We start from the raw sequence: 282,420 nt of genomic DNA on the forward strand, positions 1-282,420 counted from the left end.
CCTATCTTTTCTTTTTTTTTTTTCAGGTGCCCCTATTTGCAACATTTTTAAAAAAAGATTCATCTATTAATTTGAGAGAGAAAACGCGTGTGCAAGCAGGGATAGGGCAGAGGGAGAACCCCGAGCCAACTCGCTGCTGAGCACAGAGCCAAATGCTGGGGTCAATTCCGGGACCCTGAGATCATGACCCGAGCCTAAATCAAGAGTCCATCACTCAACCAACTGAGCCACCGGGGTACTCTTATCTTGCAACATTTTAAAAACATGTAAATTTTGACTAGATGATATATTTGGTATGACTGAAAATTCAAAAAGTAGGAAAGAACACAGAGTGAAAAGTCATTCTTCCACCCTTATCTCCCAGCCACAAGGTTTCTCGCCCTGTTGGCAACATTTATTGCTTCTCTTTCTAGACATTTTATGCAAATACATGGATCTATCTTTTCATATCAGTAACGTGGTTTTGTTGTTGTTAATTGCTATATAACAACTGTACCATCATTTAATATCTATTGATGTGACATTAAGGTTTTTTCTAAGCTTATTATTATAAACAGTGCCATACAAAAATATTTTGTACATGTCATTCTACACACATGTAAAGGCAGCTTTAGGAAATTCCTAGACATAGAATTGCCCAATTCAGAATTGGGGTTTTAAATTTTCTACTGATACCAACCAATACATAAGCTTGCTTATTTCCCCATACTCTTGCCAAGATTTAAACACATATACATACACAAAGCAAAACAAAAAAGCACCTTTATCTTAACTAATGTGAAGGGTAGACAGATGTATAAACACGAGTATAAGTGACATTATGCATCTTTTCACACACTTAAAAGACATCTGTATTTCCTTTCCTGGGAACTGTTTCTTGGGAACAGTTCTAATTTTCCTTTTGAGTTATTAGTCATTTTCATAATCTATCGGCAGATCCTTGGTACAAAGGAAATGAGCTCTTCACGACAAATTGCATCTACTCCCCGCCCCTCCGCCCCTCCCACCATTTGCCGTATTTTCCAATTTTCCATTATGGTGGTAATTTTTGTTATGCAGAACTTTTTAATTTTAGGTAGTTAATTTTTATTTTTCAATTGTGGTAAAATACATGTAATAGTCTTAATTTTTATTATTTTAATTTTCAGATTCTCAACCTTTGTATAGTTCTAGTGCTCCCTGAGAAGTTCAATATTCTCCTATCCCTCCACAAAAATGAGAGGAATAAGTAGCAATACACTCTAATGACTGACACAAAACATTTATTCGTTTCTAATGAAAAGAAATGTAAGGTAGGACTACCAGAAAAACTAATAGAGAAATTAAAATTTATCTTAAGGTCAGGAAGATGTCTTCACAAATGAGTGGTTAAATGCAGAAATCCTATATATGTCACACTATTTTCACCCCTTTTTGGTCATGGACTATTCCAGAAAAATTTAATTACACAACTTTTGAGGAGTTCTAACAGTGTCTGCCCTTAAGTGAAATTGCTCTTAGAAAAATATTGATTCGATGAGAAGACAGATTTTATCATGTTTTGGTTAGTTTCTGACTAGACTTCATTTTAGCACAATCATTACTCAGAGGGCAAACACTTTTTTCTTTTTTTGAGAAAGAGCAAACTAAATTTTAAATTAGCATCAGAATTCTACCCATAATTACCCAATCAATATTGAAATAGATGCCATTAAGTATGCAAAGATTAACAGAATTTTAGTTACAAAATTTGGAGAAAAAATCTTAATAATGTACAAAAATATTGACAAATTTAAGCTCGAATTAGCTCTAGGATGTTTTATTTTTACTTCAAAAGGATGGACAACTAGAGATCAGCAGAAATGCTGTTAAAACTACTATTTGCTTAAAGTTGTTCATATCAATGTAAAAAAAAGATTAATGGTCTGTAAGTTAAATTTCACAAAATGAAATCACTGCCTTCTGATTTAACTTTCAAGGGTAAGACGGCAAAACCCAAGTATCAGACTTTCTTTTCTGTCGATAAACACATATAAAAGTCAGCATCAATACAAATGATAATATAAGGAAATAAACACATGGTTATATCTCAGGTCCCACAACAAAAGATATTATGATATTTAACTCTCCTATAGTAAAGTCCTACCCCACCCCCAGAATAGCAGATTAATAAAAAGGTGACATTCCTAAATTTCAGGCAATTTAGCAATTGATTTTGATTTTGACACCAGATACTATGGCATGAAAAGCTTTAAAACCCCAATGTTTTCCATGTCATTTAGCAAAGAGAGGAGGGAGAACCCTCTAATAAGTGTCACCTGCTACTGCATCCCAGGCCCAGCTTCTGGTCACTCATTCCATTCCAACGCTTTCAATCAATCTGCTCCACTGAGCCGCACCCCAACTCTTCAACTCCCTTCGCATTAAGAGCCTAGTTTCCTTTCTGTCAACTAACTCCTAATTCTCCAGGAAACTCTTGATTTTTCTGATTTCACATTGATCACAAACCATTTTAAATCGAAGAAAATGCTATAATGGTTAAAATAATTAAAGTGGAGATGAAAACTAGATTCCTTTAGTGTTATGGGAGATGCATTTCAAGTGCTCTGCAAATATATGGGAAGTAGCAAGAGAACTTACCCTGCTGGGTTCCTAACTACTTGGTATGTATCATCTCACTTTGATTACTAGTTAGGACACGAAGGGAAGCAAAGGCTTTTGTAAAACATGCATTTCTGGGGAACAGAATGGCACTTGAAGATTTCTTCGGAGCTCGCCAAGGCATTCTTATACCCATAAGGATCGTCAAACTTAGTACACCACAGTTATTAAAAAAGCAAAGGATTGGGACTCCTGCTTACCACAGTTTGGCAGAAACACATTTATACATTCCTCCCTCATAATCATGCCATCCTTTATAGACAATGGGTGTGACCATTACAAAGAGTCTCTCTATGAAAAAAGGCTTCCTAATCCATCCATTTGCTAGATCATAAAAACCTCTTTCTCCCCATGCATTACTTTGTATACCTCTGAAACATCTGGAAAATACTTTTCTGTGACTTACTAGGCTGTAGGGAATTAGTGCTTTTAGATACATTAGTATTATCTCTAGAAGAATTTGGCATCTTTCTCCCATTAACATTAACTGAATGTTTCAACTGGATCTTAAAAGACGGCTGCCAATTTTCATTTTTCGAGCCTCTCCGAGATTTGGAATGCTCTGTATCAGTCTGTCTTTTGAAGTTCCTGTCTTTGGAATTCTTCCTCTGTCTATTTAGCAATCTGTCTGGAGGTGACGACGTAGGACGTAAATGATACTCATCTGGGGATCCTTTCTGCCGGTTTGGCTTCTTCTGTTCTTTATCTACTTCTTTCTGAAGCTGTAACGCTAATAACCTATCCTCTTCTTCTTGTTTATGTCTCTCAAAAAGTAAGCGTTCCAAATCTATCAGTTTTTGGGTAAAGTTGATTTCTGCTTCCTCTTGGTCTGAGGAAGCTTCGGTGAATGTTTTCCTTCTTTTTGCAGAAACGCACGGATCCCTGACTGCTTCAGACAAAGATTCTGGGTTTTTTCTTTTGGAAATATCCTTACTGATAGGTAGGCAAGACTCTTCATTTTCTGTCGTAACTGTATTACTTGCAGTTATCTGTGTCGTACCTGATACAGTGCACCCACTCTCGGTTTTGCCATAAGGCTTAGCTGCAGCTTCTCCAGAGCAGGGAACGCTGGCTTCAGGTCCTTCATGATTTAGGACACATAACTCTTTATCATGATTGGTTGGTCTCATTTTGACTTTTCCTTCAAGGCACCATTCTCTGCCACTGGCACATAACTGAGGCATAGGGGACTCTGAAGACTTTTCACCTTGTTCTTGAATTTCCATGCATATTTGTGGAGAAAGTGTTGGCATATCTTCCTCAATTTCTGTATCTTGCCATGTAGGGCTCTCTACAACACTACTGTCAGTTTTCTGTAGAAAACAGAGAAAGACTGAAGTGAACCGGAGAAAAACATCAAGTCACAATACCGAAGTCTACTCTCTGAGTTTTCACAGTAAGATAGCATCACTACTAATAAAGCATATTAGTTCTTTTTTTAAAAAGATTTTATTTATATATTTGTCAGAGAGAGATCACAAGTAGGCAGAGAGGCAGGCAGAGAGGGGGAAGCAGGCTCCTTGCTGAGCAGAGACCCCCCCGATCCCCAATGCAGGGCTTGATCCCAGGACCCTCAGACCATGACCTGAGCTGAAGGCAGAGGCTTAACCCACTAAGCCATTCAGGCGCCCCAATTCTTAATAATATTTTTATTCTGTGTGCCAATTTAGATAAGGGCACTCCTTCATTTTCACTCCCATTAAAACCTACAAACTAGATTTTGGATATAGCCAATAAGCTGGCACCAGGACCTAACCTCTCTTTTTCACCTTATAAATTTCCTCTAGGCCATGGATTTTTAGCCCCTTTTTGTGCCATGGACTCTTCACCTTTCGGCATTTTGGTGAAGCTTACAGATCTCTTCTGAATACTTTAAAATATAAAAATAAATCCATAGGATTACAATGGGAATAATTTGTACTGCAACACAATTATTAGAATGTCATTCCTAATGCAATGTGCAACTATTAATACATTAAATAATAAGATCTACTGAGGCAAGTCTAATCACTTGTAATGCTGAAGTAGGGACAAGTAACAATATTTTAAGAAACCTGCCACTTTAACATGATAAAAACCTGTGCTTTCCACTGATGATGACCAAAGGCACAGCTTTTGCTAATAGTATTACAGTTTGAAGTCTACATTTGTAATTAAAGGAATGAGAGTTGAGGTGAAAGTAAAGATAAACCTTTCCTTCCATTTAAGTTCATATGTACTCTCTGGATTCTAACCACAGACCCAGGCCTTAGGTTAAAAAGCCTTGCTTTAAAAAAAAAAGAAAAAAAGAAAGAAAGAAAAGAAGAGAAGAGAAGGAAAAAGAAAAAAAGAGAAAAAGAAAAAAAGAAACCCCTGACTTTTGTCAGTATTATTTTTCTTTTCACTTATAGGTCTTAGGTAAGTAAATACCTAGAATTAGTTTTGACCACAGAAAAGCCTTAAGAAAGGCTTTGGTGAATATTTGCAAATGATGTATCAGATAAAGGGCTAGTATCCAAAAATCTATAAAAAACTTATCAAATCAACACCCAAAGAACAAATAATCCAATCAAGAAATGAGCAGAAGACATGAACAGACATTTCTGCAAAGAAGACATCCAAATGGCCAACAGACACATGAAAAAGTGCTCCACATCATTCGGCATCAGGGAAATACAAATCAAAACCACAATGAGGGGCGCCTGGGTGGCTCAGTGGGTTAAGCCGCTGCCTTCGGCTCAGGTCATGATCTCAGGGTCCTGGGATCGAGTCCCGCATCGGGCTCTCTGCTCAGCAGGGAGCCTGCTTCCTCCTCTCTCTCTGCCTGCCTCTCTGCCTACTTGTGATGTCTCTCTGTCAAACAAATAAATAAAATCTAAAAAAAAAAAAAAAAAAAAAAAAAAAAAAAAACCACAATGAGATACCACCTCACACCAATTAGAATGGTTAAAATTAACAAGTCAGGAAACGACAGATGTTGGCGAGGATGTGGAGAAAGGGGAACCCTCCTACACTGTTTGTGGGAACGCAAGCTGGTGCAGCCACTCTGGAAAACAGCATGGAGGCTCCTCAAAAAGTTGAAAATAGAAGTACCTGACAACCCAGCAATCACACTACTGGGTATTTATCCTGAAGATACAAACGTAGTGATCCAAAGGGGCATGTGCACCTGAATGTTTGCAGCAGCAATGTCCACAATAGCCGAACTATGGAAAGAACCTAGATGTCCATCAACAGATGAATGGATAAAAAAGATGTGGTTGGGGCGCTTGGGTGGCTCAGTGGGTTAAAGCCTCTGCCTTCAGCTCAGGTCATGATCTCGGGGTCCTGGGATCGAGTCCTGCGTCGGGCTCTCTGCTCAGTGGGGAGCCTGCTTCCCCCACTCTCTCTCTGCCTGCTTCTCTGCCTACTTGTGATCTCTGTCTGTCAAATAAATAAATAAACTCTCAAAAGAAAAAAAAGATGTGGTATATATATATATACACACATATACCTGTGGTGTATATACACACACACACACCTGTGTGTGTGTGTGTGTGTGTGTGTGTGTGAGAGAGAGAGAATACTATGCAGCCATCAAAAGATATGAAATCTTGCCATTTGCAATGACGTGGATTGAACTAGAGAATATTATGCGGAGCACAATAAGTCAATCAGAGAAAGACAATTATCATATGATCTCCCTGATATGAGGAATTAGAGAGGCAGAGTGGGGGCTTGGGGGGTAGGAAAGGAAAATATGAAACAAGATGGGACTGGGGAGGGAGACAAACCACAAGAGACTCTTAATCTCAGGAAACAAACTGAGGGTTGCTGGGAGGTCGGGGGGGGGTGGTGCGGGGAAGAAATAGAGTGCCTGGGTTAAGGACATTGGGGAGGGTATGTGCTACAGTGAGTGCTGTGAATTGTGTAAGACTGATGATTCACAGACCTGTACCCCTGAAGCAAATAATACATTATACGTTAATAAAAAAGACAGACAGACAGACTGGCTTCGGTGAGAATTTGCCTCAGAACAAAAATTACTCCTTATTGTTAGAGACCTTAAATCTATTCTTTTACCTATCTGCTTTGCCTTTATCATTTCTTATAGCATTTCTTACAAACCAGTCCCCTTTGGACTGGATAAATTCAGGGTTGCTTACCTGCTTTTGCTGTGAATATGAACACAAGTAGGACAAATATCCCTACACTACAAGTCCTCCTCCATCCTCAGTTCTAGTATGAGCCAGATCATCTGGACCTGAATCTTCCCTCTAGCATCTCTACTTAAGGGACTGTGCACAAGTCTCTTATCTGTGTGTGCCTTAGTTAATTCTTAACTGTAAAATGGGCACAAGAATGAATACCTACCTTAATAGAGTTGGTGCTTGTGGTGGACACTGAAGAAAATAATACACACATTATCTGGCACATGGTAAATGCCAATTAAATGACAGGTTTTAAACTACCTAGCTGAGTTTTTAAAAGATCTAGGAGGCTCTTAGTAAAGGGTTAACAAAACATCTCTGTAGGAAATCAACCTTGGCGTCAGCTCACATTTCCTAGTTCTATTTTCCTAAAAACCTGATAAAGGTGCAATGTCACCTGTTTTACTAGGCCACATAGCTTATGGTAAAAATGATTTTACTGGTGAACTGCATCTGTACTAGGAGAACTATGATGATCTATAAGCAACCAATGGGAAATCAAGTCTTGGGGCTTCTGTAAGTGACTTATAACTCTTCTGACCCGGTACGTTCCTTCCCAGGACCCCTGGAGGCTATACCCATGGGTTGTTACAATAAATAACTGACTCTTAACAGGGAAGAGGGCTTCTAGGGCCTCCCCATTCTCTGCACTGTCTCATTTCCAGGCTGTCACTTAGGAGCTCTACAGTGAAGGTTCTTGGGGCACAGATACGCCTACTAGCATGCTTTGTTTCTTATCCTCTAATTTTCACTGACACTGAGGCTGATACCAGGTGTAGCCTATTTGGTTTTGTAAGTTTGATTATCTAAGCCAGGCATCCACAAACCATGGCCCATGAACCAAATTCCGCCTGTTGCTTGCTTCTGTAAATAGTTTTACTTGATTAAAGCCTATTTGTTTACGTACTGTCTGTGGATGCTTTCACTCGAAAACATAGCTGAACAGTTGTGACAGAGTCCATAAGGCCACAAAGATATTTACTATCTGGCCCTTTAGAGAAATTTGTTGACCCCTAGTCTAGGGGAGCCTAAAATGACTAAGGAAGGGTATTCCCTATATTACCGTGACTATAAAGAAGTTAGGAAACTACAAGTATTAGCAACCCATAGCGTTAGTAAATCTGCCAAAGGAAGAACATCTTTAGCATCCACATACCTTAGACATGCAGTTCTTTGGGCTTCCTTGTAAAATTTCAGACTGCGATGCTGACCCGAACTGAGATTTAGGTGACAAATACCTTACCAAAAAAAAAGAAAAAAAGATTTACCAAAGTTTGAATGCTTTGACAGACAAGTGGCATGTGACCACTATAATAAGCCAAATTACCTATTTACATGAAGACTGTCTGATCTGTTTGGCTGATTTGATCACAAAGAGTGTATTCTAACTCCTTGTCTCAGGTATTTTGGCCCAATACAAGAGCAATACTTAAAAGGCTGAATATTATTATATTTTAGTGAAAAACAGCAGCAAAGGAAATAAAAGTCAAATCTAAATATTTAATTCTCAATAAACATCGGAACAACACAAGACTATAAAGTCGTTCCAAACGTAATGTACATCATGTTTTAAATCAGGAGAAAAGAGATATTTCTTTTTAACGCCAGGAATTCCGGCTGTTTACTACATTTTTAATGTTTACCATTGGGAAAGCACTCATGATTAGATTCTCTACCACTCTTGTATAGAGATTTTGTTAGATACACATTTTGTATCAACTATCTGCCTAGAAAAATACAGATACATCAATATATCAGCATAAGGGTATCTCAAAACATCTAAGCATCTTTAATAGGCTGTCTGCCACAGAAAACATGGAAGTTTGTAATATGATGAAAAAATACTGTAAAACAAAAGGGAGTAAAAGGAGATAGTAGGTATATTTTAAAAACTGTAAAAAATTCAAACACATATATAACTATGCTTAAAAATGGCAAAGATGTCCTAAAATGTTGCCTGCCTTCAAGTGGTGGTAACTTTGGGTGATTTTCAAGGAGTATCTAGCTGTTATTTTTATAATTAAAGAGAACAACAGAAAAATATCTGAACTGCAAATAATATGTAACACCCTAAGTTCCATTGTGTCCAAAGTATCAATTAGCATGTGGAACAATAAAATAAAATAAAATCTAGACAAAGATATCATTTAAGAACAAAGAATAATATCCCTTATAGATCAGAGTTGAATCAAAATTTAGTTGAATCAATCTAAATACTTACTCTGCAAACTAAGTAAAAGAACTACCTTTTTTTTTTTCTTTTAGGTTTTATTTATTTATTTGGCAGAGAAAGAGACAGGGAGAGAGGGAACACAAACCAGGGGAGTGGCAGAGGGAGAAGCAGGCTTATGGCTGAGTAGGGATCCCTGGGATCATGGCCTGAGCCAAAGGCAGAGGCCCAACAACTGAGCCACCCAGGTGCCCTAAGAACTACCTTTTCAATCAATAAGAGAAAACAGGAGCCCAGGTTTAGTCTCATTAATTAATTAATTAATTAATTAATGGGAAAGCGTGTGCACGTATGTGCACGTGAAGGGGAGAGGCAGAAGGAGAGGGAGAAAGAATCTAAAGCAGCCTCCATGCCCAGCATGGAGCCTGACCTGTGGGACATGTGGCTCAATCCCACGACCCTAAGATCAAGACCTGAGTCAAATCAAGAGTTGGATGCATAACTGACTGAGCACACCTAATCTCATTTTAGTTTTGTTTCCCAAAGTTGAAGAATCCTTCTGCCAAAGCTGGATATTAGTTATCAAAATAGAATTACTACAGCGTAAGTTTTTTTTTTTTTTTGAACTCCATAAGCAGAGAAAATGTGACCAGATACTTATTCAACATAATCAGGAAAGATTGATGAACTATCCCAAATATTTTTTACGATAACTGGGTAATGTATGAATACATGCTCATTCTAAAAAAGTACAGAAATAGAGATAGGACATACATGCTACTATTCCTTTCCATTCCTATTTGCTTTCTCATATGTAACCAATTTTTAAAAAAAATATGATTTCTATATAGTACACACTTTTTTTTTTTAAAAGATTTATTTATTTAACAGATGACAAGTTGGCAGATAGGAAGGTAGAGAGAGAGGGGGAAATCCCCAATGAGCAGGGAGCCTGATGCGGGGCTCAATCCCAGGACCCTGAGATCATGACTGGAGCCGAAGGCAGAGGCTTAACCCACTGAGCCACCCTACAATATCTCTTTTTTAGAGGCGCCCCTACACTATCTCTTTTTTAAAACAATCATATTCTTCTGTGATTTCCTTTTTTCTCACTTATGTCTAAAGATCTAAGTATATATATGTCTATCTCATGAAAACAATTAATTTACAAGAAAATAGTTGCAAAACATATGTAAGAATCATAATACACTGTGGTTCAAGGAGGGGGATACTGACTGGGAAAGGACACTAGTTAACCTTTTGGAAATACTCTGTAGCTTAATCTGGAAGATGCTTTATATGTAGTTAAAAATTCACCAAAACAACACTTAAGAATAGTGTACTTTAATATATGTATGTTACAATTTTTTAAAAGTTTTAAATCTTTATATAAAAGCCCTTATACTTGGGGCGCCTGGGTGGCTCCGTTGTTAAGCGTCTGCCTTTGGCTCTGGTCATGATCCCAGAGTCCTGGGATCCGGTCCATGTCAGGCTCATGCACTGCAGGAGCAGTGCTTCTGCTTCTCCCTCTTCCACTCCCCCTGGCTGTCTCTCTGTCAAATAAATAAAATCTTTAAAAAAAAACCAAAAACATGGGGCGCCTGGGTGGCTCAGTGGGTTAAAGCCTCTGCCTTTGGCTCAGGTCATGATCCCAGGGTCCTGGGATCGAGCCCCACATTGGGCTCTCTGCTCTGCGGGGAGCCTGCTTCCTCCTCTCTCTCTCTCTCTGCCTGCCTCTCTGCCTACTTGTGATCTCTGTCTGTCAAATAAATATAATCTTTAAAACAAACAAACAAACAAACAAAACCCCCAAAATCCCTTATACTAATCACCTAGCTTAAAGTGAGGGGAGGATCACTTATTTTAACATCCTTTATGGGGCCCCCTCTTTGTCCCCTCAGAGACTCGACTACCCTGAGTTTTCCCTTACCTTTTTTTAAAAATTATTTTATTTATTTATTTGACAGAGATCACAAGTAGGCAGAGAGGCAGGTAGAGAGAGGGGAAGGGAAGCAGGTTCCCTGCTGAACAGAGAGCCTGTTGTAGGGCTCGATCCCGGGACTCTGGGATCATGACCTGAGCCGAAAGCAGAGGCTTTAACCCACTGAGCCACCCAGGCGCTCCTTCCCTTACTTTTAAAAATAGTTTTACCATACCTTTGAATCCTTAAACATGTATTCCTTAGTACTGAAGGATTTTGACCTTTACATAGACGGAACCATACCACATGTATTCTATAACCTTTTTCTTCGCCCATTTTCATGATTTATGTGTGTTATTCTCAGCTAGATTCATTCTGACTGTTGGATAGTATTCAGTTCGACTTGGGGACATCTGGGTACTTCTGCTCTTTGCTATTATGAACAGCACTGGTGGGAACATTCCTCTATGTATCTTCTAGGGTTTCTTTGGCATCTATGCCCCCAGAGTTCTAGAGTATCAATCTTTTACACTTCCACCAAACACAGAAGTGCTCCTTATTGTCTACGATACTTAATACTGCCATAAAGCTATTTTTTTCCAATAGGATGAGTGTGAAATGCCACCTCCCTGTGATTTTAATTTGTGTTTCCTCAATTACTAATAAGGTTCAGTATCTTTTCAAATATACATTAACTTTCAGGTTTCATTTACTATGAAGTCAAAGTTTTTACCTATTTTTCCTACTGATTGTTTTCTTACTCAGAGGTGGGTATTTCTTTAATAGTACATTACCTTTTCTCAGTTAAGTAAGTTAAAATTTCTTCTTTTTTTAAGCAGGCTCCATACCCATCATGGAGCCCAGCACAGGCCTGAATTCACTCATGAGATCAAGACATACCCTGAGATCCAGGGTCAGATGCTTAACCTACTGAATCATCAAGGTACCCCAAGTTAAAATATCTTAAAGATAGAAGATCACCATTTTATCCTCTTAAAGGTATTTTGATAGAAACGTTCTTAATCTTATAATCTAATTACATGTTTTGCTCTTTAAAATTTCCTTCCCCAGGATGCCTGGGTGGCTCAGTCAGTGAAGTGTCTGCCTTCGGCTCAGGTCATGATCCCAGGGTGCTGGGATCCAGTCCTCCATTGGGCTCCTTGCTCAGCGGGGAGCATTCCTCTCCCTCTGCCTGCCACGCCTCCTGCTTGCACATGTTTGCTCTCTCTGACAAATAAATAAAATCTTCTCAAATAAAATCCTTCCCCAAAGATAATCTCCTTTATTATCAGTCTAAAGTTTCATAGTTTCATCCATCATAATTTTTCTACACGGTATGAGTAGAGATCCAAGCTCATCTTTTCCTTATATAATCAATTGTCCCAACAGCATTTATTGACAAATTCATCCTTCTGAACAGCTAAAGAGCAATGATGACTACTGTACTGGTTACCCAAAGTACCTCAAGACTTAGTGGTCTAAAACAACAAATATTATCTCAGTTACTGAAGGTCAGAAATCCAAGGGCAGCTTAGCTGGGTGGTTCTAGCTCAGGATCTCTCATTAGAGTCTAGGGAAGATGTTGATCAGTGATCTAAAGGCTTGACTGGGGCTAGAGGATCACCTTCCAAGAAGGCTCACTCAAAGGTTATTCTGAGGTCCCACTTCTTTATTGGTTGTTGGTAGAGGGCCCCAGTTCCTTACCACAACAGGGCCGCTAAATTTTCCAGAGCAAATAATCCAAAAGAGAAAAGTCATATGTCTTTTACAACTTAGTCCCCAAATACCGTTCAGGTAATTCTATGTGTATACTTAAGTCCAGCCTCTATTCAAGGGGTGAAGAACTGGGCTCTGTCTTTTTGGGGGAAGAGTTTCAAAGAATTGGTGGGCATATTTTATAAACACCAAAGCCCTCATGAAGGCTGCAAAAATAGCTGTATTTCTAAACTACTACATTGCTTCATTTTGTTTATCCATCCCTGTGCAAGTATCATACATATTTATTTATACAATTTAAAGCATCCAACTCTCCACCACACATTTTCTCTCTCCTTGGTGGTATCTGAAAGCCCTTTCTCTTCTATACAAATTTTTAAGTCAGTATGTCAAGTCTAAGAAAAGGTTAGAATTGTGACAGATGTCAAAAATTATCAAATTGGGATGCCTGGTGGCTCAGTCAGTTAAGCGTCTGCCTTTGGCTCAGGTCATGATCCCAGGGTCCTGGGATCAAGATCTGGCATCGGGCTCTTTGCTCAGTGGGGAGCCTGCTCTCCCCTCTGCTTGCCTCTCTCTGTGCTTGGGTTCTCTCTGTCTCTCTCTGACAAATAAATAAATAAAATCTTAAAAAAAAATTTGGACTGTGATTTCAATTGCACTGAAATCTGTTGGTCAGTTTGGGGAGATCTGACATTTAGCATTATTGTAATATTAGACATCTTCCAATTCATGAATCCTGCACATTTCTTTAATATGATAAAATTTTTATAATATTCTCCATAAGGTCTTACAGATTTTACTATAAAATTTTTTCTAAGGACTTTTTATTTTCTAATGCTATAATAAACTAAATCTTAGTTAAAGTTACATTTTCAACAGAACTTTTGTACAGATTTTATATCTACCAAACTTGCTAAACCCTTATTTTTTTTTTTTTTTAAGATTCTATTTATTTATTTGACAGAGAGAGACACAGGGAAAGACACAACAAGAGAGGAAACATAAGCAGAGAGGAGTGGGAGAGGGAGAGGCAGACTTCCCGAGGAGCAGGGAGCCCGATGTGGGGCTCGATCCCAGGACTCTGGGATCATGACTTGAGCCGAAGGCAGAAGCTTAACAACTAAGCCACCCAGGCACCCCACCCTTGTTAATTTTAAAAATATATCTCTGAACTCTCAGATTTGCAATGTATTTTCTATATTCCATCTCTAATAACAATGGTTTCTTTTCCAAGCTCATATCTTTTGTTTCCTTTTATTATCTTACTGTGCAGACTGAAATCTCTAGAACAACACTGAACAGACGTGGTAAATAACAGACCACTCTTGTATTTTCCTGTTCTTAATGGGAATAATTTCAATTTCCTACCATAAAGTATGCTATCTGGTATAAATTTTCTAGCAGATATTCATTAACAGGTTAAGTTTATTCCTATTCCCACTTTGTTAAGAATTATCATTCCCATGCTTTTGATATTGAAACAGTTAATGGGGGCACCTGGGTGGCTTAGTGGGTTAAGCCTCTGCCTTCGGCTCCGGTCATGATCACAGGGTCCTGGGACTGAGCCCCACTTTGGGCTCTATGCACAACAGGGCGCCTGCTTCCCCCTCTCTTTCTGCCTGCCTCTCTCCCTACCTGTGGTATCTCCGTGTGACAAATAAAATCTTAAAAAAAAAAAAAAAGAAAGAAAGAAACAGTTAATGGGTTAATAGTTAATACGTTAACATTACATCATCATATAATATTAAGTCAGTAATATATTCCTGGAATTGCCATTTTAAGTATATTCTTGGGCCACCTGAGTGACTTGGTCGGTTAAGCATCATACTCTTGATTTTGGCTCAGGTCATGATCTCAGGTTCGTGATACAGAAAGCCTTGCATTGGGCTTTACGCCCAGCACGGAGTCTGCTTGGGATTTTTGCCCCTCCCTCTTCCTTCCCCTCTGTTCCTCCCAGATTGTGTACTTGAACTTTCTCCCTCTGTCTCTAAAATTAATTAACTAAATTTAAAATAAAGTATTTTTTTACTTTCAGCCTTTCTCCCTTTTCTGATATGGCATTTAAGGATTTCTAAATACTTGAGTCCCCTCCCAAAAGTTTAGATGTATAATACTTTCAGTTTTATTATTTCCATCGAGATTTCTTTAGCCAAAGAATTACTCACCAGTTTTTCTTAATTTTCAAACACCTGAGTTTGTTAATCATTTTAAATTTGAGACGAAATCCATATAGCACAAAATAAACCATTTTAAAACATACAATTCAGTGGCATTTTATGAAGTTGTAAAACCATCACCTCTATTTCGTTCCAAAACATTTTCGTCATTCCCAAAGGAAACCATGCATATGTTAAGCAGTAACTTCCCCCATTCCCACCTCCCCAGCCACTGGCAACTCCTAACCTGCTTCCTATCTAGCTATTTCATATAAATAAATAAAATCGTATAAAAGGCAACCACTTTGTATGGCTTATTTCACGGAGCGTGTTTCTGAGGTTCATTTATGTTATAGCATGTATCAGTATGTCACTCCTTTTTAGAGCTGAGTAAATACACTGTTGTATAGCTTATACCACATTTTGTTTATCTATTCATTCTTCAATTGACATTTGTGTTTGTCCATCCTTTGGCTGTTTGAAGTGCTGACACAAACAGCTATGTACAGATATTTGTTTGAATTCCTGCTCTCAATTCTTTTGAATACATAGGTAAGAGTGGAATTGCTGGATCATATGGTAATTCTTTAACTTTCTGAGGAACTTCAAATTGTACCACTTTACATTCTCACTAGTAACTGTACAAGATTCCAATTTCTCCAATCCTTGCCAACACTGATTTTCCTTTTTTTTGGATTACAGGCATCCTAGTGGATGTGAAGTGGTATCTAATCATGGTTTTCATCTGCATTTCCTAATAATACTAATCACTAATAATACCGGGAATCTTTACATGTGCTTACTGGCCATACGTATATCACTGGAAAAATGTCTATTCACGCCCTTTGCTTATTTTGGAACTGGACTCTTCGTCTTTAAAGTCATAGAAGAGGGCGCCTGGGTGGCTCAGTGGGTTAAGCCGCTGCCTTCGGCTCAGGTCATGATCTCAGGGTCCTGGGATCGAGTCCCGCATCAGGCTCTCTGCTCAGCAGGGAGCCTGCTTCCCTCTCTCTCTCTCTCTGCCTGCCTCTCTGCCTACTTGTGAACTCTGTCTGTCAAATAAATAAATAAAATCTTTAAAAAAAAAAAAAAAAAAAATAAAGTCATAGAAGAATTCCTTAATATAGTCCAGAGATTAGTCCTTATTTGCTCTTAACTTTGCTTTAACTTTAATCTATTAGTTTCTTAATCTCTTCAATTTCTGCTTTTAAATTCATCTGTCCATTTTTAATTTTTATTTTTTTAAGTTTTTAAAAAAAATTTTATTTATTTATTTGACAGACAGAGATCACAAGTAGGCAGAGAGGCAGGCAGAGAGGTGGGGGAAGTAGGTTCCCTGCTGAGCAGACAGCCCAATGTAGGGCTTGATCCCAGGACCCTGAGTTCATGACCTGAGCCAAAGGCAGAGGCTTTAACCCACTGAGCCACCCAGGCGCCCCCCATTTTTAAATCTCTAGTCAATTTTTTAAAAAAAGATTTGTTTATTTACTTATTTATTTGACAGACAGAGATCACAAGTAGGCAGAGAGGTGGGGGAAGCAGGTTCCCTGCTGAGCAGAGAGCCCAATGCGGGGCTCGATCTCAGGACCCTGGGATTATGACCTGAGCCGAAGGCAGAGGCTTTAACCCACTCAGCCACCTAGGCTCAGTGGGTTATCTTTATTTTTATCTTTATTTTTTTTTCTTTATCTTTATTTATCTTTATCTTTATTTATTTCAAAGTATGTATTTAGGTACATGAAGATCCATTGACAGTTACATCCCTTAAGCAGAACAGTATTACATCGATATGAAAAATCTCTGCTTTTCTCTTAATGGTTTTGTCTTGATTTCTACTTTGCAAAATATCAGCGTTAATAATATTGATATTGAGACATCAATTTTTCTCTCTTAATAGCAATCTCCTGTTTTAACTGCCCCCCAAATCTCTACCTCCCTGCTCCAAAATGAAAATTTCTGAGTTATGGAAGGACATAAAATTACTTGCACATATTTACTCAATTGAGCCAAAACCCCTTACATATTTTTATTAATTTATTTTTAAAATAGGCTCCAGGGGTACCCAGGTGGTTCAGTGGGTTAAAACCTCTGCCTTCGGCTCAGGTCATGATCCTGGGGTTCTGGGATCAAGTCCCCTCCGTGGGGAGCCTGCTTCCTCCTCTCTCTCTGCCTGCCTCTCTACCCACTTATGATCTCTTTCTGTCAAATAAATAAATAATATCTTTGAAAAAATAAAATAAAGTAAAATAGGCTTCATACCCAATGTGAGAACTGAACTCATGACCCCGAGATTAAGAGTTGCATGACCTACCTACAAAGTGAGCCAACCAGCTGTCCCTATTTTTAAACTCTAGATTGTGGTTCTTAAATGTTTCCAATTGTTAATTACTATGGGAACGCTTATATCCTCATAAAATCATGAACTCTACCTGCTCCTGGGGGGGCATTATGAGGAGACTAAATCCACTCCACTACAGACTACCTGACTCGTGCTTTTTGTATAGTAGAGAAAAAATATAGTGCATAAACTGAGGGGATAAAAGGGTGGGGGAATGACCTAGATGGCAAGTTATAAACTATCAGTGAGGATGATCTTATATGAGACTAGCTTTTCTCATTTGAATCTAAACCAGGGGAAAAAGGAATCCAAGTAGTTAATTCTGAGAAAATAGGAACATGAAAATCCTGAGCTATCAAGATAAAAAAAGACTTCAGGGACACCTAGGTGGCTTAGTCAGTTAAGCATCTGACTCTTGATTTTGGCTCAGGTCATTATTTCAGGGTTGTGAGAGTTAGCCCTGTGTCAGGCTCTATGCTGGGTGTGGAGCCTGCTTGGGATTTTCTCCTTCTCCCCTTGCCTCCCCTCCACCCCTCTCTTAAAACAAAACAAAACAAAATAAGGCTTCACATCTCTCTTCATGCTAACTAGGCATCTAAGCTATGTAAGCTGCACCCTTATTTTCACTTTACATCAATCTCCGACCTTTGGAGAGTTTTCATGCAAAGTTCATGGACCAAATCTTAACCATCAGCCGACTAAATGAGCAAAAACACCAGCATACAGTAAGTGATCAATAAATAACTGACAGAGGCACCTGGGTGACTCAGTCAGTTAAGTATCTGACTCTTGATTTTGGCTCAGGTCATAATCTCACAGTTGTAAGATCAAGCCTCATATTGGGCTCCACTCTGGGCATGAAGCCTGCTTAAGATTGCCCTCTGCAACCCTTGTCTAGGCACACACGCTCTCTGTTTCCCTCTCTCTCCCTCTCTAAATAAATACATACATATATATTCATGTTCACTTACTTATGAATATCTCCAGAGTTTGTTTGTTTGTTCTTACTTTTCTTTTGAGACTTGGTTGTGACTGTATCAGATTTTCTGGAATTCAAGGGCGAAGCCAAGACACTTCCATCACTGAAATTGTTCTTCAACAGAAAAAGCATAACAAACATTATTTTAAAAAATTGTAATAAAATAAGCTATTATTTTAAGTTTTTTTTTTTTTAAGATTTTTATTTATTTATTTGACAGATCACAAGTAGGCAGAGAGGCAGGCAGAGAGAGGAGGAAGCAGGCTCCCCACTGAGCAGAGAGCCCAATGCAGGGCTCGATCCCAGGACCCTGAGATCATGACCTGAGCCCAAGGCAGAGGCTTTAACCCACTGAGCCACCCAGGTGCCCCAATAAGCTATTATTTTGACTAATTCAGAGTCCACAACACAATTTTTCAGGAATTATGCTCACATTTAAATTCTACACATCCTTTGAATTATATGAACATGCAGAAATTAGTATAAATAGGATTATGTCCATCCAAGTTGGCCTACATTAATTATTTTTACTTTACATTATAAAGCACAAAGGGCATGATGATACTAATAACCCTTATTCTGGGGCACCTGGGTGGCTCAGTGTTTTGGGCTGCTGCCTTCGGCTCGGGTCATGATCTCAGGGTCCTGGGATCGAGCCCCGCATCAGGCTCTCTGCTCCGCAGGGAGCCTGCTTCCCTCTCTCTCTCTCTCTCTCTCTCTGCCTGCCTCTCTGTCTACTTGTGATCTCTGTCTGTCAAATAAATAAATAAAATCTTTAAAAAAAAAAAACAACCCTTATTCTAATGAATGACTTCATATAATTATAATTACCTTAATCTATAGGGGAAAATTCAAAGACTGTGGATATACTTGGAATAAAAGGTAATTTTATGTAAAAGTGATTTAATTTAGGGATTTAAGAGCATACCAGTATCATAAATATTTATATGCTATACTAGTCTCATAAGCACTACTAGAAAAATTAATATACTTCATGGTATTACACAATTGGCCAAACTTTCTCAGGTAAACCTAGAATTCTTTTAAAATATCAATAGATCTACTCTTAAAATCTCTGTTTAAAACAAGAAGGTTTAGGTTTTTTGTTGGTGGTGTTTGTTTTTTTTTAAAGATTTTATTTATTTATTTGACAGACAGAGATCACAAGTAGGCAGGGAGGCAGGCAGAGAGAGAGGGGGAAGCAGGCTCCCAGCTGAGCAGAAAGCCCGATGTGGGGCTTGATCCCAGGAACCTGGGATCATGACCCGAGCCGGAGGCAGAGGCTTTAACCCACTGAGCCACCCAGGCGCCCCCAAAACAAGAAGGTTTAGAAAAGACTGTTGACAGATAAAGATGACCCAAAATTTTCCTCTTTAATGTATTTTCTTACCTATGTCATTTATTTATTTATTTGACAGAGAGAGAGAGAGAGACAGTAAGAGAGGGAACACAAGCAGGAGGAATGTGAGAGGGAGAAGCAGACTCCCCACTGAGCAGGGAGCCCAATGCAAGGCTTGATACCAGGACCCTGGGATCATGACCCGAGCAGAAGGCAGACACTAAACAACTGAGCCACCCAGATGCCCCTGTCATTTGCTGTTCTATTGATCAATGTCTTTTATTTAATTTCCTGATTATGTACCTTTTCAAAATTATTCTACTAAAATTTTAAAAAGAAGAAATATATGAAAAAGGGCAGGGGTGCCTGGGTGGCTCAGTTAGTTAAGCTTCTGACTTTGGCTGAGGTCATGATCTCAAGATCCATGTTAGGCTCCGTGCTGGGCATGGAGCCTGCCTGGGATTCTCTCTCTCTCCCACTCCCTCTGACCAACCTCCCCACCTCTAAAAAAGGGGGGGCATATAATCTAAAACTTAGGTACACTATTATGAATAGTATGCATCTCAAAAAAAAAAATCCCAATTCTGAATATACTTTGTTTTGGTAAGTGCATTTTAAGATACTTGTTCAAAAGCAGAGAATTGTTTTTAGAGGTTCTCAAACCTGAATGTACACCAGGCTTCCCCAGATGTCTCTGGGAATGGTATTCCCCAAAACCCATCCTGAGAGATCTGATGCAGTAGACTTAGAACAGATATGAGAATTTGTATTTTAAAAGAACCCAGGTGATTCTGCCAGGTTCATTCAAATCACTGGGTCCCACTGTACTCTCAAGTCTTAAAAGTATGTCTTATCATCCTTCTATTCATTTAGTAATTTAACTATAGCAAGATAATAAAATCCAGGTCTAGTGTGCTACTTAAAAATTAAATGTGCTTCACTTTCAAAAAGTGATTTGCATCCATGCAATGGAATATTATGCCATTCTTAAAAAGAATTAGATAAGACTATATGTATTCACAGGAACAATCTCTAAGATATGTCAAGTGAAAAAAGGCAAGGTAAAACAGTGTGACTGATAATGTTCTTTTTAGGTGAGTAAGAAAAAATAAACTGTTAGTAGTGCTAACCTTTGGGGCAAGAGACTAATGGAACAGAAATGAGAATACAGAGATGGAAGGGGAGAAAGGAACCTTTCACTTCGAATAGCTTTCCTATATACTCTGAATTTACTAACATGTTAAAAACACTTGTTTACATATACTTCAATCAGAGCAAATATATAACATGCAAAAAACAACAATATACAAAAAAAGATTTGTCTTGTTGAAAAATATGTCAGAAATTGCTTCCACTCATGGTGAAAGCTCTTTGAAAACCATGTTGTCGGGAAGCCTGGGTAGCACATTTGGTTAAGCGGCTGACTCTTAGTTTCAGCTCGGGTTGTGAACTCACGGGTGTGAGATCTAGCCCTGAGTCAGGCTTTGTACTCAGGGTGGTCAGTGTGAGATTCTTTCTCCCTTTCCCTCTGCCCCTCCCACTCATGCTCTCTCTCTCAAATAAGTAGATCCTTTAAAAAAAAAAAAAAAAGAAAAGAAAAGAAAGAAAACCACATAGTCTAAAGCAATAGGAACATTAATACTTCAAAGTTCTCTCCTAAAACTTACAATATTAATGCTTAGTTTTCTTGCTAGTTCTTCATCACTTTTCAGTTGTTCTTCCATCTCTCTTCGCCTTTTTTCTGCCTGTAGTTTTTCCTCCTCTTCCTCCTCTGCTAATAATTTCTGTATGTATTCTTCACTGGCTTTATTTTCTTCCTCCTTACTGGCTTGTCGCTCTGCCTCCACCTTAAAAATGATTAATAAAGAACATATCTCTGAACTTTTTAACATGCATGCAACATTCCTTTCTTTTTATTTTAAAGTAGGCTCTATGTCCAGTGCGCAGCCCAACACAGGGCTTGAACTCATGACCCTAAGATCAAGGCCTGAGCTGAGATCAAGAGTCAGACGCTTACCCAACTGAACCACCCAGGTGCCTCTATATTTGTAATATTTTTTTTTTTAAGATTTTATTTACTTATTTGAGAGTGAGAATGAGCAGTGGGAGAGGCAGAGGGAGAGAAAGAGAGAGAAGCAGACTCTTCCCTGCTGAGCAGGACCCAGCTACTGGGCTTGATCCCAGAACCTGGAGATCATGACCTGAGCCAAAGGCAGACGCTTAACCAACTGAGCCACCCAGGCACCCCTATACTTGTAATATTTCTTAAAAAGAATAGTAAAAGTAATAAAAAAGAACAAATTGGCAGGAACAAAATGTTTCAAATGGAGTACAAATCTGAAGGCAAATTCCTGCAGAACAGATCAAGAGGTCTCTTCAAGGAAGCCTTCCCCAGTCAGTCCAATAATATCTTGATCAAACTCCCATTCCTCTTCATCTCAGTCATAGAACACTTTCAACTACACTGTTTTAATATTTGTGGAAATGTCTCTAGGTAATACTTTTCCTTGGTTAACTCAATGCTATATGCTTACTAACTTAGGCCGAGGTTTCTGAACCAAATCCTAGCCAAGGGGATAGAATGATAAAAATTGACACTAATAAGGGTCTAACTGTGAAGCTAGGAAGAATACCTCAGGCCTAGGGCAGGAGTGGAGTGGCTGCCGAAGAACCACAATGGTGATTATGTAATTTACAGATGGGGAAACAGAGAAAAGCAGTAACTTTCTTAAGATCATTAAGTGGCAGAGTGGAGACTCAAACTCAGATGCTAAGACTTAAGGCCATTCTTGTGGTCATTTAAACAATTCCTGAAAGAAATAATACAAGAATCGTTTTAGAAATCCAAAGGATTTGACTCAAGAATAAGCCCTTGATCTAGTTCAAGTGTTGGAGACATAAGGGAAAGTTTGTTGAAGACTAAGTTTTCTTGCTCCTAATGAAAGTCATTAGGAAATGACTGCTGCTTCTTCCTCTGCATGTTGTGTATGCACTTCAAGTTCAAAACTGTGCAGCCATTTTGCTATTAGCCTTAAGTTAAAGTAACTGACAAAGTTAACAAAGAAATGGAGCTGGAGCTCTGAATGAACTTCTGGAATTCCAGTTAATTAAAACCTTCTTATGTAAGGTAGTTTAAGTTGGGTTTTCTTTTACTTCTAGTCAAAAACATATTTACAGAACCTGTTCTCACTACATTGTTGAAAGAACTAAATTATTCCTTTAATTGCCACACAGGTACCCCCTTACTTAAGGGAGGCACAGTTAGTTAAGCGTCCAACTCTTGGTTTCAGCTCAGGTCATGATCTCATAGAGTTGTGAATTTGAGCCCCATGTCGGGCTCCAAGCTCTGTGCAGTCTGCTTGAGATTCTTTTTCCCTCGCCTTCTGCCCTTCCTGCTCATGCTCTCTCTCTCTCTCTTAAATAAATAAATCTTTATTTTAAAGATAAAATATAAAAATACTTTATATTTTTTATAAAAATATAAAAAAACCCCTCACTTAAGAACAGTGCTTAGACCATGTTAAGTTAACCATCATAATTATTTAATTTAAAAAAAAATTTTTTTTTAAAAGATTTTATTTATTTGTCATAGAGAAAGCACAAGCAGGCAGAGTGGCAGGCAGAGGCAGAGAGAGAAGCAGGCTCCCTGCTGGACAAGGAGCCCGATGCGGGACTCGATCCCAGGACCCCAGGATCATGACCTGAGCCGAAGGCAGCAGCTTAACCTACTGAGCCACCCAGGCATCCCAATTTTTAAAAAATTTTTAAAAGATTTTCTTTATTTATTTGAGAGAGAGCATGAGAGGAGAGAACATCAGAAGAAGCAGACTCCCCATGGAGCTGGGAGCCCAACATGGGACTCGATCCCGGGACTCTGGGATCATGACCTAAGCTGAAGGCAGCTACCCAATCAACTGAGCCACCCAGGCACCCTTTAATATATTTTTTTAATTTATTAGAGAGAGAGCAAAGTAGGGCAAAGAGTAGAGGGCAAGGGAGAAGCAGGCTCTCCGCTAGTCAGGGAGCCCGATGCAGGACTCGATCCCAGGACTCTGGGATCATGACCTGAGCGGAAGGCAGATGCTTAACCAACTGAGCCACCAGATGCCCCAGCCATCATAATTATTTTCGGTCTTCTGGAACTTGCATGGTCCAATACAATAGCCACTAGCAACAGGTTGCTACTGAGTAATTAAAATGTGACTAGTCCAAATCTATACTGTAGTATAAAATACACAAAAGGATTTGAAGACCAAGTAAAAAATAACGTAAAAACTTTAGATGTTTATACTTTATATAATCAAGTCTTAATTATGTATAGTCTCATATATTATTATATAGTTAATGAATATAATTTTACATAGTATGTTTTATATTAATTACAAGTATTTTGGGTTACATGAAATATTTAACCGTGTTGAATAAAATATACATTAAAATTAATTTCATCTGTTTTTTAAAAAATATCTAAAAAGTGTGGCTACTAGAAAATTAATTATAAATGGGTTCATATCCTACTTCTATTAGATAACACTGCTCTATACTAAGCAGGATTGTAGGGAAAATATTAGGGCTCTCCTAGTATTATAAAGTTCAAAGGCTCTTCTGTAAACATTACCCCCCTCTTTTTCCCATTAGGTTCTTCACAATTATCCTTCATACTCTCCTCATCTAAACTTATTATTTGTGTCCCCCCAAATTCATACGCTGAACCCCTAATCCCTGATGTGACAACATGTGAAGGTAAAGGCCTTTGGGAGGTAACTGGGTTAAAAGGGTGAAGCCCCTATGAAAGGGATTAGCACCCTTATAAAGAAGAAACATGGGGCACCTGGGTGGCTCAGTGGGTTAAAGCCTCTGCCTTCAGCTCAGGTCATGATCCCGGGGTCCTGGGATCGAGCCCTGCATCGGGCTCTCTGATCCGCAGGGAGCCTGCTTCCTTCTCTTTCTCTCTCTCTCTCTGCCTACTTGTGATTTGTCTGTCAAATAAATAAATAAAATCTTTAAAAAAAAAGAAGAAGAAACATCAGAGATATAATCTCTCTCTCTGCCATGTAGGACATAACAAATAGGCAGCCGTCCACAAGCTAGGAAGCAGGCCCTCATCCACCAGCAGATCTGCCTGTGCCTTGGTTTTGTACTTCCCAGATCCAAAACTATTTCTAGGAATTTTTTCTAAAGAAAAATGCTACCTGGGATGCCTGGGTGGCTCAGTTGGTTAAGCCACTACCTTCAAATCAGGCCATGATCCCAGAGTCCTGGAATCAAGTCCCACTTCATGCTCCTCGCTCTGCAGGGAGCCTGCTTCTCTCTCCACCTCTGCCTGCCACTCTGCCTGCTTGCGCGTGCTCGCTCTCCTTCTCTCTCTCTCTGACAAATAAATAAATAAAATCTAAAGGAAAATGCTACCTGAAGAAAGTATTTAAAAAAAAAAAAAACCTATGTTGGGTGCCTGGGTGGCTCAGTTAAGCAACTGCCTTGGGCTCAGGTCATAATCCTGGAGTCCTGGGATCAAATCCCACATCAGGCTCCCTGTTTGGTGGGAAGTCTGCTTCTCCCCCTGACCCCTCCCCTCTCATGCTCTCTCTCTCATTCTCACTCTTTCTCAAATAAATAAATTTTGGGGGGGGGGGTGCCTGGGTGGCTCAGTGGTCTCTGCCTTTGGCTCAGGTCATGATCCCACGGTCCTGGGATCGAGCGCCACATCAGGCTCTCTGATCAGCAGGGAGCCTGCTTCCTCCCTTCTCTCTGCCTGCCTCTCTGCCTACTTGTGATCTCTGTCTGTCAAATAAATAAATAAAATCTTAAAAAAAATAAAAAGAAAAAAAGAAAAAGAAAAAGAAAATACTGGGAACTATCATATCTTACTCTCTCTTGAGTAATACGCAGTGATTTTCAGGGGATATTACCAAATAAAAAAAGCAAAGTCCAAAAGAATATATAGTACGCAATATTTAATAAAACAAGAGCAATTATATATCAGTTTATCTTTACAAAAAACACCAAAAAAAGGATAAACCACGCAGTGATAAAATTGGTTATCTACAATGTGGTGCACACAGGGTAGATAAGATACAGGAGGGAATATCCTCTCTGCGAATAACTTTTTATGTTATTTTTACTTTTAGGTGCATGTTAATATTCTACACATTCAAAAAATATACAAAGAAATTAATAAGGATGGGAGGGGAAAAATGAAAAAAAATCACCATCACATAAGAGCGCCAATTATATGTAATGTTAGTAACTATTGTGAACACATGTAAAAAACAGATCTTTTGTAAAGTACATTAAAAATATTTATATTTCAATATATATTTTTTATACAGGAATATATGGGCACCTGAGTGGCTCAGTTAGTTAAATGTCCGACTCTTCATTTTGGCTCAGGTTGTAACTATGGCTTATAAGATCAAGCCTCTCACAGGGCACCACACTGAGTGCCAAGCATGAAGCCTGCTTAAGAGTCTCTCTGTCCCTTTCCCTTTGCCCCTCCCCTCGACCACAGTGCACACATACACCCTCTCTCTTAAAAGAAATAAAATATTTTTCTAAACAAATACAAAACTGTATGTAAAATCTGAAATTGAAAACACAGGAGTATTCTTCCAAAAAGAGTAACTACTTAGTACCTACCTTGCTTATCTCCTCCTCATATTCTCTTCTCAATTCCCCGGGCTTGCTTAATAAGCGAACGGGCTGACAGTCATCAACTGTTTCAGATCAAAGAAAGAAAATAATATTATAGGCAACACAGAATTTTATGGCTAGCTTTGGTCTTTCATTAAACCTGTATTAATATGAAAATGTGAAATTAGAAAAAAATGTAAAATCATTAATAGCTTAACTGGGGTGCCTGGGTGGCTCAGTGGGTTAAAGCCTCTGCCTTCAGCTCTGGTCGTGGCCCCAGGGTCCTGGGATGGAGCCCCACATGCGGCTCTCTGCTCAGCAGAGAGCCTGTTTCCCTTCCTCTCTCTCTGCCTGCCTCTCTGCCTACTTGTAATCTCTGTCTGTCAAATAAATAAATAAAAATCTTTAAAAAAATCATTAATAGCTTAGCAATACCTACTCTATGGTGTGCCGTTTTATTTCTTTTCTTCCCCTAAAGATTTTATTTTATTTTTTTAATATTTTATTTACTTATTTGACAGATATCACAGGTAGGTAGAGGCTGGCAGAGAGAGAGAGAGAGAGAGAGGGAAGCAGGCTCCCTGCTGAGCAGAGAGCCCAATGTGGGACCCAATCCCAGGACCCTGAGATCATGACCTGAGCCGAAGGCAGAGGCTTAACCCACTGAGCCACCCAGGCGCCCCTTAAGATTTTATTTTTAAGTAATCTCTACACCCAACATATACCTCAAACTTACACCCCCAAGATCAAGAGTCAGATATTCTTTTTTTGTTTTGTTTTGTTTTAGATTTTATTTATTTATTTGACAGACAAATCGCAAGTAGGCAGAGAGGCAGGTAGAGAGAGGGGGGAAAGCAGGCTCCCTGATGAGCAGAGAGCCTGACATGGGGCTCGATCCCAGGACCCTGGGATCATGACCTGAACTGAAGGCAGAGGCCTTAACCCACTGAGCCACCCAACCGCCCCAAGAGTCACAGATTCTACTCGCTGTGCCAGCCAAGTGCCCCTATGAAATTCTACTTTTCTCTTCTTTTTTTTTTAAGATTTTTTAATTTGTTTCTTTGACACACACAGAGAGAGAATGCACACAAGGAGAGGGAGTAGCAGGCATAGGGAGAGGAAGAAGCAGGCTTCCCATTGAGCAGGAGCCCAATGTAGGGCTCATTCCCAGCACACCTAAGCCGAAAGCAGACGCTTAACTGACTGAGCCACCCAGGTACCCCTTATTTTTAAAAGATTTATTTATTTAAGAGAGAGAGAGAGAGAGAGAGGGAGAGAGCACGCACATGAGTGGGGGGAGGGGCAAAGGGAAAGGGAGAAGATGACTCTCCCCTGAGCAGGGTGCCAGATAAGGGGTTCAATCCCAGGACGTGGGATCATGAGCTGAGCTGAAGGCAGACACTTAACCAACTGACCCACCCAGGCGCCCCTGGAATTCCATTTTATTTTATTTTTCTTTTTAAAGATTTTATTTATTTATTTGACAGAAAGAGATCACAAGTAGGCGGAGAGGCAGGCAGAGAGAGAGAGGAGGAAGCAGGCTCCCTGCAGAGCAGAGAGCCTAATACAGGGCTGGATCCCAGAACTCTGGGATCATGACCTGAGCTGAAGGCAGAGGCTTTAACCCACTGAGCCACCCAGGCGCCCCTGGAATTCCATTTTAAAAGAAGGTCCAGGGGGCGCCTGGGTGGCTCAGTGGGTTAAAACCTCTGCCTTTGGCGCAGGACATGATCCCAGGGTCCTGGGATCGAGCCCCACATCGGGCTCTCTGCTCAGCTAGGAGCCTGCTTCCTCCTCTCTCTCTGCTTGCCTCTCTCTGCCTGCCTCTCTGCCTGCTTGTGATCTCTATCTGTCAAATACATAAATAAAAAATCTTTTAAAAAAATAAATAAATAAAAAATAAAGTAAAATAAAAGAAAGTCCAGGGTTGCATAGCTGGCTCAATTAGTGGAGAGTGTAACTCTTGATGTTGTGGTTGTGAGTTTTTTCTTTTTTTTTTTTTAAAGATTTTATTTATCTATTCATGAGAGACAAAGAGAGATAGATGCAGAAGGAGATACAGGCAGGGGGCCTGATGTGGGACTCAATCCCAGGACCCTGGGATTACAACCTGAGCCGAAGCAAAGTCACCCAGATGCCCTGAGGTGGTGAGTTTGAACCCCATGTTGGGTGTGGAGATTACTTAGATAAATAAAACTTTAAAAAAAAAAAAAAAGAGAGAGAGAAAAGGAAAGAAAGTCCAGAGGTTTTCTGGTTCAAAATAGCACATGAATACATATACTTAACTCTTATTCTAGAATATATTAAAATAACAGTACGAAAAAAATTTTTTAAAAGTAATCTTAAAACAGCAAAGAGATTGGGGGTCAATCAGTAAACAAGAAACTTTAACAAATTTCTAGAAAATGGGAAGCAGATATAAAAGAGATGACCTATATCTGAATGAAGAAAAATGCAACGCCCAGAAAGGAAGGTGAGGCGGGAGGAGATCTGCACCATATACTGGAAAAGCAGCCCAGGCTCAAAAACACAAGGCACAATAGAGACCACGGTGAGTTAAGTCGGGACAGGGAATTAAAAGTTCATGATCTGGGGGTGGGGGGGTGGGGGGGTGGGGGAAGGAGAAAGTTTATGATCTGGGGTGCCTGGGTGGCTCAGATGGTTGGGCAGTTGCCTTTGGCTCCGACCATGATCCTGGATCCAGAATCCACCCTCATCAGGCTCCCTGCTTGGTGGGGAGTCTGCTCCTCCCTCTGACCCTCCCCCCCATGCGTTTTCTCATTCTCTCTCTCTCTCAAATAAATAAACAGAATCTTGATAAAAGAAGTTCACGATCTGTTAAATCAGAATACTTGGGGGGTAGGCGTTTCTTCCTAGATGTGTGTATAAGTGCACATAAGCACATTCAAAGCTTATTTTAAAAGATGTATTTACGTATTTGAGAGAGGGCAGGAGCACTTGCGTGAGTAGGGGACGGGAAAAGGGAGAGCAGGTTTCCTGTTGAGTGTGGAGCCTGACCAGAGGCTGAATCCTACAATCTTGAGATCACGACCTGAGCCTAAACCAAGAGTCAGATGCTTAACCCACTGAGCCTCCCAGGAGCCCTTCAATGGTTATTTTTTAAAGAAACTGAATTGCCTAGACAGAACCAGTACAGTTGTGGTAACTCAGAACAAAACCCTCTAAAATCTGGCACTTAACGGTGGGAAAGCATAATGGCCAAGCATAACCTCCAACAATGTCTGCCAGTCACCAATGGAGCATAACCTCCAGCAATGTCTGCCAGTACCAAGTGTACAAAGTACACTTATACTTGTACATAAGTCACCTTATGTACAAGTAAGGTTATTCTAGGCCCTCATTTAAAATTTTTTTTTTGAAAGGCCTCATTTTTATTTTATTTATTTATTTATTTATTTTTAAAAGATTTTATTTATTTGAGACAGACATCATAAGTAGGCAGAGAGGCAGGCAGAGAAGGCGGGGGAAGCAGGCTCACTGCTGAGCAGGGAGCCGGACGTGGGGCTTGATCCCAGGACCCTGGGATCATGACCTGAGACGAAGGCAGAGGCTTTAACCCACTAAGCAACCCAGGTGACCTGAAGGGCCTCATTTTTAAATGTGAAAGTAAAACCAAGAATCACCAGGCATTTCAAACTAATCTAGAGGATTAAAGAAACACTAAGTCACAAGAGAGGGAAAAAAATCATCTCGAGTTAAATCTAGAAAAAGAGAACCCAACTGCTTGTTCACAGGGGAAGCTATTACTCAACTCCAGCTGACTCCTGCCACCAGGAAACTTAGATCCCTCCTTGCCATATTTTCTGATTTTTCAAAACTTTCAGAAATCTGTATTTTAAAGTAAAATCTCCCAATTTTAGATGTCAGCACTGAATGGGTCACAGAAAGCCTGACTGTAGGCTTTACATGGCCTGTAGACCAGCAGTTTGCAAATTCACAGAAGAATTAAAAACAGTAATGTAACTCCTTAACAGGTAGCAATGAAGTATGCCAAATTTTAATTTTAGTTGTTGAGGATTCATTTGAGGCAATATAGTAGGAAATACAGGAGAGAGTATAAATCTCCTGAAAAAAATAATAGGAGCTAGAAACGATGCCCAAGAAGACAGGAGGGACGGCAGCACTTCAATTATAGGACTTTTTTTTTTTTTTTTTAAGATTTTAGTTATTTATTTGACAGAGCGATAGAGAGAGAGGCAACACAGCAGGGGCAGGAGAGGGAGAAGCAGGCTCCCTGCCAAACAAGGAGTCCAATGCGGGACTTGATCCCAGGACCCTTTGGATCATGACCCCAGCCAATGGCAGACGCTTAATGACTGAGCCACCGGGGCACCCAATTACAGCACTTCTGATAAAGGAGGATAGGATATGTGTAGAGAGGTCGTGTAATACCAGATATGACAGCTTGAGGGTGGCAAATTTTTCCCATAAAGGCCAAGATAATAAACATTTTATGCTTTGCAGGCCACGTAGTCTTTGTTGCAGTGACCCAATTCCTGCAACTGTGGGCACAAACTAGACATTGATATAGACAAGTGCCTCTGTTCCAACAAAACTTCATTTCCAAAAAAAGACGGAGCCCAAATTTGGCCTGACTCTTGATTTCAACTCAAGTCATGATCCCAGTCATGAGACTGAACCCTGCCTGGGGCTCCACGCTCAGTGGAGTCAGCTTGAGATCTCTCTCCCTCTCTCTCTTAAATAAAATCTTTTTAAAAAGCTTAAAATGGTAAATTTTCTGTTATATGCATTTTACCACCATAAAAACAACCACAATCAAAACTTCTGTTAAGAAGAAAACCACAGGGGCGCCTGGGTGGCTCAGTGGTTAAGCCGCTGCCTTCGGCTCGGGTCATGGTCTCAGGGTCCTGGGATCGAGTCCCGCGTCGGGCTCTCTGCTCAGCAGGGAGCCTGCTTCCTCCTCTCTCTCTCTCTGCCTGCCTCTCTGCCTACTTGTGATTTCTCTCTGTCAAATAAATAAATAAAATCTTTAAAAAAAAAAAAAAAAAAAAAAAAAAAAAAGAAGAAAACCACAGGAGGATGCTTGTTTCCTTCCCCTTAGAGAGCAGCATGCTCTTTGTGGGCATTTTGTAGAACAAAAGCCACCTCGGATCACCCATAACCCATTGCTAATGTTTTGGGTGGCAACGCTGGATTTTCACTTAAAGATTTAAAATGGCTTTGGAATAAACATTAAAAAAGAAAAAAGGAGGGCGCCTGGGTGGCTCAGTGGGTTAAGCCGCTGCCTTCGGCTCAGGTCATGATCTCAGGGTCCTGGGATCGAGTCCCGCATCGGGCTCTCTGCTCAGCAGGGAGCCTGCTTCCTCCTCTCTCTCTCTCTGCCTGCCTCTCTGCCTACTTGTAATCTCTCTCTGTCAAATAAATAAATAAATCTTTAAAAAAAAAAAAAAGAAAAAAGGAAACCACAGAGGTAACGCAGGCACCAAAGGCCTCACATAAGCAAAGCAAGATTTAATACCTAACCTAACTTCAACGTCAACCTCCTCAAATGTAACCTCAAACTGGACTTTCATGTAGGCAAACCCCTGAGAGACCCCTTCCCCCTTAGGAGGGGGACCTTGCCCAAACATTGCATTCCTTGTTAATAAATATTATTATTATTTGTTAAATATGTTTTTAAATGTTTATGTTTTTTATTTTGTTTTTAATTTAAATATTTGTTTTATTTGTTTTTATTTAAGAGAGGGAGTAGGCGTGTGGGGGAGGGTGCAGGGGGAATCTCAAGCCGACTCAATGCTGAGTGCCAAGACTGATGTGGGGCTCGACCCCATGACCCTAAGATTGTGACCAGATTCAAAATCATAAGCCAGATTCTCAACCAACTGAGTCACCCAGGCAACCCATCATTTTTTTTTTTTTAAATGACTCCTCTCTGCCTTTCTTTTCCTGTAGCTCAGAGGAGCCCTCTACTGCTTGCTGGATAAGAATTCAATAAAGTCAAACAGATCTTCAAATTTACTGGTTAAATTTTGTTTTTTTAATACTTCTATATGACAAATATCACAAAATTAAACAACTGGGAGAAGTTACTTGCAAATACATAAATCAACAGAGAATTAAATTTTCCCACTGTACTAAATATTGCAGTCTTACAATGAGTATTCTCCTGAGCAGCCAAGATTCATTAAAGGAATTTTATCCTCATACTCTTTACTTTATTCTGAAAGAAAAATCCAAGTTAATCAAAGAACTGAATGTTCAAAACTGGGCCAAAACCAAAAGTCACAATAAGCCTAACTTGAACAATTCAAGTTGTTCAAGGCTTGAACAATTCAAGCCTAACTGAAAGTTTATTCAAGCCTAACTGAAAGTTTATAAAATCACTTTCATCACTCAGTTTGACTCCACTTGCATCATCATGGAAATAAGAGTTTTCATCTCCCAATTAAATCTGCTCATCTAAAAAAAAAAAATCCCAGACCTCCTTCTCAGGACTTCAAAAGTCCCATCTAGGAGATCTGCTTTCTTTGGGGCGCCTGGGTGGCTCAGTGGGTTAAGCCGCTGCCTTCGGCTCAGGTCATGATCTCAGGGTCCTGGGATCGAGTCCCGCATCCGGCTCTCTGCTCAGCAGGGAGCCTGCTTCCTCCTCTCTCTCTCTCTCTGCCTGCCTCTCTGCCTACTTGTGATCTCTGTCTGTCAAATAAATAAATAAAATCTTTAAAAAAAAAAAATCTGCTCATCTAATCTTCCTCTGAAGCCTGTAAGTTTCCTTGATTCTTCCTAGTTTCTAGCAGTTTGCCACCAATCTTTGGTATTCACTGGAGATGCAACACTCCAACCCTCTGTCTTCACATAGTGTTCTCACTGTGGGTTTTCATATCCTCCTCCTCCTGTGTATGTCTGTCTCTGTTCAATTTTCCCCTTTTAATGAGGACACCAGTCATAATGGATTAAGGCCCACAACACTAATGATCTAAACTTGACTAACTCTGTAAAGATCCTATTTCCAAATAAGGTCCAAAAAACAAAGTATTAGAGGCTAGTATTTCAACATACGCTTTTAAGAAAACACAATTCAACATATTTCTGGTCCTCACCGAAAAACTGTAAAATATTACTGAGAGAAACTGAAGACCGAAATGAATGGAGAGAGAGAGACTATCTTCATGGGTACAAAAGCTCTATGTTGTTACGATGTCAATTCTCCCCAAACCCAAGTCAACCCCTACTATGCTCTTGCTAGAAAATGAAAGGATGATGAAAAATCTACATGAAAATAGAAAGGACCTAGAATACCCAAAGCCAACATGAAAAATAATAATAAAGTTGGAGAGCTATTATGATGTGAGTTTGACTTTCCATAAAGCCACAGTAATCAACAGTGTGATTTTAACATTAAAGTCAACAAATCAACGGAACAGAATAGACTCACACTGGGTAAGAAAAGCCATTTCGACAAAGGTACAGGAGTAAGTGGTATCTGTATAGGAAAAAATTAACCACAACCCCTATCTCACAAGGTATTCACAAAATTTGAAATGGACCATAAACCTAAACATAAAAGCTAAAACTATAAAGCTTTTAGGGGAAAAAAAATATAAGTACTTTTTTCTTAAGATTTTTAAATTTGACAGAGACACAGCAAGAGAGGGAACACAAGCAGCAGGAGTAGAAGAGGGAGAGAAGCAGGCTTCCCTCTAAGCAGGGACCCCAATGTGGGGCTCAATTCCAGGATACTGGGATCACAACCTGAGCTGAAGGTAGAAGCTTACTGACTGAACCACCCAGGTGCCTCCACAGAAACACTTTTTTCAAAGATTTATTTGTTTGAGGGAGAGAGAATCCCGAGCAGACTCCATGTTGAGTGCAGAGCCTGACTCTCGAGGCCCAATCCCATGACCCATGAGATCATGACCTGAGCCAAAAACAAGAGCTGTATGCTTAACTAACTGAGCCACACAGATGCCCCAAAAATATTTTAATATTACTATAAAGGATAAAGTTTTTTAGGATATAGAAAGCAATAACCATAAAAGGAAAAGTTTATTAATTAGACTTCATGAAAATTAAAAAGTTCAGCTCAACAGATTACCTGACTGGCTCAGTCAGTGGAGCATAAGACTCTTGGTCTTGAGGCTATGAGTTTGAACCTCAAGTTGGGTGTAGAGATTACTTAAAATAAATAAGTAATAAAATCTTGGAAAAAAACATTCAGCTCATCAAGACACTATTAAGAAAACAAGCACAATAAATAAATAAATAAAATCTTCATAAATAGTAATACAAAGATAACTCTAGAAGCAAAAGATTCCAACGATACTTCATATGGAAGATATATAAATGGTCAATAAACAATAAAAGCAGACTCAACATCATCAGTCAACAGGAAATGCAAATTAAAACTACAATGAGATAAGACTACAAATCTATCAGAATGGTTAAAACTAAATAGATAGGTAACATCAAATGTTAGTGAGCATGTTGTGAATGAACTGAAGGTATCCTCCCAAACCCCACCCAATTCTGTGTTGAAACCCTAACCCAACCCTATAGTTTTTGGAGGTAAAGCTTAGGGAATAATTAGGTCAGAAGTGTAGCTTCTGGCTCACTGGCTGGTTTTAGTGCCTATACAAGAGGCCAGAGAGCGAGCTAACTTTCCACCAGGTGAAGACATAACCAGGAAGAGGGCATTCACAACGAACTAAGTCCGACAGCCTCTAGATCTTGGACTTCGCAGCCTCCAGAACTATGGAAAAATAAACTTCTTTGTTAAAGCCACCCAGTCTATATACTTTGTTACAGCAGTCCAAATTAAGACAGAGATGCAGAAACGAGAATTTGAAAATATTGTTGCTGGGATTAGAAAATAATACAACCATTTTGGAAAATAACAGTACATAGTTTTTTCTTCTTTTTTTCCCAAACCCACTGCCTGTTTATTAATATATAATGTATTATTTGCCCCAGGGGTGCAGGTCTGTGAATCACCAGGCTTACACATTTCACAGCAGATAGTACATAATTTCTTATATAACCAAACATATGCCTACTCTAAGCAATTCCACTCCCAGGTATTTGCCCAAGAAAACACAAAAACACATGACTACAAAAAAGCAAAACGAAACAAAACTACTTCAAGAATCTTAACAACAACTTTATTCCCAATAGCCCAAATCTGGAAACAGCTGAGACACCAAGAACCGGAGAAGTGCCAATAAAGTATACTATAGTTAATCAGTAGGATGATACTTTAACAAGAAATAAACTAATAATACCCTCAAGATGAATCTCAAACATTAGTAAGTAAAAAATTAGTAAGTAAAAAAATCTTACGCTAAAGTATATACACAACATGATTACTATTATAGGCTGAACTGTATCCCCCAAAAAGATACACTGAAGTCCTAATATCAGTACTAAGAATGAGACCTTCCTGGGAAATGGCTGTTGTGGACATAACTGAATTCATAGTGGAGTAGGATGGGTCCTTAATGCAATATCGCTGGTATCCTTATAAAAAAGGAGAGAGATAGAGAGTGGAGACAGTCATGTAAGGTACAGGTAGAACGCCATGTGACTATGGAGGCAGAGATTAGAGTTATGCAGCTGTAAGCCAAGGAGTACCATGAACTATCAGCAACACCCACGAGCTAAGAGAAGACATGAAAAAACAGGAAAGAAAGAAAGAAAAGAAAAGAAAGGCAGGCATGGAACAGATTCTCCTCTAGAGCCTATAAGAGAATACATCCCTGCTGACACCCTGATTTTGGGTTTCTAGCCCCCAGAATTGTGGGAAAATAAATTTCTGTTGAGCCACCTAGTTTGTGGTACTTCATTATATGAACCCTAGTAAACTTATAGAATTCCATGTATATGAAGTTCTGGAAAAGGCAAAACTTATCTATGGTGGGGAAAAAAATAAAACCACTGGTTGACTTATGGAGGGCCGGGGGTGGAGATTAACTAGAAAGGACATGAGGATACCTTCAAAGGTGATGGTAATACTTTGTACTTTTATAAGGGTTCATGTTACAAGAGGTTATATATATGTGAACACTCAGTGAAGGTACAATTAAGATTTGTGCATTACACTGTATGTAAATTTACGTTAAAAGAGTTATAAGCTGGGCGACTGGGTGGCTCAGTGGGTTAAGCCTCTGCCTTCAGCTCAGGTCATGATCTCAGGGTCCTGGAATCAAGGCCCGCATCGGGCTCTCTGCTCAGCGGGGAGTCCGCTTCTCCCTCTCTCTGCCTGCCTCTCTGCCTACTTGTGATCTCTCTTTCTCTCTATTTCAAATAAATAAATAAAATCTTAAAAAAAAAAAAAAAGAGTTACAAGCTAACATTGATCCCTCATTGACCCCTCATAATATATGTACTTAAATATTTAAGGGAAACTGAAATAAATGAAAAAAAAAAAAAAAGATCTGTGACACAGCAAATATAAAATACTGTCTGGGGTGCCTGGCTCAGGTTACGATTCCAGGACCCTGGGACTGAACCCCACATTGGGCTCCCTGCTCATTGGGGAACCTGCTTCTTCCTCTATCTACCTCTGCAGCTCCCTGTTTGCTCTCTCTCTCTCAAATAAATAAATAAAATCTTAACTAAACTAAAATACTGCCAGGATGTGGTGGCTCGGTGAGCTAAGCGTCTGCCTTTGGTTCAGGTCAAGAACCCAGGGTCCTGGGATAAGTCCTGCATTGGGCTCCTTGCTCAGTGGGGAGCCTGCTTCTCCCTTGGCCTGCTTTGCCTGCTGCTTCTCATTTGTGCTCTTTCTCTCACTCTCTCTCTGACAAATAAGTAAAATCTTTTTTAAAAAATAAAATAAGTAAAATAAAATACTGTCAAATCTCATTATGGATATATAACAGTTTACTATAGAATTCTTTCAACTTTTCTGTATGTTTAAAATTTTTCAAAAAAAATTTTTTTTCATAACAAAATGCTGAAAAAAAAATAAGTACACTACCAAAATTTCTTTTTAAAAAAAAGGACGCCTGGGTGGCTCAGTCATTAGGCTTCTGCCTTCACTGGGATCGAGCCCCGCATCCGGCTCCCTGCTTGGCGGGAAGCCTGCTTCTCCCTCTCCCAATACCCCTGCTTGTGATCCCTCTCTTGCTGCCTCTCTACCAAATAAATAAATAAAATCTTAAAAAAAAAAAAAAAAAAAGAAGAAGAAGAAAGAAAGAAAGAAACAAAAACCAAGTGTTGGTAGAATGTGGTTCAACTACAACTCTCATACATACTGGTACGACTATAAATTGGTAAAACCACTCTGGAAAACTGGCAAGATCTTCTAAGGCCTATTCTACATGTAACACCCACCATGGGGTGGTCTTAGACTATACTCAACATTTAAACTCAGAAAATGACCATAGGATCACATCTGGCATTAATGTAATAGCATGAGAACAAGGAGGCCAGATAATTCTTCCTCTACAACAACCAGCATTTCTTATAGCAACAATAAAGGCACAGGTTCCTCACAAGGAACATGCTCAGTTACAACGGTCAATATTCCCAGAAAAACACAAAGCACAATATCCCAATGAGTATTTATAATTCCGTTCAATAGAGGGGCAATTTGTCAGTTGGGGATCATTTTCCCCATTAAACAATGTTGCCTAGTAACATCATTAACATTCTTAGCCTCAGGTTTTGGGGGAAATAAAACTAGAGATTTAATCAAAGGATGGATCCTCATCTAGCACAGGAAAGGATTTAACTTTTTTTTTTTTTTTTTAGTGGCACCTGGAGAGCTCAGCGGGTTAAGCCTCTGCCTTTGGCTCATGTCATGATCTCAGGGTCCTGGGATCAAGCCCTGCATCAAAGGGCTCTCTGCTCAGCAGGGAGCCTGCTTCCCCTGCCCACCCCCCTCTGCCTACTTGTGATCTCTTGCTTTCTGTGTCAAATAAATTTTTAAAAAATCATTAAAAATAAATTTTAAAAATAAGGGATTTTATTTATTTGTCAGAGAGAGCGAATCTGCACAAACAGGGGAGCAGCAGGAAGGAGAAGCAGGCTTCCTGCTGAGCAAGGAGCCCTTGTGGGACCTGATCCCAGGATCCTGTTATTATGACCTGAGCCAAAGGCTGATGCTAACCTATTGAGCCACCCAGGCATCCCAAGATTTAACTTTTTATCCACACTCTGTGAACCCCAAATTCCATTCTTAGGTATATGAATATAGCCAACAGAAATGTAGACATAAGTTCGCCAAAATACAAGTATAAAAATGTTACACCACTATTCATAACAGCCCAAAATGCCCAATATCAATGGACGTAACATTTTTCATTGTTTTCACTATTTAATATCCATACAACATAGTACTATACAGCAGTGAAAACAAACCCATGTCACATATATCATGGATCAACTTCCCAATATATGCTATAGATATGCTATCTAAAGAAGCCAGACACAGACACAAGATGCCCTTTTTTAAAAGGTTCAGAACAGGTAAAAACAATCTATGGTGTCAAACGTCAGGAGAGTAGTTACAGGGACGGCAAGTGACTAGAGACTGGGCCACAAGGAAAACTTAGGAGTTCTGGTAAAGTTCTGGGTCTTGGCCTGAATGCTGGTTATACAGACATTTTCACTTCAAAAATTCACTGAACTGCAGATTTACAATTTGTACACTTTGGCGGAGGGGGGAAGCAAGCGTGCACAAGCAGGTGCACATGCACTTGGGCTGGGGAAGGAAGGACAGAGGGAGAGGGAGCCAATCAGGCTCCATTTCACAACCCTAAGATTGTGACCTGAGCCGAAATCAAGAGTTGGATGCTTAACTGACTGAGCCACCCAGGAGCCCTTGATTTGTACACTTTTGTATATACGTTATACTACAGTAGAATTTACATGAAAAATCAAGGAGAATCAACCTCCAGGACAGTAAAGTGAGGAGATCTGTAGAAGAGTTCTTCAACAAAACAACCACAACTCGAGAATAGGTAACTGGTCCTATAAAAATCCCTGGAAATTATCCTAGGAACATATAGCAAATGAAGAAATATTTCCCTCAAAACTTACTAAATCTTATTAAGAAAAATGAGAAACTCTGGCACTTGAGCCATAACCACCTCCCCCCACTACCCAGCTAAACAAGAGGGAGGCTCCATTCCAAGCGGGGTTGCCAAGCCAGGGCTCCCTGTCTCCCCAGCTCCAGGTAAAGCGCTATGGGATCCCTCTGGGAGAAACAAACTGCCAGCATGTCTTATCCCTTCCAACTCACTGTTGCAGAGGCTGAATTCCAGGTAAGTGGACCTGAGAGACTGTGGGCTCCCTTCCTCCAATCACTTTAAACGTACAGAGGAGAAACGTTACTCCCAGCACAACAGGTAGAGAACACTATGGCCCCATTGCCCTCAACACAGCTCATTTATAGGGCAAAGGTTCTAGGGCAGGCAAGCCAATTAGACTGGAGGCTACTCTGCCAGCCTACTGTCTTGTTCATAAAGAAGCCAGCCATCGTCTTGCCTCTAGCTATAGAACAATGACTCAGCTTTTGCCCACGGAAAGAGGCAGACCATAAGAACTGAGAGCTCCAAAGATCTCCCACAAAGAAAATAAGTTTATTTAGAACAGAATGTGGAGAAGTCCAAGCATTAACACCAGTTTGCATACCTGGCTCAGTCAGTTAAGCATCTGCCTAGGGCTCTCAGGTCACGATCTCAGGATCCTGGGATGGAGCCCTGCTTCTCCTTCTCCTTCAGCCCCTCCCCCACCCTCGTGGTGGGGATATAAATAAATAAAATCTTTATTAAAAAAAAAAACAAAAAAACAAAAAAAACCACACAAGTTTTGGTGGTAAGCACTTAGAAGGCCAATGGAGTGCTGTCAGCAAAATGGAGAGCAGGCAGCTCCAAGCTCTCATCCCTCCATATAAACATCAAAAAACAAGTAGAAACTATCAGAGCCAACATCGTCAGAACCTGGAGAACAATCAAAGGTTTACCAACCAAGAAAATGGTGAATCAAGTAAAAGGCAACTTCAAAACAGTAGGAAAGATTTTTACTCTTGTCCCACTTCCTCCTTAGTGTAGTGGCAGTTTTAAAGGATACCCACATTCTCAGAATAGGCCACTGGTTCCTATTCTATAGGGGGTGGAACATACTTAGGGCAAGACACATGCTCCAAAAACACATGACAAGACCCCCAGACTTTCACCTTGGGCTGATCCCTAGGCTCAGTGCAAGCCTGGCTAAGGGTTGAAGGACCGCCTCTGCACCAGCCAATGTTCCAAGACAAAAAGTGCTTTTTTTTCTTTTTGTTGTTGTTGTTGTTGTTGTTTTTAGCTCCTGACATTAAAGGAAATCTGTCAAAATGCTAACTAAACGCAAGCTAAGGCACAGAGACTTACGTGACCACATACAAGGCATGTAGTCTTTGCAAAAATAGTTTGGGAAGTTAGTAAACAAATGGACTATTACAGCCTTCAACAATCAAAATAATGGTAAACTCTGAGGAAAGGGAAGAATCTGACTTCCAGCATCACCCATTTCAAATGTCTAATTTTTGAAAAAAAAAAAAAATCACAAGGCATACAAAGAAACAAGAAAGGATGGACAATTCAAAGGAATGAAATAAGTCAACAGAAACTATTTTTGAGAGGGTCCAGACATCAGATTTACTACCTAAAAACTTTAAAACAGCAATTTTATCAACAAATGGCACTGGGAAAACTGGATATCCACACATAAAAAAATGAAGATGGACCTTATCCCATACCATATTTTAAAAATTAACTCAAGGGTGCCTGGGTGGCTCAGGGTGAAAGCCTCTGCCTTCGGCTCAGGTTGTGATCTCAGGGTCCTGGGAGGGAGCCTGCATTGGGCTCTGCTCAGCAGAGGGCCTGCTTCCCTTTCCCTCTCTCTGCCTGCCTCTCTGCCTGCTTGTGATCTCTGTCAAATAAATAAATAAAATCTTAAAAAAAAAAAAAAAATTTACTCAAAATGGATTAGACCTAAATATAAGACCTAAAACTATAAAGTTCCTAGAAGAAAACAGGGAAAAAGATTCATGACACTGAAATGACATTTCATGACATTTTTGGATATAACACCAAAACCACAAGCAACAAAACCAAAAATAGACAAACAGGACTACATCAAACTTAAAAATTTCTGCGCATCAAAGGACACAATTAGCAGAGTGGAATGGCAACCTATGGTATGGGAGAAAATATCTGCAAATCACATCTTATAAGGAGTTAATATCTAGAATATAAAAACTACACCAACAACTCAATAATAAAAAACCAAATAAGCAAATAAAAAAAATGAGCAATTAAAATGAGCGGAAAAAAGACCTGAATAAACATTTCTCCAAAGAAGATAAACAAAGGGCCAAAAAACACATGAAAAGATGTTCAAAATCATTAGGGAAATGTAAGTCAAAATCACAATGAGATAGCATCTCATACCCATTAGGATGGCTCCATCTGAAATAAACAACAACAACAAAAACAAAACAAACCCCAGAAAGTAAGAAAGTAACAAGTGCTGAGAAGGATATGGAAAAATGGAGTCCTTGCACACTGCTGGTGGGAATAAGAGTGCAGCTGCTACGGAAAAATATGGCACGCTCTCAAAACAAACGAACAAAAAAACAACCCACAAAACAAACAAACAGAAAGGCAGAATTAGCATATAATCCAGCAATTCCCTCCTGGGTACATACTCAAAGGAGCTGAAAGCAGGAACTCAAAAAAAACTCCTGTACACCACTGTTCCCAGGACCATTATTCACAATAGCCAAAAGGCAGAAGTAACCCAAGTGTCCAGTGATGAATAAACAAAATGTGGTAAATATATTCAATGGAATATTATTCAGCCATAGAAAGGAATGAAATTCTTTTTTTTTTTTAAGTAGGCTCCACAACGGGCACGGAGCCCAACGAGGGGTTCAAACTCACGACCCAGAGATCAACACCTGAGCTGAGATCAAAGGGGCTGGATGCTTAACCGACTGAACCATACAAGCGCCACAGAAAGGAATGCAATTCTAACACATGCTACACAATGGATGAACCCTGAAGACATCTAAGTGAAATAAGCCAGATACAAATGGACAAATACTATGATTCTACTAAAGTGGTCAAATTCATAGAAACAGAATGGTAATTAAAGGTCTGGAGGGAGAGGAAACTGAGGAGTTAATATTTAATGGGTATGGAGTTTCAGTTTGGGAAGATGAAAGCGTTCTGGAGAAGAATGGTGATGATTGTACACCTGTGTGACTACACTTAATGCCAATGAACTGTACAATTAAAAACAGTGCAGGGGCGCCTGGGTGGCTCAGTGGGTTAAGCGGCTGCCTTCGGCTCAGGTCATGATCTCAGGGTCCTGGGATCGAGTCCCACATCGGGCTCTCTACTCAGCAGGGAGCCTGCTTCCTCCTCTCTCTCTTTCTGCCTGCCTCTCTGCCTACTTGTGATCTCTCTCTGTCAAATATATAAATAAAATCTTTAAAAAAAACAAACAAACAAACAAAAAAAAACAATGGAGGGGCTCCTGGGTGGCTCAGTGGGTTAAGCCTCTGTTTTCAGCTCAGGTCCATGGTCTCAGGGTCCTGGGATCAAGCCCAGGGCTCTCTGCTCAGTGGGGGGCCTGCCCCCACCCTCCCACCCCCCCCCCACCTGCCTCTCTGCCTACTTGAGATCTCTGTCAAATAAATAAATAAAATCTTAAAAAACAAAAAACAAAAAACCCACAGCGGAAATGGTAAATTTTGTGATGCATACTCTATGACAATTAAAAAGACACACATACTAAGGTACCTCACACCTACTAGGATGTCTATTTAAAAAATAAAAATTAAGAAAACACCAAAAAACCATTGGATAAAAAGTGTTGGTGAGGATGTGGAGAAACTGGAACCATTATATACTGCAGGTGGGAATGTAGAATGGCACAGCACCATGGAAAAGTTTGGCAGTTCCTTGAAAAGTTAAACATAGAATTACCATATGAGGGATGCCTGGGTGGCTCAGTCACTAAAAGCATCTGCCTTCAGCTCACCTCATGATCCCAGAGTTCTGGGATGAGTCCTTGCTCAGCGGGGAGCCTGGTTCTCCCTCTGCCTGCTCTGCCTGCGGCTCTCCCTGCTGTGTGCTCTGTTTCTGACAAATAAATAAATAAAATCTTTTTAAAAAATCCTTTCTACATTAAAACAAACAAACAAACAAAAAAAACAAAAGAATTACCATATGACCCAACACTTCCACTCCAAGGCACATACACAAAGAACAGGAAATGTTCAAATACTTATACACGAATATTTATATCAGCACTACTCAAATAGCCCAAAAATGGAAACAATGCAAGTGTCCAACAATGGATCAAGATATAAACAAAATATATACAATCCAGAAAATATTATTCAGCTCTACAAAGGAATGAAGTACTGATACATTCTACAACTATGTATAATCTTGGAAACATCAAGTGAAAGAAGTCTGACATAATAGATCATATATTGTATGAATTCACTTGTATGATCTATCTAGTACAAGCAAATTCATGGACACAAAGTTGACAGAAACTTGGGAGGAAAGGATGGGAAAGGAGAAGAATGGGGAGTCACTGCCAAATGGTTAAAGAATCTGGGGTGATGGAAAAGATTTGGAGGGGCACCTGGGTGGCTTAATCAGTTAAGTGTCTGCCTTCAACTCAGGTCAGGATCCCAAGGTCCTGGGATGGATACACCTGCATCAGGATCCCTGATTATCCGGGAATCTGCTTCTCCATCTACCCACCCCCGTCCCTTTGCTCTCTCTCTCTCTCAATAAATAAAATCTTTAAAAAAATTTGGGTGGGGGCGCTTGGGTGGCTCAGTGGGTTAAAGCCTTTGCCTTTGGCTCAGGTCATGATCCCAGGGTCCTAGGATCGAGCCCCGCATCAGGCTCTCTGCTCGGCGCTTCCCCCTCTCTCCCTGCTTGCCTCTCTGCCTACTTGTGATCTCTGTCTGTCAAATAAATAAATAAAACCTTTAAAAAAATTTTTTTGGAAACATAGTGGTGATGGTTGTACACTGTGAATATAATTAATACCACTGAATTGTGCACTAAAAATCATTAAAATGGCAAATTCTATGCTATATATTTTTAACCACAATACTGGAAAACCTAAGGATGTGAAATACCAAAACAAGTGAACTGTACATTTTAAATGTATCAAATCTATGTGCAGATACCAATAGTGGTTTTAATAAAGCACAACTACTGCTGAAAACATCATTAAAATGGCAAATTTGTTACACATATTTAGCAAAATAAAAGTAATTCCCCCAAAAAAGGCAAATACACCAGACCGCAAGCACCATATTCAAAGTCTAGACAAAAAACACTGCCTGGTGTAAGGATCACCCAGGTGTGCTAGAGTCAAGTGTTTAGTATGGGGCACACTGAATAGCTAGCTACTGAGTGTACAGGGTGGGCGGCTTTATATAAAAATAACTGAACCGGGGCGCCTGGGTGGCTCAGTGGGTTAAAGCCTTTGCCTTCGGCTCAGGTTGTGATCCCGGGATCCTAGGATCCAGCCCTGCCTCCGACTCTCTGCTAGGCAGGGAGCCTGCTTCTTCCTCCCTCTTTTCTTTGCCTGCCTCTCTGCCTACTTGTGATCTCTGTCTGTCAAATGAATAAATAAAATCTTAAAAAAAAAAAAAAAAAAGAATAACTAAACTAGATGGAACTGGTCCCTGAAAGCTATTTGAGGTTCACTGCATGCTTAAGGGAAGAATTAAATGAATGGAGATATACTGGTGTAGTCAAGTAAGTTAAAGAAAACAACTGAAAGTAAAAGAAACAGTAATACAGGAATCCAGTACCTTTTGTACTTCTGGGGTTGCTCTACTGACTACTGCTCATCTGTGGATACTTATATAACTTTCACATGACTGAACTGCTCTATGTGGGCCATTCTTCTGGTTTGTTTCTTTGTCATTTTCAATCCAACAAACAACTGAATGCAGCCTGGACATCCTCTCAATTAACAAAACGTTACCATCGACCTCAATCAACATTTTGGGGCCCATAAAACCCAAATCTCCAATAAAGATTTAGACTAATATTTTTTTTTTTTTTAAAGATTTTATTTATTTATTTGACAGAGAGAGATCACAAGTAGGCAGAGAGGCAGGCAGAGAGAGAGAGAGGAGGAAGCAGGCTCCCTGCCGAGCAGAGAACCCGATGCGGGACTCGATCCCAGGACCCTGAGATCATGACCCGAGCCGAAGGCAGCGGCTTAACCCACTGAGCCACCCAGGCGCCCCAAGATTTAGACTAATATTAATCGGCTTTTTGTTCTTTTCGAAAATGGATTAGTGGTGATTCACTTTTTAAAGGATTTTGATTTTTCAGACAACAGGGACGCAGGGTTTTACTCACCTATTTCCTCCGATTCCTGCCCAGAGACTCTAAGCTTGCATTCCTTCGGATAGTGTTTTTGGATTAATTCCCACAGTTCCATGTTGACAAGAGAATTTCTTCGGGTGTGGTATCGGGTCCACGAAGAGACCCGGCGGCGACAGAAGGGACAGCATAGACTTGCCTTTTCGACAGTCGATTGGAAGCATGGGTTACAGAGCGTGTGATTACAAGGCAGTGTTACGGGCTCGATTAGGATTTCCACACAGATGCGGCACAGGCATTCCGACAAGGAGGGGATGGCGTTTTGGGGTACAGCCATTTTTATATGCTAAAAAGGCACACTCAACATCAATACCTGAAAGAGAAAGAATCTTAATTCCGGCCCAACTACGGAGAAAGGAAACTAACACCTTTGTGCGTAAATATTATGCCCAGTAGCGTATCAGAATTCAGAGACTGGGAGCATCCCATAACGTCTTGAAGCAAAAGGGCGCTTTACGATCCAGGGAGACGGGGCTGCCCCGGAAGGCGGCGTGTTTATCCATGTTTAAGACAAATGTCGGGTAATGAAACGAACCTTTCCGTCGGGAGACCGAGGCTGCTCCGAGGCATTAACACAACCGTTGCGGCAAGGCCGACGGTGCGCTCCAGCTCTCCCGCGCGGCGGGAGGTACGCGCCAAGTTCCCCTCCTCCCTCTTACCCGCGGAGGGTGCTCCCGTAGCTCCCGGCTGCCAAGCCCGAGGCCGCCCAGGCGCGAAGCTCGGGGCCGCAGCTCCGGGAAGAACGCTGTTTCCGCCCGGGCGCCGGGCTGCGCGGGAGCACGACTTCCGTTTTACCGTTGCTGTGGCAGCAGCACGTGAGCCCCCACGTTCCACCTTTCGTACACCTTGAGCCGTTTCCCGGCGCTCTGAGCCCACAGTCCCCTTTCTTCGCTCAGCCCCAAATACCTAACCTTGGCAGCGGCGCCGTAGCAACCCGACAAGGGCCAGTGACGTCACAACTGCCCAACCAAACGGCCCCTCCCACCCAGAGAACCGCCCAAGGGCCGACACAGCTGACGTTCGGCTGGGCGGGACTTCCGGGTCCTGTCCGCGCCGTCCGCCCCGGCCTGCGCCCCGCCCGCCCGGCCGAGGGCCCGCCCCTTACGTTACAGTGCCTTTCACTGCGGACAGCAGTGAGTGTCCTGAGGTTGGTCTCCGGCAGGAAAAGGGAAGCGTCAAGACAAATTAAGGACCAAACAGAAATTTGAAAATTCTTCCCTCTTCTCAGAGGGAAGTAGTCCTCAGACTACTTTTCTGTTACTGCTATCTTGTACCAAAACTCTCAGGTCGCTTTCTAGAGTTCTTAGGAAAGCATCTCTTAGGTTATCTCCTAGAAAGGTTGTAGCCGGAGAATCCGCGAACTTGCTACAGTTAACACCCACTGCCACCGCCTTCTATAACCCACGCCTTACGAAGTCTGAGGCCCGGAGATGGGTTGTTTTAGGATTGCCTTCCCTTCGAAGTGTTGTCCCAAATTGACCTCTTGTGCTCTGGGCCCGAAATATGTAAGGCGAAGACAGAGCTTGGGTATAAAGAAGGAAGGTAACTTTATTTCTTTGCCAGGCGAAGGAGGCTGCAGCAGACTACTGCCTTAAAAGACTGCCATCCTGCCCAGGGCAAAGGCTCAGGGGTTTCATAGGAAACTGCAGGATCTAGGCAGTTTCGACAGGAATCTGGTAGGGGCTGGCCTCGCGTTGCTTATGTTTTCGAGGTGGTTTCAGGACTAGCGCTACCTTGGGCCTTCCAAGTTTCGATACTGAGTACAACTTGGATACCAGGTTTTTGGAACAAAGGATTCTACAGAAAAACAAGTGAAAGGGAGGGGAGGCCTCAAGAATAAGGGAGGAAAATTTTGTTCAAATTAAAGTCAAGATTTGCTGAAGCATTCGTATGTCCATCTTATTTTCCATCCATTCCTTATTTTTATCATTTTTTAAAAGATTATTTGTTTCAGGGGTACAGGTCTGTGATTCGATTCATCAGTCTTATATAATACCCAGTGCACATTACAACACATACTCTCCCTGATGTCCATGACTAATCCCTGCCATCCCTTCACCTCCCCCACCCCCCCACGCCGCCCCCAGCAACCCTCAGTTTGTTTCCTGTGGTTAAAATTCTCTTATGGATTGTCTTCCTCTCTGGTTTCATCTTGTTTCATTTTTTCCTCTCTTCCCCTATGATTCTCCGCCTTCTTAAATTCCACATATCAGTGAGATCACAAGATAATTGTTTTGCTCTGATTGACTCATTTTGCTTAGCATAATACCCTCTGGTTCCATCCACATCAAATGCAACTAATTTCTGTGCATTGATTTTATATCTTGATACTTTACTGAATTCCTATATGAGTTCTAGCAATTTTGGGGTGGAGTCTTTTGGGTTTTCTACTTAGAGTATCATGTCATCTGCAAAGAGTGAGAGTTTGACTTCTTTGCTGATTCTGATGTCTTTTATTTCTTTTTGTTGTCTGACTGCTGAGGCTAGGACTTCTAGTACCATATTGAACAGCAGTGGTGATAGTGGACATCCCTGCCATGTTGCTGTCTGTAGAGGGAAAGCTCTTAGTTTTTTCCCATTGAGAATGATACTGGCTGTGGGTTTATCATAAATGGCTCTTATGATATTGAGGTATGTACTCTCTACGCCTACACTATGAAGAGTTGGTTTTTTGGTGTGTGTGTGTTTTTTTTTAAGGTTTTTGTATATTTGTATATGTGCTGCCAAAGCGAGCACAAGGTTTTTGTATATTTGTAAGAGACAGGGAGAACACAGTGGCAGGCAGAGGGAGAAGCAGACTCCCCACTGAACAGGGAGCCCGATGCAGGACACTTGATCCCAGAACCTTGGGATCATGACCTGAGCTGAAGGCAGATGCTTAACCGACTGAGCCACCCAGGCATCCCACCGTGAAGAGTTTTAATCAAGAAAGAATGTTATACTTTATCAAATGCTTTTTCTGCATCTACTGAGAGGATCATATGGTTCTTGTCTGTCCTTTTATTTATATAGTGTATCACACTGATTGATTTGCAGATGTTGGACCAAACTTGCAGCCCAGGAATAAATCCCACTTGGGTGTGGTGGATAATCCTTTTAAACCATCAGTTCATTTCCATAGCAGTTTCATAGGGCTTAGAAAACAAACTACAGGGTGCCTCAGTCCTGGGGTTTAGCAGTCATGTGCATCATTTATGATGTACTCCTGTATTATTAAATTTCAATCTAGAACAATCAAAATTACAAAGGAAGTGAAAAAATATTTTAACATTTTATGCATTCTGAAATAAGTTTTTTCACTTTGATACTAAGTTCTTGTCCTGACACCTGATCCTACTGTTTTGAATTCTATGATAAAAGTAGGTTTTGGGATGCCTGGCTGGCTCAGTAGGTGGAGCATGTAACTCTTGATCTCATATGAGCGTAAGCCCCACATTGGGTGTAAAGATTACTTAAAATTTTTTTTAATTTAAAAAAAAGTAGGGCACCTGGGTGGTTCAGTTGTTAAGCAGCTACCTTCAGCTCAGGTCATGATCTAGGGTCCTGGGATCGAGCCCCACATCAGGCTCCCTGCTCTGTGGGAAGCCTGCTTCTCCTCTCCCTCTCCTTCTGCTTGTGTTCCCTTGTGTTCTAGCTGTCTCTCTCTCTCTCTGTCAAATAAAGAAAATCTTAAAAAAAAAAAAAAGTAGGTTTTGGCTAGAAAAACCATGGGGATTAAATAGACCAATCCCTAGTACTTCAGAACAAAGCCGAGAGACAGAAAATAGAATGATGGTTGCCAAGGGCCAGGAGAGTTATTGTTTAATGGGTACAGAGTTTATTTTCAGATGGATGGTAGTGATGGTTGCACAATATTATGAATGTATATACTACACTGAACTGTCCACTTAAAAGTGGTTTAGAGGGTAAATTTTATGTTCTATGTATTTTATCACAATAAGAATTTTTTTTGAAAAACAATGAAAAGCAGGCCTGAGTTTTTTGAGGAAATGTTACTTAGATGTAAAGGAAGAGAAAAAAATCACTGCACAAATAAGTCTTTAAGGTCTTTTGGGTTTGCTGAGGCCATGGAAGTTGGCCAGATGGTTTCTAGATGCCGCCAAAGCAAAGAGGTGTGGGCCCTTGGTAGAACATTTTGGGAGCTTTTGTTTTGTTTTAATGTGAATTCGGAAACCTTTGGTTGTCATCTACTTAGATTACTCCTTAGATTTCCATGATATCAACACCTGAGCCTAAAATTTTAGGCTCCCTAATATAGTTCCAACTTTCTTTTTGCTGTGGAATATCCCATTATTCTTTTAAGATTTTTTAAGATTTATTTGTTTTGTTAAGATTTATTTATTTATTTGAGAGAGAGAGAGTGCATGAGTGCAGTGGGGATGGGCACAAGAGAGGAGAGAAACTCAAGCTGACTCTGTGCTGAGCGTGGAGCCCAATTTGAGGCTGGATCCCGTGATCCCAAGATCATGACCTGAGCTAAAACCAAGAAATGGACACCCAACTGACTGAGCCACACAGTTGCCCTTCTCCCATTATTTTTTAAAACATTCAACTATGATTTAGTCACTGGCATCCAGATCTTGTGCTTTCAGGCCATAGTTTGAAATCTTAATTCATCCTAATGTCTTACTTTGTTGTTTTGCCTACTTGAAGGATCAATTCAGTATGCTTCCTTCCAGAAGTATTTCTCTATCACACAGTGATAACCCTCCTCTGAACTCACCCTGTCATGTATTGCTTAGTGATAGTGAGTTTTTTGTAGTCTTTTAATGTAACTCTTGCATTTTGATTTCTATGTTCAGATATTTATGCTTACGTAATGTGCTTCCTTACCTTTCCTTGGCCTTGTTCACTTTCTGGACCCACAGTCCCTTGCTCTGCCTGATGCTGACCTATTGCATTTCTAGAATCTCTTCCTTCACTTCAGAATTCCAGTAAAGCACTGACTGAGCAAGGCAGGCACTGGCTTCTCACTGGCTCCTGGGAGGGCTTAAATGATGCATCCTGGAAGTATGGGGGGGACGGAGGGGTCACTCTCTACAGAACAAACGTCAGCCAACTGAAAACAGTAGACTAAGTGAGGATGACAGAAAAATGCCCTTTCCATCTTCCTTCCAAGGCATGGTTTCTCCAAACAGTGTGTCTGGAGAGGTCAAGACTGCATTTTTTTTTTTTTCCAAGATGTTACTTTTAAGTAATCTCTGCACCCAAAATGGGGCTCAAACTTACAACCTTGAGATGGAGAGTCAAATGCTCTACTGACTGAGCCAACCAGATGCTCCAAGACTGAGTGCATTTATCTACCAAGCAAGCTGCTGTGTCTCATGGCTCATTTTCAAAGAGGGGCAAGCAAGGTAACACATCATATTGTATTACTTTGAATCCTCTGCCTAACTCCTTCCAGAGTGTCACCTCATTTTGGTTAATCTGAATCTGTATGTCTCAAATAAAGCATAAGCATTTAACCTTTACCTGGGAGATGGGGTCTGCATTTTCAAATGTTTCTGCTATTCACAGCACCTGGTACATGGCATTTGGTGTTCAATAATTTTTTTAAACATTTTTTAGATTTTATTTATTTATTTAAAGATTTTATTTATTTATTTGGCAGACAGAGATCACAAGTAGGCAGAGAGGCAGGTGGGGGGTGGGTGGGAAGCAGGCTCCCTGCTGAGCAGAGAGCCAGATGCAAGGCTCCATCCCATGACCTTGAGATCATGACCGGAGCCGAAGGCAGAGGCTTTAACCCACTGAGCCACCCAAGCACCCCTTTAGATTTTATGTTTAAGTAATTTCTGTATCCAATGTGGGGCCCGAACCTATAATCCTGAGGGTCAAGAATCCTGTGCTCTTATCAACGGAGCCAGCCAAGTGCCCCGGTGAATATTTTAATACAGTCAATGTGTAAGAGTTCCATTTCCAGCGTAAAATAACTATGGTAGTGTACCAGAGAAAAAAATGCACAACATACAATATATATTAGGTGTTTTTATTGTTGGTTTTTTTTTTTTAAGATTTTATTTATTTATTTGACAGACAGAGATCACAAGTAGGCAGAGAGGCAGGCAGAGAAAGAGAGAGAGAGGGAAGCAGGCTCCCCACTGAGCAGAGAGCCCGATGTGGGGCTCGATCCCAGGACCCCGAGATCATGACCTGAGCCGAAGGCAGCGGCTTAACCCACTGAGCCAACCAGGCGCCCCTTGTCTTTTAGTATGTAGTACATTCACATGGCTCAAAATTCAAAAATTTACAAAATGGAGTAACAGTGAAAATAATTCCTCCTACTTTTGACCCCTAGCCTCTGTTTTTTCTCCTGACACAACCAATGTTCTTACTTTCTAATATATCTCTCCAGAAAAAGTTTATTAATTTTGTGGATATATTACTTGTGTGTGTGTGTGTGTGTGTGTATTTGTTTTTGCCCTTTGCCCTTTTTTCCTACTTCACAATATATAGGAAATATTTGAAAACAATACATCTTGGTGATAACTCCATATCATTTTACAGTTACACAAAGAACTTCTTCATTCTCTAATATTGCTACACAAAAAGTATCCATTGTATCAATTTATCATATTTAAGGCTTCCCTCCCTTTTGCTATAAAAATAAGCCTGTAATAAATTGTACATGCATCGTTTCCCCCCATTTGCAAGATAAATTCCTAGAAGTAGAATCTCTTGGTCATCAAAATTAGTTTCTGACTGATGGTAGCGACTGTTTTAGCGATGACTTTTGCTCTTCGGGGGCCCTCACTGCTTTTCCCTTCTCAATGATCTGAACAGCCTTCAGCAAACCATCCTGCAGAGCCTGATTCTTTACCATGTTAGTGATTAGGAAAGTGACATCCCTGATATACATCTGCCTCACTTTAGCACCATAGTATTCTGCCTTGTGGCCATGGGCAATAAAGAAGGTACAAAGTGCTGTGATATCTCCTTCTTGCAGCCCACACTCCTCCAGGACAGACTCCCACACAACTCCAATGCGCTGGTTCTTGACTTTTCGTCTCAGGATAGAGGTTAAGGTGGGAAGACCTCGCACCAGGTCTGGCAGCTTGTCAAGCACACGAGTGTGCAAGCAGATGAGAACTTCAGTGACATAGCTGTATAAAATATTCAATTCCATTGAAGTGAATCTACAAAAAATGTGGAGAGCTTCTTAATCAGTAGAACTCTTTCTGCACAAACAAACAAACAATTCTACTTGGATACAAAACCATGAAAAGAACCATTTTAGAAAGTATTTTAGAAAATATTTTAAAATGAGGACCTGCGCTATACAGGATAGCTTAGTTCTCAGGCCATTCATACTACACATTTCTCAAAAGCATCACCCATCTCTGTGTTAAGCAAGACATTGGCAAACAAGAGACACTGTGACAAGATGTATATGACAGGGCTGGCATATGAATGGCTGCTCAAGTTAAACTTTTTTGAATGAATTGATCTCAGAAAATAGCATTTCTTCACAATCCATTGAAATTCAAGTTTAGAAAGACTGCTGCAAGCTCTCACAAAGCCACAAAATTCCACCAATTTCTCACTGCATACTCACTTGGGGGCCAGAACTGCTCTCCACAGCTCATCCTGGGCTGCCTGGCTTGCCAAAGCCTTGCTGTGCTGTTCAAATCTCTGGGTCAGACTATCCTTGGTGAAGTCCATTTCTTTAAACTGTGCTGCTAAACCTTGGAGTTTGTGGTCTACTCTATAGGATGAAAGAATCAAGGGAGACTTTAGGACAAGGGACAAAACTAAGATTTTGCCTTAAAGCTCTAATATATTGTTTATAATCACTATTAATTGGGGTAGCTATTTAAATTTAAGATGACGGATAGATACTCGTATTTGCCGTTCTCTTTAGCCATCATCCTAATTCCTATGTTCCTTATATTGCCAAACTTTTAATGGTCTAATTACTTGAATGATCTGCCACCTCCTGATTTTGTATTGTACTTTATACTTTCAGAAGTATTTTAGGGGCGCCTGTCTGGCTAAGTCAATGGAGCCTGTAACTCTCAATCTCAGGGTCTTGAGTTCAAGACCCACACTGGGCATACAGCCTACTTTAAAGAAAGAGGTACTTTAAATACAAGCATTACTTTGATTCTCACAACAGCCATAAGAAGTGAAGCAGTAATTTTTATCATTCTACTGATAAAGAAACCCAAGGGTGCGTGGTGGGCTCAGTCAGAAGAGTGTGGGACTTTTGATCCCCATGTCATGAGTTCAAGCCCTACATGGGCATAGAGATTACTAAAAAAAAAAAAAATAAATCAGCTTAACAGATAAAGAAATTGAGTCTCCAAGAGATTGAGACCCAATGTCATAGCTAGCCAGTGCTGGGACCTGTATTTAATAAGGTGCATTTCTCTACTCTACTCTGACTGCCCCAATCCTATCCTACCTTCAAGGATAAGCTCACTTTGCACTGTTTGTTTGAGTTCGCTAGACTTTCTGCCCGGGGACCACCCAGCCAAAGACTTAATTTTCACAGGGACTGCCTCCACTACCTGTCCCTCCCCACCTCCTGCTTTATTTTTAGAGTTAGCATTTCATGAATGAAATTGTAAGCTGTTTGAGGGAGGGAATCAGACACTATTTCTCCAGGTAAGAAATAGTCACCCAGAGTGACTATTTCTGGGTGGCTCAGTAGTTAAGCGTCTGCCTTTGGCTCAGGTCAGGATCCTAGAGTCCTGGGATCAAGCCCTACTTCGGGCTCTCTGCTCAGTGGGAAGCCTGCTTCTCCTTCTCCCACTCCTCTCCCTGCTTGTGTTCCTCTTCCTGTCAAATAAATACATTAGAGAAAACTTTGAAAAAAAAGACCATTTCTGGGACATCTTTACACCTATTCCCTAATATCTAGAAAAGGCCTTAGACAGAACTAATAAAATACATCTTATATGACCGACGTCCCTGATGGGAATGAGTTGCTGAGCTGTGTAACCCCGCAGGGGCATTTGGTAGCTCTAAAAAGCCTTAATCATCAGGGGGCGCTGTGGCACCAGAATTACGTCAAACTGAATCACAGGGAACTGAAACAACACAACTCAGTTGCCTGAAGGACCCCGCATTTTTTTTTTCATCAAAGAAGTGATATACTAATATACATACCACGTCCCTGAGCTTCTATGTCCCAGTTCTTCTATGTCCAAGTTCTGTCCTTTACCATCTTTTCTTCTTGGTCCTCACTTTATCTTAAGGCTAATTCAGCTTCAGGTACCACATCTCTCCTAAGCGCTAGACCCATATCTTTATGTTTTGTGCATCTCCACCTGGGTGGAGATGTCAAACTCAGCTGTCCTAAACTGAGAGGCCAACTATCCCACACCCCCATCATCAGAAATTACTGTAGTGGAATCTTCTTACTGTTCAGGATATTTTGTTTACATACAGATAAGGCCCACTATGAAATGTTTGGTGTTTTGCAATGTCATCTGGCATACTGTTTTGTATTAACTTTGACACCTTTAAGACTATGTTGCTTGTAGGTCATTTTCAGCTTGTCAAGTCAGTGTAAAAGTTCACAATTGTTAAGTTTTTTTGGAAGCCTCTCACCAAAAAGCATTCCCATACCATTCCAAATAAATCCTAAACCACATGTCTGCAAATTCAAGTCTGTTTTCTACAATTCCCCAGATTAGTGATACCACCATCTATTCAATTACTTGAACTAAAAATCTCAGAATAATTTTTACCTTTTTTTTCTCCCTCTCCATTAATGCCTCTAAATTATCCCTTCATCTCTATCACCACTGAGCCAGTTAATAACTATCTTACACTTTGACCTAGGATTGCAGTAGCCTAACTGAATCCTTGCTTTCAATTTCTCTTCAATTAGCTACTACCAATCCATCCTCTAGAAATATGCTGTTGCCATTTTTAAAAGACTTTATTATTTATTTAAGAGAGAGAGAGGAGGAGGAGCAGAGAGGAGAGGGAGAAGTAGGGAGCCTGATGCATGCAGGACTCCATCCCAGGACTCTGGGATCATGACCTGAGCCGAAGGTGGCACTTAACCGACTGAGCCACCCAGAGACCCCAAAATGTTTCTTTAAAAAAAATTTTTTTTTAATATCTTTATTTTTCAGTGAGAGAGAGAGAGAGAGAAGGAGAAAAAGCACAAGCGGGGGAGGGGCAGGCAGAGGAAGAAGCAACCTCCCCACTGAACAAGGAGCCCAATGTGGGACTTAATTCCAAGACCGTGGGATCATGACTTGAGCCAAAGGCGGACACTTACCTGACTGAGCCACCCAGGCATCCCTAGAAATGTGCTTCTGAAACATAATTCTGTTCATGTAACTCAACCGATTATCCATGTTGCCCGTTGATACAGTTAGAGCCAAACTCGGTATCTTCAGGAGGATAAACATTAAACCTTTAACCTTTGCTCTTATCTTCTGCCAGTCCTTTCATAGCCTAGTCACTAATCACGTGAGACATCTAGCAGCTGACTGAAAAGAGCATGGGATTCCAGGGATCTATGGCTTCCATATACTTTTCCTCACCCCAGAATTCCTTCCCATATTTTTCTTTCTCATAACCCTTTACTCACACTTTAAGATCTAGCTTAAATGTCTCTCTATAAAGGGTTCCTTTTCCGAGTATAAAAGGCAAAATTAATTGATCCTTTCTTCTTGTCCTCCGGGCTCTTTAGAAAAATCACATTAAATTCTAGTATTTTTGAATACTTATGGTCTCCCTATAGGCTTTGAACTCCTTGAGGACAGAAAACATGTTTTACTTATTTTGTATACCTATAATATAGCACATGCATTAATTGAATGAAGTCACCTGGAATGGAAATAATTTTTATTATTAATTTATATTTTTTAACTTGGTTAAAAAATATAAAGTGGTTTAAACTTAAACCACTTTAAACAGAGATAGAATTCTAATTAGCATATCTATAGATCTTTGCCTGTTTTTATTCTTTATTCTTCTCTTACCCATCTTCCCAGTAAAAGCAGACAATGCTTGCTCCCTCCCTGGAGCCCTTAGGAACCTTTTCATCGCCTTCTTCAAGGATATCAGGGTTGTGGTTTCATTGTTCATCTTCTTAAGGCAAAATGAAAGGAAACAAAATAAGGAAAACAAAAACCTAGTGGAGGTTTGAATCCAGGGTTTTCTGTTGTCTTCCACACAGCAACAGGCAGCGGCAGGATGAGTATTTGATCTAAATTCTGTCTGAAAGGTCACTCAGTACAAGAAGCTTTTAATAGCTTGTATATCCAAATATAGTTTCAAAGAACTCATCGTGTGAGCACAGGTGTCCTAGAACGCACTGTAATATTTGCTTTTGTAAAGTGAGCCATAGTACATCAACAAACAAGATGTAATCATGGCTCTGCGTGTATTCCAGTAAATGTATATATGGATATATACGAGGATTAAATTTGATGGAAATATTACTCTCAAATTTTAACAGCTTAATTATTCAACTATAATCTTAAATTAAGTTTAAAGAGATCTCCTGACCTTATATGTAGTATTATATCAATGCCAAAAATCTAATCATCCTCAAAAAATAATAAATATTGAGAGTTTCTAGTATTGGATTAAGTATTGAAAATAAAAACAAGAGTTCCTGGATGGCTTGGTTGGTTAAGGGTCTGCCTTCTGTTCAAGTCATGATCTGGGAGTTCCAGAATGGAGCCCTGCATCAGGCTCCCTGCTCAGAGGGGAGTCTGCTTTTCCCTCTGCCCCTCACCCTGCTGGCATGCTCTCCCTCTCCCTCAAATAAATCCTTAAAAATAAATACATACATACACACATACATACATATATATGTATGTACATAAATATGTAACAAAATAAAAACAGACATAAAACAGGACCCCTGAATTCAATGTGTTTAAACTCTAATTGGGAAGGCAGGACATACACTTAAAAAGAAAATGCATATAAAAGGTTGTGCACCAAATAGGTACAGACCATAAAAATCATAGATTAGAGTAAGTCACTGTAAGGGCCTATTTAGCTAGAGCAGCTCCATCCTGACACTGTTCCCCCTATCCCCCCAGCCCCCCCACCCCCGCCCCCAGCCCAGGGAACTAGTCCCAGGTAACAAAGCCCAAATACAAGGGTGGGTCAGGCCAGGTAGAGGTATTCAATCAGTGGGGGCACATACTGTCTCCTAGCTACCGAGGAGTATGCGCCCCACCCTTTGGGTACCTTTTGGGTGCCCATTCCTTTTTTTTTTTAAAAAGATTTTATTTATTTATTTGACAGACAGAGATCACAAGTAGGCAGAGAGGCAGGCAGAGAGAGACTGAGAGAGGGAAGCAGGCTCCCTGCTGAGCAGAGAGCCTGATGTGGGACTCGATCCCAGGACCCTGAGATCATGACCTGAGCCGAAGGCAGCGGCTTAACCCACTGAGCAACCCAGGTGCCCTTGGGTGCCCATTCTGACCAAGGTGATAGGCTAGTTCAAATATCTACATAGGGAAAATTGTAATTCAATTGGTCACTTACGTGTGACCTAGCAGGACTGTGCAGCTTTCTCTGTGTTACAATCTCATTGGCCACCTGTGTGTGGCCGGCCCAACCACATGGCCTTTGCCCTTAAAAGCTAGTCTGTAAGGCAGAGAGTGGTCGCCTCTTTGCAAGAGACGGCCTGGGCCGGTCAGTTTGATTCTCGATATTTGGCGCGAAATAAAGCTTTGCTTGACCTTTGCTTTTTATCAGTCTTGCTCCTTTGACCATGGACCCAACATCACTAAATCCTTGGATAATTGAGAAATACTAACATTGAAGGTAGAAATTGAGCTTAGCCTTAAAGGAAAAGTAGGTCTTTGATTATTGAGCCCTGCATCGGGCTCTCCACTCAGCAAGGAGCCTGCTTCCTCCTCTCTCTCTGCCGGTCCCTCTGACTACTTGTGATCTCTGTCAGTCAAGTAAATAAATAAAATCTTTAAAAAAAAAAAATAAAGAATATAGGTGAGGTTCGGTGGGGTGAGGTCCGGAGCTGAAGACCAAGAAAGAATTCTTGAGACATCTTTGGTGCAAAGTGATGGTTTATTAAAGCACACGGACAGGACCCACGGGCAGAAAGAGCTGCTGCCTTGGGGTTGTGAGGGGTGGCAGGTTATATATTACCGGGTTGGAGGCAGTAAGGAAAAAGGGAGGTTTCAATAGAACTTTCATATGCTAAAGAGGACCTACAAGATACCAGATGCCTTGAGGCCTTGTCATTGTCAAGGTTTTTTCCTCTAGCAAGGTATTAACATTAAGATAGTTGGGAGACTCCTAAAGAATGTCACAATATATCCCACCCAGGAATGGGAGTGGGGCAAGGTTTCAGGGTGTCAGCCTTTTGCTTTGTTCTCAGCCAGCCTTCTGTTCCCTCATCATTGTGAGCAAAATCACAAAGGCAAAGTAGATGATGTGGTCAGGAAACAATGGGTGGATATGCTTTAAGCAAAAAATTCATGTGAGGGGGCACCTGGTTGGCTCAGTGGGTTAAAGCCTCTGCCTTTGGCTCAGGTCATGATCCTGGGGTCCTGGGATTGAGCCCCACGTCGGGCTCTCTGCTCAGTGGGGAGCCTGCCTCTCTGCCTACTTGTGTTCTCTGTCAAATAAATAAAATCTTTTTTAAAAAAAATCATGTGAGGAAACAACAACATTTAATAAGATCTTAATAAAATCATTTATTTATTTGACAGAGAGAGAGAGAGCACAAGCAGGGGGAGAAGCAGAGGGAGAAGGAGAAGCAGAGAGCCTGCCATGGGGCTCGATCACAGGACCTCAGGATCCTGACCTGAGCTGAAGGCACTTGCTTAACTACTGAGCCACCCAGGTGCCCCTAAAAAAATAAAATCTTAAAACAAAAAAACAAAACTCAACCACTTTTTACTATTTGAAGTGTATGGCTCTGTGGTGTTAAGCATGTTTATCCTGTGGCCCAGCCATCACCGGCAGCCTTCTCCAGAACATTTTCATCCTCCCCAGCTGAAACTCTATACCCATTAAATACCAGCTCCGCATTCTCCCCTCTCAGTCCCTGAAACCACCACTCTACTTTTTGTCCCTATGAATTTCAGTCCTCCAAGTCCTGAAATAAGTGGAATTGTATACTATTTGTCCTTTTGTGACTGGGAAGAAAGTTTTTCTGGTGACAGAAAACATACACATAGTAGAAGTGGTCTCTCTTCATCTCTCATATTGTTGAATCTTCGTGCCTGGTACTGCGGCAGTCACCTTCCATGACCATGAGGGGAACGAGCTGCAGAGAGCAAGCCAAGACAGCAGAGCAGACTGAAAAGAAACTAACATGACAAAAAGAAGTATGAACGTTCCTTAAGAAATTAGAAGTGGCAATCATATAAACCTGCAGTCTCACTTCAGGGGATATAGTTTTAAAAAATTGAAAGTGGATGTTAGAAGAGGTATCTGCACTCCGATGTTCCTTGCAGGATTACTCCCAATAGCCAAGTTACGGAACAACCTAAACTGTCCAGAAAGAAATCCAGCTGTTGTGTCAACGTGGATGGGCCTTGAGGACATTGTGCTAAGTAAAATAAGCCAGACAGAGAAAAACAAATACTGCAGAGTTAATCACTTATATATGAAATCTACACAAAAAGTCAAACTCAGAAACAGGAAATAGAAAAGTGGTTGCCATGGGTGGATTGATATGTTTTGGAAAACAGGTGAGGTTCGGTGGGGTGAGGTCCGGAACCAATGGCCAAGAAAGAATTCTCAAGATGTTTTTGGTGCAAAATCGTTTTATTAAAACATGGGGACAGAAACCCAAACCAGAAAGCTCTCACCAAATTAACGTCTCCCAGAATAATTCCCGTGCTAGTGTGCTTATTTTAAGGCATAATTTTGCCTTATTAAGCCTTTCATAGTTGGGCTTCGGTTCTTTTGTTTTTTTAAAGGTTTTATTTATTTGTCAGAGAGAGCAGAAGGAGGGGGAGCAGCAGGCAGAGAAGAAGCAGGCTCCCCACTGAGAAAGTAGCTCGATGCTGGTTTTGGCCCTGCAATCATGACTAGAGCCCAAAGCAGACATTTAACGGACTGAGCCACCCAGGCTCCCTTTGGGCTTCTGTTCTTAAGGAGTTAAGAGTTCAGTGAAGGATACTTTGTATATCAGGTTCCTCTTTGCGGAGGTTTCTTCTGAAGCCCTTCATTGCTTTTCTTAGGGGTAGATCAGTGGCTAGAACCTTGACAAGGATATGAAACAGAAGGAAGGAGAGAATGGTGGGGACTTTGATTTTGCTGCAATCTCTCCTGCTCAGAATAAGGCATTGTGGAACCCCACCCCCGGAAGAATGTTTGGAGAAGGCAAAGAGTAAAAAAAAGTTGTGCTCTGGGGTCAGAGCCTACCAATTGCAGCCAGTGCTGTTTCCTCTTGGGTCCTATCTGCCTATCCAGATCCAGTGTGTGTTCCCTTCTCCCCACTTTCACTGACTACCTCTTTTTTTTTTTTAAGATTTTATTTTTATTTATTTGAGAGAGAGAGAGAGAAAGAGAGCACAAATGGGGGTGAGGAGGGGTAGAGGGAGAGGGAAAAGCGGATTCCCCCTGAGCAGTGAGCCCAATCCCAGGACCGATTCCAGGACCCTGAGATCATAACCAGAGCTGAAGGCAGACGCTTAACCAACTGAGCCACCCAGGTGGCCCCCACTGACTACCTCTTGTCTGTGTAGACCTAAACAATACCAGCTGATCACTTTATCCTTGATTGCCTGATTGCCTTTTATCCAGTCCAAACTTTTATAATGTCCGGATCTGCCAGGTTCATCTTCCTTATCCTCCTGGTCCCCTGTCATATTGCTTTCCAAACTATTTTTTTAACTAGTCAATTTGTTGTTGTTTTAAAGATTTTATCTGTTTTTTTTGACAGAGACACAGGGAGAGAGGGAACTCAAGGCAAGGAAGGGGGAGAGGGAGAAGCAGGCTCCCCACTGAGCAGGGAGTCTGATGTGGGGCTGGATCCCAGGACCCCGGGACCATGAACTGCGCCAAAGGCAGACACTTAACAACTGAGCCACCCAGGTGCCCCCTCAACTTGTTTTTTTAAAGCAGTTTTAGGCTCACAGCCAAAAGAGCCAAAAGTACAGACAGGATCACCCTGCCCTCAGACAGGCATAGCTTCCCCCACTATAGACCTCCTCACCACAGCGGTTATAGTACCCACTTCTGATGAGCATACAGACTCATCATTATCTCCCAAAGTGCATAGTTTACATTAGGGTTCACTCTTGGTGGTGTCCATTCTATGGGTTTTGACAAATGTATAATAACATGTATGTATTCACCATTCTAATAGTATACAGAATAGTTTCACTGTTCTAAAACTTCTGTGGTCTGCCTACTCACCTCTCCTTCCTGCCCCGCTGCCCACCCCCAACCCCTGGTAACCACTGATCATTTTATGGTCTCTGTACTTTTACCTTTTCCAGAACGTCATATGGCTGGAATCATACAGTATGGAGCCTTTTCAATTGACTTCTTTCACTCATACTATGCATTTAAGTTTCCTCCATGTCTTTTCATGGCTTGATAACTCAGTTCTTTTTGGTGCTGAATTAATATTTCATTGTCTGGATGTGCCACAATTTCTTTATTCATTCACCTCCTAGAAAAATCTTGAATATTTCCAAGTTTTGGCAATTATTAATGAAACTGCTATAAACATCCATGTGCAGGTTTTTGTAGGGGCCTAAGTTTTCAGTTTATTTGAGTAAATACCAAGGAGCATGATTGCTGGATTACATGGTTAAGAGGATGTTTATGTTTGTAAGAAACTGCCAAGCTGTCTTTCAAAGTGGCTGTACCATTCCACATTTCTACCAGCAGTGAATGATAGTTTTTGTTGCTTCTCATCCTTGCCAACACTTGGTGTTGTCACTGTTTTGGATTTTGGCCATTTGAATAGATGTGTAGTTGTATGTTATTGTTTTAATTTGCATTTCCCCAATGACAAATGATGTTAAGCTTCATGGCTTACTTGCCATCTGTGTATCTTCTTTGGTGAAGTGTCTGTCCAGGTGTTTTGCCCTTTTTATTTTTTATTTAAAAAAATTTTTTTTGTTGTTGTGCCCTTTTTAAAAAATCAGCTTATTTCTTATTATTGAGTTTTAAGGGTTCTTGGCATATTTATCAGTTGTGTCTCTTTCTTTCTTTCTTTCTTATCAGTTGTGTCTTTTTCAAATATTTCCTCCCACAAAACTTCTTTTTTTTTTTTAAGATTTTATTTATTTATTTGACAGAGATCACAAGTAGGCAGAAAGGCAAGTAGGGAGAGGGGGGAAGCAGGCTCCCCACTGAGCAGGGAGCCTGATGTGGGTCTCGATCCCAGGACCCTGGGATCATGACCTGAGCCGAAGGCAGAGGCTTTAACCCACTGAGCCACCAAGGCGCCCCCACAAACCTTTTTTTTTTTTTTTTTTAATAACAAAGCTGTAGCCTGTATCCCTTCCTGCTTTTTGTTGCAGGGCATAGATCTTTGAAAGAATGCTGTACTCAACAGCTGAACAGAGGGACGCCTGGGTGGCTCAGTGGGTTAAGCAGCTGCCTTTGGCTCAGGTCATGATCCCGGTATCCTGGGATCGAGTCCCACATCGGGCTCCTTGCTTGGCAGGGAGCCTGCTGCTCTGTCTGCCTGTGCTTGCACTCTCTCCCTCTCTAACAAATAAATAAATAAAATATTTAAAAAAAAAAGCTGAACAGAAGTACCAGCAAATAAATAGGACTCTGCTCTGCTAAAACCAACACCTGAAGACAACAAACCTCTAAAGCTGCAGCAAGGGTTGCCGTATATTATAGAGCTGAATCATGTACTAACAATCGAATTCTTTGAGAACTATACTTTCAGTACTGAACTCAAAGTATAGATACCAAACAGAGTAATGTTAATTTCAGAGGCTTCTAACTCAGGGAAAAGATCCAGGAGTTTTTGCTAGAGATTAAGTTACCATTAGCAAGCTTACTAACAGCCATCTTGCCCTAAGAGTTCTTTTAACAGTAGCACATGTGCAAAGAAATAGAATTTGTTAAAATGATACTTTGTTCCTGGGGCTGCCAACCTGGTTTTGTCCATTTTGCGCTTTTACTCATAGTGCAATATTAAGAAAGATGTATGCAGTCCAGATACTTACTACAACAGTCAGAGAAAGAAGTTCCTTAATTAGTGAGTTTATACAGACTATATAATGTCTGAGCTTGTATTATAGAAAGAGAATTCTTTTTTTTTTTTTTAAGATTTTATTTATTTATTTGACAGACAAAGATCACAAGTAGGCAGACAGCCAGGCAGAGAGAGAGGAGGAGGAGGAAGCAGGCTCCCCACAGAGCAGAGAGCCCGACATGAGGCTTGATCCCAGGATCCTGAGACCATGACCAGAGCTGAAGGCAAAGGCTTTAACCCACTGAGCCACCCAGGTACCCCTAGAAAGAGAATTCTATACATTTTATCAGTTCTATCGCCAGACTCAACCCTGCAGCTGGCCCAGTCACCATATAAAAACAAGATCCAGACAACTGTACTGATTCTAGGCCATCACTCCATTTGCTTGCTACCTGCTTATGTTTCCTTCTCCCTTACTTCTAGATTCCAGTTTCTAAAACCTGGTTTAGTGTCCTACAGGCCGAACTATCCTTGGGCTCTGATCAGATTGACACAAATTCTTGTTCTACGACTTCTTAGTTCCATCATTAGTTAGTTCTATCTATTAATTAATTAATTCTATCTATTAATTGATGGAGCCCATGATCAAAGGAGCGAGACTGATACAAAGCAAAGGTCAAGCAAAGCTTTATTTCGCGCCAGTATGGAGAATCAAACTGATTCGGTCAGGGCCGTCCCTTATGGAGAAAGCGATGACCCCTAGCTTCACAGACTAGCTTTTATAGAGCAAAGGCCATATGGTTGAACCTGGCCAATGAGATTGTCTCCACCTGACCTGACCCATCCTTGTATTCGGGCTCTGTTATCTCCACCTGACCTGACCAGTACTTGTTTCCCAGACTTGCTTCTAAGTAAGTTCCTCTAGGGGTGGGGGGCAGGGTCAGTTTAAGTTTTACTGCACAGGGGCGCCTGGGTGGCTCAGTGGGTTAAGCCGCTGCCTTTGGCTGGGGTCATGATCCCGGGATCCTGGGATCGAGCCCCGAGTCGGGCTCTCTGCTCAGCAGGGAGCCTGCTTCCTCCTCTCTCTCTGCCTGCCTCTCTGCCTGCTTGTCATCTCTCTCTGTCAAATAAAAAAAAATATATATATATATATAAGTTTTACTGCACAAACAACAGAATGGCTGTTCAACCAAGATGGAGTCTCCCTGGCTAAGTGGGCCCTTATATTAATATCTCTCAGTCCCTATTTCTATATTTATAAAATGGGGCTCATAGCAGTAGCAAAAAACCTTTGGAGGGGTTACTGTACTTTGTGTCAGTTTCCTTCCCTTCGCTGTCTAATTTTTCTACTTCTGTACTGTATGTGCTTCCTGGAATCACCTCAATTCTCCTTTGTGTGAATCTGTGCAATTCTCATCGTAGGTCCTGCTCTAGGGTAAGCTAAATTAAGACTACACCTTTACTATCTGTGTCACATTTCTTGTTCAAGCATTAATCTCAAAGAACCTTAGCAGGTCCTACCAGTTAGAGCAGCTATTAATCCCAAAATGTGTGTTAGTTTCAATTTTATTTTACACATATAGGTACATTCATAGGTAGTGGAGTTCTTATAGAAGCTTCCATTAAGAAACAGCTAAAAAAGACATACACATGGTTTACCTACTTCAAGTCTACTGAATTTTTAAAAATTAATAAAGACATTTTACTTTTACTTTTTTAAAGATTTATTTATTTATTTTAGAGAGAGAGCAGGGCGGAGAGGGGCCGAGAGTGAGAGAATTCCTGAAGTAGACTCCTTGCTAAATGTGGAGCCTGACATAGGGCTCTATATCATGACCCTGAGATCATGACCAGAGTGAGAATTGAGTCAGCTGTTTAACCAACTGAGCCACTCACCCACGTGCCCCAATTAATGACATTTTAAAAATTGAAGTAAATTTACATATACACAGAAAGCTGTATATCATAAGCTTGATGACTATGATGTGATATAATAAGAAATTTATATTTAGTTTTTGTCCCAGTTCTGGGCACAGAGCTAATAAAACTCTTGGTTAACTTAAGTGATAAGAATCATAAGAACATCTGTTATGTTTTCTGTCTCCAGCTCCCAAAACAGGTGAAAAACAGCTCCAGAGTGATACAAGCGAAAGGAATGCCTTCTGTTATTTATAAAAAGCCCCTTTCAACCACACCTGAGTTTATGGTAATGAGGGAATTTTTAAGCAAGTCCCCAAGGATAAGGGCTGGTAGCAAGTGAACCACCAGTGATTATAGAGTTGGAATTTTCAGCCCCACCCCTCAACCCCAGGGAAAAGGGCTGGAGTTTAAGTTAATCACTAATGGCCAACACTTTATCAGTCATGCCTACTCTAATGAAACCTCCAAAAAAAAAAAAAAAATCCTAACCAAAAGGGTTTGGAGAGCTTCTGGGTTGGTGAACAAGAACACATCCATAGGTCAGGAGAGTGAGTGATGTACCCCAATCTCCACAGAGACAGAAGCTCCTATGCTCAGGACCCTTCTGGACCTCCCCTTATGTATCTCTCATTTGGCTCTTTGTTTATGTTCTTTAGTATATCCTTTGTAATAAATCAGTAATAACACTAAACTATTTCCCTGGTTCTATGAGCCATTCTAACTAATTATCCAGTTTGAAGAGAGGGTAATGGGAACCTGACAACTTGGGACTTAACAATTGGTTTTTGAAGTGGGGACAGTCTTGAGGGACTAAGTCCTTACCTTGCAGGGTCTGTGCTAACTCTTGGGGGTTAGTTTTAGAATTGCATTAAATTGTAGGACACCTCTCCAGGGTCTTCCAAGAACTGGAGAACGGCTTGGTGTGGAAAATCCCACACATCTGGTGTCAGAAGTATTGAGTATAGAGAGGAAATGGTGCTTTTCCTTTCAGATTTATCACAGAGTGAACACCTTCATGTAACTTTAGCCCAAATCAAGAAATAAAATATGGCCAACATGCCAGAATTGGCATGGTCTTCAGGGGCCCTCCCAATTATTGCTCTCCCTCTCTTCCCAAAACATAACTACTGATGTGGTTTTGGAATGTTGGTGAGGTTTGGTGGGGTGAGGTCCGGAACCAATAAGCAAGAAAAAATTCTCAAGACGTCTTTGGTGCAAAATGGTGGGTTTCTTAAAGCACAGGGACAGGACCCCTGGGCAGAAAGAGCTGCTGCATTAGGGTTATGGGGGATGACTGATTATATACTTGGAATTGGGGGAGTTAAGGGAGATTTGCAAAAGAACTTTCATGTGCTAAAGAAGACCTACAAGATATTGAAGATACTGGAGGCCTTGCCATTGTCAAGTTAGGGTTATTTTCCCCTCTAGTAAAGCATTGACATTAAGATAGTTGGGAGTTTCCTGATGAAACCTCACACAGATCCCACCCAGGAGTGGGGATGGGTGTTTGCAGGTTGTCAGCTTGTGCTTTGTCCTCAGCTGGCCTTTTGCTCCCTAATCAACTACTATGTCTCAGTATAGGTTAGTTTTGCCCATTTTTAAACCTTTTTGTAAATGGAATCATGCAGTGTGTTATTTTAATAGCTTTATTGAGGTATAATTTGCATATCATATAATTGACCCATTTAAATGTGCAATTCAAGAGTTTTAGCATATTCACAGAGCTGTGCAACCATCACCATAATCAATGCTGAACATTGACATCACTACAAAAAGAAACCCTGTGCCCATCAGTAGTCACTCCCCATTCCTTCCTAACCCTTCTACCCCCTGCCCCAGCACTAGGAACCATTTATCTACTTTTTGTCTTGTTGGGTCCCCAATGTTGGGTCCCCCAATAATGGGTCCATGGTCAAAAGAGTGAGACTGATACAAAGCAAAGGTCAAGCCCCTTACAGAGAGGACGACCCCTCCCTGCTTTCCAGACTAACTTTTATAGCGCAGTTTTATATATAACTTTTATAGACCCTTTATAAAGGCCATGTGGTTGGGCCTGGCCACACACAGGTGGCTCACTGAATTACAATTCACCCCATAGATAGCTATGGAAACTAACCTATCAACCTTGGTAGCTAGGAGACAGTATGCGCCCCCACTGATTGAATGTCTCCACCTAACCTGACCCACCCTTGTATTTGGGCTGTTACCTGGGACTGGTTTCCCAGACTTGATTTTAAGTAAGTTCCCCTGGGGGGGCAAGGTCAATTTAAGTTTTACTGCATAAACAACAAAATGGCTGTTCAACCGAGGTAGGGCCGCTCTGGCTAAATAGGCCCTTACAGTCTCTATAGATTTTTTTGTTCTGGATATTTCATGTAAGTAGGATCATACAATATACAGTTATTTGGGACTGCCTCTTTTTCTTAGCATAATGTTTCCAAGACTCATCCACATTATAGTACATATCTATATGTCGTTCCTTTTTATTGCTGAATAATATTTCATTATGCCATGCAGTGGACTGAATTGTATCCCCCAGAATTCATATACTGAAACCCATTGTGACTATATTTGGAAATAGGGACTTTTAAAGAGATAATTAAGGTTACATGAGGTTGTAAGTGTAGAGGCCTAATCCAATATGACTAGTGTCCTTATAAGAAAACAAGATCAATGAATCTGAAGACAGAGCAATAAAGACTCTTTAAACTGAAGTACAGAGAAGTAAGGCTCAAAAATAATTAACAAAGCCTCAGTAGAGGGGCACCTGGGTGGCTCAGTGGGTTAAAGCCTCAGGTCATGATCCCAGGGTCCTGGGCTCAGGTCATGATCCCAGAGTCTTGGGATCGAGCCCCGCATCAGGCTCTCTGCTCAGTGGGGAGCCTGCTTCCCCTCTCTCTCTCTGCCTGCCTCTCTGCCTATGTGTGATCTCTGTCTATCAAATAAATAAATAAAATCCTTAAAAAAAAGCCTCAGTAGACTGTGAGACAATATCAAGAATTCTAATATATATATATATTAGAATTCTGGAAAGAGAGGGAGGAGGTAGAAAAAAATACTTGATAGAAGAAATGTGTCCAAATACGACACATATAATTCCAAGAAGTTAAAAGTCATCAAGCAGTGTATGTATATGCTGCTGCTTGGGCTTCTTCTTCATATACATATATTAAGATGGAAAAGCATGTCAAAGATGCCTAGTTGATAACACTGTATTGCATAACTGAAATTTGCTAAGAGGGTAGAAATTAAGTGTCTTCACTGGGGGAAAAAAAGAAATATGTGTGGTGATGGATGCGATAATTAACTAGATGGGCAGAATCCTTTTACAATGTGTGTGTCTTACAAATCATCACATTGAGCACTTTAAATATCTTATAATTTTGCCAATAAAGCTGGAAAGAAAAAACCATACTAACGCACATCAAAATCAAATTGTTGAAAGATAGTGATGAAGAGAACATCTTAAAAGCACCAAAGGGGAAAAAAAGATGCATTAAATACAGAGAAACAAAAATAAACGTTACTGATGATTTCCCATCAGAAACAATACAATTAAACAAAACAAAAACACAGGGGAAAAAACTATCAACCTACAGTTCTCTATCCAACAAAAATATCCTGCAAAATTGAAGGTGAAATAAAAAGACATTCATAAATAAGAAAGGTAAGATTGGAGTAGGGTGGGCCCTTACTCCAATATGACTAGTATTGTCTTAGTTCTTTTAGGCTGTTATTAAAAATATATATATCACAGGCCTGGTAGCTTATAAACACAGGAATTGGGACACCTGGGTCCCTGCATTAGGCTCCTTTCTCAGTGGGGAGCCTGCTTCTCCCTCTATGTGTGCTCCCTCCATCTCTCATTCTCTCTCTCAAATAAATAAAATCTTAAAAAAAAAAGTAAATAAACACAGGAATTTATTATTTATTTATTTAGTTTAAGCTTTTTAATTTATTTATTTAACAGACAGAGATCACAAGCAGGCAGAGAGGCAGGGGGCAAGAGAGAGGAAGGAAGCAGGCTCCCTGCTGCGCAGAGAGCCAGATGTGGGGCTCAATCCCAGGACCCTGGGATCATGACCCGAGCTGAAGGCAGACGCTTTAACCCACTGAGCCACCCAGCCGCCCCAGGAATTTATTTTTCACAGTTCTGGAGGCTGGAAAATCCAAGATCAAGGCACCAGCATGACTGCCTTCTGGTGAGGGCCGTTTTCCTATTTCGTAGCTGCTATCTCCCTGTTGTATCCTCACATGATGCAAGAGACTAAGGATCTCTCTTGAGTCTCTTTTGTAAGGCACTAATCCTTTTCACTAGGCCTCCACCCTCCTGACCTCAGCACATTACAAAGGCCCTACCTCTAAAAACCTTTGGGGTTAGCTTTCAACATATACATTTTAGGGGGGTCACATTCAGACTATAAGTGTCTTCATAAGAAGAGACGAGACCCAGAGAGAGACACATAAGGGTAGACGGTTGTGTCATGAGAAAGACAGATTGTAATCCGAGAGGCTATTAACCATGGAATGGAAGGTTTGCTGAACTAAGAGATGTAAAGGATTCTCCCCTACAGGCTTCAGACTGATGATACCTGGTTTGCAGACTTCTAGTTTCCAGAAAATTCTTAAGACATATTCTTTTATGGCTTCAGCCACCCAGCTTATAGTACTTTGTTATGGCAGTGCTAAGAAACTAATTAATATGCTATGTGTCCCTAGAGAAATGAAAATGTATATCCACAATATATTTGTATATGAATATTCATAGAAGCTGTATTTATAATAGCTTGAACTAGAAACAAGCTAAGTTTCCATCAATAGGTGAATCAATTGACAAAGTGTGATATATTCATACAATATTACTCAGCATTAAAATTGAATATACCATGGATAAATACAACAAAATATACAAATTTCAAAAACATTATGCTAAGAACAAGAGGTTATGCTGTATGATTCTGTTGAAGTTTGAAAATAGGCAAAACTTGCCTATCATGAGAGATACTGGTTCTGTGATAATTATTCGGACAAAGGTTTGCTAAAACTCAGTGAGCTATATACTTAATTTTTAAAAATTATGTAAACTATACCCAACACTGTTGATCAAAATATGCTGTAAAAACTTATAATGAATATTCGTAGCAGCATTAGTCATAATAAACAAAAACTGGAAACAACCAAAATGTTGCCCATCAGTTGATGAGTAGGTAGATAAATTGTGGTTTAGCCATATGTGTCAGTCTTCTGGGGCTATCGATGTGATTTTTGGAGTAGTGTCTGGAGCCAATAGGCAAGAAAGAATTCTTGAGACATCTCTGGCGCAAAAAGGTGGTTTTATTAAAACAAGGGGCCCGGACTCCTGAGCAGAAAGCATGGCTAACACTTCAGGATTGTGAGTAGTAACTGATTATATACTTTGGGGTTGGGGAAAGTGAAGATAAGGGACGTTCCAAAAAGACTTTAATATGCTAAAGAAGACTCACAGGTTCCTGGAGGCCTTGCTATTGTCAAACTAGGGTTGTTCTCCCCACTCCCCCAGCAAAGCATTAACATTAAGAAAGTTAGGAGTGGGGCGCCTGGGTGGCTCAGTGGGTTAAAGCCTCTGCCTTCGGCTCAGGTCATGATCTCAGGGTCCTGGGATCAAGCCCCGCATAGGGCTCTCTGCTCAGCAGGGAGCCTGCTTCCCCGTCTCTCTGCCTGCTATTCTGCCTACTTGTGATCTCTGTCAAATAAATAAATAAAATATTAAGAAAAAAAAAAAGAAAGTTAGGAGTTATTGTGCTCTGCCTATCTCAAGTATTTCTCAGTGGGGTGCAGGTTATAAAAGGACATTTAATTTTATCTACGTTTCTTTCTTCCTTTGTTTTCTACATCAGCTACCATGACAGAATACATATAGGCTGGGTGGCATTTCATTTTTCTCATAGTTTTGGTGGCTGGAAGTCCAAGATCAAGGTGTCGCAGGTTTGATTTCTCCTGAAATCTCTCTCCATGGCTTGCAGATTTCTATTGACTTCTTATTGTGTCCTCCATAGCCTTTTCTCTTGTACATGCACCTCTTTGGTGTCTCTTCTTGGAAGCACAGTATTCATATTGGATTAGGGCCCCACCCTTACGACTTCATTTAACCTTTATTACCTCTTTTATGTCCCTACATCCATATATAGTCATAGTGGGAGTTAAGGCTTCACCATAGGAATTCGTGAATGTTGGGGGAACAATTCAGTCCATAGCAATTTTTTTATAGTTTTCATTTCTGTCCTTATTTGTTCATGTTTTCCTTAAATCCTGAAAATGTTTATAATAGCTCTTTTATTTTTTTATTTCTTAAGATTTTATTTATTTTACACACACACAAAGAGACAGTGAGAGAGGGAATACAGGCCCCGGGAATGGGAGAGGGATAAGCAGGCTTCCTGCTGAGCAGAGAGCTCTATGTGGGGCTTGATCCCAGGACCCTGGGATCATGACCTGAGCTGAAGGCAGACACTTAATGACTGAGCCACAGGCATCCCTAGAACATAGCTTTTTAAAAAACAGACTTTAAACACCATTAATTCTATCATATATGTCATATAAAGTTGTTTTGTTAGGGTTCGTAATCAAAGGAGCGAGACTGATACAAAGCGAAGGTCAAGCAAAGTTTTATTTCATGCCAAGCATCGAGAATCAAACTGACCGGCCAGGGCCATCTCTTGCAAAGAGGCAACCCCTCCCAGCCTCACAAACTAACTTTTATAGAGGTAGTTTAGCCGGGCTATACACAGGTGGCCAATGAGATTGCAGTACACAGAGAAAACAGCACAGTCATGCTAAGTCTGCCACGCACAGAAAAAAACTGCTAGGTAACACACGGGTGGCCAATTGAATTTCAATTTACCCTAGTAGATATATGTGCGCCCCACTGATTGGATGTCTTCACCTGGCCTGACCTGCCCTTGTATCTAGGCTTTGCAAGTAAATTCCTCTGGGAGGGGCACGGTCAATCTAAGTTTACTGCATGGGGTCAATCTAAGTTTACTGCATAAACACAAAATGACTCCCTCTGGCCAACCAGGCCCTTATATTCCCCCCTTTTCTTTGGAGATTAGTCAAATCCTTGCCTTTTCAGCCAGTTCTATGTTCTCTGGTTCTAAGGGGTTATATTGAGCATGTAAGTCTAACATTTTTATCGCTCTAGTTTTCTTTTGTACCAATGACACTAGTGCACATGAGTGTCACATGAGTGACATCGGCTGATGAGTTAGCCATTTACCACTTCATCTAATTTCCTACCTATACTTTACATACAGGCAATAATAAGAGCAACAATAAACTCATAGTCTTTTGAGTCTTAGCTTTAGTCCATGGTCATCGGGGTCCATTGGCTGAGGCTTCCACCTCTGGGGGGCGTCTTCGTCCTCAGCTCAATTGACGTGACCCACGTGAATCCAGGCCCTGATGCCTTCTACTTTTATCGCTGTGGGGGTGGTCAGGATAACAGTAAATGGTCCCTTCCAGTGAGGCTCCAAGTTCCCCACTTGATAGCGATGTATCCAAACCAAGTCCCCCAGTTGGTAAGGATGTGGTTCCACCTGTCTCCGTCCCAGTGTGGGCAGTCCAGATCCCTGCATGGGCTTTTTTAAGACAGACTGTAATGCCTGCAGTGACTGGAGTACAGACTGATCAGTAATTTCTGCTAGGGCAACCTCTTGTAGCCGAGGACAGAGTGGGGGGGGGGGTGTCTCCCAAACATTATTTCAAATGGGGTCACCTTGTTTAAATAGCGTGTACACCATGCCCTGAGGAGGGCTAAAGGAAGGAGATCCACCCATCCACCGCCAGACTCCAGAATTAGTTTTGTCAAGGTCTCTTTAAGAGTCCGGTTCATTCTCTCTACTTGCCCGGAACTCTGGGGCCAATAGGCACAATGTAGTTTCCAATTTGTGCCCACAGCCTTGGCCAATGTCTGTGAGACTGAGCTTACAAATGCAGGGCCACTGTCTGACCCAATTGCGAGAGGCAGCCCAAACCTAGGAATTATTTGTTCTAGTAAGCCTCTTTTGCCTATCAATCCTGCTGTCTCATGTATGGTAGAAAAAGCCTCTACCCAGCCTGAAAAGGTATCTACAAAAACTAATATATACTTTTGCCCATATTTTCCGAGTTTCATTTCTATAAAATCTATTTCCCAATAAATTCCTGGTTTTTTACCTCTTTCTCTTTTCCCTCTTCCCATTCTAGTTCCTCCCACATTAACTGCCTGGCATTGAGCACATCTATCAACTACATCCTGAACCATACGTCCTAATTTAGAAACCTGGAACCGCTTGCCTTTAAGTTCCTTGAGTTTGGGTGACCCCAAATGAGTATCTGGTCTACTAACTTCTTACCTAGTCTTCGAGGAAGAATTAACTTTCCTCTTTTAGTCTTAGCCCAGTCCCCTTCATAGTCTAATTTAGCCCATTTTTGTAAAGACTTTAAATCTTCCTCTGAATAGTCTGGTTTTTCTGGTAGGGCTAGAGCTGGGAGTGTAACCAGCTCTTGCACTGTTTCTCAGGCTGCTTGCTTTGCAGCTCGATCTGCTAATTGGTTTCCTTTTGAAATCAGATCAGTCCCCTTTTGGTGTCCTGAGCAATGCATAACAGCCACCTCTTTTGGGTCCCAAATAGCCTGGAGGAGAACCAATATTTCTCCTCTGTTTTAATTCCTTTTCCTTCTGCTGTTAATAGGCCCCTTTCTATATAAATAGCCCCATGTATATGGAGAATAGCAAAGGCATACCTGCTGTCCGTATAGATGTTGGCGGTTTTACCTTTGGCCATCTGCAGTGCCTTAGTGAGTGCAATCAGTTCCGCTTTTTGTGCAGAAGTTCCATGTGGCAGGGCTGCTGTCCAGAGTTCCTGCTCAGGAGAAACCACTGCAGCCCCCGCATACCTCTTTCCGTCGACCATGTAGCTACTCCCATCTGTGAACAGAGTCATCTCGGCATCCGGGAGGGGAATGTCTCTGAGATCCAGCCTTATTCCCTTGACTTGGGTTAGGACCTCCCCACAATCGTGTGGGTGGTCAGCCAGCTCCTCTGGCAGCAGTGTGGCTGGATTTAGCACCACCGGAGGCTGGAAGGTCACTCTTGGTTCATTGAGGAGGAGGGCCTGATACCCTGTCACTTGGGTTTTCATCATCCAACAGTCGGGTGGAGTCCGGAGAAGGCCCTGGATACGTGGGTGGTGGTCAAGATGAGATTTTGACCCAAAGTCAAAATTTGCATCCTTGCAAAGTCAAAACTTGCATCCTTGATCAGGAGGGCCGTGGCAGCAATTATGCAAAGGCACGGGGGTGGGGGGATCCCAGTTGCTACTGGATCTATTTTCTTGCTAAGATAGGCTACTGGCCTTTGCCAAGGCCCCAGAGTCTGAGTTAAAACTCCTTTGGCCACCCCTGCTTTTTCATCCACATACAAGTGGAAGGGCTTGGTAACATCTGGGATGGCCAATGCTGGGGCACTTAGTAAGGCTGTTTGTAATTCCCAAAATGCTCCTTCTGCCTCAGCTGTCCACTCTATCATAGTGAGCCCTCCTTTTGCCAGTTCGTAGAGAGGTAGGGCAATCTCCGCAAACCACGGTATCCACAGCCTACAAGAAACTCCCAAGAAACTCCCTCACTTGTCGGGACATGGTGGGGTGGGGGTATCGGGTGATCACCTGTTTCCTGGACTCAGACAGTGAACACACTCCTTCGTGGAGATCAAAGCCTAAATAAGTGGCATGGCTCTGACAGAGCTGTGCTTTCTTCGCTGGCACCTGACACCCTTTTCCTGCAGAGTCTGTAAGAGAGCTCTCGTCCTCCCGCAAACATGACTCATAGTCCTCAGCAGCTACTAGCAAGTCATCAACGTACTATAACAGAGTGACTCCTGGGTTGGAGGTTCTGTACTCATGCAAATCCTCATGTAGGGCCTTGTAGAAGATAGTGGGCGAATTCTTGAACCCTTGGGAAGTCTTGTCCAGGTGAACTGACTTTGGAATCCTTCCTGTGGGTCAGACCACTCAAAAGTAAAAAGGTGCTGAGAATTCCTTTGCTAAAGACATGCAGAAAAAATGCATCCTTGAGATCTAAGATGGTATACACAGTTCTTTTGGGGCCCAGGAGGGAGAGTAGGGTATAGGGGTTAGGCACTGTCGGGTGGATATCTTCAACCCATTTGTTAACTTCCCACAAGTCCTGGACGGATTGGTACTCCCCACTCTCGGCCTTCTTGATGGGCAGCAAAGGTGTGTTCCATGGAGATTTGCAAGGAACCAGGATCCTGTCTCCTTGGAGGTGGTTAATGTGTTTTCTGATCCCTTCCTTTGCTTCCCAGGGAAGGGGGATACTGCCGAATGCGAACAGCCATAGCTGTTGACTTTAATTGTACCACCACTGGAGGTTGTTCCTTGGCCAAGCCAGGGAGCTTCCCTTCTGCCCAGACCTCAGGAAACTCATCCTGTAGGATTTGGAGAAGGCTCCCCCACTTTGTCTTCTCTGGTTTTGAGACTGGCTCATAAAAGAGGTAGTCATCTACTGCTGCCATAAGCACTCATACAGTGGGTTGTCTCCAGGTTACAGTCATGCCTCCTTCCGAGAACTGAATGCCAGCTCTTAACTTGGGGAGGAGATCTCTTCCCATCAAGCTATATGGGGCATTAGGGAGGACCAAAAATTGATGTTTAAACTATTCCTGAGGCCAAATTTAAAAGTCCTTTCTGTTGCCCATTTATGTCTCTCTGTGCCATTTTCTCCCTGTACCCAGACTTCCTCTCCAAGTAGTTTTCCCATAGGTTTAAGTAATGATGAAAATTGGGCTCCCGTGTCCATCAAAAAAACGGATTTCCCTTCAACTTTAATTTTTACTCCAGTGGCCAGCATTGCCGTCTTCTTTTGGGGGCACTCCATGGCCCAATGTCCTTTTTCCTTACAGTAAGCGCACTGATCTGAATCTAAGTCTTCCCACCTGCCTTCTCTGTGCTTAGGCTTTTCCTTCCATTTACTATCCCCTACCCATCTCCTCCTCGCCTCATGTAATGCCAAAACCTTAACCAGTTTTTTTCTGTTTTTCATCCTCTTGTGCATCCCTGTTGTTAAACACCTTTTCTGCTATTCCCACTAACTCAGTCAGATTCTTCCCTTCAAATCCTTCAATTTTCTGAAGTTTCCTATATCTGGGGCTGACTGACTGACAAAGCAAGATCGTCTAAGTGAGCCATCATGCAACTTCCCTGAAGTTTACCTCAAGTTGTCTAGCTTAAGTAAACAAACATTTAAAGACAATCAAATCTAGAATTTAACATCCATAAAAGTGTGTTATTAAAACACAGTTTTTCTCTCTAAATAACCCTCGTTTTCAGAGATAGCCAAATCAGGACTAATTTATTTGAAAAACAAGTCCACTTTTAACAAGCTTGGCCTAATTATTACATAAGCTCAGCAAAAACAGTGAGGGATCATATAAATCTTTTAGAATCTGCTCTGCTGGAGCTTCTCGTAAGGAATCTCTAGGTTGAACTTATGATAGCCTCTCCAGGCCAGAAGCCAAGCTACATACTTGCCATCAGACATGCCTGCAATATCGGTCAATTTGGGCAAATTCCTCTTCCTGAGGCCTCCAAGGAATCCTGAGGTTCCTGCACCTGCCAGGAAGTAACATCCTTTACTCACCTGGTGAGGCTGCTGGCAACTCTGTAAGCAAGGTATCAGGCCAACATTTCCAAAGGGCTTTACATTTCCAGGTTTTATAAAGTCAGCCTTAGTTCCTTTAAGCTATCTAGTCATATCTGAGTCTTTTTTTTTTTTTAAAGTATGCAGATAATGAGTTTACTAGGTTTCCCTCCCATCGTGAATGATGTCGCAGACAAAGGGAGGGGGATCTTTCAGATGCTGTCCTGCTTGCGTCCCTCGTGGGAACTTAGGAGCGTCTTAGCTAAGGTCTGTCTGCATAAACCCCGCACCAGATTACTCCGTGGTGTAGATGACTGTTATGACATATGACGCCCCATGAGACTCAGGGTGCAGCCCACTCAGACTCTGTAGCGGAAGCGGTGGAGCCATACAGACACATTCGCACAGTCAGGCACTCTTCAGATTCAAACAGGTTGGACATCCTCCCCTTTGGGTATCCCTGGCTAATGGGAGGTGATCAGTCTCCCCTTCCATTCTTTTACAAATGGATTTAGCTCCGACAGTGGCCTCGGGGCTGTTTTTCTCTCTTTTTACATATCTCCTACTTTTTACATACGGAGTTGCTTTTCTCATTTCCATCAGTCTTAATTACACTTAACAGAATTTTGTACTCTTAGAAATACCTTAACCTCTATTGAAGACTAAATATAAACCAATTGTGAGTTGTTACAACAGAATTCTTTAGATGGCAAATTTATCAATCAGTTAAGCACAGAACATGTTCACCAGCAGATTTCAAAAGCACAAACCCAGTTCCAGCAGCCAACGCTCTAGCATTTTATCCCATTTGGTTAAGACCTAGGTGTCCAACAAATCTAATTCCATTTGTCATTCAAGCAACCCTTCACAGTTTCAGGTTACCAAAGACTTCGGAAGCCACTTTAACAATTACCCATTAAAACCTTGAGACAGGGTGCCTGGGTGGCTCAGTGGGTTAAGCCGCTGCCTTCAGCTCAGGTCATGATCTCAGGGTCCTGGGATCGAGTCCCGCATCTGCTCAGCAGGGAGCCTGCTTCCTCCTCTCTCTCTCTCTCTCTCTCTCTCTGCCTACTTGTGATCTCTCTCTGTCAAATAAATAAATAAAATCTTAAACAAAAACAAAAACCTTGAGACAGACAAATAACCATCTCCACTTCAGATGTCATGCTCTCCTGCCAGCAAGTGGGAGGGACTAGGCAGTCCACGTCCGGCCAGAGAAGGCAAGGAATTCCCCAAAACAAAGGGAGTTTCAGCAGCTGCTTGGGAATATTCCTTAAAGTCTCTGTCCCGAGGTTGGTTCATCCTGTAGTGCCAGTTCTGCTTACCAAAAGTGGCCCACTAGGCACTCATATTCCACGCCCAGCTCCAATGAGCATCAGCATTGGGCACCTTAACGTGGCATTAGACTAACCCCAGTTGGCTCCAGTCATAGCCCTTAACACACGAAATGAGTGAGCGAGAAGCCTCACATCTATTATGAGGAATGGAGAGATGAAAGTCAGAGTCCCTTACTCTCTGCTTGCCCCATTCCTTCAATCGTAACAAACAACACAACAGACAACAAAAGGACCAGGCAAAGACAAGCAGGCCCAACTATTCTTACCCATAACCCACCACTGGTGGGGGCTTTCTTTATCCCCCAACTTCCCAGGGGGAGTCAACCCCCCCCAACTGCCCAGGGGTCTCGAACCCCCCCAACCGTCTAGGGGGACTCGAACCCCCCATCGATCTACCAGCAGAGGGATGGGGTGTTTCCGCATCCACTCCAGCCCTGGGGAGCATGGCTGCATCCAGCTTATCCCCTTTGGGCCATACCCTGGAGCTCCAACCAGACAGACAGGTAGGATCCCGTGATCTTACCTCCGGAGGCTTTTCCCAAAAATTCCGATGCTGGCTCAGTTCTCGTCGTTTGAATCCGGGTGCTCCCTCCAATGTGAGGATCTGTAATCAAAGGAGAGAGACTGATACAAAGCGAAGGTCAAGCAAAGCTTCATTTCGTGCCAAGCATCGAGAATCAAACTGACCGGCCAGGGCCATCTCTTGCAAAGAGGGGACCCCTCTCAGCTTCACAAACTAACTTGTATAGAGGTAGTTTAGCCGGGCTATACACAGGTGGCCAATGAGATTGCAGTACACAGAGAAAACAGCACAGTCATGCTAAGTTTGCCATGCACAGAAAAAAACTGCTAGGTAACACACGGGTGGCCAATTGAAATTTAATTTACCCTAGTAGATATATGCGCGCCCCACTGATTGGATGTCTTCACCTGGCCTGACCCGCCCTTGTATCTAGGCTTTGCAAGTAAGTTCCTCTGGGAGGGGCAGGGTCAATCTAAGTTTACTGCATAAACACAAAATGACTGCCTCTGGCCAACCAGGCCCTTACAGTTTCTCCTGATTAGTTTTTCTACTGAGTATAGATCACATTTTCTTGGTATTTCAGTATCTAGAGAATTTTCTAAAAAGAAGTTCACCCATGTGAAGTGACAATTCTGTGGATTTTATTATATTCACTGTAAGGGCCTATTTAGCCAGAGGATTCCATCTTGGATTAAATAGTCATTTTGTTGTTTATGCAGTAAAACTTAAACTGTCCTTGCCCCTCTTCCCCCCAGGGGACTTACTTAAAAAAAAGTCCCAGAAACCGGTCCCAGGTAACAAAGCCCAAATACAAGGATGGGTCAGGCCAGGTGGAGACATTCAATCAGTGGGGGCACATACTGTCTCTTAGCTACCAAGGAGTATGGGCCCCACCTTTTGGGCACCAATTCTGCCCAAGGTGATAGGCTAGTTCAAATGTCTACTATAGGGTAAATTGTAATTCAGTTGGTCACTTATGTGTGACCTAGCATGACTGTGTAGCTTTCTGTGTGTTACAATCTCATTGGCCACCTGTGCATGGCCAGGCCCAACCACATGGCCTTTGCCCTTAAAAGGCTAGTCTGTGGGGGCAGAGAGAGGTCGCCTTCTCTGTAAGAGGGGTGACCCTGAACGTTCGGTTTGATTCTTGATGCTTGGCGCGAAATAAAGCTTTGCTTGACCTTTGCTTTGTATCAGTCTCGCTCCTTTAATCACAGGCCCATTATTGGGGGACCTTTTATTCACAAAGTTTTATAACCATCACAAAATCTAAGTTTAGAACATTTTAGTTCACCCAAAAGGAAATCCCAAACCATTAGTCACTTTCCATTCCTTTCATGCCCCCAGCCTTAAACAACCACTAATCTACTTCTTAGCTCTATAAATTTGCCTACTCTCTCCATTGTCTAGTAATACTGATTTGATGCTGGTGATTACAACTGTTACATTGTTGATTTTATGGATTTTGGTGTGTTCCTTTAAAAATGTCAAGTTTTGGGTGGTTGTGTGGCCAAGTGGTCTAAGGTGCTGGATTTAGGGGGGAAAATGTTGAATTTTATCCTGGTAGGCTCTTTAGTATGAGTTAGAATGGTTCTTTCAAGGCTTGTTATTAAGCTTTGTAATGGTGGCTCTCAAGTAGCCTTTTCTGTAGGTCTAATTTAGTCTTATTGAATGTATCGGGTCAATAAAGTCAACACATCTCCCAACAAGATCTCTCAACACCAAAGTCTCTCTGATGGTTGTTCAGCTTATAGTGTTAGGGTCTGTGATCAAAGGAACGAGACTGATACAAAGCGAAGGTCAAACAAAACTTTATTTCACGCCAAGCATCAAGAATCAAACTGACCGGTCAGGGCTATCTCTTACGAAAAGGCGAGAACGATGATCCCGACAAGGTCACTCCCAAGAAGGCCGCTCCGGACGAGGCTGCTCTAGATGAGGCCGCTCCGCAGATGAGGCCGCTCCATGATCGGAGCCGCTCCCAAGAAGAGACCACTTCCAAGATGAGGCCGCTGCTCCATGAGGTTGCTCCCCAGACAAGGCCGCTCCCAAGAAGACGCCATTCTGGACAAGACTGCTTCCCGGATGAGGCCGCTCCCAACGACGAAGAGGCAACGATGACAGCGACGATGACAAGGAGGACAACTCGGATGACACAGACTCTGCTCCCCACGATGCCACTCTGACAAGGTTGCCACCCAGAGGAAGCCACCGCTGCGGACAAGGCCGCTCGTGGCTCGGGGTGGCAAGGCATTTTGCGGCAAGGCTGCTGGCGGCTAGGGGCTGTTGGCATCTCTGGGCCACTGGCGTCTCGGGACCGCTGGCATCCAGGGGCTGCAGGCATCAGGACCGCTGACCGCTGGGCCGCTGGACCACTGGAGTCTCAGGGCCGCAGGCGTCGAGGGACCGCTGACAGCTGGACCTCTGGTGTCTCAGGGCCGCAGGCGTCGAGGGACCGCTGACAGCTGGACCTCTGGTGTCTCAGGGCCGCAGATGTCGAGGGACCGCTGACAGCTGGACCGCTGGTGTCTGGGCAGCTCGGGGCTGCTGGAAGCTGCACGCGGCTGAAGGCTGCAGGTGGCTCGGGGCCACCGGAGGCGCGGCCTCAGGCGGCTTGAAGCTGCAGACGGCGGCTGGGGACCCCCCGTGGCTGGAGGCTGCAGGCGGCGGCTCTCGGGGCCGACGGAGGCAGGACCGCCGGAGGTGGGACCGCTGGCAGCGGTTATAGCTCTTACAAGAGCTGTTATAGCTCCTCCACTCCCCCGACTCTTCGCTCCCGTCAACTATTCTGCTCCCGTCGACTCTTCTGCTCCCGTCGCAGCTCTCCTCTTGCTTTGCTAGCCTCGCATAACAACCTTTATGCAGTTGGTTGAGTCCCACCCCTATACAGGTGGCCAATCAGATCTCAATCCACCCTAGTGGATATACACATGCTGCACCGATTGGACATCTCCACCTGGCCTGCCCCACCCCTACATCGGGGTCCACAAGCACATTCCTCTGGGAGGGGCAGGCCTTTACAATAGTTCTCCAGTAGGCTTTCTTTGCTTAGCCTCAAGGAGTCTCATCTTACTTTTGCAAAGCATTGTATTTGGCCAAAGAAATAAGGAAACTCCTATGCAGATTTCTGGATCTCATTCTCTGCACCGTTTCCATATGTCTAGTATTCTGCTCTGTAACTTTTAGCTGCCTCAGTTTCTATAGGTTCTGACTTTTTTCTCCTCAAATCATCAACTCCGCCAAGCTTTACTTGCGACCCCCCCCCTTTTTAAAAGATTTTATTTATTTGAGGGGTGCCTGGGTGGCTTAGTTGGTTAAGCATCTGCCTTTGGCTCAGGTCATGATCCCAGAGTCCTGGGATCATGCAGGACTTGATCCCTCAGGGGTCTCTGCTTAGTGGGCGTCTGCTATCCCTCTCCATCTGCCTGCCACTCCTCCTGTTTGTGCTCTCTCTCTGTTTCAAAAAATAAAATCTTAAAAAATATATTTATTTAACGTCTTTTAAAAAAATCTTAAAAAAAAGATTTTATTTATTTGAGAAAGATAGAGAGAACACGAGCAGAGGGGAAGGTCAGAGGATGAGGGAGGAGACTGCCCACTGAGTGGGGAGCCCCGTGTGGGGCTCCATCCCAGGACCCCAAGATCATGACCTGAGCTGAAGGCAGATGCTTAACCAACTGAGACTCCTTGGCTTCTCTCTCTCTCTCTCTCTCTCTTTTTTTTTTTTAAATTTTTTTAAAAGATTTTATTTATTTATTTGACAGAGAGAAATCACAAGTAGTCGGAGAGGCAGGCAGAGAGAAAGAAAGGGAAGCAGGCTCCCCACTGAGCAGAGAGCCCGACGCGGGACTCGATCCCAGGACTCGGAGATCATGACCTGAGCCGAAGGCAGTGGCTCAACCCACTGAGCCACCCAGGTGCCCCTTTTTTTAATTTTTTAAAGATTTTATTTATTTATTTGACAGAGAGAGATAACAAGTAAGCGCAGAGAAAGAGAGAGAGAGAGAGGAGGAAGCAGGCTCCCAGCCAAGCAGAGAGCCCAATGTGGGACTCGATCCCTGGACCCTGAGATCATGACCTGAGATGAAGGCAGAGGCTTAACCCACTGAACCACCCAGGCACTCACTTTTTAAAAAATTTTTATTTTTTATTTTTTAAAGATTTTATTTATTTATTTGACAGTGAGAGAGGGAACATAAGCAGAAGGAGTGATAGAGGGAGAAGCATGCTTCCTGCCAAGCAGGGAGCCTGGTGGAGGGCTCGATCCCAGAGCCCTGGGATCATGACCTGAGCTGAAGGCATACACCTAAGGACAGAGCCACGCAGTTGGCCCCCAGCTTTTTTTTAAAGATTTATCTATTTATTAGTGGGAGATGGGAGAGGTAGAGGGAAAGGGAGAGAATCTCAACCAGACTACTTGCTGAGGGTGGAGCCTGATATGGAGCTTGATCCCATGACCCTGAGATCATGAACTGAGTAGAAACCAAGAGTCCAACACTTAACCAACTGAGCCATCCAGTCACTGTGTCCTCTCTATGCTGATATTTGGTAAATGCTACCAGGAAGAAAGCTATGAAAATTGTAGGGCTCACTTCATTTTTCTCCCCTTCTCTCAGTAATCAGTGTACTGTGCTGCCTGTGGTCCGATGACTGAAAATAACTATTTCACACTTGTTATGTTAGGTCCATGATCAAAGGAGTGAGACTGATACAAAGCAAAGGTCAAGCAAAACTTTATTTCGAGCCAAGTATCGATCAAACCGACTGGTCGGGGCAGCCTCTTACAGAGAGGGCGACCCCTCCCGGCCTCACAGACTAACTGTTTTTTTTTTTTTTTTTAGATTTATTTATTTCATTATTTGACAGAGAGATCACAAGTAGGCAGAGAGGTAGGCAGAGAGAGAGAGAGGAGGAAGCAGGCTTCCCACAGAGCAGAGAACCTGATGCTGGGCTCAATCCCAGGACCTGAGATCATGACCTGAGCCGAAGGCAGAGGCTTTAACCCACTGAGTCACCCAGGTGCCCCCCACAGACTAACTTTTATAGAGCAAAGTCCATGTGGTTGAGCCTGGCCACACACAAGGTGGCCAATGAGATTGTAACACACAGAGAAAGTTGCATAGTCATGCTAGGACACACACTGGTGGCCAATTGAATTACAATTCACCCTATAGTAGATATTTGAACTAGCCTATTACCTTGGTCAGAATTGGCGCCCAAAAGGCGCCCAAAAGGCAGGGCCCACATTTTTAGGGAGATAGTGATTGGATGTCTCCACCTGGCCTGACCTGACCTTGTATTTGGGCTCTGTTACCTGGGACTGGTTGACCATATTTTACTAGTTTCTGGGACTTGCTTTTAAGTACGTCCCCTGGGCGGGGGGTGGGGGGGGTGGGCGTGGCAGGGTCAGTTTAAGTTATACTGAATAAACAACAAAATGGCTGTTCAACCGAGATGGAGCCGCTCTGGCTACATAGGCCATTACAGTTATAGTTATCTAGTTGCATATGATGGGAGGTTTAGTCTGATATCAGTTACTCTGTCATGGCTAGATGTGTGTATTTTTTTTTTTTTTAAGATTTTTTATTTTATTTTATTTTATTTGACAGATGGAGATCACAAGTAGGCAGAAAGACAGGCAGAGAAAGGAAGGAAAGCAGACTCTCTTCCAAGCAGAGAGACCGATGCCCGGCTCGATCCCAGAACCCTGGGACCATGACCCGAGCCGACGGCAGAAGCTTTAAACACTGAGCCATCCAGGCTCAGTGTGTATTATTTTTTGACTGGTTCCTTTTTGCCCAATATTATGTTTGTAAGACTCACGCTTTTTTTTTAAATTAATGAATTAATTTATTTATTTTTAAGTATTCTATACCCCCAATGTGGGGCTCGAACTCACAACCCCTAGACCAAAAGTCACATGTTCTGCTAAGTCAGCCAGGCACCCCTCATGCTTGTTGAGTGAAATATTTAGCTCACTTTTTATTTCCATTTGGTATTCCATAACAGAATATATCACAATTTACTTATACATTCTATTGTTGGACATTTGAGTAGTTTCCATTTTGGAGCTATTTTAAGTAATACTGCTATAAACATTCTTGTACCTGTCTTTTGGTACATGAATTCCTGTCGGGTATAGATCTAGAAATGGAATTGCTGGATGGGTTATGTACATTGTCAGGTTTACATGTACTGCCAGTTAGTTTTACGAAATAGTTGCACCAATTTTCATGCTCATGTATGGAGACCCAGTGACTCCATGCTTCAGCACCAGGTACTGTCAACTTTTTCAATGTTAGGCATTCTGGTGGGTGTGTTTTAGCTTATACTTTCCAGTGTCCAATGCAGTTGATCAACTTTTCTTATGTTTATTGCCCTTCTGTATATCTATTGGCCTATTCATATCTTTTGCCCACTTTTCTGTTGGATTGTCTGATTTTTTCTTTTATTAATTGATCAGTTAGTCAGTTATTTTTTCATTCTGGATTCCAGTCCTTTGTCAGTTATAAAATGCACATATCTTATTTCCACTCTGGCTTGCCTTTTTTATCTTAACAGTGTATTTTGATGAACAGAGGTTCTTAATTTTAATGTAGATTTTGTCTTCATTAAATTAATTTAAAGTTATCCAATTTATCCATGTTTTCATTTTGATGTCTTCTATTTGAAATCTTTAATACTTCAAGGTCATGAAACCATTTTTCTTCTCTTTTTTTTAATTTAGAAGGTTTATTACTTTACCTATCACATTTAGATCTGAAGCACACCTAGAAATAATTTTTGGATTAGTGTAAAGAATCAATATTAACTTCTTCTCCATATGGATATACAATTGACCAAATCCCATTTATTGCAAAGACTGTCCTTTTCTCACTGCTCTGCAGTGCATGTTTGTCACTAATTGAGTTTGCATGTTTATGAATATCTATTTCTATTCTTTATTCTTCCTCATTGGTCTATGTATCTATTCTTGTGCCCATACAACATTCGTAGTTACTGTAGCTTTATAATAAGTGTATCATATAGTGTGAGTCCTCCACCTCTGTTCTTCAAGTTTAACTGTGCTATTCTAGGCCATGTGCATTTAAAAAAAAAGATTTTATTTATTCATTTCAGAGACAGAGAGAGCACAAGTAGGCAGATCAGCAGGCAGAGGGAGAGGGAGAAGCGGGCTCTTTGAGGAGCAGGGAGCCCGATGTGGGACTCGATCCCAAGACCCCGGGATCATGACCCAAGCCGAAAGCAGCCACTTAACTGACTGAGCCACCCAGGTGCCCCCATCTGCATTTTTAAAAAGATTTATTTATTTATTTATAAATTAATTGAGAGGGAGAGAGAATCCTCAAGCAGGCTCCACACTCAGCGGGGAACCTGACAGGGAGCTTGATACCAGGACAGGAGTCCTGGTAATCATGATCTGAGTCAAAATCAAGAGCTGGCTGCTTGAACGACTGAGCCATCAAGATGTCCCTAGACCATTTGCATTTTCATATAAAATTTACAACAAGCTGCCTAATTTTTATAACGGTACTAGCTGGGATTGATTAGAATTATAGTGACATCTTTATAATACTTTATCTTCTAATTCATGAATATGATAAAACCCTCTTTTAGATTTTAATTTGTCTCAAGCATGTTTTACACTTTTTATCTGTAGAGTTATTTTGTTTTTCATTTTATTAGTATTTGATGTTTCCTGTTGCTACTATGAGTGGTATTTTAAATTTTTCCTTTATTGTTGCTGTTATATAGGAATACTACCATTTTTTATATATTTATCTTTTTATTCAGCAACCTTAATAAATCCATTTTTAATTTTTGCAATTCATCTCTAGATTCTTTTGATTTTCTGAATACATAATCATGTCTGTAAATAACTGTTTTACTTCTTTTTTTATGGCTTTTTTTTTTCCTTGCCATATTGTACTACCTAGGACCTCCAGTAGAATGTCAAATACAAATAATGGTGGAGATATCCTTCTCATCTCTTGTTTCCAGTATCAGAGAGAAATGTGTCAATATTTGTCACATGTCTAAATAATTCATGTATCAAAGAATAAATCACAATGAAAAATTAAAATGTTATATTGACAAAGCTAGAATGTTATATTAGAGCACTAATGAAAGTGTGGCACATAAAATTGGAAGGATGTAGGTAAAGCCATACTTAGAAGAAATTGTATGGCCTTAAATGCATATATGCCAAAGGGAGGGGGAGCTAAAAAATCAATGAGCTAAGTGTCCATCTCAAAGTGTTAGAAAATGGACAAATTAAACCTGAAGATAGCAGAATGAAGGAAATAATAATAATTGGAGCAGCAATTAAACAGAAAACAAATAATAGTATTATCAAAGGCAAATATTGCTTCTTTGAAAAGGCTATTAAAATTTTAAAAACTCCTGACAAGGGACACCTGCGTGGCTTGGTTGGTTGAGCACATGTTGACTCTTGATCTCAGCTCAGGTCTTGATCTCAGGGTCATGAATTCAAGCCCTGCAGGTTTCATGCTGGGCATGGAGCCTACTTAAAAAACAGAAAAAAGAAAAAAAGAAAAAAAAAACCCTTATGACAAGGCTAATAAAAGAGGATATTATAACAAATTCATGACAGTAATTTGAAAATACATGAAATCCAGTTTGCTGTATGTATCAATAGTTTGTTCCTTCTTTTTTAAATTTGTTGTTGTTGTTGTTAGTTTTTTGTTTGTTTGTTTGTTCCTTTTTATTCTGAGTAGTATTCCACAGTATGGATATATCAGATTGTTTAACCATTTACCTCTTTAAGGAATCTAGGCTAATTCCAGTTTGGGGCTATCCATGAATAAAGCTGCTATAAACTTTCACGTACAGGTTTTTATGAGAACATATGTTTAAACGCCCAGGAGAGCAATTGCTGGGTTACATGGTTTGGGCATATTTTTTGGTAGGAAAATGCCAAATTATTTTCCAGGGTAGCTGTACCATTTTACATTCCCACCAGCGACAAATGAGAGATCTAATTTCTCCCACATTCTTACCAGCAGTTGGTGTTGTCATTGTTTTTTATTTTAGCCATTCTGACAGGTGTGCAAATCAATTGAAAAATGTATTTCATTCTAATTATTTAGTATTTTAAAATGATTTTACTTTTATGTAATCTCTACATCCAATTTGGGGCTTGAATTCACAACCCTGAGATAGAGAGTCTCATGTTCTACCCACTGAGCCGGCTAGGTGCCCCCACACCATTTAGTATTTTTGAAGGGTGAGTTGATCTGCAACATATTGAACCTCTAATTGGTACTGAACTGGGTTTTTGAGGAACAGGACTCAGGCATCTAGATATTTTCTATTTTTTTTTATATATTTCTTTTTAAAAATTTTTTTAAGTTTTTTTTTTTTTTAATTTATTTGATAGAGAGAGAGACAGCGAGAGAGGGAACATAACAAGCAGGGGGAGGGGGAGAGGGAGACGCAGGCTTTCCAGCAGAGCAGGGAACCCGATGTGGGGCTCCATCCCAGAATCCTGGGATCATGACCAAAGCCGAAGGCAGATGCTTAAGGACTGAGCCACCCAGGCGCCCCTCTAGATATTTTTAAATCTTCATTGGTGGATCTGATTTGCAGCTAAGATTATGAAGACATCCTAGTCTCAAAGGACAAGAGCTTTGAAGGAAAAGTCATCCTTTGAAGAAATAGCCATATCCAATGATGGGAATGTCATAGACAATGAAAATACGCGGTAGGATAGTAGGGCTGAATGACATTTCTAAAATACAAACAAGGATTCTTAACCCTGGAAAATATTTTTGGAAAATAGTTAAACTTACGAAAACTCAAAAAATTGATTTCATTTAATTTTTTTTCCCTCCCCCATCTCCAAATGGAGGTCTACTTAATTTTAGAGAGGTCTACTTAGACAAAAATTAATTAAAATTTTGGTATTTAAAAAATAAATGGTTATTTAGAGCATGAAGAATTCCTTATTAACAAGAAAGAAGAAAGAAAGTTGAGAAGAAGATGTAGAATTGTCCGACTCACTTAGAAAAAAATAGAAAAAAGTCCAGGTCCGGGCTAATCAAGTTATTTGACTAATCCGAGGCTATCAAAATCTGTGAAAACAAAGGAAGTTATGAATTATGTCTCTAGGGGGCGCTAAATCTCTACAGAGCAATGCAGGAAAGGAAAATGTTAAAAATTCTAAGAATCAAAAAACGTAATGCTTCGTGAATAACACGGATTAGAAAATTAGAGTGTATTATTAAGAAAGGAACAAGGCTAAGTGTAAGCGATTTAAGGGAAGCAAAGAGAAAGAAATGTCTACCTAGTCTCCCGTCTGGTTTAAGGAGTCCAGTAATCCTCCAAATCACCCTGCCTCTCCAGTGCAGCCAGACTCCTGACTAGTAACAGCTCTGTGCCATTTTGGAGAGCTGATGGTAATGACACCAGAATGGCAAGGACCAGTCTGGGCAGATAAGGGAGGTCTAAGTAGTCAAACCTGCCCAGCCTCTTGTGCTCCCTACATGGATTTAGGGCTCTAGGATCCACCCAGTCACTGAAACCAAAAACTTAGGGCTTCATTCTTGACTCTAATACCTCCTACTGATAATGTGACTAGTTTTCCCATCTGGCTATTTTGGAATTTATTCTGAACAATCTTTGCTTCTCCAAAATATCCTCTTCCACAGCAAACTACTGGTACCACGCTTGCAATTTCCCCACATTCCCCAGCAACATCAATTCATCCTAGTCTCACATGGATGGAGATGCTAAAGGCCACTCCGGAAGATTTTCAAGACTCTTACCTACAAGTCCATGCATTCAAGCTTGAGTACTGTACGTTTTTTAAAATATAAAAAAATTAGGCTCCTAGGATTGATTAGTAATTAATTATGTTGAAATTATTTTTAGTATAATGTTGCTTAAATATGTCCAAATGCATCATTAGTATCAACTTCTTTTAACTCTTATGTGACTATAAAGTGAAAAGAAACATACATATTAAATACAAACCAAATTACAACTAATAAAATTAAATTGCCAACATTAATTTATTGTGATGGCTGATGCTGTTTTGCTGAAACTAAATTACCTCTCACATGGATTTGGCACTAATTGCTTTAGAGGAGGTTCTTTGCATTTGGCAAGTTGATACTACCTTGGGCAGAGCAATGACTCAGTTATAAGACATTTCTCTAATTGAATTACGTGCATCACTTGGTTCATGTATTCTCACTTTATAAATTTTAGATTTACAGAATTCTGTAAAAAAAAAAAAGCAAACTACACCTGCCATTTTTTTTAAAACATTTTTTCTTCTTTCTTCCTTTTCTTTTTCTCTCTTCCTTCCTTTTTCTTTCCTTCCTCCCTCCATTTCTTTCTCCATCCTTCCTTCCTTTCCTCTCTTTTGTAATCTCTACACCCCACATAGGGCTCCAACTCACAGCCCCAAGATCAAGAGTCACATGCTGTTCCAACTGAGCCAGTCAGGCGCCCCTAAAACATTTTTAAATTTTATTAGTTTTTTCAGCCAAAGATACTCTATGACATGATAAATTCTTCCTGTTAATTTCTGCTACTGCTGTTAATGGAGAACCGATAATGGAACATTGGAGAGGGGTGGTTATTGACACTTGTGTTTAGTGACTCTACTGGCTCTGGAGGACTGGTGTCTGCTGAATAAAGTGTTTCTGTTGAACACATGCCCAGTTTAAACTCTTGTTTGTATTGATATTTCTTTTTTTTTTTTTTAAAGATTTTATTTATTTATTTGACAGAGAGAAATTACAAGTACACTGAGAGGCAGGCAGAGAGAGAGAGAGAAGGAAGCAGGCTCCCTGCTGAGCAGAGAGCCCGATGCGGGAATCGATCCCAGGACCCTGAGATCATGACCTGAGCCGAAGGCAGCGGCTTAACCCACTGAGCACCCAGGCGCCCCGTATTGATATTTCTAACGTCACAACTTAAAAATTAGGAAAAAAGAATGGAAAAAACATTAATGTAAATTGTGAAAACTAAAGGGCAAAAAGTCCCAATTTTAAGTGAAAAAGTAGTAATGATAAAGCAAGACACACAGTCATGGTGTGAGACCACTTGCACTTTATATAAACTAGGGCATTGGGTGGTAATAGGCTTGAAGAGAGCCCTAAGACACTTGTCTTAAAAATACACTTGTATAGCATGCAACCTTTCTTTAAAAAATCCATTTTGAATGTAATTTACATACAATAAAATTCAGTAATTATAAAAGTATGATTTACTGAGTTTTGACAAATATTTACAGTCCTATGACTACCACCACGATCAAGATAAAGAGCATAGGACATTACCCTTATTACTACCAAAAGTTCTCTTGCACTTTTTTGCAATCAATCCTGTCCCCTACCTCTGACCTCTGGTAACCTCTATTTTCTCCTTTGCCCTTCATGCAGCATTTTGTGTCCAGCTCCCATCATGCATCATGTTTTTGAAATTCATCCATGTCGTTGCAAGTATCAGTTTGTTGCTCTTACTGCTCTGCAGTGTTCTGCTGCATGCACAAACCACAATTTGTTCCAAGGGTCACCCACTGATTTGGTTTGTTTTCAACTGGCTATTATAAGGCAAGTAGCATAAACCTTTCGGTAGAGATCTTTGTGTGGACACAAGTTTTTATTTCTCTTGGGTAAATATCTAGGAATGGAACTGCTGGGTCATATAGTAAATGTATGTTTGACTTTGTAAAAACTGCCAAACTTTTTTCCTAAGTGGCTGTTCCATTTTTCATTCTTAACAACAATGTAGGAAGAGTTCCAATTGGTTTGCATGTTCACCAACATTGTCTGTCTTTAAATTTTTGCCCTTTTAACAAATGTGTCTAGACATAACATTGTGGTATTAATTTGGTTATTCACTATACCTTTTCATGCATTTATTCTCCATTTGGTTTTTTTAATTATTCTTTTAAAAATTTTATTTATTTATTTGAGAGAGAGAGATAAAGAGCATGAGAGGGGAGGAGGTCAGAGGGAGAAGCAGACTCCCCATGGAGCTGGGAGCCCGATGCGGACTCTATCCCGGGACTCCGGGATCATGACCTGAGCCGAAGGCAGTCACTTAACCAACTGAGCCACCCAGGTGCCCTTATTATCCATTTGTAATCCACTTTGGAAAGGTGTCTGTTCAAATATTTTCCTTATTTTTTTAATTGATTGTTTTCTTGAGTTGTTAAAGTTCCTTATATCATCTGTATGTACATCCTTTAGCAGGTTTATGTTCTATAAATAATTTTTTCCCAGTCCATAGCTTGCCTTTTCATTTTTTTTTTTTTAAAGATTTTATTTATTTGAGAGAGAAAAAGCAGAGTGACTGAGAGAAAGCATGAACGGGGGTGAGGGGAAGAGGGAGAGGGATACGCAGACTCCCTGCGGGGCAGGATCCTGATTATCAGGGCTTGATCTCAGGACCCTGGGATCACGACCTGAGCTGAAGGCAGCTGCTTAACCAACTGAGCCACCCAGATGGCCCAGCTGTTCTGAATGTTTATGGCATTAAAGACTCAAGTGAAGGGGCATTTCTGCTCTAGTAAACTAGAGAATTCTGCTCCCTATGCCCTAATAGAAAACTTCTCTTTTGCTTAGGCAGTCTGAGTGGGTATGTTATCAGCAACCAAAAGAAGTTTAGGGTTGATGTTTCAACCCTGGTTTAAGTACTTCTTACCTTGTTCCCATTAATTTATTCAGACTCAATAGCCAAAAAGATGCTGTACTTGGATAATTTTTCAAAGGATCCCTCTAAAACCTCCAGAGATTAGCCATGAGCATTAGTTCGTCCTGACATTTTAATATTAGAATCATTGGATAGCATAATATTATAATGATGGTATTTTCATTCCATTTAACAGAGACATAAAAGAACCTTAGAGGATTTCTAACTTAAGCTGTTCACTTTCACAGAAACTAAAGCCCAAATTGGAAAGAGCCTTGCCCAGTGTTAGAATTAGAACCTTGTTTCTGTCAACACTCAGGCCAAGGTGATTTGACAGTGATTTGTTTTTTTTTTTAAAGTAATCCCTGGGGGGACCTGGGGGGCTCAGTTGGTTAAGCCTCTGGCTTCGGCTCAGGTCATAATCTCAGGTCCTGGGATCCAGCCCCATTATCCGGCTCTCTGCTCAGCAGGGAGCCTGCTTCCTCCTCTCTGTCTGCCTGCCTCTCTGCCTACTTGTGATCTGTCTGTCAAATAAATGAATGAAATTTAAAAAAAAAAGTAATCTCTGTTCCCAATGTGCAGATCAAACTCACAACCCCCAGATGAAGAGTTGCAAGCTCCACTAACTGTGCCCGCTGCCCCTGACAGTGAATTTTTTTTTTTAGAGCCAAGATGGTATTGTCCTTTCTTTAAATTCCAAGTGAGATCACTCAACAATATTTATTGATTGCCCACTTAATTGGTCAGGACTCTTAGTTGTAAGTTAAAAAAAAAAAAAAGTCTCCAGGAATACATTTGTTTCATGTACTGTTGTTTCAAGGCTCCAAATCACCGTATCTTCTTCAACTCTAGGAAAGACTTTCTGTAGGTGGGGTACCTGTAGACTCACATCTTACCAGCTTAGCTACCCCAGGAGTGCATGCTGGATTATCCTTGGATTTCTCAGTTACGTGAGCAAAAAAACTCCTTTTTGTTCCCTTAAGCCAATTTGAATTTGGTTTCTGTCACTGAAAAGTGTTCAGACTAAAATCACACTTATCAGAAAATTCTTTGCAAACAAGGATAATGATAACCAGATTCTCTTTAAAACATGGAATGTAAGAGTAGTTAGTATAAGGACACCTAGGTGTCTCCGTTGGTTCGGACTTGATTTCGGCTCTGGTCATGATCTCAGGATCTCAGATTCAGCCCCATGCTGGGTTCAACAGTGGGCATGGAGCCTGCTTAAGAATCTCCCTTGCCTGGGGGTGCATGGGTGGCACAGTAGGTTAAAGCCTCTGCCTTCAGCTCAGGTCATGATCCCAGGGTTCTGGGATTGAGCCCCACATTGGGCTCTCTGCTCAGCAGGGAGCCTACTTCCCTTCCCCTCTCTCTCTGCCTGCTTGTGATCTGGGTCTGTCAAATAAATAAATAAAATCTTAAAAAAAAAAAAAATCTCCCTTGCCGGGGTGCCTGGGTGGCTCACTGGGTTAAGCCTCTGCCTTTGGCTCGGGTTATGATCCCAGGGTCCTGGGATTGAGCCCCAAGTTGGGCTCTCTGCTCAGCGGGGAGCCTGCTTCCCCCTCGCTCTCTGCCTGCCTCTCTGCCTACTTGTGATCTCTGTCAAATAAATAAATTTAAAAATCTTAAAAAGGAAAGAGAAAAAAAGAATCTCCCTTGCCCCACTCCCACCCCCTAATTGCCCTGAAGCTCTTCAAAAAAAAAGAAAAGAAAAAAGAGTAGGCAAGGTAAGTAGAAGCAGAAAGAACGCGTAGAGAAGATAGCCACCCAGGCCTGATATACTACTACCTTCGTTTCTATTCTTTTTTTTTTTTTTTTTTTAAGATTTTATTTCTTTATTTGCGAGAACAGGAGAAAGAGAGAGCACGAGTATGCATGCAAGGAGAGGGATAGTGGGAGAGGGAGAATTCCAAGCAGACTCTGCGCTAAGCCCAGAGTCTGATGCCAGGCTATGTCCCACAAACCGAGATCACGACCTGAGCGGAAACCAAGAGCCAGATGCTCAGCGAACTGAGCCACCCAGGCGCCCCATATTCTTTACCTCTTTTATCTCTTCTCTACTTTTTATCTTTAAAAAAAAAATTTTTTTTAGAATGATTTTCCTTTTCTATATCTATTTACTTGAGAGAGTGAGACAGAGAGCATGAAACGGGAGAGGGTCAGAGGGAGAAAAAGACTCCCCACCAAGCAGGGAGCCCGATGTGGGACTTGATCCCAGGACTCCAGGATCATGACCTGAGCCAAAGGCAGTTGTCCAACCAACTGAGCCACACAGGCACCCTACTTTTTATCTTCTTAGAATTTCTTGTTCATGGAGCACCTGGGTGGCTGTGTGGGTTAAAGCCTCTGCCTTCGGCTCGGGTCATGATCCCAGGGTCCTGGGATCCAGCCCCGCATGGGGCTCTCTGCTCAGTGGGGAGCCTGCTTCCCCTTCTTTCTCTGCCTGCCTCTCTGCCTACTTGTGATCTCTGTCTCTCTGTTAAATAAATAAATAAAATCTTAAAAAAAAAAAAAGAATTTCTTGTTCGTAACTTCAGCCTATTCTTGGTTCTATCAGCATCACAGCTTGGATTACTGCATAATATCCTAAACTGACTGACTCTGAAGTCCTTTTCTTAGAAACAACACCAAGTAATTGTCAGCAAAGCCTTCTGGGCTTTACACGGAACAAGCAAGAACAGGTTTCCTCTTCCACCTTGGTAAGGCTCCTCATGACATCCTAGGATCTGAAATAACCAGTTATAACTAACGTGGTGACTACACTTGGAATAGATCACATGGGGGCTTCCCTGAGGCAGGAGGCTTGACAAGACAACCAAGATCCTTTCTAGGTAAGTAATCATGCCTGCAGTTTTCCTGGTTCTTTGATACTTAATATCTTTAAGTCTCAATTACTATGGCAATACAATGAGAGAAATCACCTACATGATGGATTTGGAAGAAGAAATGAAACATGTAAAATGGCTGGTATAATATGGCCATTACACAGTGAATATTCTCCTCCCTCAAATTTTAATATGTCACTTACTATATAAAGTATTACCCAATTATCTTTCATTCAGATGCCTTATAATTTATACGATGGAATAGTACTATTCCACATATGACAAACATTAAGAATGACAAAAATGAACCATCAGGATTTTTTTTAAACTATAAAAAGTTGATGCAGTTTTTCAAATGATTTTATTGGATTTAAAATTCCTTTAAGGGATATACAGATATACAACTAGTTTGATCAGCTACTAATATATTTTGGTATCCCTTTATTCTTGTACTTAAGAGCCAGTTCACTTTTTCTCCGTGTTCAATACTTAGCTTTGGTAAAATTTTGCCATGTTCTTCTTCATCTGCTGGAGCATGATGAGTGTTTCCACCCTGCTTCGTATAAGATGCTCTCTTAGTTTTCTTCCTGTGAGTAGGTTTCGTAGGACTCTTCTGTTTTTTTTCAACTTCACTGTTTACATCCCACAACATTATCTTCCCATCATTCCCTCCTGTAAGCAGCAGATAGGATTCTGGCAGAAAGCAGACCTGGGATACTCCCAAAGAATGGCCCTTAAATCCCAATTCTTGTTCACACTTAACTCCCATCACCCTAAAGATTCGAACCTTACCATCTTCTGCACCACAGCTAAAAATATTACCACAGGATGCCACAGACACGGAGTGGGCTAAAGCAGGGTTTAAAAGCTGACCAGGCGATTGTGGGCTTTCCATCTCTTCTGTTTCATCTTCCTGCAAATTTGTAATCCAGAGTGGCCGTGATTTCTGAAGGTTCCATAGCATTACCTTTAAATAAGAGGGAGTTATGCAAACAGAGATTTAGCCATTTTGCTCAATTACCATGCTTATTCCACTTCTAATAAAGTCACCAAAGTAGTCTCATAATAATTACTACAACACAGGACCAGCAATATTAAATTTTTAAAAATTCACACAGCACTATAATATGCCAGGGGAATGCTACCCTGGTACCAAAACCAGGATGCCAGTGGGCAGTGAGGTAGAATTTAGAAAACAAAATCCTAAATAACTTGTGATTAACAACCCCATTAAAGTGCAATCCACATTCTTAAGCAATTGCCAGTTTAAGTCATTGTACCCTTATCTCTGCAAGTAAAATGGAAGAGTATGAAATGTATTTAATTTTTAAAAATACTTTATTTATTTGACAGAGAGAGAAAGCACAAGCAGGGGGATCGGCAGAGGGAGAGGGAGAAGACTCCCCTCTGAGCAAGGAAAATGATGTGGGGCTTGATCCCGGGCCGTGGGATCATGACTTAAGCTGAAGGCAGATGCTTAACAGACTGAGCCATCCAGGCACCCTGAAATCATTAATAAATAATGAGATTTATTAATTTTAGCCTATGCCAGTTGCAAGTCAAAAAGCCTGTCCAGTTAAATAAATGAAATCTGGAACGCTTTCTCTTTCCTTTCACATTACTTAAATTACCCATTTTAGGGGCTTACCTCAAGTCCCTATCCCTCTAGGACGTCTTTTCTAACTATTCCAGCTTACTTCTCTCCCATATTTAATTTCTATGCTATTTACCAACATATACTACTAGCTCGTCAGTTTCCTGAGATTTAATTCTTCTTTTTTAAAAATTTTAAGTAGACTTCATGCCCAGTATGGGGCAGGAACTCATTACCCCAAGATCAAGAGTCACATACTCCACTGCTAAGCCAGCCAGGAGCCCTGAGATTTAATTCTTCTTTGCTAATATCTAGCACAATGCCCGGAAAAGCAGAAGTTCCATACTTGTCTGTTGGTTAATTTGACATCCTGATACATGCAGGTTTTTTGTTGTTTCATACTATGATTTTGGATCTACTAAATTGATTTAAATGAAAGGCTAACTAAAACCTGTATAAAACGAAATAAAAAGCTTTGTGAATTGACTTTACTCTATAATCTAGTGATGCATTTTATTCCCACAGCAACTAATCTGAAAAGGAGAATATTCATCATATTTCAGAGAATAGACAGCCTTATTTTACCATCTAATATCTCTTAAAAATATTTTATTTGTTTATTTATTTGAAAGAAAAAGTGCATGTGCAAGTGGGGAGAGGGGAAAAGGGGAGAAAGAGAAAAAAAGAGAGGGAATCTCGAGCAGACTCCACACCGAGTACAGAGCCCAACGATGGGCTCCATCCTTAGACCCTGAGGTCATGACCTGAGCCGAAACCAAGAGTCAGATGCTTAATAACTGAGCCACCCAGGCGCCCCATATTTTACCAACTAGTATTAGCTCATAATTATGAGTCACAATTTAAATGGACACTAGAATAAGCATGACCATGTTCAGTCAAAAGCATAGATCTGAACTGACAAGATTACTACTGCTGGGATGCCTGGGTGGCTCTGTCAGTTAAACTGCCTTCGGCTCAGGTCATGATCCCTGTGTCCTGGGATTAAATCCCAAGTCAGGCTCCCTGCTAAGCGGGGCGTCTGCTTCTCCCTCTGCCTCTGCAGCTCCCCCTACTTGTGTTCTCTCTTTCTGACAAATAAATATTTTTTTTTTTAAAGATTACTACTGCTGATGATGCTAACAATTTGGTTTTCTTTTGACAGTAACTTCCCTCAACTTAGCCTTCCAAAAGAAGTGACATCCAGTAACACTTATATTGTTTCTATCAAGGAAAGCACTGAACCCTTCTGGATTAGATTTATAACATTATACTAAGTAGCCAGCAGTTGCTATTTGACTGAAGACAGAATACTAAAAAAATCAAAATAAAGTAAAATAAAGAAATATCAGAAACTATAACAAAGATGAACAAGTACTAAAATGTAAGGTGGAGGGGTGCCTGGGTGGCTCAGTCATTAAGCATCTGCCTCTGGCTCAGGTCATGATCCCAGGGTCCTGGGATTGAGCCCTACATTGGGCTCCCTGCTTGGTGGGGAACCTGCTTCTCTCTTCCACTCCCCCCTGCTTATGTTCCCTTCTCTTGCTGTCTCTCTGTCAAATAAAGAAATAAAATCTTTAAAAATGTAATGTGAAACAAGGTGCCTGGGTGGCTCAGTGAGTTGGGCCTCTGCTTTCGGCTCAGGTCATAATCTCGGGGTCCTGGGATCAGGTCCCGCATCGGGCTCTCTCCTCAGCAGGGAGCCTGCTTCCTCCTCTCTCTCAATCTGCCTACTTGTGATCTCTCTCTGTCAAATAAATAAAATCTTTAAAAAAAAATGTAATGTGAAACAATCTCTATAAAAATGTCTAAACACGAGGAAGACAGACATTTCAAAATCTGCTAGCTTGAATGTCTTGGCAGGTATCCCCATGTCTTTCTTGCACAGTCCTGCGTTGATGCTTGGATTATATTTTCTGTCCTCGTAAGACATCTAAACAAGAACTATACCCAGAGTGTTTTCAGCAGCTTACACATTTTTTTGTATTTACTGAAATCATCTAATTGTAGTAATAGTCATCTCAGATTCTACCAATTCAAGAATCATTTCCAAATACTGAAGATTCCAGACTGTTCCTGCCTGGACATTCTCTATACCCCCACTTTACTCTTCCTAACTGCTGAATATTCTAAGGTGTTTCACAATTTCTCAACCACTGGTTCCAGCGGTGTCACCCTAAGAAGGAAAGCAAGAGATACTGAAAGAAACGAATTCAAAAGTTTGGGGTTTATGATCCTACAAAATGTCAGAGGAGGAGAAAGTGGACAACTGGCAAACGTTCAGAAGTGAAAGCAATCACATCAGTAAGACTCCACTCATGAATTGCTCCTCCTACAAAAACATTTCTTTCCACACGGAAGAATTATCTTCAAGGAAAAAAAAGCCTCTTTTATCAGCCTGATCCTTAAGTGCTAGTACTAGTGATCTTTCAAACTCCAGAAAGAACACTAACCTTTGAATCATTTATTTTCAGATGTGGAAAGGGCAAAAAAAATCAATGTTTATGCGAGAGAAATATAGGATGGTCTTAAATTTCCAAAGGTCTTTACAAGAGAAAACTATTTGAGCGGTGGCTACCCATGTATTTATTTAATGTTTTTTTTTAATTTTTATTATTTTTAAAGATTTTTAAAATTTATTTGACAGAGATCACAAGTAGATGGAGAGGCAGGCAGAGAGAGAGGAGGAAGCAGGCTCCCAGACGAGCAGAGAGTCCGATGCGGGGCTCAATCCAGGACCCTGAGATCATGACCTGAGCCGAAGGCAGAGGCTTAACCCACTGAGCCACCCAGGCGCCCCTAATGTTATTCTTATATTTAACCATTTTATATTTTATAGCTACTTAATAAATATTAAGCAGTCTCAAAATTTTTTTTTTAAAGATTTTATTTATTTGACAGGTAGAAAGACAGCGAGAGAGGGAATACAAGCAGGTGAGTGCGAGAGGGAGAAGTAGGCTCCCCCCGCCAGGAGCATGGACCCAGACTCGGGGCTCAATCCCAGGACCCTAGAATCACGACCTGAGCCAAAGGCAGCCGCCTAACTGACTGACCCACCCACGTACCCCTCAAATGTCTTAATAAACCACTTTAAGGTCCCTGCCCCTCTAAGTGTGCTTGCCTAATTATTTAAACCTATCTAGATTGAAAGATATAATTTTTATAATTTCTATAATAACAAAGATAGTTACAATGAACGCATCTACTATGTGTGGCAATAATTCAATTCCTGCCTTGAGATAAAATATTTGTTCAGAGAGAAAGTAATCCCAAAATTAACCTGATAAGAATTCCCTTCCACTACTGTATGTATATTCTTTTTTAAAAAGATTTTATTTGTTTATTTGACAGATCACAAGTAGGCAGAGAGGCAGGCAGAGAGAGAGGGGGAAGCAGGCTCCCTACTGAGCAGGGAGCCTGATGGGGGGCTCGATCCCAGGACCCTGGGATCATGGCCTGAGCCAAAGGTAGAGGCTTTAACCCACTGAGCCACACAGGTGCCCCTGTATCTACATTCTTGGACCCTTCCATGCTGGCTATTCTTAAAGTTTAGAATAATACTAGATAGCCAGGTTTTAAGAAGTAAACTGTGGAATATATTACAGTTTCAACTTCAGATAAGGAAAGTAATTTCTTTTTTTTTTTTTAAGATTTTATTTATTTATCAGAGAGAGATTGGGGGAGAGAGCGAGCACAGGCAGACAGAATGGCAGGCAGAGGCAGAGGGAGAAGCAGGCTCCCTGCCGAGCAAGGAGCCAGATGTGGGACTCGATCCCAGCACGCTGGGATCACGACCTGAGCCGAAGGCAGCTGCTTAACTAACTGAGCCACCCAGGCGTCCCAAGGAAAGTAATTTCTTAAAAGCATAGTTGAGCTGTCTTACCACTGTTGGTATAGCACGACCCAATGCAGAAATTAATCTACAGTGGCATTTTAGTAAGTCTTGGGAGTCAAATCATCTAAATCTCCTTCTCACAAAATACTTATATCCTATACTGTCCTCTAGCAGCTGCCTGCCACTATAACTTCTCTCCTAGAACTGGAGGCAAAATATAAACTCTGGATGCCCATTTCTTATGTAATGTGAAAAGTATATAGGTTATTTTTGCACACTGAATTGTTTACTGCTATGCCTAGTAAGTTAACGAACCAGTGACTGACAACTGGTATTAAGCTGAAGAATGAAAGAATGAGGGGCTCCTGGATGGCTCAGTGGGTTAAAGCCTCTACCTTTGGCTCAGGTCATGATCCCAGGGTCCTGGGATCACATTTTAGGTAAGACAGTTCTTTACTGTTTAGGGACTGTCCCAGCACTTTAAGACACTCCCTGATTCTGCCTACTAAATACCAGTAGCTTGGGGGAGGGTAATGGCAGTCATTATAAAAATAACAACAAGCAGCCTCATTTTCTTCTGACTTTTGAGTGGGTGCAGAGGGTAGAGAAGGGAACAGTAAATGTTGGCCACAAAGATAGACAAATCTTTGATGCTATTAATGGAATCACAGAGTCTTGAAAGAGAACTGGACACAGTTAAGGATGTAGATTAAATGCCTATAACAGTGCAGGGCACACAGGGCACACACTGGTTTTTTTTCTAGAACTCACCTGTTCCCAAACCAAGAACTTTTTCTACTACATTACACATGATATCCTGCTTGATACCACTGATATCACAGAAAAAACATACAGGCTTTGGAGCGAGAGAGAATGAAGATTGGAATCTCAATTCAGGCAGCTATGTGGACACTTATTTTAAACCTCAGTCTCATTTCTAAAAAAGAAATAGTAACTACCAGGGTGTGGTTCGAGTGAAGACTAATATATGTAAAGCTGGCAAGTACTAAGTGCTCACCAAAGAGAAGTCATGATTATTCTCACTCCAGTGACACAAGATTTACTTTTAAGAAGTACATCTGCTTTGAGAAAATTCAAGCTATCAGGGGTAGAGGGGGAGCTTTCTTTTATTAAACCAAAATCTGGGGGCACCTGGGTGGTTCAGTTGGTTAAATGTCTGCTTTTGGCTTGGGTCATGAACCCAGGGTCCTGAATCAAGCTTGGCAGGGATCTGCTTCTCCCTCTCCTCCCTGCTTGGCTCCCTCTCTCTCTCAAATAAATAAAATCTTAACAAACAAACCCGAAATCTGCTTCTATAGGACTTCTATTTAGACTAGCACATTCTACTTTTCCCTCTCATGAAAACCAAGAATTAAACACTTCCATTTCCTCCACAAAATGGAGTTTCTAGATACATCTACTCTCCTGATGGCTTTCTTCTGAATTTGGTCTAACTTGTGATATTCCTTTCAAAACTCAATGAATGCAATGCTCTGATCTTGGTCACCAATACACAATACTTCAATAGATGTACCACAGAATTTTAAAGTAAAAACAAAAAAATCCTTATTTAAAAAAAGTTTCTATAGAGTGGGTGATAAAGTCTGCCTTTAGCATGCTCTTTTCTTTAAAAAGATATTTAGAATCAAATATTTGAATTCCCAGAGTTTATGACTCTCAGGTATAGAGAAAGGAAAGCTAAAGGATAAATGATTACTTTGTGAATGAAACCTACTAGGCTTTGTCAAGTTAGCATTAAAAATGCAGTAGAAGTAAGGCTAATGATTCATACATAGAAAAGACATGTCAGTAGAGAACAGAAAAAGCAAAGATTTACTTAGCCTGATCAGTAATTTGATCATTCCTAATTTAGAAATTATCCAAGTACTCTCTGCAAAGCATTACCTGCATATCCAGTCCACATGATACCAGGCTCTGAGGCCTTTGAGGCCGAAAAGCTACAGAGGAACAGATATTGGAATGTCTCTTCAGTGACCTGCTAACTTTCTTATTTTCCAAGTCTAGGATTTTAATTGACCCAGAGTCATCAGCAGAAGCCAGCAGGTTTTCAGTGTCATTCAATGAGAGGCAATTGATTTCTTCTTCATTCACATGAAAATGGTCCACGGAACCTTTGAGGGACCGGACATCCAGTAAGCTAATGGTTTCTCCATGTGAGGCATAGAGCTTGGTGGGGCAGGAGGGAGAGAATAAGACACTGGTAACATCATCAGCTCCTTGGAAGCGTGTATGTCCTAAAGGAGTCCCATCTTCACCCCAAGCCATGAGATCACCACCCTCTGCTCCAGAAGCCACTAGCCCTTCTTGACTTGCATTCAGGCAGAGAATAGGAGAAGAATGTCCACCAGTCCATTTGACAGCCATTATGGCCCAGGAGACCCTGAGAGGAGGGAGAAAAACTACAATCTCTTATTTAAGATCCTGATGGTAGCAGACAAATGCAATATGCAGTATTTCATTTAAATATTTTTTAAAAGACATCTAAAAAAAAACTTAATTTAAAAAAAAAGACATTTGAAGATCAAGTCTACAAAAGCCTAGCTGGGACACAGGATCATGGGGCCCCTGGCTGGCACATGCATAAACAGGCTTTCTTTGTAATCAGGGTCCCAGGCAAACCTGGTCTCCCAGTATTTGATGTGGGGCCCACACAAGAATAAACATTATAGGGGGACCTGGGTAGCTCAGTCGGTTAAGTGTATGCCTTCCACTCAGGTCATGATCCTGGGGTCCTGGGATTGAGCCCCATGTTGGGTTCCCTGCCTAGCGGGGCCTGCTTCTCCCTTTCCCTCTGCCCTCTACACCCCAATTCATTCTCTACCCCTCCTGAAATAAATAAATCTTAAAACAAACAAACAAACAAACAAACATTATATACTTAAACTAAGAAAATACTTTTTTAAAAGAGATCTGCTTGGGGCGCCTGGGTGGCTCAGTGGGTTAAGCCTCTGACTTCGTCTCAGGTCATGATCTCAGGGTTTTGGGATTGAGCCCTGTATCAGGCTCTCTGCTCAGCAGGGAGCCTGCTTCCCCCTCTCTCTGCCTGCCTCTCTGCCTAATTAATGATCTCTGTCTGCCAAATAAATAAATAAATAAATAAATATTTTTTAAAAAAGAGAGAGAACTGCTCAATCATTAGGTTATATCTTTTATCTGAATGTTTTAGAGAATAGATTCTCTGGGTTTGAATAGATCTACTAAATATTATTAGCTGGGTGACTTTGGGCAAGTTACTGAACTTCTCTGTGATTCATTTTCCTTCTTTGTAAAATTGGGGTGGTAATAATAATAGCACCATTTTATAGGATCATAGAAAAGTAAATAAAATATGTAAAGCACATATAATAGTGTTTGGTACATGAGTGCTCAACAAATATTACCATTATCACTTTTTTTTAAAGTAATCTCTACGCCCAACGTGGGGCTTGAACCCACAACCCGAGATCAAGAGTGGCAAGCTCCATCAACTGAGCCAGTCAGATGCCCCTCACTTTTCCCAATTTTATTAGGCTGGTCAAAGTGGCATCTTGGATCTACACCAATGGTGCTCAAAGTATAACCTCCAGACTGTGAGCATCACCTAGGAACTTAGAAATTACCCAACACCACCCTAGACCAACTGAACCAGAAATACTGGGGTTGGGGCCCAGCCATGTGTTTTAACAAGCCCTCCAGGTGATGCTGAGGTATGCTAAAATTTGAGAATACTACACCAATAATCATCCAGGGAAATGGTTAAAAAAAGACCCTTGGGTTTTACCACCAGAGACTAATTCAGTATGTTATTTAACTTTATTCTCAAGACAACCCTTCTGTTTAGTATTATTCCATTTTAAAGATAATAAAACTTGAGTTTCAGAAGTGTTAAATAATTTGATCAAAGTCACCTGGCCTTTAAGATTTGACCCGATATAAAGGGATCCCAAATTTTTATTTTATTTTATTTTATTTTTTTTAGATTTTATTTTATTTATTTGACAGAGATCACAAGTAGGCAGAGAGGCAGAGAGAGAGAGGAGGAAGCAGGCTCCCTGCTGAGCAGAGAGCCCGATGCGGGACTCTATCCCAGGACCCTGAGATCATGACCTGAGGCGAAGGCAGCGGCTTAACCCACTGAGCCACCCAGGCGCCCCCAAAATTTTTATTTTATTAAAGATTTTATTTATTTGACAGCGAGAGAGAGCAGGAGAGCACAGCAGGGGAGTGGCAGAGGGAGAAGCAGGGAGCCTGATGTGGGGCTTGATCCCAGGACCCTGGGATGATGACCCAAGCCAAAGGCAGTTGCTTAACCAACTGAGCCTCCCAGGCGTCTCTGGCTCCCTAATTTTTGAATAACGAAGACTGTCTTCTAACAATTCCACTGACAATAGTTACTTTTTTGGTTAAGATTTTATTTATTTATTTGACAGACAGAGATCACAGGTAGGCAGAGAGGCAGGCGGAGAGAGAGGAGGAAGCAGGCTCCCTGACAAGCAGAGAGCCCGATGTGGGGCTAGATCCCAAGACCCTGGGATCATAACCTGAGCTGAAGGCAGAAGCTTTAACCCACTAAGCCACCCAGGAACCCCTTGACAATAGTTTTCAACTTTAGTATTCTCTGAAAGTACAGAAAATAAACAAAAGTCACAAATAATTCATTACTGCTTTTTTAAATTTTATTTTTAAAGATTTAGTGAGTGGTGTGCTCATACAAGCAGGGGGAGGGGAAAGCAGAGAGGGAGGAAGAAGCAGGCTCCCTGTTGAGCAAAGAGCTTGATACCCTGCTCCCTGGCTTGCTGACCTGGATGGAAGGCAGACTCTTAAAGGACTGAGCCACCAAGGGACCCTTCATTATGGCTTTTATTTATTTATTTTTTAAAGATTTTATTTATTTATTTGACAGAGATCACAAGTAGGCAGAGAGGCAGGCAGAGATAGAGAGAGAGGAGGAAGCAGGCTCCCTGCTGAGCAGAGAGCCCGATGCGGGACTCGATCCCAGGACCCTGAGATCATGAACTGAGCCGAAGGCAGCGGCTTAACCCACTGAGCCACCCAGGCGCCCCTCATTATGGCTTTTAAATGTACTCATGTATTTTTACTATTTTTTATTAAAGTTTATTTATTTATTTATCTCTACACCCAACATGGGGCTCAAATTCATAACCCTGAGATCAAGAGTCACATGCTCTTCTGAATAAGCCAGCCAGGTACCCCATACTCATGTATTTTTAATTTTCTTATCACCCGCTTACACTTAACAGTAGTGCTTATGTGCAAAATTTAGAATCCTGATACACTAGGCATCCCGGATTTATACAATGAAATTGCGAGTACCCTGCCTCAACTGCATGTTGGGTAAATCAAAAAAGGAAATAAGGGCAATTTATGTAACTCTAAATGTTCAGACAAAAAGAAGCAAACAAATCTACCTGAACAAATTTAATGCTTAATTTCACAAGCCAAGGGAGAATTTCTCTACTGAGAAACTGCCACAGCTGCTTTCATATTTTCAGATATGACACCTGAATTCAATCCAATTGTACAGATAACTTTCCTAATATTGTTTTGAAAAATAATTTAAAGTACTGGCAATCTGCCTAAAGTTTCTATTCCTGACACAAAGCTTACTTCCTCCCATTTTTAGGCACTCACACATACACAAAATAACTAGACTGCTAAAAAAAACCTTTCAGTAATCAAAGTAACAGAGGGGTGGGGGGAGTAACAGAAACATGGTCACAAAATCATATATAGCAATTTTCATAAAGAGGACAAAATGGGAAAGACAAAAAGATACTTTATTTCAGCAGAAGCACTGAATTAGAATACAGAGGAAACTAATTAGAGACCAAAGCAAGTAAGTTTTAAAGGAGAGGTTTGGAGAGGAAATGACTCAGAGAGAGGTAAAGACAGGGAACTCTGGTGGTTTGATTTTTGCTGACAAGTAATGGAACAGAAGTTAAATAATTTTCTACCAAAAAAATAGTTAAATAATTTTCTACCATAAAAAAACTTGTGCCAAATGCTCAAGATAAGCCAAGAAAAAAGAACACTTAGCACAATTTAAAATGAAAGGTATTAATATTTAGGCTTAGGGACTGTCATCTGTGGTGACTACTGATTTGTCAGATAATAGAGACAATATACTACCTTAAAATATGAAATTTGTAGTAACCATTGAAAATGCCACTTCAACTATAAATAATTTTGTTTAGGGGCACCTGGGTGGCTCAGTTGGTTAAGAGGCTGCCTTTGGCTCAAGTCATGATCCCAGTGTCCTGGGACAGAGCCCCGCATCAGGCTCCCTGCTCAGCGGGAAGCCTGCTTCTCTCTCTCCCACTCCCCCTGCTTGTGCTCCCTCTCTCACTATGTCTTGCTCTGTCAAATGAATAAATAAAATATTAAAAAACAAAAACAAATAATTTTGTTTAACTCTTTTCTTTAGAGATCTGATCACGTATTTCCTATATTAGTTTTAGTTTTTCTACAGTGAAACAACTTTAAAGTCCGGAAGTCTGCCCTCTATAGCTTTAGGATTTTATGTGTATAGAGGTTTTGGATCCCTGCTGGGATTTTAGGTTTTATCTATGACAAGAATGAAATAGGGCTTCTAGTACTTCTATTTCTCCATCACATTTTCTACCCACAGGGGACCTAAATAAATGCTGACTATCAGACAAAGTATATTTCTTCTAAATATAATTTTTTTAAAGGAAACGATTAACTCAATTTTAAAGACACATTTGGTTAAGCTCACCCCAAGTGTGAGGAATTAGGCAATAAATGGATTTTGTACTTAAAGGAATTATTATAGATAAGAACACTGTTCCCGTAAATTCTTCCTTAATGGAAGCAGTAATATCTACCTATTAATCTCATAAGAACAAGGTCAGCTCTACCTTAACCTCTTAAACAAATTAAACTTCTAATCTCTACATCATATGGATAATATTTACTGATCACCAACTACTAGAAAAATAAAAATAGAGACCTATTAGCTTAAGCAGACTATTAATCACTGAGTCAACCAGAGCCCCCCAAATCACGTTTCCTTAGTCTACAAAATTATTGTTATTACTTAAAACACACCCAAAAACCACCGTCAAAAAGTATTAACAATAGACTGCTGTGGTAGAAGGCAGTGGGAAAAAATATATAATTAAATCTGAGTTAAAGGAAAACAATCTTTCAGAAATGATTTGTCAAGCCACTGTTTCTTGTTTTTCTCTTACTGGGACTGGAAAGCCTACCAGAAGTAGGTAGTGCCACTATTTCCATATTCAGGTATCAGGTCAACAAGTTTCTCTTCTCATAGGTAACGTCTAAGGGTAATGTCTAAAGCACAGCAAGTAATCATGTCCTCCTGTGAATGACTCTAATTAGATAATAGATTCCTTCAACACCTATGAGATCATAGAGAGGGCAGGGAAAGGTGGGGTATCTTAGGTGGGGTATCTTGAGAGCAGTTTTAGAAAGGGTAGAGGACAAAGATGGAAGTTCTGAACAGTCAGTCAGAGGGCAAGAGGGTACTAAAAATTGGGGAGGGGCAAGGTCAGGAGGGCGATTTGTAGAAAGAAAAGAACTTAGTCATAAAGAAAATCTTTTCCAGGGCACCTGAGTGGCTCAGTCGGTTAGGCATCTGACTCTTGATCTCAGCTCAGGTCTTCATCTCCAGGTGGTGAGTTCAAACCTTCATGGGGATCCACACTGAGTATGGAGCTTATTTAGAAAAAAAAATTTTTTTAGGGGCGTCTGGGTGGCTCAGTGGGTTAAACCTCTGCCTTCGGTTCAAGTCATGCTCTCAGGGTCCTGGGATTGAGCCCCACATCCAGCTCTCTGCTCAGCAGGGAGCCTGCTTCCCCACCCCTTTCCCTGCCTGCCTCTCTACCTATATGTGATTTCTGCCTGTCAAATAAATAAATAAAATCTTTAAATTTATTTAAAAAAAAGAAAAAACTTTTTAAAAGAAATCTAAGTTCCTTCTCAGACAAAACTTGGACCTCCTTCCTTGGATGTCTTACAGTTCAAAGTTGAAAATGAATAATGAATAAAACTTCCTAGCCTGAGATTACAGTACCATTCAAATAATATCACTATCACTATAGTAAATGTAAGCCAACTTTTCTTCACATGTGTAGGGTTTTCCAAAGTTGGCCTTGATGTGGAGAAGCTGGATAGCGACCAAAATGATTCAAGGCCTATGGCATCAGCACTAGTAAGGAAAGAATCTGGGATACTAAGCTGGGAGAAAAAACAAAACAAAACAAAACAAACATCCAGGATGAAGAGATTAGCAAATAATAATCAAACACCATTTACCATAGAGTAGAGAAGGCAGTTGCTGTTCTTTTGTTTTTAATGGTGAACTAGAAATGTATTATACACGGCAGGGGAACTACTTAAAAGATTTCTTACTACATAAAGGCAAGACAGTGGAGTTCACTACTAAAGGAATCTGTGAGCCCTATTATAGTAATAACCTCTGAGTTGTTTTGAGAGTTATATAAAACCCGAGTAAAGGACTCTACCACAGTGCCTTGTTCACATGATGGCTAGTATATTCCCTCACTAAACATTCTTTAAAACCTGTCAGAAAACTTCTGGTCACTTAGGAAAATGCAGTATGACCAAATGCGTAAATTCTTTCACTTCCAAGATGTCATCTGTAATTACAGCCTCCACATCATTCTCCCTTTTGGAATGCCTAATTATATAAAAACACGCCGCCTTGATCCGCCTACTAATCGGGTTAGTAGGAAAGACTGGGAAAGGCTGCATTTTGTCCAAAAGAATGGAGCACTTAATCAGCAATTACACGGCACTTTGAGGCTATCCAAACATTTGGGCGGGGGTAGGGGAAGATTCAAATGACGACCTTACTTGCTAAATATACGATATTCGGATTAGGTAGATGTTCTGATTAAGTACACTACCAATAAAGAACAAAAGGGTCTGACCAGGAGAAGACGACCTCAGCTGCTAAAAGTAAAGAAAGAAGATCCAATTTAAGCGGAAGGTGGAAAGCTAGGAACTGGCTAGCAAAGCGAGGGAAGTTTCATGCGTTAGGTTGGAGCCTGAGGCAGGGATCTGACACAGGGAAACCTCACAGGGAAAGGGGCCCAGGAAGGCGGACGCGAGACCACCAGATCAAAAAGAGGAAAAGGCACCGGAGGAAAGCCACAAAACCGCAGCGCTAGCCTCATACCTGCGCTTCCCGCTTCCCTCCTCGGCGCCTCGCGATGACCTCACCCGTGAGCGCCCAATCCCATGTAGGACTGGGCGTCGGGCGCCTCAGCCAAACAGTCACATCCGGGGCCGAGAGGAACCGCGAGCTAGCTGGGCGTGCGCCCTTGCTTCGTGCCCTCAACGAGTATGGCGGAGCCACGGGCGCGCCGCGGGGAGGCCGTGCGAGTCGGGCGGTTCCAACGCCCGCGCTGAGCCGGGGAGGAGGGGCGGGGGACGCCCGTGCAGCCGGTGCGTCTGCCCTTAGTGAGGCGGGGCGCGCGGCGGACGCCCCCGGGCAGGGGCGGGAGTGGTGGAGGGCCGGTGGTTGGCTGTGAAAGGGGCGGTGAGCGAGGTTCTCTGGTCGCAAGGCGAGGCTTGGCCTCCCCAGCAGAGACGGGGAGAAGCGGCGGCGGCAGCGGCGGCCCTTGGGCCGGCTGGTGAGGCGATGGCGGCGCCAGCCCCGGGGCCTGGGGGAGCCTCCGGCGGGGCTGTCTGTAGCGGTGGCGGCGGCGCGGTCGGCGGTTCGGGCTCAGGGTCTGCGGGGGCAGGGGGCCGGCTGCCTAGCCGGGTGCTGGAATTGGTGTTCTCCTACCTGGAGCTGTCCGAGCTGCGAAGCTGCGCCCTGGTGTGCAAGCACTGGTACCGCTGCCTGCACGGTGATGAGAACAGCGAGGTGTGGCGGAGCCTTTGCGCCCGCAGCCTGGCAGAAGAGGCTCTACGCACGGACATCCTCTGCAACCTGCCCAGCTACAAGGCCAAGGTGAGGGAGCCCCGGGCCACGCCGCTGCCTCCAGTCCCGCTTCTCTGCGCCGCGCTCAGTCTCAGCGCTGCTCATCTAAGCTCTGACTCACACTCCTCGCCTCACCATCCCGCCTTTGCGCGGCTGCAGTCAATACCTTACCTCACCTCCCCCCTCCATAAAGATCCTCTTCTCTTTGAAGTTCTGCTCCTTAACCTACCCCACTTCCGTGATGTACTTTTTAAAGGACCAGATAGTTTGCAATTCCTGGTTCCCACCACTCATTCCACTTTCCACAGTCTTCTCCCCAAAAGGCAGGCCACCCCCCCCTCCATTTTTGTACCTTTCAGTACTCGTATCTTGTTTTTTATGAGATCATCTCGGCTGTCTTAACAACGGCTTAGTTTCTAAGATGTTTGCTTTCTCCCCACATTCACCTCACCTTTTCCAGGCTCTGATTTTTAACTGTTTTTCCCCTCTATTTTCTCCCAAGTTCTCTAATTCCCTCCATTATGTTTCGGGCTTATGAGTGTGGTCCTAGACATTCTACTGTGGTCGTAGACTTTCTACGTGATCGTAGGCATTCTACTAGGTTTCAAGATACAGGCTTTAACAGAACATCCCTTTCTCCCCCATGGGCACCACTTAACTGTCCTAATGCTGCCTTGTCTCACTATTTGGCTACTTCTCTGCCAACTTTTTCATAGTTCCACCTTGATGGTGTGCCTTTTCTGTTCCATTTGTCATCTAATGTGCTGATACCGGTTTTGCTGCCTTTTTGCCTCCTAGTTTCTTGGGCATACTCCTGCCTTGTTCATATACAAGTGAAAATTTCAAGTAACAGGTTATGGCAGGGCTGAGAAGATTCTTCAGGCAATATAAACAAAGGCCTGGAGCTTGTATTCAGTTGAATAGTTAACTGTTCAGTACAGCAGTCACTGGGAGCAAATATGAGAGAGGATGAAGCCTGCTCTAGAATGTGGTAAACATAAAAAAATACATTAATAACTAAAAAGGGTATATACCACTTTTCAAACTAGACTGCCAAGAAGGGGAGTCAGAGTAAGAAGTAAATTTTTTTCTTTATGAAATAGATGTAAAATTTATTCTTATGTAATAAAGGAAATTTTAGTTTAATACAATAAGGAATATTGCCATTATGTATGTCAACTATCACATTTTTATTAAGTGAAATAACATGTTAATTTATTAGGACAATATTTGTACATGGTGGATGCTTAGTGGATACTAGTTGTAATTTATGTAGTAGAGCGCAGAACATGGCAGTTTTGTCCTGCTTTGCCTGAAAACAGATAGGCTTCATACATTTTATTTAGCTTTTTTTTTTTAATAAACTTTATTGTTTTTACTTATTTTCAACAAGACCTTTTTGTAATTGGTCTGTAATGTATCTATTTACAGGAGTCCAGATTCATATTATAGTATGTGTTAGGTAATGTGTTCATGTGAGCCAACATGCAAGCCAACATGCAAAAGCAAAATAATATCAGCAAAATGTCTTCTTTTGCATGTTTGCATGTTTTGCATGTTGCACCAGCCACCCAGTTTAGTTTCCTTTCTTGTATGCAGCCTATGTTACCTGTTTTTTGTATTCTTCCAGAGATATTTTAGGTTTCTTAGGTTTTTAAACACTTCGTGTGTCTTTCTACCACACTCATGGTAGGTATTGTAAACTAGTACTAATCATATGTTCATTCAGATGTTGCAGAACTTTTCTTGCATGTCTTGAGAATAAAAAGATTAATTCAAAAGAAGTCAGATAGCCTAGTAAGGAAGTCCTCAGTCAAGGAGAGAAGAAAAATGTATAGAAATAACACATGATAGGAATTGCTCTTGTTAGAGTTATTATAAATACTGGATATATATATATTCACACACACTAGAACTTCAGTGAAAGGAAAGATGTACAAGTTGAGTGGAGGCTTGGAGAAGTTTTGAGATTAGGATTATATTTGAGCTAAATTTTAAAGATAGGATTTGAATATTTTACTAAGAAGAAATACCCTGAGCAAAGCAGGACAAGAGGAAAGCAAAGGATTTGTAGAGTGTATGTTTTTATTTTAAAAAACGTGAGTGCCAGGCACTGTGCTCAGTTTTGCAAATGCAGTGGAATAAAAACAGACCCAAAACTTTATGGATGCCTTACTTTTTGGAGCTTACAGTTTAGTGGGGAGTGGGGAGATAGATAATTAATAAAATCATCATACAGTTATAAAATTGCATCTGTGGTAGGTACTGTGAAGGAGAAGTACATAGTACTCTGAATGTCAGTAATGGAGGATTTGACCAAGGTAGGGAGGTCAAGGAAGGCTTTCTCTGAGGATACAATGCATGAAGTAAAATCTGAACAGTAAGGCCAAGGGGAGAGAAAAGAGCCTTCCAGGAGGAAACTTGATGAGTATGAGGGGTAGAAAACGCATCAGTGTGGCTGCATCATGGAGAGCAAAGGTGAGACAGGTTTTAGAGCAAATGAAAGAGGTGGGTTGAGGCCAGACTATAGGGAAGCCATTTTGAATTGTAAGCAAGAGGGGGTTAGGAGTGTGAATATTGGTGTGATTTTTTTTTTTTCATTTTTAAGAGGTTATTTCTGACTTCAGTATAGAGAACAGATTGGAGGAGGACCTTAGAAATATGGGTAGATCAGTTAAGAAGTGGGTAGTGTAGGAGATGGGGAGAAATGTAGGAAATATTTAGAAAGTAAAATCTACAGGACTTGGCAATAGATTTGAAATAGGGGTGAGGGAGAGGGAGGTGCCAAGAATGACTCCTAGATATCTCGATTATATAATTATGGGAATCACCTGGGCTAGATTTAGGAGGAATAGCCTGAGTTCAATTTTGGTAGAGTAGAATTTACAGTGTTTTTGAGACATCTGAGAGATTTCAGATAGGCAGCTGTTACAATTTGGAGCTTAGAGGAAAGACTAGAGATATAAAAGGGTTTAGGGAGATTGAATTGAAGAAGTGGGAGTATAATTGTAAAGGTATGTTGAGGCTAGATAGACTATGGATGTTCTTGGCATATCGGCTTCATTGTATAGTTTGGGCTTTATTCTCCCATTTTAAACCATAGAAGTTTGCACAGAGGAGTGACAAGAGCTGTGGTTTAGAAGAACTAGGCCATAAGATGAATTGGACAGAACAGGGGTTAGTACCTATACCAGAGGTCCTTAAGACCTGAACAAATACGAGAGCGAAGAGGATGTCTGGGAGAGCTATCACAGAGAACAAATGCACATAAGTGGACAGCTGACTGGGAGTGAATGAGATGAAGAAGAAGAAAGATAGTCACAGGATTTCCAGGGAGCCTGTCCAGCTAAGAGGAGGATGGGAATGGGCATAGGATAGCATAAAACTCAAAAGTATTTGGAATTTCAAGTCTATTTAAGATTTGTCTTCTTTTTAAAAGTTAAAGTTCATATTTTAGGCTGCCTGGGTGGCGCAGTGGGTTAAAGCTTCTGCCTTCGGATCAGGTCATGATCCCAGGGTCTTGGGATCTAGCCCCACATCAAGCGCTTGGCTTGGCGGGGAGCCTCCTTACCCCTCTCTGTCTGCCTGCCTCCCTGCCTACTTGTGATTCTCTCTGTCAAATAAATAAATAAAAATCCTTTTTTAAAAAAGTTCATATTTTGTATGTCACCAGGGAACAACAATTATTTCAGTCATACTTAGCAGCTAACTATAATATATTCTCTAATTTTTAGACCTAGATCCTAAAGTACGTCTTAAAATTGTTTTAATGTAAAATTTAGGTTGTGCATTAGACTGTGAGACAGGAACTATGGATTGTTTTTTATTTATTAATTTGTGTGTTTATTTTTCCATTTCATCTGAATTTTTCAGATGAAAAATTATCTTAACTATAAGGATATAAATAAAAAAAATTATCAAAAAGTATTGAAAAGATAAGGACAATTAACACAGTAACAATGTCAATATCAATGAAGTATAAGGAAATTAATAATTCCTTAATGTAACCAAATAGTTAAAATTTCCAATTGTTTCAGAAATGTCAAATGCTATATTTTTAATTTTAAGTTTATTTAATCAAGATCTATATAAGGTTCTCATGGCAAACAGTTGATATATTTCTTAACGCTATTTTATTTCATTCATTCATTCATTCATTCATTTATAAAAGATTTTATTTATTTGATAAAGAATGAGAGAGAGCATGAGAGCAGGGAAGGTCAAAGGGAGAAGCAGACTCCTGGTCAATCAGGAAGCCTGATGCGGGACTTGATCCTGGGACTCCAGAATCATGACCTGAGCCAAAGGCAGTTGTCTTAAAGGCTATTTTAGCCAACAAATTCTGCCTCCTTCTTTCCTAACTTCCATTCCTGCAACTTATCTGTTGAAGAAATAAGGTTGTTTACTCTGTTTCCCTCAATCTGGACTTTGCAGATTTCATTCCCATAGTGTTCCTTAACATGCCCTTCTGTTCTAGGCTGAGAGAAGTTGGACAATTTAGTAAGATTAGTGTTGTTTTCCTGTTGTTTTTCAATATATTTTTTACTAGAATCAAGTAGTTGGGTTGGATACAGACTTCTTGTTTGTTTGTTTGTTTGTTTTAGAAAATTTTTTTTTAAGATTTTATTTATTCATTTGACAGAGATCACAAGTAGGTGGAGAGAGAGAGGAGGAAGCAGGCTCCCTGCCAAGGAGAGAGCCCGATGCGGGACTCGATCAGGACCCTGAGATCATGACCTGAACCAAAGGCAGAGGCATAACCCACTGAGCTATCTAGATGCCCTGTTTGTTTGTTTTTAAAATTTTATTTGTCAGAGAGAGAGAGCATGCACAAGCAGGGGGAGAGGCAGGCTCCCCACTGAGGAAGGAGCCTAATGTGGGACTTGATCCCAGGAGGCTGGGGTCATGACCTAAGGCAGACGCTTAAACTCCTGAGCCACCCAGACATCCCAGGTTGGATACAGACTTAAATGTTGTATGGTGCCAACTATGATGGATAAGAACTTAGGAGAGAGAAACTGGGGATTGGGTAGTTCCAGTTAGACTACCTTCATATAGGTGGCAAGACTAGATCTCATCTTAGAGGATATAGGATGTGTTTGAGAAGGAAAGCAGGTATATTACAGAGAGGGAGAATGATGTGAAGTTAGAAAGGGAAGTAGGAAGAACCATACCTGAAGGGCTTTGAAAACCAGGAAGAAAAATTCACAGTTAATATGGTAGTTAGTATGGAACCATCTGTGGTTATTGAACTGAGATGAAATGTAATAAAGGTGCTCTTTTAGAAAACTAGGTCTGGAAAGAAATTAGGAAGAGAGTTAAGGACTGAGTTCTGGAGAGTTTTAGGGGGCAGAAGTAGGATGGCCACCAGAAAAGAGTACAGTGAAGAAAGATCAGTCCAGAGAAGTAGGAAGAAGTCAGAAATCTGAAGAAGTGGCTGTCAACAATGTCTCTGTGACAAAGAGAAGAAGCATGGAGAAAAAGCAATTAGTATTTATAAGAATTGGGGAATAGACATAGGTAAGTATGTTAAAAATTTTATAATAAAGATTTTATAAAGTATTTTATATTTTAGTTGTTAAACCCTCTTGAGTTTTTTAATACTTAATATTTTGGGGACATTTTACTCTCCCATTTAATCTTATGTTCTGATTTTTTTAATGTGCTTAAAAGTAGGAACAGATAGGAAAAAATTTAGAAATATTTCAGTATTATAGCCTCCTAAATCAAGCAGGGGTTTTGTTTGTTTTTTTGTCTCTGGTCTTCAGTGCAACAGTGAAGCAGTGAGGTACTGGCTAATAGTAACTGAACACTGGATGAAGAGATACCTGACTTCTCTTTGGGGTTCTTGCTCTAACTAGCTGTTGAGTTTTAGGTCTGTGTCCTCATCCCTGTGTTGCACTAGGTCTTTTTGAGGCCCCTCCTAATAATGAAATCTTTGATTCTGGAGTTGGTGGCTTAGGTTAACTAAAGCAATAGGCCCCAACCTTTGGCTGCTTTGAGGTAGTTTGAATAAAGTAAAGAAAGAATTTCAGCAAACATACAAAGCAAACACTTTTTTTCTCCCTCTCCCAAATCAAAAACTTTTAATTACTAAAGCATGGGAAGTGTTTACTATTTGTACAGAGTAGAAATTTTTGTACGGGGTTTTGGAAGCTTAAAAAACTGGTTAGTGCAGGTCAACTAATCTGTCCTATCAGTGGTAGCTATTCGTATTGACTATTTCCTTATAAACTCTAGTGTTTGAAAGTAGGTGCTATTTATGGGGTTATTTGATTTGGTAAAATGAGAGTGGTGCTGTCTCAATATATGAGTAATAATTGGCAAGGAAGCTGAGGATCTAACCTTGTTTGTGGTTATTAAAATTTTTCATAAACTTTAGAGCTGCTATGACTAAGTTCTCTGTTAAAATATTTTTTATGACAGTATTGCCAATATGAAAGTTATACATCCCTTAACTTTTTGATATAAAATACTAAATATAAACAAGACTAGAGAAAATAGTTTAAAGAACCTCCCAAACCTATCACCAAGCTTTACCAGTGATTAATTCATGGACAGTCTGTTTTCATGTTTACCCCACCCACTTTCCTTTGCTAGTCCTAGATATTTCAAAGCAATTCTGAGATATCGTCATCCATAAATATTTCAGCATTATCTCTAAAATATAAGGATTCTTGCATATATCTTTAGATATTTTAAGAAATTGATTTGGAGAAACTAAACTACAGTTCAGAATTTTGATCAATAATGAGACAATGTGACTTTAAAAAATACATATGTGTGTGTGTGTATGTATATATATATATAGATGTATATATATCATATATATACACACATATATATGATATATATCACTTTATTGTTTAAAAACATGGAGCCTAAAGCTTGGTACCTTTTTTTTTTTTTTTTTAAGATAGCACACAGGAGTGGGGGGGGGCATGGGAAGGGGCAGAGGGTGAGGGAGAGAGAGAATCTAAGCAGTCTCCACCCCTAGCATGGAACCCAACCCAGGGGTTAATCTCACGACCCTGAGATCAAAAGTTGGAGGCTTACTGAGCCACCCAAGCACCCCTAAAGTTTGGGTACTTTTTAATGTTTAAGGAAAATCAAATTTCTGTTCCTTTGGTCTGTTTTTCATGTTTTCAGGTACGTGCTTTCCAACATGCCTTCAGCACTAATGACTGCTCCAGGAATGTCTACATTAAGAAAAATGGCTTTACTTTACATCGAAACCCCATTGCCCAGAGTACTGATGGTGCAAGGACCAAGATTGGTTTCAGTGAGGGCCGCCATGCATGGGAAGTATGGTGGGAAGGCCCTCTGGGCACTGTGGCAGTGATTGGAATTGCCACAAAACGGGCCCCCATGCAGTGCCAAGGTTATGTGGCATTACTGGGTAGTGATGACCAGAGCTGGGGCTGGAATCTGGTGGACAATAATCTACTGCATAACGGAGAAGTCAATGGCAGTTTTCCACAATGCAACAATGCACCAAAATATCAGGTGAGAAACTGGGTATTTTCTCAGTTCTGGTCCTTTGTCAAATCATGCCTTGATTTGTTTTAAATTTACAAAGTTTTATATCGTAGCTTTGTATGTCTTTTTGACGACTTAAAAATAGTGTAATTGGCCTTTCTTTGCTACTCTAATAATCTTTTAGTATTTCCATATTTGTTTCCTGATACATATTTGACCTTGAGCAATCTTATCTTTGCTCTAAGTTGGGAGTTGGCAAACTTTTTCTGTACAGGGTGGGTAGTAAATAGTTCAGGAATTGCAGTCCATTTGGTCTCTGTCACAGCTGTTCAGTTTTGTTTTTATAGTACAAAAACAGCCATAGATGATATGTAAATGAGTGAGCATAACTGTGATCCAGTAAAACCTTATTTATGGGCTGCAGGCAGATTTGACCCAATGACCATAGTTTCCCAACTTGTGCTCTATCTAGATTGTCATCTTTCATATATCATGGCACATCCAAATCTCCTTTTTCTAGACTTCTTACTCCCACAGATGCACCATGCACATGCACACACATACCCTCTGCTATTCATTAATTTTTGGATTCAAAGCCTCTTGAGGTGTCAATGATTTCTATAAGACAGGCAAATTCAGGCAAACTACTGCATTTTTTTTCTTTTTTTTTTTTAAGATTTTATTTATTTATCTGACAGACAAAGATCACAAGTAGGCAGAGAGGCAGGCAGAGAGAGAGAGGAAGCAGGCTCCCTGCCAAGCCTGATGTGGGGCTCGATCCCAGGGATCATGACCTGACCCAAAGGCAGAGGCTTAACCCACTGAGCCACCCAGGCGCCCCTGTTCTTTTCATCCTAGCCTTATGCCATATTCACTTGATTCTGGGGTCAAAATTATATTCTTATTTGTAAAAAGCCATATGATTACCATAGAGCCAGCTGAGTTTAAAACACAGTAATCTGACAAGAAATTGGAAGTTTTGGGGCACCTGGGTGGCTGAGTGGGTTAAGGCCTCTGCCTTCGGCTCAGGTCATGGTCTCAGGGTCCTGGGATCGAGCCCAGCTTTGGGCTCTCTGCTCAGTGGGGAGCCTGCTTCCTCTTCTCTCTCTGCCTGCTTGTGATCTCTTTCTGTCAAATAAATAAATAAAATCTTAAAAAAAAAAGAAATTGGAAGTTTTAAGGATTTATAGACTTAAAGATAAGGAATATTATTAGAGTCATTTCATAATGATAAAAGAGTTAATCATATAGGGGGATACAACAACTGTGTAAACATATATGTACCTAATAACAGATCTCCAAAACGCATGAAACAAAAACTTACAGAACTGAAAGAAGGAATAGGTAAATTAGCAAGTATAGTTGGAGATTTCATTACTTTTTGTTTTTAAGTCTATTTTAATATATATTTATATATTATATATTTTAATAAATATTATAAATATATAAATTATAATATTTAAGTTAATATAGCAAGTTCAACTTTCTTATGCTTACTATTGAAAGGTATCTCTCTTTCTCTATTCTTTTACTTTCAATCTGTCTTTGTGTTTAAAATGGGTCTCCTAGAGGGCATATAATTGGGTCTTTTTTTTTTTTTTAATTGGGTCTTTTAAATCTATCCCAATCTCATAATCTCTGTCTTTTGATCTGAATGTTTAACCCATTTACATTTAATGTAGTTGTTGGGCTGCTTGATGTTGTCATTGTCTTTCTATCACTGAAGCTGTGTTCTTGTTTATTTTATTTATTTATTTTTTTAAGATTTTATTTATTTATTTGACAGAGAGAGATCACGAGTAGGCAGAGAGGCAGGCAGAGAGAGAGAGAGGAGGAAGCAGGCTCCTGCTGAGCAGAGAGCCTGATGCGGGACTCGATCCCAGGACCCCGAGATCATGACCTGAGCCGAAGGCAGCGGCTTAACCCACTGAGCCACCCAGGCGCCCTGTGTTCTTGTTTAACAAAATCTTTTTTCTCTTTGTTTTTTGGATTAGATAATTTCTGTTACTCCATCTTCAAGTTCATAGATTTATTCTCCTTACTGTATCGATTTTTCTACTAAGCCAGTCTAGTGAATTTTGGTTATTTTACTCTAGAGCTCTAAAATTTTTGTTTGGTTCTTTTTTGTAGTTTCCATTTCTCTACTGAGAATCTCTGTCCATTTATCAGTTTAGATTTTGCTTTAATTCTTTGCACATATTTATAATAGCTACTTTGAATTCTTTGTCTGCCAAATCAGTTTCTATTGACTGCTTTTTTTCCTCAGAGTATAGATTATACTTTTCTGTTTCTTTTTCTACCCAGTCAGTTTTATTTTTTTATTTTTGGAATTTTAAAAAAGATTTTATTTTATTTTTTAAAAATATTTTATTTTATTTTTTTAAAAAAGATTTTTATTTATTTGTCGGAGAGAGAGCAGAGCACGGAAAGCTATAGGCAGTGCAGGCAGAGGGAGAAAAGGCCCCCTGCTGAGTAAGGAGCTGGATATAGGACTTAATCCCAGGATACTGGGGCAGATGCTTAACCAACTAAGCCCCCCAGGTGTCCCATCCAGTCAATTATTTAAATTGAAAGTTGGAAATTATAGATAATATGTAGTAGTAATACTGGAATGTTTTGTTTTTAGAAATCACTGTTTTTCCGAAAAGTATAGATGTTCTAGTAGGCAGTTAAGTTGCCTGGAGTCTTCAGACTAAACTCTGTCTCCACCATGGTGTATAGCAGCTAGGTCTTTGTTCAGGTTTATTTGTTTGTTTGTTTGTTTTGGTTGGGGGATAGAGGTGTTTGACTTCTAGCCCTTACTTTTCCAGGCTGATTCTGTGGGTATTTCCTCTTTGTCTATGTAAGACAGTGATCACACAATGATTTGGGCAGTTTATTCTCAAATTTGGGGCTCATCATCTTTGTGGTTCTGTTTGCTTATGGAGTTCCTCCTCTAAGTTTCTGGGTGCTCTGCCATCTCTCAAGTTTTGCCCTCTGACACCTAAAGCTAGTGAGACTTCTGCTTTCTGCTCCCTGTGTTGTGTGTGTGCTATACACTCAATCAATCAGTGGTGAAGCAGACTTGCAAATTTCACCAGGAATGGTTCTGTCATCTTAGTTTCCATCTTATGTAAAATAGGGACAAATATTAGGATAGATGGGAGAATTAAATGAGATAATACAAATAAACTACAGAATGAATACCAAGCAAAATATTCACTTTTCATTTTTATTGTTTGTTTTGTTGGTGGCAATAGTGCTGATGGTGATTAGGATGTTTTTAGGTCCATAAAATGGGGTACAATCTATGAGTTAATCTATGAGTTGGGCAAAGGGAAGAAAGAAGAAGATGTTTACAGTTATTTAAATACAACAAAGAAAAGTAACAGCAACAGCAGGAATTGACATAATTGGGAAATACTAAATTCTGATTTTTGACTGCAAATGTTAGGACTTTCTGCCTCCAAGTGTATAGGTGAAACAACCTTTTGTAAATGCAAATTGTAAAAATAAAATATCCTTATTTGTCTGCTTTCCCACTTTTCCATGTGGGAAAAAAGCTGGGTATATTGTGCTTCTGCTTTAGTTTAACAATCAGTGCTGCTGTTTTTATAACTGGTATTTCAGAGCAGTGGCCTATAAAATGACTAATAAGCTTATTATGCATCTTCAGAATCTATAGTCAGATTTTGCTCCTCATGATTATGTAAGTTCCACAGTATATTTAGAACTGCTTGTAAACTTTAGATGTTATGTGTTTTTTATTATGGTAACTTTTTATTATGATAAAATATACACAGCATTATTTATTGTTTTAACTATTGTAAGTGTACAATACAATGGCATTAATACAATGTGTGTATCCATCACCACTATCTATACCTAAGACTTTTTTGTCTTCCCCAACACAAACTCTGTGCTCATTAAACAATAACTTTCCATCTGTGTCCCTTCCTCTAGCCTCTGGCAACCTATATTCCATTTTCTGACTCTACAACTTGAATATTGCAGGTGCTTCATATAAATGGAATCATACATATTTATCTTTTTGTGTCTGGCTCAGTTCATCACTTATCATAATGTTTTCAAGGATCATCCATGTTGTAGCATGTATCAAAATTATATTTCTTTTTTATGGCTGAATAATATTCTGTTGTACAATACTAGAATAATTTGAAAAGTTTATTTAGATAACTTTTGTGTGTGTGTGTGTGTGTGTGTGTGTGTGTGAAATGTACCAAGTTACAGATTTTAGTAGTAAACTTCCTAAGAAAAACCTTTAAACGAAGAGTAAATAAAATCTGGGAACTGTTCAGGGGGAGCATATTAAATGTAGATCCCATCTTAAAAAATACTTTCAAAATAAGCATTTGTGATGAAGTTGATATATCTTGTTTCTTCTAGATGTTACTCCCTGACCAGAAAACTTCTCTGATCATTTTTCCAGATAATTTTTAAGATATATATTCTTAATATTTTCAACTTGTTGATTTGTATGTTATTCTAGCTATGCCTTTTTGGTGAGTTTCCTTCTAACCTTATTTTGTTGTTTGTTTACAGATAGGAGAAAGAATCCGCGTCATCTTAGACATGGAAGATAAGACTTTAGCTTTTGAACGTGGATATGAGTTCCTGGGGGTTGCCTTTAGAGGACTTCCAAAAGTCTGCTTATATCCAGCAGTTTCTGCTGTATATGGCAACACAGAAGTGACTTTGGTTTACCTTGGAAAACCTTTGGATGGATGACAGTGGCTTTCTTGGGATGAAAGACAGAATGGAGGAGATACCTACTTGTGGAAAGTAGAATCATGAAGTGACAGTGTCATACATGCATGCCCAAGAAACATCCTGAAAAACACATGAAATTGTTAACTGGAGAAGCAACTCTATGGCAGAGATTATCTTAGTGTTTCCTCTTTGTACTGGGCTAGAAAAATCCTCAGGGTTGCAGTTGGTTGAGTGGGCAGTAGACATATGCATGTTGCAACAGATTTTGTCTCTAAGTTAGCAATGTGTCATTACCAACTTTTAAGGTGAGATTTTAGAGATGCTATAAAAGGGATAAGATAAGGAAATAGCAAGATTTTTAAGTAGTGTGTTTGTGAAGAAAGACTGATCCTGTTTTACAACTGCCTGTTTTTTCTCCAGACCCTTTTTTCCAGCCAGCTTGACTATTAGAAAAGTATGAAACTGGTTGGGTTTTATTTAATATTTTTAATATATTGAGAAGCATGGTCTGCCTGGACTGCACTTCTCTAACAATGAGATGTAAAATTGTGCAGCTATTTTAAAAGTTGTATGTATAATAAGTGTGTAAAAAAACTAAAAAAAAGGACAAAGGGGTTGCTTTGTTCTAGTTCAATTTCTTAAAAACCACTACATGGTACAAAATTACAGTAACATTTAGGGAAAATTAGGTAACTACAAAGAAGAGGATTTTAAGAGGAGATGTGTTGTATTGGCTCATTTTTACATTAATTTGGTTTATAGTTTCCATAGCTGTTACAGTCTAGTATTTTTTCTTTTAACAATCAAAATTATTGTATAGACCCCTCGATCTCCTGGTTTAAGATTGAGGGAAGGCAAATCTATTTCTAATCATACATATGTCAGTAGTAATAATAATAATGTGCATCTTATAGTGTCGGTTTTATTTTTTGGCCCTTTGAGAAAGTATCTCATAATAATACAGAACATTGCCATTTGCTCTTATAGGCCTCAAATATGAAAGCTGTTAGTCACAGACCTTCAGAAAAGAATGAATGGTCCTTTTATTTTGTAACTTTATAATGCTGTAGATACTACAATTTTTTTTTTTAATTTTATATTGTTTACATCATGGCAACAAATCTAAGCCTCAGACTCTTCATTGGGGTTATCAAGAAATGTTTACTCACCCATCTGAAACAGTGCCAGCCTGAACCCAGGTTAAGAATGTTCTTAATCTCATTATAGATAATTGCCCCCATGGGACTTGAAATAAAATACCTTGCGCTGAAAACTTCAGGTTGGCAATATTTTGAAGATTTCCTTGTAGAAGAGCTTGACATTAATCCTCTTCTTAGTTTTTGACTCATAAATCCGATTTCACTAATATTCTTGAATTAACAATCTAACATACACGAGCTGAGATTTTTTATTGTAAGAGAAACAAACATCTTTCTGTATGAAAGTATAACTATGGTTTCAGATACATCTTTGTGATAAGACTTGGCTAAGGCAGGTGGTTCTTTGCTTTTCAGCTTACTGCTGTGTGTAATTTTGTTTTAAATCTAATCAAGTTAGGGACAATAAGCAGCTTGCTGGGGTTTTTGGCTTGCTCCTCAAGAGTTAAGATTATCAATACTTTTATGAAACAGGATTTCAGTGATGAGCAAAGATTTATTTTTGCCACCTGACAGGTTCACAAATTTTTATTGCGTATTTGGTATGTTGCTTAAAGGTGAACTCTGTTAATGATCTTTTCAATATACACGTCAAGAAGAAACCTCCTGGAAACCATATTTAATAGTACATAGTGAAATTATATGTTAAAAGTGTTAGAGAATATAGCTGCTACAGAAATTGATTTTTCTTGGTGTAGAAGAACTCAATTTGGCAAAGTTTAAAAATTGAAGAAAAGAGGTTTAGGATGAAGGTTGATAAATGATAAAACAATAAAGTCCCTTATGTACTTTATTGTTTTTTTTCAGGGTGTGATATAGCTAATTCTAAGAGCATTTGCTGAGAGTTTTGCTTATAATTTTCGTTTTGTCTTATTAGTGTAATATTCATTTAATACTCATTTGTAACAAAGTTTTGAAGGTGCTGAATGGAAAACAGAAACACGTGGTTATTGCACACTGAACCTAGAATCAAATAATTGTGTCAATATTGAACAAAAAGCCATTCTTATCTCAAAGACTTAAATTCTCTAATGTGCTATTTGCAAATTTTATAAAATGAAGGTTCATACTTAGAATGAGCATCAGGGGAATGAAGAGCTTATAACCTGATAAATTATTTTATTACTGGAGACCAATAGTAGTTGTACAGAGAATATTAAACTGTTAACAATGTTTAAGGAAAAGGAATCTCTTTCATTGGTGCTGAGAGAGCATTCAGGTAGAAGACAGTTGCACCTGAAGGTTAAGTATAAATCATCTAGACCAGTAGCTCTCAAACTTAGCTGTGCTTTGGAGTCGTGTGCATTTTGAAAAATATTGTTCCTTGGGTCCCATACCCTAAAATTCTGATGTTGGTCTGGGATACGACATGATCATAAGGATTTTTTAAAACTTCCTAGGTGATTTCAGTATGCTGCTAAGTTTGAGTTTTAAATTCACCTTAAGTCTTCTCATCTGCAAAATTAAAAAAAAAAAATCTTTGCTCCCTCCCTTCACTACCTCACAAGCATATTGAAGGTAAAGGAGAAAATAATAGAAAAAACATTTGTATGATGGATAAAATGTGCTATTGAAAGGCAAAGTAGTATTGGTTGTATTTTAGCTAGAACTATGATCAGGAAAGAAAAATGTGTAATTGAGTTTATCTTGTTGACTTGGGAAACTGGGAGCATTCTCTTTGGTTCTTAACTTCAGCAAAGCATGCAGATGTGTAAACAAACAATACTATTATTCATACTATGGTCTTCTGTCATACTTGAGATAGTCTGTTTTAATTATCTGGTTCTACATAGGAAAGAAAAATTGAGGCTGAAAGTCTGTAATGGCCAATGGCTCATAATTCATTAAAACTTTTCATACAAGGAGTTCTGTGGTTAATATATTATTTCATAGTTAACCATTATTTTTTTCATTATCTGACTTGAATATTAAAAGCCATTTATTTCATCTTCATTCTTATATAAGTTTAGGTATAGATTTTATAAAGCTTCTAAAGCAAGTGGGTTTTGCCCAGTTGAATACTTAAAGTCATGGCTCAGTGAGGAGGCATCTTCTGCTTTTTAGATATGATTTGACCTGGGAAAGAGAGTTGCAAAAATAACAGCCCTAAACCATATAATAGGCATTACAATTAACTTTTTATTTAAGCCCCCAAACTGCTGTTTATATAGACTATAATATGAATATTTTTTCACCTTTTTAAAAAAATGAACAGTTTTGAAGAACTAGAAATGTAAAGAGTTTTAAAGATTACTTTCTGGAAATCAACACCATCATCATTAGGACCCCTCTTAGACCTTCCTGGAAGGAACAGCCCATAACCAATCCAAATACTACACTCATAAAGCATCCCTAATTTCTCTAGCTGGATATGATCTTTTCTTCCTTGAAATTTCCCTATTTTTATATTTATACTTGACTCATGTTATATTACTTTATACCTTGTATAAATTTATTTATTTTTATTATTTGTTGGTGTCTTATCTCCTCTAAACATCTTAGGACAGGATCTCTGACGGACTTACATTTATGCCCTCATCATCAGAGCCCAATAGGCAGGTGCTCACATATTTGCTGAAGGAACAGAGAAAGAATTACGTAGGCTGACTAAAGCTGCTCTGAGGTTACAGACTATAACAAAAGGTAGATAGGAAGAAATTCTGTATCCTGTTGAAGGGAAGCACGAAGGAAAGGGATATAAATCTGAAGCTAATAAGGAAGAAATGATGACTGTGAATGCATTTTAGCCATTCCCCTTTATTCTTAAATACTGATAAACTGATTTAGTTTTTGGTGTAGATTTCATATTTGTTTAGAATTAAAATTAGAATTCTGTATTTTAATTTTTTGAAATTCTGTCGTTTTGCTTTAGTTTCTTAATAAAAAGTTAAAACTAACCACCTGTGATTGCTTACATTTAAAACAACTTTTATATCTATTGGTTGGAAAGGAAAGTGGGGGTATAGCTTAGTAGGCAATTTGGTGATGGAATTTATGTATAAGATGCATGTCTTTTAATAATGGAATCCACATTTCCCATGTTTAGAATGGAAGGTGAACAGGGGATAGTAATTCACTAGGATCCTGTTCTATCACCTCCACCCTAGATATGGTAATGTCTGATAATGTTGTTTGCCGAGAGTTACAAGAGGCAAGCATGGCTGAAGAAATTGGTCCAGTGATCCAAAAGCTTAAAAGAGAATTAGTTGATCATGTTGCTAAAAGTTGCTTGACACATCAACCTTTTTTAATAGGTTCAAATTTTACAAAGGATTTTAATTTCCTTAAAAAAGTGGAATTTCTGCATTTATCTTTTTGTAAGGGAGAGCTTTACTAGTCTGTCCTAATTTTCTTTTTGGAACCTCCCCTTGAACCATTTGCATTTTATTTGATGTAGTCATTAAAATATTATTGAGGGCATATTCTATCCTCTTCAGTATATGGTTCTTTAAAAGAGCCCCTCAGAATTGGAGATTGTCATTAATTAGCTCGTGAATACAGGATTTCATGATGAGTGACTTAGGAAGTAAGACTCATTTAGGGAGTTCTCTGTAGATTAACAGTCCTTAACATCTGTTTTGTTTTGGACACGAAAACATGCAAGAAAGAGTTTAGGGAAATTGAATTCTGTCTATCTGCTGTATGGTATTTAGTAAATTATATTGTATTTTTTAAAAACATTTCTGCCTTTTTTCCTTTATAAACAAATTAGGGATAAGATTGAGTAAGGGAATAAGTTTTGAGGTCCTATATTCCTTGAGAAAGACTTCTTGAAGTAATTTATTAAAATGCTAATATCTAAAGTTAGATTAATTAGAGGCATATTGTAATGGAAATAGGCCATATATCTTTGTTTATTTTAGTGTAGCTACCCTGTCCACATTTTTCAAACAGCATTTAAAAGGTTTTTCATTTGATGGTTGAGGGGTGCCTGAGTGGCTCAGTGGATTGGGCATCTGACTCTTGGTTTCAGCTCAGGTCATGATCTCAGAGTCGTGAGACCAAGCCCCACATCATGCTCTGCACTCAGTGGGGAATCTGCTTGTGAATTCTCTCCCTCTGCCTCTGCCCCTCCCCCTGCTCGTGCTCTCCCTCTCTCTCAAAAAACAAACAAACAAACAAACAAACAAACACAAAAACAAAAAAAAACCTTTACAAAAAAATAAAGTTCACAATCTAGTGAGAAAGCATGTGGAAATAGACTACCATGAAAGAGTAGAAAAATTGTTTTCATGGAATTATGTATTAGGAATAGTGTGGCATGGGAGAGAGGGAGTATTTGACTTAATCTGGAGTGAGATTGATTGATTGATTAATTGATTGATTTATAAAGAGCTTGTATATTTATTTATTTGACAGAGGGAGACACAGAAAGAGAGGGAACACAAGCAGGGGGAGTAGGAGAGGGAGAAGCAGGCTCCCACTGAGCAGGGAGCCCGATGTGGGGCTCAATCTCAGGGCCGTGGGATCACGACCAGAGCCAAAGGCAGAAACTTAACAACTGAGCTACCCAGGTGTTCCCGGAGTGATATTTAAACAGTCTTAGAAGACATATTCGAGGGACGCCTGGGTGACTCGGTTAAGCAGCTGCCTTCGGCTGGGGTCAAGATCCCAGTGTCCTGGGTTCGAGTCCTGCATCAGACTCCTTGCTCGGCGGGGACCCTGCCTCTCCCTCTGCCTCTGCCTGCCACTCTGCCTGCCTGTGCTCACGCTCTCTCTCTTTCCCTCTCTCTCGCTGACAAATAAATAGTAAAATCTTAAAAAAAAAAAAAAGACAAATTCGAGTTAGTAAGGGTAGATCTACTGTTGTAGGCCCATGAACAGTATGTACATGAGACCGAGGTGTAAGTGGACCCAGTATGTATGGGGACAACGCAGGAGTGGTGGGAGAAGATAGGAAATGGGACAACTGGGGCCAGATCAACTGCCATGCTAAGGAGTTTGGGTTTCATCCTATTTTTCATGGGGAAAGCCGTTCAAAGGTTTTCAAGTGGGGGCACGGCATGATCTGTGGTCTTGGATGGTTGCTCTAGCTGCAAAAGGCAGTGATAGAAAAATGGGAGATGAGTCAGGAGGCCTAGGCAGGCAATGACCAGGACCCAAAAGTGACTGTAAAGATGTAAAGGAAGGATGCATTTAAGACATCGAAGATAAATGGACGTCATTGTGTGTAGAGGGTGTGGTACTCTTTTTATTTTTTTAAGATTTTATTTATTTGACAGAGATCACAAGTAGGCAGAGAGGCAGGCAAGAGAGAGGGGAAGCAGGCTCCCCACTGAGCAGAGAGCCCAAGGGGGGACTCGATCCCAGGACCCTGAGATCATGACCTGAGCTGAAGGCAGAGGCTTAACACACTGAGCCACCCAGGTGCCCCATGAGGTACTTTTTTTTAGTGTGGGTATTTGGTGGAATCATGGCACTCTGTTAAGATAAGGAATTAAGAAGGAGGAATAGATCGGAGAAGGAGATGAGTTCAATTCTGAACACGTTGAATCTGAGGTGGAAATACTCAAAAAGCAGTGGGAACTATGAAGTCTGGAGTTAAGGAAAGAGGCAGCCAACAGGCCGCTGGACAGTGGGCGGGAGCTGCTGACATGTTGCTTTCCTCACTTTCCTAGCCCCACAGGGCCCCACAACCCCGGGGGCGGGGCAGTGTGAAAAGACATGGACAAGACAACCCAACTGCCGCTCCAAGTGGTGACTCTATCAGGTAAACGCTGGTGGATTGTTTTCTGTTTTAGCTCTTGTGTGCCCTACATCTCTGAGTAACAATCTTAGTCCTTCATAAATTTTAATGCCCCCTTTTAAATTTATAAATGTCCTATCATTTTGGTTTTCAGGCGCTAACACTGGTGCAGTAGGCAGGAGTTAGAGGTTCTAAGTGCTGATGGCGCTGCTGGCCATGACATGATGCCCAAGCCGACTTCTTCCCTTCTAGGGCCGTTCACCTGCTCAACTCAGGAGGTTTTCCCAGCTCAAGTGTTCATTTTAGGATGCCCATTAGAATTACCTGGAAGACTTTTAATTTTAAAGACTAAAATTAGAAATTTTAAAATCTAAAAAATTTTAAAATCTAAAAAATATTTTATTTATTTATTTGTTAGAGACAGAGCACAAGCAGGGGGAGTGACAGACAGAGGGAGAAGCAGGCTCTCTGCTGAGCAAGGAGTCGGTTGGGGGTTTGATCCCAGGACCCCGGGATCATGACCTGAGCTGAAGGCAGACGTTTACCTGACTGAGCCACCCAGGTGTCCTAATTTGATAATTTTTGACGTCTGTATGCACCCATCATGATCAAGAGACTGTATACTTGGGAAGGTGTTATAAGATAGGCAAATGAGATTAGATAGCCGGGCGATGCACTCAGGCTTCAGTGTCCGTTTGTTTTGTTGTGTTTTAAGTTCGCAGGTAATTCTCCCTTGAACTAAGAGATCACGATTCAGGACTGATTTTTGAGAAGCCTGAGAGGAGAGGCAAAATCTCTGTTTTATGAGCAGGAAAATACAAAAAACAACTAACCATATGCTGAGAGCAAGTTTCTGGCAAAGCCAGAACTAGTACTGAAGCCATCTCTTCTGTTGGTCCTTCTATGTCCCTTAGTGCGTACATTTATGCAGTCACTTAAAAGAGGTCAGTGTCCTTGGGGTGCCTAAGTGGTGCAGTCGGTTGGGCTTTTGACTCTTGGTTTTGGGTTGGGTCATGGTCTAGGGGTCGTAGGATGGAGAGGTGTTGGGCTCCATGCTGGACATGGGGTCTGCTTAAGATTCTCTCTCTGTCTCCCTCTGTCCCTCCTGCCTGTGCTCACACACACACACACACACACTCTCTCTCTCTCTCTCTCTCTTTAACATAAACAAACCTTACAAAAGAGAGAGAGAGAGAGAGGTCAGTGTCTTTATCGGGATTTCTTCAGGGACAGTGTAGTTGGTATTCTTACTGAAGCAGAGTAGCAATGAAATTTGAGTGTTAAACCAAAGCTGAGGGGTGCCTGGGTGGCTCAGTGGGTTAAGCCTCTGCCTTCGGCTCAGGTCATGATCTCAGGGTCTTGGGATCGAGCCCTGAGTCAGGCTCTCTGCTCAGCAGGGAGCCTGCTTCCCTCGCCCCGCCTGTCTCTCTGCCTGCTTGTGATCTGTCAAATGGATACATAAAGTCTTTAAAAAATAAAAAATAATAATAAATAAATAAACCAAAGCCGAAAAGCTGCACCTGAGGTTTGTCACATCTTAGAATCAAACTTTTTAGCACTTTGAAAAAAAGGAGATGTAATCACTAATAATTGCAGCAGGAAAATATACGAAAACAAAGAGAAGAATATTTAATCACAGAGAAGAGGTAAATACCGTCAATATTTTTGTACATAGCCATCCTATGTTTTGCATATATACTTTTAAATTTTTCTATCAGAACTGAAGTCATCCTCTAGCCCCTCCTTGTAACCAGCTTGTTTCATAATATCATTTTCCTGTGTCATTGATTACATCAACTACAAAAATTGCAACAGGAAAGAAATAATAAAACCTTGTTTTATGGGTGGCATGGTGGCTTCCCCAAAATTCATATGTTGAAGTCCTAACTTCTAGGATCTCCAAATATGACCTTATTTGGAAATAGAGTCATTGCAGGTATAGTTAGTTGAGGCCATACTGGAGAAAGCTGGGCCTCTAATCCAGTGTGACTGGCGTCCCTATAAAAAGAGGATATTTGGGCATAGGCACGCACAGGGGAGAACACCATGTGAAGAGGAAGGCAGAAACTGGTATGATGCAGTAGGAGCCAAGGAATGCCAAAGATTGTCAGCCAAGCCCCATATGCTAGGAAGGAGGCAGGGAACAGATTCCTCCCTCACGGCTCTCAGAAGGAACCACTTTCTGCCCACACTTTGGTCTCAGACTTCTCCAGAACAGTGAGATGATACTGTTGTTGAAGCCGCCCTGTGTGTGGTATTTTCCTGTAGCAGCCCTAGGAAACTAGCACGCCTGGTAAGTTTTCTCTTTACTGATCCTGCTATCTCTCTGTGGAGACAACTTCGATGCTGTGTTTGCTGGTTTTCTGGAACAAGGGCCAGGAAACATTTTAGGGCGTGGGAGATTTGTTGGGAGGTCTTTTGTCAGGTTGCATCGGTAATGTTCGGAAAGCGCGTAGTGTAGTGAGTAAGTCGGTACTGCTTTGAGTCAAACCCAGTACTACCACTGACTAGTTCTGTTACTTTGAGGAGGATATTTGATTTCTTTGTGCCTCGGTTTCCTTATCTGTAAAATGTGTAGAAGAGTACTACCTCCTTTAAAGGGTCGTGAGGATGAAAGGAAAGGCACATTGAGCAGCTTAGAATAGTGCCAGGAACATAGTAAACATTCAGTACATTTCTCAATATTATTATTATTTTTTAAAGATTTTACTTATTTATTTGACAGAGAGAGAGATCACAAATAGGCAGAGAGGCAGGCAGAGAGAGAAGGGGAAGCAGGCTCCCTGCTGAACAGAGAGCCCGTTGCGGGGCTTGATTCCAGGACTCTGGGATCATGACCTGAGTTGAAGGCAGAGGCTTAACCCACTGAGCCACCCAGGCGCCCCCATTTCTCAATATAATTACTGAGCTGGTCTATAGTACACAAATATCATTAGGAACCAACCATGAAAGAAAAGCCATCTTTTTTGTAGGTTGCGTGTATGTGTGAAAAACAACTTTTAACTCATTTGGTCTTAAAATTGGGAGTAGGAAACACTTAAAAATATTTGAAGCAACAGAAATGTGAAGCAGTTTAAGCAAAAGGAGTTCATTATAGAAATTTAGAGCAGAAATTCGCCTCTTCCTTGTCTCATCCCTGAGACATCACTCTTTCCCTAAACTTTCTCTTCTGCACAGTCTACATTGTGGAAAAATAATTGCCAGGACATATCCTCCTTTTTTTTTTTTTAAAGATTTGATTTATTTATTTGACAGACAGAGATCACAAGTAGGCAGAGAGGCAGGCAGAGGGAGCGGGGAAGCAGGCTCCCCGATGAGCAGAGAGCCCGATGCGGGGCTCGATCCCAGGACCCTGGGATCATGACCTGAGCTGAAGGCAGAGGCTTAACCCACTGAGCCACCCAGGCGCCCCACATATCCTCCTTTTAAGAGATCAACCCATGGGGCACCTGGGTGGTTCAGTGGGTTAAGCCTTTGCCTTCGGCTCAGGTCATAGTCTTAGGGTCCTGGGATCAAGCCCTGCATTGGGCTCTCTGCTCAGTGGGGAGTCTGCTTCCCCCTCTCTCTCTGCCTGCTTCTCTGCCTACTTGTGATCTCTGTCTGTCAAATAAATAAATAAATAAATAAAATCTTTAAAAAAAAAAAAAAGAGAGAAAGAGAAAGATCAATCCATGACCAGATTGGACTCATAGTCCTAGTACCAAATTCTGAGGGCCGCCGCTTCCCTGCTGGTCCCCTCAGCGGGGGTCAAGGAGCGGGAGGGGGTTCACATAGCAGCTGGGAAGCTGCTGGGATCCCTGCTCTGAGCCCCTGTGGCTGGTGGGGGTGGGGGTGGTTGGTGGGGGACAGTCACAAAGCATAGAGGACGGGTGCATGGACACTGACAGACATGCTGTAATTTCAAAGTTTGGCCAGGTAAAGAGTAGCATTCTTAAGGAATCCAAGAACATGAAAAGACAAAGGAAGCTGACAGGGAGGGAGAGGACTTGCTTCTTAGCGCCACACTCAGCTCTGAGAAGCAACAGGCAATGCCCAAACAGCAGGGGCTGCGTCTTGGCAGGAGCTGGTCGGCTACGCCAAAGGCAAGAATAAGAAGTTCAAGTCTTTTGGATCTTGGAAAAAGAGACTGTGCTTCTTGCCTCAAGCTTCTGTTCCCTGTTTAAGAGAGAGAGTCAAGAAGGGTGAGGTTGGTAATTCAAAGGAAAGTCAGTTCAGTGATCTGCCCCGAGTTTAATTTTAGTTGCTTTTGGGGTGCTGCATAAAGGGAGGGTCAGCCTGGAGGGGAGTTTGGTGATGTGGTAAACTGAGGAAATATTTTAGGGAAAGGACAGCATCCTCGTCAGATGGGGCTATGATAACAAAATCCCATGAACAGACAGGGTAGCTTATGAACGACAGAAATGTATTTCTCACAGTTGTGGAGACTGGAAGTCTGAGATCAGGGCACCAGCAGGGCTGGCCTGTGGTGAGGGGCCCTCTTCGGATAGCTGACTTCAGACTTGTACCCCAGCAAGGCAGAGAGCATAGCGATGATGCATGCTCTCCCCTGATTCTGAAGGTCACTAACCCCCTCACTAAAGCCCCACCCTTGCAACACCATCTAATCCTACTTACCTCCAGAAGGCTCCACCTCCTGATACTGTCACATGGGGGAGGGGGTTAGGGTCACAATCTATGAATTTTGGTAGAAATCATTCCGTCCATAACAGACAGCAAGGGAATTTTTGTTCAAAGCCTCTACTGCTTCAACCAGACAAAATCGCTCCTGATTCTCATTGGGTGGAGCTACAGGGTTTTGTTGTTGTTGTTTTAATTTTATTTGAGTGAGAGAGCATGTGTGCATGTGTGAGAGAGAGAGCACAAGTGAGGTAAGGGGCAGAGGGAGAAGCAGACTCCCTCCTGACAGGGAGACCGACACAGGAACTTGATCCCGGGACTCGGATCATGACCTGAGCCAAAGGTAGACACTTAACCAATTGAGACCCCCAGGCACCCCGGGCCCAGATTGTGATGGAGAATAGGAGCTCTTGAAGGAAGATGGAGCCAGACATCTGCCCAGAGGGGGCTCAAGAGGACCTGCTGTACCCTCGGGACAGGGTACCTGCCGAAACCTGGATGTGTCCCCACATGGTCCAAGCTGTTGTGGCCTGCCCTCTTTGGGGACCCCATGAGGAGTTTGGGGCTCTTCTCCACAGGGGTCCCTCCTGGGAGGAAGCACAGGACCAGCTAAGTGACAAGAGCACCCCCAGGCCCTGCCCATGGGGCCTCTCTCCCTCAGAGCCTTATCGGTAGCCTCTGGCGGAAAATTATGACTGAGGCTTTCTTATCTCTTTCCATCAGATCATGACTAACAGTAAGAGCAAAATTTAAGAGCCTTTAGTGTAGGTAATGAATCAAGAGCTCACCCTCCTCACTTGGACCGTTCATTCGTGTCCCTGCATCTGCTGAGCACCTCCTCCACAGCCCGGAGGACCCCGTCCTCGGGTCCTTGGAGATGTGCTCCTAGGTTGGAGCACCTGCAGTGGGCTTTACCTGCACAACCTCTTGTATTTATCACAACATCTTGATGGCTTTCATTAAAAAAAGTATTTTATTTATCTGACACACAGAGAGAGAGGGAGAGAGCATAAGCAGGGGGAGCAGCTCACAGAGGGAGAGGGGTAAGCAGGCTCCTGTTGAGCAAGAAGCCTGATGGGCGGCTCGATCCCAGGACCCCAGGATCATGACCCTGGCTGAAGGCAGATGCCTAAAGACTGAGCCACCCAGGCACCCCATGATGGATTTTCTTTTCCATAGGCAAGAAAAATGGATGTTTTCAGCAGATAAGTGACCTGTTCAAGTCACCCAGCTGTAAGTGCTGAATTCAGATTTGAACCCAGATCTCTAACTCAAAAGCTTGGTCCACTATCCATTCAAGGGGGGATAAGACATGTCCACAGATCACCAGGTGGGTGCTCCTCAAGAGGCAGACATGAGTGGTGGCAGTGGCTGGCTTGCCTGGAGAGACTGGAGACACATGCAGATGTTTTATTTTTCAGGCTTGGGACACATAATTACCGGTCCCGAAGGCTAAGTCAGGGCCTGGACGAGCTCCTCTCTGCTTCCCTCCCCACCTCTGCGAACTAATCCCTCTTAGTCTGCCTATTAATTATAACCACCAATAACTACACAATCCCTGGCCCATGTCTAGCTTGTCAGAGAAAACACAGGATGCCCAGTAAAATTTGAATTTCAGATAAATGAATCATTTTTTGGTATAAGTATGCCCCTCCAATGTTGCCTGAGATAGTAATTATGTTGAAGAATTATTCAGTACAATGGGGCACCTGGGTGGCTCAGTGGGTTAAGCCTCTGCCTTCAGCTCAGGTTGTGATCTCAGGGTCCTGGGATCGAGCCCTGCATCGGGCTCTCTGCTCAGCAGGGAGCCTGCTTCCTCCTCTCTCTCTGCCTGCCTCTCTGCCTACTTGTGATCTCTTGCTCTCTGTTAAATAAATGAATACATACATACATAAATAAATAGTCTTTAAAAGAAAAGAAATATTCGGTACTTATCTGAAATTCAAATTCCTCCAGGTGTCCTCTATTTTTATTTGCTAAATCTGGTGACTCTAAAAGCCAGCCAGAGGCCTCTTGTCTTGTCTCAGCTGTCAGCAGCCTTGGGAACCCGTGGCTTTTCCACACGTGTAGCATCCTGATAGCGGGTTGGCTGGGCTTCTGCTCCCCACCCAAGCACTCCTCCTCTGCCGCTGTCTGTAGCCTGGTATGACACTGGGGGCCACTGTCATGGCAGGGAAAATGTCTCATCATTTTTATTCTGACTTTGCTTCCTCGGCACCGCAGGCTGAGCCTGAAGGTAGAAACTGGCAGAGGTTCATCTCAAAGGAAATGGCCCAAGAGGACAAAATGTTGAAACAGCAGAAATTTGCAGCCTAAACTCAAAGCATGGGTAGGTAAAAACCTCTTTCACTTTGCACACTGGAAAGAAGAGGACGTTTTTGGTTACTTGATTCTTTCCTCGTTTAGAGTTCTTGGTCTCTCTCCTCTCCTCTCCTCTGTTCGGATACATACTAAGGACCTACCATGGGCACCACATTATCAGGCAAGCAAAGACAAATAAAACTTAGCCCTTGGGCATCTTGTGGTCCTGCAAGGAAGCCAAGACCCATCTAAAAACCTGTAACAAAAATGTGGTAGAAAATGATATGGCCTGAGGAAAGTGCAGAGCGAATGCTGTGGGACTTCAGGGGAAGAAGAAGGCTTATGGGGGGAAGCCCGTGGTTCAGTCCGGGCAACCTCACGGAGGAGGTGTCATCTGAGCAAAGGACATTTATCAAAGGATAAATACTGTTTAAACGTCTTTCAATTTGCTAAACATTAAATCATTGAACACTGATTAATAGCAGTTCATCAATTTGTGAAATGATCAGCTCACTGAAACCTTGTTTCTTTTAAGTTTTTGTAGAATTTATAGCAATTTGAGGTTTTTTTCACCAAGACTTCCAAATAATGAGTTCATTCCTTTTTTTTTTTTTATTTAAATCTCTGGTGATATTCATGACCCAAATGTCAGAAATAGTATAAGGTTTATTTCTCTTTTCCATCCAATTTTAAATCTATTTTCCCAGGGCACTTGGGTGGCTCAGTCGGTTAAGTGTCTGTTTTCAGCTCAGGTCATGATCCCAGCATCCTGCGGCGATCAAGCCCCACATTGGGCTCCTTGCTCAGGGGGGATGCCTGCTTCTTCCTCTCTTTCTGCCTGAAGCTCCCCCTGCTTGTGTGTGCTCTTTCCCTGTCAAATAAATAAATAAATAAAATCTTTTTTTAAAAAAATCAATTTCTCTGCCTCCCTGGGCTTCTGTGACTGCACTGACTTGATTCCCATTTGTACCCCCTGCTCCTGACACATGCTTGAAGTTTTCTCTGCTTTGTGACTATTCCTTTGTAATTTTGACATCTTTGAAATAAACAGAAGAATGAAGAGAATAACAACAAACACCCTTGTGCCCGCCATGCAGCTTTAATAAATCTTATCATTTTTTCCGTATTTGCTCCAGATAATTTTTTTCCCAGACAGAGAAAGCTATAGATACAGTTGAAGCTCCTATATGCCCTTGCCTGTGATTTGATTCCTTTCCTTTCCCTTCCCCTCCGGATTCTGACAGTTGTCATTCCCGTGTTTGTTTTTATACTTTCTACATATGCATGATTCCATAAAGAATGTTTATAGTTTTGCGTATTTACCATCTATGAGTATATAATACCACTTACATCCTTTTATAAAGCTATGTCCTGTGGCTTAACCAAACTGGATCGTAGAACTGTTAATTCATTGTAAATTACTGTATGGTATTCCATTTACAAATATACTCCAATATATTTATTCTTCTGTTGATGACCATTTGGGTTATTTCCTACTTTTTATTATTACAAACATAACTGGGTGTGTTCTGTACAAATGTTATTTTCTCTCTAGAATGTTTTGCTAGAAATGGCACTCTTGGGTTATAGGTTATAGCCAAGCTTTACCTTTGCTGGACATTGCCCAATTGTTTATTAATTATTTAGACCAATTACTCTTCTGAGCAATACTTCCGTTTATCAAGCCAGTTGCAAGGGCACAGCCCACAGCCCACGTTTCAACCTGCGGGAGTAAGGGGATATATGTGGAAACCCAGATTCTGACCACTTCATGGGCAAGTGCACTCAGGCCAGGCACAGTTGGACATAACATGCACTGTGTGCCAGAGAAGGACTCTAGAAAGACTCCAGAAGGACTCTAGCAGAATTCCTGTTGCCACACATGTTTATAAAGGAGTGTGGAGGAATCAGGATTGTCTGACCAAGCTGGCTTTGTGATTAAGGGGTCAGCCTTTCTGGCATGAGAAATGTGCTAGAAATAGCCCAATAATTCAGAGAATTTATACACTAGATGCTTTTCAGTGTTCCATGAAGAGTCAATTTATTGCTAGGCCATCTGAGAGAGGCTCACCATGGTTATTCAGGTGAAAAGCTGGTTTCTCTCTCTGCATTTCACCTTGGCCCTGCGAGCTTATTAAATATAGGCTTTCTGACCCAGGGCGTGTATTCATTGACAACATTGTGAGGAGTTTGCATCATGGACTGTGAAAGGCATTTTTATAAAAGGTATTTTAAGTTTTTTTGTTCTTTCTGTAGTACAAAGGGAGAGTGTTCAAACAAATTTAATATAGGTCTTTAATCTACCTAGAACTTATTTTTATTATGGAGAAAGTCAAAGTTTCCTTATTTAGAACAAAGTGATTGGACACCTGGGTGACTCAGTTGTTAAGCATCTGCCTTCGGCTCAGGACATGATCCCAGAGTTCTGGGACTGAGCACCGCATCGAGCCCCGCATCGGGCTCCCTGCTTGTCAGGAAGCCTGCTTCTGCCTCTTCCCCTCCCTCTGCTTGTGTTCCCTCTCTTGTTGTGTTGCTCTCAGTCAAACAAATGAATAAAATCTTAAAAAAAATAAAATGATGTGGTTAATATGTAATGCTGCTTACTGAATGGTTCACATGCTTTCCGCCATTGACTGGCAATGCCCCTTCTGTGCTTACCAATTTTTCCATATATGTTATCTGTTCTATTTCTTTGTCTCTTGTATTTCCTTGGTCTATTTATCTACGCATAGGCTAAATATCTATTCTTTGTTGTTCTTACTTTACAATGTGGGGCTCAATATGGGCTTAATCCCAGGATTCCAGGATCATGACCTGAGCTGAAGACAGATGCCTAATGACTGAGCTACCCGGCGCCCCTCTTATGATCATTTTTAAAAAAGCAGTTCCTTTGGGGCACCTGGGTGGCTCAGTGGGTTAAAGCCTCTGCCTTCGGCTCAGGTCATGATCTCAGGGTCCTGGGATCGAGCCCCATGTGGTGCTCTCTGCTCAGCAGGGAGCCTGCTTCCCTTCCTCTCTGCCTGCCTCTCTGCCTACTTGTGATCTCTCTCTCTCTCTCTCTCTCTGTCAAATAAATAAATAAAAAATCTTAAAAAAAAAAAAGGGGGCGCCTGGGTGGCTCAGTGGGTTAAGCCGCTGCCTTCGGCTCAGGTCATGATCTCAGGGTCCTGGGATCGAGTCCCGCATCGGGCTCTCTGCTCAGCAAGGGCCTGCTTCCTTCTCTCTCTCTCTCTGCCTGCCTCTCCGTCTACTTGTGATTTCTCTCTGTCAAATAAATAAATAAAATCTTTAAAAAAAAAAATCTTAAAAAAAATGGCAGTTCCCTCAAATTTGTAATTTTTAAAAATTGTTTTGATTATTCTTAGTCCTTTTGCTCTTCCATATGAGTGTTAGACCTAGCTTGCCAAGTTACCTGAAAGTTTTGTTATGATTTGTATTAAAAGTAGAAAATATAGAGACACCTGAGTGGTTCAGTCGATTAAGTGTCGGACTCTTGATCTCAGCTCAGATCTGGATCTCCGGGTCAGTTCAAGCCCTGTGTTGTGTTCCATGCTGAGTATGGAGCCTACTTAAAATACGTAAATAAATGAATAAATAGGAGCACCTGGGTGGCTCAGTCAGTTAAGCATCTGCCTTCCGCTCAGGCCATGATCTCAGGGTCCAGGAATCTAGCCTGTGTTGGACTCCCTGCTCAGTGGAGAGTGTACTTCTTCCCCCTCCCTCTGCCTGCCACTCCCCCACTTGCACGTGCTCTCTCTCTCTGTCAAATAAATAAATAAAGTCTTTTAAAAATAAAAAATAAATATAGAAAATATACACTAATATACATATTGAATTAATAGCTTTGGGAAGAACTGTTATCTTTATGATAAAGTGTATTCTCATCCATGATCATGGTATATCTTACCATCTTTTATATCTTTCAATATTATCTTTGAGGATACAATAATTAGATTAGGTTGCCCACTTAGGTTTGGAACAAACTGAGGAAAAAAACAGTAGAACCCGGGAGGGTACCCAGGAGTAGTACCCAGAATATTACCTTTATTGATGATAGAGATCAGGTTGGAAGATGTGGCTTTAGGTTAGATAACCAAGTGTTTAGTAGATCAAGCGAACAAATATTAGTAGGCACTCAAAAGATGTATGCAAATAATCTAATAGATACAGTTATATATAGGACACTGTCAGCAGTTTGCTCCCAAAGAAGAAAAACAGAACTGAGCCTGGCATGCTCAGATTATTCCTCCTAAATATGCTGTTTAATGTCACTGTGTCCTCCAAGGAGCAGAATGAGTAATGGGACAGAGTGATGGAGCACCCCACCAGTGCAGATCCTTTCAAATGGATAAAAATCTTATAAGTAGGAAAGAAGTATTCTTCCTTAGAGGTATCTAAGGTGTCTGATTTCTTTAAATTAAAATAGAGTTTGTTTCACATAACATTTTCTCATTGGTTATTAACAGCATATAGGAATTCTACTGGTTTATATACGGTGACCCCTTTTTAAGCAACATTAGAACAATCTTATGGGATATGTACTGTTAGTATTCCTCTTCTAGATAGGGAAAACTGAGTCAATGAAGAGTTTAAGTAGCTTGCTCAAGGTCACAAACCTAGAAAGTAGGAGAAACTGGCTCTGGTCTAGGCAGTCTGATTCCAGAGTCATCACACTAAATCCCCAAACTTCTTTCACACTAATATGTGGTTATTGTACAGATGACCCATCACTTATTTACCCTATTATTATCTATAATCACTTTTTACCCTATTGATGGTCATTTATGTTATTCTCTGTCTTCCCTTATTACAGATATGCTGTAGTAAATAATCTTGTACATGGGATAGAGTTTTGGCACAACAAGATGTCCTAGGTTCATCTTGCACCTTTCCTGTTCCAGACCAGGAGTCAATTGTTTTAGCAAGAAGCGCTGGTTTCTTTTAGTAGGCAATGGATTTAGAAAATAAAGTCTGGGCATTTGACAATTATCTTTTTGTGAGGCTCTCTTAATGCTTTAAGTGTCTAGAAAATGTTTTCATTTTGCCTCATTTTTTAAAAAAAGATTTTATGTATTTAGGGGTCCCTGGGTGGCTTAGTGGGTTAAGCCTCTGCCTTCAACTCATCATGATCTCAGGGTCCTGGGATCGAGCCCCGTATCAGGCTCTCTGCTCAGCAGGGAACCTGCTTCTCCTGCCTCCCACCTGCCTCTCTGCCTACTTGTGATCTCTGTTTGTCAAATAAATACATAAAATCTTAAAAAAATTTTTTTTATGTATTTATTTGAAAGAGAGCAAGTGAGAGAGAGAGCACAAACAAGGGGAGGGGCAGAGGGAGAGAGAGAGAGAGACACAGACTCCCCACTGAGCAGGGAGACCAACATGAGGCTCGATCCCAGGACTCCAGAACCCTGGGATCATGTCCTGAACCAAAGGCAGACACTGAAACAACTGAGCCACCCAGGTACCCTGCCGTCACTCTTGAATAGGTTTGACTAGTGAAACAAATTCTAAGTTAACCATTCCTTTTCTTTAGCACTTTGAAAATATTACCCTATTATCTTCTGTCATGAATAGTTGGTAATAAGAAGTCTGCTGTCAGTCTTATCACCTCTCTGTAGTTAATCTTTTTTTCTCTGATAGCTATTAAGATATTTTCTTTAGGGGCGCCTGGGTGGCTCAGTGGATTAAGCCGCTGCCTTCGGCTCAGGTCATGATCTCAGTGTCCTGGGATCGAGCCCCGCATTGGGACCTCTGCTCAGCGGGGAGCCTGCTTTCCCCTCTGTCTCTGCCTGCCTCTCTGCCTACTTGTGATCTCTCTCTCTGTCAAAGAAAATAAATAAAATCTTTAAAAAAAAAAAAAAGATATTTTCTTTATACTTATTATTTTACGATTCCACCTCAGTGTGCCCAGATATAAATTTGTTTTTATTTATCTCGCTTAGAAGTCAGCATGTGGTTTAAAAAAAAAAAAGAGGCTAGTTGGCACACAATATTACATTAGTTTAAGTGCAAAACATGGTGATTCGATGGGTTTATACATTATGCAATTTCACCACAAGTGTAGCTTGCTCAGTGGGGCGCCTGCCTCTCCCTCTCCCACTCCTCCTGCTTGTGTTCTCTCACTCTCTCTGACAAATAAATCAATCAATCAATAAATAAAATCTTTTTAAAAAAAGAGGAAGAAGCAGCAGCACAGTCTGTGGAAGGAAGATCCGTGGGAGGAAAGGCTGAAAAGGTAGGTCCATGTCAGTCTGTGGACTTTGGAATAAGAGGTGAGAATAGCATAGCTGAAGATTTTCAACAATATTCTCTTAGTTATGTATGTAGTCTCTGAAGACTCCCCCTCAACACACACAATAAACACTGTGCTTTAGGAAGGTTAATACATTTCAGAAAGGCCAGAGGGAGAAGATGGATAGTTTAAGCCCCATTAAAATCCTTTTGTCTTGGGGGGGGCGGGGGGGCATCTTTCCTTATCCTGCCTTCTTTTAACAGGCCTGTATGCTTATTACAAGTCCAGACCTTTCAAACAGTTTCCGCATTAGTGTGTTTCTGTATTTAAAATACTGTATGGGGCGCCTGGGTGGCTCAGTGGGTTAAGCCGCTGCCTTCGGCTCAGGTCATGATCTCAGGGTCCTGGGATCGAGTCCCGCATCGGGCTCTCTGCTCAGCAGGGAGCCTGCTTCCTTCTCTCTCTCTCTGCCTGCCTCTCAGTGTACTTGTAATTTCTCTCTGTCAAATAAATAAATAAAATCTTTAAAAAAATAATAAAAATAATAAAAAATAAAATAAAATAAAATACTGTGTTTTACTGCCTACTCCTTGGAGTACTTTAAATGCCCCTGATATGGAAAGAGGCCACCCTCGGAAGGCATCCCTTTTCTCGGAGTCCAGCAGGGTTCTCCCAGCAGGGGGTAGCAGTGGTACACTTCAGGTGTTAGTGGGAGGGTGAAGTGCTGTGAGGGGCCCTGAGGGGAGGAGCTTGTAGGAGGAAACCCATAGAGTGGAAAAAGTTAACTAGTTCCTCAGTTCCACTTCAGAGCCAAACACACACCCTGTGGTGGGTTAAGCCACAAACACCGTGTTTTCTGTAAAGCTGATGGTGTTTTTCTTCTAGAAGGAGGAGGATGCTCTCAGTAGTTCTGAGGACCTGACTTTTTGTTCTTTGTTTTTCCGTATTCTTTATTTTCTGCTTTTGCCCATGAAAGTTCTAGTTCCTCCAGCTTTCTTTCTCCTGTTCTTTCATTTCCTCCATTTTCGCACTGCCATGATTATTAACCAACCTACAGAATCTCCTTATTGACACCCAGTCACTGTGGGAGCAGAGAGGCATTGAGAAGGAGGGCAAAGCAGGGTGTTCCTCTAGCTCTTCACCTTGCCCCCAGAAGGATCACATTTCTCTTCAAGACCTCAGTCGCCTCTGACAATCTATCTCTTACACACCTTCCGTCAATTATTGGATCCCTTGCCAAGACAGGAGGAGAGTGTGGGCACCCACTTACAGTCTGGAGTGTAGCTTGGTCTGCTCCAACATGCCATGTGGGGAAGGCATGTTGGGGAACCGAACATGTGGGGTTGGGGACCAAAGTACTTTGGTGAGAGATAGCTTGGTGGGGATTCCAAAAGAATGTGACCCTAGTACCTTCTCACTGCTTTGCCCCCCAAATCCACTGTGCCAGTGCCTTCTACAGTCTCTCTACCCCGGCATGTTCCAGTAGAGGCAGTGTGGGGAGGAGAAAGGACATGGGAGTTTATCACCTCAGGTCTGGTGGGGCTTGGCGGAAAACCACATGCTGATTTTCCTGCTGTGTGGTTTTGGCCAATCACTTACCTTCAAGCCTTTGTTCTCCTCTGCCCATGGAAGTTAACAGTGCTCTCTGTGACCACCTCACAGAGCTGAGCTAGTCACCTAAGATAATGATACGGTTTTTACTAACAATAGAAGTCTTCCAAAACATCATTTGTCATGACTATTTCTTCCTCAGGAGTTCTTCGGCTCCTGTTTCATGGGCACGGAATGAAGTATTGGGACAAATTAGATTCTTGAAGCTTCCAAGGCTATTGAGAAGCAAGACAGGACAGAACAGAGTGGGACTATTTCTAGGGACTTGGCTTCTAACCTTCTGTGAGAGGAGGGTTTCTCCATCCCACCCCCAACCCATGGCCAAGAGAGGCTAATAAGGATTTATCTCCCTCTAGAATTCTGGTCTGGACAAGACCACCAGAGAGTCATTAGTCTCTGACCATTTCCCTGCCCCTCACCTAAGCCTGCATCTAAACTACACCAGATGGATAAGAAAGAATGTGGCACATAGTCTGTTAGGTGTTTCCACTGAAATTCTATATTCTCTCCTGGTAACTCAGAACTAAGTATGTTTTACAGTGAGTCTATATATTTTATTTTTGCCCTTTGGCTGAAGTTGAGGTTTCTGAATGCTCTGAGGGAAGGAAAGTCTCTATTCATCGTCATATCCCATCTAAGCCCAGCACAAAATGGTCCTGGGGCCGTCTTTGTTGACCTGGTCTGTATTGTTCTGTCCTCAACAGAGATAGAAAATCCTTTTATTTATTCTTTTTAAGATTTACTTTTTTATTGGAGAAAAAGAGCGAATGAGCGAGTGGATGTGCACAAGTGGGAGGGAGGGGCAGAGGGAGGGGGAGAAGCAAACTCCCTGCTGAGCAGGGACCCTACTATGGAACTTGATCCCAGGACCCTGGGATCAGGACCTGAGCCGGAGGCAGATGCTTGACCGACTGAGTCACCCAGGTGGTCCCCATTCTTGAAATACAGTATTTGCCAAGTTCAAAACAAACCTTGCAGCAATAATTTGGCTTGCATCTTCTCTCCTAACTCTCCCTCCTTGGGGGACCAAGCGGGATGGGAGTAGGAACTGGAGAGACTGAACTCCAGTTTCTGCTCAAGGACAGGCCCCATGATGGCTTAACTTGGGGCTCCCCTCCCTTTCCTTATCAAATGAAATCAGCCACTGAAGGAAACTGGCTTCTCCAGATGGTGAGAGACAGGAAGCAGCACTATGAGGCAGGGTCCAGGAGGGAAGCCAGAGAAATAGCTCAAGGCCCAGCTCTGGCCCCTCCTTTCCTACAGCTCTGTCTTGTTCCGATGCCTCTGGCCTCACACACCCCTTTCCCTGGATCCTGGCCTATGAGGCTGAAAAGGTGTAGAAGTCAAGGCCAACGATCTCAAGTCTTCCAGCCTGTGCCTGATACTTCCAGAGATGGGAGTTTGGCTGCTTCCCCAAGAAATCAGCTTTGTTTTGCTTTTTCTCCAGATGAAATCTGCTTTTCTCAGTCCTTCTTGCCATCTCTACATGGGACAGACCTTCAGATGTCTTGGTCTTCAGGCTGACTGCTCACACCCCAGGAAGATCCTGCTAAGAGCACGAGTTTCTCAGAAACTTGCAAACCCAAAGGGAGTCAGGACAGGAACCTAAGTGGGAAGGAAATGCTGAGAACAATGCCCTTAGTGAGCTCTTTCCTGGCCCGGGAGCCTGGGGTTTACCCCGATGTTTACTACAACCTTGACATATTCCCTTTTCCTCCTCCTGTGTCCCTAGTGTCTTCTGGGAATATTTTTTTCCCCATTCAGCTCACTTTATTAATTTTTGTTAACATATTTAAAAGTATATTTAAAGACATCATGCCATGTTGCTCCCAAATACTTCCGTATATATCTTTACAACATAAGAATATTTTCCAGGGACAGTTGGGTGGCTCAGTCAGTTAAGCATCTGCCTTTGGCTCAGGTCATGATCCCAGGACCGAGATCTGGCTCCCTGCTCTGTGGGGAGTCTGCTTCTCCTTCTCCCTCTCTCTCTGCCACACCCTTGCATGCTGTCTCTCTCAAATGAATAAATAAAATTTTTAAGGAAAAAAAAAGAATATTTTCCAGCAGAGCTGAAATCAAAATATAATACCTAGCAACATTAATTACAATTACTTAATACTTAATCTATATTTAAAATCAGAGCAATGCTGGGGCCACTTCATCTTGCCCTGCTCTTGGGAGGCTATACAGCCCTGAGCCAACCTACTTGGCCAGTCATTTCTTCTTTCCTCAGCAGACTATCCCTTCATGACCCAGACTGATGTCCCTGAGACTTTGGGTCCCTCAGCTGGGTGCTCCCAGTCACATGGCCCAGGGGCCAAAGTTTCTGCCTAGCTGACCACCACGCCATATAGTTGTGCTGGGTTACTGCAAAGGGGAGGAGGAAAGGCTAAACCTCCTCTTTTACTGGGAGGCTGTATCTGGCTGGAGTGGCATTCCTTCTAACTCACACAAAGACATCCTTTTATTTTTATTTTACTTTTACTTTTTTCTAAGATTTTATTTATTTACTTGGCAGAGAGACACAGTGAAAGAGGGAAAACAAGCAGGAGGAGTGAGAGAGGGAGAAGGAGGCTTACCCCTGAGCAGGGATCATGACCTGAGCCAAAAGCAAAGGCGTAATGACAGAGCCACCCAGATGCCCCTAGAGACATTGTTTCTTTCTTTTTCTTTTTTTAAAGATTTTATTTATTTATTTAACAGAGAGTTAGAGAACACAAGTAGGCAGAGCAGCAGGCAGAGGGAGAGGGAGAAGCATGCTCCCCCTTGAGCAGGGAGCCCAATTCCGGCCTCGATTCTGGGACCCTGGGATCATGATCTGAGCTGAAGGCAGCTGCTTAACCAATGGAACAACCCAGGCATCCCAACACCATATCTTTTTTTTTTCTTTTTTAAGATTTTATATATTTATTTGACAGACAGAGATCACAAGCAGTCAGAGAGAGAGGGGGAAGCAGGCTCCCTGCTGAGCAAAGAGCCCAATGCAGTGCTCCCCATCTGAGGACCCTGAGATCACGACCTGAGCCAAAGGCAGAGGCTTTAACCCACTGAGCCACCCGGGCGCCCTACCACATCTTGTTTATCCATTCAGCTATCAGTGGACATCTGGTGTCTTTCTAGTTTGGACATTCCTGCTATAAACACTGGAATGCAGATGCCCCTTCAAATCACCATTTTGTATCCTTTGGATAAATACCTAGCCGTGCAATTGCTGGGTCAATAGGGTAATTCTATATTTAGCTTCACAGGAAACTCCATACTGTTTTCCAGAGTGGCTGCACCAGCTTGCATTCCCACCAACAATGCAAGAGGGTTCTCCTTTCTCCCCATCCTCATCAACATCTGTTGTTTCCTGAGTTGTTCATTTTAGCCATTCTGACTGGTGTGAGGTGGTATCTCACTGTGCTCTTGATTTGTGTCTCCCTGATGCTGAGTGAGGTTGAGCATTTTTTCATGTGTTTTTTGGTCCTTTGTGTGTTTTCTTTGGAGAAATGTCTGTTCATGTCTTCTGCTCATTTCTTGACTGGCTTTTTTCTTTTTTTGAGTGTTGACTTTGATAAGTTCTTTATAGATTTTGGATACTAGCCCTTTATCTGATATGTCCTTTGTGAATATCTTCTCCCATTCTGTAGGTTGCCTTTTAGCTTTGTTGAGTGTTTTCTCTGTTGCATACATTTATATTCTTACATTATGCTTGCAGGATTACCCTCCACCTGTTTCTCTCCCTCCTTCTTTCTGACTCACTGCTAGCAATACCCTCAGAAATTCACCAAAAATATAAACCATCTTTAATCTTTTATCCCATTCATAATGACTATCACTGACAGACACAATCAATAGAAAATAAAACTGATAATTGCTTATAATGAAACATAAAATTTTTAAAAAAGATTTTATTTATGTGACAGAGAGAGATACAGTGAAAGAGGGAAAACAAGCAAGGGGAGTTCCGGGAGAGGGAGAAGCAAACTTCCAGGGGAGCAGGGATCCTGATGTGGGGCTTGATCCCAGGACCCTGGGATCATGACCTGAGCCAAAGGCAGATGCTTAAGGACTGAGCCACCCAAGCACCCCCCGAATTTTTTTTAACTAAGCAATTGAAAATAAAATTTTTAACAAAATTTAGGCCTGCAAACTTTGAGGCAGAAAAATTAGACTTCGTAGGGGCGCCTGGCTGGCTCAGTTGGAAGAGCATGCAACTCTTGATCTTGGTGTTGTGAGCTTGAGCCCCACATTGGGTGTAGAGGTTGCTAAAAATAAATACATAGGGCACCTGGGTGGCTTAGTGGGTTAAGCCGCTGCCTTCGGCTCAGGTCATGATCTCAGGATCCTGGGATCGAGTCCCACATCGGGCTCTCTGCTCAGCAGGGGGCCTGCTTCCCTTCCTCTCTCTCTGCCTGCCTCTCTGCCTACTTGTGATCTTTCTCTGTCAAATAAATAAATAAAATCTTTTAAAAAAGTAAAAATAAATACATAAACTTAAAAAAAAAAGAAAAATTATACCCATAATGGCCATTTAAACAACTCCTAAAAGTTGTTAAGACAGTTTCAGTTGCAAGGAACAGAAAGTTCAACTAAACTTAGCTTAAAAAAAAAAAAAGGAGGGGGAGCAGAGAGGGGATTCAATGGCTTCTACAACTGTAAAGCCCATAAATAACTCCTTCAAACATAGTTTGTCAGCTTAGTTTCCATGCAAGCCTCCAGGTCCTGACCTACTCTGTGTGCTGGCTTAGCCCTCAGCTGAGGTTTCCTCATGGCAGCAAAATGGCTGCAGTGCTTCTAGGCATCACATCTTCATACCACATTAGGCAAGGAAGAGAAGGGAACTGCTTCCCTAGAAGCCCCACAAAAGGCTTTTTAAAAACCTCATTGGCCTGAATTAAGTCATGTCTTATCTCCTGCCATAATAACATCCCATTGCTTCAGCCAGGGGTGGTGTTAGCTTCCCTCAGAGTTCCCAGATTGCCTGGTGGAGATATGGACAAAAGTTGGGGTAGTCACCAGGAATAAGGAAACAGATGTGGTTGGGGTGGGGGGCAGGGATGCAATCACAATGTCACCTAAAATGATAGGAACTTTAGTAAAATTTTAGACCAATCTGACACAGATAAAGGAACCAAGCCATGAGACAAAATTTAAAAATGGAAATGAAGAAGCATTGATCCTGGTGAAAAATCTTTCAGTTGACTAAAACTAAAACAGATAAAATGGAAATGTCTCAGTGTCATCGAAAGATAATCAAAGCATTAAAGTGACTTACTGTTTGTTCCAGAAAACACATTCCTGATGGAAAGTAATCAGTGTTGGCATAATTCATTTAAAGTTTTTGCATTGCAAACTTCCCTGGGGACGAGATGGCAAGGATCAAAATGTGTAGTCCTCTACACTGACTCTTAGTGACCACTGCCTCTTTGAGGTGCCCATGAACCTTCTCATTAATAATCCATTTTGGTTCTAGGAATCAGAATAAATACAATGGCTTGTGGTGTATGGAACTGAATTTTCTCACTGTTTTGAACATTGTGATGAGGGCCTGCTTCCACAGTTGGACGATGCTTCCCTGGTAATTCATTCGCAAATCCCCCCACATTCTGGAAGATCATTTCTTCTGGTCGGATTCCTGGAATTCGTGTAAAGACACTGGGGTTGTCTCTTGCCGCCTTTTCTCCCACCTTGAGTTAACTTTTTCTCCGGGTGTTTCTGTTCTAAGAACATTCCCGCTGACAGAGAAAACAGAAGCAAAACACATATTGAGGAGTTCTGCTTTCTCTTTGTCACCCACCAACATGACAGCATTGACCACAAACAGCGTATCCCTTTTTTGCTTTGAATATGACTTTACGGAGCACTTAATGGGCCTTTATTCATGTGAGGCTTTCACTTTCTCAAAAGTGTGTTGGGTATCCGTTCCATATTCTGTGTTCACCAATGGGCATGCCCCTCTCTGTTCATCTTAGGCTGCCTTTCTCTTATAGTCAAACATATATGTACCTATATGGCTTCTTTAAGCTCCTTTCCTTTTTTTCACTGACTTGGGATCTGAGGGGTAAAGTGACTAATCTTATGAAGCTACTGAACTGTGGACGCCTGGGTGGCTCTATTGTTAAGTGTCTGCCTTTGGCTTGGGTCATGATCCCAGGGTCCTGAGATCGAGCCCCACATGGGGCTCCCTGCTTAGAAGGAAGCTGGCATCTCCTACCCCCTCTGCTTGTGTTCCCTCTCTAGCTGTGTCTCTCTGTCAAATAAATAAATAAATAATCTTAAAAAAAAAAAAGAAGAGAAATTATCTTTCTAAAGTTTCAAGCCCTGTATTTTCTTTCAATTATTAAAATCAAGGGACCACATCTCCCACTGTGCTGTCATTTTTCTCACTGTCACCAACTTCAAGAAGACACAGTTGCCTTCTTGCAAGGCTCTGTCACTTCCACTCTGCCAACCAATTCCTCCTTCTGGCCAAATTTAGGCTGAGCATGGCAGTTCCCCTTAGTACTTCCTCTGCTCTCTAAAAGATGAAATTGTCAGCAGGCAATAATAATAGCTAAGGTCTATTGAACACTTGCTGTGTGAGAGGCGCCTTCCCTGTGGGGAAGCCGAGGCCCAAAGGACACATGTCTGCTCAAGTTCATCCTCCTGCCAGCTGCTGAAGCATGAGCATTCGAGCCAGAGTCTGCCTCTGAAGCCCATGTTCTGTCTCTGGTTAAAAGAGCTGGTCACACGGTCTGGTTCTAGCTGGACAGACATCCAGCCAGCCTGAGGATGGAAAGATCTCTCCCCTCCAGCTGTATCTCCCCACTTTGGGGCCATTTTTCTGATATGCAGAGGCTGGTGATCTGATTTCTGGATCTCTTCTCTCCTTCCACATTCAGCCTTTGATCCCCATGACCTACAACCCGACACCATTTCCATTCCTAACCCCCAAGACACCTTCATCCCCTCCTAGAACAAGTGGCGCAGGGAGGCTTCTCTTAAACACCTTTGCCTTCTCCTGCCGATGAACCATCTCGCACTCCTCACAGACACGGCTGGCAGAACGAAAACAGGGGCACACTTCTGGGGACCACTTGAGGTTAGGGATGGATTCCAAGTAGAATGGTTATTCCTGTGGCTCCTCCTTGAAAGAAAGAGTTCTGCTCTTTTTGTTTGTTTTTCTTTCTCTTCTAAAGTTATGTGAATTTGGAGAGTGCTATACCTTTTGGGTTTCTTAAGTAATGCTGTTTCAATTAAGCTGTTGCCCAAGCCTGCTTCCTTTTCCAGTCACTGGGAGTATATCTGACTTTACCCCACGGAATAAAAACCCCAGTCATCACCATCTGTATGACTGAAGATGCATGATCCTAAGGTTGAAAGAAGGATCATTTCATTAAAATGATCTTAAATTCAGTATTGCCAAATTTAACCTATAAATCACTATAAACTTAGAAAATACCATTTTCTTGTCAATAATTTCGATTATAACAACTGTAATTATAATTACATAGAATTCTAATTTCAGAATAGTTTAAATAGTAATTATAACCCAAACTGCAATATTTCTACCACATAATCATAAGCTAATTCTCTCAGTTCTTAAGTTTGAGCTGAGATGATTTCACCTGAAAAAATTATTCTTTCTTAATGTTTCCTCTAATATTTTTGGCATGTTTTAAATACTTCAGTTTTCTTACTATCAAGTTTTGGCTAACATTTCACTCTTGTTCTTTAATGTGTTTCCAGGCCTAACTCCTAAAGTACACACACCAAAAACACCCTTTCAGAATATCAGACGCAGCTGTCTCTGAAAAGAATTTTGTCACTCACACAAGTTCTTCTGTGGCGGTGAACTCTAGTTTTTGACTTGTGCCAGTTGAATTGTAGTCCTGGTTTCCTTGGGAGTCCAAAAGCTTTGCTCATAACTGAATGTAAGTACTCTTACCCCTTTTTTCTTATCTTTTCTTTTTTTTTTTTTTAGAAAGAGAGAGAGAGAGATGGGTGGGAGGGGTGAGGGAGAGGGAGAGAGATTTTTTTTTTAAGATTTATGTATTTATTTGAGAGAGAGAGCAGGGGCGGTGGGGAGAGGCAGAGGAAGAGAGGGTCCTAAGCTACTCCGTAGTGAGCATAGAGCCTGATGTGGGACTTGATCTCACAACCCTGAGATCATGACCTAAGACATCATAACCTGAGCTGAAATCAAGAGTCGGATGCCCAACCGACTAAGCCACCCAGGAGCCCCTAATGTGTTCTTATTCCAGCAAGAGTTGTTGCTGTCATGGCTTTCTGCTAATTCCAGGAAAAACCTTATAGTTTACCTTTCTAAATTGCAATACTTCCTCCCTTCCCCTGCCTCTCCTCTTTCCCCCATCAACTTTTCCAACTTTAAGAGGGTTTTTTTGGTATTTTTTTCCCCCATTTGGAGGGATTCTCAACTGCAAGGATTCTTGACTGCACCCAACAGAAACTGATTCTGCCTCCTTTGAGCAGGAAAGGGATTCTTGGAAGGAGAGTGGGTGGGTGTCAATGTGAAGGCTGAAGATCCTGATGAGCAAATGAGCAGCACCAAGGGGAAGTGGGCAGTTGTAACCACAGCCATGGTCATGCTAAGGGGACAGCCTGGTTGGAAAGCGGTGTCTCTCTGGCTGCTGAGCCCTGGCCCTGGCATTGCTGCCACCATTGGCTCAGACATCAGAGGCTCCTGCCATGCCTCTGGTGCAGTCAGCTTCTTTGTCTTGCTTACTTCAGACCCATGGTTCTCTGATTCAGGTGGATGAGCCTGGATCATGCAATCATTCCCTAATTTCCAAGGGATGGGGCTCTGTTTCCTACCAAGGCCAGGCAAAGAATGACTGCCCTACATAGTAAGGGGGTTTGGATGCTGACCACTCCTCAGAAACAACCCAGCAAATACTAGTATAGATCCAAGCCTTGGGTACACAGTCCTCTTTTCCCCAAACAGATGAAGGGAGTCATTTCTTCTCTCAGAGGGATGAGTGCCCCTTTCTCTCTAACAAGGAATACCAGCTGCCTCGAGTTTTCTGATATCTAATGATATATAATTAATTTCTACATTAAATTATACAAATTTATAAATATTTAAGTATTTATTATCTTTATATTATACTTAATATAATTGGATAGTATATTAATATAGTTTAATTAATATACTTTTTAATTAATTAATTTTTAAAATTTAATTAATAATAATAAAGATTTCCTTAGCAACCATCTCCAACATAGGATTAAGGATAATTTTATTTTATTTTATTTCTTTATTTTTAAAAGATTTTATTTATCTGAGAGAGAGAGACAGCATGAGAGGGGAGAGGTCAGAAGGAGAAGCAGACTCTCCACTGACAAGGAGCACAATGAGGAACTCAATGTTGGGACTCGATCGGGGGACTCCAGGATCATGACCTGAGCCTAAGGCAGTTGCTTAATCAACTGAACCACCCAGGTGCCCATATTTTACTTATTTTTTAAAGCTTTTCTTAGTCAAAGCCAAAGGGCTCTTTATTTCACATGTAGAGAGAAAGAAATGTTTATTTTTATATATATTTTTAAGATTGTATTTATTTATTTGACAGGGAGAGAGAGAGTATAAGCAGAGGGAGCAGCAGGCAGTGGGAGAGAGAGAGAAGCAGGCTACCTAGAGAGCAAGGAGCCTGATATGGGACTCAATCCCAGGACCCTGAAATCATGACCTGAGCCCAAGGCAGACGCCCAACTAACTGAGCCACCCTGGCCCCCCAGGATAATTATATTATAAAGATTTTATTTATTTATTTTATGGATAGCTAGAAAGCATGAGCAGGGGGAGGGGTAGAGGCAGAGGGAAAGGCAGAGACTCCCAGACTCCGTGCTGAGCATGGAGCCCACGCAAGAGTCATTCTTATGACCCCGAGATCACGACCTGAGTCAAAATCAAGAGTCAGAGGCTCAACTGACTGAACCAGCCAGGAGCCCCAAGAATAATTCCATTGTAAATAAGAAATCTGTAGCACTCCCTCTGGCGGCACATATATGAAAATTGGAGTGATAAACTTAAAAAATCTATAACTTAAAAAATCTCCAAAACATAACATTTAAATAGATGTTAAATGTAGAGGTCAATGGCAGGGAAATATTTTTCCTTTGGAAAGCTAAATGTATAGCCTCAAAATACCCCACAGCTACAAAGAGAAACTCTGCAACTCTTTCAAGATAGTACGGTCAAGTACCATGTCACTCTGTCACTTAGTATAATGTTTTCAAGCATCAAGATGCTGACAGTTGGAAGAATTAGATGCTATTTTTGTGTAAGGAGAGATAATAGAGTGAATAGGATGGGATTCATTGGAGCAGGTTTCTGGGGAGGTGAGTCTTTAGTGAAATCACTAAGAGGGTCGTGACAATAACCTGGTAGAGATGAGGAGATTCCCGAAGGAGGGAACTGGCAAGATGCATATGGGAAATGCATCGTGGCTGTGACAGATCTTGGTAACTGTGCTGAGAAGCGAAGAAGAGGAAGAATGTCCTTCAGAGCCGGGGAAAGGCCTAAATTCAGCCTTTTTGGTCAGTGCTAGGCTAATAAAAATGGGTTCTGATAGGTCAATCATCCTCTGGTGTGCTGATGTGGAAAAAAAAAAAAAAAAGATCACTCCTCCCTGTTTCCGGCTCACCAGCTTCCCCTCCTCTTTGGACCCCACCCTGCCCCCAGCCTGTGGCTAAACTGCCCAACTGCCAATTAAAACCCACACTTCCCAGCATGCCTTGCACACCCCAGAAGCCCCAGTCCCCACCATTCATTCTGTTCCCCAGCTGAAAACAGCCATAGCAAATCACCCTCCAGATTCGGGGCACCCAGCACAGGGCCTCTCGCTCTCTGGGCGCCTCTCCCTACTACCTGCCTTGGCTGTGGCTGAACCTGCTACCACTTGACAGCAAACCACACTTGACACAGGAACAGGGAGGAGAATGGGGCCTACACTCTACTCCTCTTATGAAATCAACAAGGTTGTGCTCCTCCTCCCACAACAGGTTGCTTCTGAGCCTTTGGCCCTTCTCTCCTCAATCCCAGGGTCTCAGGAGACCTGGCAGGAGCCCCTGGGGTAGTCTTCCTCTTTGACATGTAGAGCTTCTGAGGGGTGTGTGTGTGTGTGTGTGTGTGTGTGTGTGTGTGTGTGTGTGTGTGTGTGTGAAGTGAATTTGGGAGCTTTTGACCAGTGCTCTGTGACATTTGCACTTTGCCTCACTGCTGAGGCCCCTTTAGTCTCCATAACCTGCACTTCCTTCCCTCCCGAGCACTCCCTCACTTCTAAGGAACCTGCTCTTTGTCCTACAGTTGGCCTTCAGGCCTGCATCCCTCCCTGTCTGAGGAATCCCCCCCACCATTTTGTTTTTAAGATTTTATTTATTTATTTGTCAGAGAGACAGAGAGAGTACAGGCAGGCAGAGAGGCAGGCAGAAGCAGAGGGAGAAGCAGGCTCCCCAAGAAGCAAGAAGCCTGATGCCCCCCACCATTTTTTAAAAAATTCTTTTTCGTCCCTGAGCAGTCGGAACCTTGTTTCATGGTTATACTTTTCCTTCTGCTGCCATTCTAGAATGCCATAGTCTTCAGGCATGTGGAACAAGCTGGGCTTCGAATCTGCCCCAGGAGTCCACCACTCTGAAACCCAAAAAACTCTAAAGGCCAGCAGTGTGTGTGTGTGTGTGTGTGTGTGTGTGTGTTGGGCACAAACTCATTTGGTTGCAAAACCTGACCTGAACTGACAGAAGCTTATTTTGTTCCCTTTATCATTTACCCCCGAAAGTGGATATGTACGTTTGTTGCCAAAATGTTAATGTGGTTTGGGAGTGTGGTTCTAGACCCTGTTGAAAGAATTAGCAGGCATATGCCCTGTGTTACCCTTATAAATCATGAAAAATTATGATTTATGAAAACACCTTTGGTCCCAGGATTTTGGCATAAGAACCAATTATTTGGGACCTGGACTATAATGCCACAAGAAAGAGGACTGATACATAATTAGAGACACCCATGTGACAGATTACTGTGGAGCAAATAAAAATCCTATCCATGAAAACTTAAGGACCTAGGAAAACAAGTCCAGCGTATTGTTATAAATTATTTATATGTAAGTTTTAAAAAGAACATATGGAATCTTGTCTTAACTTTATATTAAAAAATATCACTTAGGCATAGAAAAAGCTTGGGAGGCAGCAGAACATAATGTTAATAATGAGTTGTCTCTGTATTATGCCTCTGTGGTTGATTTTCTTCTTTTTAGCCTTTCCAGTATCTATCTATGTAATGCTTTTATAATCGGATTTTTTTTTAAAGAAACCACTAACTGTTACTAAAAACAACTTGGTACTGACACTTTTGAGTGTGTGGCCTCGGGCAAAACACGTGATCAACCTGAGCCCGATTTTTTTTTTTTTTTTTTTTGTAAATTAAGATTATCAGTACCTACTTCTACCTACTTCTCAGAGTTATTAAGAGACGATATACCTGGACAGAAGATGGCTTGGTAGGTGGCAGTTTTAATAATAGCAAAGGAAACTTACATACCAGTTTTGTCGTGGGCAGCAGCAAGATGAATAGATCCCCGGACCTGCCCTCCTACCTTAAAAGTTTATAAAGAGGACCTAACCAGGCTCAGCCACATATACCCTGCAGGTGTTTTCAACAACTTGTCACCATCTCAAGGCTATGTCCAAGCAGCAGCCTCTCTGGCAGCGGGAAAGGCAATTGGAACCCACATTCCCAGGATACAGGAGGGAGTAAAGAACCTGAAAGTACCCTGGTCCAGCTCATGGGTCAATCAGTGGTCATGTCTTTTTTTTTTTTTAAGTAAAAGATTTTAGGGGCACCTGGGTGGCTCAGTGGGTTAAAGTAAAAGATTTTATTTATTTATTTATTTATTTATTCATTTGACAGAGAGAAGAGAGAGCACAAGCAGGAGGAGCGGCAGAAGGAGCGGGAGAAGCAGGCTCCCCAATGAGCAGGGAGCCCGATGTGGGACTCGATCCCAGGACCCTGGAGTCATGACCTGAACTGAAGACAGACCTTGAACCGACTGAACCACCCAGGCATCCCAGGGGTCATGTCTTTTTTGATCACATTCCCCCAACAGGACCAGATCATGCAAGGCCTAGAAACCATGGTAAGGACTCAGATTTATAGTCATCAATTATGAAAAAGGATTTCTCAATGACCAACAAGTGATTTTTTTCAAAACTTCAACCTCTCCAACTGCTCCAGAGCAAGACACTTTAACCTTCATTCATTTAAAGAAATTTTTGTTGCTAAAAAACAAAACAAACGGAAACAGACTCATACAGAAAACAGTCTGGTGGTTGCCAGAGGGAAGGGGCTTGGGGGATGGGTAAAATAGGAGAAGAGGATTAAAAGGCACAAATTTCCAGGTATAAAATAAATAAATCAAGGCGATGTCATATACCCCATAGGGAATATAGTTAATAATAATAATAACAACCCTGTATGTTGACAAAAGTTAGGCTTATCACAGATCACTTCTTAATGTATATAGATGTTGAATCATTAAGTTGTACCCCTAAAACAAAATACAATCTCATATGTGTTGTGTACCCATTATAATTCAATAAAAAAGAAAAAAAATTTGCTAGGTACGCACTAGGTGCTAGACTAGGTGTTACTGGGAATGCACACCATAATTCCTGGCAGGACCCCTGATCCCAGGGACCTGCAGAACCAGAACAAGAACTGGCAATGGGCAGCACTAGACAGAACCGTGATCAGAGTCCCGTAGAGACACAAAGAGATCCCATCATCTCTCCTATAGTCTCTCCTTGTAGGGACTTTATCGAACACACGGTCTTCCTTAATCTCTTCTTCAGACTTTGACCCCAGTCCCAATTCCATCTCTGAAGGACACAATTCAGATGCTGCCTCTTCCACAAAACTGCCTCTGAAGTCACCCACTAGTCGTAGGTGCTTCTCCCACGACCCTCCCAGCGCCTCATTCCTGTCTATGATTCCCCACAATTCTGCCCTGAACAGAAACATGCCTACTATGCGTGTCGCTCCCCCTCAACATCCCAGGGCTCACCACACCCTGGCACTGACAGGAGATTTATGCCAGATTCTTGTCATCTGTGTGCCACACAAAATCTTTGATCATATGTTGATACTGTCAGTGTTTCCCGAAAAGGAAGAGGCAATGTCCACACAGAGGCCAGTCACTGGAATGAGTGGCTGAGGGAGGCCATGGGCTCCTTCTCCTGGGAGAGTTTCATGAACTGTGTGAGTCCCCACTTGGTGGGCCCCAAGAAGCAAGAGGAGCTGACCCAATGATTTGAGACCCACTCGCTCCCTGATGGTTGGAGCAGAGGAGTATACAAGCCAAGAAGGACCTTCAGCCGGGACAGCCTCACTTGCCCTCAGTCTTTGCATTGACCCCTAAGCTCTTCCAGGACTGGCATCATGAGGGGTTGAGTGGTTCCAATGTGGGCGGTGGCCTCTCCTCTTTCCGTTTTCGACTTTTGGTTCTTAAAAACTACATTCCAAATGAGGGAAATGAAACTACTGAAGACTGTCCCCCAGGAGCCAGCTGACGTGGGGCAAGAGAACAATTCCCAGTTAAGGCCCCAAAGGAAATCCCCTCCCTGTCATGTGCTGAGGCCGGGAGAAGCGGGGGGGGGGCGGGGGGGGGAGGCACTAGCTCACTGCTTGGCCAGGCCCAGCCATCAACCAGATGGTAGGGCTGCCGGTCAGTGGCCGGCGCGGAGAGCCCAAGGCAGGGTGGAAAACACCACAGGTGGAGATCTTGCTGGGGAGGCTTCTCAGAAGAGGGGAGCCCAAGCAATGACTTGGGGATGGGGAGGACTGGGGTAGGCGGAGGAGATACCATTGTAAGGAAGGGAGGTCTTATTGTACAACCCTACTGTACGGGGAGTACAGAGTGGGGAACGTTCTCTCCTCTGGCCATCCGAGATGCCACCAAGGAAAGAAGGCTAAGAGGAAGAACGTGGCCCTAGTCCCTGCTATGGGAACAAGCAGGAGGACAAGAAGATGGTCAATCCCCTGTCTGAGAAAAGGCCCAAGAATTCTGGCATCAGACAGGATATCCAGCCCAAAAGGGACCCCACCATCTTTGTCAAGTGGGCCCGCTACATCTGGCTGCAGTGACAAAGGCTCATTCTCCATAAATGTCTAAAAGAGCCTCCTGTGATTAACCAGTTCACCCAGGACCTGGACTGCCAAACAGCTGCTCAACTGCCCAAGCTGGCCCCCAGATACAGACCAGAGACAGAGCAAGAGAAGAAGCCAAGACCGTTGGCCTGGGCTGAAAAGAAAGTTGTCAGCAAAGCAGATGTCTCGACTGAGATGCCTCTTGTCCTTCAAGCTAGGGTTAATACTGTCACCACCTTGTGGAAAACAAGCAGGCTCAGCCGGTAGTGATTGCACATGATGTGGATCCCACTGAACTTGTTGTCTTCATGCCTGCCCTGTGTTGTAAGAAGGTGGTCCCCTACCACATTACCAAGCGGAAGGCTAGCCTGGGTGTCTGGTTCATGGGAAGACCTGCACTACTGTTGCCTTCACACAGGTTAATTCGCAAGACAGAGGAGCTCTGTCCAAGCTGGTGGAAGCCATCATGACCAATTACAATGACAGATATGATGAGACCCACCATCACTGGAGAGGCAACATCCTGGGTCCAGAATGGGTGGCTCACATTGCCAAGTTGGAAGAGACAAAGGCTAGAGACTCGGTCACCAAACTAGGCTGAGAGGATGCTTTGAATCTTCCATATGTAAAAGTAATAAAAGTTCTCTTTCAAAAAAAAAAAAAAGACTGGATGAAACCCACTTGTAGACACATGTTGAAGTATGGCAGGTAATAATGAAGAGAGGCTACAGGCAAGATTAGACTACACGAGGCATCTGGACTTTCTCCTCCAGTTGAGAAGCGTCCAGCTCCTCGCTTTCACCTCAGCTCTCCTCAGTAATGCTGGTGTCCTGCTGGACACTAAACTTGGCTTTGTTATACAGTTGAACAGGAGATGGGTATGGAATCCACAACGCTTGGAGCAGGGTCAAAGAAAAAGGCACATAGTCCCCCAAACTCTCACCATCCCAAGGAGGGATGTGCCTGGCAAGGGCTGGGCTGGATGTGCCATCAGTTGTGCTCCAGAGGAAGTAGTCCGATCCCCTCTGCGTTAAGCGGCCTGCAGGGGAGAGGGTCTGATCCTGAGTTCTGCAGTCAGGGTACAGTCTTGCTGGCATGGGAAAGTGTTGTTCTCAGCTGTAGAGCTGCATCGGTTTCAGCTGGAAGTCTCAGGTCCTTTCAGCTTGGTCCAGATGAGAGAGGGAGAGCTGCCGGGGCTATTTGCCAACAAACTGGCTTGTCTCCGCAAATCCGTCAAGACCGCTGGTTTTCTAAGGATTTTTTTGAGGGGTAACTGCTGCCTTCCTCAAAATAAATTCTGTGAAGAACCTTAATATATAAAACATTTAGCTAGGTGGGTTGAGTCTCTGTCTTTGGCTCGGGTCACCACCTCAGGGTCCTGGGATCCATGTCTGCCTCAGGCTTTCTGCTCAGCAGGGAGCCTGCCTCCCCTTCTCTCTGCCTGCCTCACTGCTTACTTGTGATCTCTGCCTGTCAAATAAATAAATAAAATTAAAAAAAAAATTTACAAGCGGAATTGCTTGGGATAAATAGGAGATAGTGTGCTTAGAGTCCCACCAGGCAGACTGGAGGGACCTCTGGGGACCCCTAAAGCTGTTGAACTTGATTTTAAAGGTAAGAAAGGCAATGGCAAGCCATGAAAGGGCTTTAAAGCGGGGGTGAGACTATCCAATATACATTTTAGAAGGATGCCCGTGGCTGCTGGGCAGAACTGGCATTGGAGACAGCCCTGTTTAAGGCGGCTGCTGAAATAGTCCAGATGCGCCATGATGAATCTAGATCCAGGGCAGTAGCAGAAAGGACGAAGGGTAGGTTTGGATTCAAGAAACATTTCTGAGTTTGGGTGCCTGGGTGGCTGAGTCCGTTAAGTGTCCAGGCTCTTGATTTCAGCTCAGGGTGTGATCTCGGGGGCTTGGGATCAAGCCCCAGGTCAGGCTCCACACTCAGTGAGAGGTCTGCTAGAAATTTCTCTCCCTCTCCCTCTGCCCCCTACCCCCTCTCTAAACTAAATAAATAATTTTTTTTTTTTAAGAAAAGAAACATTTCTGAGTTAGAATCAGCAGGAATGGGTGACCCCTTGGATGTGAGTGGTGAAGCTGTCAGGGGCTGGGCTGCCTGGATGCAGGCATGCCATTAACAATGGTGGCCAAACAAGGAGAGAAACAGGCTAGGACAGATGATAAGAATTCAGTTAAGGACACATTGTGTTGCAGCCATTCTGGGAGGAGTAATTGACCAGCAGACAGTTAAAAATATAAGTCTGGATCTTCTTGGGAAGAGCTTGGGAGAGAATGTTGGAGCTAGAGATTATAATCCAGGAGTTATCAGCATATATGTAGACACAAAGGTGATTACATCCAGGTGACTAGAAAATGCATACCACGTGAAGAAAAAGGCCTGGGAGAGAGCCTTTGTTCTCTTTCATTTGACTTTAGTTTCTTCATTAATGTCATCATTATTACCATTATGGGGAGCAAAGACAACTTGTTGGGTGTTTGGAGCAGGAAGGACTTGCTCTTGTTTGTTGTTGTTGGTTAATTTTTTTTTTGAGGATTTTATTTATTTGTTTGAGAGAGAGAGTGAGCAAGTGCACAAGTGGGATGAGGGGCAGAGGGAGAAGCAGGCTCCTGGCTGAGCAGAGCCTGATGCAGGGCTTGATACCAGGATCCTGGGATCATGACCTGAGCCGAAGGCAGATGCTTGACTGCCTGAGACACCCAGGCGCCCTCTTGTTTTCTTAAATGGACATTCCAAGGATAATAATGCCACACAGAATCACAAATCAACAGGCTATAAGAGATACGAGCCAACCCTCCCGGACACTTCAAACCTTTTGCTCTATAGGAAAGAACAGAACTGGAGATCCGTTCTCTGACTCTCCTAGTGTGGTTGCCTGCATTTCTCACTTGGGATGCCACAGACACTGTAAATATCTTGTCTTCTCCACTAGATTCAAGCTCCTTGAGAACAGGAGCTATGAATAAGGCAAATAAAGCTGTTAGCATAGTGCCTGGCATCCCTAAAAGGAGATTATTAATAAAGATTACCTGAGCGAATGGCTCTTCCAAAGGTGGACTCTCTCCTGATTGGAAAAATGCATGTCCTCCCCATTTCCCAAGTCTGCTCCTGCTTTACCCTTGGATGTAAACTTGAAGAAAATTTTCTAGGTCAACAGAGCTCATAGGCAGTGGTTCGCCACTCCCCAAAATCTCTAAGACAAGAAATTCAAAATGGATTAAAGACCTAAATATGAGACCTGAGACCATAAAAATCCTAGAATGGAGCACAGGCCGTAATTTCTCTGACAGCGGCCTTAGCAACATTTTTCTAGATAGGTCCCATGATGCAAGGGAAACAAAAGTAAAATGAACTATTTGGATAACGACAAAACAAAAGCCTTCTACACAGAACAGAAACAACAAAACTAAAAGACAACCTAGTGAATTGGAGAAGATAGTTGCAAATGACATTTTTGATAAAAGGTTAGTATTCAAAATATATAAATAACTTGGGTGCCTGGGTGGCTCAGTCTGTTAAGCATCTGACTTCGGCTCAGGTCACAACCCCAGGGGCCTCGGATAGAGTCCTGCATTGGGCTACCTGTTGCACAGGGAGCCTGCTTCTCCCTCTCCTTCTGCCTGCCTCTCTGCCTACTTGTGGTCTCTTTCTGTCAAATAAATAAATAAAATCTTTTAAAAGAAGAGTTGTTATATATATACACATATATATAATATGTATAATATAATATATAACGTGTGTGTGTGTGTGTATATAACTTATTCAACTCAACACCAAAAAACCAGAAATAATCCAATTAAAAATAGGCAGAAGACATGAACATATATTTCTTCAAAGAAGATATACACCAGGCACCAGGGTGGCTTAGTGGGGTGAAGGCTCTGCCTTTGGCTCAGGTCATGATCCCAGGGTCCTGGGATTGAGCACCGCATCAGGCTCTCTGCTTGGCAGGGAGCCTGCTTCCCTTCCTCTCTCTCCACCTGCCTCTCTGCGATCTCTGTCTGTCAAATAAATAAATAAAATTTTCAAAAAAAAAAAAAGAAGAAGAAGAAGAAGAAAAAGAAGAAAACATACAGATGGGAGCACCTGGGTGACTCAGTAGATTAAGCATCTGACTCGGTTTCGGCTCAGGTCATGATCTCAGGGTCATGAGATAGAGCCCTATGTCAGGCTCCATGCTCAGCACAGAGTCTGCTAGAGATTTTTCCCTCTCCCTCTGCCCTTCCCCTGCTTGTGTTCTCTAAATAAATAAACAAACTAATAAAATCTTTAAAAAGACATACAAATGTTCAATAGACACATCATCATTTTCATCAGGGAAACGCAAATCAAAACTATAATGAGATATCACCTCACACCTGTCAGAACGGCTAAAATCAAAAACAAGAAAAAACAAGTGCTGGTGAGGATGTGGAGACAAAGGAACTCTCATGGACTGTTGGTGGGAATGCAAACTGGTGTAGCCACCGTGGGAAACAGTATGGCGGGTCCTCAAAAGCTAAAAAAAAATAGAACTACCCTATGATTCAGTAATCATACTACAAAGAATACAAAAACACTAATTCAAAGTGATACATGCATCTCTACGTTTATAGCAGCATTATTAGTTAAGATATGGAAGCAGCCCAAGTGTCCATTGATTCAGTGACTGATGAATGGATAAAGAAGATGTGAATATATATACATATATATGTATATATATGAATGTATGTACATATATATATATATATATGCAATGCTCTATGGGTTGCAACAGAATATTACTCAGCCATAAAGAGAATGAAACCTTGGTATTCACAACCACATGGATTGAGCTAGAGTATAATGCTTAAGCAAGTCTGCGGAGAAAGACAAATACCCTATATCATTTCATTCATATGTGTAATTTAAGAAACAAAACAAATGAACAAAGGGAAAAAAGAGAGAAGCAAACCAGAAAACCGACTCTTAACTGTAGAGAACGAACAAGTGGTTACGAGAAGGCAAGTGGGTGTGGGAATGGGTCAAACAGGCGATGGGAATTAAGGAGTGCACGTGTTGTGATGAACAGCAGGTGATTGAAATAAAACTTAAAAAAAGAAAATCTCTAAGGCAAGAAAGCCTGGGAGCCTTGGTTAGGACTGCTGCGAGACCCTAAGTCACCAGCCTCCTGGCTCACCTGCAGGCGCCCCGGGGCCCTGCGTCCCTCCGGCCGCCCCCCTCCCCCCCAACCCCCCTGCCACCGCCCGCAGTTCCCTCTAAGATGCCTGCTCTCCGCGAGTGCTGAGTCGCTGAGCGGCTCGCTCTCCATGTGACTACAGTTTCCGTCCGTTCCTTCCGCAAGTGCTAAAATAATCCGATGCCCCAGGGAGAGGAGGCAGCCCAGCCCCGCGCTCGGCTGCTCTCGAGGAGGCCGGAGCCCCGGGAGAGGATGCGCCCCGCGGAGCCGCCTGGGCCTGCGGGAGCCGTGAGTATTTCCTGCGGGGCGGTCGTGCTGGGTGGGCGAGCTCCGGCGCCGCCGGCTGATGGGAGGTCGTGTCCGGGGCCCACAGCCTGGGACGGACGGGGAAGTTGTGGCTTGCTGCCTACGAACGCCACCGCTTTGCTGCTCAGTTTGGGGGCCACCGCGCCGGGGAGGTGGAAAACCTCCCACTGGGAGCACTTGAGCTGACAGAGGTGGTGTGCTGTAGTGAAAACAGTGGAGCCTTCAGATTCCTCTTCTGAGGGTTTGCGTCCTGGCGCTCCGGGGAGAATTTCTGAGTCTCAATTTCTTCATCTGTGAAATGGGAACAATGATGCTCCCTCCCTGGGCTGAGTAACTGGAGGTAATGAGACTATCTGTGAATACTGAGCCTGCTGAGTGCTTGGATCTCCCTTCCTCCCCCATAACGTGGTTTGAGAATCACCATTTCATAGATGAAGGCACTGAGACACCTACTTAACGGCTGTCTTAGCGGGTAGGTGTGTTCAAGGCTTTGGGGATAGAACTTGAGCAAGACAGGCAGCGCCCCTTCCCCCAAGTGTTTGTCCTTGAGAAGTTCTGTAGGGTTCTCTTACTTTGCCTCTTAGCTTGTTAAGTATCAGAGAGAAACTAAACCTCAGGCCTCCGACCCCTTGTCCAGTACTCTTCCCAGCCCTGGTGGCCTCTCCATGTGGACCAGATTGTAGAGGGTTCAGCTGTATTCCCACGCCCTTAAGGGCTGACTTAAGTGAGGGGCCACTGACCAGGCTTCTCCGGAATGGCCTCAGAATGGGCTGCTGGCTCACTTTGCCTCAGAGAGAAGGTGGCCACGTGTCCAACCGTGCCTGGGACTACAGGAGGCTGAGCAGGTTCCTAAGAATGGAGTGCCTAGATAGGCCTGGTCGTGAGTGGTGCACTTCCAGGGGAATAGAGGAGACTCCACTGGATGTTTCTTCGCTTATGGGTACAACCTGTAGCTGGATGGTAGAAACACTCCTTAGGACCTGCCTTGTGAGATTGCACGTGCCCCCTTCACCTACCCACTGCGCCGCAAAAACTGCTTCTGTGGATGCCGATGGTTTGCTGGGTTTCACAGTCCCGAGACTTATTTCTTCTCCTCACACATCTATAGGTTTGTATGTGGTATGTCTGAGAGTTCCTAGAGGTGATTTTAGGGAATCGTGGGCCAAGAAAAAAAAAAGTGGGACAAAACAAGACTTTGATTTTTGCCTTTAGATTAAAACAAAACAAAACAAAACAAAGCCAGTTTCACAAAGAAGTTGCTTTCATCTAGTGGGTCCCCTCATAGGATCTTCATGAAAACTCATATACACCTGATCCCACTTAGTGCTTACACCTGTTGTCCAAGAGCAGGAAGCTTCCAGAGTAGGGCCTGGAGTCTTTGGCCTGGGGCCTGTGTTGGGAATGCATTGACCTCTGTGTGTCCTTGGCTTCTTTCTTCATCACAGAAGAGCGATGCCAATACCAATTATGATCTTCGTTCTGGCTGCAGTTTGTAACGAGACTCTTGGATAGACAACTGGATGTACCTCACACTGTCCTCAGACCCACATTACAACCACATAAGTTAGAGGACAGTGGGCTTTCAACTATGGCTGAAAAACATAATCTTTCTCAGGGGAGACTGTATGTTTAGTGATGCTTACTGACAGGTCTGCATATTTGTGACAAATATTTTTGTCCTGGATAGAACTTCTTTATTATACACCTTTCCCACCCCTCAAACTATTCTTCTCAACATCACTGAACAAACATTACATGCTAGTGTGTGGGGGCTTCTGGGCTAGGCTAGGTGAGGCTCTCTGAATGCTCCCAGAGATGAAGACAGTGGTAAAGGACACTGGTATTTAGATCTTAACAAGCTTCACAAGCCACATTAGTTCTGGGGTCTTTTAGTTGCAAATGACAAAAACCCAACTCAGCCTGGCTTCAGGAAAAAAAAATATATATATATATATTGTTTTAAATAACTAAAAAGTCTGTGGAAAAGCTTCAGGCATGGCTGGAGCCAGGTGCTCAAACATGGCCAGCTTTGCTTTTTTTCTGTTATTAGGCAGGTCCTAAAGCTGGTGGCAAAGATACTCCCATTCCTCTATGAATTCAAAGAACTGCAGCTCCAAGCTTAGTTCCCACCAGTTTGGCATCTGGAGCAGGAACAGAAAGCCTCCTTCCCCGATAGTTTTAACAACAATCCTTCTGTTGATTCTCATGAGCTTGTCATCTGTGATGTACCCATTGTAAGCCAATCACTGTGGTTAAGAAAATAGAGGGCTCTGATGGGCCCAGCCTGGTGGTTAGGCCTCTCCTTGGAGCCAGGGATTGAGGTCAAATGCAAACAAATATGGACTTCTTAAGAAAGGAAGGTGGTTGGTGGCATGACAATTTAAATGTACCTAACACTACTGAACTTTATGCTTGAAAATGGGTAAGATGGTAAATTTTATGTTATGTGTATTTTACAATTAAAAAAAAAAAAAAAAAAAGAAGGGCACCTGAGTGGTTCAGTCAGTTAATCATCTGACTCTTGGTTTTGGCTTGTGTCATGCTCTCAGGGTGGTGAGATGGAACCCTGTGTTGGGCTCTGCTCCCTGCACAGAGTTGGTTTGGGACTCTCTTTCCCTCTCCCTCTGCCCCACCTCCTTGCTCACTTGCACGCGCTCTCTCTCTCAAATAATTTCTTTAAAGATTTTTATTTATTTGACAGAAAGAGATTGAGCATGAGCAAGGGGAAGGGCAAAGGGAGAGGGGGAAGGAGAAGCAGGCTCTCTGCTGAGCTGGGAGTCTGATGCGGGGCTCGAACCCAGGACCTTGGGATTGCGACCTGAGCAGAAGGCAGATGCTGAACTGACTGAGCCACCCGGGTGCCCTCAAATAAATAATTTTCTAAAAAATCAAAGAAAGAGAGAAAGAAAGGAAGAAAAAAGAAAGAAGAAAAGAAAGGAAGGGGTGATTTTCTCAAAGGGGAATTGAGGAGTTGTTACCAGAAGGCAAAATGATTGTGGGTAGGAAATATCAACTGATTTCCAGAGTGAATGGAATCAGGTGCTGAGACCAAACCACATGTGTCTTCTCACTTCAATGCATGAGTGATTTCAGACTGAACAAAGGGAATAAAGGAGGAAGTAGAACTGCGTCATGTTCTCAGCAGCAAGGTGGGCAAGAGGAGCAGGGCTGGTACCTGTGGTGGACTGAATGTGGCCACAAAGCGCTGTGAGGACACAGGGACACCCCACATCCATCCCAAACCCAAATATCGCTGTGGTCAGGGGCTAGCTGCGTGTCCCAAGAGACTCTCTGCTGTGCCTCCAGGAAAGAAAAGAATCAGGAGGGGATTTCTCCACAGAAGTTAGCATTTGAGCACTCTCTTTTTACCTTGACTCTTGTCAAGCAGAACCTCAATGTCTGAGGCAGCCCAGGACCCACAATGCCAGCAGGGGCTCATCTTGGGGTACACATCATGTTCTCCAGTAACCTCATGTCACTCCTTTTTAGATGTCAGGCTGGGTACTGGCTCCTCCTGGTCCTCCCTGTTGTTACTCCTCATCTGGTCCAGCTGCAGTCACTTGGGTCTCTCCTGCCTTTCTGATGTTTCCTTGGGGGTCCCACCCAACGCCAAGCCCGGGTTCTCCCCCTCAGATCATTCCATGGTTGGCCCCGGTTCACCTCCTTCAGGTTCATATACATTAATGGTTTCCCTATCACTTCCCAGACTGACACTGTGCGACCTCCTCATGGGACTCTCCTGATGGCTTTACTCTTATTCAAGGTTCTCGAGCCCTTTCTCCAAGACCTGAACTGAAGTTTCTGTTATATTTAGTAATAATGGCTTCTTATTTCCTTCTAACGGCCCAGATTTTTTCTAGACTTTCTAACTCCTTTTACAGAACTGTGAAGGCCCTCATATTTGTCACAAGTACACTCCAGGGCATTCATAGGTCACCTCATCCCCACAAAAGCCCCAGGTTCCCCATGAACACTGGAGGGTGCTATTCAGAACATCAAACACTGCAAGTGATGGGCACTGTCTAGTCAGAATGGACATTGTCGTTAAAAGCAGGGTCCTAGGGCGCCTGGGTGGCTCAGTTGTTAAGCGTCTGCCTTTGGCTCAGGTCATGATCCCAGGGTCCTGGGATCGAGCCTCACATTGGGCTCCCTGCTCAATGGATGGGATGCTTGCTTCTCCCTTTCCCACTCCCCCTGCTTGTGTGCCCTCTCTCAATGTGTGTGTCTCTCTCTGTCAAATAAATAAATAAAATCTAAAAAAAAAAGAATCAGTGTCCTAGGACCTCTGCTGGGGCAGAGGTTGCTAGATTGCTGGATTCTTGGTTGCTGGATCACTGTGGGGTCCTGGCATGTCCAGGAGAGGGGCCTGGCTCATAGGATATCTATTTACCAACAAGTACAAACCTGCTGAACGTTCACTCAATAAGCAGGTGCATTTCTAGTACCTTCTACCCGGGCCTGAACTCAGCCTCAGTTTTGGCTTTGCCGAGCAATTATCTTTGCCCTTTCTGAGCCTTGAATTTCCTATCTGTAAAATGGAGATAATGGATTTGAACCTAGATGTTTGCACACCAATGTTCACAACAGCACTGTTCACAATGGTCAAAAGATGGAAGCAACCCAAGTGTCCACTGATGGGTGAATGGACCAACACAGTGTGATCTGTACATACAATGGAACATTATTCAGCCATAAAAAGGAATGAAGTTCTGCTGGAGGACCTTGGAGGGTCCTTGGAAACATTAGACTAAACGAACTAAGCCAGGTACAGAAGGACACGATATATGACATGATATATGATTTATAACTCCCACTTACAGGAGGTACCTAGAATAGGTGAATGTTTAGGGAAAGAACAACAGCTAGGAGGAACTAAGGGGGCAGGGCGGGGGTGTTGAGCAGAGAGTTACTGTTTAGTGGGCAGAGGTTTGCTTTGGGATGCTGCGAAAGTTCTGGAGAAGGACAATGGTGAAATTGCATGGCAATGTGAATGTGTTTAATGCTACTGAGTTGTACACTCAAAAAGGGTTAAAATGGTAGATTCTATGCATATTTTACCCCAGTAAAAACTAGAGGTAATACTGCCTAGTTTGTCAAAATGTTGCAGAGAGCTAAGTGAGCTCAAATGTCTGTAAGAAACCTTTGCAACCTCAAGTGCTGGTATTGCCATTAGTATCCAATAGCAGTAAGTTACAATCCACTTGTTTTGGCTTTATCCAAGAATTGCTTAAAAAAAAACATTGTTATTTTGGGGAGGAAGGGTTTTTGTTTTTGTTTTTAAATCCCGTTATTCCCATTCTTCTGTGAATTCAAATAGATTTTAGAAAGGGTGGGGGGGACCAGCCTTAGAACAAATAGCCGCCTTGCCAGTACAATTTGAGGGATTTTGAAAAAGACAAAATGATCTCCCTTGCCATCCTGAAACTACACCATGAAAACTTTATTACCTTTCACCATTACCTATCTAAATACCCATTACAGAGCAACACATAAAAAAGGGTTTCAGTCGTTCACACTGCAGTGGCAGCTGCTTTCTTCCTAATTCTGGCTGAGGACACTAAGCAGTGATTATCAAATCTTATTTTTGGCTTTAACAAGACAAACTTCCCCCCAAATAGCCTTTGCAATCTCAATTAAATGGAGATTAAATTAATTAAACTGATCCAGAAGATTGAACAAGGAGTGACCTTATTTTTAGTTACACCACTTGATATGCTTCCTAAAGTATTTAAGGGGAAGTATGCTGGTGACTACAATCTAGTTCTAAATGCGTCAAAAACTAAGGTGGATTGGGGCGCCTGGGTGGCTCAGTGGGTTAAAGCCTCTGCCTTCGGCTCAGGTCATGATCTCAGGGTCCTGCGATCAAGCCCCGCATCGGGCTCTCTGCTCAGCGGGGAGCCTGCTTCCTCCTCTGTCTCTCTGCCTGCCTCTCTGCCTACTGACAGGTAGATCTCTGTCAAATAAATAAATAAAATCTTTAAAAAAAAAAAAAAACTAAGGTGGATTGAAGGCTGGATAGAGGGATTGGTAGATGGAGAGCTGTGTGACAAAAGCGAGTGTGGTAAAATGTTCAGAGTAGAAGCTAGGTGGTGGGTATACCAGCAACCCCCATCAAATTCTTTCAACTTTGCTGTATGTTTAAAATGTTCATAATAAAATATTGGGGAAAAGTTAAATTACTAACAATACCTAGTAACTGCTCATATTCCTTTTCATGAACATAAAATCAAATAATAAAAAATTTTTAAAAACTTCTGTAAGAGCTACAACTTTCTGTACCAAATTTTATTATATGGATCATTGCCCAACTGAACTCTTAGGATGTGATGAGAAGAAGACACATGCATTGGGCCACGTAGGATGAATAGGAGTTTGGCAGCTGGAGGAGACCAGAAAAAGGGCCTTTCCCACAGAGGAACCAGTGTGTGAAAATACATGATTTAGTCATGGATAGCAAATATCTGGGGGTGGCTGGGGCTTGCGTTATTGAGGTTGAGTTTTGCTGGATTCAGACGAGGTTTCAATTGCAGCTCTGAAATTCTCTGGCTCCACAGCCTACACCTTTGTGAGCCTCAATTTACCATGTATGAAATGGAGATAACATTCACCTGCTATAGGATTTTGTGAGGATCGTTATATGGAAAAACCCTGGAACGGCATCTATCCCAAGGTGAGCACTCGATCAACATTAGCTGTTGCAACTGAGAGCTGGGAGCTTGAATCCTACCCCACTGAGCTGGTCAGCCCTCCAGAATCTGTATTGTGTCATTCCTCAGTTGGGCTCTTTCTCAAGAGAGCCAAGGTAGAAGGGGTGGCGGTAACATTTCCACTCTGGGCCATAAGCCTTGATTCTCACCTATAACCCCTTTCCTGCCCATAATCTCCCACAGACTCTGGGTGGTCTCTCCATCCCTGAATGTCCCCAGGTGCATACTCCACTCAGGAGGGAGACAGTACTGCCACTCCTCCGTCTTGTTTATTTTAATACCCACTCCCCTTTGGCACAAAGGAAATCTGCCTTCCCTTTAATTCTGATGCTACCTTGTCTTACTGATGAAGTCCACACATTTCCTTACATTGACAACGTTTTCCACACACATTCTCTCATTCAGTCTTGACATGACCCTGTGAGATCAGCAAGGTGGTGGCCTCATTGTCACCCACGGCCCCACTGGAATGTGAGAGAGAACAAACCTGTGATATTGAAAGGAAATGATAGGTTTGAAACTGATGCATCTTTGGCTGGGTGCCTGTCCACAGAGATTATGTGGGGCTCTCATAAACAAGAGTGACAGCACGTTCCCACCGCCAGCCCAGTAAGAGCAAGGTGTTGTCACCCCACTGGAAGCACATTTGTTTGCTTTTTTTTTTTTTTTAAACCTGTGGCCGTGGAACAGGATGGAGTGAACTGACCTCTGTTCGTTCTAAAGGGCTGACCCTGAGCACACAGAGAAGCCACTGACCCCTTTGTAGCCCCAGGAGACAAAGTCCGGCAGGCTAGTGTTTAAGCAGCCTTCCACACACTGACTGCCCAGTGTTGTCACTAGGGAAGAGCCCAAGAGAGGAAAATTGGGGTGAGGACCAGACATCTGTATTTTGAACCATGCTTGGAAACCATGACACTGTGTCCCCTGTGGCACCTTGCCCATATCATGTCATCTCTCTGACCCGAGTGTTCTCACCTCCAAAATACTGGTGGGCAGTGCCTTCAGAAATGCTACAGTTCCGGGACGCCTGGGTGGCTCAGTGGGTTAAAGCCTCTGCCTTCGGCTCAGGTCATGATCCCAGGGTCCTGGGATCGAGTCCCACATCTGGCTCTCTGCTCAGTGGGGAGCCTGCTTCCTCCTCTTTCTGTCTGCCTCTCTGCCTCCTTGTGATTTCTGTCTGTCAAATAAATAAATAAATCTTTAAAAAAAAAAAAAAAGAAATGCTACAGTTCTGAAGGGTCGGTTACTAAATTTGAAGGAACAGGCATGTGCCAGGACAGTCATGTGCAACAGATGAGTCCTTTCTCACATAAATTCCTAGGGCCACACGTCCAAGGAGGATGCCAGCAAATTCAAATGGTTACAACTCCTTGCTTATCTGTGCAGGCCGAGTGTGGGACCCAAGTCCTAGAAGCAAATAGGAAAGGTATTTGCACAACCAGCTGCTTACAAAGCAGGGGGCTCCCACCCAGGGTGTGGTTAAGCACAGGCAAGTCGATAACCTTTAACCTGCTAAGGATGACACTATAAATATGAAAAAGACTATTTCTTGAACTTTCTTTGAAAACTTGCCTTATAACACAAACATTATGATTCCCATTTTCCTGGGGAGGAAATCGAGGCCAAGAAGTTGAATGATGTACTCAAGGTCAAGCCAGGCTTTGAACCTGTTCCCTCTGTCCCCTTAGCCTGTGCTGCTCCTTTGCCCTTAGTAGCCACCTTCCCAGAAGCCAGACTGAGAACATGCAGCCCCAAATCTAAATCCCCTGGACCCCAAAAAAGAAAAATGTCTATAAAACAATTTATTTTGGTTATTAGTCAATGATATATTTTTCTTCCATTGACTCCAAATATGATCATTTTAAGCATGCTCATAGTAATTTCAATTCTAAGTACCTATAAGAAATTCTGTACTTTAGTGATATTTATTAGCTTCTGATTATAACATCTATTTTAATTAATAATAGCTTGATTCCATTCTTCTAAAGCTTGTCTTTTTTTAAAAAAGATTTTATTTATTTGAGAGACTGTGTGTACACACAAGGTCGGGTGGTGGGAGAGGGAGAAGCAGGCTCCCCACTGAGCAGGGAGCCTGATGCTGATGCAGGGCTCCATCCCAGGACCCTGGGATCATGACCTCAGCCAGAGGCAGATGTGTAACTGACTGAGCCACCCAGGTGCCCCACAACTTGTCTTAATATAGTAATTAAAGTTAATCATTGGAAAATCAGAAAACACAAAGAAGCAAAAATACAGATATGGAAAAAGCAAATAACAGGTGCAGTTCTGCCCACTGCTGAGATTCAGATGTGTACCTTTTTCAACTATTTCCACTTTTTCAACTTTTTCAACTATTTTCCATACACATACATGAATGCACATTCCTTTAACAAACTGGAGATTACACTATACATTCTATTTTGCATCTTCCTTTTTTTCTTAATATTTTATTATGACCATTTTTCCATGTTGCTAAGTTTATTACCACTGAAGCATTTTTAATTGCAGCACAGTAGTCCCATCATATGAATGTATCATAACATATTTAACCAGTCCATTCATTGTTGGACTTGTAGATGGTTTCCACTTTTATTTTTTTATTTAAGATTTTATTTATTTACTTGACAGAGAGAGAGAGATCACAAGTAGGCAGAGAGGCAGGCAGAGGGCAGGGGGTGGGGGAAGCAGGCTCCCGTTGAGCAGAGAGCCGGACGCAGGGCTCGATCCCAGGACCCTGAGATCATGACCTGAGCCGAAGGCAGAAGCTTAACCCACTGAGCCACCAAGGCACCCCTCATTTCCACTTTTAAAGTTTATTATTACTAATATTGCACTAAGTATCTCCGTAAAAGTACTTTTACATACATTATAATTCCTTCGGATAATCCCCTAGGTGTGGAATTATTGAATCAAAAATAATCTACATTTTCAACACCTTCAATAAATTTTGTAAACTTGTCCTTTAGAAGTGTGCCCATTTTCTCTCCCATCTTCAGGGTCTAAGTTCTGGGGGCAAAGGGTCCTCAAAAGCCATTGTTTTAACAAGTTTAAGAGCCTGTGTTTTAACAAGTTCATTATTAAGAGAAAAAGCCAGAGAAGCACATTATGAAGTCAGAATTCACACATCAAAATTCTAAATGCCATGTTACTCCAATCCTCAGTATGTAGGTTTTATTTTTTTTAATTAAAAAAATTTTTAAATTTATGTATTTGAGAGAGAGAGCACAAGTAGGAAGGAGCAGCAGAAGGAGAGGGAGAAGTAGATTCCCCACTGACCAGGGAAGCCGGATCCAAGCTGAAGTTGATCCCAGGATCCTGGGATCATTACCTGAGCCAAAGGCAGAGGCTCAATGATTGAGCCACCCAGGCGCCCCTGCCAGTTCTTTTTAGACATATTGGCCATCTAAACATTGATTCTTTACATAATATAGGAATGTACTAATACAGCCAAAGATTTACGACTTTTTTTTAAAGATTTTTTTTATCGATTTGAGAGAGACAGAACTATCGGGAGGTGGGGAGGGTTAGAGGCAGAGGGAGAAGCAGGCTCCCCGCTGAGCAAGGAGCCTGATGGGGGGCTCGATCCCAGAACCATGGGATCATGACCTGAGCCAAAGGCAGATGCTTAACGACTGAGCCACCCAGTTCTTTACTTGTATAACTATTCTTCGTTTTCTTTCACATATAATACCAAAATCAAGTTTAAAATATCTTGGAATTAATAGTACACATTTTGGACATTTATCCAAAGAAGATGTAGAAATAAGTCAATAAACACATGTAAATGCTCCACATTGTTAGATGTTGCGGAAATGCAAATCAAAATCTCAAAGGGATAGCACTTCACACCTGCTGGGATGGCTGGAATAAAAATGACAGGAAATAATCAGTGTTGATGGGGACAGATTGGAACCCTCATACATTGCTAGGGAGAATGTAAAATAGTGCAGGACCTGGAGAACAGTCTGGCATTTCTTCAAAAATCAAACAGAAGGATGACGTGTCCCAGCAATTTTCTTCCCAGAGTGTATGCTCAAGATAATTGAAAACATGGCCACATAAAAACTTGAAGATGGGTTCATAGATGCATTATTCATAATAGGCAAAAGATTGTAACAGTCCTATGTTCATCAGCTAGTGAATTCATGAGTAAATGTGGTAAATTTGGCCATATGATGGAATATTATGCAGCCACGAAAAGGAAGGAACTTCTGACTGATTCATGCTTATAGCATGGATGAAGTTTGAAAGCATTATGCTAAGTGAAAGAAGCCAGGCATAAAAAGCCATATATTGTATGATCCAATGTACATAAAATGTCCAGAATAGGCAAATCCATAGAAACAGAAAGGAGATGAGTGGTTGCCAAGGGATGGGGGAAGTGACTGCTAATGGAAATAGGGCCTTGTTCTGGGGTAATGTAGATGTTCTGGAATTAGATGGTCATGATAGCTATACAACTTTGTGACTATCCTAAAAACCACTGAACTGTACACGTTTAATGTGTGAATTATATGGTATGTGAATTATGCCTTGTGGCTTATTTGTAGGGAAAGAGAGCACAAATTAAATTTTAAACTTTTTAAGACATTTTTCTTAGATTTTCTCGATTTTTAAAGTATGCCTGTGGCTTATTTGTAGGGAAAGAGAGCACAAATTAAATTTGAAAATTTTTAGACATCTTTCTTAGATTTCATAGCTTGTTACCAAAGTAATCCTAAACTCACTATTGAAAAGTTGAATAGATTTTATCTTGTATCATCTATCTATCTATCTATCTATCTATCTATCTTTTGGGCCTTGGTCAGAAGGACTCAGGTCCCCCCTCATCTTGAATTTAAAATTTGAGCCAAAATGCTATTCTTGCTTTTCTTTTTTTTCCTTTCCTTTCTCCCTCCCTGTTCTTCTTTCCTTTTCCAGACTACATTTTAAGCAGTAAATATATCTTCCTAAACCATTTGCTTAGTGTCAGAACAATTTCTCCAAGCAAAAATCTTGCAAATCAAGTTAGTTTTATGTGCAGATTCTCATAAAACAGAGATGATGTCTTCAGTTATCTAACATGATGATTTGTCAGTACCCAAAATAAGTCAATTTTCCTGTTACAAGAATATAATTAGTTGTAGAGTACACTTTTAATTTTTTTAAATTTAAATTTTATTTTTTTAGGAAGGGAGCAGGGTCAGTGGGGGTGGGGTGGTGGGGAGGGCAGAGAGATTCTTTTTTTTTTTTTTTAAAGATTTTATTTATTTATTTGTCAGAGAGAGAGGGAGAGAGAGCGAGCACAGGCGGACAGAATGGCAGGCAGAGGCAGAGGGAGAAGCAGGCTCCCCGCCGAGCAAGGAGCCGGATGTGGGACTCGATCCCAGGACGCTGGGATCATGACCTGAGCTGAAGGCAGCTGCCCAACCAACTGAGCCACCCAGGCGTCCCAGGGCAGAGAGATTCTTAAGCAGGCTCCACTCCCAGCAAGGAGCTCCATGATGGGCTCAATCTCACAACCTTGAGATCATGACCTGAGCCAAAACAAGAGTTGGCCACAACTGACTGAGCCACCCAGGTGCCCCTAAAACTGTTTGTGCTCTTATGTGTTAATTTTTTGTAACTTTTAATTTTGAAACCATTTTGAGCTTACAGAAAAATTGCAAAATTAACTGAAAGAATTCCCATAAATTCTCTACCTCTATTCATCAGTTGTTAAAATTTTGTCATATTTGTTTTCTCTCTCTCTCTCTCTTTATTTATTTAGTTAAAACTATATATATGCGGGTGCCTGGCTGACTCAGTCAGTAGAGCACATGCCTCTTAATCTCAGGGTTGTGAGTTCAAGCCCCACACTAGGTGTGGAGGCTACTTAAAACACACATACACACACATGTGGTTTTTTCCCTGAATGGTTTGAGAATAATGTTGCAGACATCCTCCTTTACCTCCAAACAATTCAGTGTATATTTTCTAAGAACAAGATTTGTCTCTTACATAAATGTAGCACAATGACCAAAATCTGGGCATTTAACATTACTATAATACTGTGTTTTTTGTTTTTTGTTTTTAAGTAGGCTCCATGCCAATGCAGGGCTTGAACTCATGACCCTAAGATCAAGACCTGAGTTGAGATCAAGAGTCAGACACTTAACCAGCTAAGCCACCCAGGTGCCCTTATATAATACTGTTATTTCATCCATGGTTTATATTCGGATTTTGCAAAGTAACCCCAGTAAGTCCCTGTAGTAACTTGACCATCTGGTTAAGGAGGTGGCTGCCAGTTTCTCCACCGTATAACTTCTATTTTTGCCTTTGCAAAATTAATAAGTAATCTATAGGGAGATAATTCAAGACTAGTTTAATATCTTGTTTCCCAACAAATTTCTGCTCTTTAGTTCTCCTGTCCCTCTGTCATTCTTGCCTGTAGGATGCACTTTGAAAAATACATTGCTAAATTCGTATTTCAGCCACTTTCTCTAATTTTCAGGTAGCATCATAAAACTCACATGCACCTTGTTCAATTTTGTCCTTTGTGTTTAAGCTTATTAAAGAACAAGTCTTATTTTATTTTATTTTTAAGACTTTATGTATTTATTTGACAAGAGAGAAAGACAGTGAGAGAGGGAACACAAGCAGGGGGACTGGGAGAGAAAGAAGCAGGTTTCCCACTGAGCAGGGAGCCGGACTCAGCACTTGATCCCAGGACCCTGGAATCATGACCTGAGCCGAAGGCAGATGCTTAACGACTAAGCCACCCAGGTGCCCAAAGAACAAGTCTTATTTTAGTTAACTCCTTTTTGTTGGCAAGATCCAACAGTTGCCCTTGGGGGGTTGGGGCATGGGGATGCTATCGAGAGAAAACATGGAGCTTGGAAATGGACCTGGCCTTGCAGAGGACTGTCAGGAGCGCCAAAGGCAGCCTCAGAGCCCGTCTTTGCCACCCAGCCTGCAGGGCCCACCTTCTTGTCACTCTTCCTATTTCAGTTTCTCTGATCTCTGCCCTCTATTGACTTTTCTTTTTTCCTTTTTTTTTAATTTAATTAAATTTAATCTTTTTTCAGTGTTCCAAAATTCATTGTTTATGCACCACACCCCGTGCTCCATGCAATACATGCCCTCCTTACTACCCACCACCAGGCTCATTCTTTTCTATTCATGCACCTTGTCATCTGATTCATAGCTTCTGCTTCCTCATGGCAGGAGCCCTTAAATATTCAATTCTTCCTTCTCTCTGTGCCTCTTAGCTCCAGTTTCCACTGTTCATTACTTAATTTAGGGCATCTGAGTGGCTCAGTCAGTTAAGCGTCCAACACTGGGCGTGGAGCCTATTTTTTTAAAAAAATTACCTAACTCTTTCCCTTGTGTCTGCATCGGGATCACTCAGAGGGTGCTGGCTGCATGTAAGGATTGACCTCCTCTGGTCAGGTGCTCCCCAAGATTCTATGAGCTTGTTGGAGGTGGAGGTAGAGGTGAAGGTGGCAGGGAGGTCATGTGTTTCCTCTGAGGGCTGCCTCTCAGAGGGACTGCAGGTGTGGTGGACAGAGCTATCGACCGACCTGGACAGTTATGGAAGTTATATTAGTACCTCAAGTCAGAACATGTGATCTAACGCTCAGGGGTTCCTTTCAGATAGGAGAGAGGCTATCTGGAGGCTCTAGTTTGAATGTCAACTGCTAGAATTTTTAGGCTATCTTTAAGGTTTATGTGTATGCATTTTTATCAGATGTTTACTGAGTACTCTTCTCGGGAGAATATTTGAAAAATGTTATGTTCCGGAATGCGCCTGGGTGGCTCAGTCAGTTAGGTGTCTGCCTTCGACTTAGGTCATAATCCAGGGTCCTGGGATTGTGTTCTGCATCAGGCCCCTTGCTCCGTGGGAAGTCTGCTTCTCCTTCTTCCTGCTGTTCCCCTTGCTTGTGCTCTCTCTCCCTCTGACAAAAAAATAAATTCTTTAAAAAAAAATGTTATGTTCCAAGAAATACTGGGACAACAAATTACTATTATTACCCCTCTTCTTTTAGGAACTCCAACGTTTATCTCATGTTCCCTGTTTATTTTTATTTTGAAAAATTTCAAATTTACAGAGAAGTTAAAAGAAAGTATCCTGCTAAATTTATCTTTTGGTAATATTTTGCTTTAATTTTCTCTCTCCACCCGCAGCCCAGGCCATGCAAAAGTAGGTTACATAAATTATAGATATCGTGAAACTTCACCCCTAAATACTTCAGCAGACATTTCCCAAGAATAAAGACACTTTCCTACATAGCCAAAAAATCATTTTCATACCTAAGAAAATGAGCAGTAATCTGATAATATCACTTGTATATAATACCATCTGAAAATACATCATTCGAGATACATGTAAATTTACCCCAGTTGTCTCGAATTTTTCTCTTAGAGATTTTTTGGGGAAGATTTTATTTATTTATTTAACAGAGAGAGATCACAAGTAGGCAGAGAGGCAAGAGAGGCAGGAGGGGGGTGGGGGACGCGGGTGGAGCAGGCTCCCTGCTGAGCAGAGAGCCCTTTGCGGGGCTGGATCCTAGGACCCTGAGACCATGACCTGAGCCAAAGGCAGAGGCTTAACCCACTGAGCCTTCCAGGCACCCTCTCTTAGAGACTTTTTTAAACTCCCAAATCCACTTGAGGTACATGCATTACCCTTGGTTACTATGCTGCTTCTTCATTTGTATTCAGACCTCCCCCTTTTCCCCTCCACTGCCTTTTGTGTTTCAAGATTTTGACTTCTTTCTTTTTTCTTTTAAGATTTTATTTATTTGGCACACAGAGAAAGAAGTCACAAGTAGGCAGAGAGGCAGGCAGAGGAGGGGGGAAGCAGACTCCCTGCTGAGCAGAGAGCCTGATGTGGGGCTCGATCCCACGACCCTGAGATCATGACCCGAGCCGGAAGTAGAGGCTTAACCCACTGAGCCACCCAGGCGCCCCAAGACTTTGACTTCTTTGAAGAGCCCAAGCCAGTTGTCTCGTAGGACAGTATACAGCCTGGATCCATCTGATTGTTTCCTCATGACTGGGTCCAGGGCAAATGTCCTTGGCAAGGGTACTGCAGAGATGGGGCTCTGTTTCCCAAGGCACCCTACCCAGAAGCTCGGAGTGTCAAGTGATCTCACCATGGGAGATGCTAAGTTTGAACATTTGGTGAGGACTAAAGTCACTCGAATTTTTTGCTATGGATCAAAGAGACCAGAGCTGTTTGCCCGAGACTTTCAAATACTTCTTGGTAGTGGGAATTATTTGAAGTGGTCACAGACTGGGGTTTCTGTTCTTTAATATCTGCTCTCTACAGTGTGTGACCAGCTGCCCTTCTCTTTCTTCTAGGATCCCAGGTGGGATTTGCTCTTTTACTTTTAAACAAAGGCAGATTCCCTTTCTGTGGAGACCTCCAGCTAGTGCCTGTGCCGTTTATGTTCACAGAGGCCAACCTCTCACACTTTCACACCCTGTGCTTATGTATTCTCTGCTTCTAGAGATTTCTTCCCCTCAGACCAGTCTATAAACATTACTTTTTTTAAGATTTTGTTGATTTATATCTTTACTTATTTATTTATTTGTGAGAAAAAGAGGGTAAGAGAGAAAGGGAGCAAAGAGCACAAGCAGAGGAAGCGGCAGGCAGAGGGAGAAGCAGGCTCCCAGCTGAGCAGAGAGCCCGATGTGAGACTCCGTCCCAGAACCCTGGGATCATGACCTGAGCTGAAGGCAGATGCTTAATGGCTGAGCCACCCAGGTCCCTATAAATATTTATTTCTGCCACCAGCATCTCTGAGTTGCCATCTTTCTCCAAAGACTCCTTTGTTTAAAACTTTTTCAGCTTCTCTGATTCTTTTAAGGGGAAAATTCTCAATTACATGCTAATGTATGTATAACACTCTTAACACTTACTGATAGCACCTTTAGCAAAGAGGGTGCCATCCTCGCTCTGTAGTAGCAGTGGTGAGAGGGGGTGGGGAAGTGAGAATATGGGGGTGAGGTATTCAGGGTGCCTCTGGATATTAGAAATCCAGCATCCTTTCCTGAAAATGAATCGCAACCCTCCCATACAACAAAACCAAAACTCAAGTCAGAGTTATTCCTTAGTATTCCCAAACTTTCAGTATGAGATCTTTTTATGGACAAAAATACCTGTGGAGGGACGTCTGGGTGGCTCAGTTGGTTGGACAACTGCTTTCGGCTCAGGTCATGATCCCGGAGTCCCGGGATCCAGTCCCGCATCGGGCTCCCAGCTCCATGGGGAGTCTGCTTCTCCCTCTGACCTTCTCCTCACTCATGCTCTCTCTCACTGCTTCTCTCTCAAATAAATAAATAAATAATCTTAAAAAAAAAAAAAACCAAACCTGTGGATAGGCCTTTATGTGTGGTTGTGTTTTACTACCTGCTGATTAAGACATTATATCATGACAGGAAACTACTTAGAATTAATCACTCATTTTAAAAAAGGTTTTATTTTATTAATACAGGAAAATCTACATGCATTGGGGGGAAAAAGTAGTATACGTATATGTTTCCGTGTTAGACTGTCTAACAAAACTAGGGATGTTGCTGCACCCCTGAACAATTGTAAATTTTGTGACAACGGGGATGTGGAAATGACAGGACTTCAAGGAGCAGAGACCAGTCAAAAGATCTCACTCACCCTCTCTTCCCTGTCCATGTCAGGGAAGTCAAAAAGATCTCACTCACCCTCTCTTCCATGTCCATGTTTTCCCTGTCAAAAGCAAGCAACACCCGCACAGCCCCTCACTAAAGCCATTCCTTGGCCACATGTTGCCATCTTCCATTTGAGCAGTCCTGAGCCCAGAACTGAGGTGGGCATGGGAATGGATATGGAAAGCACTCCCCCAGCATACAGCCCAGCTGCTGCCAGCAGGATCGGGACACCCTGTCTGAGAGGAGGAAATGCTATGCTCCATCCCTTTCAGCCCGCACAAGCATTCCCTTGGTCTTCTTTGACCTACTTGGCTCAGTGAAGCAGGAGCTTCTCCGTACTATTTTGTGGAACCAGAAAAAGCAAACAAGCATACCTTCCAAAACAAAGAGGAATTTTTACAGCTGATCTGCGATCTTCTTCCTTACTGTTAGTGTTCTCTTGTTCTAGAATATAGTCTTGATTTGTGTTGCTTTTATGAAAAGAATTTCACCACTTATTTATTATAACTAGGTACGAACAGAGAAAAACCAGACAAAAAGCTATATCGTATTTCTGCCTGAAAAAGGAACTCTATATAGGGGCACCTGGCTGGCTCTGTGGGTTGAACATGCGACTCTTGATCCTAGGGTCAAAAGTTTGAGCCCCATGTTGGGCATAGAGATCACTTTAAATAAATAAATAAATAAATAAACAATTTTTTAAGATTTTATTCATTTACTTGACAGAGACAGAGAGATCACAAGTAGTCAGAGAGGCAGGCAGAGAGAGAGGAAGAAGCAGGCTCCCCGCTGAGCAGAGAGCCTGATGTGGGGCTCGAACCCAGGACCCTGAGATCATGACCTGAGCCGAAGGCAGAGGCTTTAACCCACTGAGCCACCCATGTGCCCCAATAAATAAAATTTTTTAAAAGGAACACTGTTATAGACTTGGGGTTGATATGGGTTGAGTCACAGGTTTCCATGATAGTCAATCAGAATGCTGTGCCTCAAGACTAAGGATTGCCCAGGGGATGCCATAAAGCATTTAGAGGTCCTAATATTTCAAGGACTTCTTAGGGAAGAACTGGCAAGGACATTTTGTGATGACTAAACACAAACAAAATAGTTAGAAGGTAAAGAAGAAATATAAATGCAATACTAAGAGGAATTCCTGTGACAGAAGGTCAGATTTAAAGTCCTCATACCTCCAGGTAAGATGTATTACAGACCTGGCTAGCACCTGGGTCACTAGTGCCTTGTCTTTCATTAATTAGAAGCTCACAATCTCTGGTGTTATCCATGACCATGAAAACCATGACTGGATAAAATAGAGACCTTATAGAAATTGTTAACTGAATAGAAGAATACAGAATTATAGACTCTATATAAAAGAGAGCAAGACTTACTATTTTTTTGCCTCCACACTTAGAAGGAACACTTCAATTTTGTTATCTGGTTTAAGAAGAAGATACAAGCAGAGTCTGTAGATGCCATCTGCTTCTCCTGTCAGGGCCTCAGCTTTTATACAGGGGACTTCCCCGCTGGCCACCCAGACCCGGAGGAGACATGGTACTTACTCAAACCCTACTCAGGTTGATTGGCAGGTCCTTGTGGCTCTATTTCCTCTGTGGCTCCTGAAAGTGGTTCACAGTCCGTGAAATGGGAACCGTGGACCCAGGCCCTTTTAAATCTGGGGTTGGGGGGTGGGTTTCCAGGTTACTTTATTTAAATTATTAATGTCATACTGCCCTGTGTGCCCTCCATTATAATTATTTTCCTTTCGGTTCTCTTTCTCTACCAAAAACGTAGTTAAGATGACTTGGCTTTATACATGGATGTATTTTCTAGAAGATGTCAGAGAGATTGGAGTGAAGTGGGACAGTTGTTATTTGCTACAAGTTTAGATGCTCTCTTACAGCTGGATACTCTGTGGAGTGGTCCTCCCCAAGCTGGGGTTAATTATGGGTGGAGGGGAAGTTGTTTTAAGCATGCAGTATAGGGTTCCTGGGATTTCCAGTAAGACTTGGCATCCAAACTCATCTTGTACTCTTTGCAATACTATGCCTCTGAGAAATCATTCTGTACGCTCCCGGAATAGTGTTTCTCAACATGAATGGTGATTATTTTGAAAGCTTTTTATTCTTCTTAGCGTAATTATGTATCCTTTTTTTTAAGATTTTGTTTATTTATTTGACAGACAGATCACAAGTAGGCAGAGAGGCAGGCAGAGAGAGAGAGGAGGAAGCAGGCTCTCCGCGGAGCAGAGAGCCCGACGTGGGGCTCGATCCCAGGACCCTGGGATCATGACCTGAGCCGAAGGCAGAGGCTTTAACCCACTGAGCCACCCAGGCGCCCCATATTTAGGACTGATCCAAAGCCATTCTCACTTATGTCATCGCATCTGTCAGGGTCCAACCAGGAAACAGAAATGCCCAGATTATTTTTTAAAGAGGAAATTTAATGCAGGAAATTGGCTAAACATGATGGAAGAGGCTAAGAAGGTAACGGGCAAGTAGACAGTCAATCCAGAGGTTAGCAATTTCAGGAAGCTGTGATCTTCTGTAGATAGGGGAAGGATAGAGGCAAGAGGATGTTACTAGAGTCTAGTAGTCACCAGTTGAAGCTTAAGGACTTCTCTGTCCAAGGCAGAGAGAGAGGGAAAGAAATACCCTGGATTCAGGGTATTCTGCTGTCTAACCTCCAGTTGTTCCTCCCATTGACTGAACCAGCGGGAGAGCAGCTGACACCCAGAGCTGGGGAAACAGCCTTCAGAAGTCAGCTCCCTGTGGCACAGAGCAGGGTAAGACTGTTCTCTGAGGACAACCAGCTCTCAACCAGCATAATCATTTGTTAGTGGGATTAACCTTGTTCTGGAATTTATTAACATAGAATTTTTAATGCACTCTTCCTGCATACCTTTCACATGTTCTGTTGGCATAATGATATAGTTCTTCTTCCATCCACACTTTTCATTCTTTTTCCTTCTTTAAATTACCTTGGAGTTAATAAATAACAACCACTCAACCAGCTCAATAGTATTTGAAACTCATAAATAGTAATTATTTTATTAAGCATCCTCATAGTAAATGAAGCACTTTCACATATGACCTCATAAAAACTCTGAATAGTTATTATTATCCCCATTTTATAGAAGGATTATCTGAGTCTTAGACACTTTATATGAATTGCTCAAGGATAGAGAACAAATGCTGGAGCCAGAATTCAAACCCCCGTCTGTCTGGTTCTAAAGCCTATGATTTTCCCATGCTGCCTCATGAGAGGAGTCACCCAGAAGGAACGGCAATAATTTTTCTTTCCTGGTTGGCTGATTAGGAGAAAGGAGAAAGTGTATTTTAAATTTGCAAAAATTTTCTCGTTGACCCAGAAATTAAAATTATACCCTGGGCATGACATTGGGTCTATCTAGCATTCCAGGCTAAAGAGTTACATTCTCCCTGAAGAAATTGCAAGTTTGCCCTGCACCCATCTAGATTTGGCATTTCGATATAGATTGAAATGGCTCTTCTGGAAGGTTGATTGTGACAGCAGCATCTACCATCCCAAGCCTGATAGAGGGGGTAAGGGAGGAAGGCGGCAGGGGGCAAGTCCATGGTTGCCATTTCCCTGTCTGTCATCAATAAAATATAGGATGCCCAGGAAAACTTGAATGTCAGATAAACAATTTCTTTAAGTATTATGCAAATATTGCAAGGGACATATTGCACTTAAGAGTTATTTGCTGTTTATCTTACATTCAAATGGCATCCTGTAATTTGCTAAATCTGGCAACCTTATCTCAAGCTGGGCAGTGATCCCAAGGTTGTTTCCTGCGTGTGTGTGTGTGTGTGTGTGTGTGTGTGTGTGTGTGTGTGTTTTTTCAATGATCCTAAGGACAAAGCCCATATGGTTTTGCTCCTGCCATCTGTGCCCTGTACCTGCCATGAGGTATTAGTTTCTGCACAGGTGCAGAAGCGGAAGGGGAGATTGGAAGGGGATTCCCAGTGTCCAGCAAAGACTGATGAATTCTGAGTTAGAGGTTCCCTCTGTGGTAAGGAGAGCTGACCTGACCTGACATAAAAGCTATAGTTGATTTACCTGGTTTCACTTTGCTTTTCTGCTAGTCTGTTTTCACTGGTGAGTATTCAGATCTGACCAGGAAGTTAAAGGTAGCCTCAGAGATGTGTAAACTCATTCAAAGAAAGAGAAAGAGGAAGGGGCCCGAGATGGCCTGGATGTGTGAGGGAGAAAGGTCTGTGGGTCCCCTGAAATAGGTGAGGAGGTTCATATGGGTGCTGGTGCTGCTGGCTTAGAAGACTAGGGAGCAGGGCCTGTGGTCCCTCCTGGGGGGATGTCAAGGAGCGGATGGAGCACTTGAAATGCTGGGGCCGGGTGCTTGCCTCTGAGGGTAAGGAACACAGAGCTGAGAGGGGAATGCCACTGGGCTATCAGCCCTCCCAACAAGAGGGCAGTCATTTCAATAGCACCTTCAGGGAGAGAAATGATGCTGCTTACTACAGGAGCTCAGGGAAGGGAGCCTGGGGCCTGCTTTCAGCCCTGTCCTAAGTTGATCTGGAGTCTTGAATAAGCCGTTATTATCTCTGGGCCTTTGAATGTTATCCTGTAAAACTGTGATGGCAGAGGACATACCAGATGTCTCTGCGTTATAGTCTCTTAGTTCTAAAATTCTGTTGGTAGATGTATAAATTTAAGCCTTCTCCTGGTTCCTGTTCTGTGTTCACTGGCCAAAGGGCTGGCGACCACACTTCATCAATAATCCTTATTATATCTGAAGATGACTCTCCATTTGCCCTTCAGTTTTTTCTCTCTTCCAGGCACAATATCAAAGTCCTTTTTCTTTCCCAAAGGGCTGTATTCAAAGGGCTCATCTCCAATGATATCTACCCTCCTGAAAGCCTCGTGTCAATACAATCATTAGTAACTTTATGGGACCAGAAGCTACAATTAATATTTCAATCCCAATTCACTGTTCTTTCGTTCATTCATTTGTTCAGCAAATATTTATCGAGCTCAGGTGAGGCACTGGGCAGATTTGAGCTTTGGGAAGAAAACTTCAACAGAACGAAAAAACATGGAAAACTTGAGGTGACCTGAGACCTGGTTCCTTGAGTCCTTTGCCTCTCTCTTACAAGTTTCAGTGTTCAGCCACCTGTCCCTCAAATGGCAGAGGCAAAACAAAAATAAGTGCCGTCTATAGTCGCAGTGAGAGGCTGAAACTGTTGGCTAACCTGAGATATTTGAAGAATCTGTGGGTTTCCGCCTCCTTATAGCTGTGGGCCTCCAAGACCAGACGCAGCTGGGAACCACCTCCTTCGACCGAGAGTGCAAAGCAGCCCTCAGAGATGTCCTTCTCTGACCCACTTTTTCCTTGCCCTCTGTCTGCAGTGCTGCACTTGAGATGGAGTTACTGTCCCTCTGGCTCTGCCTGGGTTTTCACTTCTTGACACTGGAATGGAGAAATCCAAGTGGAATGGCCACAGCAGTTTCTGAAGGGGGCTGCGAGTTGGTGAGTTTTCCCAGGAACTCTGAGCTGTCTGTTGCCTCTGCCCTGACAAAGGTCACCTCATTTTGGTGGATTGTCCATCCAAGAGGGCAGAGAAGGAAGACGTCTGAGTCACTCTGTAGCTGCCCACGGGCTGTCGTGTGCAAGCTGCTCCTGAACCAAAGGTCAGGATGATACCTGGGAAAGACCAGGCAGTCCCTGCCCCATCTTTTTCATACCTGCTGAAGATAGGAGGCCCCAGAGACCGAGGTCAAGAACAAGAACAGCTTGTTAAAAGTCTGGACGGTCGAGATCCACTCATGGTGTTGGAATCCCTGAGCAGGGCGTAGTACAGTTGGAGAAGCCCTGACTCAGAGCCTGTGGGTGAGCCAGTAGCAAGGGCTCAAATACAGGGGTGCTGCTGAGAGCGACATCCTCAATCACGTTCAGGCTGAGGATGATCCAGGGAGTGGAGAGCTGAGCTTTTACAGCTTATCCTCTGCAGGGCTTTTGGCCTGTATGTGCAAACAGACTTGCCTCATAACGACTGAGCACGTTTCTGGAAATATTCTCTCTTGCCTGTAAGTCTGTGATATCAAAAGTCTGCTTGGGAAACATACATTTAATAAACAGTCCATACATTTAATAAACAGTCTTTTGGGAGCCTTTTGACCTCCATACAAGACACTGGGAGGACAAATTGAATGTCGGGGTAATACCTACATTCAACACTGATAAATCTCAAAAGCCCAGCTGATCATGGTTCTTAACCACTTTTAGTAACCTCTAACCACTGTGCTGTAAGATACTCCAGTATGGAGTGGTGGTTATGAGCCAGAGCGGGTTGAAACCCCAGCTTACCAGCTGGTGACATTGGTAGAGGGCAGGGGGCACTCTGTGTCTCAGTTTCCTCCTTTGTAAGATACAGAATAGTGGTACCAGCCCATAATACCATAATACTGCATTGCTATGATGATTAAATAGTGTATATAAGGCTCTCAGAACAGTGCCTTGTATGTAATAGGAGCTATGGGTTTTATCTAGTATTATTGTTGTTAGTCTCTGCTACAATTTCAGACTTCCGTTCTTCCCTTACAGAGGCAACTGAAGGTTAACCTCCCAGTAGCTGATTCAGGAGGGAGTCAGGCTTAGAACAAAGAGGGAATAAAGTGTGAATTCTTTGATAGCCTTTCAGGGCTCCAGCTAGACCCCCTACCTGACCCTTTCCAGCCTGGTGGGGAGGAGCGGTGTGGAGGGTGGGGGGGCTGCCAGGAGCTCAAAGACTGGATTCCCTGTGGCTCGCTTAGGGCTGAGAGTTTCCGGAGTCCAGCTATCTCCAGTACCCTTCCTTGCATAAGCCATGTGTGGTCATAAAGTGGCCATGGTGAGGTTCGCTTGGGCTCTGACAGTCATGTGGTCTTTTTGTAGCCCTTCACTGGGGCTGCCAGGGGATTACAGAGGTGGGACCCCAGAGTTGCAGCGGCTGTGCTTTAACAGGGTCCCATGGCTTGAAGAAAGCCCCTAACCACAACATTCTCCAGAGAGTCCCTGTTAGGGGAAGACCAACACTTACTCAAATAAAGGAATACATTATTTCTGCAGGGGGAGACTGAGTTTTGTAAAGACATCAGTTATCCACCCCCCCCCCATTAACCCATAATTGTAATGCAATCCCAATCAAAATTCCAAAGTCTTTTGGGGGAGTGTGACAGGAACTTGACAAATTCATTCTGATGTTCATCTGGAAATTAGGAACAACTCCAATGTTCAACAATAGATTAATTAATCAAATAATGCTAATCATCAAGCCAACATTTATCAAGCACTTACGTGCCAGGTTCTGTATTGATTTACATAAATAATCGCACTGAATCCTCAAGAAAAAGAAGCCCCTGTGAGAAAATTATAAATATAATGTCCGTTTTACACATGGAATATTGAAGGTCCTGACTGGTTAGGTAACAGCCCAAAGTCACCCATTTGTTGAAAAGCAGAACCAGACTGGACCGACCCTAGAACTCTTGTTCTTTAACACTGTGCTCTTTGTGCAGTGAAGTAATATACAGCTGCTTAACAGATGTGGTCAAATTTATTTTTCTTGCCACAGCAATATGTCTGCACATATTATCAAGGATGGTAAAAGATTATTAGACAGTTTGCAGAGTGTGGTCTCATTAAAAATTTTGGGGGGTGCCTGGGTGGCTTAGTCAGTTAAGCATCTGCCTTTGGTTCAGGTCATGATCCCAGGGTCCCAGGATTGAACCCCACATCAGGCTCCCTCTCGGCGGGGAGTCTGCTTCTCCCTCTGCCCTTCCTTGTGCTCTCTCTCCCTCTCTGTCTGAAATAAATAAATAAAATTAAAAAAAAAACAAAAACATTTTTTTCCCCGCTATCACTGGCCTTGTCCTAACTGACCAATCCTTGAAAAGGAAGGCCATTGTTCTTCTATCTTATCCCTTAAAACTTTTTTTCCTAGACATCTGACATCCTGCAACAGTTTTTGCCAGTCTCATAAAACATGGGGCTGCGCTGAAGCATCCTGAGGCTTGTGTGATTTTTGCAGAGAGAACAGGGTCATCCCATCCATCCTGCCTCCTTATGCAGCACAGTCGTGGTGAACAGCACCCTGGAAGTGCACTGAATTGGGCATTAGGAGCTCTGGGGCTCCTGTCCCTGCAATGCCATTGGCTCTTCACTTCTCTCCAGGCCCCACTTCTCGGTACAATTCAGAGGGGCGATGAGCTCTAAAGTCCTTTTCAGCTTTAATATTGATCAATCCAGAATGTAGAGGAATATCCCAGGCAAAATTCCTTCAGGTGCAGTGAAGATGCCACAGCATCTCAGTTGTCTGGCATTGATCCTGCTGGACACACAGATGTCACAGTAATAGCGATAAAGATATGACAGTGGCCATTTGGGTGAACGGTGCTTCCTGTGTCAGGCACTGTGCCGCCTCCCTTCCAGTCCCACTGCAGTCCTCTGCGGCAGGCACTCTCTACTTCATCTCCATTCTTCACAGGGAAGAACAGACTTAGGCTAAGTTATTTGCCCAAGGTCGGCTGGGAAATAAATGGCAGAGGTGGGATTTACACCCAGGTACCGCCTTGATCCTCAGTTCCTCTCACAGCTGAAACCACACTGTGACACAGTTGTCCCTGCTCCGAAGCCAACGGACAGGAGCTCAGCTCTCCTCTGATATGAGCAGGTCTTGAGTGAGGTCTGGGCCCCAGCTCCTAGCTGACTGTTTCAGCGTGACGGTAAAGAACAGAGAAAAGTTCCTTTTGTGCGACATTTTCCTGTCCTTTTTTCCCTTTAAAAAAAATAATCTCTAGAATCCCTCCCAGTGGTTGGAGGAATAGTCCAGGGAACAGGCCAGGATTCTGTGCATAAATGTCCGCCTTGGAGGCCCCCTTCCTGCTGACCAGTGTGTTTTTGGGCCTAGGCTGATGGAGTGGCCGACTGCCGAGGGCAGAAGCTTGAATTGGTGCCCAGCCATCTCCCGCCCTACTCCCAGATGCTCCTCCTGGACGCCAACCCGCTGAGGACCCTGTGGAACCATTCCCTCCGGCACTACCCGGTCCTGGAGAGCCTCAGTCTGCGTGGCTGCCAGCTGGAGCGCATCAGCTGTGGCGCCTTCCAAGAACAGGCCCATCTACGCAGCCTGGCGCTGCCCGACAACTCCCTGTCCGAGAGCTACAGGGAGACGGCAGCTGCCTTCCGCAGCCTGCGGGCTCTGCAGACGCTGGACCTGTCGGGGAACTCCCTGACGGAAGACATGGTGGCCCTCATGCTCCGGAACCTGTCTTCGCTGGAGTCCGTGTCCCTGGCGAGGAACACCGTCATGAGGCTCGACGACTCTGTCTTTGAGGGCCTGGGGCACCTCAGGGAGCTGGATTTGCAGAGAAACTACATCTTTGAGATTGAGGGTGGCGCTTTCGATGGCTTGACCGAGCTGAGGCACCTCAACCTGGCCTATAACAACCTTCCTTGCATTGTGGACTTCAGCCTCACCCAACTGCGCCTCCTCAACGTCAGCTACAACATCCTAGAATGGTTCCTGGCGTCGGGGGCCGAGGCTGCCTTTGAGCTGGAGACGCTGGACCTCTCGCACAACCAGCTGCTGTTTTTCCCGCTCCTGCCCCAGTGCGGCAAGCTGCACACACTCCTGCTGCGGGACAACAACATGGGCTTCTACGGGGACCTGTACAACGCCTCTTCGCCTCGGGAGATGGTGGCCCAGTTCCTCCTCGTGGACGGCAACGTGACCAACATCACCACCGTCAACCTCTGGGAGGAGTTTGCTTCCAGCGACCTCGCTGAGCTGCGCTTCCTGGATATGAGCCAGAACCAGTTCCAGTACCTGCCCGACGGCTTCCTGAAGAAAATGCCTTCCCTTGCGCACCTGAACCTCAACCAGAATTGCTTGGTGACGCTTCATATCCGAGAGCACGAGCCCTCTGGGGCGCTCAAAGAGCTGGACCTGAGCCAGAACCAGCTGTCCGAGCTGCACTTGGCCCCAGGCCTCCACGGCTGCCTGAGGAGCCTCCGGTCGTTCAACCTGAGCTCCAACCAGCTCATGGGCGTCCCCACTGGCCTTTTTGCTGATGCCAGTAACATCACTACAATTGACATGAGCCACAATCAGATCTCCCTTTGCCCCCCGCCGGCGGACCTGCACCGCCTGGGCCCCCCAAGCTGTGTGGATTTCCGGAATGTGGCTTCGTTGAGGAGCCTCTCTCTGGAGGGCTGCGGGCTGGGGGCCTTACAAGACTGTTCATTCCAGGGGACCGCGCTCACCCACTTAGACCTGTCTGGCAACTGGGGGGTTCTGAACGGGACTGTCACCCCTCTCCGGGATATCGCCCCCACGTTACAGGTCCTGTCTCTCAGGAACGTGGGCCTCCGTTCCAGCTCCACGGAGTTGGACTTCTCTGGGTTTGGGAATCTGAGAGACTTGGATCTGTCAGGGAATTCTTTGACCAGTTTCCCACGGTTCAGGGGCAGCCCAGCCCTGCAGACCCTGGATCTGCGCAGAAACTCTCTCACAGCCCTTCCCTGGAGGGCCGTGTCTGAGCAGCTCACCCAAAGTCTACGCACCATCTACCTCAGTCAGAATCCTTATGACTGCTGTGGGGTGGAGGGCTGGGGGTCCCTGCAGCACCTGCACACCATTGCCGACCTGGCCACGGTCACTTGCAACCTCTCCTCCAAGGTCATTCGCCTAATGGAACTGCCCGGAGGCATGCCTCAGGACTGCAAATGGGAGCGGGTGGACATGGGCCTGCTGTACCTGGTGCTCATTCTTCCCAGTTGCCTCACCCTGCTGGTGGCCTGCACCGTCATCTTCCTCACCTTCAGGAAGCCTCTGCTTCAGGTCATCAAGAGCCGCTGTTACTGGTCTTCCATATACTGACCCGGCTCCATGCGGAGGTGAGAAATTGGGCCCCTGCGCCAAAGGACATAGGTTCTCCGCCCGACCTTGGGGCCTGATGCAGAGGATGGAGCTGGTGAATTGAGGTTTAAGTTAAAAGTTTAAAACGTTGCCTTCCTAGTTGTCCCCAAGCTCTTCCTCTATCATTGTGATTCAGGCTCATCATTCTGCTAAAATATTTATTAAGTGATGTTCTGTGACAATAAAACATGTGTCTCTTAAATATTTTTTAAATCAAACCTGGCTTGTTTTCTCTTTCTTCTGTATTTTTTGGTAATTTCACCCAGATTACTTTTCAGCATCCTCCCCTTGGGTGATCCCCATGGAGCTGACCAGAGTGGGCGACAGGTCAGAGCTCCCCGACGATGACAACTCCAAGAGCCTTTCCTATGGTTGTGAGAGTCTGTGCCCCGGGGGTTCCCCAAGGACAGGAGTTTCTGAGCTGGGAGTCTGAGAGAAGGGTTCTCACCTCCTGTGGCGGCTGGCTCTGCCACTGCAGCCAGGGTGGCCCAAATGCCCCGGGTTCGTGCCCACAGTCTGTGTAGGCAAACACGTCCCTTTCATGGAGAAGTTAAGAGAATGACAACTGGGCCCTGAGTTTATTCAAGCAGTAAGCTGAACACCAGGCACAGTCCTTGATCTGATGGAAAGGAAAAAAGAACGTAGACAGGAGTGGCTTCTGCTGACCTGTAGGCTGCCCCTACTCTTCACAAAACCCACAAACAACTCAGCAGAGGTTGAACACCTGCACTCACGACATTCCTGGTTTCCTTCTCCTTCTCTCAGTGGGAATAGAGAACAATTTCTTTGCTCCTCTGCAGAGTTGGGGGGAGACTGGAGTGATGGGGGGTGACACGGACTTGCCCTTTTGGTAGTTTACAATTGTCACTGTCCTTGTGCTTTTTATCCCGCTTATCCAATCATAAAAGGCCCAGTTGCAGGGGTGGGGTTGGGGGTGAGGGGGTGGGGAAAGGACAGAAGTCCCACAAGCTGATTCTATTACCATGGAGACTACACGTCAGCAGAAGTGTTCGGGCTGATCAGAGAGAGAAAAACAGTGGTCTTCATTTGACAAAGCAGAGACTTTCCTCAGCAGCCCTACAAGGGCACCAATAAGGCTCCACACTCTGGCACTCACCGAGATAACCTGTGCTCACTAGTGGTTGCCCTTACCGCCCCTCCCCTTCTCCTGCCAGTGCACTCTCTCCAGCCTGCATGCCCCAGCCCAGAGCCTTGCACATACCTCAGAATGCCTTGGAGCCTCTGTCCAGTGCTGTTGCCTACAAGCCCCGGCAGCCCACGCCCCAAAGACCAGACTGGCCTGATTTCCCCTCCCATCCACACAAACACTTCTTCCTGGGGTCCTGCTGTTTCCCAAGGTGACAAATAGCTAAACGAGACAAATCAGTCTTTCCACGGCTTGTGCATTTATGGCTTCCGTTGAGTTAATGTGTTATCCCTCACATCAGTTACTTTTCTCAGTTTCTTGCAACCGAGGATAATCTCTGTCTGATTTAAGCAGCATGCAGTTTGAGTAAAAGGACATCTGGAAGCCCAGCCTCTCTGGGAAGGCTGAGGAACAGAGTTGGGAAGTGGGCAGGAACCAGGAGGCTACTCGACCATTGGGACCACAGTCCAAATCATGCCACAAGCCATCGCTGCTGGACAACACAGTTTGCCCTGCTGCCTTGGACAGCTCTGGACGGGGCCACCGCCACTGGGGTCACCACCACTGCTGCCACCCATTGCCCAAACGAAGGGCCTCCCAAATTCTGCCATCTTGTGTCACTAGCTCCTGAGCCACAGTCCAGAGTCGGTTGACCTTAGGTCATGTGCCCCTGCCCAGGCAGCAGAAAAAGGGTTCTGCTTCCTATAAATACTTGCAAGGGGTGGAGTTCTCAAAACAGGAAGGGAAGTTCAATGTTGAGAAGACAGAAAGACAAATGTGCACCACACCCTTTCAGGCAGCATGCGCATTCAGCAGAGGACTTCGTGAAGCAAGTTCTTGGCATGAAGGAATGACTCAAGGGGTCGGGCAAGGCTTTCAAAGCCACTCGAGTCCCACCACGTAGCTCAACACCCACACTCTACCTGTTCTTGGGGCCTAGCCTCACAGAATGGCAAATTGCAAAGACAGGACAGAGTCCTCCTCTTGCCCCTGGTAGTGACTTCAGAAGGCTGTGGCCTTGTCTAAGTCGATCAGTCCATCCCCAGGGTCCAAAGGTGATTTCCTAGGTTTGTGTCAATATGGTGAGAAGAACGGGAAGAGCGGGTGGATTTTGTATCCCGTCCTGAGCTAGGGTTCACCAGCAAATTCTGTCCCTTTGTCTTCCTCGGCCCATCCCTCCCTCCACCTACAGGAGAAGATTCTACTCTTCCTCAAGTCTACCACTTGAGGCATGAGGACCCACAGGGCCTGTTTCGAGTTCCCTGGCAGGACCAGAAAGTGTGTGCCTCGGGCCTCCCAGACAGCCAGATTGAACCAAGTGGGTCTTCCTCAATGGGTGGGAAGTGAGGCCACCTCTAGTTGCCACATGCCAGAATATTCAGAATGAAAGATAAATAATGTCAGAGACTGAACTGTTAACCTGAGTGAGAATTATTCAGATTTTTAAAACTCAGTCATAAAACAAGCACTTAAGTTTTTCCCAGAGGCACAAAATAAGTCGCTAGGGGTCCACTGATTTTTTTGAAGGCCCCTAGTTGCAAAAAATTGGCTAAACTATAATCCTTATTTTGTATCACTGGTCCTTTGTCATCATGGATCCATACAGGGTCCACTTTTGCTTCATGCGCCAGATAGCTTCCATGTGCCCCTCCAGATGCACTCCCCACCCTCCCCTGTCCTGCCCCGAGAGATTTACCTCAATGTGTTTCCTCGTTTCTGGTTTCCAATAGTAATTGGCTAAGAAGAAGCCTTGGTAGATCAGAAAGGAGGAAGATAGTGAGGTCAGGGCATTCCCTATGGATTTGTCTCAAACTGGTCACACTTAAAACCAAAATTCACTCTCCTCTTAAGGTAGCACTTTCTACACACACTGCTGTATCGAGGTTCTAGGAGCCGCTAGAGATGGGTAAAAGTTCTTTCATTACCAACCCCATGTCACTGCATTAGGCCTTGTGCTTTGCCTTTCCCTGCCCATCCCTCCGTAAACAGTCTCCTAAATCCTCCTCGAGTTATCCTTGTTTGACTAGGATTCCTACATTTACTCATCTGGTTCCAGTGGGACATTGAGGAATGCAGTCAGCTATGTATTTAGTAATGCTGAGCCAGAGAAATCTTGGTACTGGGGCCGGAAAGCCACAGAAGGCTAAAGGATCCAGCCAGGGGTGTAGAGGCAAATCCCCTACAGCTGGTCGTCTCTCTCCAAACTAGAGAGGGAGAAGTTTCCAGGCTTGGAGACCTTCTTTTAAAAAGTATGAGTATTGTGGGGCACCTGGGTGGCTCAGTCAGCTAAGCATCCGACTCTCCATTTCAGCTCAGGCCATGATGTCAAGGTTGTGAGATTGAGGCCCGTGCAGGCTCTGCACTGAGTGAGGGGTCTGCTTGAGATTCTCTCCCTCCCTCTGCCCTGCCCCAACTCTCCCTGATCATGCCCTCTCTCTAAATACATAACTAACTAACTAACTAACTAAATAAATAAATAAAATTTGGAAACCTGGGTATTGTGATGGCATGGCGTCAAAGAAAACAGGCAATGGGGCTGGGGAGAAAAGTGTTATAAACCAAAGAAAAAGGAAAATACTCCTCACTAGCTGCAGTGTCTTCTCCATCCTTATCATTAATTAGTAAGTGTTTATTTGGGGCTAAGCTTTTATATGGAGAATTTCATTTAACTTGGGCAAATCTCTGGCTGAGGGCAGTTCAGTTTTGCCCAAGGTCAAAGTGAGGGGGGCGGGGTGGGCAGGGAGACATCAGCTTTAAGCTGAAGAAGAGAATGGGGTTTTGGCAACTTGACCATCTTTACCAAGTCCACTCAACCATCCTCGGACAGCACCTCCCAGGGGGCTGGCTGCTGCTGGCCAGCGCACATGGGCTGCCTAAATGGTCAGTATGGGGAGGTTCACATGGGGCACAGGTGAGCAAGTCCACAGTATTGAAGACCTCCGAGAGCTCAGGCGGCTCTTGGTCTCAGTGTCACCATGCGTGGTCCACGAGGACCCCAAAACCCCAGAAAGGACAAGCAGAGGAGAACTGCTGGACACAGGCCTCCACGTTCCGCATGGAGCCTCTCTCACACTGTCTTCTCAGGGCTCCTAAAATGCTCTTTAATGCGTGTTCTCAGGGGCTGCTTGTGTCTTTCACACTTTCGTTTTAGTTGTCCCGTCATCACGTCCACGCTATGGTGTCCTCAGCAGCTTTTCGTGGACATTCCTCAGGCGCTCAGTACTGCACTTCTGCCGCCTTCAGATCTGTTAATATGGAAAATATGGAAAACTAGATTCCAAACTTCCGTCATCTTGAAAGCTCTTATCCTTGAACATGACAGTCCCTCCCTTGGCTTATTTCACAGCTGTTTCGCTTATAAAGGGCAACATGAACCATTTTATGTATAAGACCATGCACAGAGTTACTCATACCAACTGAGCCTGTGTCACAAACATTAACCCCTACTTACTTCAGGCAACGCCCCATGTTGCTGAGACTGAGAGAAATTTCTCACATCATCTCAAAATCTTAGGGGAGGCAGCCTTAGCAGATCACAGTTTGAAAACGGTCTTTCACACAGATCTCCAAAACACATTATCTAAGAGGAGGGCTTGGGGAAGGTATATGGCCAAATCCAATTTAAATGGGGATAAAATTGGGCTTGAACACTGGACTGGCCTAGAAAGTACAACCCCAAAGGGGCCTCTGGGCCTCCAAGGAAGAAATAGGGCCAATGTGGGGAGGGCACAGAGAGCGAGCAGGAGGGTCATGCTTTCTGGAGGGTGGGTGTGTTTCTTTCTTTTCCGGCTACTGTTATCGATGCAGTAAGCACGTCCCTTCTGCTGAATGCCCTGGAGAGGAAGCCCCGAGCTTCCTGTTGTCTTACCAGTGCTGCAAAATGCAAGCTAGAAATAAAGAAAAATGGGGAAAAGAGGAAGCAATGGGAAGCTCCTCTGGCTAGGTCAGGGATACCAGACTCCAGGCAGAAATGCAGCTCCCCTTTTCCCGGAGAGGTAGAGAAAAAGGTACATCCCAGATGTCAGCTGCTTCTCACATCAATCAGGATCCAGAAAATCATCTCCCATGAAAAGGACCTTTTTGAAAGACAACAGAATAGACAACAAAGTCAAAGATCTTATAAGGAAGAATAAAGAAATGTGTACAGGGAGATATTGCCAAAGAAATGCACCCACCCTACCCGCATGCCGGTTCAATGCCCTTAAGATCCTTCTGTTTATGAGAATTTACCCCCAACGTTTTACAGTGTTGGAAAGAATCAGATTCAGTTTTGTTTTGCTGCTGAGAGCATTTTCTTGCTCTTTGCCCTCTACAAGATACTTCCTGAGATTTAACTGAAATAACGTCCTGACCCCTGGCGTGGAGTAAACAGGTGGCACCAACAGGTTGCCATACGTACGGATTTACTTATTTATATCATCAGAAAACTTAAACCACTTAGCAAAAGACGCTATTCTCACCTTGCATTCCACTGGCCAGCTTTTTTCTTTAGTTCTTTAAAAAGCCAGTTTTATCCCCATTAAAATCTGCTTTGGCCACGTACCTTCCCCAAGCCGTGCTGTTAGATCATGTTTTTTGGAGATCTGTGGGAAAGGCTGTTTTCAAATTGCAGTCTGCTAATGCCCCCTCCCCCTAAAACTTTGAGATGATGCAAGAAACTTCTTTTAAACTCTTCAGGCCAACCCTGACTTTCCTGAACTCGATTTCTTTAACAATATTATCTTCCTCTACTGCCTGTGTTTCACATCACAGAACATCCTTCCTCCGAAGGAGATAAAAACAACAAAAATTCCACTGTGATCGTCAGGGTCCATTAGAGAAGGAAACTCCCTCCGACTTTCTGACTTTTCAAAAATGTCATACTTTCCCCTTGAAATATGACTAAGTTTGTCTACCCCAACTGCGTGTCCTATGGTTTTCCTAACTGGCCAAGTATCTGCTGCCTGGAGCATAGTGATAGAGGCAAAGAGGCACCGACATCCTGGGTGCTAAAATCACCTTTCTTTCTTTATTTTTTTTTATTATATCCAACTTTATTTCTAAAGATAATGTTTTCCTACCTCACTCCACTCTTCTTTGCTAGAAGCTCCAACGATATTTAACTTCTGGAAGATTATCAGATATTCTGCAATATGTATCATATCCTGGAGAAAAGACCTGATGTCTGTGTCCAGGGACAACCTAACATACCAAAGGTCTGCAGAGGAAGGTGCCCAGCTCCCTCAGTTGGCTCTCCTTGGGAGTGGCGAGCACTGTGATGAAGACCAAGTTAAGTTTTCTTTTCCTTTTCATTGTTGAAATGGAATGCTGCCATTAATTGCAAAAACGGCTACCAATTCTACTAAAGCATTAACTGAAGCCAATATGATGCAAGTGGTTCATTAAGAAAGGAAAAACTGGGGGCATCTGAGTGGTTTCCTTGGTTAGCATCTGACTCCTGATCTCAGCTCAGGTCTTGATCCTCAGGGTTATGAGTTCGAGCCCCATGTTGGGCTCCATGCTGGGCGTGGAGCCTACTAAAAATAAGAGAGAAAGAGGGGAAGGAAGGAAGGAGAAAGAAGGAAGAACGAAAAGACTGTACAGATATAGTCCAGGAATTGAAAGCTTAAATGATCATAATGTAAAAAAGGGGTGGGGTAACATTATGTGGATTGGGTAGAAATGAAAACACAGTGCAGCTCATGAGTATGTTAAATTGTTGAGCAAGATCAATCCAATGGATCTAGAGAAAATAATTGCCCAAGGTAAGGCAAAGACACAGTGGCCTTCATTTAAGTTCCAGTTTCACATGGATTTTAGTACCATTTGGATATTGTATGAGGATAGACAGATGAAGAAATTATACGGGGAGAGAAAAAAGACAGTCCAAAAATGGAAAAAGAATTTTTATGAATATTAAAGGATAAAAGCTTAACACAACAGTAGAAACTCATAGTGTACAAAAATATGAAATAGGACAAATTAATAACAAAAAAAAGACTTAAAAAGGGAAGAAAGTAAAGAGATTTGATTTCATAAAGGCAGTTACCCTTCAGAAACAAAAGGACTGTTTGCATAAAGAGTGTGTTCACAAACAAGAAACTGGTATTTGTGAAGTCCCTCCTGAAATAGAATCCTGTGCATGAAAGGAATGAAGGCACAGATTCTTTAAAATACACTTTGTTGGGCACCTGGGTGGCTCAGTCGTTAATCGTCTGTTCGGCTCAGGTCACGGTCCCGGGGTCCCGGGGTGGAGCCCTATGTCGGGCTCCCTGCTGGATGGGAAGCCAGCTTCTCCTTCTCCCACTCCCCTTGCTTGTGTTCATTCTCTCTCTCTCTCTCTCTCTCTCTCTCTCTCTGTCAAATAAATTTTTAAAATCTTTAAAAAATAAATAGATAAAATATACTTTGTCTACTTTTGGCTGCTGGTACTTGCATTCAGGTTCTCAAGGGGGAGGAGTTCCTGAACTATTTAGCCTTCTCTGGGTTTGGGCAGTCCCACACCCTACCCCCCTCCTCTAGGAGGTAGAACAACTTTGTACTTTTTTTTTTTTTTTAGGATTTTATTTACTTATTCGACAGACAGAGATCACAAGTAGGCAGAGGCAGGCAGAGAGAGAGGAGAAAGCAGGCCCCCCGCGGAGCAGAGAGCCCAATGTGGGGCTCCGTCCCAGGACCCTGGGATCATGACTTGAGCCGAAGGCAGAGGCCCCAACCCACTGAGCCACCCAGGCATCCCCAACTTTGTACTTTTTAAGTTAATTCAGACAAGTGGTAAAACCTTTTAACGACTGGATTTTATTTTCTTCTGATAGCTATTAACTTAAGTACGCTCCCCTTTTTGGGCACTTAAGACCTCATAAGTAGGTACAATTTGTTTCCCAAGCCTCAAAGGAAGAATATTGCTAATACTCTAATTACTCAAGAAGCTCAGCATCTGGTGGCTGGTGCTGAAATCCGTTAGGTGGTCACTGAATTGATCACTCTTTCCCCTCCTGATTTATTTAATCTTCCCTTACCAGTTTGCACGCACTTGCCCCCATTCCTCGCTTTTCTTTCATTTTTAGGTGCTCTTCTTGGGTTTATTTTTGTGAGTTCATGACCAAATTTCATTTCTTTTGGAGGTCCAATGTTGATTTATTTGCCCCATAAATGTCAGTCTCTGTACTCTCGCAAAATGTTGGACTTACTGTTTAGTTTTGTATTTTGTTTGTAGTTTTAATCACTGAGTCATTTAGGGAGAAGTAGTTCTGTTGCATGGTAACCAAGATGGTTACCGTCATGGCTCGTTTGTCAAGACTTAACTGATGCCTGAACTTTCACGTCTGTAAGGTTTGTTCATTTTTAGAGGACAATTCAAGTTTGAGTTGGTAGCCGAAACTACTAGGTTCTCATATTACTGGGTTTCAATATTAAATTCTAGATCCTGCTTAATTTCTGTCAGGGTATGACAATGCTTGCTCATCACCTCTTATGAGATGACTGAATATAGTCTCTTCCAGGGGCTTGTATCAAATGAGGGAGGGTTGCTGTTTGAATGATCCTGCTCCTTTCAGTCCTCAATGACTAACAATTTCTACCTTTCATGGGAGATAGTCTTCTTCCCGAGCCCAAACTATTCTTTTCTACATAAATGATTTTTTTATTTAAAAAAAAATTTTTTTAAAGATTTTATTTATTTGACGGACAGAGATCACAAGTAGGCAGAGAGGCAGGCAGAGAGAGAGGAGGAAGCAGGCTCTCGGCTGAGCAGAGAGCCTGATGTGGGGCTCCATCCCAGGACCCTGAGATCACAACCTGAGCTGAAAGCAGAGGTTTTAACCCACTGAGCCATCCAGGCACCCTGATTTTTTCTTAGATTTTATTTATTTATTTGACAGACAGAGACCACAAGTAGGCAGAGAAGAAGGCGGTGGCGGGGGTGGGGGTGTCCCTGCTGAGCAGGAAGCCCAATATGGGGCTCCATCCCAGGACCCTGAGATCATGACCTGAGCCAAAGGCAGAGGCTTAACCCACTGAGCCACACAGGTGCCCCATGATTTTTTTTTTTTTTTTAACTAGCCATTTAATGATAAGTTTTTCCGCTGTCAGTTCCTGAGCACTGATAGTAGGAAGGCGGGACGGTCTCAGGCCTGGCTGTTGAATCTATTCTGAGGTTACTCACAAGTCAGGAGCACACTGGGACAACAGAAGAGGTTTAGACTGGGAGTTATAGCCCCTGGGTATGGTCCCAGCGTGGCTTCTCACTCGATGTGTCTCCTTAAATGCACACATTTCTCTCTTGTACTTCGCCTTCCTCGCCTGCAAAATAAGGAAGTTGGACTAGATCATCTCTATAGCATTCTGCAAATCTAACATTCCGTGGTTCTAAGGAGCTTTCTGTTGGACTATGTGAATGAAGCTGGCAACTATTATAAATGTTTATAAATAAAACATTAATTTGAAAAATAAAATTAGACCGAGTGGGAGGGGTCAGCTTAGGTAAGAGATGAAGCAGTATAAAGGTTCCTGACGTGTTGATAGTCCAGAGATGATAATAAAACTGCATTAGCCTCTGCTACACATTTTATCTTACTGTGTATAACTGTGAGCTTCCAGATTTCTGAGAACACTTATATGGATTTTTTGTTTGGTTGTTGTCTGTGAGGCTTTCACCAACTTTGGTCCAGTAACCCTCTGAGACTGGTATGTCTGAGCTCTGCCTTTCTCTTCAGGGTCCCAGGATCCACCTAAGGGATACTGACCAGAAACCTCCCTCATAATGCCCTCAAAGTGGGCTGGAATTCCCCTCTGCCCCAAACCAACGGACAGCAGCTGAGGAGTACAGGGCAAGAGGAAGGTTAGAAGTTACCAAGCATGACAAGGGGTGCTCTGCTGGAGAACTGCCCACAGGTTTCTTGGTATCAGTCAACCGGGACTTAAAAAAAAAAAAAAAAAAAGGAAACAGCTTTATCACTCCACTACCACATCCTCAAATCTGATGTCCTTATCAGGGAATTACAGCTCAGTGTCTTCTCTATGATTTCAACATCACAGACCCTTTAGTTTTGTTTAACTTTTTTTTTTTTTTAAGATTTTATTTGTTTACTTGACTGAGAGATGGAGAGAGAGAGCACACACAGGTAGAGCGGCAGGCACAGGGAGAGGGAGCAGCAGATTCCCCACTGAGCAGGGAGCCCGATACGGGGCTCAGTCCCAGGACCCTGGGATCATGACCCGAGCCAAAGGCAGCTGCTTAACTGACTGAGCCACCCAGGCACCCCAGTTTTGGTTTTTTGTTTTTTTTTTTGTCAGAGAGAGAGCGAGAGCGAAAGCGAACACAGGCAGACAGAATGGCAGGCAGAGGCAGAGGGAGAAGCAGACTCCCTGCCAAGCAAGGAGCCCGATGTGGGACTCGATCCCAGGACGCTGGGATCATGACCTGAGCCGAAGGCAGCTGCTTAACCAACTGAGCCACCCAGGTGTCTCAGGCACCCCAGTTTTGTTTAACTTTTTAAGAAGAGTCATTCATTTGCTTGGGGTTTATATCAAGTCCAAATGCCCAGAAATACCTTACTCCTTGTTCCATGCCCTTCGGCGCTCTACAGCAAGGAAGTGGGCATGGATCCCTAAGATACTTATTTATTCAGCAAATATTTAGTGAGCCTCTGCTTTGTGTCCGCTATGTGTTAGCTCTGGGGACTCGTACAAAGCTGTTTTTCTTTTCACTGATTGTCACTCACAGTTACTTTTCTTCACTTCCCTCTCCTGCTCCTCTTCCACTTTTCCTGACTCTGTTCAGTCTCCTTGAGACCTGAGTCCTGAATTACTACTACACTGATGAGTATAGGGCTGAGGTACTCCTTGTTATATTCGGGCAGTTTCAGAATGAGTGTGTCAGGAGACGCCTGGGTGGCTCAGTCGGTTAAGCGTCTGCCTTCTCCTCAGATAGTGATCCCAGGGTCCTAGGATTGAGCCCCACATTGGGCTCCTTGCTCAGTGGGGAGCCTGCCTCTCCTCATGCTTGTGCTCTCTCTCTCTCTGACAAATAAGCAAATAAAATCTTCAAAAAAATTAAAAAGAAAGAAAGAAAGAGAGTGCCACACACTCTTTTAACATATGCTCTTTTCTGTGTTTTCAGTTTTCTTAATTTGATGTGCTCCTGAAAGACGAAAGAGTTTCTGTTCCTATGTCAACTACGCATTTGCCACATAATACAAATCTGCACAGGGGTCCGCTTTCCTTCTTGATGCTAAAGCTGGGTGACACAGACATCAATCCATCACAGGTCCAGGCATCCCAAAGATTCTTGAGTCCCTGCTCTGAGCCTCAGAATCCCAAAGAAACTCAGGAAAAGTAACATTGGTTTGAGCCCTAGTGCCAGTCAATGGTCTACTTATACTACTTTCAAATCCATTCTGGACCCTTGCCTGCCTTGCCCTGGACCCATCCACACTAATATAAAGAATGATTTAATAACTAATGAAAGAGGGGCGCCTGGGTGGCTCAGTGGGTTAAAGCCTCTGCCTTGGGCTCAGGTCATAACCCCAGGGTCCTGGGATCAAACCCCAAATTGGACTCTCTGCTCAGCAGGGAGCCTGCTTCCCCTCCTCTCTCTCTCTGCCTGCCTCTCTGCCCACTTGTGATCTCTGTCCGTCAAATAAATAAATAAAATCTTTAAAAAGAAAAAGGAAAAAAAACTAATGAAAGGAAGAAAGAAAGAAACATTCCCTTACAGAATTCCAAATAATGCATGTAGCTATCCCCCACTAGATCCTCCCATCTCCTTTGGTTTTGAGTGTGGGCTCGAGTTAGCAACTGGCTTCCAAAGAACATGGAGATGGGAAAATAGCAACTTTACAGTAGAGGGATGTGGCAGGCATCACTTTTAATCAAGTGATCAAGATTAATATCACCAGGCATGTCATGTGGCTATGACATGCTCTCGGATATGATGTGGTGAGATGGGCACTTCATCTCTGTGGTATTCTTTCCAAAAACCCATAACCTTAGTCTAATCATGAGAAAAACAGAAGACAAATCCAATCTGAGAGACATTCTATAAATACCTAACCAGTACTCCTCACAACCTCCAGGTCATGAAAAACAAGGAAAGACTTAGAAACTAATAACTAAACACAACCTATTATCCTGGGTTGGATCCTGGAATAGACAAAGGTCATTAATGAGAGAATCTGGTGAAATATGAGTCTGGAGTTTAACTAACAGTAATGTACCAATGTTGGTTTCTTAGTTCTAACAAGGAGAAACAAATTGGGAGAGGTATGAGAACTTTCTGTGCTGTCTCTGCAACTTTTCTGTAAATCTGAAATTATTCCAAAACAAAAATTTTTTTATGTAAAAAGTTGTCTAGCAAGACTTATTAAGAAGAAAAAAAACACAAATTATCATTATCAGGAATGTGAATAAGAATATTGCCACAGGGACGCCTGGGTGGCTCAGTTGGTTAAGCCGCTGCCTTTGGCTTAGGTCATGATCCTGGGGTCCTGGGATCGAGTCCCACATTGGGCTCCTTGCTTGGCAGGGAGCCTGCTTCTCTCGCTGCCTCTGCCTGCCTCTCTGCCTGCTTGTGTATACTCTCTCTCTCTGGCAAATAAATAAAATCTTAAAAAAAAAATATTGCCATAGATCCTACAACATTCAAAAGATTATAAGATGACATACTACCTTTGTGCAATAAATTTAGTGATTTAGGTAAAATTAGCAAAGTCCTTGAAAAATACAAGGAAACTGATACAGAAGAAAGACAAAATCTGAACAGTTCTATAATTTAAATCTGCAATTAAATCACCCCACAAAGAAAATTCAGTTTTCTTTCAGTTACTCAAAATAGTTTAAAAAGACACAATATAGGGCACCTGTGGGCCTCAGTCAGTTAAGCAGCTGCCTTCAGCTCCAGTCATGATCCCAGGGTCTTGGAATGGAGCTCCACATCAGGCTTCTTGCTCACTGACTACCGTGCTTCTCCCTCTGCCTGCCACTCCCCATGCTTGTGCTTGCTCTCCCCCGCCCTCATATCAAATAAATAAAATATTTTAAAAGAGAGAGAGAGAGAAAGAAAGAAGGGGCACCTGGGTGGCTCAGTCAGTTAGGCGTCTGCCTTCAGCTCAGGTCATGATCACGGCGTCCTGGGATCAAGCCCTGCATCAGGGTCCCTGCTCAGTGGGAAGCCTGCTTCCCCTCTCCAACTCTCCCCTGCTTGTGTTCCCTCTCTCACTGTGTGTGTGTCTCTCTCAAATAGATAAAATCTTTTTTCTTTTTAATTTTTTAAAGATTTTTTAAAAAAATTTGTTTGACAGACAGAGATCACAAGTAGGCAGAGAGGCAGGCAGAGAGAGAGGAGGAAGCAGGCTCTCCGCTGAGCAGAGAGCCTGACATGGGGCTTGAGCCCAGGACCCTGGGATCATGACCTGAGTCGAAGGCAGAGGCTTTAACCCACTGAGCCACCCAGGTGCCCTCAAATAGATAAAATCTTTAATTAAAAAAAAAAAAAAGAGAGAGAAAGAAAAACAGAAAGATACAATATAAATATTGTTCAAATACTTTTGAAGAGTAAAAGGAATTCTTCCCAATCTGTTTTATGATGTGAAGATAATCTGATATCAAAAAAGAAAAATTACATTATATTACACAAAATTATTTATTCTAAAGATTTATTTATTTGAGAGTGCGAGAGAGAAACTGTGTGCATGCACACCCAAACGGGGGAAAGGGCAGAGGGAGAGAATCTTCAAGCAGACTCCCTGCTGAGTGTGGAGCCCAATGGGGGGAGGCAGGGGCTCAATCTCATGACCCATGAGATCATGCCCAGAGCTGAAACCAAGAGTTGGACACTCAACTGATTGAGCCACCCAGGCACCCTCACAAAAGAAAATTATTAACCAATAAATATCTTTCATGAACTAGATATAAATATCTCAACCTAAAATATTAGCAAGTCAAATCCAGCAATATACCAAAAAAAAAATCATATCTTGATCAGTAATGTCATGTTTATTTCAGTAATGCAAGATTACTATAACAGTTGAAATCAATGAATGTAAATTTTACATTAAAGATTAAAGAAGATGGAGCACATGGGTGGCTCAATCAGTTGAGTGTTTGCCTTCAGCTCAGGTCATGATTCCAGAGTCCCAGGATGGAGCCCAGCATTGGGCTCCCTGCTTGGCGGTGAGTCTGCTTCTCCCTCTGCCTTTCACCGTGTTCAAGCTCTCTCTTTCTCTTTCTCTCTCTCTCTCAAATAAATAAATGGAATCCCTAAAATAAATAAATAAATATTAAAGGAGAATAATCATGTAATCCTCTCAACAGCAAAAATGCATTTGACAGAATTCTATACCTGTTAATGACAAAACACTTGGCAAACAATTCACTGAAAGAAACCCTTTAATCTAATTAATGGCATCTATCTACACCTTGTAGATGTCATTATACTTAATGCTTAAATATTGAACGCTTCCCCCGACATCAGAAACATGACTGATTGGTGGTGGTGTCACCACCAATATTCAATATTGTACCAGAGGTTGTAGCGATTACTATACAACAAAAGAACAAAGGCATAAAAATGAGAAATAAAGAAATAAAACTGTCATTATTCACAGATTATATGACAATATACACAGAAAGTCTAAAATAATCTGCAAATAAACTATTAGAATTCATGAATTAAATAAAGTTGCTAGATAGAAAATCAATATGGAAAAACCAGCTGTACTTTTATACATTCTACAATCAATTAGAAGATCAAAATCTTAAAAACAGTACTTATAATAACATAAAAACACCAAATACTTAGAAATAAAAACAATGAAGGATATGCAGGAGAAGAGACCTGTACTAAAACCTATAAAACATTGCAAAGAGAAATTAAAGATATATATATAAATGGAGAAATATACCATGTTCATGGATTGGAAGACTCATATTGCTAAGATGCTGCATGTCACCACATTGATCTACAGATTCACTGCAATCCCAATCAAAATCCCAGGAAGATTATTTTTTGTAGAAATTGGTGGTAAAACTTAAAAATTTATACAGAAATGGAAAGGACTTAGAAGAGTCAAGATATACTCAAGAAGAGCAAAGCTGGAAGCATTACATTACCAGATTTCAAGACTTAGTATAAAGCTACAATTAATCAATCCTGCATTGTATGGGGGTAAGTCAAGGAAATACATTCATAGAAGAGACTAGAGAATTCAAAAGTAAAGTTAACACATATACTGTCACTTTATGTACAACAAGGGCACCACTGAAATTCAGTGGGAAAGACAGTCTTGTCAATAAGTGGGACTAGAGCAACTGGATAGTCTCACAGGGGAAAAAAAAGATCCTCTATCTCATATCACCTACAACATTTCATTTGAAATAGATCATAGACCTAGACGTTAAAACTAAAACAATAAAATTTCTAAAAGAAATGAGAGCATATCATTATGACTTTGGGATAGGCAAAGATTTTTTAGGCAGAACATACAAGGCAATACACAAAAGGAATAAAAGGATGCTTTAAACTGATTAAAATTAAGACTGGATATCAAAGAAACACTATTAAGTGAAAAATCAGGCCTTATACTGGAGAAGATTTTCACAATTTCTATAGCCAAGAAAGGACTCATTATCAGAATATACAAAGAACGTCTACAAATCAGTAAGAAAAAACCCGACAATCTAATTCTTTTAATGGGCAAAAGCCACAAACAAGTTTTCACAGAAGAGGATATCCAAATGGACAAATAAGCACATAAAAAGAAGCTCAAATAAAGAAAGTGCAATTCAGTCCATAATAATTTAGTAACACTCATTCACTACCATGACTTGTATTTTTAAGAGACTAATAATACCAAGTGTTAATGAGTAAATGAAACAACTGAACTCTATCCTGGTGGGAATGCAGGATAACTTTGGGAAATAGTAGGATAGTAGGTATTTATGCTAATTAAATGCCTATCCTACAAGCCAGCAATCCCATTCCTAGTATATACCCAAGGAAATCTCCACCAAAAAAGTATGTGCTAGGACATTTCTAACAGTTTTATTCATAATAACTAAACACTATCAACAAGCTAAAAGTTTATCCATAGAGGGCTGGGTAATTCAATTGTGATATTCATAGTGTAATTCATAGAATGGAATACCACATAGAGACATAAAAGAGGGAATTATTGTTACATTGTTACATATAACATATATATAAAAATAGATATATATATATTTATTTATTTATTTATTTTACATATAACAGTGGATGAAATCTTCCCACCCTATGTTAACCAAAGGAACTGGATGCCAAAGAATGCATACTGTTTGATTCAATCATGTTCAAGAAAGATGAAAACAATCTATGGTTGTAGCAGTCAGAGTAGTTGTAATATTTGAGAGAGGTGGGTAATGACAAGGAAGGGGCATAAGGTAGTTTCCTGGGGTGCTGGAGATGTGCTCTACCTCTAATTTGGTGGCATTACATAGGTGTATATATGAAAATATTCACCGAACTGCACATTTAAAATTAATGAACTTGGGGCACACTGCTGGCTCAGTCAGTATCAGACGCTACTCTTGATCTCAGGGTAGTAAGTTCAAGTCCCGTGTTGGGTGCACAGATTACTCAAAATCTTTTTTTTTTTTTAAGTTTTTATTTATTTATTTGTCAGATTGAGAGAGAGCACAAGCAGAGGGAGTGGCAGGCAGAGGGAGAAGCAGGTTTCCAGCTGAGCAAGGAGCCTGATTCAGGACTTGATCCCAGGACCCTGGGATCATGACCGGAACCGAAGGTAGACACTTAACGGACTGAGCCACCCAGGTGCCCAAGAGTACTTAAAATCCCTAAAAAAAAAAAAAAAAAAAAGACACACTTTGCTACACTTCAGTAACTTAAAAAGAACTATGGAACAAGAATGGTAACCAATCTAGACAATAATAACAATGCAGACAACAGATAATAAAAGTCAGGACCAATGCAGTGGGTATGGAGATGGATGTTGGGGCTGGTGGGGGTCATAATTTCTGAGTTGACTCTTCAGAACTTAGTATTATCAACAGTTGTATCAACTAACTCCTAAGAAAGAAAGAAAGGTGTAAAAATAGCCATCTCATAATAACTAAATATATTTCTTCTCTTTTCAATTGCATCTTGTATTTTAAAGTTGACTTTGGCTTTAAATATTTGATATAAATATTTTCTTTCAAAAAGTGAATTGCCAAGTGTTACAACCCAGTTTAGGAAAAGTTGCCAAAGGGCTTGTTAATTACCTAACACACAGAAACAAACTGTGAGAAAACAAAAACAGAAAAGGAGCTGTGGGAATCAGGCCTGTGAGTAACAAAAAGATGCTTTCTCTGGCAAGTGGTGAACGATTGGCATTAAGTATGAAGGTGACTACATTTTCTCACGCAGAAGAAGGAAAGAGATGGAGAAATGTCTGCAGAGAGGATTTTTTTTTTTTCAAAGAAGGGTGCAAACAAAACATATTGCACTACCCTAAGGCAACTGAGCTGTTTATAATTATTAGGGCTGATTTGGTAGCCAACAGATGAAGTTCCTACAATGAAAGCAATTCTAAGCCTAAGTTTGGCCACACACACATAATGTTCATTATCAAGAGGGTATAAAAACAGTCCTAAAATTAGTTTTGTGGACTTGATGAAGCCCCAGGGCTCTGTCCCTTTAAGCACTCCACCTCACTGGAAATAAGTCGTTCTGTGTCTAGGTCCCATCAGAGGCTTTGTTAATGAGCAGAATGGATATTAGAGATGCTTTACTGCTGAAATTAGCAGTGTGACAACATGTGTGGGTTCTCTAGAAATCCTGAAGAGCATCTCTGCCATTGCATGTTCAGGGTCACAGGTTGGTGGCCCATACCCCGGACGATGGTACTCCGGGCTTGTCACCTAAATGGTCCCTGTGATCCACAACATTCCTGGCCTTTTGAGTTTGACAAGATGGTAGCTGAATCCTGATGAGAGAATAATATTTTTGTTTGTTTGTTTCAAAAGAAATGGAGTACAGAGTCCTGGGTCTTCATCAAGTCCTTTTTCTTTTTAGAGGTTGTAAACACTGGTAGGGTTTGTACGGGGCGGAATGTAGAAATCATAGCTACAAAGACAGGCTGAGTTCTAAAAGAGCCTAGTTGACGGATTACTGAAACCAGTGTTCAGATCCTACCTCTGCCACTCACATGATGTTAGGTTGCCTACTATTTGCTTCACTCTGCCTTAGTTTCTTAATCTGTATTATCCAAACAGAAATTTCTCTGTGAGGAAATTCTCTGAAAGGATTCCAAATCCAGCAGATTCAAGCATCTGACATTGGCACACTCCTGCCCCCTGGTGGTTACTTTTTAGAACTATGTGAGTTGAGGTAAGGGCACAAATAAAATGTGGAAACTGTAAAAACAAAAATCATGAGATGCCTTCCTTGTAGTGCACTTTAGCTTTTTGGTTGTTAATTTTCTTGCTCTTCAGTGTTTTTACCCTCCACTACTAGTCCAAGCACACACTGCAGGAAATTTCAAGAGTCATCCAATTACCCCAGGGGAACTGTAGTTTATTTGCTTGCATTTGTACATTTCTTCCTCCTCCAGATCTCAAGGATTTGTGGAGCATAGTCATGTCTTTTTGTCATTAGCCTGGCCTTTTTAGGCGGTATGACCATAGAGTCAAACAAAACCATGGGAGATACACGGTATCCACCAGGAGATCATTTAAATATGTAAAACTATTGTCGCACTAGAAGGTGTAGAGAATATGAGAAAAATTGAAGATTGAATGGAGTAAATTGATAAATTGAATTTAATTAAGAAGTGAAGCCACTGAGTTATGAAACTTTACCCAACCTAATTAGGTGACTAAGTGGAAAGGAGTTCAAAGAATTATCAGGGCTTTTAATTGGACTCAACTGAATAGGATTACCAATTCAACCCTATTGGTAGAGCAAATTTCTTTCTTGTTATTTTTTTTTAATATTTTATTTATTTACTTGACAGAGAGAGACACAGTGAGAGAGGGAGCACAAGCAGAGGAGTTGGGAGAGGGAGAAGAAGGCTTCCATGGAGCAGGATGCCCCCCGAGGACCCCAGGATCATGACCTGAGCCGAAGGCAGATACCCAACCATTGAGCCACCCAGGCGCTCCACAAATTTCTTTCTTAAAAATATGTATTTTCGGGCGCCTGGGTGGCTCAGTTGTTAAGCAGCTGCCTTTGGGTCAGGTCATGATCCCAGGGTCCTCAGATTGAGCCCCACATGGGGCGCCCTGCTCCTCCGGAAGCCTGCTTCTCCCTCTCACACTCCTCCTGCTTGTGTCTCTCTCTCTGTGTCTCTCTCTGTCAAATGAACAAATAAAATCTTTAAAAAAGTGTATTTTCCTCCTTTTCATGACGGTGAATGTGAGTTTGGAGTTGGAGAAAGATGGGAAGCAAAGACAGAAAGAAAAGGAGTTGGAAGAAGATCTCAGAAATGCAGGTGGGATGCTGGAAGGGGTAAGAGCAAAGAGCCTGGCCCCCTTGCTTCTTGGTTGACCAGGGTTCCTGTTCTGTCATCCCAACTGGACACCCAGCTGGACACAAGGGGGGGTATAACTTGGATGGCAGCCTGGCGTTTTCAGGTCCTAGTTGGGGGGGGGCCGCTCATTACCCTAAACTTCTAGAGCTTGTATCAACTTGACTCCCCCCCCTTTTTTAATGATTTTAAAGAAGTTGTAAAGATCAAATGTGTAAAATACATGGGTAAGTATTTATAAAAAGCAAGGTTCTTATCACTATCAAGCAGTGGCATTAAAAGCTAGTATGTGATACTCTGTTGCCTCTAGCCTCCCCAGATCAACTTTATGGTACTCTCAGATTCTCATTCCTTTCTGTCTTTCCCCTTCCCCTATCATGACCTGATCTTTGTGTAGAATTGCTATCCACACCCAACTAGTAGTAAATCAGAGATTTATACAATCTTATCTGAAATGGTTACGTCTTGTGCCAAAATATTTGCAAGTTAAACCTTACCTCCCTTCGGTAGTAAAAACATTTAGCCGTTGTTCAAGAATCAACAGGGGCCCCTTGGTGGCTTAGTTCATTAAGCAGCTGCCTTTGGCTCAGGCCATGATACCAGGGTCCTGGGATCAAGCCCCATATCCCCATATCTGGCTTTCTGCTCAGCTGGGAGTCTGCTTCTCCCTCTCCCTCTGTCCCTGCTTGTGTTCCCGCTCTCTGGTTTTTTTGTTTTGTTTTGTTTTTGTTTTTTAAAGATTTTATTTATTTATTTGACAGACAGAGATCACAAGTAGGCAGAGAGACAGGCAGAGAGAGAGGAGGAAAGCACCCGCTCTCTGTTAAATGAATGAATGAATAAATAAATAAAAGTTTTAAGAAAGAAAGAAATGTTAACCAGCAGTTTGTGAGAGGGAATAGAAGCAAGGCTTTCCCATGCTCTGAAATCACTCTTATTTTATGCTTGGATTATCCTATCTCAGCTGTAATTCAGAATGAATCTTTGGATCAGTATTTTTTTTTTTCTTTTTTGTATCAATATTTTAAAAGGACAGCTCTAGAGAACCTAAATTCCATTTTTCTTTCTATGTGTATGGTTTGTTTTGAGTTAGGCTACTACTACACATACAGTTAACAGTCCATTGAGAAATGTATTAGTAAGGGGGTTTAGTGCACAAATTCTGGAGCCAGTTGACCTCGGTTCAGATCCCTGCTCTTCTACTTGTTATCTGTGCAGCCTTGGATAGGCCATTGAAATGCAGCGTCTCAGTTTCTTCATCTGTAAAATGGGGGAAATTAATAATACCTATCTCCATCGATTTATGGGAAAGATTCAGTAAGTTAATAGGTCAAAAGCAGTGTCTGGTACTCAGTAAGCATTAGCTGGTATTTCTTCTAATTACATGTAAAAAATCTCAAACCATACAGAAATTCAATTTTGAAAAATTAAAAATCCCACCTAAACTCCCAAGCTCCCCACCTCCCATGTTAACCTCCTTCCCCTCCTCAGAGGCAGCTGTTAACAGTTCTCTTGTGATCATTCTTCAAGAGTTTTTACAGATATATTTTTCAAATCATGGGATTATAATATACTCATTTGGCAGCTTGTTTTTCTTGCTTAACTGTGTAACTAGGAGACTTTTCCAGGTCACTAGTCCAGCCCTATCTCCTTTTCCCTGTGCGTGTCACAATATGCCATCATGGACAACTCTACAATTTATTTAACCAATGTCTTTTTTTTTTTTTTTTTTTTTTGGCACCCTGAGCAGGAACAGGAATAATGTCTTACTGATGGATGCTTGGGCTGCTTCCGTTTTCCACTATCAAGTTCACTTTTGACACATTCTTTTCTCTTTGTAATTCAAAACCACACAACTGAAGCCAGGCAGGACTTCCGCATTGCAACACGGGAGCTCATTTCCTATTGAGCAAAAGTTCTTCCTCAGGTCCGCTCTTGCCACACCCTGCACATGTGGGGGCTTTTCCACAGAAAGAAGAAGTGGAATTATCTCTCCTGGGCCTTGGGAGTAAACTCGCTCACTACCTCACGGGAGCTGCCCAGCCCACACAGCGCTGCTGCCCCCCACCTCCTCTGGGGATCCTCTACAGCCTAGCAAACTGATACAACAAAATCAACGCCTCCTGGCCTGCAAGGCTTCATATGTTCTCACAGTTGTGGCCACAGACAGGATGCCTTCCCATAGCAATACTTCACCGCTTTGTCCAAGAGACGTGTGGGCCAGGGTGGGCCCATCCTCCCGCCAGTGTCATCCCAATATATGTGTCTGTTTTCAGGGGTTGTTGGCTATTGGTTTACTTGTCGGGAATACTCTTTCCAAAAAACTCTAGAGTTTTAGTTTATTTATTTATTTATTTATTTGCTTATTTTTGAGAGAGAGCGAGCATGAGCAGGGGACAGGGAGGGGTGGAGGTAGGAGCAGAGGGAGAGGGAAAAGCCGGCTCCCCCTGGGATCATGACCAGAGCTGAAGGCAGATGCTTAACCTACTGAGCCACCCAAGCTAAACAGACAACCCTCCCTTTGAGGATGAACTGAAATCTGATCCCTTTTCTGAAGCTTTCCCAGTTGCTCCAGCCTATGTTAGTCTCTCCCTTCTCTGAATCTCCTCAGCAAGAAGGCTAAGTGTACAGCACCTTGTGAAGGGGATCCCCTGGGCCACAGCTAAATGGGCACAGAACCAAAGGTTGTGGGAAGGTTCCAGATGGAAGGCCACAGTATACATGAATCTCATAGAAATCATGGTATTGCTAAAGGAGAGGCCAATAAGCAGAGGGCACTTTGGAATATGTTGGAGTTAATAGGAACCAAAGGGAATCGTACATTAGAAACAGGAACATCCACCACAAGAAAGAAGGAAAGCAAGTCTCAGGGAGTGTTTCTCACAGGGTGGTCTTGGGAATTCATTAGAAATGCCAATTCTCAGGGGGCGCCTGGGTGGCTCAGTGGGTTAAAGCCTCTGCCTTCAGCTCAGGTCATGATCTCAGGGTCCTGGGATCGAGCCCTGCATCGGGTTCTCTGCTCAGAGGGGAGCAGGCTTCCTCCCTCTCTCTGCCTGTCTCTCTGCCTACTTGTGACCTCTGTCTGTCAATAAATAAATAAATTCATTAAAAAAAAAAGAAAGAAAGAAATGCCAATTCTCAGGCCCACCCCAGACCTTGAATCAGAATCTCCAAGGGTGGGTGGGGCCCAGCAATGTGTGTTTTAACAAACCCTCCAAGTAGGTGTGAAGAGACTTCTGCGATCCAAAGTCCTATGGGTTGTAAAGTAAGTGGAAGACTCTAGGCATTATTTAATGCACCCCATCCCCCTCCACTGTCAGTTGCTGAATTCCCCCCTGGTGATGGGAAGTGGAGGAACAAATACAGATGACACATGTTCCTTCATTTTAAGGGAAGACGGGATGCGTAAGATAGGAATCATCATGAAAGGTAAGATGGGCTCCGAGCCAAAGGGAGTGATAGACTCCACTGGTTCCCAAATGGGGTCCCTTGGGAGACACTTGTTACAAAGACAGGTTCCCAGATCTTACCCTGCAAGATTCTGATTCAGCCCATCTGTGGAGTTACTGGGTCTGTACTTTTAGAAAAAACTGCTCAACTTTTTTGAAGCTTAGTTTGGGAAGCCTTGGTATAAATGGTAGTAATGAGGAGGTTCTGAGGGAGGAGAGAGCTCAAGTCTGGGCAGAAAGGAATCCTACCTGGAGAGCTCCCCTCCAAGGGCTGTGCTGGTCCAGTCATGGCTCCTGAAGGCCTGCTGGACAGGAAAGGTACAGATGTCCAGGGCTAGACTTCTGACTGAACCTTGGCCCCAGGATTTCTCTCCCCCTTGGGGATGGAGAGGCAAGCCTTATCTTCCAGAAGAGGAGATTGATGGAGGAGGGAGGACAGGAGGAAGGCCTGCTCGAGGAGGCAAACCAAGGTGGGAAGGGGGCTTGTGAGGAAAAGCTCGAAGGTTAATGCTAGGTATCCAGCACGCTGTGAGGGATTACAGACAAAGGGCTGCTGACGGAAAGGCTAAGACTACTGTGGAGGCCGAAAAAAATCAAGGCCAGCCCACCTCACATTTAGCCTTAGCATAAGTACAGCCATCTTAGCTCTGGCAACCATCTCAGACCCCTGTGCTCAAGGGCTGAACTTTTCCCCCATCCTGCTTTAGTAAGCCCCACCCTGCTTTGGTTCCAGGAATCCCCACCCTGCTTTAGTAACAGGAACCCATAAATACTCCTGCCTTAACTAAGCTCAGGGTTCAAGTCCTTACTCTGCTGCGTCGGGTATACTTGGGCCCAAGCTTAAGCATGTCACCTCTGAGTCCAAGTCCCTACTCCGCTGCATCGGGTATACTTGGGCCCAAGCGTAATCATGTCACCTCAGGGTCCAAGTCCCTACTCCACTGTGTCGGGTATACTTGAGCCCAAGCTTAAGCTTGTCGAATAAACCCTCGTGTGACTGCATCGGTGTTGGCTCCTTGGTGGTCTCTGGACGCGAAAACTCGGGCATAGCACTACCTTATATTTTTTGTTTTAAGGGAAGGGAAGAGAAGGGCCATTTAGAAAGCTGCAGAAATGACTGAGCTCAGACAGAGCTAAGACTTATCTAGATTTCTAGAGTGCTCTCTGACCAGTCTTGGGCCAAAGAGATGGGTGTTACGTCGACCCCTGAGTTGGTGAGAAAGCCATCAGTTCCCAGTGGTTTTCAAAAATTTGATTTAACAGCAGAGCCCTCGACAAATATCTCAAGTAGAAATCCGAAATGGGGAAAACTGAAAACATAAGAACCGAGCTACTGTGGTTCAAGTAGGGATCTCATTTCCACCTCTTTAGTCTCCTTCCTTTCTAATCATTCTGGAATGAGTACCATTCCCCTCCCCCACCCTAGTTCCCTAGGATGCCACTCCCTAGAAAGCGGTTTGAAAACCACTGATCCACTTAACCTCCCAATCACTGCCTTCCTAGATTGCTTTCAGGAATGGTCAGGTCATTATTTAATGGAAGTCATCCTTCCTATGCTGAAACTGATCCTCAGAAAGTACTTCCTTTTATTGAGGTGAGATCTGCTCCTTAAACGGCTACCCACTGTGCCAGAGTTGCCCTCCGGAAGTACTGCTGCATTCTTCTATACAAAAACTCTTTAAATAACATGCATTAAGAGCAATCTTCTCTTTTCCAGGCAAAAACCCCAGCATGTCTCCCCATAGATTCTCATGTGGCATGGTCCACTTTGTCAATGTCCCTTTTAAAATGAGGGTCCCGAAAGAACGTGGCTCCAGACAGGAACTGGCCAAGGGAGAGTACACTGGGCCATTCCTTCCCTGGATCTGGACATTAAAACTCAATTAGTGCAGCCTGGGATTACATTAGTGTCCTTGGCAGCTGCTCTGTGGTCTGCTCAGGCTGAATCTACTGTCAATTAAACCCCCTCTGTCTCAGGCTAATTGCTGTTAAGTGAATTCTTTCCCAGCGTGTGCTCCTGCAGTTCATATTTCTTAATGGAAGCTCTGGACTTGACTTTGATCTCTGTAATATTTCATCCTATTGGTTTTAGTGCAGTCCTTCAAAATATTACAAAATCTTGATTCTGTTCTTCAATGAGCTATTACTGCCCAGTCTCAGTTGCTTTGAATTTTAGTGTTCCTTCTGTATGTCTGGAAATACAGATGTACACACTAGCGTGTATCTGGAGCTTACAAGAGCACTAGAGGCAAGCGCCTTTTTATTTCCCAGTTTAAAAAAATGGGGGGGGGGGGCGTGCCTGGGTGGCTCAGTCATTAAGCATCTGCCTTCCGCTAAGGTCATGGTTCCAGGGTCCTGGGATCAAGCCCTGCATCGGGCTCCCTGCTCTGCGGAAAGCCTGCTTCTCTCTCTTCCACTCTCCCTGCTTGTGTTCCCTCTCTCCCTGTGTCTTGTTGTGTCAAATAAATAAATAGAATCTTTAAAAAAATTTTTAAATAAAAATAATTTTTTAAACAACCGAACTGTAGTTGACACAGAGTGCTAAATTAGTGTCAGGGGGCCAGGTTGGTGCTATGACAAGTCCATGTGCTGTGCTGTGCTGTGCTGTGCTGTGCTCGCCGCAAGGGTAGCTCCCATCTGTCCCAATACAACTCTATTACAGAATTACTGACTGTATTCCCTATGCTCTTTTATTTCCGTGGCTTATTCATTCCATTAACTGGAAGCCTGTGTCTCCCCCTCCTCACTCATTTTGCTCATCCCCCCACACCTCTCACCTCTGGCAACCATCAGCTTGTCTTCTCTACTTGTGGCTCTGTTTATTGCGTTTAGTTTATTTTCTGTTTGTCCCTTTTGTGTTTTTAGATTCCACATATGAGTGAAATCTTATGATATTTGTTTTTGTCTGTCTGACTTACATCACTTAGCATAATGCCCTCGAGGTCTATCCATGTTGTCACAAATGGCAAGATGGTTGTTTTTTACGGCCAGTATTCCATTGTGCATTATGGCTAATAGTCCGCATCTTCTTTGTCCGCTCATCTCTCAGTGGAACTGGGCTGCTTCCGTATCCTGACTGTTGTAAATACTGCTGCAATGAACAAACAGAAGGGTGCGTGTGTCTTTTCAAAGTTGTGTTTTCATCTTCTTTGGGTAAATACCCAGTAGTGGAATTATTGGACCATAGGGTATTTCTAAGTTTAATTTTTTGAGGAAACTCTACACTGTTTTCCACAGTGGCTGCACCAGTTGACATTCCCAGCAGCAGTGCATGAGGGCAAGAGACATTTTTTTAAACTTCCATCTATTGAATACTGACTCCTTGCCGGATGCTTCGTACGCATACACTACCTTATGAGTCCTTACGCTGGCCCAGTGAAAACAGGTTTTAACATCTCATTTTACACATGAGGAAATGGTGGGGAGGGGACAAAGAGGAAGGTATTCTGTTCCCTAAGGGTCTCTGAGGGGTCTTTCTCAGCAGTCATTGGTCTCAGAGACAACTGAGTGTACAGGTTCTCCTTTGCACACAAACCTTACCAGCCTCCCCCTAAAGGGAGGCTTTGGCTCAGCTGTAGCTGAAAAGATTGGCCCCGGGGGGAGGGAGAGCAGAAAAACTAAGCCCTGGCTCCTTTCCCTTAAGGTGACCTCTCATTAGCCTTTTGAAGAAGATGAAGCCACACATGGAGAATGGACAAAAATTAGAAACAGCTAGGAGAAGATGAAGTTGGAGTGTATTTTTTATTTTTATTTTTTTTAAAGATCTTATTTATTTATTTGACAGAGAGACAGAAAGTGCACAAGTAGGCAGAGAGGCACACAGAGGGAGAGGGAGAAGCGGGCTCTCCGCTGAGCAGGAAACCAGATCCCAGGACCCTGGGATCAAGACCTGAGCAGAAGGCAGCCGCTAACCCGCTGAGCCACCCAGGCACCCCTGAAGCTGGATTTTAAAAACAAAGTTTAGGGGCACCTGGGTCATTCAGTCGTTAGGCCCCTGCCTTCAGCTCAGGTCATGATCCCTGGGGTCCTGGGATCAGACCGCATCAGGCTCCCTGCTCAGTGGGAGGCCTGCTTCTCCCTCTGCCTCTGTCCCTGCTTGTGGTCCCTCTCTTGCTGTGTCTTTCTCTGTCAAATAAAGAAATAAAGTCTTTAAAAAAAAAGTTTATTGGGCATAAAATGTTACAAAATATGACTTGGTCATACAGGTGTTTTAGTTACATGATCTTGGAATTTCCATTCGTGGCTTTATCGGGCTGAATTTTCTTTCCCTGTATTCCTTTCTACATTTTGTAGGAGGAAATGATGATTAAGGGAAGGATTAACCCCAAACAGCCCTACTTTATCTGCACAGCATTTATAGTCATATGAGATTTTTCTTATTTACTTATTTCTCCCCACTGAAATGGGAGCTGCAAGAACATGGGGTCCTGTCTGTCATGTTCTCCTCTGTATCACTATTATCTAGAAGAGTGCTCGGCACATATTAGATGCTTAGAATAAATGAATCTAAGTATGCCCCAGAAAACCTAGCATTTTTAAAAGATTATTTAAAAACTATGTAAAGGTTCACCCCAGCATTCACTCTGGATGTGAGTGTAGGCACATGGCTTACCTTTTAAGAAAATATTACTAACATCCTTCCAGTGCCAAGCCAAAGCTGCCTTTTGATAGATTAAACACACACACACACACACACACACACACACAACCACACATACACACTGCCCTCTAATGGTAGTGGGGGCTTTTTGTTTTCAGTTTTAACAGAAATATTTAAATTCCAGTTTCCTTTAAGGTGGAACTATGGCTGCGGATAATGGCTGAGCCAAGGAGTGGCTGGAGAGGGACTTGAAGATGTATGACGTACTTGCTATGGGGATACCTGGGTGGCTCAATGGGTTAAGTCGCTGCCTTCGGCTCAGATCATGATCCCAGGGTCCTGGAATGGAGCCCCACATCAGGTTCCTTCCTCAGCGGGGAACCTCCTTCTCCCTCTGCCTCTGCCTGCCACCTTGCCTGCTTGTGCTGACAAATAAATAAATAAAAACAAAGAAAGAAAACAATGTACTTGCTATATGTGTTCAAGGCAAGTGCCCTGGCTACCACCTTTCCCCAGCCTTTCCAGCAAAATTGCTGCCCTCAGCACTCTTAGTCTGGAGTTCCACTGGTTAACTGGGCTGTATGAGGGTAGGCCTGCCTAGGGGCCAAATCAGGAAGATAGTGACACTGCTTGCTTGCCAGGGCCAGCTGGAACCCAAAGTGGGGTGACTCCTCATAGGGCAGTTTTCCTTTATTTGTCTGACTTTGCAACTTGGCCTCTTCATCTTCTGCCTGTTTCCTGTTCCCAGCTCTTCTCACAGGTGGAAATGTCAAAAGTTGAAAGTTTAAATTATGTCACCCCATTATGTCAAAATTATGCCCCCATTAATCCTTTTATCAGATGGGCTACCAGGTGTCAGAGTATAGTTTTAAAAAATATAAAAACCTGTAACTCTCATACCAATATAAAATGAACATGTGTCTGAGACTTACTAACTTACTGACGAAGGGGACCAGTAAGACCGTAAAACTGGTTCAAAAATATTCTGAAGAGGGGCGCTTGGGTGGCTCAGTGTGTTAAGCCTCTGCCTTTGGCTCAGGTCATGATCTCAGGGTCCTGGGATTGAGCACACATCGGGCTCTCTGCTCAGCAGGGAGCCTGCTTCTTCCTCTCTCTGCCTGCCTCTCTGCCAACTTATGATCTGTCAAATAAATAAATAAAATCTTTAAAAAAATATTTTGAAGAACTAAGAATGTATAGGCTTTCACAAAGGAATGTTAGAATAGGTTGCTAGGTTAATATCCTAGAGGCAAATAAACCTATTGATTATCTTCTCTACTGGACAGATATTTTTTAATTAGCAGGTGAATGGACAGTATCTGGGCTTTAATCAAATAGGAAACAGCCAAGTCAAACATAGTTTGCCATAATGCTAGCAGTATAGTAATGAAAAGATGTGTGGCCCTCATCTTTTCCCTTATTTTCAAGTTTTGGATAATTTTTTACCTCAAGTCTTTATATTTTTCATATATATGTATATATATTTTATAGAACTAAACTTTTTTTAAAAAAAATTTAAAGATTTTATTTATTTATTTGACAGAGATCACAAGTAGGCAGAGAGGCAGGCAGAGAGAGAGGAAGGGAAGCAGGCTCCCTGCTGAGCAGAGAGCCCAATGTGGGACTCGATCCCAGAACCCTGAGATCATCATGACCTGAGCCGAAGGCAGAAGCTTTAAACCACTGAGCCACCCAGGCATCCCCCAGAACAGAACATTTTAAATATAAATCTTGTATATACTTCTACTGTTAGTCTTTTCCCTGTTTTGGAGTATTAGTACTTCTCAAACACTAAACAGTGGATACTCCCCCAAACTGCTTTTGTTGTAAGGTGATAACTCATTTCAGGGTGAGAGTGTTTGGTGTAGAGCAGAGGGAAAAGAGGTCAAGAGAGGGGAGATATTAAGTTTTGGGTAAAATGAACTTTTGAGGATTACATTAGGATTTTAAGGCATCCTTCCATTTTGTGGTTCATTATCAGAAATAAGGCATACCTTTGAGTTTCTTGTCAGTGGAGAATGCATCCAATCAGAAATGTGACAATTATGTAGTACCCAGTATCTAATAACAGGAAAGAAGGACAGTGGAATCAACAAATACTTAATGGTGGTGATGACAGATGCTTGGCTCTAGTTAAAATTCCCTTTTAAGTAGTGAAGCATATGGTAAACGTCAAGAAGGCAGTCCTAATGGAATTTGCTAACCTAAGAGTTTTTATAAGAAACTCAAAATCTCCTACAGCCATAATCATACAGTAGGGTGTCCCTATTTAGGTTAGGAAGAAAGAGCATCGGGGTGTCTGTGCGGCTCAGTTGGTTAAGCATCATGATCCCAGTGTTCTGGGATCGAGTCCCACATCGGGCTCCTTGATCAGTGTGGGAGCCTGCTTATCCCTCTGCCTGCAGCTACCCCTGCTTTTGCGGATGCTCTCACTCTCTCTCTAACAAACAAAATCTTAAAAAAAAAAAAAAATGGAACGAGGAGCATTCATTCAAAGATTATCCTGCCTGTCTTGAACGTGTACTGCCATTTTGTTTGTTTGTTTGCTTCTGATAGAACAAGAAGTTTTTCTGACTTAAAACCAAAACAAAACAAAACCTAATCTTTTATCATTTTTTCCTCTGTACCTGTTCTCTTCCTCTTTCCACACATCCACTATTAATTCCGTCTTTTTACATTTTCTTCTTTAAATTATTAACACTGTTGTCCCAAATCATTAAGCATTTTATATCTACCCAATGATTTTAGGATCTGGCTGATTTTCTGCTGCCCTCTGCCTCTCAGTGTTCCCAGAACCTTTCAACATCCAAGCAGTTGCTTCCTCCAGACTCTGTAATTTCACAGGAGTCCCTAACTCTGGGTGTTAGATGCTAGGGTTCTGGATCCATCTTCCTGTGATTCTCTCTGTTCTGCTCTCATTAAATGACCAGTGTTATCCTCAGACTGTCTGCAGTATTTCCAGGTGTCACATCCAGATATAACATGTCCAGAGTACTAGAGGGGACTTTTCTTTTCTCCAACAAATAAAGAACACTTTTTCCACAAGTCCTTGTAGATCCTCTACACATGTCATTGGCTATCACTGAGTAACACACCCATCTCTAAACCAATCATAGACAAAGAAATGGGACTACTGGGATTTATTGAGACCAATCAAATTTGTCTCTGGATCTGTGACTTCTGTGGGAGCAGTTACACCTTACCAAGTAATATTGGGCCTCTGCAGGCAATGAAGAAGGGGGAAAGGATATTGGGTAGGTAATCCACAGCATCTGCTATCATGTGAAATGGTAAACCATTGAGACAAGGACTTTTATAACCATAAAAGCTAAAAGTTTTGAGCTTGAAGATTGGTTGTAAATTCAGTCATCCAACACTCCTATAAATTTGACCACCGGAAGTAATTTTCTTTGTTTTTAAGGGAGAGGAGGTAAGGACGGGGAACATTCTTTTTCATTTGTAACTCCTGGATTGTAGATTTTCATTCAACCCCTGTGTTCTACTTTCTCCATGTATGTTGAACACATCCAACATTATCCTTCCATCTGAACAAAAGTTCTTCTGCTCACTTCTCATTTTCACCCCACTTCCTCACACTCTCCTCTAGGTCCTTGTCACTGCAATCAGATGGCTCTGCCAGGTTCATTAAGGGAAAGAACAAAGTCATAAACTGCAACTTGCTCCTGCCATCCTATCTGGTCCTTATCAGTCTTCTGGCTCTTCCACCTCTTTTATTTTTTTTTAAGTTTTTATTTATTTATTTGAGAGAGAGACAGTGTGAGAGAGCATGAGAGGCAAGAAGATCAGAAGGAGAAGCAGATTCCCCGTGGAGGTGGGAACCCAATACAGGACTCTATTCTGGGACTCTGGGATCATGATCTGACCTGAAAGCAGTTGCTTAACCAACTGAGCCACCCAGGTGCCCCTCTCCCTCCTCTTTTAAAACCAGATGTCTTTTCCAGACTGCCTGGAGAGTTTCCACAGAGTAAGTATTCAAGAAGTGTCTGTTAAATGAATGCCTTTATTCTACCCCTCCTCCAGTCTTTTTCAAGCTCCATCTCTTAAGAGGGTTTAGAGAGGTTTAATGCATTTTTAACCCTCTTGTTCATTCTTAGAACAAATGATCTGATGACATTAATTCTATTCTGTTTCCAATTTTTTTTAAGATTTTATTTCTGTATTTATTTGAGAGAAAGAGAGAGCAAGTTGGGGAGGAGCAGAGCGAGAGGGAGAGGGAGGGAAAGAATCTTCTGTAGACTCCACACTGAGCCAAAGGCGGGGGAAGGGGTGTCGGATCCCACAAGCCTGAGATCACGACCTGAGCCAAAGCCAAGAGTCAGATGCTTAATCAACTGAGCCACCCAGGTGCCTCCCTATTTTGTAATAACTCTATTGAGATAAACATGCATACCTAAATATATACACACCATAAAATTTGCTTGTTTTCAAGTGCCCAGATCAAGTATTTGTAGTGAATTTACAGAATTGCGCAAACATCACAAAATCCAGTTTTAGAGTGTTTCCATCAACCTATCATTCACGGACCCATGTGCAGTCAATTCCCATTGCTCAGCCCCAGCCCCAGGCAACCACTGGTCTGTTTTCTGTCTCTACAGAGTTGCCCTTTTGTATTTTCATATAAATGGATCATACGATATGTAGTTTTTTTGTGTCTGGCTTCTTTCATTTAGCATAATGTTTTATTGCTGAACAGTATTCTATCATGTAGGTACCACACTTTTGTTTCTTCATGTGCCAACTGATGGATAATAGGAGCATTTCCCTTTTTAGTCTGTTATGAAAATTCAAGTACACTCCGGGTGGACATATGTCTTTATTTCTCTTGCATAGAGTCCATGGGTGGAACTGCTGGGTAGTACCATAAGTTTATGTGTTTTGTTTTGTTTTTTAATTTCACTTATCCGGGACACCTGGGTGGCTCAGTGGGTTAAATCCTCTGCCTTCAGCTCAGGTTGTGGTTGCGGGGTCCTGGGATTGAGCCCCGCGTAGGGCTCTCTGCTCGGCGGGGAGCCTGCTTTCTTTCCACTCTCTCTCTGCCTGCCTCCCTGCCTACTTGTGATCTCTGTCTGTCAAGTAAATAAATAAAATCTTTTTTAAAAAATAATAATTTCACTTATCCATTTGAGAGAGAGGGTGTGCACAAGCTGGGGGGGCCTGTAGGGGAGGGGAAGAGGGAGAAGGAAAGCAGACTTCCCACTGAGCAGGGAGCCCAGATGCAGGGCTGATCCCAGGACTCACTCAGAGATCATGACCTGAGCCAAAGGCAGACGCCTAACTGACTGAGCCACCCAGGTGCCCCAATATATGTGTAACTTTTTACAAAAGTGCCAAACTGTTCTCTGAAATGGTTCTACCATTTTATATTCCTACCAACAACATTCCAATTTTCGACATCCTAACACTTGTAATTATCTTTTTATCATTATAGACATTCTAATGGATGTGAAATAGTATCTCACCATAGTTTTAATTTGTATTTTTTGTTTGTTCGTTTGTTTGTTTTGGGGTAGGCTCCCTGCCCATTGTGGGGCTTGAACTCACAGCCCTGAGATCAAGAGTTCTATGCTTTACTGATTGAGTCAGACAGTTTTCCCTTTTAATTTGCATTTCTTTAATGGCTGATGATGTTGAACATCTTTCCAAGTGCTTATTAACCATTTGCATATCTTCTTTGATGAAATGTGTATGTAAGTCTTTTGTCAATTTTTTAAAAAGATTTTATTTATTTATTGAGTGAGTGTGTTGGGAGAGGGGGCAGAGGGAGAGAGAGAGAGAATCCCATGCAGACAGTGTGCCAGGTGCAGAGCCCGACTTGGCGCTCAATCTCATAACCCCAAGATCTTCCCTGAGACAAATTCATGAGTTGGACACAACCAACTGAGCCACCCAGGCGTCCATCTTTTGTTCATTTTTAAATTGGGTTCTTTCGGGACGCCTGGGTGGCTCAGTTGGTTAGGCAGCTGCCTTCGGCTCAGGTCATGATCCCAGCATCCTGGGATCGAGTCCCACATCGGGCTCCTTGCTCAGCAGGGAGTCTGCTTCTCCCTCTGCCTCTGCCTGCCATTCTGTCTGCCTGTGCTCGCTCTCTCCCCCCCTCTCTCTCTGATTAAAAAAAAAAAAAAAAAATTAAAAAAAAATAATAAATAAATTGGGTTCTTTCTTTTATTACTGAGTTGTAAGAATTATTTTTTTAAGAATTTATTCTTATTTTTTTTAAAAGATTCTATTTATTTATTTGACAGAGAGGTAGAGAGCACAAGTACGCAAAGTGGCAGGTAGGGGGAGAGGGAGAAGCAGGCGCTCTGCTGAGCAGGGAGCCCGATGCAGGGCTCGATTCCAGGACCCTGGCTGGGATCATGATTTGAGCGGAAGGCAGATGCTTAACCAACTGAGCCACTCAGGGACCCCTACAATTTTATTTTTAAGTAATCTGTACACCCAACATGGGGCTTGAATGCTTGAACTCACAACCCTGAGATCAAGAATTGAATACTCCACTGACTGACCAGCCAGGCACCCCAAATTGTAAGGGTTCTCTTTATATGCTGGATACAAGTGCTTTTTCAGTTATATGATCTGTGGATATTTTCTTTCAGTCTGTTTTATGTTCTCAACATTGTCTTCAGAGTACAAAATTTAAAAATTTTTGATGAATCCAATACATACATTTTTTCCTTTTACAAATCAGATTTTTGGTATCAAATCAAAGATCTCTGCCTAATTAGTTTTGTGCCCTGAATATTTACTAGTCCTCTCAAAATTCATATGTTGAAGTCCTAACCCCCAAAAGTGATGGTATTACAAGGTAGGCCTTTGGGAGGTCATTAGAATTGATGGCGTCATAAGGGTGGAGCTCTCATGAATGGGATTAGTGCCCTTAAAGTGGGACATGAAGGAGCTGGCTTGCTATCCTCGGCAAGTGTGTAGCTTGCAACATGGAAGATCTTCTTACCAGAAACTGAAAAGACTGGTACCCTGCTCTCAGACTTCCAATCACCAGAACTATGAGGAATAAATTTCCGTTATTTAGCAGCCACCCGGTTTATGGTGTTTTGTTAAAATAGCCTGAAGTGAGACAAAGAGGTCATAAAGATTCTCTCTTTATTTTCTTCTAAAAGTTATATAGTTTCAGCTCCCCTGCCCCCCCCCCCCAGTTTTAGCTTTCTCATCTAGGTCTATGATCCTATGTTTCCTTCATAATATCCTGCAGTTTCTTTTTTTCTTTCTTTCTTTCTTTCTTTCTTTCTTTCTTTCTTTGAGATTTTATTTGTCAGAGCAGACACTTAACTGAATGAGCCACCCAGGTGTCCCTATCCTGCAATTTCTATCCAATCACCCCCCCTTCAATCTTCATTCTTTTTTTTAATTATTTTTTATTTTTAAAGATTTTATTTATTTGACAGAGACACAGCAAGAGTGAACACAAGCAGGAGGAGTGGGAGAGGGAGAAGCAGGCTTCCTGCTGAGCAGAGAGCCCAATGCGAGGCTCGGTCCCAGGACCCCAGGATCATGACCTGAGCCGAAGGCAGCAGCCTTAACCCACTGAGCCACCCAGGTGCCCCCCATGTTCATTCTTGAATATTAACAGAGACCTAGTTGCCAAATCCAATGACCTTTCCTCAATTTTCATCTACTACTTTTGTCAAAATACTAGGTAGATGATGAAATAATTACAAAAAAAAAAACCTGAGTAAAATAATTGCAAAAGTGCAAGGCAGCAGATCTGGTGAACCTCTCAGGACATAATGTTTAAGGTGACCACTCAGTACCTTGATGTGCCTGGTGCTTGATTACATACTTGCTGAATTGGTAAAGAGAAAAGTCCCTTTAGCTCAATTCTTATGCTGACCCAGGGATTTATATACAATCTTTGGTGAAGACTACAGTACAGTAAGTACACTAAGAGATCCACACTGAATTGTATTTCCAGGCTTACATGTGAACAAACCTACACCTCTCACTGAACCAGAGGTTCTTAGGGATCCAACAGAGTGAGAAGAAGCCAGAGCCAAACTGAACTTTAAAGGCAGCTCTTGGGGCGCCTGGGTGGCTCAGTGGGTTAAGCCTCTGCCTTCGGCTCAGGTCATGATCTCAGGGTCCTGGGATCGAGCCCCGCATCTGACTCTGCTCAGCAGAGAGCCTGTTTCCCCCCCCCCTCTCTCTGCCTGCCTCTCTGCCTTTTTGTGATCTCTGTCTGTCAAATAAATAAGATCTTTAAAAAAAAATTAATAAAGGCAGCTCTCAAAGTACTGAGTTTCATAGGCTGAGCATGTCTAGTCTAGTCTAATCTAGAATCAGACTACAGACATATCTGCTCTAAAGGGTGCAGTAGTCAGGGAAGGGTTAGATTTATCTAATAACTAGATGAGCGATAATTTGGTTAGATACGATATGAGGTAAAGAAAGGCAAAGTGATGTTTTCTTTCTTTTTTTTTTTTTAAAGATTTTATTTATTTATTTGAGAGAGATTTATTGAGAGAGATCACAAGCAGGCAGAGAGGCAGGCAGAGAGAGAGGAGGAAGCAGGCTCCCTGCCAAGCAGAGAGCCGGATGTGGGGCTCCATCCCAGAACTCCGAGTTCATGACCTGAGCCGAAGGCAGCGGCTCAACCCGCTGAGCCACCCAGGCGCCCCTGATGTTTTCTTGTTTTAATATGGCAAGAACTTATGCATGTTTACAGACTGTAGATAATTAGCCAGAAGGGAATGAAGCTGAAAATGAGAAAGACAGAGGCAGAGAGAGAAAGAATACTAGAAAGGCAAGGTCACAAAAGAAGATGGGATCCAGAGCCTTCTAGGGAAGTCAAATTCTCTGCAGAGTTGGAATTGAGTAAAGTTGAGAATTTTCCCATTTTACTTTTACACTCTATCTAAATTTTTAAGATAATGGTATTGAGGGGCGCCTGGGTGGCTCAGTGGGTTAAAGTCTCTGCCTTTGGCTTAGGTCATGATCCCAGGGTCCTGGGATAGAGCCCTGTGTCGGGTTGTCTGCTCCGCGGGGAGCCTGCTTCTCCCTCTCTCTGCCTGCCTCGCTGCCTACTTGTGATCTCTGTCAAATAAATAAATAAAATCTTTTAAAAAAAGGATAATGGTATTGAGTATATATTCATTTTATAATGGAAAAAAATGTGAAAGAGGTCAGCAGAATTTGCTTTGGATAAGGTACCTAAGAAAAAAAAATCCACAACTGCTCAGCTCACATGATCTCCCCCTCCTGCTTTAGACAGTCAGTACCTCTAGCTCGTATATGCTAGTTTTCTTGTTTTGGTAAACTATGTTAATATCTCAAAGGCAAAAGTTATGCCCCTTTTTGTATCTTACTGTAGCTCTTCACAGGATGTGCTCAATAAACATCAAAAAACATAGATTGGGAATGTGCTATAGATGACATTAATATAATCAAAAGATAACTATTCTGACACATATGGGAACTTGTATATAATAAAGCATGCACTTCAACTCAATGGGGGAAAGATAGGTAATTCGGTATATAGTAGTGCAGGAAAGCTGTATGGGCATCCGGAAGTAAGGTTGGGATTCACATCTTTTATCTTATACCAAAATAAATTTCTATGTAGAAAATACCATGGAATTTTTTTTAAAAGATTTATTTATTTGACAGACAGAGATCACAAGTAGGCAGAGAGGCAGGCAGAGAGTAGAGGAGGAAGCAGGCTCCCCGCTGAGCAGAGAGCCCGATGTGGGGCTCCATCCCAGGACCCTGAGATCATGACCTGAGCCAAAGGCAGAGGCTTAAACCCACTGAGCCACCCAGGTGCCCCAATACTATGGAATTTAAAAAAACAAAACAAAACTTGGAGTGAAGAATGCCTATCTCAGTATGACAAAAATGCAGAAACACAGAGAAAAATATTGATCAATTTGACTTGAAGAAAATCTGCCCGGAAACAGTATCATAAAGTCAAAACACAAACGACAAAGATAATGTATCTGCAACTCATATCACAGACCAAGGTCTATTTTCCTTAATAAAGAACTTTTTTTTAAAAGAATTTATTTATTCGACAGTGAGAGCACAAGCAGGGGGAGTGGCAGGCAGAGGGAGAGGGAGGAGGAGACTCCCTGCTGAGCAGGGACCCCCACTACGGGGCTCAATCTCAGGACCTTGGGATCATGTCCAGCACTGAATGCAGACGCTTAACCAACTGCGCCACCCGGGTGCCCCAATAAAGAACTTTTTACAAATCAGTAAGAAAAAGACCAGTAACACAACAGAAGAATGAGCAAATGACATGTTGTCATAAAAAATTGTCCTTAAGTGTACGAAAATGCTCAATCTCACTCATAATAAAAGACATAGAAATTAAAACCATGAGGTGCCGTTTTTAGATTATAAAATTGGCAAAGATCAACAAGTTTGAGAACACTATCTGTTGATGTGCATGTGGGGAAAATGGGTACCTTCATGTAATGCCAACAGTTTAAGTTGGTACAGCCTTCATAGAAGTACTATGCATTGGTAAGAACACTCCAACCTCATTTCCTACCATTATTCTCCTCCTCAGTCTGTATTAGCCATATCTGTGTCCTTGTTATTCCTTGGTAAGCCAAGCACATTCCAGGTCTGGGGGCCCACACACCTACCTTTCTGTAGAACTCATGAAATGCACATCATTTCTTCCTTAACCTCCTTCAGGTCTTTACTCAAATGTCCCACCTCTACAGTGAGGCATTCTCTGATCACTGTCAAAAAAAAGTGGCTCCCAACCCCTCCATCATTGTCTTTTTACCATGTTTTTAATTCCAAGCACATATGTGACATTATTCTATATATTTATGTTTAATGTCTCTCTTCTGCCACTTGATTGTAAACCTTGTAAAGGCAAGGACTTTGTTGTGTATACTGCTACGTACTCAGACTCCAGAATAATACAGCTCAGCATGTAATATGTGTTCATTAAGTACACATACTGAATGAATGGATGAATGAATGAACTTCTTTGAAGGACAAGTTAGCAATTATCTATTAAAATTTGGAACAGACATACCCAGCAATTCCCTTCTAGGCATTATTTATAGTTTTATAAGTGCACAAAACAGAGAATGTACAAAGTTATTTGCTGTGGCGTTGCTTGTAATAGTGAAAGGAAAAACCACCTAAGGTCAACTTTTAAAATGTATCATCTACATCTGTACAATGAAATACTGTGTAGATATAGGAGATCTCTGATTCTGAAATTTTTTTCCTACCTTTGGCAAATATACATATGATGCCTGACCATCTTAAGCCCCTGGTGATACCACTGTAAGAGTGACCCCTTTCATGGGGCTTTTACTGGTAAAGACAGTGGAGATGAATAGGTGGAAAGAGTGAATAATTTTTACAGCTTTATTTAATGAGTATTAATCTCCTTGCAGAAAACATGGAATATCTGCCAATTAAACAACATTCTAATGAGAAGAAAGTTGTATCTGTACACATTTAACCTGGTTCAACAAAGATCTTCTCTTTGTAGATCTAAACACATGAATAGGCCTAAACTGGCAATGCCTATTTATTCATTATGGCTAGATTTCCCATTTTACAAACAAACCACTTCAGTTATGGGAAGACCTTCAGGATTTCAGAGTATCTTTAGTACAGGTTTCCTGATCCTGGAGTGGCAGAATTCCCCTACTGTCTATCAGATGACACCCCTTGCAGCTGCAGGGCATTCTGTAGGGCTGGTCTCCTACTCCACAGTCCAATACATATAAAAACATAATGCACACAGGGTAATCCCCTGGTAACAATAAATACCCTCCAATCTTACCAAACTATAATTTGCTTACTGTTCCTCAAATAAAATGTTCTAGTCCCCATCTCTTTACCACTACCCTCCCCTAAGGCCCTTTTTTCTCCCAGCTTCTCTCATCTGGAATCTTATAAACTTCTATCCAAACACTACCATTTCAGGGACCAGACAAAGTCCCATCTCTCTACTAAAGGACTCAGTATTCCCTGACTATTCTAACCCTATCATCATCTAGGCTCTGACCCCCTTTAACTTTTATCAAGCATCTGGCTCTAGCTCTAATCTTTTTGTTGCCTAATTCTGTTAATTAGCTTTTCACAAGTTTCTGAGTTATCTTCCAATTAGATTGTGAGCTCCTTAAAGGCAGATTCCTATATTCTGGTTTTTGTATATTCCTCATGAATCTACACAGTAGATACATGTCCTGGTTTTGAAAAGTAACATGGTCAATCCAAACTTGACCCAACACGTACATTTAGTGTTCTTTACAGATTTTTCTAGAACCATGTTTATACATCCTTTGTATAAACATGCAGTTTCTGCTAGCTCAATTAATTCTTTGAGTTTTTGGTATCAGAACTCGTCAGCTGACTCTGTGTCCCAGCCGCAAGACTGCAACTGTTCATCCTGTGGGAATTCAACTTCAATGTCATAAACGAAATCTGGATCATCCTTCTTCTTCTGATTTTTCTCAAAAAGTTCATCCATGATGCTCTTTCTCTTAGCAAGTTCCTTATCATCTAGTTTGTTCAGGTCTTCCTCAGGATCAATTGTTGTTTCCCGTTGAATTTGTTCCATTGTTTCTGCCAAACTCTGCCCCAACAAGTAACCTCGTAAAAAAATGAATAACTTCTCTAGCTGCCTCAGGGACACTTGTTCCAGGTAACTCTTGTGTCGCGGATTATTCTTTAATTGTTCAGCAGCTCTGTTGCAATCTAGGAGAGAAAAACAAAATTATATACCACACACAACAGACACATCGCAAACTACTGAAAACATTATCTGCTGTGAGAGCCAAGTAGCTAAGTGACTGCTTCAGAATGAATAATTTTGCAGAACTATTATTCTTTTGTATCGAGCTTTGAGTGTGGTGGAGGGAAGAGGGATGCATTTTTTATTTTCTTAACTTAAAAATCACTTTAAGGAGATGTCAAACACTTGCAACTGGAGAAAACATCTACGGTGAAAAGGATTTATTACAGTTTCAGATATTAGTACTGGTACCAAGAAAATATCAAGACTAAGAAAATATCAAGACAAATACAAAACACATTTGGAGGGAGAGAAGGGAGTCAGTATTATTGAAGACTGCAATCTCATTTAACCCATATCACAATTCTGAAAGGATGGGATTATCAATATCCATTTACAGATCAGGAGACTGAAGCTCACTGACAATTTAGCTGGGGTTTACCTACCTACCCTGATAGTCATGATTTGAACCAGAGGCTGTCTAACTCTGAAGGCCATGGTGCTCTATTACAAGACTGAAATCATTCTTAATAAGTGATTCAGAGAATATTTAAGATAGGAAGCAAGATAAAACATGAGGTACCTGAAAACTTTGAAAAGTTTCGGACTGGCATGATGCGTTGGCGACGTTTTCCCTTCATTTCATTCTCATAGATTAGGATAATAGCTGGAGGCTGGAACCTAATTCCACATTTCTTGGCAGTGCACATCATTCTCACATGTACTTCAGGGCAAATCAGAGGAAATCTGATGAAAATATGTTAGTCACATAATGACTTCCTGCTAAAGGGGAAAAAAATATAAGTGTTGAATAAATCACACTCCCCAGTACCCCTTCTCCCCAGCAGATCTGGCTCTAGTCCAGTTCTAGAGATGCATGCTCAGCCCATCAACTTCAATACTTTGAGAGCTACCCTGAACGTTCAGTATAGCCCTGGGGTTATCCTTAGTTGTTGGATCCCTGGTTCAATGAAGTGTGTAGGTTTGTTCACACATGAGCCTGGAAGTGCAGTTGTCTGGACCTCTAGTGTACTGCATTCTTAACCAAAGATTGTACATGAACCCGAGTCAGGCCAAGAATCAACTTACAGGATCTTTTTATTTATCAATTAAACAAGTAGGTACAAGCACCCTCTATGGCAAGATACTATGATTTTTTTTAACCTTAAACATTAAGTCCTGAGAGGTTCATCAGACTGGGTCTGTCTCTTCTGTACTTTCCCATTTTACTCACCAAGTTTTCTATGATTACTTATTGAATCACTTATCTTCCCTTCCATTGTATATGCTGCATGAGGGCAGGGAACATATCCACTGTTCACCAGAATATCCCAGCAAAATACCATACATACTTGTTTAATTTAATGTACTAAGGGCACCTGGGGGGCTCAGTCAGTTGAGGGGGCTCAGTCAGTTGACCTTGGTTTCCGCTCAGGTCATGATCTCAGAGACCCACACTGCCCTCTGCACTCAGCAGGGAGCCTGCTTTTCTCCCTTTCCCTCTGCTCCTCCCCTCGCTCACTCGCGCACACACAAGCTTTCTCTCAAATAAATAAATACAATCATTTAAAAAAATTAATTTAATCTACTAATATAAGACACAGCCTCTGTATATCCTTTAAGTGTTTCTAGTCTACAGGTCTGATAAAAAAATGCAGACCCGGTACAGATTCAACCTCTACATATACAAGTCAATAAAGTTTACATCGTTTTTATTTCAACTTATTTGTCTCTCTGTTTTCTCAGTTACAAGAAACACAGCTATTTTGCAGTTAATACTTTCTATTCCCTCTTGTCGGTGCCCAGTGCCAAAATACGCTTAATTATAGCGACTGCTTTGGGTAGGACTTTGATATTCTCAGGAAGATTTGCAAATGTCAAGGAACCTAAAGGTAAAGGAGTATAGAGTGATGATACCTTCATAAACTTGATTTTTCTAGAGAATCACCATAGGAACACAGTACATTGGAGAAGACTGGAGGTAGGGTGGGGGAGGTGGAGGAGGAAGAAACATATATATAATGATTACCTTTGATTTGTTTTTTTCTACATATAGTTTTTTTTAGTATAGTAGGTTTTACATTATACATCTATTTCCTGCCTTCTTAATGTAATAACTTACGTGATTCTGTCCTTCGATGCTTTACTAAAACACACATTTCTATGACTGTCAAGTGTTTTGTCTTATGGATATACCATCACCTATACTTTTCACTTCTTATTGTTGAACATCAGAATTTTTACTCTTAAAAAATTAATCATAAAGAACTGCCATTTCAAATTACTGTGCTCTGATCTGACACAAACGATCCCACCCCCCCCCCTTCTTCAAATAATACTCCCAGTTCATGTCATTAAAATCTGGTCTGTTAGTAAGCTTTCTAAGAGATCCTATTGAGCACAATATAAATTCCACACACTCAAGCAAATGGCTGTACTCATAACTGATGTATGCAACTGATAACAATGGTTTTTTTGACTAGAGTCTTTTCTTTTTAAAATTTCTTTTAAATTTTCTTTTTAAAATTTAACTTTTGGGGCACGTGGGGGCTCAGATGGTTGAGTGTCTGCCTTTGATCCCAGGTACTGGGATTGAGTCCCGCATTGGGCTTCCGGCTCAGCGGGGAGCCTGCTTCTCCGACTCTGCGCCTCTCTCTTTCTCTCATAAATAAATAAATAATCTTAAAAAAATTTTTTTTAACTTTCACTTGTACTAATATGTTTATATTCGGTTAAAAATGTCAAATAATTCTGAGGATTATAACAAAAAAACTGTTGTCCCCTGCCCTTCCTCTCTTCATAGTCAACCAGCTTCAATTCTTTTAAGTGTTTCTTCCAAAATTTATCTCCATATTTCTTAATATCATGCTTATACTGCTATTTTCACTTTCCGATGGTACATTCTGACATCTTTCCTCTTGCAAACACCTGTCCTAGCTCCAGTCTGCATCCAGGCCTACTTACAGATTCACTTTAATTCAAGAAGACAGACCACACATTTACCTAACTCTTCCTCATAGGCATTAATACTTTTCTCCCCAGTAATCAGTGATCACCATAATTTTACTAAACATCCCCCACAGCACCTAAAACTGTACGGATTTTGCCAACAGAGAGACGATCCTCTCCCAAACTCATGTCCCCGCTACGGCAAGGCTGACTTTCTTATCCTTAGAGAAATAGAGAAAGTGCATCTTCTGCGGCTGGGAAGAGCTTAAAACCGCCGTGAGGGGCTTGTTTCCCCCCAACCGCAATGCACAGAGAACTTAACTCGACTTTGAGGCCGGGCGGAGCCTGGCGCTGCAGGAAGAGGCGACAGCCATAGCCCCGCAGACGTGATTGTGGGGTGAATTCCCCCGCAGGAGCGCCGAATCCGCAAGTACCTGGAAGTGGTGGAGACAGGGAGCTCCCCGACACGGCTCGCAGGACTGCTCCAGAGCTCGGGTCTGGATGGGGGCCCAGGGAGTTGTTCCCACAGCAACAGCCCAGGCGTACGTCACGGCGCGTGCGCCGCTCTTTGCCCCGCCCCCTGACCCGACGGCGAGGGGCGGGGTGACAGGGGAGCAAAGACGGCGGTGAGGTTGCCGCCTCCCGCAACGCCGGAAGTTTCAGGGGGACCAGGGCTGCGGGGACCGGGGTAACCGCAGGACCGCAGGCGCGCATGGTTGTCTTCCGTGCCGGTCACTGACTCCGTGGCAGCACGCTCTAGGAGCGGCATAAGGCGTGCTCGGGCTCCTCAGTCCGCAATTCGTCCCCGCGCGCTCTGGGGAGCGCGTTCTCCAGCGTCCTGGCTGTCACGGCCGTGGTCGTCCAGGCGGTGGCCTGGCTGCACCTCTGGGAGGCGGCTGGACTCACCACACCCGCCACGGCCTTCACTGCCACCCCCACCGACGCTGGTAAACGAGGGACGGGGTTGGGGGACCGGCGGGTGGAGGGCAGTCCAGACTCCTAGGTCCTCCAAGGTGTGCCTATCGTCGCACGGACCTAGAACCTGCTGGGTGACCTGGAGGAGGTTAAGAATGGAAGTCACGTGCTTCCCACCTTTCCCACCCGCCTAGCCACTGCTCCGAGGCGTCTCTTGGGTCTCTGGAGGGTCGGGCTTTGTCGTTCAGAGGTAGTTACTGGCCGTACTATTACTAAAATATCGGGAAAGCAGTACAGCCGTCAAGTGTCTTGGGATGCATGAAGCTTGGGACCCCTGAGAGGATCAGCAAGGCCACAGTGCCCTATGGGGTGTGAGAATCCCAGTCCAGAATGGAGAGACTGACGGGGTGAGGGCGTAGGAAGGGATGAACAACTAGTTTTATTTAACAAAAAAGTTTTTGTAATAGACTGGATTGGGCTGGGGCTTTTCTCCTAACTACAGGCTGGGCAAGTGAGTTGATTTCATTTCTTTGGGTCTGACTCGGAGGGCCGAAGTGCTGTGCTAGGCGCTGTAGATCCAGCGCTGAGCTAAATATGGCCCCAACCCTCGCAAAACTTGCAGAGTAGTGGGGAAGTGCAGTAGTAATTACAATAAGAAAAGTAGTACAAATTAGGTTAAGTTTCTCCACTTGTAAAGTGAGAATATTAGACTAGGGTCAATCACTGATTTCTGTCTTCACATTCTAGGTTTCCAGATATACTTGAAGTATTATGAAGCCAAAATGAATTTTTAAACAGCTGGACTTTATTTTTTTTTTTAAGATTTTTTAAATTTATTCGACAGAGAGATCACAAGTAGGCAGAGAGAGATAGGAGGAAGCAGGCTCCCCGCCGAGCAGAGAGCCCAACACGGGACTTGATCCCAAGACCCCGTAGACCACCACCCGAGCCGAAGGCAGCGGCCTAACCCACTGAGCCACCCAGGCGCTCTGGACTTGGTGATTTCTAAAGGCTCTTCCAGCCCTGGTTTTTTATCATTAAAAAGAGGTCAATTTCCAGAGCCTGTTCCGGCCGCTGTAATCAAATAAAGTAATATTTAAGAGGAAAAGTTTAAAAAAAAAAAAAAAGGAGGAAAAATCTTGACGGTCAATTCAGATAGAGCAAATTTATTTTGAAAATGATATTTTTGCTTGGGACACCCGTGTGGCTCAGTCATTAAGCATCTGCCTTTGGCTCAGGTCGTGATCTCAGGGTCCTGGAGTGGAGCCGCACATTGGGCTCTCTGCTCTGAGGAGCCTGCCCCTCTGTCTAGCTCTGTCTCTGTCTGTCAAATAAGAAAATACATAAATAAAAATCTTAAAAAAAAAAAAAAAAAGAAAGAAAGAAAGAAAAAGGAGGCCTGCCTCTCTCTCTAGCTGTGTCTCTATCAAATAAATAAATAAAAATCTTAAAAAAAAAAAAAAATGGTATTTTTGCTTTAAAAAATTATGAATTATCTACTTGCTATACTGTTTGTGAATTAACCTTTCTACCATCCTGAGATGAAAGGGGTTTAGTATTCTCCAGTATACATCCCAATAGAATTTAAGCCTATTAATCTGATTTTTTTCTAATTTAAGTTCTAGATAGATATAAATCCAGACTCTCCACCCCTATATAAAATTAAACATAGTGAAACATCTGGATTTGTAAAAAAGATACCCAAAGGTATTTTTAGGGAATGATTATATATGGTCTCTGAAGCAAATAAGGGTTTTTTTTTAGACAGCTAAGAAAGTAGAAATATCTTAAGCTTTAAATCTCTAGGAGATCTTGCTTCTAATCAGTAACTTACTTAGTGGTATGGCCTGGAGCCAGTGAGAACTGTTTGTTAATCAGTTTCTTCCCATGTGCAAATGGCAGTAATTTCGCCTATTTTGCTGGGTTGTGAAAGTTAAAATATGTGAAAGCCCCAAGTAGAGGATTTGTCATGGATATCATTTAATAAATATTATTTTTCCTTTCCTTGTAAATTTTGGTGTTCTCATATCTTTTTGTGTGTGTGTGTGTGTCTTTTCAGGAATGAATCTAATAGACTTAGCAATACATAATAGTATATGGGTTTTTTGGTTTTTTTTTTTTAAGATTTTATTTATTTGTCAGAGAGAGTGCTCACTTCGGCAGCACATATACTAAAATATTTGTCAGAGAGAGAGAGAGCACAAGCAGGCAAAGTGCAGGCAGAGGCAGAGAGAGAAGCAGGTTCCTCGCTGAGCAAGGAGCCCGATGTGGGACTTGATCCCAGGACCCTGGGATGAAGCAGAAGGCAGCGGCTTAACCTACTGAGCTACCCAGTCATCCCTTTTGTGTTTGTTTTAATGTTAGTGCACTTCCAGCTTTTCAAAATGGATTAATGTTCCATATAGCAGGGTACCCAGAACAGTTGATGGTCATTAGTAATGGATTTATTTATTTATTTATTTATTTATTTATTTATTTATTTATTTATTTATTTGGAGTTGGGAGAAAATCTTAAGCAGGCTCAACACCCAGCGCAGGGCGTGTCTCAGGGCTGATCTCACAACACTGAGATCATGACCTGAGCTGAAATCAAGAACTGGACGTTTGACTGAGCCACCCAGGTGCCCCTAAATTTTTAATTTTATGATGCTGACCTTGAATAATAGTTTTAACATCTGAATTCTGCATGGTGTCATTACAGTGAGATTTTAGATTATTCTAAGTTTAAAAGGAACCCTTTGAATCTTTGAAAACCCTCAAGTTTTTGTTTCTCTGTTTTAAACCTTCCCAACCTCTCCACAAGGTGTAAGTGTACCATTTTCTCAGTTTTACAGGTATGGACGATAGAATACAAAAGTTGGCAATATGTATCTAAAATACAGTTTCAGTGAACCAGGATTAAAACTGAGATTTCCGGGGCGCCTGGGTGGCTCAGTGGGTTAAGCCGCTGCCTTCGGCTCAGGTCATGATCTCAGGGTCCTGGGATCGAGTCCCGCAAAGGGCTCTCTGCTCAGCAGGGAGCCTGCTTCCCTTCCTCTCTCTCTGCCTGCCTCTCCATCTACTTGTGATTTCTCTCTGTCAAATAAATAAATAAAATTTTAAAAAAAAGAAATTAAAAAAACAAAAAAAAACAAAAAAAAACTGAGATTTCCTGGCTCTTTAGCCAGTCTGTTCCTTTTGGTGTCCTGGGATCATCTGAAAAAACAGTATTAATGACACACACTTATACAGAGCTTTTACTATCTGGTAAGCCCTGTTCTAAGTGCTTCTACATGTATAAAATACTCATGACAAATAGCAGAGAAATAAACTATCTTGTCCAAAGTCACATAGCTTTAAGGGACAGACTGGGGTAATAATTAGGCAGTATTACTCCAAGGTCAATGTTCTAAATGCCTCTGCTATATTAGAAGTAGCTTTTTAGATAGCTCAAATTCTTTAAGTCTTAAAAGCTTTTCTTTTGTTTATAGGTTGGTTAGATTTTCCAGGCAAGTAAAGCCTATTCAAGCAATTATTTTCTAATTATTTAAATGTTCTTTCAACTGAGTGCTTATTTTATTTTAAGAAATCTTCTGATTCTTATAGGCATAAGGGCTACTTGTTCAGAAATTATTTTGAGGCAAGAAGTTTTGAAAGATGGTTTCCACAGGTAAGTTGCCCACTGACGTTCACTAATGTCAAAATATTGTTTCATATAATTTAGAGCAAAAAATCAATAGCTGCAAAATGGATAAACCGAAAATCTCTTGCTTTCTTACAAATGTTGTAAGTGACAGATTTATCATATGTGGTTCAGAGTTTGAAATAATGATTAAAATAACAGGAGAGGAGCGGCTGGGTGGCTCCATTAGGTTAAGCATCTGCCACAGCTCAGGTCATGATCTCCAGGTCCTGGGATGGACTCCCCCTGTGTCGGCCCCCTACTCAGCCAGGAGTCTGCTTCTCCCTCTGCCTGCCACTCTCCCTGCTTGCGAGCACACTCTCTCCCTCTGTCAAATAAATAGTTAAAATAAATACATAAATAAAATAACAGTAGAGAAGAGAAAAATGTTTATTATTTATCATGCATGTATGGGTTTTTTTAGGATTTTATTTATTTTTGTGAATGAGAGAGCACACATGAGCATGAGTGGGGGAGGGTGGAGGGGCAGAGGGAGAATCAAACTCCCACCTGAGCAGAGAGCCTGACATGGGACTGGATCCCAGGACCCCAGGATCATGACCTGAGCTGGAGGCAGGCACCTAACCGACTGAGCCACCCAAATCCTCGCATGTGTATTATGTGTATATATATGTAACATACATACAGCCAGATTCACTTAATCTTCACAGTGGTTGTGAAATAGATGATATCTTTCTTCCTTTTCACTTCATCTTAGCCAGGAGGCCAAGAAGTGATTCCCTTTTTTCCTTTCCAGATGAGAGAAGTAGGGTTCAGAGAATTTAAATAATTTAGTAGAAGTTAGGGTGGTAAGGTTCTAACTCAAATTTATGACTGTCATACTCCAAAGCCATGCCCTCATGTACTAAGATATTATATCACCCTAAATCACTGTTTCTGATTTATAGGAATTGGTTCCAAATGACCATGCTGTTTCCAAAATAGAAATTATTCTTGGGCAACCCTCTCAGGTCCCCTTTCTCTTTAGGAGCTTTGTACTCTTTATCTTTCAGTAAACTTTACTATCACTCAATAAGCCTTGCTTTGTAGCCCCTTAAAAAAGATTCTCAAAAATGAATATTTGACCAGTATTGAAGATACTTAAAAGACTAGTAGGGATGCCTGGGGTGGCTCAGTCAGTCAGGTGTCTGCCTTTGTCTTGGGTCATGATTTCAGGGTCCTGGAAATGAGTTCCACGTGGGGCTCCTTGCTTGCAGGGAGCCTATCTTCTCTCCCTCTGCCTGCCTCTCCCCTCCTTGTGAGCTTGCTTTCTCTCTCTCTAATAAATAAATAAAATAGTTTTTTTTTTCAAAGATTTTATTTATTTGTCAGAGAGAGAGAGTGCGCACAAGCAGGCAGAGTGGCAGGCAGAGGCAGAGGCAGAGAGAGAAGCAGGCTCCCTGCAAAGCAAGGAGCCCGATGTAGGACCCGATCCCAGGATCCTGGGATCGTGACCTGAGCCAAAGGCAGTGGCTTAACCCACTGAGCCATTCAGGCATCCCAATAAAGTATTAAAAAAAAAAAAAGAAGAAGAAGAAGACTAGTAAAAAGTTGTAGAAACTGTTCTGTAAGAAAACTTCCAAACTTTAAAGCTTTCAAGGTAATTAATTTGAAATAGTTCTGATACATGATTTACAAAATTTGATACATTTATTTTTTTAAAATCATTGCATCTTATTTATTTTTTTTTAAGATTTTTTTATTTATTTGTTATAGAGAGAGAGAGAGATACAGAGCGCAAGCACAGGCAGACAGAGTGGCAGGCTAGAGGCAGAGGGAGAAGCAGGCTCCCTGCCGAGCAAGGAGCTGGATGTGGGACTCGATCCCAGGACGCTGGGATCATGACCTGAGCCGAAGGCAGCCGCTTAACCAACTGAGCCACCCAGGCGTCCTAAATCATTGCATTTTATAAGCCACCTTAAACTGAGACATCTCACTCTCCACCCTCTTCAGAGTCAGCCTATGTGTGAATGGCTAGGAGGTACAGTAGAAAAAACTTGGGATTTTGTTTTGTTTTGTTTTTTTAACTCAGACAGACTTGGGCTCAGAGTGTAGCTCTTTTATTTAGTAACTATGTGGCTTTAGTCAAGTTACTTAAATCTTTGCCACCTTACCAGTAAAATTAGATAATGATAGTATTTCCTCATTAGGTTCACAAGGATTTAATCTAAGAATATATAGGAAGTCTTTTAATATAGTGCTTGTCATATAGTACATCCATAGGAAATGTTAGCTCTTATACAAACGATGAGATAGATGATCAAATTGGGCACTACAATTTCAGTAAAGAGGAGATGTGACTACACAGTAATAAAACTGATTTTGGGAGGGAAGTCACTTCTGAAAGGAATTTTTAACTGGGTTTCAGACAAATTTAAAGCAATGTCAGGGAAATTATGCCAAGATTATAGCTTTTTTTTTTTTAATTAATTTGAGAGGGAGAGGGAGAATCACAAGCCAACTCCCCATTGAGCACCATCCCAGGACCCTGAGATTGTGACCTGAACCGATATCAGAGTCAGATGCCCAACTGACTGAACCACCCAGGTGTCCCATGCCAAGGTTATAACCTGTTTTTAGAGAAATTGGGATGTATTCTCAAGAGAAATGGGAAATACTAAGTAATACGAATTTGGCAGTGCAATTATAAGTGACTCCAGTGAGGAAGAAAGAAGTGCCTGAAGAGGCCATTGTGACAGCAAAAGTAGCTGTCCAGTTAGAAGTACTGAAGATAAAAACCAGGATATAAAACCAAGGATGAAGAGTGACAGAACCCATAAGAATAAACTCAGAAACTAGAAATCTCAGAGTTACTGGAGACCCTCAGAAAATGCCAGTGAAAGGCTTTTCTGTTATGTTTAGAGCAGGTGTAATCTTGCTGCTGGGTAGAGAAGGAAACATTAACAGATTGTAGAAAGTAGAATTAGTTACCTTCTCTTATTTCTGTCTTCTTGGTCAAGAAGAATTACTTCCACTCTGGAGAAGGCCAAGCAAATACTGATAGGAGGACACTGAAGTGCAGAATACATAAGGGAATTATATAAAAGGACCTTAGTATTTTAATTGAGTTTAGGGTCTCCCTTCTGTGATAATCTATAGTTTAGTGCAGTAGAAGAATTTACTTAAGTGATTGCTGAACTTCTGTTTGTAATCTTTGGATAATCTGGGAATTATTTGCTGTAGCTTCTGGTCTAGCCCAGATTGTTAAAAGGATGGTGTATAAACACAAAAGAGGAAACGGTAGTCTCTGGGAACTAGCATGAATTTATGACAAATTTATGTCCTTCATACAGATCCATTAGGTAGATCAAAGAAATGCTGTAGATACAGTATATCTTACTTTATGCAAAACTTGATGAAGTTTTACATGTTGTATTTGTGAACAAGATAAAGAATGTGAACTGAAAGCTAAAACAGTTGAATGACTTCATAAAGATCAACAAAGTTATCCAACATGTTCCGATTATATAGAGTGTCATCTTGGAGAGAGGTCCTGAATAGTCTCTGTCTTTTTAAGTATATGTATTTTTTCTAATTATAAAATAGTACATGTTCATGAATAGATATCCATTATCTGGAAGAAAAGAGATTATAGGTATATCCTACTTTTATAGAGGCAGAGTGATATAGTGGCTAAGAATGTGGGCATTAGAGTAAAACTATTGGGGTTTGAATCCTGGCTCTTGGATAAGTTAGTTTCTGAGTGCTGTGGTTTTCTTTCTTTCTTTCTTTGAGGAGGGAAAGTATTTGAGAAGGAAAAATACTTGTTTCTTCAAATCCTTTTGGATTTAATTTAATTTAATTAAATCCTTTTAGATTTAATTGATTTGCGTATTCTGCCCTTAGCTTTTACATCACTAGAAATGATATATTTGGATAAAAATAGAATATAACAATACTGTGAATATTATTCAGAATTCTTTCAATGAATATAAATTATTAGGAAAATAAAATTCTATATGTAAAATTATTTGGAAGAATATAAGCAAAAAAAAAATCAAAACAATTCTTTTTCTGTATAGCTGCTCTTAATATTCAATTCTCGAAGTTGCTGCTGTGTTCTTGGAGCAATGAGTCCATAAAAATTGATTGATTATCTGAGAACCAAAACCTAATATCATACATTTATATAAAGTCTCAAAGAATTTCCCCATACTTTTTGAGTTAGAGGTAACAATTTTTCTATAAAAACGGTAACACGGGTGTTTTAACCCTGGTGTTTTAATTTTTTACAGGTAAAAGAGGAATTATTATAGTACTATTTCATAGTGATATTTTAAAATATTTATTTATTTATTTTTGTGGGGAGGGGTATGGGAAAAGGGAAAAGAATCTCAAGCAGACTCTGTACTGAGTGTGGGGCCTGATGACTGTGAGATCATGACTTGAGCCGAAACCAAGAGTTGGTCTTGATCCACCCAGGTGCCCTCATAGTGACTTTTTAAATCAACTTCATTGAGTTTTGACAATTCTGTATACCCATGTAACCACCACCCTAGACAAAATATAGAGTATTTTCATCATTTCCCAAAATACCCATGCAGTGCTATTTGGAATTATTCTATCTCACCTATACCCAGACTCAGCAAACCAGTGATCTATTTTTTTTTCACTATATAGATTTTCTAGAATTTTATGTAAATGAAACCAAGTGGTCTTTTTGATAACTGGGTTCTTTCACTGCATTATATCAGTGACATTTATCCATATTGTGCATGGCAGTAATTTTTTCCTTTTTGTTGCTGAGTAGTAAAATTTGTTTAGCCATTCACATTTTTTTAAATTAATTTTTTATTTTTTATAAACATATATTTTTATCCCCAGGGGTACAGGTCTGTGAATCACCAGGTTTACACACTTCACAGCACTCACCAAAGCACATACCCTCCCCAATGTCCATAATCCCACCCCCTTCTCCCAAACCCCCTCCCCCCAGCAGCCCTCAGTTTCTTTTGTGAGATTAAGAGTCACTTATGGTTTGTCTCCCTCCCAATCCCATCTTGTTTCATTTATTCTTCTCCTACCCACTTAAGCCCCCATGTTGCATCACCACTTCCTCATATCAGGGAGATCATATGATAGTTGTCTTTCTCTGCTTGACTTATTTCGCTAAGCATGATATGCTCTAGTTCCATCCATGTTGTCGCAAATGGCAAGATTTCATTTCTTTTGATGGCTGCATAGTATTCCATTGTGTATATATACCACATCTTCTTGATCCATTCATCTGTTGATGGACATCTAGGTTCTTTCCATAGTTTGGCTATTGTGGACATTGCTGCTATAAACATTCGGGTGCATGTGCCCCTTTGGATCACTACGTTTGTATCCTTAGGGTAAATACCCAATAGGCAATTGCTGGGTCATAGGGCAGTTCTATTTTCAACATTTTGAGGAACCTCCATGCTGTTTTCCAGAGTGGCTGCACCAGCTTGCATTCCCACCAACAGTGTAGGAGGGTTCCTCTTTCTCCGCATCCTCGCCAGCATCTGTCATTTCCTGACTTGATGATTTTAGCCATTCTGACTGGTGTGAGGTGATATCTCATTGTGGTTTTGATTTGTATTTCCCTGATGCCGAGTGATATGGAGCACTTTTTCATGTGTCTGTTGGCCATCTGGATGTCTTCTTTGCAGAAATGTCTGTTCATGTCCTCTGCCCATTTCTTGATTGGATTATTTGTTCTTTGGGTGTTGAGTTTGCTAAGTTCTTTATAGATTCTGGACACTAGTCCTTTATCTGATATGTCATTTGCAAATATCTTCTCCCATTCTGTCAGTTGTCTTTTGATTTTGTTAACTTTCCTTTGCTGTGCAAAAGCTTTTGATCTTGATGAAATCCCAATAGTTCATTTTTGCCCTTGCTTCCCTTGCCTTTTGCGTTGTTCCTAGGAAGATGTTGCTGCGGCTGAGGTCAAAGAGGTTGCTGCCTGTGTTCTCCTCAAGGATTTTGATGGATTCCTTTCGCACATTGAGGTCCTTCATCCATTTTGAGTCTATTTTTGTGTGTGGTGTAAGGAAATGGTCCAATTTCATTTTTCTGCATGTGGCTGTCGAATTTTCCCAGCACCATTTATTGAAGAGGCTGTCTTTTTTCCATTGGACATTCTTTCCTGCTTTGTCGAAGATTAGTTGACCATAGAGTTGAGGGTCTATTTCTGGGCTCTCTATTCTGTTCCATTGATCTATGTGTCTGTTTTTGTGCCAGTACCATGCTGTCTTGATGACGACAGCTTTGTAATAGAGCTTGAAGTCCGGAATTGTGATGCCACCAACATTGGCTTTCTTTTTCAATATCCCTTTGGCTATTCGAGGTCTTTTCTGGTTCCATATAAATTTTAGCATTATTTGTTCCATTTCTTTGAAAAAGATGGATGGTACTTTGATAGGAATTGCATTAAATGTGTAGATTGCTTTAGGTAGCATAGACATTTTCACAATATTTATTCTTCCAATCCAGGAGCATGGAACATTTTTCCATTTCTTTGTGTCTTCCTCAATTTCTTTCATGAGTACTTTATAGTTTTCTGAGTATAGATTCTGTGTCTCTTTGGTTAGGTTTATTCCTAGGTATCTTATGGTTTTGGGTGCAATTGTAAATGGGATTGACTCCTTAATTTCTCTTTCTTCTGTCTTGCTGTTGGTGTAGAGAAATGCAACTGATTTCTGTGCATTGATTTTATATCCTGACACTTTACTGAATTCCTGTACAAGTTCTAGCAGTTTTGGAGTGGAGTCTTTTGGGTTTTCCACATATAGTATCATATCATCTGCGAAGACTGATAATTTGACTTCTTCTTTGCCGATTTGGATGCCTTTAATTTCCTTTTGTTGTCTGATTGCTGAGGCTAGGACCTCTAGTACTATGTTGAATAGCAGTGGTGATAATGGACATCCCTGCCGTGTTCCTGACCTTAGCGGAAAAGCTTTCAGTTTTTCTCCATTGAGAATGATATTTGCAGTGGGTTTTTCATAGATGGCTTTGATGATATTGAGGTATGTGCCCTCTATCCCTACACTTTGAAGAGTTTTGATCAGGAAGGGATGCTGTACTTTGTCAAATGCTTTTTCAGCATCTATTGAGAGTATCATATGGTTCTTGTTCTTTCTTTTATTGATGTGTTGTATCACATTGACTGATTTGCGGATGTTGAACCAACCTTGCAGCCCTGGAATAAATCCCACTTGGTCGTGGTGAATAATCTTTTTAATGTACTGTTGAATCCTATTGGATAGTATTTTGTTGAGTATTTTCGCATCTGTGTTCATCAAGGATATCGGTCTATAGCTCTCTTTTTTGATGGGATCCTTGTCTGGTTTTGGGATCAAGGTGATGCTGGCCTCATAAAATGAGTTTGGAAGTTTTCCTTCCATTTCTATTTTTTGGAACAGTTTCAGGAGAATAGGAATTAGTTCTTCTTTAAATGTTTGGTAGAATTCCCCCGGGAAGCCGTCTGGCCCTGGGCTTTTGTTTGTTTGGAGATTTTTAATGACTGTTTCAATCTCCTTACTGGTTATGGGTCTGTTCAGGCTTTCTATTTCTTCCTGGTTCAGTTGTGGTAGTTTATATGTTTCTAGGAATGCATCCATTTCTTCCAGATTGTCAAATTTATTGGCGTAGAGTTGCTCATAGTATGTTCTTATAATAGTTTGTATTTCTTTGGTGTTAGTTGTGATCTCTCCTCTTTCATTCATGATTTTATTTATTTGGGTCCTTTCTCTTTTCTTTTTGATAAGTCGGGCCAGGGGTTTATCAATTTTATTAATTCTTTCAAAGAACCAGCTCCTAGTTTCGTTGATTTGTTCTATTGTTTTTTTGGTTTCTATTTCATTGATTTCTGCTCTGATCTTTATGATTTCTCTTCTCCTGCTGGGCTTAGGGTTTCTTTCTTGTTCTTTCTCCAGCTCCTTTAGGTGTAGGGTTAGGTTGTGTACCTGAGACCTTTCTTGTTTCTTGAGAAAGGCTTGTACCGCTATATATTTTCCTCTCAGGACTGCCTTTGTTGTGTCCCACAGATTTTGAACCGTTGTATTTTCATTATCATTTGTTTCCATGATTTTTTTCAATTCTTCTTTAATTTCCCGGTTGACCCATTCATTCTTTAGAAGGATGCTGTTTAGTCTCCATGTATTTGGGTTCTTTCCAAACTTCCTTTTGTGGTTGAGTTCTAGCTTTAGAGCATTGTGGTCTGAAAATATGCAGGGAATGATCCCAATCTTTTGATACCGGTTGAGTCCTGATTTAGGACCGAGGATGTGATCTATTCTGGAGAATGTTCCATGTGCACTAGAGAAGAATGTGTATTCTGTTGCTTTGGGATGAAATATTCTGAATATATCTGTGATGTCCATCTGGTCCAGTGTGTCGTTTAAGGCCTTTATTTCCTTGCTGATCTTTTGCTTGGATGATCTGTCCAGTTCAGTGAGGGGAGTGTTAAAGTCCCCTACTATTATTGTATTATTGTTGATGTGTTTCTTTGATTTTGTTATTAATTGGTTTATATAGTTGGCTGCTCCCACGTTGGGGGCATAGATATTTAAAATTGTTAGATCTTCTTGTTGGACAGACCCTTTGAGTATGATATAGTGTCCTTCCTCATCTCTTATTATAGTCTTTGGCTTAAAATCTAATTGATCTGATATAAGGATTGCCACTCCTGCTTTCTTCTGATGTCCATTAGCATGGTAAATTCTTTTCCACCCCCTCACTTTAAATCTGGAGGTGTCTTCGGGCTTAAAATGAGTTTCTTGGAGGCAACATATAGATGGGTTTTGTTTTTTTATCCATTCTGATACCCTGTGTCTTTTGACAGGGGCATTTAGCCCATTAACATTCAGGGTAACTATTGAGAGATATGGATTTAGTGCCATTGTATTGCCTGTAAGGTGATTGTTACTGTATATGGTCTCTGTTCCTTTCTGATCTACCACTTGTAGGCTCTCTCTTTGCTTAGAGGACCCCTTTCAATATTTCCTGTAGAGCTGGTTTGGTATTTGCAAATTCTTTCAGTTTTTGTTTGTCCTGGAAGCTTTTAATCTCTCCTTCAATTTTCAATGATAGCCTAGCTGGATATAGTATTCTTGGCTGCATGTTTTTCTCGTTTAGTGCTCTGAAAATATCATGCCAGCTCTTTCTGTCCTGCCAGGTCTCTGTGGATAAGTCAGCTGCCAATCTAATATTTTTACCATTGTATGTTACAGACTTCTTTTCCCGGGCTGCTTTCAGGATTTTCTCTTTGTCACTGAGACTTGTAAATTTTACTATTAGGTGACGGGGTGTGGGCCTATTCTTATTGATTTTGAGGGCCGTTCTCTGAACCTCCTGAATTTTGATGCTCGTTCCCTTTGCCATATTGGGGAAATTCTCCCCAATAATTCTCTCCAGTATACCTTCTGCTCCCCTCTCTCTTTCTTCTTCTTCTGGAATCCCAATTATTCTAATGTTGTTTCGTCTTATGGTGTCACTTATCTCTCGAATTCTCCCCTCGTGGTCCAGTAGCTGTTTGTCCCTCCTTTGCTCAGCTTCTTTATTCTCTGTCATTTGGTCTTCTATATCACTAATTCTTTCTTCTGCCTCATTTATCCTAGCAGTGAGAGCCTCCATTTTTGATTGCACCTCATTAATAGCTTTTTTGATTTCAACTTGGTTAGAGTTTAGTTCTTTTATTTCTCCAGAAAGGGCTTTTATATCTCTCGAGAGGGTTTCTCTAATATCTTCCATGCCTTTTTCGAGCCCGGCTAGAACCTTGAGAATTGTCATTCTGAACTCTAGATCTGACATATTACCAATGTCTGTATTGATTAGGTCCCTAGCCTTCGGTACTGCCTCTTGTTCTTTTTTTTGTGTTGAATTTTTCCGTCTTGTCATTTTGTCCAGATAAGAGTATATGAAGGGGCAAGTAAAATACTAAAAGGGTGGCAACAACCCCAGGAAAAAATGCTTTAACCAAATTAGAAGAGATCCAAAATCGTGAGGCGGGAGAAAGGGGATAAAAAGAGGTTCAAAAAGCAAGAAAGAAAAAAAAAAGAAAAAAGAAAAAAAAAAAAGAAAAGAAAAGAATTAAAAAAAAAGAAAACACCTAAGAAAAATGTAAAAAAGAAAAAATATATATATTAGATAAACTAGTAACAAATCGTTAAAAAAGAAAAAGGTAACAGTTAAAAAAAAAATTTTACCCGAAGGCGAGAAAAAAAAAAAACAAAAAATGAAAAAGAAAAAAAATTAAATTAACTGCAAGACTAAAAAAAAAATCACAGGGAAAAAGCCATGAGTTCCGTGCTTGGCTTTCTCCTTTTCTGGAATTCTGCTGCTCTCCTTGGTGTTGAAACCGCACTCCTTGGTAGGTGAACTTGGTCTCGGCTGGATTTCTTGTTGATCTTCTGGGGGAGGGGCCTGTTGTAGTGATTCTCAAGTGTCTTTGCCCCAGGCGGAATTACACCGCCCTTACCCGGGGCCGGGGTGAGTAATCCGCTCGGGTTTGCTTTCAGGAGCTTTTGTTCCCTGAGCGCTTTCCGTAGAGTTCCGGAGGACGGGAATACAAATGGCGGCCTCCTGGTCTCCGGCCCAGAGGAGCCGAGAGCCCAGGGCCGCACTCCTCAGTGCGCCCTCAGAAAACAGCGCCCAGTTACTCCCGTCTGCCTGACCTCCGGCCGCGCTCCGAGCTCACCGAGCCTGCGACCAGTTCAAGGTAACACCGAGCTGTGAGCTTACTGTCGGCTCTGTCTCTGTAGCCGGCTTTCCCGTTCCAATACCCGCAAGGTCTGCGACACTCAGACACCCCCGATCCTTCTGTGACCCTGCGGGACCTGAGGCCACGCTGAACCCGCGTGGGCTTCGCCCTGGTTTAGCCTCTGGAGCGATGTCCCTCAGCGGAACAGACTTTTAAAAGTCCTGATTTTGTGCTCCGTTGCTCCGCCGCTTGCCGGGAGCCGGCCCCTCCCCCCGGGGTCTATCTTCCCGTCGCTTTGGATTCACTTCTCCGCTGGTCCTACCTTTCAGAAAGTGGTTGTTTTTCTGTTTCCAGAATTGCTGTTCTTCTTCTCTTCGATCTGCCGATGGATTTTCAGGTGTTTGCAATCTTTAGATAAGCTATCTAGCTGATCTCCGGCTAGCTGAAGCAGTCTCAGCCTGCTACTTCTCCGCCATCTTGACTCCTCCTCCTAGCCATTCACATTTTTATGGCATTGGGGCCATTTCTAATTTTGGGCTAAGATAAATAAAACTATAATGAACATCTGTATACAAGACTTTGTGTGAACATGTTTTCATTTCTCTTGGGTTCCCGGATATATAGTAGGTGTATGGTGAATTTAAGAAACCACCAAACTGTTTTCCAAAGTGGTTATACTGTTTTACATTCTTACAAGCAGTGTATGAGAATTCTGTCCCTGCCACATCATTACCAACACTTGGTATTGTCAGTCTTTTTAATTTCAGAGATTCTGGTGGGTGTGTAGTGGTAACTCATTGTAGTTTTAATGGGTTATTTCCCTGATGATGGTGTTGAGCATCTTTCCATGTGCTTTTTGGGGACTGGTTTATCTTCCTTTGTGCAGCATCTGCTTAAATCTTGCCCAATTTTGTTTTATTTAATTAAAAATTTTTAAAGGGACGCCTGGGTGGCTCAGTTGGTTGGACGACTGCCTTAGGCTCAGGTCGTGATCCTGGAGTCTCGGGATTGAGTCCCATATTGGGCTCCCAGCTCCATGGGGAGTCTGCTTCTCTCTCTGACCGTCTCCTCACTCATGTTCTCTCTCACTGTCTCTCTCTCAAAAAAAAAAATTTTTTTTTAAAAGATTTTGTGTATTTGTCATAGAGAGAGAGAGAGAGAGAGCATAAGCAGGGAGAGTAGTAGGCAGAGGGAGAGGGGAAGCAGGCTCCCTGCTCAGCAGGGAACCTGATGTGGGGCTCAATCCCAGGACTTTGGGTTCATGACCTAAGATGAAGGCAGGTGCCCCAAATCTTGTCAAAAGCTTTTTCTGTATCTATTCTCAGAGAATCATGATTTTTTTACTTTATTTTGTCAGTATGGTACAATACATATGTTGATAATTCCAGTAAATCTATCACCTGGTCATGATGCATTATCTTTTTGAAATATTACTGGGTTTAATTTGTTAGTATCTTGTTAAGGATTTTTACTTCTCAGTTCATCAGGGATATTGGTCTGTACTTCTCTTTTGTTGTGATGGCTCACTTGGGTTTTGGTGTCAGGCCAATTCTAGCCTTGTAAAAAAATTGGGAAATACTTCCTTCTCTATTTTCTGATGGTGTAGCACCAATATTATTTTTTAAAATATGCAATAGAATTCAACAATAAAAAGGCCTGAGGTTTTTTATATGGAAGACTTTAAATTTTTTTAAATTACAAATTGAAGATACAGAGCTATTCAGATACTCTATTTTTTCTTTTGTCAGTTTTGGTCATTTTTTTCTTTCTAAGAATTTAGCTATTTTATTTAAGTTGTTTAATTTATTGGGATAATTGGAATAAAATTACTCAAATATTCTCTTATTGTGCTCTTCATAGGTAGAGGTTGTATAGTAATGTTCCTTTTATTCCTTTTTTTAAAATAATTTTTTGTTTTATTTAAAAATTTTTCTGTTTTTAAAGATTTTATTTACTTGAGAGAGAGAGAGACCACATGAGTGGCGGAGCGGGGGAGATGTTGGAGAGAGGGAGAGGGAGAAGCAGACTCCTTGCTAAGCAGGGAGCCAGGTGTAAGGCTCGATCCCAGGACACTGAGATCATAACATGATCCAAACGCAGATGCCTGACTGAACCCAGGAACCCCCCCAAATTTTTTTTAAGTAGGCTCCATACCCAGCATGGAGTCCAACATAGGACTTGAACTCATGATCCTGAGATCAAGACCGGAACTGAGATTAAGAGTCAGTCACTTAACTAACCAAGCCACCCATCCAACACCCCCCAACTCTTTTATTCCTAGTATTGATAGTCTGTGCTTTTTCTCTTTCATGATCAATACAGAGATTCATCAATGTTACTGACCTTTGGAAAGAAGACGTTTTGTTGTTTATTTGTCTACTTTCTGTTTCATTAATTTCTGTTCTTTATTATTTCTTTCTTTTTTGCTTTGATTTTAATTTCTTCTTCCTTCTTAGCTTTTTAAGATGGCAGCTTAGGTCATTGATTTTAGATCTTTTTCCCCTAATATAAGTGTCTTTGCATTTATGTCAATAAGTTTCTTTCTGTACAGGGCTGTAGGTCTATTCTATAAATTCTGACATTTATTTTCATTTCCATCTAGTTCAGTATATTTTTTTTAAATATTTATTTATTTATTTGATAGAGAGAGATCACAAGTAAGCAGAGAGGCAGGCAGAGAGAGAGAGAGGAGGAAGCAGGCTCCCTGCTGAGCAGAGAGCCCGATGTGGGACTTGATCCCAGGACCCTGAGATCATGACCTGAGCCGAAGGCAGCGGCTTAACCCACTGAGCCACCCAGGCACCCCTAGTTCAGTATATTTTTAATTTCCTTTTTTATTTCTTCTTTGACACATTAGTTATTTAGACATACATTGTTTGATTTTAAGGTTTTGGGAGATTTTCCAGAAATTTTTTACTGCCCTTTTTTTTTCTTTTTGTACTATTTTATTCCACCCTGAGCATCTCAATATCAAACTAAATACTGGTGAACTGTTTTCCTTACTAATTCTGAATTGCTGTAGATGTATAAATTCTGCTAACTGTTCAGCACTTTAATAGATGAAATCATTTCTGACACATAGTAGAAATACCTAAAACAATTAGTGCAGTATATCAAACGGATCAAAATAAAATGAATTTGGGAAAACAAGGCTGCAAGATTACCAATATATTGCAACATTCCTGTGACAGATTACAGGTATCCTGTTTATGGTGGTTCTGGCCATATAGGAATAATTGAAGCCCTTCCTTTCAAAGGAGGAGAGAGGAAATAATTAGCTGTTTTAGTAACTGTACAGTTCATAAACTTTTAAACAACTCTTAGTATTACAGAAAAGTAGTAAACATATATGGAAGCTTCAGTGTAGTACCCTACTTACAATACAGTTGAAGATTGAATTTAAAATAAGTTTAAATGTACATATTGTTAGTGCATTGACTTTATTGTGTCCAAAGGAAACAAAAGCCCCCTTTTAGCCCCTAAACAAAATCAAAATCAGTAAGTAAACAGAGTCACATTTGGTTTGCTTCATTTTTATTGCAGAGCTCACATGTTTGCAGGAATTGCTATTCATTAAGATGCATTTATCATGGGGTGCCTGGGTGCCTAGTCTGTTAAAGGTCAGACTCTTGATTTCAGCTCAGTCATGTTCTCAGAGTTGTGGGATCAAGTCCCACATCAAGCTCATGCTGGGTGTGGGCCTGTTTGAGATTCTACCTTTCCCTCTTCCTCTGCCCCTCCCCCACAAAGATGCATTTTACAGTTTCATATTCCTAAAGCTAGCTATGGTTACATTTGATTTTTTTAAAAAAGATTTAATTTGTTTATTTGACAGACAAAGATCACAAGTAGGCAGGGAGGCAGGAGGAGAGAGAGGAGGAAGCAGGCTCCATGCTGGGCAGGAAACCTGATGTGGGGCTCAATCCCAGGACCCTGGGATCATGACCTGAGCCAGAGGCCGAGGCTTTAACCTACTGAGCCACCTGGGCGCCCCACATTTGATTTTTTTAAAGTCTATTTTATTTTATTTATTTCTTAAAAAGATTTTATTTATTTATTTATTAGAGAGAGAGAAAGATTGAAAAAATGAGTGTTAAGAGAGGTAGAGGGAGAAGCAGACTCCAGGAGGAGCAAGGAGCCCCACACGAGACTCCATCCCAGGACTCTGGGATCATAACTTGAGTCAAAGGCAGATGCCTAACTAATAGCCACCTAGGCACCCTTACCTTAAAGACTATTTTTAAAATAACAGAACTAGTTATAGTTTAGATGCCACTAATACTCATTCTTTAGCTTGAAGATATGGGACTCTCTTTTTTAAAAAAGATTATTTATTTATTTACTTATTTGTCAGAAAGGGCGAGTGTGAGCGCACAAGCAGGGGCAGCAGCAGGCCGAAGGAGAAGTGGGCTCCCCGCTGAAGAAGGAGTCCAATGTGGGACTCGCTTCTAGGACCCCAGGATTATGACCTGAGCCAAAGGCAGTTGCTTAACTGACTGAGCTACCCAGAACATCCATTGGGACAGTTTCCTTGTGGTTAATTTGTTTTGTTTTATGATTTTATATTTTATTTTTATTTTTTTGAAGATTTTATTTATTTATTTATTTATTTATTTATTTAAGAGAGAGAGTGGAAGAGAGCACAAGTGGGGAGGAGAGGGAGAAGCAGAGAGGAAAGAGAGAAGCAGGCTGCTGAACAGGGAACCCCATGTGGGGCTCAGTTCCAGGACCCTGAGATCATGACCTGAGCCCCAAGGCAGCTGCTTAATCAACTGAGCCACCCAGGTGTCCCTTAAGATTGTGTTCCTAAGTATTCTCTACATCTGCCGTGGGGTTCAAGATCAAGAGTTGCAGGGCGCCTGGGTGGCTCAGTGGGTTAAGCTACTGCCTTCGGCTCAGGTCATGATCTCAGGGTCCTGGGATTGAGTCCCGCATCGAGCTCTCTGCTCAGCAGGGAACCTGCTTCCCTCTCTCTCTCTCTCTGCCTGCCTCTCTGTCTACTTGTGATCTCTGTCAAGTAAACAAATAAAATCTTTAAAAAAAAAAAAAAGATCAAGAGTTGCATGCTCTGTGGACTGAGCCAGCCAGCTGACCCTGTTAATTTCTTGATGTGGAATATATGCTTTAAAGGTAGATACTAGGAGAAATTACTGTTTGTCTGAGTTACTGTTGCAAACTATAAGCATGTTTAGAACCTCCTTTTTAAAAAAGAATCTTTTTGCAAAGTCTAAATCAGTAAGTTCAAAGTCTTTTTCGTAGACTTTTTCATAGAACTGTCTGGTTAACTGGTGGTCCAGATAGTCATTTGTTAGATCTCTGGTGATGAGAAGTGATTTCCCCTAACCTTTAGTAAAGCAAGTAGACACACAGCTCTCATTTTCTTGTATTGCTGAAATAGGCAGAGGGACACATACATGTTACTAAAAATTAAGTTTGAAACATTTAAAATAATTCTGTATTAGAAACTTGACTCTGGGACACCTGGGTGGCTCAGTCGTTAGGTAGCTGCCTTCGGCTTGGGTCATGATCCCAGAGTCCTGGGATCAAGCCCCACATTGGGCTCCATTCTTGGCGGGAGGCCTGCTTCTCCCTCTCCCACTCCCCCTGCCTGTGTTCCCTCTCTCACTATGTCTCTGTTGCAAATATAAATAAAATTTTAAAAAAGAAAGAAAGAAAGAAAGAAACTTGACTCTGGGTCCCTGGGTGGCTTTGTCCTTTTGCGTCTCCCTCACCCCCACTCTGTCTTTGTCTCTCAAATTAATAGATAAAATCTTAAAAAAAAAACCGACCATCATAAGCCTCTTTTTGGAAGTTAGACTGGACTGGACTGGTTAGGTGCATCAGTTTCACTGCTGTTTACATTTAGGAAGCAGAAGAATAGTCCAGCTAGCTCAAATTGGAGGTTTAATTACACTGTCCCCTGGTTGGCTGTGTGGGTTCAGTAAGTTCTGCTACTCTTCTTGGGCAGAATTTGCTCCTAGATTCTGTGGTTCATTATTTGGCAGCTTTTTAGCCATAACTGTAAATATTTCATTCACATACATTGAGGTTTTAGCTCATGTCTCCATGAATAATAAACTTGTCATCTTCATAGGGCTGTGCTTCCTGTGAATCTATAGCCCTTTTATTCTAGGTCAGCTTTATTTCCTGGTAAAGCTATGACAGTGTTAGGACTTGTTTTCCTTTGAGGTTTTTTTAACCCAGTGTTTTGCTCTTGCAAGGGACTCCTCATTGGAGCTCTCATATTCAACTATGGCTTCCTGTGCTCCTCTGTAGTACATTGGTGCTAGGCTGTAGTGTCATTCTTGACCACTGTATCTCATATTTCAGACTTCACTGTTACATTATCATGGTAGACGGCTTGGGTTAAAAAGCAGCCACAATGGTACCGTCTTGAAATTCATGAAACAAAGAACTAGGCTTCATTAGCCAACGGCAGACTCTCCCAGAAGTACTAGTTTCAACTGGTGTATTTTATTTATAATATTTGGCCTGTTGGGTCTTGTTGCTTCTCAGTTAGCCATGTCCAGATTTGAAAGAAGTCCCTAATTTCAATCTCCTAAATGAATTTTCAGGTTGTGAGGTATCTTTTTTTTTTTTTTTCTGGAGGTAAGAAACCTGAGATAACACAAGCAGCCGTGAAGTCAAAGCTTCCTGGCAGCAGATCCCAGGCATAGCCAAAGGAGGAGACTGAGCCTCAGGCTGTGGCTTTGGTGAAGGCTGTGTCTCCTCCTCCTTTTGGTTTCTAACTTAATTCCATGTGGTTAGAGACTATATGCAATATAATTTCAGTCTTTTGATACTTCTGGAGACTTATTTTATTGCCCAGCATATTGTTATATGTATGGCCCATGTAATGCGCTTTTGTTTGGTAGAACATTTATATATATCAATTAGATAAACTTGATTGAAAGTTGTTTATGCCTTCTATATCCCTCCTGCATTTGTACTTAGTCTGTCCGTTATTGAGAGAGGGGTATTAAAATTTCTGGCTATAATTGCAGATTTATCTATTTATCCTTGAAGTTCTCCCAGTTTTTGCTGTGAAGTAAAATACGTGAATATTTTGAAGCAGTGTTTTTAGGTGCATACAGCACATTTAGGATGGTTATATCTTCTTGATGAATTGATCCTTTTATCTTGGTGTAATGTCCTTTTTTATCCCTGTCAGTATTCCTTGTTGTGAAGTCTGCATTTTTTTTGCATTTTTTATATTAATGTGCCCACTCTGTTTTTTATTATTAATGTGTATCTTGTACGCAGCATGTAATTGTTTCTATTTAACCAGTCTGTCAATCTCTACATTCTAATTAGAGTGATTAGACCATTTACTTTTAATATAAATATTGATTTGGTTGGTTTAGTTTAAATCTACCCATCTTGCCACTTTTTTCCTATTTGCTTTTCTTTTTTTTTTTTTCTTTTTCTTTTTTAGAGAGGGTGAGAGAGGAGGAGAAGGGGTAGAAGGATAGAGAGAGAGGGTCTCAAGCAGGCCCCTCACCCAGCATGGAGCCTGACTTGGGGCTTGATCCCACAACCTGGAGATCATGACCTGAGCCAAAATCAGGAGTCGGCTCAACCGACTGAGACAACTGGGCACTCCTGTTTGCTTTTCTATTTGTCCTCATTAATCTTTTCTCTCTTTTCTTGCCTTATTTTAGATACATTGAGTATTCTTTAAGCATTCCACTTTATCTCCATTTTGGCTTATTAATGGTACTTCTTTTTTTAATTGGTTGCTTCAGGGTTTACAGTGTGCAATTTTAACTTATCATAGTCTACCTTCCAATATTATTCCATACTATGAATAATGTGTAAATCTTAGAATACTTTTTTTTCTCCTCCCTTTTATGCTTTTGTTGCCATACATGTATCAACTTTATGTTTTACTAATAATCCCCTCTACTGTTATTTTTGTTTTGAATAGTCATACATTTCTTCATTACTATTTAATTGCGGTAGAGCACCCATCACATAAAATCTACATCACTTAAAAAATTTTTTTAAGGGGCGCCTGGGTGGCTCAGTGGGTTAAAGCCTCTGCCTTCAGCTCAGGTCATGATCCCAGGGTCCTGGGATTGAGCCCTGTATCGGGCTCTCTGCTCAACAGGGAACCTGCTTCCTCCTCTCTCTCTGCCTGCCTCTGCCTACTTGTGATCTCTGTCAAATAAATAAATAAAATCTTTAAAAAAAAATTTTTTTTTTTAATTTAAGTAGGCTTTACACTCAGCATGGGGCTTGAACTCATGACCCTGAGATCAAGAGTTACATGCTCTACCTGGGTGGCTCAGTGGGTTAAAACCTCTGCCTTCAGCTCAGGTTATGATCTCAGGGTCCTGGGATCAATCCCCACATTGGGCTCTCTGCTCAGCAGGGAGCCTGCTTCCTTCTCTCTCTGCCTGCCTCTCTGCCTACTTGTGATCTCTGTCTGTCAAATAAATAAATAAAATCTTAAAAAAAAAAAAAAAGAATTACATGCTCTACTGATTGAGCCAATCATGCATCCCCCATCTTAACCATTTTTAATTGTAATGACATTTTTAAATGTCATTTAGGACATACACATTATTGTGTTACCATCACCACCATCCGTCCACAGAACTCTTTCATCTTGCAAGATTGGAACTTTACCTATTAAATAGCTCCCGATTCTCCTCTTCCACCAGCCCCTTTCTATTTCTGTGAATTTGACTCTTCTCGATACCTCGTATAAGCAGAATCATACAGTATTTGTCACTGGCTTACTTCACTTAACATAATGTGTTCATCATCCATGTTAATTTTCTGTGGACTCATCATCCTGTTTTCCTTAGAGCTATACCAGTTGACGTTTCCACCAAGAAATGAACAGAGTTCCAATTTTTCTATCAATCAAATTTTAAAGCAATTTAAAAATAAGTTAAAAAGTTCTTATATTCAATCAAATACTTATCATTTGCTCTTCTTTCTTGTCTTTCTCTATTTCCATGTGATACCATTTTCTTTCTGCCTGAAGAATTTCTTGTAGTGACAAATTCTCTTAGTTCATATTTGTTTTAGCTTTTTTTTTTTTTTTGCCTTTATTTTTGAAGGGTTCTCCTTTTGGATATATAATTCTATATTGATAGCCTTTTCTCATTTAATAGTTTAAACACTTTGTCCTGTTGTCCTCTGGTTTGTTCCTTGTTATTCTCCATAATGCTGCTTTTTCCTCTGATGGCTTTTAAGATTTTTTCTTTCTAGTGACTAGTTGATAATATGTCTTGGTGTGGTTTTCTCTTTCTTTCTTTCTTTCTTTCTTTCTTTCTTTCTTTCTTTCTTTCCTTCCTTTCTTCCTTCCTTCCTTCCTCCCTCCCTCCCTTCCTTCCCTCCTTCCTTCAAGATTTTGTTCATTCCACGGACAGAGATCACAAGTAGGCAGAGAGGCAGGCAGGGGTGGGGGAAGCAGGCTCCCTGCTGAGCAGAGAGCCCGATGCGGGGCTTGATCTCAGGACCCTGAGATCATGACCTGAGCCGAAGGCAGAGGCTTTAACCCACTGAGCCATCCAGGTGCCCCTTGGTGTGGTTTTCTTTATGTTTATCCTGCTTGGGATTTGTTGAATTTCTTGGATTTATGGGCTTATAGTTTTCATGAAATTCAGAAAATTTTCAGCCATTATGTCTTAAAATATTTTAATATTTTATATATAATACTTAATATTATATATTAAATATATAAGTATATTGTATATGTATGCTTATGTGTGTATAGAATGTGTATTATATATAATATATAAATATCTCACATATAAAATCTTATATATATAAAATAATACATAAATATATAATTTATATTTTATGTTTATAAATAAATTATAAATGTATAAGTATATAAATTTATATTATATTTAGAATTTATAAATTTATAATTTATAAGCATATACATATATTTATAATTCCTTTATTAATATATAAATATGTGTATGTCTATTTTTAGACTATTTTTTTCTATTGATTGTTGTCTGTTTATATTTATATAAATATATAGGTATAAAATCTCTTTCTCTCATGGTGTTCGTGTTTTTCTTTAAACTTTTAATATGTTGGGCATATTTAAGAGGACTTTTAACATCCTTTGCTAATTCTGTCACTTCTGTCATTTCTATGTCTGTTTCTATTGAACAGTTTCTTTCTTGGTTATTGGTCGCATTTCCCTTCTTTTTTGCATCTTCAGTGACTTTTTTTTGAAAATGATTTTATTTATCTATTTTTTAAGAGCTTATTTATTAGAGAGAGAGCCAGAAAGAGCCCTTCACAAGTGAAGGGGAGGGGCAGAGGCAGAAGCAGACTCCCTACTAAGCAGGTAGCCTGACTTAGGGCTCAATCCCAGGACCCTGGGATCATGACCTGAGCCGAAGGCAGACGCTTAACTGACTGACCCACCCAGGTGCCCTATATATTTATTTTAGAGAGAAAGAGAGTGTGCTTGTGCTGAGGAAGAGAAAAAAGATTCCAAGCAGACTCTGTGCTGAGCATGGAACTCAGCTTAGGGCTCAGTCTCACAACTCCAAGATCATGATCCAAGCCAAAACCAGGAGTTGGACGCCCAACTGACTGAGCCACCCAGGCACCCCATATGTTTAGTGAGTTTTGATGGGATACTCAACACTGTGAATGTTGTAGATACGAGCATTTTTTAGTGTGTTTGTCTTATTTTTTTCTGTTAGCAGTTAAGTTACTTGTTTTTCAGCTTGATTATGTTAACCTTTTTTTGTATAGGTCTAAAGTTAAAGTGGCCTTTACTACAAGGCTAATTTAAGAGTCTGAGCTAGCCGGGCACCTACTACAAGGCTAATTTAGCCACTAAGGCCTTACCCTATTGGTGTCTCTACCAAAGGCTGTGATCTCTATACTTTGGTTGATTGGAATGCAAATTTCTCCCAACTGTGTGAAATTTTCAAATTTCTCGTATTCAGTTCCCTGGTCATTCTTTGCACCATCTTTTGGAATTACACTTTGCTTTTGCTTTTCTTACTATTCAACAAAAAATCAAGGGGAGTTCAACTCAGATTTATAGAACTCTTTCTGCATAGTTCCCTCCTCTCTGGAATTTAGCACCTTGACTTCCAGCCACTTTAGTTTCTCTTAACCTCTGTCTCTGTTTTATAATTAAAGCAAAACCACCATGTTGTGCTTTGGATTTCCTTCCTTGCATTTGGTCCCAAATGTGCCTTCAGAAAGAAAGCTGGGACAATTATACATTTAGGTTTATAATCTGTTTCAAATTAATACTTGTATATGGTATGAGACTGAGGTCAAGGTTCATTTTTTCTACATAGGTATTTGTTTCAGTACCATTTGGTGAAAAGACTCTCTTCTCCCCATCAAATCATGTTGGCACCTTTATTGCCATATAAATATGTGTGTGTCTATTTTTAGACTATTTCTTTCTGTTGTTTGTTGTCTGTTTTCATACTAATACTATACTGTGGCTCTTGACAGAAATTTATGAAAGATATAATTGAGTGATTCTGACATGAAATAAATACTTACTTGACTTTATAATGTTTTGAGAATAGATTTTGAGTTTGAAATACAGTGTGTCCACTAATTTGAATGTAATGTTATGCTATCTCATTTACAACTGAATGAAGAGATATATTTTAAACATGCTTCTCTTACAGAGACCTTTTAATAAAAGTGAAATTTGGAGAAAGCATTGAGGACTTACAGACCTGCCGACTCTTAATTAAACAGTACATCCCGACGGGACTTTTTGTGGATCCATATGAGTTGGCTTCATTAAGAGAGAGAAACATAACAGAGGTATAACTATTAGAGGATTTTTTTTTTTGGAGAGAAATTATTTTAGGAATGCTGTCATTTGGATTAAGGAAAAACAATAGACAAGACAACGTTGTACTTTTTATTCATTTTGTTAAAGTGCATAAAGTAACTTTTTTTTTAGGTAGTATGGGAGTATTATTTTTAAAATGAGTGATAATGTGTCAAGCTTGTCAGTAATAAGTCAACTGAACTGAGCTAGTCAAAATGGTTTTTGTTAGAATTTTGTTCCTAGTTTCATAACTAAGAAAATTATATATTTTAGAAGGTTAATGATTATAAATACTGCTTCAGCAGCATTTGACAGTATTGTTTGAGTGACTTATACATCAACACCTGTATAATTTGGATGTGGGAGGAAAGGAAGCTGATATTTATTAGATATCTGTATGTCAGATATCTTCTTCTCTTTTTTTTTTAAGGAAGTAATAGATAAAGATTATGTCCCAAACCCATGCGTAGATCCATTTGTGTGTGTGTGTGTGTGTGTGATTTATGTTTTTTATTATTTTTATTAACGTATAATGTAGTATTTGCCCCTGGGGGTATAGGTCTGTGAATCGTCAGTTTTACACACTTCACAGCACTCACCATGTCACATACCCTCCCCAATGTCCATAACCCAACTACCCTCTTCATAACCCCCTCCCCCAGATCAGTCTTTATAACAACCCTAGCAGTATTATTTCTCCATTTTATAGATAAGGAACCTGAGGCACAAAGAGGCCAGGTAAATTATCTAGGATCACACAGGTAAATGGAAGAGCCAAGAGGTATATCCAGGGCTGTCTAATTATAAAGTTGTTCCTTTTTCCAGAAATGAATTTTATTCCTTAATTAATGGGTTCTCTGACTTTTGGTAAGAATCACTTGGGGCCACTTTTTGTGCAGATTATGTCTTCCTGGGAAAGCTTAATTCAGTAGGTCTAGATTGGACCCAAAAATCTGTTTTAACAACTCAGATAATTCCTATTAAGAAATTATGGTAAACAACATCTTCATTCTTGAGTTTATAATCTATATGTGAATATAAAAGAGGCAAAATAGATATACTTGGAGTCATTTATGATGACAGTTTATAATTGTGGTTTAGGCCAATTTCTTCACCTATTTTAATTACTTGTTTATCAAGTAATTAATTATTTAAATTTTTTTGAATAGGTGATTGTATTCTCATGATTCAAAATTTAGGAGATATAAAAAGGTGTACAATGATAAGCGTCCACCTATCTTGACCCCCATTCACCAAGTTTCTTCCTGTGTTCTGTTTTTTTTGCACACATATTACAGTTTAAATAAACATGTTCACTTATATGGCAGTCTCAGTACATTTGCACATGTAGAAAGACCTCATTGCTTTTTCCCTCATTCCTTTCCTTCACTGAGTCATGAATTCTGAATGAGGCTTTTAAAATTTTAAATAATTGGTTTCAGATTTAAATGTGGTTCTTGGCTTATAGTGACATGGATTGGAATCATATTTAAACCTACTTAATAAAATTGCCTACAACGTTTTAAGAAAATGGAATTTTTTTTTTTTTTTTTGCATAGGAGTACCCAAAAAGAGATCACATGCCCACCGTCTTGGGATGAGATTGGGGTATGTGCAGATTAATTGTAACTAGAAAACTGGGCAGGCAGAGGATGCCACTCTGGATTAATTGACAAGCTTTTCTTTATCTTAATTTTCTGTTTCCTAATTTTCTAATCCCTAATTATAAGCCCTCTAAGTGAATTTACTTTTTCATTTCAAATAGATGTCTCATTTGTGACACATAGATAATTAGAAGCTGATTTCCTGATATAGGAGATGCTATTTCTTTCTGCCTAGCTGAGTTGAGACTGTGGCCCAATCCTTTGTGTAGAGAAACTTTGTCTCAAGAAGTATTGAGGAGTATAACTGGATAGAAGGAAATTTATATTTAGGGAATGATTTATACTTATGTATTTAGATTGAGATCTTAACTATTCCATGAGATAAAATTTGTGACTGCAGCACATAGAACAATGGGTTCAAATTAAATGAGTTACGGTGGCAATAAAATGTTTTGTAAGGAGTTTGTGATGGTTTGTGAGCAATTTGAAAATAAATACAGGCCTTAAACAGAGTCATAATGAATAAAGCACTTCAAATGAATCTCACTTCATTTTTAGGTAGGGCTATTTGATATATTTAATTAAAACCTCTCACGTTCTTTGAAAAAGGCATAATATTAGATTGAAGCATATGAAACTGCTATTCTGTAGGTCAAAATGGAAATGCTGTGCTTTTGAAATCATAAATTTTACTCAATCAAAGTATGTAATAATAGGACTTAATGCCCTCACCAAGTTGGAGGACAGGGACCAGATTTACTCTCCCACTTGAAATAACCAAGAAATAGACAAATTAAATGAAATAATGGGAAAGATCGTTGAATACCAAGCAGTGAGGACAGTGATGTCTGAAATTAATGGAAAATAAATAAGATGAGCTCTATGACTGTCCCAGCTTATTGCCTGAAGAGTTTTCAAGCTCTAGCATAGGGAGCAAGAACCCAAGCAGAGCCTAGTGGACTGCTTGAGTTTAGGAAATGAACATGAAATCCTGGGAAGACGAAGGTCACCAGAATTGACAAGGCAGTATAGAGAGAGCTGCACAGAGACAACTCCAGAGATCCATAAAAGGTTCCCTTCAAGTTCATAGTCGAGTACTGATTAGTGCATTTTTGTGAGGAAACTACTTGCTTCTGGGAAAAGACCTTATGAAAAAATTAGAGGTTACAATGTCAGACACTCACATAGGGCCAGTGGTAGTGTTTGTTCTCAGCAACCATGCTAGGAAAAGCCTCATAATTCATTGGGCATTCAGTAGAGTAAGCAGAAGAACTTTTATTCAGTAGTGGGGAATATTTAGCCCCCATGGCAGTTCTGTTTGACAAATCTTAAAAGCACGACCTTTAAAAGATCAAACTGTTTATAAGTAAGTTTACTGCATACAAACAAAGCTCAAGAATTCTTATAGGAATACAGCACCCAACAATATCAAAATCACAGTGTCTTGATTCTAATAAAAATTTTGATGCAATGATGGGGAGAAATATGGCCTGTAATGAGGAGATAAATGAATCAATCAAAACCAATCCAGAACTGACCCAGATGTTGGAATTGGGCTATGAAAACAGTTACAATAACTGTATTCCATATGTTCAAAAAATTAAGTACAGATATGGAAGATATATAAAAGGAGAACGTTAAACTTGTGAAGATTAAGACTACAGTGTATGAGATAGAAAAGATTCTAGATAAAATTAATGGCATTTCAAACAGTGCAAAAGAAAAGATTAATAGATTTGAAGACATAGTAATAGAAACTACCTAAAATAGATTTTTTAAAAAAGAGAGAAATATAAAAAGTGAATAGAGTGGGGGCGCCTGGGTGGCTCAGTGGGTTAAAGCCTCTGCCTTCAGCTCAGGTCATGATCCCAGGGTCCTGGGATCGAGCCCTGCATCGGGCTCTCTGCTCAGCGGGGAGTCTGCTTCCTCCTCTCTCTCTCTCTCTCTCTCTCTGCCAGCCTCTCTGCCTACTTATGGTCTCTGCCTGTCAAATAAATAAATAAAATCTAAAAACAAAAATGTGAATAGAATAATAGTGAGTTGTGGGACAACTTCAGGTGGCCTCCTATACCTGTGGTTGGACTGTCTTGAAGAGAGATCTCTATCGCCATGTTCCTTGCGTTGTTCACAGTAGACAAGCTGTGGAAACAATCTAAGTGTCCATCAACAGATGAGTGGATAAAGAAAATATGTATGAAAATAGGATACAATGGAATGTTATTCACCTATAAAAAAGAAGAAAATCCTGCCATTTGCTACAAGCTAAGTGAAATAAGTCAGAGAAAGACAAATACTGTATGATCTCATTTGTATGTGGAATCTAAAAAAACTCTGAAATCATAGAAATAGAGTAGATTGATGGTTGCCAGGAGCAAGAGTGTGGGAGAAACAGATGAAGGTGTTCAAAGATTATAGACATCCAGTTAAAAGATGAGTACACTCAGGGGTTCTAGTGTATAGCATGGTGACTATAGTTAACAATAGTGTGTTATATATTTGAAGATTGTTAAAAGAGTATACTTTAAAAGTGTTCATCAGGGGTGCCTCGCTGGCTCAGTAGAGCATATGACTCTTGATCTTGGAGTCATGAGTTTGAGCCCCGTGCTGAATGTAGAGATTACTTTAAAAAGTAATAAAATAAAAGTTTTCATTGTACACACGCATACACATAAGAGGTAACTATGAGTGATGATGAATGTGTTAACTAACCTTACTGTGGCAATCATTTTGCATTATAAACATATTTCAAATAGTGATGTTGTATGCCTTAGACCTATACAATGTTATATGTCAGTTATATCTCAATGAAGCTCAGTGTGGGGATTGGGGTAGGGAAGGTGTGATTGGAATCTCCAAGGACAGAAGAGAGAAATGGAGATGGAAAAAAATTTAAAGAAATAATGGCTGAGAAATTTCCAAATTTGGTGAAAACTATAAATCCATATGTCTAAGCTGCTCAAGTACCAGAAACATGAAGAAAATTATCCCGAGGTGCATGTACTCAAATTGTTTAAAACAGTGAGAATGAGGGGCACCTGGGTGGCTCAGTTAAGCATCTGACTTTGGCTCAAGTCATGATCTCGGGGTCCTGGGGTTAAGCCCCATGTTGGGCTCCATGCTCAGTAGGGAGTCTGCTTCTCCTTCTCCCTCTGCCCCTCTCTTGCCTTGTGCTCACTCACTGTCTTTCTCTCTCAAGTGAATAAAATCTTTAAAAAAACAAACAAACAATGAGAATGAGAAAAAAACTTTAAGTTTTTATTTAAATTCCAGTTAGTTAACATACAGTGTAATATTAGCGTCAGGTTTACTAAATGGTGATTCAACACTTCGATATATCACCCAGTTCTCCTTATAACAAGTGCACTCCTTAATCCCCATCACCTGTTGAACACATCCCCCCCTCCCATCTACCTCCCTTCTGGTAACCATCAGTTTGTTCTCTTTATTTAAGAATCTGTTTCTTGGTTTGCCCCCCCTGCTTTTTTTTTATTCTCCTTGTTCATTTGTTTTCTTTCTTAAGTTCCATGTGTGAGTAAAATCATACGGCATTTGTCTTTTTGTCTTTCTCTGACTTATTTCACTCAGCCTAATACTCTCTAGCTCCATCCATGTCATTGCAAATGGCATTCTTTTTTATGGCTGAATAATAGTCCATTGTGTGTATGTGTGTGTATGTATGTGTATATATATATATATATATATATATATATATATATATATATACATATTACATCTTTTTTTTTTAAGTAGGCTCCCAGGCCAACGTGGGGCTTGAACCCACAGCCCTGAGATCAAGAGTCACATGCTCTACCGACTGAACCAGCCAGACACCCCTGAATCGTCTCTGTCCATTCATTAATTGATGGACTTTTAGGCTATTTCCATAATTTAGCTAAGAAAATGCTGCTATAAACATCAGGGTGCATGTATCCCTTTAAATTAATATTTTTGTATTCTTTGGGTAAATACCTAGTAGTGCTATTGCTGGATCATTAATTTTTTGAAGAACATTGATACTGTGTTCTAGAGTGGCTGTATCAGTTTGCATTCCTATCAACAGTGCAAAAGGGTTCCCCTTTCTCTATATCCTTGCCAACACCTGTTATTTCTTATGTTGTTGATTTAAGCCAGAGAATGAGAAAATTTTAAAAGTGGCAAGAGGGAAAGAAAAACATGTAAAATATAAGGGAACAAAGATAAAGATAACAGGTTTCTTGTCAAAAATAATGCAGACTAGGGGCGCCTGGGTGGCTCAGTGGGCTAAAGCCTCTGCCTTCAGCTCAGGTCTTGATCCCAGGATTCTGGGATCAAGCCCTGAATTGGGCTCTCTGCTCAGCGGGGAGCCTGCTTCCTCCTCTCTCTCTCTCTCTCTCTGCCTGCCTCTCTGCCTACTTGTGATCTGTCAAATAAATAAGTAAATAAATCTTTAAAAAAATAATAATGCAAACAAGAAAATAGTACAACACCATCCTTAAAGTATGGAAAGAAAAGAAACCTGTTGATTTTGAATTCTGTATGCAGTGATAATATCTTTCAAAGTGAAGGTGAAATACTTTTCAGACATCTAAAATAATTAATCAGGGCGCCTGGGTGGCTCAGTGGGTTAAGCCGCTGCCTTCGGCTCAGGTCATGATCTCAGGGTCCTGGGATCGAGTTCCGCATCGGGCTCTCTGCTCAGCAGGGAGCCTGCTTCCTCCTCTCTCTCTCTCTCTGCCTGCCTCTCTGCCTACTTGTGATCTCTCTCTGTCAAATAAATTAAAAAAAAAATCTTTAAAATAATTAATCACTAATAGACCTCCACTATAAAAAATGTTATAGGAAAATAATACCAGATAAAATCTGTATCTATACTAGGGAGAGAAGAGCACTTGAAATGATAACTACATGGGCAAATATAAGACTTTTCCCCTCTTATTTAAATTTTTTATTTATCAGATAATTGAAAAAAATATAACATTCATACCATATGTAAAAATAAAATGCATGACACCAAATATCACAAAGTTGGGAAGGAGAAGATGGAAGCATACTTTTATAAGGTTGTTACTCTAAATGTGAAGTAGTTTAATACCACTTAAGGGTAGACTGTGCTACAATAAAGATGTAAACCTTATAGTAAACATAAAAATAGCGAAGAGTTTTGGGGTGCCTGGCTGGCTCAGGTGGTGGGGCAAGGCAACTTTTGATCTCACGGTCATGAGTTCAAGCCTCACATTGGGCCTAGAGCCTACCTAAAAATAAGTAAAAGTTAAGAAAAACACAAAGAGTTTTAGCTAGTATACCAGCAAAGCAGATACAATGAAATTATAAAAAATATTCAATCCAAAAAGCAGAGAAAGAACAGAAAAGGACAAAGAATGTATGTTAAATATAGAAAACAAGATGATACATTTCAACTTAACCATATCAATGGTCACATTAAATATAAATGTCTAAATATCCCCATTAAAAGACAGAGATCATCAGATTAGATAAGAAAGCAAGATCCAACTGTATGTTGCTTACAAGAAATGTTTTATTTTAAAACATTTAAATTTTAAAAGAAAAGATATGGAGGTGCCTGGGTGGTTCAGTGGGTTAAGCCTCTGCCTTTAGCTCAGGTCATGACCTCAGGGTCCTGGGATCAAGACCCGTATTGGGCTCTCTGCTCAACAGGCTCTCTCTCTGCTCAATTGGACTTGCTCTCTGCCTGCTGCTCTGCCTACTTGTGATATCTCTCTCTCTCTATTCAATAGATAAATAAAATCTTTTTAAAAAATAAAAGAAAAGATGTGATGTGCTCACACTGGTCAAAGGAAGCTGAAGTGGGATTATTAATTTTAGGTGAAGTGGATTTCAGAGCAAAGACTATCACCAGAGCTAATGGAAGGCATTTTGATAATGGGATCAACGCAGCAGGAGGAAATAATAACCATAAACATTTATGTACCTAATAGCATAGATTCAAAATGGATGAAGAAAAACTGGTAGAACTGTAAGGTATAACAGACAAATCTACACTTACAGTTGACAGTTTCAGTACACTTTTCTCACTAATTGATACAGGAAATTATTAAGACTTTATAAGATTTGAATAAAACTGTCAACTTGACCTAATTGGCATTTATAGACCACTCTTCCCAGCCACAGTGGAATATACATTCTTTTTAGACGTACATGGAACACTTCCCAAGATAGAGCATATTCTATGTCATAAAACAAGTCTCAATATATTTAGACAAATTCAAGTTTCACAAAGCACGTTCTTTGACTACAGAGGAATTAAAGTAGACATTAAGAATGGAAGGATCTTTGGTGCCTGGGTAGCTCAGTTGGTTAAGTGCCTGCCTTCATCTTAGGTTATGATCCCGGGATACTGGGATCGAGTCCCATGTCGGGCTCTCTGCTCAGCTGGGAGCCTGCTTCTCCCTCTCCTTCTGCCAGCCACTCTGCCTGCTTGTGCATGAGCTGTCTTTATATCTCTCTCAAATAAATAAAGTCTTTTAAAAAAAGAAAAAAAAAAGAAAGCTCTCTGGAAAAGGCTCAAACATTTGGGAGCCAATCAACATACTTCTAAGTAGTCCGTGGGTCAAAGAAGAAATCAAAAGGGAAATAAGGGATTTTGAACTGAATAAAAGTGAAAACACAATATATTAGAATTAGTAGGGTGCTGCTAGAGCTGCGTTTAGGGGGAAATCTGTAGTCCTAAAATGCCTGTTTTAGAAAGAAGAAAGATCTCAGATTAGTGATAGCCAAGCCTCCCTAAATTATAAAAAGAAGAGCACGTGAAACCAAAGTTAAGTAGGAGAATAGGAATAGAAAAAACAGCAGAAATCAATGAATTAGAAAATAGAAACACAATAGGGAAAACCAGCGAATCAAAGCTGGTTCTTTGAGATGGGTAAAATTGGTGAACCTTTAGCCAGAGAGATCATTTTTTTAAAATGTGCTGTTAGAATTAACATCCCAGTGTCAGAAAAGTAGTCTACATTTCATTTTTTTATAAAGTCATATTTTTAGATCGTGTAAGTTGTTCAAAGGCACCAATTACTGTGTCTTAATTGGGAGAATTTTTTCCTGTTTTTGAAAGAACTGTAGTTTAGGGACGCCTGGGTGGCTCAGTTGGTTAAGCGACTGCCTTCGGCTCGGGTCATGATCCCAGCCTTCTGGGATCGAGTCCCACATCGGGCTCCTTGCTCAGCGGGGAGCCTGCTTCTCCCTCTGCCTCTGCCTGCCATTCTGTCTGCCTGTGCTCGCTCACTCTCCCTCTCTCTCTCTGACAAATAAATAAAATCTTTAAAAAAAAAAAAGAACTGTAGTTTATAAGAGAAAGATCTGGCAAATGTTACAGACATGGCACAATTTCATAGCTTAACTCATTTAACTTAGCTCTGGTAGTTTGTGACGTGTTAGTTGAGTATTGTGAAAAGAAATAGGTCCATGGCTGTTAACAAGTATATGCTCTTGTTTGATGAATTTTTTGTGTATCATTTCGGTTTTTTGTTAATACATTATTGCTGTTTACCCAGGCACCCCTAAGAGAACTATGACTATTTCTCTGAGGAGGAGAAAACTTAGTGGAGATGTTTGAGTGACCCTTAGTGAAATAAGGAACAGATTTATTGTAGATACTGTAAGCAAGGACAGTTGCGAATGTTAAAGACCAGAGCATCAGACTTCTACTTATAAAAAAGGAATGGGGATACCTAGGTGGCACAGTAGGTGGAGCGTCTGACTCCTGGTTGTCGGCTCAGGTCATGACCTCAGGGTTGTGGGATCGAGTCCTTTGTTGGGCTCTGGACTCAGCACTGAGTCTGCTTAAGACTCTCTCCATCTTCTCTCTGCCCCTCCCTCCCACACTCTTGTTCTCTCTCTCAAATAAATAAATCTAAAAAAAAAAAAAAAAGGAATAACCTTTTTTTTTTTTTTTAAAGATTTTATTTATTTATTTGATAGAAATAGACACAGCGAGAGAGGGAACACAAGCAGAGGGATTGGGAAAGGGAGAAGCAAGCTTCCTGCTGAGTAGGGAGCCCGATGCGGGGCTCGATCCCAGAACCCTGGGATCATGACCTGAGCCGAAGGTAGACGCTTAACGACTGAGCCACCCAGGCGCCCCAAAAAGGAATAACCTTTTAATGGAAGATAAAATGATATGACTCAAAGTAATAACCTCCATTTTAGTCATTGAGCGTATTCAGGCAGCGGCTGGATTCTTGAACAATGCCCTCATTGACAGTGGTTTAATTTAATCACCTTTAAAGTTCATTATGACTCATAAGATTATATTCTTTGCCCTTTGCCAATGAACTTTTTTATTCCTGTGATTAACAGAGAAGGAAAAACATGAAAAAATACAGCACTTGGTGTCACTCTGAAACAGAAGAATTAGGATGTTTGCCATTATGCGAAGACTTTAATTCTGTTTTTGTTTTTGTTTTTTCCTGGAGATATGTAAGGGCTTCACATAGAGAATCTAGAGACAAGTTGTATGTGTATATATCTGTACATAACACATACACACAGACTCACAGATTATGTAGTGTCTGTATATATGTATGTATAAATATATGTGAATGTGAGTGTGTGTATGTATGTTTATACAGAAATATGTGTGGGTGGATAGATATATATACATATATAATATGTACTTACATTATAATTTAGGACTATTTTCTCTCACATATGCATTTTTAGTTTTGGAATAGAATACCTTTTTCTTTTTTAAAGATCTTTTTTATTTCTTCATTTGAGAGAGAGTGAGCAAAAGCTTGAACAGCGGGGAGGGGCAGTGGGAGAGGGAAAATCAGATGCCTCCCTGAGCCGGGAGTCCAATACAGGGCTCAATCCCAGGACCCTGAGATCACGAACTGAAAGCTGAAGGCTGAACTTAACTGACTGAGCCACCCAGGTGCCCCTAGAATACCTGTTTTAAAATGGTTTTTACCATATTATTTTTTTAAAGAATCATTTACTATTTTCCTTTTAACTTTTTATACCTAATATGGGAAGAGTACTGACCTTTGCTTTGACTTCCTCACCACAGTGCTCTATCTTACTCACTGCCATCTTACCTACTTTTCTGAAGAACAGGAAATTACCAGAATGATACCGATCATTTCAACCAATACTGGGTTAACTGTTTTTGTCATAGTTTTCATTTGTGAATACAGCATCATTTAATATTTATTAAATGATGCTGTATTCACAAAATTTCTCTTTTCTTAGTATCTGTTTTGTCACCTAAACAAAGCTTGATAAGGATATTATAAATACATAATTTTTGTTATGGGGAAATTTCACACCCCAGAGTATAATTTCCTCAGTTTACTTTTAGTAAACAAACTTTTATTACACATAGATCACATCTTATTTTTCTATTTAAAATTGAGGATAGAATGAAATGGGAATTGTTTATAGGGGGAGTGAATTTGACATTTCTGTTCATCAGTATAGCATTCTTCTGGTTTTATTAATCTTCTCTTCTTCTTTGGATTAATATTTGTTTTCTTTTTGATAGGCAGTGATGGTTTCCGAAGACTTTAATATAGAAGCTCCCAATTATTTGTCTAAGGAATCTGAAGTTCTTATTTATGCCAGACAAGATTCACAGTGCATTGATTGTTTCCAAGCTTTTTTGCCTGTGCACTACCGCTATCATCGGCCACATAGTAAAGATGGAGAAACCTTTATTGTGGTCAATAACCCTGATTTATTGATGTATTGTGACCAAGGTGAGAGTTGCAAGTCTTTTCTGCGGGTTGAAAATAAAAATAAAGGTATGATGGCAAGTCCAAAGTCAAGGACAGGGGTGACAGAAGGTTTCTTTTTACTTTCCTTTTTAACTTTTTTTTTTTTTTTTTAAAGAAGATTTTATTTATTTATTTATTTGTCAGAGAGAGAAAGAGAGCACAAGCAGGGGGAGCAGCAGAGGGAGAAGGACAAGTAGGCTCCCTGCTGAACAAGGAGCCTGATGTGAGATTTGATTCCAGGACCATGACCTGAGCCGAAGAAGAACTGACTGAGCCACTCAGGCAGCCCCTTTTTTAACCTTTTCATTGTAAAATACACGATAGGTATAGAAAAGCTTCACAAATAAATAGTTTAGTATATTATTATAAGGCAAAGACCCTTCCTTGTAACTACCACCCAGGTAAAGAAATAGAGCTTTACCAGTCACCCTAGAAGCAGCTGTGTGTCCGGTCTCAATCATAGCCTCCTCCTTTCCTCTAAGACTAACCCATATCCTGACTTTTAATCAGTTGCTTATGTTTCTTTATACTTTTTTCACCCAAGTGTGCGTTCGTGGATAGTAAAGCCTCATCTTCCCCATTTGAAGAAATGTATTTCCACTAAGTCTCTTAATTTACAAGTTTCCCCTCTTTCCCTTTCTTTTTTTTAGATTCACCTGTTGAGAAACCTGGGTCATCTGACCTGTCTAGTTTCTCATAGTTGGGGTTTTGGTGATTTTGCTTATGGCATTCATCTAGCCTCTTTATTTCCTGGAAATTGGCTGCTGGCTCCAGAGCTGTGATCAGATTCAGTTTGATTCTTTTGACAAGACTATAGGTGGTGCTGTGTTCTTGTATGAGGACTCATATAATGTCTGGTGTGTTTCTTTTTTTTGGCCATTGATCCTCTGCCCTTGTGCTGCTTTCTGTTTCTTTATGCTGCTTTGCAGGACTTACAGCTGTTGTGGTGTTTTGTCTACTTGTATATATTTTTTGTGTTTGAGGGAATACTTTACCACCTAGTTTTGTGTAAATGTTAGCCATGAGTCTTTGGTTTGGGAAATAATTGTTCTTTCTGTTTTTATGTATGCATTTGAATTTAAAAAAAAAAACCAAAAAACAAGGAACTATGCTTCCTCATTTTCAGTCTTCCTAGAATCAGGACTTTAAGAAGTCCGGACTTTCAGATTTTGGTTCTTTTTTTTTTTTTTTAAGATTTTATTTATTTATTTGACAGAGATCACAAGTAGGCAGAGGGTCAGGCAGAGAGAAAGGAGGAAGCAGGCTCCCTGCTGAGCAGAGAGCCCGATGTGGGGCTTTATCCCAGGACCCTGGGATCATGACCTGAGCTGAAGGCAGAGACTTTAACCCACTGAGCCACCCAGGCGCCCCCAGATTTTGGTTCTTTGTGTCTCCAAATTTAGGTTGATTAGAATATTCACAAATCAGTAGCACCAAAGATTGGGAGATAGGAAGGTTTTTTTTTTTTTTTAAGATTTTATTTATTTATTTGACAGAGAGAGATCACAGGTAGGTAGAGAGGCTGGCAGAGAGAGAGAGAGAGAGGGAAGCAGGCTCCCTGCCGAGCAGAGAGCCCGATGTGGGACTCGATCCCAGGACCCTGAGATCATGACCTGAGCTGAAGGCAGCGGCTTAACCTACTAAACCACCCAGGCGCCCCGGGAGATAGGAAGTTTTTAATCATACTTTGCTGCCATGATAAATTTCATGATGAGAAAATAATAAACTGTTCAACTTTGTTAGATCTGTTCATCCAACCTAGTTTTTTTTTCTTTTAATTACTCAGAATAAAGTTTGGAAAAGTGTCCTCTCCTGGAGTTCTGGTATTGTGTTTTGTTTTGTTTTGTTTTGTTTTTTTAGTCTGAATGTTCTTTTTTTTTTTTTTTTTTTAAAGATTTTATTTATTTCTTTGACAGAGAGAAATTACAAGTACACTGAGAGGCAGGCAGAGAGGGAGAGAGAAGGAAGCAGGCTCCCTGCTGAGCAGAGAGCCCGATGCGGGACTCGATCCCAGGACCCTGAGATCATGACCTGAGCCGAAGGCAGTGGCTTAACCCACTGAGCCACCCAGGCGCCCCCTGAATGTTCTTTATATGGGTTTGTTTAGTCTATGGAAATATTTTTCAGTTGTATGTTTAGGATCTGTTAATTTTTGAGTATATGTTATACTTCAAAAAAAGTTTAAGTTAAAGTTTTTAAAAAATTGTACCTACTGGGGGCACCCTGGGTGGCTCAGTAGGTTGGGTGTCTGCCTTCGGCTTAGGTCTTAATCTCTACATCCTGGGATTAAGCTCCACAGCTGGCTTCCTGCTTAGTGGGGAGTCTGCTTCTCCCTCCCTCTGCTCCTTCTCTCTCTCAAATAAATAAATAAATAACATCTTAAGGAAAAAAAGTGGCACCTACTGTAATGGGATTTATTAAGAACTCATGCTTAACTTCTGTACAGTCTTGGTAATTTTGTAATTTCTTAGGCATCCTCTTAGAACAGGTTGCTGAAATAAAACGGCATGTGATAGATGGATTCAGGTCTTGTACATGTGTGGCAAAGAGTATGAGTACTCATATCTCAACATGGAAGACTGGTTTAGTGTCTAGTCCAGATGCATGTTTTCTGATATGATGTTCTACCACTTTTTCTCAGAGTTTCCAATTTTGAAATGCTGGGCTCAGTCACAAGTGGCAGCTCCTTGTGCTTTGAAGAATAAGGATATATGCCAGTGGAACAATATGAAATACAAATCAGTAAGTTAATATTTTGAGGTGTTTTTCAATCATACTGCATTATTTAAAACTCATAATGTTTCTGCCACATTTAAGGGATTAGCATTTTATATTCTACCATTAAAAGCTGTTTTTTGTTTGTTTTTTTTTTAATTTTTTAAAAAAGATTTTATATATTTATTTGACAGGGAAAAAGAGAACAAGCACAGGGAGAGGGAGGCAAAAGGAGAGGGAGAAGCAGGCTACTGCTGAGCAAGGAGCCCAATGTGGGGCTCAGTCCTAGGATCCTGGGATCAGGACCTGGGCCGAAGACAACTATTTAACCTGCTGAGCCAACCAGGAAACCTTTGTTTGTTTTTAATGTTGTTTCTTTGCTACTGATGGCAACAATGGCTCCTCATTTCCGTAGAGTCATAGAATCATTTAATTTGGGGACTGGAGATTTAGGGTTAGTTCCATGCCTTATATTAGTCCAGAGCCCAAGTAAGCTAATATGCTTTTTAAACGTGTGGAGTAGCAACAAATAACAGTGCTATGTCCATCTGGTTTTACTTTATCTAGAAAAATGTTTCCACAGCTGATGTCAAAGAAATCACTGCCTATGTTTTTTCCAGGGGTTTGATGGTTTCTTGTCTCACATTTAGGTTTTTAGTCCATTTTGAGTTTATTTTTATGTATGGTTTAAGAAGGTGGTCCAGTTTCATTCTTGGTTTTACTTTATAGGTACTTTATTTTATTTAGAACTTTTTATTAACTTTTGAACAATGAAGTCAATTAGTTAACTTCAATATATTACATAGAAAAAGTGAGAAAAGAGAAATAAAGACTCCAAGTAGTAATATTTCGACTATGATAAAGTTTCTAGACAGTTGTATTGCAATTTATATATCTAAATCCAGGTTGTGGCCAGCCATTTTAATAGTTTTGACCCCGACCTTGTTTTCAGTTAATAAATTAGGTAAGTATTCTTATTTCATTATCATTGGCTTTGTCTGAGGAGTGTACAGTTTTCTATTTACCTTCTTAAGCTATCATGGTCTACTTCTCTCTGTTCAGTGGCAAGTCTTATACAACCATCTCTCTTCTTTCCCTCTTTTCCTAACCTTTCCTTCCTCTTTTATGAGCTGCATTTTAACTGATGGTTGTACTATCTATTTGTCTTTCACTTTGACCCTAATTCTCTTTAAGGTCTGCCTCCTTTGGTGGAATAGCACAATCTCTGTCAACATTCTTACAATTTACTTTTACAAAGAGTCAAATGAGTCTGCAGTAAAAGTAAAATAAATTAGGGGCACCTGGGTGGCTCAGTGGGTTAAAGCCTCTGCCTTCAGCTCAGGTCATGATCCCAGCGTCCTGGGATCAAGCCCCACATAGGGCTCTCTGCTCAGCAGGGAACCTGCTTCCTCCTCTCTGTCTGCCTCTCCGCCTACTTGTGATCTCTGTCTGTTAAATAAATAAAATCTTTTAAAAAAAAAAAAAGTAAAATAAATTAAAATGTTAAGCCCACAGACAGATAAACATAAAGCAGATTTGTTTGTATGTGCTGTTGGAGATTAATATAGATTTGAAGTATTTTCCTTGGAGTTGCTTTGAAGCCTGTCTACCAGCTAGCCTAGAGAACAACTAGTTACCGTTAAGTCTTACTACAAGGCACTGCTATTTTGTAGTGGGGAACTCTCTTAGAGCTGACAATTGTAAGAAGTATGACTCTGCTAATATGTTTTGTAGCGTAGAGTTGCTTTTGAGTAGATTTCCATTAGCATATGGAACCTGAACTTTTTTTACACTCTAAAATACATCTGGAGGGGCGCCTGGGTGGCTCAGTGGGTTAAGCCGCTGCCTTCAGCTCAGGTCATGATCTCAGGGTCCTGGGATCGAGTCCCACATCGGGCTCTCTGCTCAGCAGGGAGCCTGCCTCCCCCTCTCTCTCTCTCTATCTGCCTCTCCATCTACTTGTGATTCCTCTCTATCAAATAAATAAATAAAACCTTTAAAAAAAAATCTCTTAAAATACATCTGGAGAATTACATGTGATTTTCTTATGTGAATGAAGAGTATAATTAGTGTTTACAATTTATTAATTTAAAATACTGGTAGTGTGCATTGCTACAAAATAAGTAATTACCTTATTAAAACATTCTGAATTCAGTTCTCTTTTAGACCATGTAACTTGAAATAAAAGGTCTTAATGAACCCTTTGATTTGTGTGTGTGTATGTGTGTGTTAACATTTCTTGTTTATATATATCAGGAAAATAGGTGACCATCACTGAGGTGGTGATCTACACTAAGTCTTGTTTGTTTAAGACACCATTTTTTAAAAAGATAATTTAAAAGATAAAAAGATAAAGATAAATAAAAAGATAAAAAATTATCTTTTTTTAAAAAATAATTTTAAAAGATAATTTTTAAAAGATAATTTGAAAAGATAATTTTCAAATTAACATTTGTTTTGGATGTGAAATTATACTCCAGATATTTATAAAAAGGAACCAAAAATGAGAGCATTCCCAAGTTACCTAAATTTTAATATTTTTAAAAACCGATTTTATTGGGGCGCCTGGGTGGCTCAGCGGGTTAGGCCTCTGCCTTCTGCTCAGGTCATGATCTCAGGGTCCTGGGATCGAGCCCTGCATCAGTCTGTCTGCTTAGTGGGGAGCCTGCTTCCCCCCACCCCGCCCCTGCCTCTGCCTACTTGTGATCTCTGTCTGTCAAATAAATAAATAAATCTTAAAAAAAAAACACCCCGATTTTCTTTTCTTTTTTTATGATTTTACTTTCTTTTTTTTTAAAGATTTTATTTATTTATTTGACAGACAGAGATCACAAATAGGCAGGGAGGCAGGCAGAGGGAGAGAGGGGGAAGCAGGCTTCCCGCTGAGCAGACAGCCTGATGCAGGGCTCCATCCGAGGACCCTGAGATCATGACCAGAGCCGAAGGCAGAGAGGCCTAACCTGCTGAGCCACCCAGGCCCCCCCAGAGGCAGAGGCTTAACCCACTGAGCTACCCAGGTGCCCCGATTTTACTTATTTATTTACCAGAGATTGAGGGAGAGAGAGAGAGCACATGAGTACACGCAGGGGGAGTGGCCGGCAGAAAGAGAAGCAGGCTCCGTGCTGAACAGGGATCCCGATGCAGGACTCCCATCTGACGGGGATCATGACCTAAGCGGAAGGCAGACAGTTAACCGACTGAGCCACCCAGGTGTCCCTAAAAAACTATTTTAAACCACAAAATTTCCTAGAGTTTTTATCCTCTTTATCTTCAAAACCAAATAGAACATAGAAACCAAGTTGAACTGTAGGAGAACTGTTTTGTTGGTCAGGATGACAGTGACTTTGATGTTTTAACAGTAAAAGACACATTCACTGTGTAACTTGTGAATAATAGACTTTTTAAAGGTATTTTGGAGAGAGAAACAGCAAAACAGAAGTGATTGAATACTTTAGCTTTATTGTTGTTTTAATGTTTTTCCTTTAGGGCTTTGACTGAGAGATAATTCTGTATTCTAATAGAAAGGTAACAAAAAGAAGTAAATGTTTATACTGATTACAGAGGTGACAATGGCAGATAGCTAACATCAGTAGAAAGTAGAAATCAAAATTAATGAGAATTTAAGGATTATTGTGATGAATCTGATTCTGTTACATTAAATGAAATGTTGAATCCAAAAGAATCACTCACATGTAGTGTAGCATTGGCTGAAAGATACTAAAAGAAAAAAATTACATTAAAAGTCAAAGAACTAGGTCTCACCTTAGGGCCTGCATTTTAGATGTCTCTAACCTCTCTCTCTCTCTCCTTCTCTAGGTATATAAGAACGTGACTCTACAGGTTCCAGTGGGACTAACTATACATACCTCCTTAGTGTGTTCTGTGACTCTGCTCATTACCATCCTGTGTTCAACTCTGATCCTTGTGGCTGTTTTCAAATATGGCCATTTTTCCCTATAAGTTTTGTGGAGCTTAATGCTTCCCATAAACCTAAATAAGACCTATTTACTTGTGATCAGAAGTGTTCTTCTAGGGGTGCCTGGGTGGCTCAGTCGGTTAAGTGGCTTCTTCAGTTCATGATCTCAGGGTCCTGAGATCCAGCTCCTTGCTCCACAGGGAGCCTGCTTCTCCCTCTCCCTCTGTGGTTCTCCCCGCTTATACTCTAGCTCTCAAATAAATAAAATAACATGTTTAAAAAAAAAAAAAAGGGAGTGTTCTTCTAGAATTACGTCGTTGTTTTTGTCTTCATTTATGGCTATAATTTTGTGTACTAGAGGAAATTTTGGACCATTTTCAATCCATTCCAGAATTTAGTACTCTGTTGTATAGACCATTGATAATCTTTAAGCAAGTACCAATAGGAGAGGAAACTTAATTTTGTTGAATTTATATTTATTTTGTG

General features: G+C 41.5%; 7 protein-coding genes and 2 pseudogenes across 28 annotated transcripts; 4 read left to right on the forward strand and 5 right to left on the reverse strand.

Annotated features, from left to right (window-relative positions):
* Positions 1–1,095: 1,095 nt before the first annotated feature.
* On the reverse strand, positions 1,096–46,439 carry RNF168 (ring finger protein 168). 4 transcript variants are annotated; one of them, XM_032336572.1, is made up of 7 exons: positions 46,118–46,438; positions 45,435–45,771; positions 26,065–26,141; positions 21,096–21,275; positions 18,082–18,203; positions 7,966–8,047; positions 1,096–3,953 (listed from the first exon to the last, which is right to left on the reverse strand). In XM_032336572.1, the coding sequence occupies exons 2-7, from the start codon at positions 45,733–45,735 to the stop codon at positions 2,997–2,999; spliced, it is 1,719 nt and encodes a 572-aa protein (XP_032192463.1). In that variant the 5' UTR covers positions 45,736–45,771; positions 46,118–46,438; the 3' UTR covers positions 1,096–2,996. The 4 variants fall into 4 exon arrangements, with proteins under 4 accessions (XP_032192463.1, XP_032192455.1, XP_032192471.1 ...); XM_032336564.1 differs by having other exon boundaries at positions 45,994–46,438; XM_032336580.1 differs by having other exon boundaries at positions 46,370–46,421.
* A 5,219-nt stretch (positions 46,440–51,658) lies between these two features.
* Positions 51,659–59,652, reverse strand: SMCO1 (single-pass membrane protein with coiled-coil domains 1). Of its 3 annotated transcripts, none has more exons than XM_032336711.1 (3): positions 59,585–59,652; positions 53,014–53,163; positions 51,659–52,594 (listed from the first exon to the last, which is right to left on the reverse strand). In XM_032336711.1, the coding sequence occupies exons 1-3, from the start codon at positions 59,608–59,610 to the stop codon at positions 52,150–52,152; spliced, it is 621 nt and encodes a 206-aa protein (XP_032192602.1). In that variant the 5' UTR covers positions 59,611–59,652; the 3' UTR covers positions 51,659–52,149. The 3 variants fall into 3 exon arrangements, with proteins under 3 accessions (XP_032192602.1, XP_032192592.1, XP_032192610.1); XM_032336701.1 differs by lacking the exon at positions 59,585–59,652 and adding an exon at positions 56,461–56,884; XM_032336719.1 differs by lacking the exon at positions 59,585–59,652 and adding an exon at positions 56,405–56,724.
* WDR53 (WD repeat domain 53) lies at positions 52,530–110,265 on the reverse strand. Of its 10 annotated transcripts, none has more exons than XM_032336645.1 (5): positions 110,112–110,190; positions 102,812–103,307; positions 96,273–96,447; positions 78,988–79,068; positions 52,530–52,594 (listed from the first exon to the last, which is right to left on the reverse strand). In XM_032336645.1, the coding sequence occupies exons 2-5, from the start codon at positions 103,289–103,291 to the stop codon at positions 52,575–52,577; spliced, it is 756 nt and encodes a 251-aa protein (XP_032192536.1). In that variant the 5' UTR covers positions 103,292–103,307; positions 110,112–110,190; the 3' UTR covers positions 52,530–52,574. The 10 variants fall into 10 exon arrangements, with proteins under 10 accessions (XP_032192536.1, XP_032192560.1, XP_032192530.1 ...); XM_032336669.1 differs by lacking the exon at positions 52,530–52,594 and adding an exon at positions 53,089–53,163; XM_032336639.1 differs by lacking the exon at positions 52,530–52,594 and adding an exon at positions 59,601–59,679.
* A 153-nt stretch (positions 110,266–110,418) lies between these two features.
* On the forward strand, positions 110,419–125,684 carry FBXO45 (F-box protein 45). Its single transcript, XM_032336687.1, has 3 exons — positions 110,419–110,891; positions 118,011–118,367; positions 122,883–125,684. The coding sequence occupies exons 1-3, from the start codon at positions 110,577–110,579 to the stop codon at positions 123,066–123,068; spliced, it is 858 nt and encodes a 285-aa protein (XP_032192578.1). The 5' UTR covers positions 110,419–110,576; the 3' UTR covers positions 123,069–125,684.
* Positions 125,685–159,307: 33,623 nt separating this feature from the next.
* LOC116600907 lies at positions 159,308–160,957 on the forward strand (annotated as a pseudogene).
* A 4,080-nt stretch (positions 160,958–165,037) lies between these two features.
* NRROS (negative regulator of reactive oxygen species) lies at positions 165,038–193,767 on the forward strand. 3 transcript variants are annotated; one of them, XM_032336739.1, is made up of 4 exons: positions 165,160–165,248; positions 171,821–171,936; positions 188,006–188,126; positions 191,545–193,767. In XM_032336739.1, the coding sequence occupies exons 3-4, from the start codon at positions 188,019–188,021 to the stop codon at positions 193,513–193,515; spliced, it is 2,079 nt and encodes a 692-aa protein (XP_032192630.1). In that variant the 5' UTR covers positions 165,160–165,248; positions 171,821–171,936; positions 188,006–188,018; the 3' UTR covers positions 193,516–193,767. The 3 variants fall into 3 exon arrangements, with proteins under 3 accessions (XP_032192640.1, XP_032192650.1, XP_032192630.1); XM_032336759.1 differs by lacking the exon at positions 171,821–171,936 and having other exon boundaries at positions 165,111–165,248; XM_032336749.1 differs by lacking the exons at positions 171,821–171,936; positions 188,006–188,126 and having other exon boundaries at positions 165,038–165,248.
* A 38,811-nt stretch (positions 193,768–232,578) lies between these two features.
* Positions 232,579–237,699, reverse strand: CEP19 (centrosomal protein 19). 6 transcript variants are annotated; one of them, XM_032336807.1, is made up of 4 exons: positions 237,364–237,454; positions 235,898–235,955; positions 234,564–234,727; positions 232,579–233,943 (listed from the first exon to the last, which is right to left on the reverse strand). In XM_032336807.1, exons 3-4 carry the CDS (start codon positions 234,691–234,693, stop codon positions 233,582–233,584), a joined length of 492 nt encoding a protein of 163 aa, XP_032192698.1. In that variant the 5' UTR covers positions 234,694–234,727; positions 235,898–235,955; positions 237,364–237,454; the 3' UTR covers positions 232,579–233,581. The 6 variants fall into 6 exon arrangements, with proteins under 6 accessions (XP_032192698.1, XP_032192689.1, XP_032192660.1 ...); XM_032336798.1 differs by having other exon boundaries at positions 234,564–234,763; XM_032336769.1 differs by lacking the exon at positions 235,898–235,955 and having other exon boundaries at positions 234,564–234,704; positions 237,364–237,699.
* Positions 237,642–282,013, forward strand: PIGX (phosphatidylinositol glycan anchor biosynthesis class X). Its single transcript, XM_032342159.1, has 7 exons — positions 237,642–237,656; positions 237,690–237,876; positions 241,430–241,493; positions 263,817–263,958; positions 275,072–275,285; positions 277,945–278,045; positions 281,835–282,013. The coding sequence occupies exons 1-7, from the start codon at positions 237,642–237,644 to the stop codon at positions 281,976–281,978; spliced, it is 867 nt and encodes a 288-aa protein (XP_032198050.1). The 3' UTR covers positions 281,979–282,013.
* Positions 257,969–259,498, reverse strand: LOC116586616 (annotated as a pseudogene).
* Positions 282,014–282,420: the final 407 nt, after the last annotated feature.

Source organism: Mustela erminea, chromosome 1 (assembly GCF_009829155.1).
Source record: "Mustela erminea isolate mMusErm1 chromosome 1, mMusErm1.Pri, whole genome shotgun sequence".
Classification (NCBI taxonomy): domain Eukaryota; kingdom Metazoa; phylum Chordata; class Mammalia; order Carnivora; family Mustelidae; genus Mustela; species Mustela erminea.

What these genes read in the sequence shown, in the direction of transcription:
- FBXO45 (XM_032336687.1), top strand. Translation starts at nt 110,577, where the DNA reads ATGGCGGCGCCAGCCCCGGGGCCTGGGGGAGCCTCCGGCGGGGCTGTC. An exon ending in TGCCCAGCTACAAGGCCAAG is followed by an intron (nt 110,892 to 118,010) that starts GTGAGGGAGCCC and finishes TCATGTTTTCAG; the next exon opens with GTACGTGCTTTCCAACATGC. An exon ending in ACAATGCACCAAAATATCAG is followed by an intron (nt 118,368 to 122,882) that starts GTGAGAAACTGG and finishes GTTTGTTTACAG; the next exon opens with ATAGGAGAAAGAATCCGCGT.
- CEP19 (XM_032336769.1), bottom strand. Translation starts at nt 237,643, where the DNA reads ATGCGCGCCTGCGGTCCTGCGGTTACCCCGGTCCCCGCAGCCCTGGTC. An exon ending in CCTGTCTCCACCACTTCCAG is followed by an intron (nt 234,705 to 237,363) that starts GTACTTGCGGAT and finishes TTTGCCCTGAAG; the next exon opens with TACATGTGAGAATGATGTGC. An exon ending in AAACTTTTCAAAGTTTTCAG is followed by an intron (nt 233,944 to 234,563) that starts GTACCTCATGTT and finishes TTTCTCTCCTAG; the next exon opens with ATTGCAACAGAGCTGCTGAA.
- RNF168 (XM_032336572.1), bottom strand. Translation starts at nt 45,735, where the DNA reads ATGGCTGTACCCCAAAACGCCATCCCCTCCTTGTCGGAATGCCTGTGC. An exon ending in GAAAACTAAGCATTAATATT is followed by an intron (nt 18,204 to 21,095) that starts GTAAGTTTTAGG and finishes TTTCTGTTGAAG; the next exon opens with AACAATTTCAGTGATGGAAG. An exon ending in AACTCTGGAGATATTCATAA is followed by an intron (nt 8,048 to 18,081) that starts GTAAGTGAACAT and finishes TTTTTTGGTAAG; the next exon opens with GTATTTGTCACCTAAATCTC.
- NRROS (XM_032336749.1), top strand. Translation starts at nt 165,141, where the DNA reads ATGCCCCAGGGAGAGGAGGCAGCCCAGCCCCGCGCTCGGCTGCTCTCG. An exon ending in CGCCTGGGCCTGCGGGAGCC is followed by an intron (nt 165,249 to 191,544) that starts GTGAGTATTTCC and finishes TTTTGGGCCTAG; the next exon opens with GCTGATGGAGTGGCCGACTG.
- SMCO1 (XM_032336701.1), bottom strand. Translation starts at nt 56,510, where the DNA reads ATGAACAATGAAACCACAACCCTGATATCCTTGAAGAAGGCGATGAAA. An exon ending in TTGAAGAAGGCGATGAAAAG is followed by an intron (nt 53,164 to 56,460) that starts GTTCCTAAGGGC and finishes TTCATCCTATAG; the next exon opens with AGTAGACCACAAACTCCAAG. An exon ending in AGAGCAGTTCTGGCCCCCAA is followed by an intron (nt 52,595 to 53,013) that starts GTGAGTATGCAG and finishes CATTTTTTGTAG; the next exon opens with ATTCACTTCAATGGAATTGA.
- PIGX (XM_032342159.1), top strand. An exon ending in ATTGATGTATTGTGACCAAG is followed by an intron (nt 275,286 to 277,944) that starts GTGAGAGTTGCA and finishes ACTTTTTCTCAG; the next exon opens with AGTTTCCAATTTTGAAATGC. An exon ending in ACAATATGAAATACAAATCA is followed by an intron (nt 278,046 to 281,834) that starts GTAAGTTAATAT and finishes CTCCTTCTCTAG; the next exon opens with GTATATAAGAACGTGACTCT.
- WDR53 (XM_032336602.1), bottom strand. Translation starts at nt 103,291, where the DNA reads ATGGCTGTCAAATGGACTGGTGGACATTCTTCTCCTATTCTCTGCCTG. An exon ending in CATGTGGACTGGATATGCAG is followed by an intron (nt 96,448 to 102,811) that starts GTAATGCTTTGC and finishes TCTTATTTAAAG; the next exon opens with GTAATGCTATGGAACCTTCA.